The 251885-nt window shown below is 40.3% G+C and overlaps 4 protein-coding genes across 7 annotated transcripts in view; 3 read left to right on the top strand and 1 right to left on the bottom strand.

The window, feature by feature from the left end:
• Nucleotides 1-8444: 8444 nt before the first annotated feature.
• Nucleotides 8445-93898, top strand: lamb1a (laminin, beta 1a). The gene is made up of 33 exons (XM_072240971.1): nt 8445-8644; nt 9991-10166; nt 18271-18400; nt 20774-20847; nt 21993-22181; nt 22330-22393; nt 23656-23861; nt 25691-25811; nt 27222-27410; nt 27877-28056; nt 31362-31474; nt 34371-34450; nt 35143-35278; nt 35359-35517; nt 35612-35739; nt 35872-35992; nt 38324-38525; nt 39816-39959; nt 43426-43657; nt 43758-43921; nt 44831-45055; nt 50080-50297; nt 51385-51481; nt 71021-71390; nt 74202-74386; nt 74841-75082; nt 75483-75686; nt 77694-77838; nt 80108-80315; nt 80711-80852; nt 82814-82990; nt 87280-87439; nt 90926-93898. Exons 1-33 carry the CDS (start codon nt 8614-8616, stop codon nt 91060-91062), a joined length of 5349 nt encoding a protein of 1782 aa, XP_072097072.1. The 5' UTR covers nt 8445-8613; the 3' UTR covers nt 91063-93898.
• actr6 (actin related protein 6) lies at nt 93466-135613 on the bottom strand. Its single transcript, XM_072240973.1, has 11 exons — nt 135479-135613; nt 135273-135390; nt 130820-130888; nt 121913-122036; nt 121657-121792; nt 119545-119601; nt 107556-107654; nt 106518-106596; nt 98594-98765; nt 97973-98111; nt 93466-96665 (listed from the first exon to the last, which is right to left on the bottom strand). Exons 1-11 carry the CDS (start codon nt 135544-135546, stop codon nt 96536-96538), a joined length of 1191 nt encoding a protein of 396 aa, XP_072097074.1. The 5' UTR covers nt 135547-135613; the 3' UTR covers nt 93466-96535.
• A 20979-nt stretch (nt 135614-156592) lies between these two features.
• LOC140186654 (T-complex protein 11-like protein 2) lies at nt 156593-198051 on the top strand. Of its 4 annotated transcripts, none has more exons than XM_072241057.1 (10): nt 156593-156836; nt 162134-162300; nt 167153-167285; nt 185730-185850; nt 187142-187362; nt 187564-187700; nt 188431-188615; nt 190600-190781; nt 192533-192705; nt 194348-198051. In XM_072241057.1, the coding sequence occupies exons 2-10, from the start codon at nt 162141-162143 to the stop codon at nt 194587-194589; spliced, it is 1554 nt and encodes a 517-aa protein (XP_072097158.1). In that variant the 5' UTR covers nt 156593-156836; nt 162134-162140; the 3' UTR covers nt 194590-198051. The 4 variants fall into 4 exon arrangements, with proteins under 4 accessions (XP_072097158.1, XP_072097157.1, XP_072097159.1 ...); XM_072241056.1 differs by having other exon boundaries at nt 156593-157102; XM_072241058.1 differs by lacking the exon at nt 162134-162300 and having other exon boundaries at nt 156594-157102.
• A 13263-nt stretch (nt 198052-211314) lies between these two features.
• The window catches only part of LOC140187003 (coiled-coil domain-containing protein 87-like), a 47658-nt gene continuing 7087 nt past the window's right edge, over nt 211315-251885 (top strand). The window contains exons 1-13 of the mRNA XM_072241864.1: nt 211315-211367; nt 214770-214965; nt 218713-218861; nt 225083-225333; nt 229585-229819; nt 229909-230002; nt 232470-232564; nt 233159-233316; nt 235868-236000; nt 238445-238645; nt 241865-241981; nt 245653-245789; nt 250041-250167. Coding sequence (XP_072097965.1) covers nt 214782-214965; nt 218713-218861; nt 225083-225333; nt 229585-229819; nt 229909-230002; nt 232470-232564; nt 233159-233316; nt 235868-236000; nt 238445-238645; nt 241865-241981; nt 245653-245789; nt 250041-250167 — 1881 coding nt within the window. The 5' untranslated portion in view covers nt 211315-211367; nt 214770-214781. The remainder of the gene's footprint in view (nt 211368-214769; nt 214966-218712; nt 218862-225082; nt 225334-229584; nt 229820-229908; nt 230003-232469; nt 232565-233158; nt 233317-235867; nt 236001-238444; nt 238646-241864; nt 241982-245652; nt 245790-250040; nt 250168-251885) is intronic.

Raw genomic sequence — 251885 nt, 5'->3', positions numbered from 1 at the left:
TTGGTGATTTTTATAATGTCAGATGAGGAAGTGGAAGGGTATTTTAATAAGTTTGCACAAGGGTTGGTGGTGTTGATGATAGTGCGGAAAGTTGTTTTAGGCTACAGTGGGACTTTGATAGGATGCAGAGGTGAGCCGAGAAGTGCAGATGTAGTTCAATCCGGGAAGTATGAATTGATACACTTTGGAAGGTCAAACGTGAAGGCAGAGTACAGGGTTAATAGCAGGATTCTTAACAGTGTGGAGGAAAATAAGGATCCTAGGATCCATGTTCCTCAATGCTGCTACGAAAGTTGACAGAGTGATTAAGGTAGCATATGGTGTGCTGGCCTTCATTAGTTGGGGGACTGAATTCAAGAGCCACAAGGTAAATGCTATAGCTGTTGTGGCGTGGATGAAATCACCGGAGAGACAGAGTTACTGAGATACAAAGCAGCTTCTTTATTCAACACAACAAGGTAGAGCAGGCATCGTACAGGCGGAGATGCTTTCCATAGAAAGGTCTGCTAGCCCAATGTGGGCTCGATATTTATATGCTAAACACAAAAGGCAATCACTACTTACAAAGTTATAGAAAATGCATAGCTTCATTTTGAAGCTGCATATAAAACCTCACACCTTCTGACTTCATCCTTTCCTCCCGACGCCAACATGTCTCGGTTGGTACTCACAGCCTTCAGGAATGCAAGTCAAATCCACAATACATTTATTTGGTACTTTACATGCTAACATAGAGGACAATTAATATTTATAAAATATAAATAATACTGTCTTCGAAACTACAGCATCTGGTCAAACTACGGCGTCAGCAGAGTCTGGTATTCACAGCTCTTAGGAAATGCATTATTATGAACTCAATCCACGGTACTTTAACAAACAGAAGACTGGTGGCAAGCCATTTTTAAGTGTAAATGAATCATCTACCCAAAAACTCACTCTAACAATAGCTCTATAAAACTCTGGTTAGAGTGACACTTGGAGTATTGTGTTCAGTTCTGGTGCCTCATTATAGGATGTGGAAGTTTTAGAGAGGGTGCAGAGGAGATTTACCAGGATTCAATCTGGATTAGAAAGAATATTTTATGAGAAAAGTTTCTGCGAGCTAGAACTTTTCTCTTTGGAGTGAAGATTGATAAGAGATGACTTAATAGAGGTGCATAAAATTAAAAGAGGCATAGATCAAGTGAACCAGCCAGAGATTTTGACACAGGGCAGAAATAGCTAATATAAGGGGGAATAATGTTGAGCTGATTGGAGGTAAGTATAGGGGGAATGTTAGAGGTAAGTTTTTTACAGAGTGGTAAGTGTGGTGGAATGCACTACCAGGTGTGATGGTAGAGGCAAATATATTAGACACACTTAAGAGTCTCTTTGATAGACACATGGATGAAAGAAAAATGGAGAGCTATGTGGGAAGAAAGCGTTAAAATGATCTTGGAGATCTTGTACTGTGATGTACTGTTCTATGTTTCATGTTCTAAACAGTGTTTCGTGTTTTTGTCCAAAATAAGGAAACCTCCCCTTAATCTCCTCTGATGAAATTGATTTTCTGCAGCTTTGTAGGATGTACGTTTTTAAAAAACTTGCTCACAGGAAATCAACATCTCTTGCAAAGCTACCACAGGTTCTGTTCACGGACTGTAACCAGACCTGATTAGCTTGCTAAATCATTTATCAGGACAGCTACACATTAACCACATTGGTATGTCTGAAGTCAGAAACAGATCTAACTGGTAAAGATGGCATATTTCCTTCCTCAGGACAATTGGAATTTTATGCTGATCTGGTTCTCACTATTACCAATGCTAGCTTTTTTCCCCCACAAAATTAAATTGATTTGAAATTCTCTAGTTTACATATTAGTAGCCCAATAATCTGAGATTCTTGATGCTAATCCAGTAATTTAACAATATTTCACTAAATGTTATGGAAACAAAGTTGAATCATCATTCTCTTAGTTTATTGTACATTTTTAGACCAAAGGTACATACAATTCTTCTTTATAGTTGGAGCTGGATATATGTTCAATTCCTATTTCCAGGATTACTAAACCCTAGTCAAGTGATTCTCAATTGGCTGATGTTTGGGGAAGTTCTGACGAAAGATCTTGACCTCTTCACAGATGCTGCCTGACCTGGTGCTTTAGTTTTAGCACTTTTGATTCATTTTGGATTTCCAGGATTTTGCATTTATACACTCAAAAGCCACTTTAATAGGTACAACTGTCCAGCTGGTTGTTACTGCAAACATCAGATCAGACAATCATGTGGCAGCAATTCAAAGCATAAAAGTATGTAGACACGATCAAAGCTCAAAGTAAATTTATTATCAAAGTACACATGTCACCATATAAAACCTTGAGATTCATCTTCTTGAGGGCATAATCAATCAATCCACAATAGAATAATAATCATAATAGAATCAATGAAAGACTGATCAACCTGGGCGTTCAACCAGTGAGCAAATACAAAAAGAAAGAAGTAATAATAATAAATGAGCAAAAAATGTCACGAACATGTGATGAAGAATCCTTGAAAGTGAGTTTCAAGGTTGTGGGAACATTTCAATAATGGAGCAAGTGAAGTCCAGTAACGTTATCCCCTTTGGTTCAAGGACCTGATGGTTGAGGGGTAGTAACTGTTCCTGAATCCGGTTGTGAGAGTCCTGAGCTCCCGTACCTCCTTACTGATGGCAGCAGCAAGAAGAGGGCATGATCTTGGTGGACGGGGACCCCGATGATGGATGCTACTTTTCTCTGACAGGAAAGGAGGTGTTGGAGTTGTTAAAATACATTAGGACGGATAAGTCCCCGGGGCCTGATGGAATATTCCCCGCACTGCTCCACGAGGCGAGGGAAGAGATTGCTGAGCCTGTGGCTAGCATCTTTATGTCCTCGTTGTCTACAGGAATGGTACCGGAGGATTGGAGGGAGGCAAATGTTGTCCCCTTGTTCAAAAAAGGTAGTAGGGATAGTCGGGGTAACTATAGACCAGTGAGCCTTACATCTGTGGTGGAAAAGCTGTTGGACAAGGTTCTTAGAGATAGGATCTATGAGCATTTAGAGAATCACGGTCTGATCAAGGACAGACAGCATAGCTTTCTGAAGGGCAGATCATGTCTAACAAGCCCAATAGAGTTCTTTGAGGAGGTGACCAGGCATATGGATGAGGGTAGTGCAGTGGATGTGATCTATATGCATTTTAGTAAGGCATTTGACAAGGTTCCACACGGTAGGCTTATTCAGAAAGTCAGAAGGCATGGGATCCAGGGAAGTTTGGCCAGATGGATTCAGAATTGGCTTGCCTGCAGAAAGCAAAGGGTCATGGTGGTGGGAGTACATTCGGATTGGAGGGTTGCGACTAGTGGTGTCCCACAAAGATTGGATCCGGGACCTCTACTTTTTGTGATTTTTATTAATGACCTGGATGTGGGGGTAGAAGGGTGGGTTGGCAAGTTTGCAGACGACACAAAGGTTGGTGGTGTTGTGGAAAGAGTAGAAGATTGTTGAAGATTGCAGAGAGACATTGATAGGATGTAGAAGTGGGCTCAGAAGTGGCAGATGGAGTTCAACCCAGAGAAGTGTGAGGTGGTATTCTTTGGAAGGACAAACTCCAAGGCAGAGTACAAAGTAAATGACAGGATACTTGGTAGTGTGGAGGAGCAGAGGGATCTGGAGGTACATGTCCACAGATCCCTGAAAGTTGCCTCACAGGTAGATAGGGTAGTTAAGAAAGCTTATGGGGTGTTAGCTTTCATAAGTCGAGGGACAGAGTTTAAGAGTTACGAGGTAATGATGCAGCTCTATAAAACTCTGGTTAGGCCACAATTGGAGCACTGTGTCCAGTTCTGGTCGCCTCACTATAGGAAAGATGTGGACGCACTGGAAAGGGTACAGAGGAGATTTACCAGGATGCTGCCTGGTTTAGAGAGTATGGATTATGATCAGAGTTTAAGGGAGCTAGGGCTTTACTCTTTGGAGAGAAGGTTGAGAGGAGACATGATAGAGGCATACAAGATACTAAGAGGAATAGATAGAGTGGACAGCCAGCGCCTCTTCCCTAGGGCACCACTGCTCAATACAAGAAGACATGGATTTAAGGTAAGGGGTGGGAAGTTCAAGGGGGATATTAGAGGAAGGTTTTTACTCAGAGAGTGGTTGGTGCGTGCAGTGCACTGCCTGAGTGAGTGGTGGAGGCAGATACACTAGTGAAATTTAAGACACTACTAGACAGGTATATGGAGTAATTTAAGGTGGGGGTTATATGGGAGGCAGGGGTTTAAGGGTAGGCACAACATTGTGGGCCGAAGGGCCAGTACTGTGCTGTACCTTGTTCTATGTTTGTAGAATGAGACCCGCTCTCGGGATGTCACGACTGGCGGTTATCCGACATGCCAAAGGTGAAGCCTAAGAGTTTGGCTCGCCTTTGGAGGCCTAGGATCTCGGGTCTCTGGAGACAGGTGGATTGAAGGTGGGTGTCCCGGACCGGTGTGTCGTGAAAGCTGGAAGATATTTGGCTGTGTGACTGGAGACCTGAGATCATTGGGCACAGAGCTCGGAAAAAGTGATGCAATGGACTTTTAACATCGTAAACCAACCAATTGTTTGTTATGTCTCCCAGCTTGTTGTGAAATGGAGACATCTCTTTCTCATCTTATTAGAGAGAGGGAGAACCTGTGGTATGTCAAATACCTGGCAAACATGTAGTATTTGAAGTACTGCAAGTCTGTGTCTTCACTGTACGCTTGAGTCTCAGTGGCAGGTGTCCACGCTTTTTTTTGCTGGTGGGGGAGGGGCGAATCGTTGCTTGCTGCCACTTAAGCACAGGAGAGAGTAGAGCTGGGGGGGGGACTTTGGGGTTCTAACATTTAACTGTCATTCATTCTTTGGGACAATCCTCTGTCTTCATGGATGGTTGCAAAGAAAAACCATTTCAGGATGTTTGTATATTGTATATATTTCTCTGACATGAAATGTACCTTTGAAACCTTGAATGATCGCTGATGTCAGATGGGGTATTTGAGTACCTCAGAAACTGCTTATCTTCTGGGATTTTCATGCATGACAGTGTCTGGAGTTTACAGAGAATAGTGTTAAAAAACACACACACAAAAAGAAAACATCCATTGAGTGGCAGTTCTGTTGGTGAAAATGCCTTGTTAATGACAGGTCAGAGGAGAATGGTCAGACTGGCTCAAACTGACAGAAACGTGACAGTATCTCACATAACCACTCCTTACAACAGTGCTGTACAGAATATCATCTCCTAACACACAAGACGCTGAACCTTGAAGTGGATGGGTTTGAGGAGTGGAAGACCACGAACATACAGAAATATACTCAGTGGCCAAGTTATTAGGTACTTCTTGTACCTAACTAAATGGCCACTGAGTGTATCTGGAATAATTCTATCCTGGTCTTTCCTTCTATATTACCAGCTGTGAATTTTGCGTATCTTTAATTCCCATTAATTAAGTTTTTAAAAAATCCCTAAATCTAATGTCATTCTTTTGATCCTACCGATGGATAGATTGTAATGACATTTGTCAAACTGACCCTGAAAGTTCCTCTTTGCCGTGCAGGAGGAACTCTTATTACTTATTGTACCAATACCAGAAGACTTTTACAACAGTAAGTACGGCCTTAGCTGTGGAGTGACCTAGCAATAGTGCCTTCCCATAGTAATCTAAGTTCAGAGAACTTTTCTTTTTAATTCATTTTTTGGATTATGGATGTACAGTAGTTGAATGGTCAGATGATGCTGCCTATCTCTAATCTCTAACTGAGGCAATGGTGGTTGTTATTCCTCGCCATTTCTTTAGCATTTTGTCTGTTTTTTTTTAAAAACGAGCTCGATGCTCAACCAAGCATAAATGGAAAACGTACAAGCAGCCGGCCAGATTCAAACCCAGGACCATTTCGCCTCAAAATCCACTACAGCACCAGCCAGCTTGTTGGGGGCGGGGGGGAGGTGCTGGGTGTAGGAGATTGGTGTTCCCATGGAAATTTACAGAACACAGCTTTCTGCTATGCAAGACCAGATGCTTTCTCACAATCCAAGAGTGAATAGATTTGTATGTTTTCCATATTAAAAACTGTCAATATGTTTGATGAGTTCTAAAAATCAGTAGTGATTGATGTACTCCAGCTCTTTTACCTGCCAACATTTTCTACTTCAGCATGAAATAAGTGTTGGAATGCAGAGCTCTGGTTATTCAAAAACAAATCCATACGCAGAACAATGTTGAGCTTTTGCCTACATTGTGTGATGACAACATATAAAAAATATTTGGAAAAGGGAATAGTGCCAGAAAAATAGGAAGTAGGAAATAATATTCCCAAATTCAAAAAAGGAGAACAAATTCAGGGAGCTATTAGACCAGTTAGCTTCTGGTCAAGATGGTGCCTGCGTACAATGCTCCCATGTTTGACATCTTCTGGATAGACTATGAAACTATTTATTTCATTTCTTTTTTTTTAATCTTTTATGTCTGTTTTTCATCTTAAATGTATTTCTGGAACTGCTGGAACCTGTGACTTGCAGATTGGAGATCATTTGGGTGATCCAGCACTTCGCTGTCTCAGAGAGGTCTCCAGGAGGCAAAGGCAGCGACGTGAGCGACGTGGTGAGGAGGTTGGGGGACGGAGTGGGAGCCGATGTTTGACTCCATTTTGCCGATTAAAGCTTCCATTGTTGGCTGATTAAAACGGCGAGGGAAATTGAAACATCGAAGTGAATGTGGAAGGTGAGCCTGCCCTTTGATCGCTGGTAGATCACTCTGCTGCCAAACAGCAGAGACTGTGTGGCCTGCCGCTGTGCCCAGAGGATGTTATCAAGGCTTTCTGCATTTTGGATATGCATATCATTTTGGACTATGGACTCTTTTTCAGTCTTATAGGTTTTTTTTTATATATTCTGTGTTTTTTTGCCCAACCTTTCCCGGCTTTTTTTGTGTGGGCAGAATTTGGGGGTTGATGCTCCTGTTCCATTTTGTTTGTTTTTTCATGCAATGAAGAGGGGGTTGATGATGGTGCAGCTGTTCTTTCCTGCCTTGGTTGCATGGATATCTGGAGAAAAATTTCAGAGTGGTATACTTTGATAATGTATAAGGTCATGCTTGATCAATTAGTGGATTCCAAGTAGTTTTATCATCAAAATACAGATATGTCACCATATACAACCCTGTGATTTATTTTCTTGCAGGCATACTCAATAATCCATAATACAAACAATGAAAAACCGCACCGACTTGGGCGCTCAACGAGTGTGCGAAAGACAATAAAATGTGCACATACAAAAACAAAGAAATAATAATAATAAATAAATAAGCAATAAATATCAAGAACATGAGATGAAGAGAACTTGACAGTGAGTCCATAGGTTGTGGGAACATTTCAACAGAGCAAGAGGGGTACTAACTGTTCCTGAACGGGTGACTTGAGTCTTAAGCTGCTGCACCTTCTTCCTGTTGGCAGCAACTAGAAGAGAGCATGTCTGGGGTAGTGGGGGTCCCAGATGATGGATGGTTATTCATTGAGTAAAAACAATGACCAAGGATGATGCTACAAATTAAATAGATTTTTAAAACTGTTTTCAACAACTTCTTCCTTTATGTGTAGCATAAATGTCCCAAAATACTTTGTAAAATGATATTAGACAAACCCAGTCTCCTGAAAGCAAGAAGATGGTGAGGCAGGATAACAAAACTCTGTTCTGAGATTTCCTTTTGACAAATTACTGCTGTATCTACTGGTGAATTAAGTTGATTCTCGATTAGGATCAGAGCCACATGGAGCGTGGAAATAACTGCCAAATGAATGGTAAGATGAATTTGCAAAACTTATTCGGATTCCCAAACAGCAATGATTACTATCTCAGCAACTAACATAGAAGGAAGGTCAGCTAATAGAGTGGCAAAAAGCACAGTTCACTCGCAGGAGAGGTTTAAGTCTCTCACTTCTCTTTCAAAATAATGTAAGTGATGTTCCAGAAATCGGATGTCAGGCTAACAATGTTCATTATTTAAATAAACACTTTAGACTCTAGAGTTTCAAAGTATTCAGCGATAGAATGCAGGGTTCTCCATATTAAGCAATATTATATATTACAACTTCGAGAAAGTGTGATAAATCACAAAATATTAATAAACATTCAACACTCATTAATGTAAACTGAGATGGAATCTCTGAAATCAATGGAGGCCCATAGGGATTTTGGGTGCCTCTCTCATCTGTAATTAATTACCTCCTGATCCTTTACTACTTTTGTGTTGCTCGCTAGTCTTTTTTTTCTCACCCTTTCATGTCTTTGTGGTTTTCACTCGCTTCTCTCTTCAGCCAATTACGTCTACATACAACAGTGCCTCCAGAGACGGGGTTTTTGTTTTGAAGCCAAACATTATATATCAGTATCGAACATCTCCCACGGCCAGCAGTCCCTCTGCACCAGGACGTAACCCAGCGAGGCGGGAAGAAGCGGGTGGAGTGAGGAGTGGGCGGACGCATGCGTGCGTGATCTGTTCGCTGCAGGAGTGGGAGCGGCGCCGGCTGAGGGATAAGTGAGAGGCTTCAACCGGTCCTCCAAAAGAACTGCGCCTCTTGCCATTTATACGACTATGTTGCTCTTCGGAAGTTTTAGTATTTGGGGTAAGTTTTTTTTTGGGGGGGAATAAAGGATATTTTTTCTTCTCAAACAAATTGAGAGTGTTTTCAAGGGACGTGTTTGAAATTTAAAGAATAATTATAACTGCATGCTGCAACTTTTATCTACTCTGTACCCAGTTCCAAAAGTTTAAAATAAATTGGGGCAAATTTGTAGCTGTTTCATATGTGACGCTCGCACAGTTAAAAGTGAAGTGAAAAGTTCCCACTGTCCTTAATACTTTTCTTTTGCAACTGATGCTCTGTTGTAGATCCGTTACTAATTCCCCAAATTACCGGTAGAACCCTTGACCTCGTTTCGCAAACTTGTTCGTAAGGAGTTGGCTCCCAGTTCTGATACATAGTGCTGGTCAAGATACATGGTGTGATTCCAATAGGACCAGCTGTTGAATGCCGTTCTTCAAAGGAACTCTCAATCTGCCAGTAATTCTCAACCTATTTCACGTACATGTACAACCTCAAAAGTGTTCACGCCACTATTTTTAGGATTAATTCACTAAGGTGTTCATTAAATTAAAAGGTGTAAACTTTAAGTGATATGTCAGTCAGGTTTCTTTAAGGAAATCCGAGCTTGTTCTTAAGATAAACTGTCTGTTTGATTCTTTAGATTTACTAGCTCTGTTTAAAATGTTTCTACCTGTACAGTATTTTAATTTGTCTGAAATGTCCATCTCAGTGCAAGTTTGTCCTTCAGCACTGTGAAGCAGTTTGGTAATCTGATTCTCCGCTGAGTGAAAGATTGCTTTATGCAGAATGGGCCTCGTGGTCTGCAGACAAATATCAGCATGAATCCTAATTAACTTCCTTTACTTCCATCACAACTAATATAACTGGCAATGATATCAACATTTCAAATCGTGAAAGAATGCAGGTGTGCACACAACCAATTTCGGTGAGAGTGACGTGACAGAAGCTCGGTAACCAAATGAAGTAATTCATGATTCCCATTTTGTAAACTTCAAGTAGTCTGATTCCTAACCTATGACCTGTCTTAAGATCCTTGTATACTTTTAGTAATAGCAAAATTTTGAGCAAAATGAGAAGTGAGAGACAGTGACACAGACCGAATGATCTCCACGGTACATCTGTTGAAATTTGCGCGTTTTTTTTGATGACATGCCAAATCTCCTCAAACTCCGAATGAAATACAGCTGCTGTCTTGCCTTCTTTGTTGCTGCATCAATACGAGAGGAAAATTACTAGGCTTTGGTGGTGGGGGGAGGAGGGAGTGGGTCTAGTGCGACACCTTGGAAAAGTTGCCCCAAGCAGGATAGGTAATGTTCTGTTTCTTTGAAGCTACTGTTTACTGTCATCTCTGCTTTGTCTTCCAGTCACCCTTTGGCATTGTGTGCGCTCTCAAGAGCCAGAATACAGTTATGGCTGTGCTGAAGGAAGTTGTTATCCAGCCACAGGAGATCTATTGATTGGGCGAGCTGATAAGCTCTCTGCTACCTCCACTTGTGGTTTACATAAACCTGAGCCATTCTGTATTGTCAGCCACCTTCAGGTATGATGTATGTTTTATTGAATATGATTTGTGTGTGAGTGAAGAACAAGAAGCCATACTGGTACATTCAATTCAGAAAATATTTGTGCAGTAAAGCCTATCCTATGATTTGCTTTTGTGCCTAAATTAACTACCTGCCTCATTCACAAATTGCTTAGTCTTGAGCTGCCTTTTTTGTGATGTTTCACGTGAAGGTATGGCCCAAACACCTGTGCAAGATAACCTAAGATAGTTCAAGTATATCTTGATGGGGACTATTTAACTATTTGTGTCACACAATTACTTAAAAAGCAGCTCCACAATATTCCCCAAGGCACCCAATGATGTAGAAACTGATGCAATTCTTCTCTGGGTCAAATTGCACGCCTCAAAAGAAAAGAATTGCGCATGTGTGTGCTTGTGCAAATGGAGTTTTAAGATGCTTTTAGGTTAGATTGGCCTGGATTGTGAACCGGCACACCAAAAGTCCATACTGAAATAGTGAGAGCAGCTCCTTAACATTGTGTTCTGAAGATTTATTTTTTGAAGTCTCACTTCTGTTTGTGACTGATGAGGTTTGTCAAACAGAGGCCAGAAAGTGACTTATCTGGCTTGTTCAGAGGAAGCAAAAATTAGTCTTTGAACTTTGGCTAATGATTCCTTCATTGAGCTTTTTTAATCATTAGAGGAACTTGCCTCCAGATCATTTTTTTTAAAGCTTCACACAGTTCTACTCTGGAGTTAATGAATTTATTTTTTGATACCAGCACTTAAATGTGTTCTATTCTGTTACAGGTCAGTAACTTCTACTTGAAATAATTACTTCAAACTACAACATTATTTGTATCACCAATGAAAATTCTTGAATAAAAACTTCACACTATCACAATTTTGGCCATATTATTTCAATATGTCGTTGTGAGGCTGCTGCAGTTTGGTAGAATTGACATGGATGTGACATTATACCAGGGCTTCCCGACCTTTTTTTTGTGCCATGGACTAATACCATTAAGCAAGCGGTCCGTGAGCCCCAGGTTTGGAACCCCCACATTAAACCAAGACCCATCTATCTGTTCATGTGAATGTAAAAGATCTCAGTATCAGAATCAGGTTATTCTGATCCTAACACAAACAAGAGAAAATGTGCAGATGCTGGAAATCTGAGCAACACCCACAAAATGCTGGAGGAACTCAGCAGGCCAGGCAGCATCTATGGAAAAGAGTACGGTCAACGTTTTGGGCCGAGACCCTTCGGCAGGACTGGAGAAAAAAAGATGAGTAGATTTAAAAGGTGGGGGGGGGTGGAAGGGAGAGAGAAACATAAAGTGATAGGTGAAACTGGGAGGGGAGGGATGAAGTAAAGAGCTGGGAAGTTGATTGGTGAAAGTGACGCAGGGCTGGAGAAGGGGGATTCTGATAGGAGAGGACAGAAGGCCATGGAAGAAAGAAAAACGGGGAGGAGCACCAGAGGGAGGCAATGGGCAGGGAAGGAGATTTTGTTTTTCTGATCCCAAGGAGCTATTCTACTATGGAGAAAGTTTCTGGTCCACATACAAACCGAGAACCCTCAAAAGTGATGAGTTAAACTGGGATAGTCTAAGGAAAGTTTTAAGTCTGAAAGCAGAGTAGCCTGTCATGGTTGATGTAAAAGCTTTGTGCAGGAGAGGAATGGGCTTGAATATGGTTGAGCAGCAGGACAACCTGGAGGAAAACTGTGAGACATGGGGCCCTGACTTATTGGGGAGTAGAGCCTCAAGTGAGCAAGATTTTGGAAGGTGTAAGATCACAAATTTAATATTAAGAAAGTCCTGCTCAGCGGGTTTGAGGTTTCGAATCCCTAGGAAATTATTGCTGTACATTCTTGATCTTGATTTTGTAGTTGCAATTCATAGAGTATTGGTTTCTGCAGTTTACCATGTCAAATGGCTTTGCATCACCGAAATGTAGCCAGTGGCAAATTTTACATTCTCCTTGTAATCTCTACTGTGTAATGCAAATAGCCCAACTGCCTGCTGCTGCAGTACTTCACACAAATGTGTGTATGTATGTTTCTGTCTGGTTTAAGTGATGGTTCCTGCAAAACGAGGGCAGTGAGTACCAGCAACATAATTACAAAGTGTTTTTACAGTATATTTCTGAACACATTTCAGCCAGCGGTTGACTATAGTAATCTGGAGATTTGTGAATGAAGGTTACCGTCCTTTGATGTAAGCAGAGCAAATGAGCAGTGTCTTCCAATCAGTCCAGATGAGGTTGCATGCCTTTTTGGCTCACAGTAACATACATAAGTGGTGAGATCATATTACAGTGGTTTTAACTTGGCCAAGGTGGATTGTAAAGGTGCTCTGTAACTAACCAGTAATGGCAACATTGTCAACCAGCACTCAAAGTAAATATCTTTGTTCAAAGGTGGTAACTTAGAAGGGGAGAAAGAAGGTAATTAGTAGCTATACAGCTCAAAAGTCAGAGGTAAATCTCAGTCATCCAGTGCACCATCTCCCTCCGCTTGAAAGTTGGGACAGTTTTTGCCTTTAAGTTCGTCAAATGTTTTTTTAAAAAAAAGAATTGGAATGGTTTCTATTGCATTTGTATCTGGGATTCCCAGCTCAAGACTACATCAGCTGCAAAGTTTATCCTAATCAGTTTTAGCTTGATCGGTACTAGTTGTGTATTTTATGTATTGATACTGTTCAGTCTGCAGATGTACATTCTGAATGCTGGATTTGCCCACATGAGTATTCTGCTGTAAGGTTTTGGTTCGTTTTGTTCTCTGATACAAGATAAATACAAAGAACAGATTTGTAAATATTTTTAAATGAATAAACAAATCGTTTAAATAGTCCTGATGAAGGGTCTTGGCCTGAAATGTCGACTGTACTACTTCCTATAGATGCTGCCTGGCCTGCTGCGTTCCACCAGCGTTTTGTGTGTGTTGCTTGTTTAAATAGTTAATGCCTTTCCCATGATTGCATAGTAAAGCCAATCTTTCAATAGGCCTAATCAATTGGTGACTGACAGCTGCTTTGTGAGAGAATTGTCTGCAATCAGCAGTCCTGTTTTGTCTTCATTTTGCAAGTGCCTCTAACAACACGCACAAAATGTTGGGTGAACTCAGCAGATCAGGCAGCATCTATGGAAATAAATAAATAGTCGGTGTTTTAGGCCAAGACCTCTTCTCAGGGCCAGAAAGGAAAGGGGAAGATGCCTGAATGAAAAGGAGGGAGAAGTGGAAGGAGGATTGTGATGAAGTGCTTTGAGAAATTGGTGATGAAAAATATCAACTCTTACCTGAGAATACAAGTACCGCGGCACAACTATAGATAAAATCACCTTTAAGACCGGTGATGGGTGGATACTCTCCAAGTGCCAACAGTGGCTATTTTTCCTTAGGAAGATGCGGAAACTTCAGGTCCAGCCATCAATTCTCTAGACATTTTATAGATGCTTCATTGAATCAATAGTAACCTACAACATCACGGCATGGTCAGAGCAATGAGCACTATGAACCTCAATCCACTCAACAGAATTATCAGAATAAGTAGTAAGATCATTGGCCAGGAACAAGAATCACTCAGCGGCATCCGTAGGAGATGGACAATAAACAAGGCTCAACAAGTAGTGGAAGACATTACACGTACACTTCACACATACTACACTCTTATGCCATTGGGATGCCGCTACAGGTCCCTGCCCATCAGCATCAGCAGAGCCTTATCCAGTTTTGTGCCTTCCTCCATTTGCCTCCTCAACATCCAATTTTGAATATGTAGTATGGATAGCACCTTTGACAGTAAAACTGTCAGTTTTATTGTGTGTATCTGTATTTTAAATCACATGCATTAATTCTTAGTATTTATTATCTGTTGTGAGTATTTTATATTGTATTTAACTATATACAGTGTGGTGTTCTGTATCTTCAGCTCTGTGATGTTGTCCTTGCAACTGCACAAAGTTCCTCATGTAAAATAAAGTGAAAGTGAGAAGTGACTTGGACCCACTCAATTTGCCTCCCATAATAACAGGTCAAGAGCAGATGCCATTTCATTGGCTCTTCACTCAATCCTGGAACATCTGGAGAGCAAAGGTGCATATGACTACAGCTCGGCTTTCAATACTATCATACCCTCAGAACTAATCAATAAACTTCAAGTTCTAGGCTTCAATACCTCCTTGTGCAACTGGATTTTCCATTTCCTCACCCCAGTCAGTTTAGATTGGCAACAACATCTCCTCCACAATCTCCCTCAGCACAGGTGCACCGCAAGGCTGTGTCCATTAGCCCTTTGCTCTACACATGACTATGAGGAGAAGCTCAGCTCTAACGCTATATTTAAGTTTGCCAAATCAAAGGTGGTGATGAATCAGTACTTAGGAGGAAGATTGAAGATCTGGTTGAATGGTGCCACAACAACAGACTTTGTCATCAATGTCAGCAAGATCAAGGAGCTGAATGTTGACTTGAGGAGGAAACTGGAGGTCCAAGAGCCAGTCCTCATTGGGGGATTAGAGGTGAAAAGCTCAGCAACTTTAAGTTTCTTGGTGCTACTTCAGAGGATCTGTCCTGGGTCCAGCATGTAAGTGCCATTACGAAAAAAGTGTGGCAGCGGCTCTACTTTTTAAGAAGTTTACTGAGATTCGGCATGTCATCTAAAACTTTGACAAACTTCTATAGATGTATGGTGGATAGTATATTGACAGGTTGCATCACTGACTGGTATGGAAACACCAATGCCCTTGAATGGAAAAGTGTACAGTAGTAGTGGATACAATCCAGTCTATCACAGGTAAATCCCTCCCCACCATTGAGCACGTCTACTCGGAACACTGTTGCAGAAAAGCACCATCCATCATTGAGGACCCCATCATCCAGGCCATGCTCTCTTCTCGCTGCTGCCATCTGGAAGTAGGTACAGGAGCTTCAGGACCTGCACCACCAGGTTCAGGAACAGTTATTAACCTTCAACAGCCAGGGATAATTTCACTCACCCCATCGCTGAACTGTCCCCAATGGACTGGAATTGCTCTCAAGGACTCTATATCTCATGTTGTCGATACTGATTGCTTATTTATTTATTTATATCCTTTTTTTTTCACAGATTTTCTGCAGGTCGGTTGTTGTCCACCCTGTTGTGTGTGATCTTGATCGATTCTATTGTGTTTCTTGTATTTATTGTGATTGCCTGCAGGAAAATGAATCTCCGGGTTGTATGTACTTTGATTGTTTACTTTGAACTTTGACTAGCTAGAAGGTAAAGCCAGGTGGGTGGAAGGAAATAGTAAAGGGCTGGAGAGGAAGGAATCTGCTAGGAGATGAGAATGAGCCGTGGGAGGAAGGGACAAAGGAGGGACACCAGGAAGAAGTGATAAGGTTGTTGAAGAGAAGAGGTTAGAAGCCAGAGTGGGGAACAGAAGAAGAGGGGAGAGGGAGGGAAAAATTACCGGTAGGAGAGATCAATGTTCATGTCATCAAGTTGGAGGCTACCCAGAGAATATGACGTGTTGCTCCTCTACCCTGAGGGTGGCCTCAACGTGGCAAAAGAGGATGTCACGGTTCTAGCAGTGTCTCTGACAATTAGTTTTGAGAGGTTGCACTGGCCATTTATTCAATATATTATGTAACCATCATGCCTTGAGGGAATTGGGTCAGTGTGACCACTTCATTCATTGCTGACAGGGACAACCAAAACCTCACCATTGGTTACTCCTCGCCATGGAGGCTCATGTCAATGCAGGCACATTAATAGATTCCTAAGAAACATGCTGAAATTTACACAAATTTCTCTGAAAATCATATCTCCAAGTACAGGCACAATTGTTTAATGAAATATACTTTTCAAGGAAACAGCAAAGGATTAAAAAAGCACGATGCTCCCGTATGTACAAAGCTATCTAGTATTTTAGACTTTTTGCCAGTAATTATCAAATTCCATGGCCAGCTGCTATTAAGTTACTTAAGGATAGACATTTTGTTGAAAGCTTTAATCCTTGAAAAGGAAAAATATTCTGTAAAGAGTAGCTGATACTGTACCTATTGAAGTTGATTTTTAACCCTTGAATTGTTTTTTTTTAATGATACCTGATTTATTGAGAAGCCAGAGATAAATTACTGGTGGTTAATTTGGCTTGTCTATTCTTGGTTGTTTGAAAATTATTACAATTAAAAGCAATCAAAGCCTTGAACCAGTTGACGAAGGTAGTAATCTATGATTTGCAAAAGTCTTTAATTTTGTTGTTGAAAAAGTGGTTGGTAAACATGTATGGGAATGACTAAAATGCAAGACTAATGGTCACAAAGCATGTAATTATGGTGCTGGGATCTTCCATACGAAAAGGACACTTTATTCTTCCTACCATAAGTAGTTCACATTGGAGTCATAAAGTTTATTTTTGAATATTTTATGGTATGAAATTGTAATATCTAGCTAATGTGAGTTTGCATTAACTGAACTTTTTAAACCATTTTTATGTTTGTGGTGTGTACATTGTGATATGTAGTTCCACTATACAGAGTTCTGTATACTTCATGTAACGGTGAGAGATGGTGTCAGATATAAAGTATTGTAAACACAAGCCTGGGCCAAATTTATACTTGGCAACACCTGTCTCTTTAAATATTATTCAAGATGCTTCTGATCTGCTCTGTGGTGTGGAACTGGCTTATCCCAGTTCTATGTTCTGTTTCCCCAAGCACTAAACAATGCAAATTAAAGTACTTCAGTTGGATAGGGCAGACCAGGGGTTCCCAACGTGGGCTCCATGGACTCCTCGGTTAATGGTAGGAGTTCATGGCATTAAAAAAATGTTGGGAAGCCCTGAAATAGGCATAAGAAAAAGGATATCTTATCGTTACTACCTGAGCTGCATTTGATGAAAAACCATTCAAATTTATCCATTCTTCCTCTCCTCCTGGTCTATCGCATTTCCTCTTGAACCCTTTCTCATTTCTAGGTTGAGCTATTTCAGTGACATCCTAGCTGGCCTCCACTGTGTACCATTTTGTTCATCCTAAAGTGGTAATGGTATGCCAACTTAATCACGCTCAGGTTGCTATAATTCCTGATCTGGTTAAAATTTTCATTTCCTCCTATGACTCTATTCTTGTTCTGTAAACACTTCTGCACCCCTGTAAGATCTCTTGCATCGCCCTGATTTTAATCACTCTCCCCTTGGTGTCCTTGGGCTCTTGAGCTCTGGATACCCATTGCTATAGGTAGTCTCCACACCCTACCTTTTTACACTTTATAAAATGAATGTTCCTTACAATCTTAAATCTCTGATAAAACTTTAGATTGTCTTAATAGCTTTTATGGTTTTGTCACTTTAATATTGTGTGAAAAGTCTTGTGGTGCCACATTCCTACACGTTGTGCTGTTGTTTTGCTGTAGTGTACTATTAATCTTATTCCCCCCCCCCCCACCCACCCATCTGCCCTCATTTTGATGCACCATCCAATAGTCAATCTGGTGAAGGAACTCGGGGGTCAAGCTGTATCTTGGAAGGAAAGAAAGTGTTAATATGGGTGGGAAAACCATGTCACTCCTTATGCAGGGTTTTAACCTGAAAAATTGATAATTCCTTTCTTCCCACAGATTTATTTTGTTTATTGAGATCCAGTGCGGAATTGGGGAATAGGCTGGAACGGCCCTTCGAGCTACGCTGCCCAACAATCCCTCAATACTAGCCTAATCACCGGACAATTTACAATGACCGATTAATCTACCAACCAGTACTTCCTTGGACTATGGGACAAAACCGTACCACCCAGGGGAAACCCAGTCATGGGGAGAACTTACAAATTTCTTACAGGCAGTGGCAGGAATTGAACCTGTGTTACTGGCACTTTAGTGCATTGTTCTAACCACTATGCCTACAGTACCGTCCCAGATACTGCTTGACCCACTGATTTCCTCCTGCAGATTGTTGCCTCAGATTCCAGCATCTACAATCTCTCTTGTCTCCACCTTCAATGGCAATAGATACCAATAGTGATACCTTCATAGCATGGTGACACTAGATTTGTATTTTTCCAATCAATCAATAGGGATACTGGTCTGTTGTAATTTTGACAAATCTTTGATCTCATTCAGAAAAATAGAAGAAATACATTTTAAACTTGGTTTTACAGGAAGAAAAGAAATGCTTTTTATGTGATTCACGGACTCCTTTTGCTGAAAATCAAAACAGTCACAGAATCGAGAATGTGGTCACAACTTTTGCTCACAACCGACTGAATACCTGGTGGCAGTCTGAAAATGGTATGTGTTAGATCCTCTGTGAATTGAATAAATTCATTGTTAATTTATTAATTTGATAGGTACTTAGTATCTGAGCAACACACTAAAAATGCTGGAGGAACTTGGATTTCCAGCATCTGCAGATTTTCTCTTGTTTGTATTTAGAACCTGATCTGTTCAGGCTAATGAGCTTTCAGCTGTTAGTGAAGTCTTAATACAGTAACATTAAGCTTGCAATTTAATGATTTGTTGATTTAAAAGATGCCTCTGTAGCCCATGAACTACGCAGACCAGCTAAGTCTATTTTTGTATTCTTGCCAATTGGTTTTGGTGTATCTGAACTATGGAAAAGCCAGGAATCGGATTGTAGAGGGAAGAGTGTGGACAAAATCAGTGAAAGTTTCCAGTGCTCATTCTGCCCAGTGACCCCTTGCTGTTAATTGTGAATAAGCGAGGACCCTCCTTAAAACAACAATTTGCGACTCTGATCAAAAGATAAAATATCACTCGCTTGAAGCCTGAGGGATTGTTTTGTAACGCAACAATACCTTAGTCAAGCTTGCAATTCAAAGAGTTTGTAAAGAAAAAACGAAATATGAGATACATTCCTAATTGGAAAGATCAAAGGTGATTTTTATAGAGCATGTTGTAACTGCATTGTGGTGAATTCTTCATTAGAGAAAGGTGAACTTAAATATGACATTAAAATCAGGCAGTGGCAAAGTTTGATACAAGTATTTTCTCAAACATTGTGCAGCTGAAGTGATTTTGATTTTCATTTATAAAATTAATTATTTTGTAAAAATTTATGAAGAGTGTTAAACATTAATTTAATTCAAGTGTTTAAGTTGGCTTGGATAGTCTTATTTAGAAAAGTAAGTCTGAAGTGTAACTAGATTCCCCATGAGATTCATTTGAAATAATTTGGCCCATGGATCTCACTTTGGATCCCACAGCATTTGTGCCTGACCAACAGCTGTAAGTAGAGGAAGCTAGTTCTGTTATTAATATCATGGTGCAATGTTGTGGCCTGCCACTTCTCGGTTGCATCTTTACATCAAATGTCATAGAGTTCTACATGTTGTCTAATTTGAGGGAAAATATGTGGCAATAGCAATAAAACTTGAAAGTAGACAGGGATGAAGAAAGCGATTTGGCTTCCTTCATTTAGAAATATATTAGATCCTTTGATTTCTAATAGTATTCTTGGATGTACATCTGAGCCTTTTCATTTTACTGGCTTCATTTTGAAATGAGATAGTTTTAAGTTTTCCAAGGCACTGCTTCTGCAAATTACACGGGAGAGTATTTTGATATTACAATGCAATGTTATAAAATGCTATATATGTTCTCTTTAATCATATTATTACTTTAACTATGCAAGATGCCTCAGTACACAGAGTTTCACAGAAGATACACATTGTAAAATCTTTTGTTGACATAATCCTTAAAAGTGGTACCCTCAGAAAAGAATCGTAAGCCACCTGCCCATAAATGACATTCCTTCTGGATTTGGCACTTTGTTTCATCTCTCTGCTTCCCGAACTGTACATAGAACATAGAAATTTGCAGCGTTTTACAGGCCCTTCGGCCCACACTGTTGTGCTGACCATGTAACCTACTCTAGAATTTCCTTAGTGCACAGCCCTCTATTTCTCTAAGCTCCATGTACCTATCTAAGAAGCTCCTAAAAGACCCTATTATAAATGCTTCCACCACCACTGCCGGCAGTGCATTCCATGCACCCACCACTCTCTGTGTGAACAATTTGACCCAACATCCCCTCAGTACCTACATCCAAGCACCTTAAAACTATGCCCCCTCGTGTTAGCCATTTCAGCCCTGGGAAAAAGCCTCTGGCTATCCACATGATCATCTTGTACACCTCTATAGGGTTACCTCTCATCCTCTGTCGCTCCAAGGAGAAAAAGCCAAGTACACTCAAACTATTCTGATAAGGTATGCTCTCCAATCCAGGCAACATCCTTGTAAATCTCCTCTGCACCCTCTATAGTATCGACATCCTTCCTGTAGTGAGGTGACCGGAACTGAGCACAGTACTCCAAGTGGGGTCTGACCAAGGTCTTGTATAGCTGTAACATTACCTCACGGCTCTTAAACTCAATTCCACGGTTGATGAATACCAACACACCATAGGCCTTCTTAACGACATGATGACGCTTTTATCATGGATCACTTACGTTTTATTTTCCCTCTCCTCTATGGTGTGAGGTTGTTTGGAGTGCCGATAGCAGTTGGTTGTATGGAATACCTGTGATATATTCTCATGTGTCCATGTAATTCGTTTTCTGCTTTGTCTCCTTAACCTAAGTATTATGTGCTGGAATTTTTTAAACTAGTGTAATTTTTTCAAAAATAAAATTATTTTTGTAGGCATCGAAAATGTTTCCCTTCAACTGGATCTGGAGGCTGAGTTCCATTTTACCCACCTCATTATGACTTTCAAGGTAAAGAGTTGGATCGTAATGATGGATGTTCTGACAGCCTTGATGTTTACATAAGTGAAGGAATACTTGAAATGACTTTATTAGTGATTTTCTTTTAGAATGAGCAAAGCTTGCTTTGTGACTAAGCTTTTTTTTTCCAAAAAAGTGATCTTAATGTGAATTTTTCATGTGCAGATAAATGTCCTTTGGGTTATGAGTCTGGCTACGTACCAACAATATACTAATGAATAGTTTTGTGGGTTTATCAGGCTCAAGCGTGCATTCTGTCACATTCTCTGAGAGCATTTCAGATGCCACTGATGGTGATGTGACATAGATTGTTTTAAATTCTTTTTCTATTTAAAACAAGCGTGTTTAGGAATATGCTGTACAACCAGTGGGTGACATTGGGAGAGCCTCTGCTGTATTTGAAGGGGTTCTCCTAGTGAAATCTGCTGCATAATGAGGTCCATATAAGAAATGGAATAGTTTTAGCAGTTTTTGTGTGATTGTGCGTGATAGTTATGGCATGAGTGTAATGCTATGACAGTATAGAATGGGCACTAGTTAGGGATTTTTGCATCTTGTGTTGCTAAAACAATTCTAGGGATGTGCCAGCAAGGTCACCATTTATTTCTTATCCCTCATTGACCTTGCACCATTGGATGATTTTGCTAATCTATTTCCGAGAACAACTGGGTGCCAGATGCATTGATGATAGCGACAGAGATGCACACTGCCAAATTAGGTGAGGATGTTCCCTATTGAGGATATTGGTGGTTGTTTTGGACAAATCTGCAGCTTCATGGCCACTTCAGTAATACCAACCTGCTTCCAGATTTTTTTCATATTAAAATTTCCATTCTCAAACTAACTTATAGGAGTTCGAACTTTTGTTCATAAGTGCAGTAACATTTTAAATCACTCTGATACACTTTCTGAAGCAGCCAGGATTTGTACAGTTTAGAGCATTTGCTAGTGGTCGGCCAATCAAGGGCTGTCTGATGAAACTGTATTCATGTAAAGATGTGCTAATGAAAATGGTTGCTTTCAAATGTTTCTTTTTTTTTTGGTCTTATACTTGAATGAACTCTGGCTTTATGAATAAGAGAATGTGGTGAAGACTTGTTCACTATCAAATCAAAGACTCTTTCTTTTGTGCTCAGACGTTTCGTCCGGCTGCTATGATGATTGAACGATCTTCAGATTTTGGGAAGACTTGGCAGGTGTATAGGTATTATGCTTATGACTGTGAGGCATCCTTCCCAGGTATTTCAGCAGGATCACTGAAGAAAGTGGATGACATTATCTGTGATTCTCGCTACTCCGATATTGAACCTTCTACAGAAGGAGAGGTTTGTCATGAGTCTTTGGCTTGAAACTTTGTGCAAGTGTAAGGAGTATTATATTAAAATTCAAGATACATTTTCTATGGATATGATTCATGAATCAAATTTGTGACGTGCGCATTCTGTCATTTATATTATTGTTGTTTATCTTTAGGTCATTTATCGTGTGTTGGATCCAGCTTTTAAAATCGAAGATCCTTACAGCCGAAGAATACAAAGTAATTGTTAAGTTTGGTCTTATGAGTTACTTTTCTTGCCACAACCAATCTGGATCACTAAATATTTATACATTGTTTTTCTGATTGTTTCTGCATTGACACTAACAACTGCTCAGATGGATTTGTATTAGACCTACTTCCCCCTTGGGGTTTGCATGCTTCCTGTTGACTAAAACCTCTTTGCTGTTAATAAGTGTAGAAAGTTCCTTTTTCAGGATGTATTTTTTGGCAGAGAATTAGAATATACAGACATTTTTTAAAATATCTTTACTTCCAGCCTTTGTTTGGTTCTGTCTGTTACATTCTTCATGAAATAATAACCATATTCCATTTTGACAAAGCGAAATATTGACGGGTGGGGGGGGGAGATTTTTTTTGCGAAGAAAACATCTTCCTCTTAAATATTTTGAAATATTTGAACTAGTTTGAAATATTAATGTTGCCTGTTAAAAAAATTGGCAACGAATCCATTCCCATTAAAATTTATCGTGGTAAGTTCCTAATTGATAGAGAACTGAGAATCATTCAGAAGTTGGCAGGTAGAGTCCACACCTGCCTTAGTCGAGCTGAATTTTTATCCTGTGCACCAGTTCTCCTATCTTATTTGCATACTAAATCTTTTCAGTTTATTTTTTGAGTCTGTCGTTGTTCCTCTTTTTAGTGTAAACTTTTATAGATAAAATACATTTTTAAATTTTTTTTGTTCAAATAGGTGTACAGTAGATGTGATCTTTTTCAATTTGGCATTCTTAATGTGCTTTTAGTGAGATTTGCACCTTTTAATAGAAGTATCTTTTGCAATAATTTACAGAAGATTCTAATCCAGTTACTTAATTGGGGTAGTATGGGAGCTTTACAGTACAGATGACGCGGGTTCAATTCCCGTACAAGGAGTTTGTATGTTCTCCCTGTGACGATGTGATCCGGTTTCCTCCCACAGTCCAAAAACGTACCGGTTGGTAGGGTAATTTGTCATTGTAAAATTATCCAGTGATTAGGCTTGGGTCAAGTTGTGGGATTGCTGGGTGGCATGATGCAAAGGGCCAGAAAGGCCTATTCCACGTTGTATCGCAATAAATGAGTAAATTAGCTCAGCAGCTACTTTAATTAGCCTTTTTTTTTAAATATAATGTTGCAATTTGAAGATGAGTGTTGAGTTCTGGTGGAATTAATATTAATAGTAAGCTTGCATTTGAGGTAAATTGTGCTATTGTTGAGATACTGCAACAAATTCTGATGTAATTGCATATTATGTTTTGAAGATATGTTGAAGATCACTAACCTGAGGATAAGGTTTACTAAGCTCCATACTTTGGGTGACAACTTACTAGACTCGCGAATGGAAATCAAAGAAAAATATTACTATGCTATCTATGACATGGTGGTTCGAGGCAATTGTTTCTGTTATGGACATGCCAGTGAATGTGCTCCCGTTCATGATTCTGATGATCAGGATGTTGAAGGGAAGGCAAGTGCAAAAATAGTTTTTAAAAAATTTATTTTCAACTTGTCTTGAACTAATGTTCAGTATGTTTCATTGTTTTTTTTTCCCTGTTAAATATTACAGCACAAATTTCTGCGGTACTAGACCTAATATGGTTACAAAATGTGTGGTCAGACATTTTTTTTCTCCAGTCATAAACCGCCTCTCAATGGAGTTTACTTTGGAGCTTAATTGAACCCAGACAAAACTTTCCCTGACCTGACTCTGCCATTTCCTGTTGTACGTCTTAAGACAGGCCTTTGTATTTGAATTCACATTCTTAGCAACTATGATAGATTTTCAGTTTCCTTCTGCAGGACTCAGATTGCAGGCTCTCAAGCAGATATTTTCTTAAAGCCATTTTTAAGATCTACTTTTCCTGAGTTACAACCCAGCTGTAAGATAAGAATGGCAGTTGAGTTGTTTGAGGCTGTCTGTTAACCAGCTGATAAGATGTAAGCAAGAATGAGTGAGGAAAGAACTCCTTGCTCCCCTCTTGGTGCCTCTGATTTCAGTTTTCCAGCTGTTTTGTGTCTGAGATCAATAATTCACTTGTTTTACTGAATGTGGGATTCTTGTGCTGCATTTTCTGATGTCATGCTTCAATACATGTGACTCACTTATTCATTCATCTTGTGATGTGCCATGTCATATGACATGGGAGATCAAGGTTCTTCCATGACAGTGATTGTTCTCGGCAATTTTTTCTACAGAAGTGGTTTGCCGTTCCCACCTTCTGGGCAGTGTCTCTACAAGACAGGTGACCCCAGCTGTCATCGATACTCTTCAGAGATTGTCTGCTTGTTATCAATAGTCACATAGCCAGGACTTGTGATGTGCACCAGCTGCTCACACGACCTGTTTCCATGGCATCATGTGACCCTGATTTGGGGGTGCTAAGCAGATACCACACTTTGCCCAAGAGTAACCTGCAGGCTCGCAGTGGGAAGGTGCGCCTTGCACCTCATTTGGTAGATTCTATCTCCACCCCGACTACCATCAAATTATTTGAAAATCTGTTAAAGATTGAGTAGAATCTGATGAGCACAGTTTCTTGTTTCATAATACCAAGATTCTTTAACACAGTGTCTCAGTGATAAAGACCAAAAACTTGATGGAATTGGAAAATGCTACTAAAGCTTAATCATTAACCTCTAAGAAGTTGAATTCTCCCTCCACTTTTGTTTAACAGGCCCTTTTTTTTGTTGTAAGTACTTCTCTGTGACTTTATTGCACCTGGTGCAGGTCGATGGGAGTAGGCAGCTTAAATGGTTTCAGCGTGGACAAGATGGGCTGAAAGGCCTTTTTCTGTGCTATACTTCTCTAAGTAAAACAAGTTCAATTTTGATTAAACAATAAATGCTTCAATGTCAGGACCAGAATTACTGTTGAAATTTGGAGACTTTTCTTGAGAATTAATACATGGTACAGAAATTGACTTGGAGAGAAAAGCATGTTCCTACTATTTTCACGCTTCCTTCAGTTCTTTGAGAAAATATCTGTATCGATAAGAATTGAGTCTAATGATATGTGCGAGCAGGAAGCCATAGATTTTAGTTTTTAAGGTAAATGAAGCACTTGGTTTACTGTTTGCAATTCTTCATTATGGGAGCTCATAGAAATTTCAAGTCTCTTGTTATTCACACTATTGTTATGTCTACTTCAAATGCATAACTGTTGAATCTAATAATACTAAATGATTATGAATGAACCTGTTACAAATCAAAGCCAATAAACCTGTTTTCTATGGTGCAGAAACAACACTGAAACAGATCTTTGAGCAATGAATTAAATTTGAAGCATTTGCTTTCTAGGTACATGGTCGATGTGTGTGTCGGCACAACACTAAAGGTTTAAACTGTGAGCTGTGTCAAGATTTCCACCAGGATGTACCTTGGAAACCTGCTGAAGGACGCAACAGCAATGCTTGCCAAAGTGGGTTTCATAGCAGAATTTCACATTTGATAATAAATATCTTCATTTAACAGGTTGTATTTGCTTGTAGGTGGTATCAAAGTCTTTAAAATGTAAAGTAGTAAGATTCTTAATGGCAGGCCAGTTTGTCCACGGAGCACATACAAATATTCTGTTCTGTCTGGGCTCTGTTTATTATTCTAGGCTGAGCTAATAGGAAAGACGATTGTGAATAGCCAAGCATGAGGGGAGAAAAGGAAACATGTTTCCTGCTGTGGATTAAGCTTCCTTTGAGTGTAATTGTTCACAGAAGATAGGCCACTACTCTTGGTGGTCCAGACCACATCCATGCCATGAATGAGAAAATTATGCCACATGATTCAGATCTTTCCCCCGCACCAAATGTACAGCGCCTCATCTTTTTGTGCCAATTTAACAGAAAGAATTGCACTGCCAGATAACTTGCTCATTTCCTCATCTGCGTCACAGATTTTTAAAAAGCAAATCAATAAATAATGTTCAAATTAGGCACTGTTTGAATTTAATGAAATGTCCACACTCATGACCTTTTGAGATTTTGATGAATAATTTAATGATAATTCTTTTGTATAAACTTATAAGACTGCAAAGTAGTGAAACCATAGTAGCATCCTGAGTAGATTATACCCAAGGCAATATTAGTGATAACAGGCAATTACTAAACCACTTCAGAAGCTTGCAGATATGTTTGTTATTAAGTGACAGTTTTCATTAAGGGATAGTGTAGTGGTAGCAAAATGCACGTATTCTTGTTTGTAGTTCCTGTTCTTGTTCACCATTGGTAGAAGTAGGTTATAAAACCCTAGTTCTTGTGCTTCCTTGCTGTCATGCATCTTCCTAGCATTTGTCATTGCAACAAAGGTACTTTAATGGCATGCTGGAGAAAAGTAGTGATTGCTTAGAAAATGAAATTGCTACTAAAAATATACTGTGGGTGTCATTTTCAGGGTGCAAGAATGTTTATTTTTACATTTACATTAAAAGTTTGTAAATAAATTTAATAAAGATTTATTTAAACCTTTTTGATTCAATTCCTATTCTTCCCATTGCTCTGTCTGTTTAAATACTTTTGATCTGAGCGAATTTTATCATGTGATCTGCAACAATCTAAAGTCTTGGCTTGTTGCTGCATTTAGAGACCTTTTGTAACCATCCAAAGGATTTTTAAAGACACCTCATTCATGCAAAAGGAAGTCTAAGCTTACAGATGCTGGTAAACTATGAGTAACTGGAATGTAAAACCTCTCTCCAGATTAGTAGCCGAAAATCAACACTAGGGCAATTGGGACATTTTATCCTCTACATGAGCATTGAATTTTGTTTTAATGTTGTGATCCTAATTTGTACTTTGAACATTATCTAATCTTAATCTTTCTGTATTTTAAATTTCAGAGTGTAACTGCAATGGACATGCTAACAAGTGTCACTTTGACATGGCTGTGTATTTAGCCTCTGGTAATGTTAGTGGTGGTGTTTGTGATGGCTGTCGGAATAATACAATGGGACAGCACTGTGAACAATGCAAACCTTTCTACTACCAGCATCCAGAACGAAGTATTCGTGCCAGTGACATCTGTGAGCGTAAGTACTGCTATTCGATACACCGTGACCTGTGCAAGAAGTAAATGACACTGATCCTCGTAATTCGTTTATTTGATGGTGGGACGCTTCAGAAGTTTTAAATGGAATGTTTGTCTTGGGTATTCTTTCTGTGGTATATCTGATAAATTGTTTTTTTTTTTGCACAGTGATTTTCCAGAGTTTTCAAAGTCATTCCAAAATGTTAAATTACATATTCAGTATACACAGAATTGGATTTGATGTGTGACAGAAAATCAAATATTCTCTGTTCTGCCTAAATAGTTCATGCTTTAAATTGCAAGACTGAATTGAGCATAATTCAATTTAATAAATTGCTGCTATTCTTGTGAACCTGGTTTTAAAGTTAAGTTCTACCTGCCAAGTTAACTTCAACTTTTTGTAGTTTTATAAATTGATGTCTTTTACATTGACACGTAATATTGCTTTTTTCGCCTTCTTAATGCAGCTTGTAACTGTGACCCAGCTGGATCACTGAATGGTGGAATCTGTGATAGTCTCACTGATCTGGCAGCTAACCTCATAGCAGGGCAGTGTCGCTGTAAGCTAAATGTTGAGGGTGAGCGCTGTGATCTGTGCAAAGAGGGTTTCTTTGGACTAAGTGCAGATGAAGCACTGGGATGTCAACGTAAGTTGTCGCCTATCTTTGAAAATTATCTATTTCATTTTCGATATTTATCTTGCTGCTATTGCTTGATTTATGAGTGCTGAAAGCTACAGTTAACCTTAGTTTTTAGTTCACAATTGTATTTACTTGAAAATCTTGCATATTTCCATTATCAAAAATCAGTTGGATTTGATTTCCACGTTATCAAAACTCAGTTTGATTGTGCTAATCAAACTTCCACTGACAGATTTCAAATACAATTTGTCTACTTAGCAGACACTGGATTTCTTTAAATTACTTTCCCTTGTGCAGTTTGTAATTAAACAATCACTTATTAAAAGAGAGCTTTATTGTCAACGCTATAAAGATTTTTTAGAACGATTTACTGCTCAGTTGATGGAAGAAAATATTTGGTACGCTTAACAACTCGGTTTTGACATTTTATCAAAAATATTTATTTGGAAGAGAAATATTTATATTTCCCAAACTCATGTCAAATATATATAAGAAGAAATGAAAATTAAACCTTATGGGATTACTTGAATTTAGCAGGTATTTTTCAATAATTTCCAGATCCAACTTGTGAGAAACTTCCTTGGTGTTTTTCAGACGCTAGTTTCCTTTCATGGTTTGTTGCCCCTCTTGATTCTTGTGAAAGCTGGACAGTGAAATGTATAATCACAAATGCAGTAAGAATGGGTAAAGCAGAACAAAAATTTAAAGTGTAACAAGTGTCATGGAAATAGTTTCTTGGCTTGTTAAAACACAGCTTCTGTGGAGGATTAAAAGTTGGTATTGTGCCTGAAGTTACTGCCTGAGCCTGTTATTTGGAAAGAAGTGAACTGAAGCTTGATTTGAATTACTTCTGGCGAGATAGCATCAGGCAAATGCTCCACAATTGCTCACCTGTTACTGGCTTCTGTGTCAATCCAATTGACAGGTGTTGCTTTGTGATAAGGTAGCAAAGTGGGTGTTCGGAGGCAAAAGGGCAATCTAGCTAAGGAAGACCAAGACCATAAGGCATAGGGCAGAAGTATGTCATTCAGCCCATCGACTCTGTTCATGCTTGACCTACTTTCCCTTTCAATTTCATTTCCTTGCCTTTTCTCCCTAACCTTTAAAGCCCTGACGAATCAAGAACCTATCAACCTCCTTTTTAAATATACCCAATGACTTTGCCTCCACAGCTGTGCCAGTGAATTCTGCTGATTTTACCACCCTCTAGCTGAAGAAAATTCTCTTCATCCCTGTTCCAGAGAGACATCTTTGTATTCTGAGGCTGTGGCTTCTGATCCTAGACTCCCCCACAATTGAAAATGTCCTCTTCAGGTCCATTTTCAATATTCAATTGGCTTCAATAAAATCCTCCCCCCCCCCCAAACAATTCTTAATTCCAGTGAGTACAGGCCCAGAGCCTTCAAACACTCCTCATATGTTAACTCTTGCCTTCTTTATTACTGCGTTAACCTTTAGGGAATCGTGCTGTAGGACTCCAAGTCGCTTTGCATAGTTATTATTTATATATTTATTTATTGAGCGAGCGCTTGGAATAGGCCCTTCTGGGCCTTCGAGCCGCACTGTTCAACAATAGCTCGATTTTAATCCGAGCCTGGTCACAGGACAATTTACAATGACCAATTATGTCTTTGGACTGTGGGTGGAAACCGGAGCACCCGGAGGAAACTTATGTGGTCACAGGGAGAACATACAAACTCTTTACAGGCAGCGTCGGGAATTGAACCTGCGTCACTGACATTGTGAAGCATTGTGCTAACCACTACGCTACTGTGCCGCCCTGTTCAGAAGTCCTTTGACAAGGTGAAGTACATGAGGCCGCTAAACTAAAGCGAATCATATTACAGAAAAGCCGCTAGCGTGGACAGAAGATTGCTGACTGGAAGAAGACAAAGAGTGTAAACAAAGGGGCATTGTCTGATTGACTGCTGATGACTAGTGGTGTTCCTTCAGGGGCTGGATTTTGGTCCACTAATTTCAATGTTCTAATGATCTGGACGATGGAATTGATGGTATTGTGGCCCTACATGGGATTTCTGAATTTGTTCTCCATTTAGAAAATAGTCTAAGCCTTTATTTCTTCTACCAAATTGCATGACCATACAATTCCCTATACTATATTCCACCTGCCACTTCTTTGACCATTCTAATCAATCCAGTCCTTCTGCAGGCAGCCCTGCTTCCTCAATCCCACCTACTCCGCCGCTTTGTATCACCCGCAAACTTGGCCACGGTACCATCAATTCCATTATCCAGATCATTAGAACGTTGAAAGTAGTGGACCAAAAACCGATCTCTGGAGGAGCACCACTAGTCACCAGCAGCCTGTCAGACAATGTTTCTTTTATTCCCACTCCTTGCCTTTTGCTAGTTAGCTAAATTTCTGTCATGCTACTATCTTTCCTGAAATACCATGTGGTTTTGTTTAGCAGCCTCATGCTTCCCCTTGTCAAAGGCCTCCTGAAAATCCAAGTAAACATCTACTGACTCTCCTTTGTCTATTTTGCCTGTTACCTCCTTAAAACATTCCAACAGATTTGTCAGGCTAGATACCCACTTAAGGAAACCATGTTGACTTCGGTCTATTTTATCATTTTCCTCCAGTTACCCCAAAACCTCATCCTTAATAATAGACTCCCAACATCTTGTCAACCACTGAATCAGGTTAACTGACATATAATCTCCTGTCTTTTGCCTCCCTCCCTTTTTAAACAGTGGAGTGACATTTGCACTTTTCTAGCCTTGTAGAACCATTCCAGAAACTAGTGATTCTTGAACAATTACTGTTAATGCCTCTAACATCTCTTCAGCTACCTCTTTCAGAACTCTGGAGTGAAGTCCGTCTGATCTTGGTGACTTGTCAACTTTCAGATCTTTCACCTTCCCAAGCACCTTCTCCTTAGTAATAGTGACTACACTCACTTATGCCCCAGGTTGCAGAAATACTGTGATTTAAAAATAATCTTAAGTAATACTGTTGTCCATGTAAACAAAAATCGTAATGCAAGTTTACTTCTGGAAAGGCCCTTGTTACTTAATATTAGAATACTCTGCACCTAGGAAATCAATATCTCAGACCTGCAGCTATAATAGAGTAGTAATCGGCATTTTTATTTGTGCCTCATCTGTTTTTAATGCAAGTAGAAAGTCTCAGGAAGTTAAAGGAAAGTAATGAATATACATTTTGTCCAAGGTTAAATTTCAGCCAAGAGTTAAAATTTTTGTCCCTGCCCCAATAGTTATTTTAAACCTTTTCTAGATTACTGATGAAAGTTTTCTAAATGAGACGATGGCTTTTTTTGGTCATTTAGCATGTGCTTGTAACCATTTGGGAACTCATCCTGGAGGATCTCCATGTGATGACGTCACAGGGAATTGCTTCTGTAAACGTCTGGTGATGGGCAAGAACTGCGATCAGTGTCTGGTAAGTGAAATATAAAAGCAAAAGTAGAAAAATAGGGTGTACTGCAAGTAGGGAGCACCGAGCTGAACTGAAATATGCCCTTTCATTTTGTGTTTTATATTCTGTGATTTCTGCTCAATTTTTTGTTGCCATTTGCACAATTTTTTTTGCACGGGTTGAATGGTTGTTCTTGTTTCATGGCTGGCTATGGGGAAGATGAATCTCTGGATTGTATGCTACATATGTACTTAGATAATTGTTCTTTGAAAACCTCTGGAAGAAAAATCACAAGATTCCTGCCTTTCATAACAATGCACAATTATCTGGGAATCACATGGGTGATAATCCAGTAAAATATTTTCTGCTTGGAATAGCTTTGGAATTGCTGAACAAGATTTGAAAGAATGACTGGAGTTTTCAAATTAATTGCACTAAGATATGATTAGAAGTTAACGTGAGGTGCCATCACTCTCAGCAAAGGCTCAAGCTTGCTGTACTGGCTGGGATATTGCCCTGGGCCCCATGTCACATGGGCAAGCTAATCACTAATCAGCCTCTCCATGTTGCAATATGAGTTGCCTTCTTCTGGGAGGTGGAGATTGGGTTGTGAGGAGAACAGTGTGCAATATAATGGAACTTTTATTGTTTTAACAGTACAGATGGGAACGTATCCGTAGGTTTTCAGACACCAGGATGTGGAATGTTGTAACAAGTTGACTCTATTAGGAAGCAATAAGTAGGGTCTGGTTAACATGTAATCCAGAACTTAGAATACAACAGTGCATCAAAGTTTTTCCTCCCTCACCGCTACCCCCCAAAAAAATGCAGAGTTTGAATTGATTTGTGAAATTATGAAGGCTTTTATGCTGACTCAAATATTGTCTTATTTTTAATGTACAATAATGAGAGACTGTGGTATTTGATAACCGGCAAAAAGACCACAGCGAATAAGTTACTGAAAAGTTACCTGATTGTTCACCAGATCCCATACTGAGTTCAAAATTAATATATTTTTTGTACTTTAGCAGTAATGTGATTTTTATAAAACATTCTTTTTACGTGCTGTCCTCGATAAGATATAGGAGCAGAATTAGGCCATTTGGCTGATTGAGTCTGCTCTACCAATTCACCATGGCTGATTCATTTTCCTTCTCAGCCCCAAACTCCTGCCTTCTCCCCACATCCCTTCACGCCCTGACTAATCAAGAATCTAGCAATCTATCTTAAATGTACATAATGATGACCTCCACAGCTGCCTGGGTCAATGAATTCCACAGATTCACTACCCTCTTGCTAAAGAAATTCCTCCTCAGCTCCATTCTAAAGGGACATCTCTTTATTCTGATGCTGTGTCCTCTGATCTTAGACTCCCCCACCGTAGGAAACATCCTCTCCACATCCACTCTATAGAGGCCTTTTGACATTCGACAGATTTCAATGAGGTCACCCTTCATTCTTCTGATTTCCAGTGAGTAGAGTCCCAAGAACTATTAAATGCTTCTCATATGACAAGCCTTTCAATCCTGGAATTATTTTCATGAACGTCCTTTGAACCCTGTCCAGTGTCAGCACATCCTTTCTTAAATATGGGGCCCAAAACTGCTTACAGTACTCCAAGTAAGGCCTCACCAGTGCTTTTTAAAGACCCAACATTACATCCTTGCTTTTATATTCTACTCTTCTTTTCCTTCTTCACCACAGGCTCAACCTGAAATTAACCTTTAGGGAATCCTGCACGAGGACTTCCAAGTCCCTCTGCACCTCAGATTTCTGAATTTTCTCCATTTAGAAAATAGCCTACCTTTCATTTCTTCTACCAAAGTGATACGCTGTATTCTATCTGCCATTTCTTTGCCCATTCTCCTAATCTAAGTCCTTCTCTTGTCTCTCTGATTTCTTCAAAACTACCTGTTCCTCCATCTATCTTTGTATTGTTTGCAAACTTGGCTACAATGTCATCAATTCCCTCATCCAAATCATTGACATATAATGTAAAAAGAAGTGGTCCCAATACAGACCCATGGTCACTGGCTGTGAACCAGAAAAGGTTCCCTTTTTTCCCCCACACTTTGCATGCTACCTATCAGTCAATGCTCTATCCATGCTAGTATATTTCTTGTCATACCATGGGCACTTAACTTATTGAGCAGCCTCATGTGTGGCATCTTGTCAAGACCTTCTGAAAATCTAAGTACACCAATTCTCCTTTGTCTATCTCGTTTGTTATTTCTTATAAAGAATTCCAACAGGTTTGTCAGAAAAGATTTTTCCTTAAGGAAACTATGTTGACTAATGCTTATTTTATCATGTACAGTACCTCCAAAACCACATCCTTAACATCCAGCATCTTCCGAACCACTGATGTCAGACTAACTGGCCTATAACTTCCTTTCTTTTGCCTCTCTGCCTTGATGACTGGAGTGACATTTGCAATTTTCCAGTGAATTCAAGGAGCTGTGTCTCAAAGGCAGCATGCATTGGTGAGGACCTCCAGCACCCAGGGCATGCCCTTTTCTCACCATTATCAGGTAGGAGGTGCAGAAGCCTGAAGGCACGCACTCAGTGATTCAGGAACAGCTTCTTCCCCTCTGCCATCTCTTTCCTAAATGAACATTGAACCAGAGAACACAGCTTCACTTTTTTAATGTACATTATTTCTGTTTTTTGCACAATTCTAAACTATTCAATATGTGTATACTGTAAATTGACATTATTACTACTTTTTTTTCTTCTATACTATGTATTGCACTGAACTGCTGCTGCTAAGTTAACAAATTTCATGACACGTGCTGGTGATAATAAACCTGATTCTTCTGATTTGAGTTGCACCACATGATTTTAGGGCATGCATGATTTTTTTCCTTGTAGCTCAAATGTGGTCATGAGTTTAAAACTAAAATGATTTATTGTTTTACAGCCTCAGCACTGGGGACTGAGCAGTGATCTGGATGGGTGTCGCCCTTGTGACTGTGACCTAGGGGGCTCCTACAGTAATGAGTAAGACTAGTTTCTTAATAATTTACCAACAAAATTTGAGTTCACAACGAATTAATCATTGCAGAAGTTTGAATAAGAAGGAGGTATCTCAAACCGCTAGACATCTTATTTTATCTGGTTATGTTGCTTATCATAGTTGAAGATAATTGGCCATCTTTAATATTTGTGATAAATGCTTGACAAATTAAAGCTTAATTTATTTTTGCATTTTAAAGAAATAAATTGTATTATTCCTAACTTGTATTGAAAGTGTTACTCTTGAAATTTGTTTAGCTATCAGCAATCTTCAAGAGTAGTCACATGAACATTTTATACTTCATCCTCATGAATTGCATTTGCTAATTTGTGTTGCCATGTGCATTAAAATTGTTTAATAGCAAATTAAGTGAGTACTGTAAGATTTGACAATTTGTCTTTTGTGATACTGCTGCTGCTAGTGAAAAGTCTATAGTTTGAGTAACTTCGACATGGAACAAAAACAAACTTAAATTTCCATGCGATGAAGTTTGGAAATAAACCCTGTGCATTTCTGCCAATTTGCAGAATCTTATCTGCAAACTAATCCCTAGTTCAAATGAGCTGTCCATGTAGACATTTGATGCCGAAGCATGTTAAATAGAGTACTTGATGTATTGCACAAAGATTTTGTCAAAGCTGTCAAAAGCAAATTTTTTTTTTCTCTCTGGCTTTAGTTGTTCATCCGAGACGGGCCAGTGTCCATGTAAAGAGCATATGTTTGGGCGTCAGTGCAATGAAGTTGAATCCGGGTTTTACTTTATTGCACTGGACCATTACACCTACGAGGCTGAGGAAGCTCACCTGGGTCCAGTAAGTTACTTCTGTGGACTGAGGCAAACTGTTCATTTATGTTAATTATTTTCAGTCTAATGCTGTGGCATTTTTTGCAGGGAGTTACTGTAATACAGCGACAATATCCACAGGATCGTTCTCCAACCTGGACAGGAATTGGATTTGGACATGTTCCTGAAGGAGCATATCTAGAATTCCACATAAATGATATTCCATATTCAATGGAATACGACGTGTTGATTCGCTATGAACCACAGGTGATTAAGCTGCATTTATGAACATGCTTAAGATCTTTTTTTAAAAAAAGTGTTGTGGATGAATATGATTTTTTTTGGTTTGTTTTCTTTTCAGCTGCCGAAGAACTGGGAGGAGGCAAAAATAACAGTGTTAAGACCTGGTGCGATTCATACTGGCAGTCGATGTGTGAATACTATTCCTGATGATGACAACCAAGTCTTCTCTTTGCCATCAGGATCCAGGTTGGAATAATTATAATTATATATGTAAAGGGGGGAAAATAATCCATTTGGAAGTGGCTAAAATGATTTTAAGGTGAGGCTTGTTCATCTACAGTAGTTGACTAACTTTCGACATTGGTAATATTTTTCTAGGTATGTGGTTCTTCCTCGGCCTGTGTGCTTCGAAAAAGGACTAAACTACACCATCCGGTTAGAATTAACAAAATATTCTTCAGATGATGAAATGGATACCCCTTATATCTTCATAGATTCGGTAGGTATAACTAAAAATGATTATTGGAATCCTAAAATTAATTGGGTGCATGTCTAATTAATATAAATATTTCATCCTGTGGGGTTCAGTTTTTTACTCCTGTGGCAAATGTACGATAAGTTATGAAGACAGCATCATACCATTAATCATATAGTGTTTACTGTTTTAGATGTTACTAAAATGTCAAAACTAATCAGTAAACTCCAAGACCTGGGCCTCAATACCCCCCTTCTGCAATTGGATCCTGGGCTTCCTCACTTGTAGACTCCTGTCAGTCCAGATTGGCAAAAACATCTCTACAATCTCCATCAGCACAGGAGCACCACAGGGATGTGTGCTTAGCCCCCTGCTCTATTAGCTTTACACCGATGACTGTGTGGCTATGTACAGCTCCAACACCATACTCCAGTTTGCTGATGACGTCACTGTTGTGGGCTGTATCAAAGGAGGTGATGGCTCAGCATGCAGGAGGGAGACTGAAACTTAGCTTAGTGGTGTAATAACAACCTCTCACTCAATGTCAATAAGACCAAGAAACTGTTTGTGGAGGTCCATGAGCCAGTAATCATCGGAGGATCAGAGGTAGAGAGGGTCAAAAACCTTAAATTTCTGGGTGTCACAGTCTCAGAGGATTTTTTCTGGAGCTATCATATAAATATAATTGTGTGGTGGGAAGTGTGCTGACTGGCTGCATTATGGCCTGGTATAGGAACACCAATGCCTTTGAGTGGAAAATCCTACAAAGGGTAGTGGATTCAGCCCAGTACATCACGGATAAAACCCTCCCAACCATTGAGCACATCTATCTGAAACAGTGACGTGGGAAAGCAGCATCCATTATCAAAGATCCTCACCACCCAGGCCATGCTCTTTTCTTGCTGCTGCCATCAGGTAGATGGTACAAGTGCCTCAGGACTCGCTCCACCAAGTTCAAGAACAGTTACTCAACCATCAGGCTCGTGAACAAATGGGGATAACTACACTGATTCTACTTCTGGTGTTGCCACAAACGATGGTCTCACTTTAAGAACTCTTTATCTTGTTATTTCATGCTTTATTTATTGCTGTTTATTTATATTTGCATTTGCACAGTTTTGCTGTCCATTACAGTTACTGTTCTGTGGATTTGCTAAGTATTCCCGCAGAGAAAGAAACTCAGGGTTGTACGTGGTGACATGTATGTACTCTGATAATAAATTTTACTTTGAAATTTGAAATTAATAATTTTATAATTTGCATGCCCATGTCACACTTTCATTTTAACATCATTACTAGGAGAGAGAAATTTAGCAGTGCCATTAGTAAGATGAGCCAGCTGGTGGTGTAATAGCATCCATACCAAACTTTGATGTGAGTGTTCCCACGTTTGAATCTGACCAGCCCCTTGCACACTTTCCGTCCGCGCTGGGTTCAGCGTCGAGCTAGCAACTTGGTCTCATGGAAAAAAAATCAAACAAGAATGGTAAAGCAACGGCGGGTTTGCTGCCTGATGCGCCACGAGGCGCAGAGAGGAACAACAATTACTAAGATAATGGCAGATATTATTAATCGCACAGTTCTGCCTTCACTCACTGACCTTTGCTCATTAAAACTCTAGAATTTATCTACTTTTGCCCTAGTATTCAAAGACTCTATTTCCACTTGTTTTTGAGGATGAAGGTTCCAAATTCTTTTGATGATGAGAAAATTTTGCTATTTGAATGAATGATCACTTATTTTTAAGCAGTAATCAATCGTTCTAGATTCTCCCACAGGAGGAAGTGACCTTACTACTTCCCTCCCAGTCAAGACCCCCAAGTAGATTTGTATATTTCAGTCAATTACCCTATAGCTATCATGAACTCCAGCTGATGGAATTCTGTCTGGCCTTCTATCATGAGACTAACTGCTCAGTCCAAGTTGGGGTTGAGGTTTATTTATTTATCACACGTACACCAAGGTGTACAGTGAAATGTATCGTTTATGTCACCAACCAACACACCCAAGGATGCCCACAAGTGTCACCTCACATTCCACCGCAAACATAGCATGCCCACAATCCTCAGCAACTTGGTATCAGCCTCGAAAACTCCCTCTGGTTTTCGGAAGGACACCAATGCCGTAAACATGTTGCAGATGAGGTCTCCGCTGTTGCCCTTCGCTATAAAGTGCACAATTCTGTTTGTTTTCCTAATCGGTTGTACATTACTTTCTTGCTTTTCATGTGCCCCGATATCTCTGTTTCTCAGGTGTGCACTCTCTTCAGTTTAGACCATGTGCTAGTTTTTTAAAAATGCTTCCTGCAAAAGTGGATGATTTTATTTTCTCACCAACTATCAAATATTTTTCCAGCTTGTACTCATGCCCCACTGCAGGTCATTGGATATATTTTCTACAGGAGGTTCGGGGGAGATTGTCACAAACAGCATGTGGGATACCTTCCAGCGGTACCGCTGCCTTGAGAACAGTCAGAGTGTTACCAAGACTCCAATGACTGACGTCTGCAGAGGCATTCTGACCAGTATATCTTCCATAATCCATGAAGGAGCTCTGCGTAAGCCTATTTTAAACTGTTTTCATGAGTTATTTGGTGGTTTGCCTGCATTTGGAGTTTGGGGGTGGGGGAGCACAGGAGTAAAGTTGTGAATAGCCTTGCAATTATTTTGATGACAGTACAGCTAAGTTGTATTTTGAGCACCGGATCAGTTTTGGGCAAATCCATTATAGAAAGGAAATTTAGACGTTGAAAAGGTGTCTCTAGAACCAAATTAAACAGAAGATGTGTTAACAGTGTAATATGAGTTTGTACAAAACCCCTCGGGTAACAAAATTATGTCATTAAGGTTTCCAAGTTGCTTAAAGGTTGACAGAACTAGTAGTGAAAGATGTGCTTTAATTGGTCACCAAATCAGTGGAGGCTGAAGTGTGTGGGAACTGGAAAGGGAGGTCAAGACTACATTTTCTTCTCAACGGGTTGCTTATGAGATGCATCACTGCCGATTTCTAGCCTTTTCTCCATATAAATAAGGAAACTGGATGAGCATTTAACACAGGAAGTTTAAGATGGGCAGAAAATCCACCCCTCACTCCCACACCTCCCCCCCACCCCCGGCTGTAAACTCCATGATTCTGCAAAAGCAACTAAAACTTGAAGAGAGATTTTTAAAAGATTTTTGCAGTGGAATTTTAATCTGTATTAATGGAGTAAACTTAAATATTTTTAGTTTTTTGTTTTTTATTTTAATTAGTGCTGTTAGAAGCCATGCTGATTTTAGGAGGTTTTTTTTTCCCCCTCAATGTTAGCTTATGTTAGATTTGTTTAACTTAAAATGAAAGTTGTCGGTAATTATATATTTGGAGTTAAGTGTGTTGAGGACCCAACCAGTTAGACAGATACCATTCTGTTGAAGTGTTTTAATAGGATGCTATCAGTATTCATTAAAACAGCATAGTTTTAAAAGTTATGGGTCATGACTCTTGAGGAATGCTTTGAGGAAGTATTTAAATTTGGAGTATAAGGGCTTTTGTTTAAATCTTGAGTTTTCAAGTAGCATTTCAAATTCCATGCCTGAGGCAAAGTAAATTTTAATTGAAATAATGGGAAGGGGGAAGTGAAGAGTGATGCATTTTGCTCAGAGGCCTTTATTAGTCCTTACTGTTCATGTTACTAAGACTGGCATGACAAGGATCAAAGGAATATTTAATTTTTAAAAGATTTTTTTGGAGGTCATTAGTTTGGGGCAGGTAAGCGACAGTGTAGATTGGTTTCATTTCAGAGGATTCTGATTTGAAGTGATAGTTTCCTTGTGGTGCCGATGCCCTAATAAGTTTATTTTCTCCCCAGCATGTAATTGTGATCCTCAAGGCTCTCTCAGTTCTGTTTGCAATCCAAATGGTGGACAGTGTCAATGTCGTTCCAATGTAGTCGGCCGAAACTGTGACCGCTGTGCTCCGGCTACTTACGGTTTTGGTCCTAGTGGCTGCAGACGTAAGTAGGGCTTTCATGCAAATGGTGCATTTAATCCTTCTGCATTTTAACCTTTACTTGGATTTTCAGAGCAGATTGGTCAGTGCTGTTATTCACCTTTTTCATTTTGCTGTTTGGTGGGGAGGGGGCGGGGAGGAAGAGGTACTTTGCAAGGTACCATCACCCCATCACCCAGGAGATGCCCTCTTCTCATTGCTGCCATCAGGAAGGAGGTACCGTAGCCTGAAGGCACACATTCAGTGACTCAGGAACAGCTTCTTTCCCTCTGCCATCCGATTTCTGAACGGACATTGAACCCAGGAACACTATCTCACTACTTTTGTTATTTCTGGGTTTTTTTTTGCTCTACTTATTTAATTTATCTACTTAATATATATGTAGTTAGTATAATTTATTTTTTCTCTCTTTATCGTGTATTGCATTGTACTTCTGCTGCAAAGTTAACAAATTTTTCACAGCATATGCTGGTGATACTGATTCTGATCTGTAAGCAGCTTTAGATGCATTAGATGTTAATTCAGTCGAGTTCATATATCTATTCTCAGTCAGTGTCTACTGTCCCCTACACTTTCGGTCCAAGAGTTGGAGGTAGGGTAGGGCTTGCGGGAGGTCTTCTAAATTAAATTTATTCTAAAGCAAAGAAACCTTTTGAAATGGCATACAAAGGCAAGCGAAACCCATCATTGAAGAACAGCACATATTTTTAAAAAAACAGGTTGATTACTTTAAATATATGAGATTCTGCAGATGCTGGAAATCCAGAGCGACATGCACAAAATGCCCGAGGAATTCAGCAGGCCCAGCAGCATTGATGGAAAGGGATAAACAATTGGCCAAGACCCTTCATCAGACCTACAGAGTCTTGATCCAAAACATTAACTTTTTATTCCTCTCCGTAGATCAGCGGTCCCCAACCACCGGTACCGGGCTGCAGGGCATGCGCTACCGGGCCACGAGGAAACAATATGAGTTAGCTGCACCTTTCCTCATTCCGTCACGCACTGTTGAACTTGAGCATAGGGTTGCCAACTGTCCCGTATTTGCCGAGACATCCTGTATATTGGGCTAAATTGGTTTGTCCCTTATGGGACTGCCCTTGTCCCGTATTTCCCCCGCTAATGTAGAGCGCTCCTATGAAACCTTTCGTGCCGAAATGGCGTGAAGTGAAGAAGCAATTACCATTAATTTATATGGGAAAAATTTTTGAGCGTTCCCAGACTCAAAAAATAACCTACCAAATCATACCAAATAACACATAAAACCTAAAATAACACTAAAATATAGTAAAAGCAGGAATGATATGATAAATACACAGCCTATATAAAGTAGAAATAATGTATGTACAGTGTAGTTGGGGAGATGAAGTCAAAACTGATTTGTGGAAAAAAATCGGCACATACGAGCATGCACATAATGGTGCCTGCGCAAGGCTTCATGGTCACAGTAGTCTTTCCTGTGGTAAAGTGTCCCGGGATTTGACTGCTACTTTTGTCCCTTATTTGGGAGTGAGAAAGTTGGCAGCCCTGCTACTTTTGTCCCTTATTTGGGAGTGAGAAAGTTGGCAGCCCTGCTACTTTTGTCCCTTATTTGGGAGTGAGAAAGTTGGCAGCCCTAACTGTAAAAAGACATGTTGAGGTGAGTTTAACACCCCCCCACCCCCGCAAGAATATTCTTAATATTAAACCGGTCCACAGTGCAAAAAAGGTTGGGGACCCCTGCCATAGATGCTGCCTGACTTGCTGAGCTCCTTCAGCGATATGTGTATTGATTAAGTTGACAGAGTAGGGGGGTAGTTACAAATTCTAAACTAAAAAAATCCCACTCACTTGCTGTACTACCATCATGATCTCTATCTGGAGAGGGATAGTTATGTCACTCTACATGGTATCTCAATTTAAGAAATTTAGGGGGAAGGCAGTTTTTATGTGAAGTAAATCAAGTTTGTTGTTTGCTCTTGAGTTTTCTGAATGAAGCATAATGTTTTTTTTCAGAAAAAGTCAAGTATTTCAAATGAAGAGATTGGGTAGCATAAATTTTCAAAGCAAACTATCTGTGCTTCGAACTAGTCTTGGCCCGAAATGTCAAGTGTTTACTCTTTTCCATAGATGCTGCCTGACCTGCTGAGTTCCTCCAGCATTTTGTGTGTGGTGCTTTGGATTTCCAGCATCTGCAGACTTTCTTGTGTTTATACTTATGCTTTTGCTTAAGTCGTTGAAAGCAAAATGAAGGTGCAGCAAGCAGTGACGAAGGCAAATGGCATGTTAGCCCAAGAATTTAATGCTGATGTCAGGAAATCTTGCTGCAACTCTAAAAGGTTTTTGTTGAAGCTTTGTGGATACATAACGGAATGAACTAACTATGGAGTGCAGTGAAATTCATTCCACTGGCTCCAGGGTTGATAAGTTTGAGAAACAGACTAGTGAGTTTGAGAAGAATCTAGAGGAGATGTCACTGAAGTTCAGAAAATATTTACAGAGCTCAACAGGTTGGATACAGTGAGGACGTTCCAGTGCTTAGATGCAGAAAAACATAGTCACAAATATAGGACAGACCAATTAGCACCAAAGAAGTTTCTTCTCATCTGTGAAATATTGATCAGTGAGTCGATCCATTCAAGAACAGAGATAGATTTCAGGATATTACATCATAGTGCCACAGTAGAAAAGCCTAATGAATGGCAGAGGAAACTCAAGAGGCAAGATGGCCTACTCCTTCAAACTCGTGTGTTCTTCATATCAGAAATCTCACTACTGAAAAGTTGAATATTTTTCCTTTTTTAGTATGCTCAAACTTTTTTCCCCTCATGATTTTGTAATTAAAAACATCTTTATAACTTAAACCAATTTTGTTTCTGGTGGCTGCTAGTTTTCAACTTGCATGTTTTTCAGAACTTTGACAATCCAGCCCTGGGTTCGGCGATCGTGGTCTCATGACCGTGGTTGTTCTTACCAAATTTTTTCTACAGAAGTGGTTTGCCATTGCTGCCTTCAAGGCAGTGTCCTTACAAGACGGGAGGCCCCAGCTGTTATCATTACCCTTTGGAGATTCTCCGCCTGGCATCAGTGGTTCCATGACCAGGATTTGTGATATGCACCAACTGCTCATACGACCATCCACCACCTGTGTCCATGGCTTCATATGACCCTAATCAGAGGGCTAAGCAGGTGCTACACTTTGCCCAGTGGTGTCCTGCAGGCTAGCAGAGGGAAGGAGAGCCTTGCACCTCCTTTGTAGGGATGTATCTCCACCCCACCCCCCATCCTGAATGAGTAGAAAACTGGATTTTTGCCTTGAAACTCTGGGGAAATTTGCACTGCAACAACCCTCCCAAGTAGATGTCCCAGAGATTTCTGTTGTTACACTTTTGTAAAGGAACATTTAGTCATGAATTTTAATTGTGAATTTGCTGTTCAGATCAAAGCAACAGTTTTATATATCTGTTACTATTTGTGCATTTAATTTTTAGCATGTGAATGTAATCTAGAAGGTTCTGTCAATGAATTTTGCCATCAAGCTACTGGCTATTGTCTGTGTAAGGACGGAGTCTATGGCCAACGCTGTGACCAGTGTCAGCCTGGATTTTGGGGATTTCCTAGTTGCCGCCCATGCCAGTGTAATGGACATGCAGATCATTGTGACTTGGAAACTGGAGAATGTTTGAACTGCAGAGATCATACAAGTGGACAGAACTGTGAGAGGTATTGACAGTCCCTTTTAATTCACGCTTGCTATCCTGGGTAAAATGGAACTGTCTCATGTAACTGAACAGCTTTCAGTAAAACATTCTTTCTCTTGTAGCTGTCTGGCAGGTTATTATGGAGACCCTGTACTTGGGTCAGGTGACCATTGCCGCCCATGTCCTTGCCCAGATGGGCCAAGTAGTGAGCGACAGTTTGCTGCTGGCTGTTATCAGGATCTTTATTCTGGCAATGTTGTTTGCCTCTGTAAAACTGGATACACAGGTACGTGATAGAACAAAGATGGCAGTTACTTCATGTTGACCAACAAGTCTAATGTTAATATTAAATCTAATCTAAACCACCGGACATTAGCATTTTAAAACCAAATGTTTTGAAACCATAAGCACTGATGTTTTAGACTGGGGTGGAATATTGAAATATTTGAATTGCCCTAAAGTCTGCATCATCACTGTATCATTGTATTCTAACTTGTATCATCATTTCTACAGCTGTCCACATGACCCAATTGCCTTTTCCTGGGCTGCATAAAACTAAATTTGGAATCTGATGCCAGTATTAATGCAGAATATGCCAGCAGTGTAGGCTATGATGCTTTAGCCAGAGAGTGGTGAATCTGTGGAATTTGTAGTCACAGACAGGCTGCGAAGGCCAGGTCATTGGGTATATTTAAGGCAGAAAGGTGGAAAGATTCTTGATTAGTCAGGGCATGAAGAGATGTGAGGAGAAGGCAGGAGATTGGGGCTAAGAAGGATAATGAATCAGCCGTGATGAAATGGTGGAGCAGGCTCAATGGGCCAAATGGCCTAATTGTGCTCCTATATCTTATGGTTATGATGCTGGAATCTGGGAGTGTTGGTTAGTGCGAGGAGGTGATTGGTACCACAAAGGCCGTGGGTGAGAGACTAAATTTGGAAGATTTGAGATAGAGAGGAATATTTGATCACTATACAGAGATTCAAAGGTTGATGAAATGAAGAACTAGAATTAACAATGTGGCAACAACCACCAAGAATTTATAAGCTGACTTCAAGAGGAGACAATAGAAAATGCAAAATTGCAATTTGTACTGTTGTCAACTATCTGTTTTCATGTAACTTCCACAATGTGAAAATCACTTTGGTAATCATTTCATATTTTTGCTTAAAACAATTTAATGCTTTTGCCTTCCAGGTGCTAGATGCGATGAATGTGCATCTGGGTTTTATGGTAACCCTAATGAGACCAGAGGATCTTGTCAGGAGTGTCGTTGCAACAACAATATCGACGTGACTGACCCAGAATCCTGTGACAAGCATACTGGCGAATGTCTAAAGTGCCTGTATCATACAGAGGGTGAAAGCTGCAACCTCTGCAAACCTGGCTACTATGGGAATGCTGAGCAGCAGAACTGCATAAGTAAGATGCACAAAACATTTTTAAAACTGCACAGAATTAAGAATTATGGAATACCTATTTGCATTCTCTTGAAAGAATTACATTTTTTTTGAGGTTTCAATATTTTGTGAAGCACTGTAAATGCATTGTTGCTGAAGAAGGGAAAGAAACAGTTATAAGTTAATTGAGTTTCATTGTTATTTTCAATATTTACTGTTTTGTTTTGGACTTGATATCTGCAGCATATTTTGTATGCCTTGTCCTCAATTCCGGGATTTTGTAGCCTTTTATATTTTGTCACCTGTTCATATAATGTACTGTTTCCTCTGTACTAACTTTGCTTTATTTACAGTTTATGGAGGATTTAACATCACCTGGAGCATGTGTGGCAGATTTGCAAAGTACAGTTGCCTTTTAAGTTGTATGGATAGTTTTGGAGAAAATCAGAGGCCTACTGCTTTGTTAAAAACCAAAGTCACAGTGACAATTCAGCATCTGAATACTGAAAGAAGATAGACTGAAATAATTGGTTATTTTAATCTAAGTTCAGGTTGTGAATGGCTAGAAACTAAATATGGGCTCTACATCAAAGATTACGTTTCAGTAACCCTTCTCCTTTAGATGTTTATTATCTAATTGCCATGCCTCCCCTCTTGTCAACCTCTGAACAGTTATTTATATCCCAGTCCTGAGACTTTAGTACAATAATTTAGTGCCGTACTGAGAGTGCAGTTTTGTGAGATGTCCCGTCTTCAAATTAAGATGGTGAACAGAGACTTTATTTGCCCTTTGATAAGAACATAAAAGATCCCAAAATTTACCTTTTAAAGAATGGGTGAATTCTTCTTACTACATCACAAAAAATTGACTACCCATTCTTATCACTTGCTGTTTGTATGGGTTTGCTGTCCACAATCTTGACAGCTGAGTTTCCTTTGTTTTCCGTAATGCAGATTAGGCATCCAAAGATTGAGAGAAACTCCTTTTTAAATGCTAGTCTTTTTTTAAAAAAACTTCCAGTCTTGTGTTTTTGATATCCTGACCTTTGTTCTCAGGATAATCTTCAATACAGTGGGCGTCAGAGTAAATGGCATAAAAGAGTCAAATCTGTCGATTGTTAACATTTAGTAGTCATTCTAGAGTTTAGTAGTTATTCAAAATCAGGTTTAAATTGGCAAAGAATTATGTTCGTGACACTTCTCACACTCTGAAACATTTTGATGATTTTAAGTCCCCTGGCCCCCACCGCTTTATTTTCACCATGGATGTCCAGTCCCTATATACTTCCATCCCCCAAGAGGAAGGTCTCAAAGCTCTTCACTTCTTTTTGGATTCCAGACCTAACCAGTTCCCCTCTACCATCACTCTGCTCCGTCTAGCGGAATTAGTCTTTACTCTTAATAATTTCTCCTTTGGCTCCTCCCACTTTCTCCAAACTAAAGGTGTAGCCATGGGCACCCGTATGGGTCCTAGCTATGCATACCTTTTTGTTGGCTTTGTGGAACAACCTATGTTCCAAACCTATTCTGGTATTTGTCCCCCACTTTTCCTTTGCTACATCGACGACTGCATTGGCGCTGCTTCCTGTATGCATGCTGAGTTCGTTGACTTCGTTAACTTTGCCTCCAACTTTCACCCTGCCGTCAAGTTTACCTGGTCCATTTCCAACACCTCCCTCCCCTTTCTAGATCTTTCTGTCTCTATCTCTGGAGACAGCTTACCTACTGATGTCTACTATAAGCCTACTGACTCTGTCACCCTGTCTCTTGCTATTCCTCTTCTCACCCTGTCTCTTGCAAAAATGCCATCCCCTTCTCGCAATTCCTCCGTCTCCACCGCATCTGCTCTCAGGATGAGGCTTTTCATTCCAGGACGAAGGAGATCTCCTTTTTTAAATAAAGGGGCTTCCCTTCCTCCACCATCAACTCTGCTCTCAAACACATCTCCCCCGTTTCACACACATCTGCTCTCACTCCATCCTCCCGCCACCCACTAGGAATAGGGTTCCCCTTGTCCTCACCTACCACCCCACCAGCCTCTGGGTCCAACATATAATTCTCCTTAACTTCCGCCACCTCCAAGGGGATCCCACCACCAAGCACATCTTTCCCTCTCCCCTGCCCCCCCCCCCCAGCTTTCCACAGGGATCACTTCCTACATGACTCCCTTGTCCATTCGTCCCCCCCATCCCTCCCCACCGATCTCCCTCCTGGCACTTATCCGTGTAAGCGGAACAAGTGCTACACATGCCCTTACACTTCCTCCCTCACTACCATTCAGGGCCCCAGACAGTCCTTCCAGGTGAGGTGACACTTCACCTGTCAGTCGGCTGGGGTGATGTACTGCGTCAGGTGCTTCCGATGCGGCCATCTATATATTGGCGAGACCCGACTCAGACTGGGAGATCGTTTGGCTGAACACCTACGCTCTGTCCACCAGAGAAAGCAGGATCTCCCAGTGGCCACACATTTTAATTCCACATCCCATTCCCATTCTGATATGTCTATCTATGGTCTCCTCTACTGTAAAGATGAAGCCACAGTCAAGTTGGAGGAACAACACCTTATATTCCGTCTGGGTAGACTCCAACCTGATGGCATGAATATTGACTTCTCAAACTTCCACTAATGCCCCACCTCCCCCTCATAGCCCATCCGTTATTTATTTATATATACATATTCTTTTTCTCTCTCTCTCCTTTTTCTCTCTCTGTCCCTCTCACTATACTCCTTTCCCATCCTCTGGTTTTCCCCCCTCCCCCTTTTCTTTCTCCCTCGGCCTCCTGACCCATGATCCTCTCATATCCCCTTTGCCAATCAACTGTCCAGCTCTTGGCTCCATCCCTCCCCCTCCTGTCTTCTCCTATCATTTCGGATATCCCCCTCCCACTCCCACTTTCAAATCTCTAACTAGCTCTTCTTTCAGTTAGTCCTGACGAAGGGTCTCGGCCCGAAACATCGACTGCACCTCTTCCTACAGATGCTGCCTGGCCTGCTGCGTTCACCTGCAACTTTTATGCGTGTTGCGAAGAATTACAATGACCCCTTTTTAAAAAATGTTGATTTAAGGATGCTCATGCCTGTAAACTTTATAGACATAAAACCTTAATCCTTTTACTGACAAGAGAAGATCTATTTAAATTGAATTGACTTTATTACTTACGTCCTTTCACATACATGAGGAGTAAAAATCTTTACGTTACATCTCCGTCTAAATGTGCAACTTAACAGTAATTTGTAACAAATAGTATGTACAACAAGACGGTCAATATAGCAAAGAAATGCAATTGTATCAGCATGAATTAATCAGTCTGATGGCCTGGTGGAAGAAGTTGTCCTGGAGCCTATTGGTCCTGGCTTTTATGCTGCAGTACAGTTTCCCGGATGGTAGCAGCTGGAACAGTTTGTGGTTGGGGTGACTCGGGTCCCCACTGATCCTTCAGGCCCTTTTTACACACTTGGCTCGGTAAATGTCCTGAATAGTGGGAATTTCACATCTACAGATGCGCTGGGCTATCCACACCACTCTCCGCAGAGTCCTGCAATTGAGGGAAGTACAATTCCCATACCAGGCAGTGATGCAGCCAGTCAGGATGCTGTAAATGGTGCCCCTGTAGAAAGTCCTTAGGATCTGCAGGTGCTGGAAATCCAAGCAGCACACACAGTTCTGGAGGAACTCAGCAGGCCAGGCAGCATCTGTGGAGAAGAGTATAGTTGACACTTTAGGCCAAGGCCCTTCATCAATCCTTAACTGTTTCCCTTTTTTCTTAATGCTGTTTTTAATGATCCTTGACATTCAACTGAGTTTCCCAAGGGAGTGAGGAAAATATGCATACCCCTAGGGTTGGATTTACACACATTCCGTGCTTCATTTGATCACTAGCTCAATTCGTTTGTTCTCTGTGGCTTCACAGACCTCTTGCACGCATTAACTTTGACAATAAGCACCCTTAATTAAAAAAATTCAGAACACAATGATACAGTAATTGAGTACTTTCTTGGCTACTTGCTTTATTGGCTCTGATGATGATGGTTCTGTGTTTGGTTAACTAGTCAAAGACAAATGAAGGATTGCATAATGAGGAAAATAATCATTCTTTGCCATCTTTGCTTCAAGCATAAAGTAATTAAAACGATCAGCTGGAGTTGTAGATCTCCAGCAGAAACTTAATTCTATTCATTTTTCAGTGTGCATTCTTGGCTGTTTATTTAGCCTCTTTTTAACCTAAGTCACAGAGCAGGAATCTGAATGCGGCACAGTAGGTTGGAGTCTCTGTGGCCATGTGGATGGAAAAGGCAATGGGCTCAGACTTTGCTGAGGATATAAACTGGGGACTAATGCGGAGAGAGTTGGTAACATTAGAGTGAGGTGAAGTCGCTCAAGCAAATGACTTGGGTTTTTTTATGAGTCATTTTAACGAGCTTAAAGAACAAATTGGTTATCTTGTAAATTGGTTTGGATTATAAAGTAGATCAGTTTTTAAAAGCAAGTAGTACTGAGCTTTATGGCCCAGTATTAATTATAACTTCCTCCCCAAAATAGTTAATGATTTTACACAATGTTGGTTCTTTTGTTCTTTTTCCCAAATATCATTTTATAAGGAAGAGGATCATGTCACGTAAACTACTTTTGAAGTGTGGTCTCTTAGCTGACCATCACCTGTGTACACAAAGGACTCAGCTAAATACACCTTACTTTTTCATGATTATTGAAGGAGAGATGACAGCTGTAACTAATACTCTGCCTAAATAGTGCCTCCATTTAATATCATGTGGGAATGATGTGCCTTGCTTAACTGCACAGTATTGTATTTTATGTCTTTCCAGTTACCAAATAACACTTAATACTACTGAGCAAATGCAAAGCTAAGTACTCCTATTTCTGTTTTCCCAATCACCTTCTTATATACAGTGCTGTGCAAAAGTCTTGTGTGTGTGTCTATACAATATATACATTTGCAAATTTTCCTTTTTTTTCTTGAGAATAGTTGATATTTATAGTTTGTGATTTGAATTGTAAAAATGCTTCTCTGGTTTAATTTTCAGAGTGTGTCTGTAATTCCTTGGGGACAATACAGGCCGAGTGCCCCTCTGCAGATGAATGCCATTGCAATCAAACCACTGGTCAGTGTCCTTGCCTTTCTAATGTGGTCGGTCTAACATGTGATCACTGTGCACCTAATACCTGGAAGCTAGCAAGTGGAACTGGTTGTGAACTCTGCAATTGCAATGAAGTCCACTCGCGTGCATCATCCTGTAATGAGGTAAGAATATTTCCTTCTTTAAACACAGAAGTGTCTTTTGAACCTAAACAAATACCGGTACGTTTAGAAAAATATCATTGTTTTTCATTGTGCTCCATTTTAAAGATTACAGGAAAAGACTGAAAGGTACTTGATACAATTTATTAACACTATTTTAAATATTTTTAGTTAGATTTGAGGTGTTTCTCATGATGTCTGTATTAACTGAACACTTCATTGGTCATAAAGCACTTTATGGAATATCATGAAAGGGAAATGGTAGACATGAAAAAATGCACTTTATTTTACTGTCTTGGAAAGTGTGTGTCGGACAATCACTAGCTGAGCTATTAACATCCATGTGACAGGTTACTGCTGTTTTTTGCACAGGGAACTCAAACCAATGTGAGCTTCCTGTGTGATGTTGTAAAATGTAAACTTTTAAACACATTTATTTATTGACATACAGCGCAGAATAGGCCCTTCCGGCCCTTCAAGCCCTAGCAACCCCGATTTTAACCCTCGCCTAATCACGGGACAACTTACAATGACCCGATTAATTTTTAACCAGTACATCTTTGGACTATGGAAGAGAACAGTAGCACTCGGAGGAAACCCAGGCAGTCAGGGGGAAGACGTACGGAGTCGTGACAGGCAGCAGTGGAAATTGAATCCGGGTCACTGGTACTGTAAAGCGTTCTGCTAACCACCGAGCTACTGTACCACCACTAAAGTAGTCGTGTATGGCGCTGCTCAAAGATGAGTGGGGAGAGCGTGAGGAAAAAGGAGGCTTAAGGACCATTCATTTGCTGTTGAAAATCCACTGCTGTAGTCACAGAATGGTTGTAACTCCAGAAACTCGGCGTTCGGGTCATCAAGTCATCACTGTCTTGATACGAAGACAGTCCAAGCCTGTACTTTTTTTGAAATTAATATTAACTCCAAAAAGTGCAAACACCAGTAGAACCTCAGAAATGTGAGGCTGCAGATGTGGTTACACTAGTGGATCCTTCCAAGATTTGAGCTTTGATGTTTGGCTGGTTAACGCTTGGCTGCAAATAAGCAAAAACAATGACTATCAATGGAATATGGTACCTTTTCTCCCCAGTTTACAGGGCAGTGTCAGTGCATGGTTGGATTTGGAGGACGAACTTGCAGCGACTGCCAGGAATTCTTCTGGGGAGATCCTGATGTGGAATGTTTGAGTAAGTAACTGTGTATGGAATGTCGGTGCTTATCTGTGGTTTCTCCTGATTAACATTCTCAGACATGTTTATTCAGTAAACATTGATGATTTATGCGTGACTATGAAAACTTTACCGCCTGTTGTCCTATGGGTTTTGTGGTGGTGTTAAAAATGTGGCTTTTTTTTATGATTGATATTTGCTTTCTTTTTTAAATGGTGTTTCATGAAATTGAGGTGCATATATCCATAGTACTGGAAATGCTTAACTTGTTAGCAGTTCTACCTTCAAAGAAATTCAAGATCACGTCTGTTATACAGCATTTTACTCTGTAAACAACAGGAATTCTGCAGATGCTGGAAATTCAAGCAACACACATCAAAGTTGCTGGTGAACGCAGCAGGCCAGGCAGCATCTCTAGGAAGAGGTGCAGTCGACGTTTTACTCTCTAATATTGTTTCAAGGGAAAATTGAAAATTACTGGAAGTATTTTTATCTGACTTTATTGTATGAGTGACTGAATGCTTACGAACGTAGATTATAATGTAAATACTGCTGGTAGAACTTCTCATACACTTAAATAGCTGCCTACAATTTGGGAGATATATTAGTACAACTTGGCTATCAGGTGAAAAGATACTGGAGTAAGAGTCTGAGTTTTCAATTTTTATACAAGATCCTGATTTGAAGAATTGGCGCATCTCTTTGTCAACACGGATCCTGTTCGATTCGCTGAGTACCAGCAGTTTATTATGAAGTATAATGGATGTTGTCTTGTCCTGTTGCCTTGCTGTATTAACCTTGACAGCAGAATGAATTTAACTGGCTTTGGTGATAGTGGGCACTGGAAATTTTATTAATGATCAGTGACTTAAAAAAAATTTGTACTTCTCAAAATGCCAAAGAATTGAGATAGCCATTTGAAGTAAGTGGTGTACTTTTACCTTATAGCCCCTGCTCTGATGCATATCGTGAATGACTCTGCTTCCACAGGCTTTGTTAGTTTCTATCTCACAACTCTGCTTCCATTTAGCTATCAACCGCACTAGAACAATTTTTGGCGAAGGAGTTTGTGATCTATTGGGACTTTTCACTACCAGGTTTAGGAACAGTTAATACCCCTCAACCATCAGGCTCTTGAACCAGAGGGAGTAACTTCACTCAGCTTCATTTGCTCCACCACTGAAGCGAATCGCTGCAGGGCCTGGTTCCTAGTGCTGGGCACAATCTAGTGTTTGTGCGATTTAAGTGCCAGCCCAGATAGACCGATAAGGTGGGGCGTTGGGACCAGAGGTGAGGGTCAGGCTAATTCTGCTCCCTCTTCCACGATGTTCACTCCGCTCCCCACAGCGCCAAGGCTGTGGAACTGCTCTGTCTGCTATGCGGTTCATTTCTGTGAGCTTTGCAACAATTTGCCCTGTTGTGCGATGAGCTGAAAACTGAGGCTTTGGGCCTACTCCGGCTGTGGGCTCTGGGTGGATGGACTCGATTTGGCTCAGAATGCTGTTGCTTGCTTTTATTGTTTGCATGATTTGTGATTTTTTTTCCCCCCTCTTTCTCTGCACGTTGGGTGTTAGTCTTTTATCAGGTTCTTTCAGGTTTCTTACCATGTGATTGCCTGTAAGTAGATGAATTTCAAGGTTATGTAATTTATAAATTATTTGATAATGTACTTCAAACTCTTCCCATGACCTATGAATTCACTTTCAAGGACTCTTCATGTCTTTGATGTGTATTGCTTATTATAATTATTATTGTTCAAAGGTTCAATTTGATGTCAGAGAAATGTATACAATATACATCCTGAAATGATTTTTCTTCTATTATTGTTGTTATTTCATTTTTCCTTTCTTTTTATATTTGCACAGTTTGTCTTTAGCACACTGGTTGTCCACCCTGTTGGTGCGATCTTTCATTGATCCTATTCGGATCATTGCATTTATTGAGAGTTCCCACAAGAAAATTAATCTCAGGGTTGTATATGGTGACGTCTATATACTTGAAACTTCTCTGATCTTGGGAGGGTTCCCAATAACCACCATGCAGCACTTTTATTTCTGAGGGAGTTTGTTGGTGTATGTCTCTGAGCAGGCTGGCAATGGTTTGAGCACAAAGTGATCAATTAACTCAACATTCCATGATGTTGTTCATGCTTCACATAAGTCTTCATCTGTCTCCATCAGCATAACCTTTCCTGTTCCTAATGATGTAGCCGCATCTAAATTCTTGATTTGTGCTCAAGTTTATTTGTGGTTATGTGTATGTAGGGGTATGGAGTAGGGAAGAAAACATCTGTATAAGACCATAAGACATAGGAGCAGAATTAGGCCATTTGGCCCATCGCGTTTGCTCCGCCATTCAATCATGGCTGATCCTCCCTCCAGCCCCACTCCCTGACCTTCTCCCCCACCCCCTGACCTTCTCCCGATAACCTTGGATGCTGTATTCAATCAAGAACCTATCAATCAGGGAGGCTAAAGACAGGTACAGGAGGAAGCTTCAGTGGAAACTCCAGCAGAACAACATGAGAGAGGTCTGAAGTGGGATGAGGACCATCACTGGGTTCCGGCAAACTAGCAACAGAGGAGCTGAAGGCACTGTGGACAGGGCCAACGAACTTAACCTGTTCTTTAACAGATTTGACATTGTGGCCCCAGACCATCCCCCCATATGAATCATCTGTTGTCGGTCCCCAACCAACGCATATTCCACTCTCCCCTCCTACCCCTCCTCACAGTCCCCCACCCTGCTCTCATGACTATACCCCTTCCCCACATGAAACCACCTCGATGGGCTTCACAGCTGAACAGGTGAGAAGACAGCTGAAACGTCTCAACCCAAGCAAGGCTGCAGGACCGGATGGTGTCAGTACCAGGGTGCTCAAAGCCTGTGCCCCTCAACTATGTGGAGTACTTCGCCATGTCTTCAACCTGAGCCTGAGGCTCCAGAGCGTTCCTGTGCTGTGGAAGATGTCCTGCCTCATCCCTGTGCTGAAGATGCCGTGCCCCAACAGCCTCAATGACTACAGACCGGTGGCATTGACCTCCCACATCATGAAGACCCTGGAGAGACTTGTTCTGGAGCTGCTCCAGCCTATGGTCACCTACTAGCTCCGACTAGGAGTTGAGGATGCCATCGTCCACCTGCTGAACCATGTCTACGCCCACCTAGACAAGCCAGCGAGCACTGTGAGGGTCATGTTTTTTGACTTCAGTGCGTTCAACACCAACCGCCCTGCTCTGCTGGGGGAGAAGCTGACAGCGATGCAGGTAGATGCTTCCCTGGTATCATGGATTCTTGATTACCTGACTTGGCAGACCACAGTATGTGTGCTTGCAGCACTGTGTGTCCGACAGAGTGATCAGCAGCACGGGCTCCACAGGGGACTGTCCTGTCTCCCTTTCTCTTCACCATTTACACCTCGGACTTCAAGTACTGCACAGAGTCTTGTCATCTTTAGAAGTTTTCTGATGACTCTTCCATAGTTGGATGCATCAGCAGGGGAGATGAGGCTGAGTACAGGGCTATGGTAGAAACTTTGTCACATGGTGTGAGCAGAATTATCTGCAGCTTAATGTGAAAAAGACTAAGGAGCAGGTGGTAGACCTGAGGAGAGCTAAGGTACCGGTGACCCCTGTTTCCATCCGGGGGGTCAGTGTGGACGTGGTGGAGGATTACAGATACCTGGGGATACGAATTGACAATAAACTGGACTGGTCAAAGAACACTGAGGCTGTCTACAAGAAGGGTCAGAGCCGTCTCTATTTCCTGAGGAGACTGAGGTCCTTTAACATGTGCCAGACGATGCTGAGGATGTTCTACGAGTCTGTGGTGGCCAGTGCGATCATGTTTGCTGTTGTGTGCTGGGGCAGCAGGCTGAGGGTAGCAGACACCAACAGTATCAACAAACTCATTCGTAAGGCCAGTGATGTTGTGGCGATGGAACTGGACTCTCTGACAGTGGTGTCTGAAAAGAGGATGCTGTCCAAGTTGCATGCCATCTTGGTCAATGTCTCCCGTCCTCTACATAATGTACTGGTTGGGCACAGGTGTACATTCAGCCAGAGACTCATTCCTCCGAGATGTAACAAAGAGCGTCATAGGAAGTCATTCCTGCCTGTAGCCATCAAACTTTACAACTCCTCCCTTGGAGGGTCAGACACCCTGAGCCAATAGGCTGGTCCTGGACTTACTTCCTGGCATAATTCACATATTACTATTTAATTATTTATGGTTTTATTACTATTTATTTATGGTGCAACTGTAATAAAAACCAATTTCCCCTGGGATCAATAAAGTATGACTATGACAACCTTTGCCTGAAATACACCCAACAACCTGGCCTCCACAGCTGCCTGTGGTAACAAGTTCCACAAATTCACCACGCTCTGACTAAAGAAATTTCTCCCCATCTTTCTTTTAAATGGACGCTCCTCTATCCTGAGGCTGTGTCCTCTTGTCCTAGACTCCCCTACCATGGGAAACATCCTTTCCACATCTACCCTGTCTCAGCGTTTCAGCATTCGAAAAGGTTCAATGAGATCGCACCCACCCTCCCAAACCTTCTAAGTTCCAGCAAGTACAGACCCAGACCCATCAAATGTTCCTCGTATGATAACCCTTTTTTTCCTGGAGTCATCCTTGTGAACCTCCTCTGAACTCTCTCCATAGTTATAGAACTATAACTATCCTTTATACTCCTGTACTATTCTACCCTGATGCAGGGTCTTCAGTCTACAGAGTTCCCAGTGCTCATCTCTGCTGTTTGTAGTGGCAGTGTGCTAGTTTTGATGGTCATTAAACTTGTAAACATTTTCATTCTCTATTTGCTATTTGTGCATAGTGTGAAAATTGTCAAATGCTATGCAACCTGTACATTTGTCATTTGTGCATGTATTTGATGAACAAGTAGGCAGAAGGGGGAAAGAAAAGCTTTGGGTAAAAGGTGTAATATACTAAAATTTGTAAGACTCTTGGCTAGGGAGGAGGAATGTTGGTGATGGCATTGTAGTCTAATCATAGGAGATACACATGCCTTAAAGGTTGAAGGAGGGGTTGCGCCTCTTTCCAAAGTACCCAGTGCACTGTACTTTACATATCTCATTGGTAGCAACGCTGCACTGCGCATCACCTATACCACTGAGAACAGTATGTCGTTCCCACAGTGGTCTTATAAGTTACCTGGGAGCACACACAACTGGCGTGGAATAAGCTGAGCTTGATCTTAGGAGAGTAAAAGGAAAATGCTTAATCACAAATGGTTAAATTATGTACAAGCAAACTGATTACCATATTCCATCTGCAAAGGTTCATTAGGGTCTTAGCAATGGAACAAATGACAGTATATATTGAGCTGTTGCCAAAATTGAAATCCACTGTGTGGGATGCATGGTTAAATTTGAAATGTTTAAGCTTGATAAACATCTGTGAGCATTCCTTTTTGCTAATCACTATTTTGCAATTTCCTGCTGGAAAGTATACATTTGAGTTCTGTGCTGTGGACAAGAGTACTAACTGCTTGCAATGAACTTTAGAGGGGTACCTTTGGGAAGGACGACATTGACTGCAGTATGTGCACTTCCTGTTTATAATCCACATTCCTTTTTTTTCTCCTGGTTAATAAATTTAAATCCTGTGTTATCTTAACAATTGCTACTTTGGCTTGAAGAAAGTTATGGAGTTCTGCTTAAGTCTAAAAAATTTTTAGTGCTGCTTTAAAATTAACTTCAACCCACCAATTAGTCTAGAGCTCTTAGGGAATTTCCTGTTAAAATTAATAAAATGGGTTTCTGTCCCAGGACATAGTAGCATTTACTCCATATATAATGTGCACACTGTAGAACTCAACCATGATGCAAACTTGAAAGTTTGTGGAACACATTAGGGCATTGAAGCAGCCTTGTTTGACACTGACTGAAAACTTACGATAGAGGAAATGAATCTCAAGTAACTTGATTAGTATTTTCTTTAAATTTGATAACTGTTTCTGAATGAATCATTTTAGGAGTATAAGCAAATGCACTGGATGGCTAATCCCATTAACCCCTTGGTTTGCAACACACATAAAAGTTGCTGGTGAACGCAGCAGGCCAGGCAGCATCAGTGGTGTGGCTCAAACACTGACAACCTCTTTGTGCCAGCACCTGGGTTCAATCCTGTCAGTGTCTCAGAGTGCTCTAGTTGTGCCCCAAATAATGATGTGTGAGTTGGTTGGTTAACTGGCCACTGTACATGACCTCTGTTGAATAACGCGTGGTAGAATCCATGGGGAGTTGAAGGGAATGTAGGGATGATAAAATAGGGATAATTATAATATTAGAATGGAATTGTGTAGTGCTGTCATTCATAAGCCCAACATAAGAGTCCCAAAGCAGGGGAAAGAGTAGCATACGGATCAAGGATATACCCATTGTCCCATTAATGAATGCAGTGTCTACATCGATCCCTGGAAATACCCACTCAAAGTGGAGTAGAAACATTTGCGATAGTAGTGAGAACTGAGGCCATGCCTCAAGAGCATGCTGAAGCCCGGCTCACGTACTTCAACTTTGGAAGTATCTGCAGCTCTCACATTGATCTCAATAGCTATAGTCCACAAAATCCAAGTGCAAGTAAGTAGTCACCCTAAGCCTAAGAAGAACAGTATCAAATCTAAACCTAGAAATTGAATTCAACACCAACTGTGAAAGTGATCAGTGATCTGCAGATTTCCTCGTTTGAGTGATATTTCAGAGTCATATTTGCCTTTATTCTGTACATGCTAATTAAGTTTACTTAGCTTCAAGTGAAGGTGAATATGAATCAACAATAGATTGTGGGGGTTTGGGAAAAAGTCTTTTGGACCATAAGACTAAAGCGTAATAGGAGCAGAATTAGGCCATTTGGCTCCTTGAGCTTGAGCCCCCATTCCATCATGGCTGACCTAGTTTTCCTTTCAGTCCCAACCTTCCCCTCTCTCTCCTACCCTGGGTTCCCTTCATGCCCTGACCAATCAAGAATCTATCAACCTCTGCCTTAAATATACATAAAGATTTGGCCTCCGCAGATGCCTGTGGCAATGAATTCCACAGATTCACCACTCACTAGCTAAAGAAATTCTAGCTCATCTCCATTCTAAAAAGGTACTCAGGCTGTGTCCTCTGGACTTAGACTCTCCCACCATAGAAAACATCCTCTCCATACCCACTCTGTCGAGGCCTTTTACCATTCAATAGGTTTCAATTCGGTCACTGCTCATTATTGTGATACCCAGAGCCATCAAACACTCTTCATGTGACAAGCCCTTCATTCCTGGAGTCATTTTCATGGACCTCCTTTGAATCTTCTCCAATGTCAGCACATCCTTTCTAAGATAAGGGGCCCAGAACTGCTCTGAATACTCCGTGAGACCTCACCAGTGATTTATAAAGTCTCAACGTTACATGCAACACACATCAAAGTTGCTGGTGAACGCAGCAGGCCAGGCAGCATCTCCTGACGAAAGGTCTCGGCCTGAAACGTTGACTGTACCTCTTCCTAGAGATGCTGCCTGGTGTCCTGACGAAGGGTCTCGGCCTGAAACGTCAACTGTACCTCTTCCTAGAGATGCTGCCTGGCCTCCTGCGTTCACCAGCAACTTTGATGTGTGTTGCTTGAATTTCCAGCAGAATTCCTGTTGTCAACATTACATGCTTGCTTTTATATACTTTTGAAGACAGTATTCGAATATTGTCATGAACCAAAGTAAAAAAAAGTTCCTAATTATAATGGGCAAACAGTACTATCAATGTGGTGGTATCTTTTAATTCTGTACGGAAATGTGAGTGAACTACAGCACTGTGGTGATTACATGCAGCTGGAGCCAGTATTTCATCTTAAACTCAGTAAATATTGTGATTTTTAAGCAGGCAAATGAACTGCTCCAAAAATGGTCTTGTGGGCAGTCTGATAGGTCAACCTCTGACTCACTGGAATAGTGTTGCATTTGAGTGAAAAGTGAGATTGATTCTGCTATTGTTTTATACAGATATGGGGCATGGCACTTTCTAGCATTTCTGTGATGTATGACAAGTACTGGTTTAGAGTTTATAAATGCAGTAGCAAAAATGTGTGTGTATTTTAAAATTCAATGGACTGGTTATGTGGGTATGAAAGTGGTGATTGAAATTTAGTTTGGAGAAATGAGTTAATGCGTCTGGGAAAGGACAAACAAGCAAAGGAATGTCTAATAAAATAAGAGAATGCTGCAAATGTAGAGGAACAGAAGTCGTGGAATGTGTGGTCATAGATTCCTGACTATAGCGGGTTATTGTTTTGGCAGATAAGATTAAGAATCCAAATGAGATTCTGACTATCTTGGTTGAAAAAGGAGAATGTGAAAACTGTAAACACAAACTTTAAGCTGTTTTTATTGCTGAGGGCATGGTTCGGGTCACCATGCCACAGGAAGGGCTTGAAAGCACAGGAGATTTATGAGGATATTGTTGAACAATTCATTATTTATCTTGACTGGGTTATCTTTCTTTGGGACACTGATATAAAGTGGAAAGTCCTAGAGGATAAACAAAAAAATATATTTTTATATACCAGAGAGCAAGAAAAGTTTTAATTCTGCTCCTATATCTTGTAGTCTTAAAATTTTATAGTAGCAATGAAGCTCTCAATCCCACTGCTTGAAAGGATGGCGAAAGCAGAAAACTATATATGTACACACACACATATATACAGAATAACTTGCTCTTTGTATATAAAAAAAACTTCAAAGCTTGAAGGGCTACAGAGCAAGAATTGGTAAATGGGATTAACTGATGGCTGCTTTTTGTGTGTGTAGTCAGGATGGAGCCGAAGATTTGCCTGTATTGCAAATTCTGTTTTAAATTAAAAACTCATCAATTTTCCATTTCATGTTGAAAAGGAGAGATGTTTAAACAAAGCTATCTGAATGTACCCTAAGTTACTAATTGGAAGTATGCGGCATGCTGCTTCATGGAACACACATGTTGTGCCGACCTTTTAACCTATTCCAAGATCAATCTGATGCTTACCTTCTACATGGCCCTCCAATTTTCTGTTGTCTATATAGGTTTCCTCCGCATTCCGAAGGTAGACCATTCCTATGAAACGGTTCGTAAGCCGAAATATCGTAAAGCGAAGAAGTAATTACCATTTATTTATATGGGAAAATTTTGTGAGCGTTCACAGACCCAAAAGTAACCTACCAAATCATGCCAAACAACATATAAAACCTGAAATAACAGTAGCATATAGTAAAAGCTGGAATGATATGATAAATGCACAGCCTATATAAAGTAGAAATACTTTTCCACAATCATTACTGAACTGTTCTCCATAGCGAAAATCTCACGCAAGCGCTGTTGGCAAAAACACGGCACAAGCGCTCTCCAGTGACCTTTAAATTATGAAGCTGCCAAATCATACTAAATAACACCTAAAAATACACAGCCAATATAAAGTAGAAATAATGTATGTACAGTGTAGTATCACTTACCGGAATCAGGACAGCGCAGAGCACACGGATGATGGTGTGTTAGACAGAGTCGTCACAGGCTGGGGTGGTGCAGTGGCCCCACCCTCCGGGCCACCAACTATACATTGCCGCGAAGCATGCAGGGGTCCAGTGGTAGCCGGGACGCACCCAGCACACCTTTATGGGGGGAAAAAAGCCGAAATAAACATGCTAATTAATTAACGTGTGGGGCGGCACCTAATAATTAGCATGTTTATTTCAGCTATTTTCTTAAAGATGTGCTGTGTGCCTCCCAGCTACTGCTGCATTCTCCGCGAATCGGTACAGTATCTGTCCGCGGCCTGGGTGTTGGGGTGGTGGGACATTGGGGTGTCATCTCATCATCAATCAGGGCAGGCAGCTCATCTTCTCCTATGACTGTCCGCCTCGATGTCAAAGGTCGAGGTTCGTCGGCTGATGTGGAAGGCTTGCTTGACTGCTGAGCCTCGCGCATTTTTCAATCATACAGTTCTTTGTAAGGACTCAAAGAATCTTGCAAATATCCCCTAAACCTACGTACCCTTTCAAAATTAAAGTCGTATTTTATCATTACTCATTCAGTTTCGATTGTTATCCTTTCCTCTTCCAATTGCATCAGCTCTTCATCTATCAGTTCTTGGTCATGGGGTGCCAAAACCTCCTCAACGTCATCTTCTTTCGCTTCCACAAGCCAAACTCACTTTGTCCTTGCTTCGTTCACCACGATCGAAACGCTTAATTATGTCTAGTTTTACGCTAAGTGTAACACCCTTACGAGCTCTTTCAGGCTTTTCCGACACCATAGAACTCATCTTGCAAACGACTGCTCACAGGCTGGTGTTAAAACAATGCTGGCGAGAATGCCGTTCCGAATCCGGGGGGCGCACGCTGCTTTTTAATTGCGTGCTGAATTTTTTTCGTAACAGTGAAAACACCTTCTGAAAGTGAAAACAGGGTACTAATGTGGGTCTTTCGTAACAGTGAGGTTTCGTAAAGCGAACGTTCGAAAAGCGGGAGACACCTGTATGCATGCCTAAGAGTTTCTTAAATGTCCCTAATGTCTGCCACCGTCCCTGGCAGAGCATTTCATGCACTCACCACTCATTAAGTAAAAACCTACCTCTGACATCCCCTTGTACTTTCCTCCTATCACTTTGAAATAATGCCTTATCCTTGTATTAGTCATGTCTGCCCTGCGACAACAGCACTGGCTATCCACTCGATCTATTGTCTCTTACTGTGGATCACCTTCGTTAATGGATTATTTGGTATTGCTGCTTAAGTTTAGCCATGTAAACTAGGAAAATTGTTAAAGCAACCTTTGGAAACCCAGATGTTGCTTCATTTAAACGAAGGGGTTAATTTGTGAATGAACAAAGAACTTAACATTATGTTTGTATTTTTTTTAAAATGTAAAACTTGCTGATTGTTTCGAAGATAGATATGATCATCACATATGGTTTTAGAATTAGAAACATTGAATAATTCAATACCTTTTTTGAAATGTGATCATAGTGTATAGTTTGAGCTGTTCCAAAAGTAATGACTAGAATTGGAATGAAAAACTTGCATCAATTCTTAGAAAATTGGACCTACCTACCCAATAAAAAAATTATCTTGGGCCTCACTTATGTAGTCAAAGATAGCTAATTTTCACATTTTGTTGTTCATGCAAAATTTGATTACGCGAAAGTGAGTTTATTCAATGGAAAAGAGTTTTTAGATGAGATGAAATTACTTAGAGAAACTTAATATGCTCCCAAGCTACCCACATTGCAATGTCCCTGAATGCCATGATAGCTGTGGTCAACAAAGATAAAGATTTCAAACTACCCTGAAATTTTCACTCAAACATGTCACAATATTGAAAATAAGAGATCCACAGTACTTCTAGTAGAAGTTAATAAACAACTTTGTTTAAACTTATGTCATTTAATGTTTGAGCAAAATTAACATTAAATTAATAAATATCAGCTATAATTTAAATAATTGTTAGTATTTTTTGAGTTCAACTACTTTTGCTTTTATCCATTTTCTATATTAATTTGTGAAGATATATAGGACATAGATGTGTTTTACTCTGGAGCATCAGACACAAATTTAGTAAAGCACCATATTGCAGCTCCTTTCACTTTCAGGGGAAGTGCATGTTTGAATGATATATGGCAATTAATGCATCGTATAATTTCAGAATTTAATTTTCCACATTTTTGGAGCATGGTCACTTTAAATGGTTTGAGTGTGAACAAACCTTTGTAAAGTTTGTTACACTGTTGTCTTTTCACAGTCAGATGTGATATCCTACAGCTGGCTTTGATCTGTTATCCTCTTAGTGTCTATTCTATCCAGGACAGAACATGATACCAGAACATGATGGTAATCATTTGTGTAAACTTGGGTAACTCTGAGAACTTCCAGACTGTAATTTCTTCTTTTGCTAATTAGATTGATTTCCATTGTTAAAACATCTGTCCTTTGAAGTTAGTAATGTCCTGTTTAAGTAGCATCCTCTGTAACACATTTGGAGATCTAACTGATTTGTATCCAGGCTGATCTAGATTAGAGGAGTTTTGTTAAGGAACTACACTAATTTTATCTTGAGCATGATCAGACTGGTCGACATTAATTCATAAATTGGAAACATAAGTTGATTCTTTTTCTTTTGTCTTTCCATCCTGTATAGTTCCATGTGCTCCGCTGAAAGTTTTATTTTTCCCCAAGATGTGGAATATTTGTAATTTTGGAAGTAATGATGCATTTTTTTCGAATATATCTAGTACCCTTTAAGGAAAGTCAAGCAAATGGTGTAACTGTTTGCTGTTTAGCAGAGGATTTTTGGCAGGGGTGGGGCAGGTGGAGATGTGTAGAAAGAACAGAATGGGAGTGAAAACATCAGGTGTGACCCAGAGGAACTGTCTGCAGGGAAAAGAAAATATTTGTAGTTATTGGTGGACATGTCAGTCATTGAACCGAAAAGGTTATTGTACATTAATTCAATGGTTAAAAAGAAAACAGCATTAGAAGATGAGGCTCTGTGTAATCCAGTTGAAATACTCTGAGGAATAATTAAGGCAGAAGTTGATTTTCAAGCTTTCAGTTTGATCTCAGTAATGAAGTAGTGAATTATAATTTATACAGTTTTAACTTTATCATTTGCTGCCTGAAGATTCTTCACTTTTATAGGTTAGTTGGTCTGTTTCTTGTAATCCTTGCTAACAGATGCCAGAGAGTTGTCTCTAGTTAGCACCATTTGGTTTAGATTAGCAAAAAACTAGACTGAAGTATTGTGCTTTGATGTCAGCTTCTGTGTTTTTAAAGTTAACAGCAAACACAATTCCTTGGCTGTTGGCTGCAAAGTCCAAATTGTTGCAGTTTGTTCATTAAGCTTTATTGCCTAAGCGTTGAAACACTCAATTTTCAAGGTACTTTTATGAAATTCAGAATGAAAATGACTTTTTTTTAGCATTTCGTTGAGTCTCAATGTACCAAAGCTATTCAGTTATTAAGAAGCAATTAGAGTATTTAAGTTTATTAATACAGTTACTTTGTGTGGAAAACCATCTTTAAAAAGTCAGCAAGTTAAACATTCACATTTCAGACTGGTTGATAGTGAATGTTGGCCGGAGTACCATGTAGCATTGCTGTTGTTCTTTGGAGAGGCGTCATTGATTCAGTAAAACAAGTTAGACTCCACCACTATAATTGGTAAATCGCTTATTATTGCCACTGAGGTACAGTGAAAAGCTTTTGTTCGCATGCCGTCCAGACAGATCATCAAAGTAGAACTCAAGGACAAGCCAGTAGCAGAATGCAGGACATAATGTTGTCGGCGTAGGATGTACTACAAACGCTGGAATACACACAAAGTGCTGGAGGAGCTCCACAGGTCAGGCAGCACCTATGGATGCGAATAAACAGTCGATGTTTCGGTCCGAGACCCTTCATCAGGACTGGAAAGGAAGGGGGAAGAAGTCAGAATAAGAAGGTGGGAGGGAGGGAAGGAGGAAATACAAGGTGGCAGGTGATAGGTGAAACTGGGAGAAGGGGAGGGGATGAAGTAAAGAGCTGGGAGGTTGATTGGGGTGGAAGAGATACAAGAAGAGAAGGTGTGAGAGGGAAACAAGATGGGAAATGCTGGAGGGGGGGAAATTACCAGAAACTGGAGAAATGTATATTTATGTCATTAGGTTGAAGGCTACCTAGATGGAATATAAGGTGTTGCTGCTTCAAACTGTGTGTGGACTTGTGGTATCATGACAGTATAATGTTATAGTTTCAGGGAAAGTACAGTGGACATAAAACAAATGAGATGCAAGGGCTATGAGGAGGTAAATTGTAACTCTTCATTGTATAAGGGACCATTCAAGAGTCTTATATGAATGGAGAATGACTGGGGTGGGAAGGGAAGGAGAAGATAGAATGGCTGGGTTGGGTACTTTTCCTGAAACAGCAGGAAGTGCGGCCAGAGTCAATGGGGGATTTGGTTTTTGTATGATAGACTGGGGTAGACTGCAATTTTCTATAATTTCTCATAGTATTGGGCAGAATAAAGTTCAAAGTAAATTTATAATCAAAGTACATAAACATTAACCTATCAATTTTCAACTAACCTTTTGGTAAATGCACCTCTTATGGGCTCCTGCTAGTTTGACCCTGCACAGAAAGTCCCAAGACTCGCCCCTTTTAAAACCTTCCACCATTTGCTCTGAGTCCTGTACCATTTCCATGCCACCTGGAGACTTCCTAAAGCTGCCAGCACCTCCTCTTCTACAGTATGTTCCACTCTCCAGATGAGGAAAGTCCCACTCAGATATACTCTGTTTATATTCCAAGCACAGACAGAGTCTCAGAGGCGTGTCACTCAAGCGTTCACTTTCTGCGTGCGTGGCACAACCCTTTCCCCCCCCCAGAGCTAGGTTACACCTCCTCAACAGCTTCCCAGGGTGCTGTTGCAGGTGCAGTGGAGGCTCACCAGGATGCAGCCTGGCACAGAGCAGATCAGTTATGAGGAGAGGCTGCGTCTCTTCTCCCTGGAGCAGAAGAGGGGATGTGGATGAGGTATGTGAAATGACAAGGGCATATAGGCAAGGTTGTCTGCAAGATACTGTCTCTTAGGAGGAGATTTACCAGAACATTTTTCAGGTGATTGGAGGAAAGTAAAGGGGATGTCAGGGGTAGTTTTCTTACACAGAGGATGGTGAGTTTGCAGGGACATTTAAGAGACTCTTAAACAGGCACATGGACGGCTATGTGGGAGAGAAGGATCAGAATTGATCTTACATTTGGTTAAAAGGTTGGCACAACACTGTGGGCCGAAGGGCCTGTACTGTGCTGTGGTGTTCTATGTTCTATAAACTGTATTTCACCATATATAACCCTGAGATTCTTGCAGTCATACTTGTTCTATGGAATAATAACCATAGTAGAATTAATGAAAGACCGCCCAACTAAGGCATTCAACTGGTGTGCAGATAGAAAAAGAAAGAATAATAAATAAATAAGCAATGTTTCCAATGCCCCTGAATAAATGCCCTTGAGCAGTTGCTGTACCAAGCTGTGATGCATCTTGGTTGGATACTTTCTGTGGTGCCTTTGCAAAAAATGATGCAGGTCATCAGGGACACATACAATTTCCCTGGCATTCTGAAGATAAATTTGTTTTATTTCACAAGCTAACATTTCTTGAGAGAATTCGTGATTATTCTGATTGAATCAGAGCCCTTAATGAAATAGGGGATAGGAGAAGAAAGGAAGCATCGATTCGTAGTATGGATTGCAATATAAAACAAAATACAATTTTGTACAAAAGTGGATATGATAGGATGGTATTTATCAAATCAGGCTTTCCAAATTAGGCAAGATTTCATTTACTGACGCAGCGGGTTAAAGGTACAAAATACATCAAAACACTGGTGGTGAAAAAGGAAAAATGTCACATTAGTCCTGAAGGGAAAAGATGTCACTAGTCTATGCAAGAAAAGAATTTGAACAAAAGTAGAAGTAGCATCACTGTGACCTTGGTATGTTTGGAATTGTCAGTGAAGTTGGAAGTATTCTAGTTTGGCTCCAGCATCCCTGTTTTGATAAGTGCCTCATTCAGAGTTCATATTTTTTAAAATTGTGCCAGCTGTTTGAGGGGATTCTGTAAACTTTAACTGTTTTCAAAGTATTAAATTGAAGGAGTCCATGCTGAAGTTTAACAAGCAGATAATGTGGACCTGGTGTTTCTGTAGCTGAATTGATTACTGAACACCTACTTTTAGGTGCAGTGAAAAGTTTTCTCTTGTATATCAGAGCCTTCCAACTCAATGAAATTGTGGGAACTAGCTGAGATTCACGTTTAACTTGGGATTAATCCAAATGAGGTTACGCCTTTCAAATTCTGCCAGTGGTGCATTTAACCACATGTCCATTTAAGGATGAATAGTCTTCAGTATCCGGATTCTGTGCTGGAATGGTAGAAATGCATTCATTATGTGACTGAAATTTTATACAGCCTGCCAAGAAGAGAGTTGTACACATGCAGAGCTCTGCTTCAGCAATAAAAACTTAAAAGATAAATGTATATGGTATGACATGAAGTAACACTGTACATGGAGTTTCAGCATTTAAATTATTCAGACTATATACTCATACCAGCATTATTAGGGCCTTCCCTCCAGCCAGAATTCCCCTCTAACACGCCAACCCGGATAGTGCTGATTTGTTACAACGTGGTTATTCAATTCTTTATTGAAATCTTCAAAAATTACAAAAATTCATCCTAAACAACACTTAAAACTTCTCAAGCGGTTACCATTACAGTACCCATTCAATGAGAGTGCTTTACATACACTCTCAGCCAATTGCATATTAGTTCATGCTCTGCCTCCCCAGCATATGTAAATGTTCTTGCTCCCTCACCAATTTATTCCAGTTTTTTTCATCCATAATGTCTGGAAAGCAGCCTTCAACTTTCGGTGAGGGGAGTTACATCTAAGATGTCAGGGAGAAGCATTAGCATGGATGTGAAGCTCCTAGTATTTCAGGCAGAAGCAATCTTCCAAAACACCGTTGAACTGGCCGGTGAAGCAGGATTAGAGGATGTTAATGATGGTGATGTTGAAGAGTTACTGCATTCTCACGGTGAGGGCCTTAATAATGTAGAGTTTTGAGAATTGGCAGAGCATGCATCTTGGGTGAATCTGAGGACATGACTGGAGAAGACAAAACATCGGCAAGAAACCTCACCACAAAACACTCAGTACTAGCATCACCACGATCAAACGCATCATGGACCAAGTCATTGATAATGACCTTGACTGGGAGTGAAGCAATAAGGTAAAGAGAGGGGTTTTCAACATGATTTCTTGCTACCAAGAACTGCTTCATGGGAGGAAAATTAAGAAAAGACTGTCAAATCTCGATACCTACTTGAAGAAGAAGCCAAAGTTAGAGGAGGAATCACAGCCTGGTCCCTCCTTTAAGATGTAACCACCTCCCAGTTCCCTCCTCTGTTGCTGCCATATGTTGCTGCCCCACTGATATACAGGTTAGGCCTATTTGTTTGTGATTGCACAAATTACTGTGTTATACATAAAATAATATGTATAAAATATCATATATCTTGGGTTTGTTTGTTTTTATCGAGCACACGTGTAATGTTATAATGGCTCTGCATAGCACTCCACCTCCAAGGAACACGTCCTCAGCATTAAGCGGGGTCTGAGTGTATTTGCTCTGGAGGGAACTGCATCAATGTGATTCAGAGCAGGGTGAACTTTCTCAGTTCTTACCCTGTCAGCTCTTGCATTCAACTGGGTCATTCATTCATTATGTACCACAGTCTTCCATCCATCTTTAACCTAAGTTCTAATAAGCACTTCAAAACTTTTATCTGTCCATCGCTTGATGTAACTCATGAATGTCTCGCGCTGTTGACCATGACTTTTTCTTCCATCACTGAAAGATGTTCGAGCTTCTCTTGCCTCAGTACATATCCCAGAAATTGCAGCTGCCATTTCCTGATTGATGATATCAGGTCTTTTTATTCCAGCTTTTCACAACACTTTATTTGTTACTCTGTCCTTTCATGATACTTTCAACATTCTTCTCAAAAACCAGAGTTCTGTAGCTTTGAGGCTTCCCTCGTTTTGCTTTGATATTATCTAATATTTGCTTCCATGTGTTGGTGTGGAATGAATATAGCACCACAACACTTTCACACCCAGAGAAATTACATTATTTTTTAGTATCATGCTCAAACACTCGAACTTGCAATCCCAATCCTTCTAATTTCAACACCAGCCCTACCATCAGATGTAATTGTGCTCCCGAAGCAACTGAATTATCACGTTTGTTTAATTGTTTCATAGCCCACTTTCAGTTCACTTCTCTGTATGTCTGTCTTATTTGTGACCAGGTACTTTGTCGTCTTGCAGTTGATGGTCAATCTTCTCTGTGCACTTTCTTGGACTTTATCGACCATTTCTTGGAGCTTCTTTTAGAAGTAGCTATCAGCACTGTATTGTCTGCATATTATAGGCTGTTCAAGTTATATCCACCAATTATCATGCCTGGAATACTGCTAATTTCTCTTAGAATCTTCTCACTATAAAGGTTAGATAGGTTGGATGAGAGAACACAACCCTGTTTGACTCAAACGGATAACTGCTATATTTTCCATAATTTTATTTTGATCTTCTTGTCAAACAGTTGCCATAATTTTTATACTCCATGATGCTATACGTATGAGAGGGAGATGGGGAGTTGTTTTGGTTAGATTATTGATATGGTAATGCTATCGGGGGCTGGATCACTGACAATAGCTGTACAGAGAATGCAATGAATGACCCTAGTTATTTTCCTCAATATGATTGCCTAATCAAATGTCTGAAATTGAAGATTGTTTCAAACTTCTACGAGTTGTCAAGGTTCCCATATGAGAATCTGGAAGGAGGGGATGAAAGCATGTTCACATTTGAAAACTGTAGTGAGTTTCCAGATTGCAGCAATGGAGTTTGTCACAATGGCAAAAGACATCACTCTAAAACTAGTATACAAAAAATATTTAATAAGGATAGGTTGAATCAGACACATGTTCAAAGAAAGGCTGAGTTGTTTATGGAACATGGTTGTATAAAATAGAAAATTTTAGTACTTCACAGTGTCTGCCTTGATATTACACACATGAAAATATTTTTGTTTGTTGGCTGGGAGTAACTAAGTGTACTGTCTTTCATGATTGCTGAGGGAAGACCTACTCATGGTTGAAAATGCCTGTTCAAAGCTGAAGAGAAAAAAATCAAATAGCATGATAGCTGTTATTGGCCAAAGCATTCAAATGACTCTAACTCATGGATATAGAATGTTGAAGTAAGTAGTTCCAAGGTTGTTGGAGTCAGTGCTGCCCTCCAGTGCTTGCTCGCTAGAAGACAAGATGCATTGTGTTTGACTACAGACTGCTGCGATGCTCATGGACTCAGGGACTTGGACTATATTTTTGTTTGTGTGACTGTATGTTACTGCTGTTTTTTATGTGCTTTGTGTGCCTTGCACTGTGTATGACTGTTGGGACTGACTGTACCTTGGCCTCGGAGTAATCCTATTTCGTTTGGCTGTATTCATGTATAGTCGAATGACAATTGGACTTGTGCACTCCAGTGTTGCAATTATTGTTGGTGTATCTGTCATGAAAGCTGGGCTTTCTCTCATTGATACTGTCAGCGCTAGAGTGCAAGTTTTCAGTCTTTCACCAGAAAGTACTGATTAGTGGCTCTTTGTACATTTTTTAATCCACCAATTTCAGACAAATTCTGTTGTCTAGAGAACAGTTATTTGGATTCCCAATTACACAGTGAACAGTTATGAAGAGAACTCTGCACCAGTTGTAACAAGATTTGTGATCTATTGTCCCAATGCGGATGTTGATCTGTAAAAGCAGTTTGAGCCAGGAGGAGAAAATGTAGACAACAAGCTTTTGTTTGAATGTTACAGATCTTGGACCGGTCCTTTCAACTTTGCCATATGCAAGTGCTTTATAAATGTGAGGGGTTTTCATGAAGTCAATTTAATAACTTTGTTCTTACTTTTTAAAGAATGTGATTGTAATGAACTTGGCATCGAGACACGGCAGTGTAACCAGACAGATGGACACTGCGTCTGTCGAGAAGGGATTACTGGTGAACGGTGTGATAGATGTGCCCGAGGATACTTCGGTACGTTCCCTCATTGTGAACAGTGCCACGCGTGCTTCAGTCTCTGGGATAAAAAGATTGAAGAGCTGACTACTCAAAGCAAACGACTTGTGGAGCAGGCTGATGCAATCAAAGCCAATGGAGTTATTGGCCCTTACCAAGAAACTGTTAACGCCATGCAGGGCAAGATGAATGAGATACAATTGCTGCTTGCTGAAAATCCTGCAACAGAGCCACTTAACAATATTGAGGAGCTTTTGGAAGAAGCCAAGTAAGTAAGCTCAATTTATGTTAATGCTCTCTCTGCTACACACACAGGCAGAGTCCTGTATGTTACAACATCAGTTTACTGAGGAAGTGGTTGAGATCTAGAAAGAAAGTGAAAGCAAGACTTTGATTAATGTTGGCTTTCACCTTCTTAACAAAATAACTAAACCTCATAGTTAGTGAAGCGTAGTCACTGTATTAAAGTCAGAGTTGTGCAGCACAGATGCCCCTCAGTAGGTCTAGCCTTTTCAAATGCCTCTGAAGCCTGTTACTTTACTGCCTGTTATGCTGCTGATGTTTAGGGCAGCAATGAAGGTTTTCTTCATTGCTGTTTCTGGAACAATTTTGTTTTATTAGTCAAGGTTCTAAGCCCTGAGCTGAAACCCTGAACCTGGAGGACCAGTAGACTACTCTTAGTCTGGCCTCTACTGTTTGACCTTTTTGGCATGGGTGACCCTACCAAGAGTCAAAGCACAAGGCCCATTTATTCTATTGTGGAATAAATATTGACTATCTGCCCTATCGATGCCTTTGCTTCAGGGGAAATGAGCCCAGCCTATTCAATCTATCCCTCTAACTAAAGTCCATCATCCTGGTGAACGTCCTTTCCCTGTGTAAAGAGTGTCCTTCCAAAAGTGTCATAACTAGAACTGCATACAGTACTTCAGGTGCTGCCTAACTAAGTGTTTTGTAAATGACGACCCAGCTCAATATTCTGTGATTTGAACAATGATGGAGCCTGTCTACCTCTGACACTTTCAAGGGACCAAGGACTTGAACACTAAGGTTCAAGCTGAATTGTCATTCAACCATACATAAATACCCATGAATGTAGCCAAACGAAACAGCTATACTCTGGGGCCACGGTGTAAAGCTACCAGCAGCCATACACAGCCCAAGGCCCATGCAGCACATATAAGGTAGCAAGTACATATAAGAAAGCAGTAAAATACAGTCACTCAAAATATATAGCCCAAGTCCCTGAGTCCGTGAATGTTGCAGCAATCTGCAGTCGAACACAATACAGCTTGTCTCCCGTGGAGTGAACACTGGTCCCCTTTTGTCACTACTTCTTGGTATCTGACTCTACTGTACATGTCCTAATCCTGTTTGACTGAATATTCCAACCTCAGTATGCTTGCTATGCAGTAGGAAGTGTCTTGTCTGGCATCATTTTTATCCATTGGTATGAAGTTAAAACACAAGGTATCCAAATACTTTTATTCCCTATTGTAAATTTGCCCTATTGTACACCAAAATTGTAAAGGAGATTCTTGTTTCCTGAGAGTTTTACTGTTGCTTATTTACTGCAAGCTCCTAAAAGCAGATGATTAAAATGTTGTTTTGGAAATTACTTGGATAAAACAAAATCTGAGCCAGGAGACATATTTTTAATTTGGAAATCTTGGTTGATGTACAGACATCTATACACTAAATTTGGTTTCATAATGTTGGTCTTTAGCTTATTTGACTTGTGGTCTGGCAGTACATTTATTCAGTCTGGAAATATTGTCAAGAAAGCCCATCTGCACCACAGCTGTGAAGTAAATTTTCATGCTTTTTACAAACACTTTTTGTGTCTTGATTTGACAATTGAGACCCTTGTTTGGTGTATTGCTCCAGAATTTCTTTTAAATTGCAGAACATCTCAGTTAAGCCTCAATTTTAAAAGAGAAAGGTTAAAGGGAGAATATTAGGTATTTTGTGGTACATAACTTTCCCCCAATTTTCTAAATGTAGTCTAGCATGTAACTGCAGACTACTCACTGAATGTTTAATTCCTGACCAACCATATAATTGTTGGTTTGGTCCACTACAGCACTTTGTTCTGTGCATAAGTAAGAAAAAAATCTGCAGGTGCTGGAAATCCAAGCAACACATACACAATGCTGGAGGAACTCAGCAGGTCAGACAGCATCTATGGAAAAAGATCATAGTTGACTCTTCAAGCCAAGTCCTGCTGAAGGGTTTCGGCCCGAAATGTCAACTGTACTCTTTTTCTTTTCCCCCGCAGATGCTAAGCCTTGCCTGCTGAGTTCCTCCAGCATTTTACGTGTTACTTTGTTCTGTGCTCTCCATTTTGGCGCTGAGAAATATGAAGTACCTGCACTCGAGGTGAAGTGGTTTTATCTACTCTTAAAGCTTAATTATCTATTATGTGCAGTTTGGTTAATTTGAGGTGCACAAATCCACATGTTGTTTGAATGCCATGGTTGTTTTGCTTGAGTCCAAGATCTGCAGTTCCATCTTGAATATGCTTGAATATATTGTAAAAAGATATTAGTCCTTGGTCTAAAGTTGGTGTCTCAGAAGTAGTTCTGGGAATCAGATTCATTGAAAATGAATGAATAGCTGTATATGAGTAAGTTGGGGGTAGTCTATGGATATAATAAGAACCTTTAGTAGTGTCCCTCTGTGGTTGGAGGTTTATGTAATGCTGTCAGGAGGAGAGGATGAAAACTGTAGTGAATTTTGAAGAAGGAATGCATTCGATCCACTGTGCATTGGTGGTGAGGGAGACATTGTTGTTTTTATCAGTAGAAGTTGTTCCAAACGTGCAAGCTACTTTATCTTTGTTGAATCTAAGTGGAGAAAAAAAGACTGACTTTCAGAATCTGAACTGTTTGTATGTTGTTCACCATCCTAGTTGGTAACACAAAGCCGTAGTCATACAGGACAGATCCCTTCGGTCCACCACACTCAATTTTGAAAAATATCCCAATTCCTCTGAACATTCGCTAAAAGTTTGAAGTATTTTATTAAATACAATTCCTAAATGAAATAATGATTTGAAGTTTTAAATTCTTGATTTTAGGAAGAAAGTGATTCATCTTGCAGAAAAGGTGAATGGAATTGAATCAGATCTTGCAACCACAGAAGACCAACATAATGTGACTGTCGCAGAACTGAATGACCTTCAGAGTGACACTGAGGGCGTAAAAGCTATCGTGAGTGAACTAGCAGAGCAGTTGGAATACATTAAGAATTCTGATATCCATGGCAAGTATTTAATTGTGTTTTATAAAATTGTAATATTAGTCTCAATGGGGAAAAATTACCTCCTCTGCGCATCTGTGATTGATTTGCAGTTGATTTTGAATGGTGTGTGTGGTGTACCTTAGAAATGCAAATCACCCAGCCAAACTCCAACATATGTTTAGATATTTCAGGTGACTTCAGAATGAACCTAGTCTAAACAGATTTAAACAGTTCTCTAGTATGTCTTTTAATGTAAACGTCATGATTTGTTCAAAGTATTTAGTTTAACGTATCACACCATTTATTTCTATATTGGGCGGAACTGCTGTTCATTATTTCTGTGCAAAAAGTTTGTTTTCCACAGTCCAAATTAGTTAAGATGTATAATTTAGAAGACCAAATATTCTGTTCCTCTTACTTCATCAGTATTAAATGTAGAGCATGATTTGATGTTTTCTAACCTTTACAATTTTAGGCGCCTTGGACAGTGTCCAAAAATACCATGAACAATCTGTGGAGGCTGAAATAAAAGTTAATGCTTCCACTACTGATCCTGACAATATATTGCTACAGTCTTCCACCATTCGACAAAAAGTGGATGAGATGATCACACAAAATGAGGAGCATTTTGAGGAACAGCAAAAGGAGCATTCACAAAGTCTGGAAGAATTGGCTGAGAAATTGCACAATCTAGACCTTTCACCATTAAGCGAAAAGGTACTATATTTGTTTCTACACCTTTTATGGTTAATTATAATCTAAAACATGCCAATTTTGATTTAACTGACCATTACTAGTGGTGCAGTGCGTAAAACAATTGCATAAAAGTATCTGCAGTGATAGTAAGGTACATTTGTCGGACAAAGCTGATTCCTCGTAGTTGAGTGCAGAATGAATATATTCCAACTAAACTAGGGCTTTCCAACCTGGAGCCATGGACCACTTGGTTAATTGTAAGGCTCCATGGCATCAAAAAGGTTGGGAACCCCTGATGTAAACTGTGATTTAACTTTTTGCAGTGTTAATCTACTTTCTCTCTCAGTCCTAATTTTAAAAATGCTTGATTTTAAAAATTAAAGCCACACAGGAGTTAATTTAAACTTGCATGTTTGTCCAGATTTGTGGGAGCCCTGCAGGAATATCTTGTGAGGAAGCAAAGTGTGGAGGTCCAAGCTGTCGCACTGAGGACGGAAACAGAAAGTGTGGAGGACCTGGCTGTGATGGACTTGTAACTTTGGCTCATAATGCATGGCAGAATTCTATGGATTTTGATACAGAAATCCTAAATGCTTTGGCAGAAGTGGATCAGCTCTCTAAAATGGTATGCCTCTTTCCAGAAACTTAGTTAGAAAAATTAACTTGAATTATTTTAAGTAATTGGTAATTTTGGTTTTCCATGATTATGATCCCAAGACCATGATCTGTTTTGACAGGAACCCTGCCTCAGCAGTCAGATGTATGATACCATTTGCTACTACAATACTGGTACTAATTCCAAAATCTCGGTCACCAATAACCTTCCATACAAAGATTGGAATAAGATAAATACTTAGCTTCTACATCACATTCATATAGATAGTAATCTCTTAAATTGTTTGACTAAATTAAATATAAAATTTGATTAAATTAAGTTTCTGTGGGTAGTGGGGTTGACATAGAATATTTAACCTGCCTTTGGTATGATTTGCTGGGCTGTTTGAATTTAGTTTTAGTACACAACTCTTATAGATTGTCATCATATTAAAATTATATGTGAACAGTATTCAGAAATGAGCAGTGACAGTAATGTTCTATTACAGAAGCACTGCAGGTTCCAGAAAAAGCAAATAAAAAAGAATATTTTAGGAATATTCAGAAATTGACCCAATTAAGTCACACACCCCTTCCTAGATGCTGCCAAATATGCTGTATATCCTGAAATTTCTATTTCACTCATCTCTGGCATTGTGTACCCCATGCTGATTGTGACTAGCCACCTTAACTAGGCATAACAGAACAGAATTAGAGGAACTAGCCAATGATCCCTGTAATTTGTAATGAACAGAATGCGCAAAATTCTTGTGCTGTGCATCTTTTTTACTCAGTGACAACAACATGTGCGCACTGAATAATTTCTTCAATAAAAGCAGTATAAATAAGTCAGTTCTAAAATCTGCAGACAAATCATTGCATACTCCACGTTGTCAAAACTGTCTGCATCAGAAATAGGAAAAGGAAATGTGATTATGTACGATGGTGAAATATACTTAACATGCCAATGAGGTAGAAGGTGACAACCTTTTGTGCACAGTTTAAATTCCTTTGTGCGTTAGTACAAAAGATGTGTGCGTGCGCTCACCTTAGAGGGAACATTGGAACTAACAGAATAGTGAGTTCTAAATTGCAGATGGAGAGAGATTGAAACCAAGAATATGACTTTTAAATCATTGTATGTCATTGAGCAAGGGATGAAGAAGTGCAAAGCTTACCCAGATGGTCAGATTAGGAAATGGTGCAACTATGTTTTAGTGCCTTGAGTTTGGGCATCCATTTGTGAGATAATGTGGCTGCAACTGCTTTTGGTGCACAGTTGGATCTGTAGTTAACAAAAATCTGCCAGTTGTGTCTTACTTTGTAGCATTCTTGCATTGTCACCTAACTAAGTTCTGAGCAGTGGAATCTTTTCAGTTCTGTTTTGTTTGGAGTGAGTGCAGCACAGTCAGAGGGGGATTAATCAGAAATCCCATCTGTTCTCAAACCTGAATGTAAGGGATCCACAATACTATTTCGGAGAAAACCAAAGGATTTCCTCCTGGCATTTGGGCAATCCCTTAAGCAAGAATGTGAACATCATTGCTGTTGGTGGGAGCTTGTTGTGTGGTTGGTAAGCTTGATGCTACGTTTCCCTAAGTATAATAATAACTGTTTCATAAGTACAGTACTTTAGGTATATATTGCTGTTGGCTATAATGATGGACATAACTGAAAGTCATTTCTTTGAAAATTATACGAAACCTAAGTGATAAGGAATATAGAAGGCAGGAGTACTTGGCAAGAACAGGACTTACTGATAAAAGAGGAAAAGATCACACTATGATTGGATGTAGATTCTAATTGTGTTATTTGCTGTGGATAACCATTCTCCTACCATTTTGCCACAGTACATGTAGCTGTTATAAATTATATTTAAAGACCTTGTATACTGGTTCACCTGCCAAAGAAAGTTTTTCTCATTGTTCCAAATCTAACACAATTTCTGTGCAGTTGTAATTTAGCAGGTTTCACCAGGTGTTTGCCTAGTTCATGTGTTCAAGGGGCTCTGATGGGTGGTATTTGTGTATCCCTGCAGGTCACTGATGCAAAAGTTAAAGCAGATGAGGCTAAACTCAATGCTCAAAAAGTCCTGTTAAAAACAAATGCCACAAAGGAAAAAGTGGATAAAAGCAACGAAGATTTGAGAAATTTAATCAAGCAAATCAGAGAATTTCTTACACGTAAGAATTGAAATAGCTTTTAATGTATTGCATTTATCTCTGCATGATTATTTAAAGTGACTGTCATAAGGAATATCCAGATGGTCGCAGAAAGCCAAGTGATCACTGTGTTTAGTAGTTTTAAAAATCAAACTTGCTATTACTATCAAGAAAACTAAAACAGTCTATTATTGTTCCATTCCTTTCCGCACCTTGTGGCACGTCGGGCAGCAACCTTACCATTTGTTTGGCAAGGTCGAGTTGCTAGATCAATGCTCAAAACAGCATAGATACAAGAAGCCGGCCGGATTCAAACCCACGCCACCTGCTTCTAAGTCCGGTGCGGATGCCACTGCTCCACCGGCCAGCTAAAACAGTCTATTACACATACTTATTCTTGCTTATTTGCATAGTATTCTTGATACATTCCATATAAATCAAAATTGAAATGTCTTTTTTTAATTTCAATATGATACATTCCATCTTCGACATTAATACAGTGATGCCTTATACAGTTCAAAGACACTTAAGGTTATAACATCAGCACCTAGCTTTAGTGCCCTGGGGTTAGCTATAAATTCACAAGTATCAGGTAACTAGAATCATGGCTACTTAACTAATGTAATTGCCTGGTACAAGATTGAGGAGATGTGAAGCAGCATCTCTGCCAGTTGTGCCTCTCACTGTTATCCTTCGTGAGCTTCAAGATGAAAAGCAAAATGGGTAACAGTGCCAAATTGTTATTTATTGATATATCAGGGTTAACTGGTTTGTTTGCTCGTTCATTGTATGCAGGATTTCGGCTGAAAGGTAGAAATTAGATCATTGTTCTTGCTTCCTTGACCCATGAACGTTAACAGTTGTAGGGATCCTGGAATGGAAAAGTCATAGCCCCAGTTGCTGGATTGCACATTGCCACATTTATCCAGGAATGTATTAATTGGGTCTTTCCTATAACTGTTCCACATTTTGTACCACTCCTGTACCCTGACCTCAAACCCCTTGCATTTTAACACGATTTTTCTTGGTAAGACTTTGCAATCCTTTGCACAAATACAAACATTGCCTTTTGTTCTTTTGGAGTTCTTTAAATTTATTCTGTTTATTGATAGTTCAATCTAAAGAAATTATTTTCCTTCTATCTCATCAAAACAACAATTTTGGAATATTTCAATAAAACAAAGATATTTTGATCATAATTGAAGTTGCATATCCTTGGTATCATCCTAACAAGTTTCTTATCCACTCTTCATAATTGTTATTTTCCCCAAACATAGCTAAAGCTAAACACTATTAACTACAATTAATTATGTGTACATTGTTTGTTTTTATAGATTAGTCTTTTGAGTGCTTTGAGTACATTACTATGGTACAATATATCTTATGATAAGCAATATGTAGCTCTAATTTTGTTTATTGTATCATAGTAATGTATTCAAAGCACTCTAAGGAGCAATCTATAAAATTGGTTTTCGTCATATCCACTCACAATATTTCCATACTTGAGAAGCTTATTTCTCAAGATTGTAGATGTCTCAAGCTGAGTAGTGGTTTTGAATAAGTTCCAGTCATTGGTTCCAATAACTGTTATTGTTAATTGAGGCCATTTTAGAGAAAGCCTTTTATCAGTTATTTTTGAAAGTTACCAATCTCTCTCATCTGTAGAGGAGGAATTAATTGTGGTGATGCTGTACTTCTGTCATACAGGTACAGCATCTTGAACACCAGATTTTATCTACTTGCAATCCACATTCACAGATATTTCAACCATCTGTATTCAGTAGATAGATATGGTCAACATTCTAGACTTCTTAGTTAGCAATGCAATAAAACAAGATTTATTGATACCTTTACATATTTAGACAATTGATCATGACATCCTTCTGAAGATCAAATGGTTCAATTTAATATCAGAGAATGTATACAGTATACAACCTGAAATTCTTGTTCTTCAGAGACATTCACAAAACAAGAAACCCCAAAGAATGAATGATAGTAACATCAGAACCCTGAACCTCCACTCTCCTCCCATGTACAAACAGTAATTTCAGTCAAACTTCAGAATTCTGTTGCATTTTTCACAATAAATATCAAGTGCAGACTACTAAAATTACGCCACAAATAACAGAATGAGATGTTTCCTCAGTGATGTCCTGAAAGATAATTCTAAACTGATCAGTTATATTTTGAGTTAGCTTTTTAGAGCTGCATATTGCTTTTCAATTTCCTTAAAAACATTTAATTATTTAATCCAGAAGTATTTCAGTAATTTTATTTTCTTCTGCTGTAGAGGATGGTGCTGATTTAGAGAGCATTGAAGCGGTTGCCAATGAAGTATTGAAATTAGAAATGCCGACTACTCCTCAGCAGCTTCAGAACCTGACCAATGACATTCGTGACCGGGTGGAGAGTCTCTCAGATGTAGAGGTGATCCTAAACCAAAGTGCAGCAGATATTCAAAGAGCGGAAGCACTGTTGGATGAGGCCAAGAGGTCTAGGTAAACCATAATTGCTTTACTTTCTGGCTACCTTCTTGAAGTTTTCTTTATAAATTAATAAATTTTACTTGACCTCTCATTTTTCTAGTATGTTAACCATACTGTTTCAAAGTTTGTAATTGATTTTCTAAATTCATCATGTTAATGTAATCTATTGCTATTAATTTTCTCATTTGTTACCATCTGTTGTTAACAACCTAGTGCACATTAATATTCACATGCCATCCAACAAATTACTGGTCTCCTGGATGTCGTTTGAAGTTCTTCATTTTAATGTCCTTTAGTTTGCACAAACCCTCAGGACCCAATGCAATTAGATTATAAATCCTACAATGGAAACAGATTATTTTTCTGGAAAAATAGAAGTCTCCCTTACCCTCTTGTGTGCCTTACAGAATTCATGCAACAGATCTTAAAGTCACAGCTGATCGTGTAAAGGAGGCCCTACACGAAGCTGAAAGGGCACAAAATTCAGCAACAAAGGCCATCAAACAAGCTAACGAAGACATCGAGGGAACACAAGATCTGCTGACTTCAGTATATGACTATAATCATATTTGTGATCATTGTTGTATAGTTTCAATTATCTTTAAACCATTAAACCAGATCTTGGTTCTATTGTCAATATTAATGCTCATAGTCCTAAGTGACCACAAGAATTTGTTCATGTCAGATAATGTTTCTTCTATCATGCATTGCATGGAAGAAATACCTTTTGAACAATCTCTGTCAATCATTTAACTTGTGACATATTGTTTATTTCTTTGTTGATCTTTTTTTCTCACCTTGGAGGACATTGGGGCTAATCTGTAATAGTAGCTTAATGCAACCCAGTTATCCCTTCACAACCCCAAAAGCTGCATTCTTACAGATGTACTGTCCCCCTGACTGGAGGTGCAGACTTAACGGTGTCAGTGAGTCATTTGGATGTCACAGCTAATTGGACTAATCTGACCATAACATGGTAATGAACTCAGTTTGGAATCTGGAGGGAATTGCTGTAACCATTGTCCAGACACACTGAAGGTATTTGCCTACAATTCACATGTACCAGGAATCTTAAGACTTTCATGATCTAGACAGCTCGTACAAAGCATGGAGCCACCCACCAAGCCAGGGAAAGGATTCAGGAATTATTCTTTTGATTTGTCTGGGATATTTATCAAATAACAATTCTTCAAAGGCGGCTACAGATATAAAGCTATTTATTTCTTTAGAGTTTTATTCTAGAATTGTGTTTGGTTCCTGTCAGATTCAATTAATTTTGTTAAATAGCCATGACTCTGTTATCTGATACTTGTGGGTTTATAGCTAACCCCAGAGCACCAAAGCTGGGTGCCAATGTTGTCCTCTGAAAGATCTTTGAAGTGTCATTTTTGGGTCCATGTTTCCTGTAAATGGCAACATTTCATCCATTGCCTGGAGCTGCATTGTCATTTATATCAACAAAATGGCCCATGCTCAGTCTAAGGCACTGCAGTTTCTGTGATTAGATCAAAGAACAAGAGCAAAGTTAATATTACAGACTCCTAAGTGCATTTTTGTTTGACAGCAAATGCACAGTGTAATCTATTCTAATTAAATCTGTCTTTTATCTCTGTCTCATCGTCAGTTTTAGCATGTGGCTTTGTCTGTTTCAATAATCCATTCATGCTTGCAGACAGACACCTGTTTGGTTAAGTGTCTTATCTAAATGAAATGTAAAGCAAATGTATGACAAAAAGTAGTGAAGAATGGAAAAGTCCATGACTATTGCAATGAAATGCCCTGCAAGCCTACATACATGAAAAATCATAATGTTACAGGGTGAATAGAATCTTGTTGCAGTTGGGTTAGGTACAGTAAGGAAGGTTAATACATAATGCTAATAGTGAATGCAGATTAATCTCGCATTCAATCTCTGATTCACCCAGAGCTCCTATTGATCTGAAGTTGCTAGATTTTCTGTACCTTTGTAGATTTTAATAGTTGTTTTTGTTCTTCTTTCACATTATATGATACTCTACCAATTTGATCATGTGAAACTAGTGATTGAGAGGAATATTGGTCAGGAAATAAGATGCCACCATAAACACTGTGATAGGCTGGTTGAAATGCCTGGTTTGGGACTTGAGGCTACCCTCATATTTTGGATCATGTAAAACTATCATTTGTTGGTGCAGTTGGCCAGAATGTTCGGAGTTTTGTGGATGGCTATATATTGTCTTTGGGGAAAGGCAAAACCAAAAATCTCCTGTAGTTATGTAACGATGTTTCTTCCCTGATCCACAGTTTGTTCCACCTGGATAATGGATTTGTGAGGGTTCCTTTTGCTGTCCTTTAGAAAAACTTCTGTAAATCTAGACCAGATCTTTACACACCCATATTATCTGACTGAAAGTATGTTGATTAGGGTAGTGTTGAATTGTTGCTTCTATAACAAATGCAGGAATTGAATTGTTCTTGCATTGTGTATTTGTTCTATGGTGTCAATTTTTGCCTCTTTGAATACATTTTAGATTGAATCTGAGACGTTTGCATCAGAACAAAGTCTCAACAACGCTACTCTGCGCTTAGCACAGATTGAGAAAGATATCACTGATCTAAAGCAAAAGACTGCTGAAAATACAAATGCTGCAGAAAACATTGGAGAAACAGCAGAGAGAGTAAAACAGGCTGCAACTGAGGCCAAACAGGTAGGCATTAATTTACAAGTATGTCCTAAAATGATCTCAGTAAAAATTGAAACAAATATTCATTTTGTGTGTGTGTGATTGAACTAACACCTTTATGCAATTAACACAGCCACTTTCATTCAATTAGATTTAACATTTTTACTGGCCTGTAGTCATAGTCATAGTTATACTTTATTGATCCTGGGGAAATTGGTTTTCGTTACAGTTGCACCATAAATAATTAAATAGTAATAAAACCATAAATAGTTAAATAGTAACATGTAAATTATGCCAGGAAATAAGTCCAGGACCAGCCTATTGGCTCAGGGTGTCTGACCCTCCAAGGGAGGAGTTGTAAAGTTTGATGGCCACAGGCAGGAATGACTTCCTATGACGTTCTGTGTTGCATCTCGGTGGAATGAGTCTCTGGCTGAATGTACTCCTGTGCCCATCCAGTACATTATGTAGTGGATGGGAGACATTGTCCAAGATGGCATGCAACTTGGACAGCATCCTCTTTTCAGACACCACCGTCAGAGACTCCAGTTCCATCCCCACAACATCACTGGACTTACGAATGAGTTTGTTGATTCTGTTGGTGTCTGCTACCCTCAACCTGCTGCCCCAGCACACAACAGCAAACATGATCGCACTGGCCACCACAGACTCGTAGAACATCCTCAGCATCGTCCAGCAGATGTTAAGGGACCTCAGTCTCCTCAGGAAATAGAGACGGCTTTGACCCTTCTTGTAGACAGCCTCAGTGTTCTTCGACCAGTCCAGTTTATTGTCAATTCGTATCGTATTTGTAATCTTCCACCATGTCCACACTGACCCCCTGGATGGAAACAGGGGTCACCGGTACCTTAACTCTCCTCAGGTCTACCACCAGCTCCTTAGTCTTTTTCACATTAAGCTGCAGATAATTCTGCTCACACCATGTGACAAAGTGTCCTACCGTAGCCCTGTACTCAGCCTCATCTCCCTTGCTGATGCATCCAACTATGGCAGAGTCATCAGAAAACTTCTGAAGATGACAAGACTCTGTGCAGTAGTTGAAGTCCGAGGTGTAAATGGTGAAGAGAAAGGGAGACAAGACAGTCCCCTGTGGAGCCCCAGTGCTGCTGATCACTCTGTCGGACACACAGTGTTGCAAGCACACGTACTGTGGTCTGCCAGTCAGGTAATCAAGAATCCATGATACCAGGGAAGCATCCACCTGCATCGCTATCAGCTTCTCCCCCAGCAGAGCAGGGCGGATGGTGTGGAATGCACTGGAGAAGTCAAAAAACATGACCCTCACAGTGCTCGCTGGCTTGTCCAGGTGGGCGTAGACACGGTTCAGCAGGTGGATAATGGCATCCTCAACTCCTAGTCGGGGCTGGTAGGCGAACTGGAGGGGATCTAAGTGTGGCCTGACCATAGGCTGGAGCAGCTCCAGAACAAGTCTCTCCAGGGTCTTCCTGATGTGGGAGGTCAATGCCATCAATCTGTAGTCATTGAGGCCGCTGGGGCACGGCGTCTTCAGCACAGGGACGAGGCAGGACGTCTTCCACAGCACAGGGACGAGGCAGGACGTCTTCCACAGCACAGGAACCCTCCGGAGCCTCAGGCTCAGGTTGAAGACATGGCGAAGTACTCCACATAGCTGAGGGGCACAGGCTTTGAGCACCCTGGTACGGACACCATCCAGTCCTGCAGCCTTGCTTGGGTTGAGACGTTTCAGCTGTCTTCTCACCTGTTCAGCCGTGAAGCCCACCGAGGTGGTTTTGTATGGGGAAGGTGTATAGTAATGAGAGCAGGGTGGGGGACTGTGAGGAGGCGTAGGAAGGGAGAGTGGAATATGTGTTGGTTGGGGGCTGACAACAGATGATTCGTGGGGGAGTGTTAGTGCTGTACCATTTTTAAATCTTTGCTAGATACAACAGACTATAGAGAGCACTGTTATTAACACTGTAAAATGTTTTCCTCATGGGGGAGGGCTAGTGTTTGAGTAAGTGCATGCTCTTATCCATTGGTTGCCTAATTTTCTTTCAGTTTTATCTAAGCACCCACTTTAAAGCTAAATCATCTTTTATGTTATTATGCTATTGCCTGACCATATCTGGTTTCGTCCTTGCGCCACTTTTCTTGGAGTACATTCAGCATTCCCTTTTTTTGATTTTTATTCTATTCTTTAAATACTTGTCAAATAGCTTCACCCCTTCCACATTCTTCCAAAGTGAAAGAATTATGGCTGCCTCACTTATTTTCTTACCTCTAGTGCTTCATAGTGGTTATCAGTTTGGCTAATCATTTTGGTGTCTGTCCTGTTGCCTGGATATCAGTGGAAGCATATTAGCCTCAGGCAAATGTACGTTCATGTTCAAACTCCAAGACCACAGCACAATGCAGATGTTTTTTATTGAAAAGAATGTTGCTTTGTCAACCACACTGTGTTTCTGATGGAGCGCGAGACTGAGTTTGTGTCTGCCTCAAAATAGGTATCATTGATTAAGTAATACATTTTAAAGTGGACCAATATCACCTGGCATCAGACAAGTTATGTAATCCTGTGTATCATTGTTTGTGCATCCCTTGCTACGAAGATTTTCTGTTGCCCTAACAGTGACTGTACTTAGCAGATAATGGAATATTTTAAAGTGCTTTGGATGTCCATTTTTTAAAAAAGTGCAAGATTGAATTCTCTTGCAATGTTCTCCTTTTCAAGAAACCTACAATTAACAAAAATGTTAAATATTCTGGGTTTGACCAATGTTCCTTTTTAAAGATTGGTTGCGAAGTAGGTTCTTGGAGACCAATTTCATTTTGTGATACGGATCATGAAATAAGAGAAGCAGCAAGCCATTCAAACCCACGCTCCAACATTTCAACAGGAATGTACCTGAGCTCTCTTGAACACTTTCCTTATTCTATATCGATGTTTCTTGATTTTTTTAAATATGGAGAAATCTGTCAAAGTACAATTGACTATCAAGACACCATAGCCCTCTGAAGCAGAGTTCCAAATATTAAACCTCTTCAATGAAGGATTTACTTCTCATCTTTTGTTCTAAAATGCCCTAGTCCTTGACACTCACCTTGTCAAGTCTTTATGTTTCAAAGATATGTATTCATTCTTCTAAGCTCTGGAGGACAGCCATCTCAATCATTTTGATATCCCCACAATGTCAACTTGTAGGCTTTGTCTGCCTACAGACCCCCCCCCCCACCCTCTTCAACCAAAAATGCCTATGAATCTTTGAGCCTGTCAGCACACATTTTGGATTCATGTCTATGGCTGCAGAAGTACATAACCTGTTTCCCTACTTTAGAGTCTCCTACTACTACTGTCCTAAACTCTGGCTGCAATAACCAAAGGAAGATTGCCAGATTCTGGAGTGAGACACACTCAGAAGCTACCCTGACCTTTCTGACTTTCTCCCTTCCTTCACACGTTTATCACCAAATATCTCTGACTATATTCCTTTTAACCCATGGGAGGGCCACTTCAGAAAGCTGGTCAAGCTAATGGCATTTTCTGCACATTGGCCTTTAACAATTGAAAGAGCATTGAGTAACTTACAGATGCTGCAGGCAATTTAGAACTTAGAACTTAGAACTTGGCTCCCCTGCCATATTTGTAATATTTTAAAGAAAGGCCATTTTACATAGAATGTAATCAAAATACATAGTTGCCCTCTTAACTAAATATGTTTCTGATCATCTTGTCTATCTTAAACTTAAAATTCAAAAGTAGGAATATTTAACTGCCCCCAAAGTCCAATCGAATGTTTCGTTTCTAAAGCACTATATCGCCCCCAAATCTGCTGCTGGTCTCTGTGTAGGATGAGCTCACAGGTAGGCCTTCTTCCTTAGGCCATAAACTGTCAGCATCTTTGCAGAACCCACTCATCTGTGCCGGTTGTTACTACAAGTCCTTTTACCAATGAATCTTTGTACATTCCTTCTGAAGTTATTGTGGTCAGTTTTAAAGTTTATTATCAGATTACTCTTATTTTTTTTAAATTTCCTGCTGAATTCTATAACACTCCAGCCCTTAGGCTTACCATTTTTCCAACATTATAAGCCCTTTTCTTTGATCTAATACCATCCTTAATTCATTCATTGTTCCAATTGTATTTCATCTATTGTTCCAATTGTGCCTTATAATGCATATTTGTTGTACCTCATGTATTATTTCTATAAAGGCCACGACACTTGGCAGGCAGTGGTTAACATTTAAAATAGCTTCCCAAACTACCACAACCGAAAATCAGTTGCCAATCCATGAGATGTCTGTATCTAACAAAACTGTTTTTTAAACTTAGGTTCTTGACACTGTCCTTAAAGGAAAGTACAGTTTTGCAGAAGAGAATGTTGGGAAAAAAACACATGCAGCTTCTGATGCTCAGCAGAAAGCAAAGATGCTGCAAAATGAGGCCGAATCATTGTTAGCAGATGCAAGCCGAAAGCTGGAGTTATTGAAGAGTAAGTACTCTATTGAACTGACGTGATTTGGAGAGTGTTGCATTGCTCCTTTTTATGCCTTGTGGCATTTTATTGTTTTTTATGAGTAAACCCTCAACCCAGCATGGATGGAAGGCGTGTAAGGAGCTGGCTGGATTCGAACTCAGGACCATTCACCTCAAAGTCCAGTGATGCCACTATACCACCAGCCAGCTATGTGTGGAAGAGAAACACAAACCTAAACCTAAAAGCTTTTCACAGAAACATAAACATGAGGAAATCTGCAGATGCTGGTATTTCGAGCAACACACATAAATGTTGCTGGTGAACGCAGTAGGCCAGGCAGCATCTCTAGGAAGAGGTACAGTCGACGTTTCGGGCCTGGACCCTTCATCAGGACTAACTGAAGGAAGAGCTAATAAGAGATTTGAGAGGGGGAGGGCGGAGATCCGAAATGATAGGAGAAGACAGGAGGGGGAGGGATGGAGCCAAGACCCGGTCAGTTGATTGGCAAAAGGGATATGGGAGGATCATGGGACAGGAGGCCTAGGGAGAGACCCAACGCAGACTGGGAGATCGTTTTACTGAACACCTATGCTCTGTCCGCCAGAGAAAGCAGGATCTCCCAGTGGCAACACATTTTAATTCCACGTCCCATTCCCATTCTGATATGTCTATCCACGGCTTCCTCTACTGTAAAGATGAAGCCACACTCAGGTTGGAGGAACAACACCTTATATTCCATCTGGGTAGCCTCCAACCTGATGGCATGAACATTGACTTCTCAAACTTCCGCTAATGCCCCACCTCCCCCTCGTACCCCATCCATTATTTATATACACACATTCTTTTTCTCTCTCCTTTTTCTCCCTCTGTCCCCCTCACTATACCCCTTGCCCATCCTCTGGGTTTTTCCCCTCTCCCCCTTTTCTTTCTCCCTAGGCCTCCTGTCCCATGATCCTCTCATATCCCTTTTGCCAATCAACTGTCCAGCTCTTGGCTCCATCCCTCCCCCTCCTGTCTTCACCTATCATTTTGGATCTCCCCCTCCCCCTCCCACTTTCAAATCTCTTACTAGCTCTTCTTTCAGTTAGTCCTGATAAAGGGTCTCAGCCCGAAACATCGACTGTACCTCGTCCTAGAGATGCTGCCTGGCCTGCTGCGTTCACCAGCAACTTTTATGTGTGTCACAGAAACATAAATTCAGTTTGTAATTATACTCATTATTGATATTGTAATCTAATATAACTGAGTCCAGCTGTTTGGTATGTTTAATTTAGGACTAATACTCTGCTTGTTTCTGGCAGAAATAAAAATCTACCCAGCCAAAATCTCAATTTGACAAGATTCTTAAGTTTTCTCATAGTTGTTCTTAAAAAGAACAGAAATTTGTCCAGATTGATCTTTTTCCACTCAATGCCGAGCAGATAGAGGAGGGGTAAGGGATGTTGGTTCATACACAAACTACTTGTGTATGGAAGAGCACTAATTAAAACTCCATTAATCCAGCACCCTCAGGACTTGGTGCCAAACTAGGAGGTTTTTGGGACTGTGTTTGTTGTTGCTGTTAATACTCTTAAATGGGTTCTTAAAAAGTTACAAAGTAGAACAACAAACGTGCTGGGTTGATTGGAAGATTTTAAAAGTTTACAGGAGAACTCAATAGTGAACCATTAGCAACCCCCAAACAGTTGGATAATGGATTATTGGACGTTGAAATCTGCAGTGATAGTTCATTAGACAATACATTGGGAAAGGCTTATCATGGCTAGAGGAAAATCACTATTTAAATCTTTGTTCTGACTCAAATAAAATCATTATCAGTTTTTCTATAGTTTGTGAAAATCATCTATCTGACTATTCAGAAATCCCGAAGATGCAGCAGCTGTGTTCCTCCAGTTCCCAGATACTCCCTAAAGTTGATTCACTGGGAAATTTCTTATAACATCTGGATAAATTAAAATGTGTTAATGTCCAACAATCCAGAAAATCCGGTCTGGAACAAGCACAGGCACGAGTGTACCATATTATCAGATTTTATTGTAGTGTTTATGTAATTCAGAATTTGAACTCCACTGGCAAAAGATATCGATGATGCTTAAAATAAAGAATTTTGGTACTTTGTGCAATGTCCTTCCCACTGTGCTTTTCACTGGACTTTTGATGTCTGCCAGCCATTCAATGCTCTCCTTGCTAACATATTTTGGAAAAAATCAAGCTGAATATTGAACAGAGCCAGGCATGACAGAATTGCAGTCTCTTTAGCCCCATTGAAGGTTATTGAATAAATAACATCCAAACCAAATTCTCAGTATTATAGATTAATCATAGCTGAAATTTGTTAGCCTTCATGTTTAATTATATGCTTCAGGCTACACAGATCTTGGCACTGATGATGGCAATTAACTTGAGCAATAAAATCTTTCAGCTACTGCAGCCAAACAATACACAACATTTCTTTGACTATCTAGGAAAGCACAAATATGAACTATCTTTCAGAAATGAGAAGAAGGTCAATGTAGAACAGTGGTATACAATCTATTGGCAGAGAGGGCCTTATTGTCAGTTCAGATCACTTTGGAGGGTCTCTCACATGCTTGTAGAATTCCAAGCTTCCCAAGAGGTCGTTTGTCATTTTGGCCACACTCCAAAGCTTGAATTGTTTGGAGCAGCTCCATTCATTTATTCAGTAAGTTATCTGAGAGAGAAAGGATTTGAAACTTCAAAAATATTTCACTGAAGAATGACTTAATGTTTAGTTTTTGAATATTTTGCAAGTTATGACTGTCAAATATTTGAGGTTTAGTTGGTGGAGGTAGGGGCAATAGCTTAAACTGCCTGTTGAAGCACTTATATAGGTGGCTCTTTGATTTACACCATGCAGGACTTCACTAGTCACCCTGCATTATTGCTGACGTGTAACTTCTTGCCCCTGCTTATCCCACTCCTGATGGTGTGGGTGAGTTGAGGAGTGAGGGGTTAACAATGTTATTAAGCCCCCTAAACTTCCAATCTGTTTTTTCCCCATTGGCTTCAACCTGTGATTGAAGAAGGTTGGTGAATGTTGTTTATATACCCATCTTATATTTCAAATAAATTTAAGTGACTCAGACTTACTAGCAGCCTTTACTTATTGCTCTTTTTTTTTTGACTGGATACTGTAGATCAAGGGTTCCCAGCCTTTTTTATGCCATGGACCGACATCATTCTGTAAGGGATCAGTTGACCTCAGGTTGGGAACCCCTGCTGTAGATGCTACATCTGGAGCAGTTAGATTAGCCATTATAAGTCAAGAGTTTATTTTCTCATCAGTAAGCAGATGCAGACCTGTCTTATTTGTAAACATTAGGAGCTTAAGTGGCAAATAATGGCATTAACCTCTAATGATTGTATTAGATACTGAAAACTATGGTACAAAATCCAATTGGAAATGTGTGGCCAGGCTAAAATCTCAAAATTATAACAAACTATCCATAATAGTAATTTTCAAATATTTGTCTTCAACAGAACTGGAAAAAAGCTATGAAGAAAACCAAAAAGCCTTGGAAGAAAAGGCACAGCAGTTGGTAAAACTGGAAGAAGATGTACGCACATTGCTGCAGACAATCAGTCAGAAAGTTGCTATCTATAGTACTTGTTTATAATGAGGATTACTTCACAGGTAGTTAGTTACCTGTCAGTACTCTACTGATGCTGAAGAACAATCAATTCCAAGCGTAATTTTTTAAATAAATTGAATGAATTATTAAATGCATCTTTTACTCAATACATTTTATTGAAATATTTCCAGAAGCAAATGCTTAAGATAAAATACAAACTAAACTCAGTATTTTTGTATTATTCATTTTAGTGACTAAATTCAATGAAGTAAAAAAAATTGAAGTGTAGTTCACTTTTTATAGCTAATGTTTAACCCATTTTTATTTACAATTACATTAAACATGGCATGGATTTAATAACCATGTAAGTAATACATTTTACAGTAGCTTGTGCAGGAATTACATTAGACTGAATTTGTTTGCAAAAATAAAATAACTTTCACGAGAGAAGTCTTCTAGAAGCATTTCAGTGGAAAAGGCATTATGCATTTTAATATCAAAGGAGGACAAGGACAATATTCTACTTTGATACTGAAACTGTGTTACTACCACTGCAGTCAAACTGAGCAAGCCTTCAAACTCATGTTGAACAAAATCATTTCTAGATAGTTGCAAAGTAGTGATGTGTATGGGTGTCATCACCAAACCCAAGAACATACCTAAACAAAAATGTCCTTTATCTGTTTCGCAAACTGGTGAAGGCCAAGAATATTGAAGAGTAGATTTGCCCGTGCTCTTTTTTGTTTATCAATAAGGAACAATAAATATTCCCACTGATTTTACAATTCTTAAAGGACAAAGCATTAGTGAATATCTAGTAATGTCAGGTGACAACTGTGGAGAGAGAAACAGTTTTGAGTATGCTTTAGAACATTTCATCTGATTCAGAAGCTCTGCAACAACACTATGCCATTTCTGCCTAATTTGAAGTTGCAATGTGAGGTAGATTTTGGGGGTGGGAGAACAATCCTAGAATATACAGAATAAGGAATGAAAAGACCATAAGGTCACAAATGTAGAGATGTAAGTAAGTAATACTGTGATCATCCAGTCCCAAACACAGGCACATGATCTTATACACGTTTTAGTTTTGCTTTCCTCCCTCAATTTTCTACCTTCTCCTCCAGCAGAAACAATGCCCTTAAGTCCAGGGCATCCATTGTCTATGTTCCCTTTACATCCCCAGGCCCATTTTATACATTCATCTCTTACAGCACCTGCTGAAGGTACTGAAGAAATTGGAATAAAGTTTGAGGACTAGATTTTGCTGTTAAAGACATTGATCTTTTTTAATGTTCATCACAGCCTTGATTCTGATTTAATTGCCCTCTAATACCCAGCTGACTCCATTCTGCTGCTTGCTGTCCAAGTTTGTAAAATTAATACACACAACAGGGCCAGTGATTTCAATGGCTGCTAATGAATGTAGTGTTCGTATAATTAACAATTTTTTATATTTTATTATTTACAATGGATCTGATTAAGGATAGGAGGAAACCACCTACGTCTCCTACGTTCAACTTTCCTCACTACTTTGTAAAGTAAACCATTCAGATCAGGAAAGCTCTAGGATATTATTTTATGTCTGTCCTTTGATCATTTACCTTCCTCCTATGATCACAATTACAAATACAAGTTGTGCTTAAATTTTGCAAGGAAGTTCTGGCTGGGTTTTGTTGAGATACAGTGCAGAACAGGCCCTTCCAGCTGCACAGCCCAGTAATCCCCGATAACTCTAACCTAATGGGACAATTTACAATGACCAATTAACCTATTAACTGGTACAGCTTTGGACTGTGCGAGGAAACTGAAGCATCTAAAGACAACCCATGCATTCCACAGGGGAGGGGGACATACAGTCCTTACTCCGACACTCCAGATGTAATAGTGTTGTGCTACCATGATACCCAGGCTAAGTTGTCTGAAATTGCTGCTCTAGGCATGCCCTGAACTACAAACAAGTTGGTGCTTTGAGGGAAATGAATTAGGTAATGGGAAATGAACCATAAAGTTCAAAATAAGATCCAAATCCAAAGATGCAGTTCTGAAGAATTTATGTAGCAGAATAATCCAAACTACTACTGTGTCATGGTCTTGACTTGGATGACAAAAAGATCAGTCTCATTCAAATGCAATTACTGTACAAATATTGGATCACAATGATGAAAAATCTATCCCTGTGACTGTAAAAGATGCTGGTGTAAGCTCTGACCAATTCAGAAATAAATCAGGAATATAATTTCAAATACATTTTCCACGTGAAGATTGAGTTATCCTAAAGTTCAAACGGAAGGCTATTTGTGCTGCTCTTTGTAATGAAATGTTTAGCTTGAAACTTCAACCTATTTTTCCCTTTTAAACATTTGGAAGAACAAAGCTGTGATAAGTAATGAATTTAAAACTGGAGTTTATGGTTTCTTCCCTCCCTTCCCCCCCCCCTCCCCCACCACTGTGTAAACCAACTGAGCAATTGTGAAAGACTGCCCTCTTGTGGCTTCTTTGTTGAACATGTCAGTCATTTGAATGATGGTGTAGCTGGCACACAACTGGACCATGTTGGCTCCACTTCAAGTTGATCAAATGTTATCCTCTGACTCTGCATTAGAACTACCAATAGTTCCTTGAGCAATGGTTCCCAACCTTTTTTATGTCATGAACCAATACCATTAAGAAAGGGGTTTGTGGACCCCAGGTTGTGAAACCTTGCTTGATTGGATTACATGAGCATCCATTGGTGATGACACAATAAGTTATGAAGCTGTCACTACCACTGCTCTACTTGTGCCTTAATCAGAATGAGTTCTCTTGCTCCGTCACACAGCCAAGTGGAAGGGACAACATCTGTACAAATAAATGTGGCTGTATCATTGCATATATCAAACTGAAGTAGTTTTGAAATTAATACACAGCTTGCTTCAGAGTTCAAGTAATTATAATTTGCATTAAAAAGGCTCTACAATCATATAATGGTTACACTATCAGAACTTTGTCCCAACTATTTAATATCCCAAAAATTAATTTTCATGTTGAGTCTTGAATTGTATAAATACACACACCAAAAACTCTTATAATTGTTTGAATATTTTAACTGGTTAAGCCATCAGAACTTCTTCATGCCTGTTGAATATGCCAAAAACTAATTTTCATGCTCAGTGGGGCCCAGGCTGCATTCACACCACACCACTGACATTCATCCACACATAGGAGATCCTAACTTTGTGCCAAATCCCGAATGGGAAACATTGGAGGATATTGCTCCTCAGTTGTGCTCTGGGAAAACTGAAGCCTGAAGATCTCAATTCCCAAGCGATCTGCAAAATACCAGTGACATCAAAGTACAAAGGAATTGATTGAGTGAGTAATTCACACAATTTTTACTGCCTACTTGTATCGGATAATCTTAAATTAACAGGACAGCTGTCCAGAATAACAAACCTCAGGTATTTGCAAGGTTGAAGTTTAATGTTAACTTTGAAATTCTCTCCAAAGTCTGATAAATACAAATGCTTATCTCTTTCTACTGCGTTGTGATAATTTAGTCATAGTCATACTTTCTTGATCCCAGGGGAAATTGGTTTTCGTTTATTTAAAGGATAATCAATATGAGACTGGTAAGTCAGTTATCAAGGTTCAAATTAAAATTGATTTTTACTTTAAATCATTAAATAGATTTTCAGGCTAAATGTTTATCTGTGATTGATAGCCTGTTGGCTTGAGAAACTTTCCCTCAGATTTGTTAATCTATTGCTGTCAACTTAAGAAAGACTGCCATCTACTGGTCAGATCTAAGATTTGAAGAGACAGAAAGGGACTGTCTACCAATTTGTAACCTCTGGAGCAAACCCCATCCATTAAATATTTTCTGTCACAAGAAATGTAAGAGTCAAATTGATGGCAAGTTTCTACAAAAAAGCTGATAAAAACAGTCCAATATTTTGTGACATTGGACCCTGCCCAGAACATGCTCTGCTCTTTACTACATAGTTCCTATAAATCTTAAACTCCCAACAGAGAGCTGACACCTCAGCTGATACAGAAAATTCCAACAATATAACTCAGTAGCAAGTTGAAGCATTAGCTTAGATTTAAGTCCACAGAGTAAAATGTCAACTCTTAACATCTATTTGATAGAGAAGTTAATTTATTTCATATTTGCCTTTCAGGGTCATAACCACCGTGGAAACTCACCTGAGTTTGCCTCTGAAAACAAAATAACTCCAACTCTGTCAGGTTTTGATTTTTTTTTTAAATAAAGTTATGCACTCTTAAATAAAGATCTACAAAATAATGTTAGATGTGTCTCATTTCTACATAAGATCTGTGTCCAATTTTCAAACTGTGTATCTTAGCTGCTGCTTTAGCAATGGCATGGAAGACTACTTAATATAAAAACAGTGAAAAATGTGCCCCTTTTACAGATAATGGATGAAAACATGTGAACTCATGCTTCACAAATGTATACAGCAGCTCTATACATCTGACATAATTGATCTTTTTTAAGAAATCATCATTCCCTGTGTATTGAAGTATGAAAAAATGAAATGGCACAAACATGCTGCCCATTGTGAATAAATGGGTATTTCAGCCCAACTCATCCAGTGTTGAGGAGGGTCAATCCGTCTGGCATAAGCATAGATCACATCATATTAATAAGCCTTTTACAAATGTCACATATTGGAATGGTCAAAAAAAAACAGTACGAGTCCAACGGGAGTAAATTGGAGAAGAATTTGGTGCATGCTTAGTCACAACTGACACATGAAACAGGCTCCCTCAACACATTGATTGTAATGTGTATTTGGAAAAAATTGTGATTTGCAGGATTGTGGACATGCTGCTGAAAGATATCAAATATAATCTCTTCTTCCCTTAATTTAATCCCTTTATTGAATGGCAAAGACAAACCACGAATGTGTAGTTCGGTTACACATGGGAGTGTGTGAATTTTGTAATAGATACTGACTGGAACTATCTACAGAGATAGAAACTGAAATGGTAAACAGAAGGAAAGAGCCCAAGATGGACTGGTTGTTGAGGGCAGGGTGGAAATTGACAGCAAAATTAAAGTGAGCAGGCAGCAACACCAATGCAGACACCAAGTACCATAGAAAAAGTGAAGGAACAGCCTTAAGTCGGATGAAATATTTCAGACCAACTTTTCTTAGTTCTGATGAAACATTTAATTTGAGGCATTGACTCCAATTCCTTCTTCACAAACACTGTCTTACCTGCTGAGTATTTTCAGCATTCTCAATTTCTGGTTCAGATTTCTAGCACTTGTAGTTTTTTTGCTTTTTGCTAAAAATGCAAAACTGCCTTTGACCAAATAATGGGGAATGCTCTACTCCAAAAATAACGTAGGGCTTCTCTCCACCACAAAGGCAGTTATTAGATTGAATACCAAACAGTTCACAACTGCACTTAATCAAACTCTTGTCCTCCATTCAGAAAATGTCAGTACCAGTTCTGTAGGATATTCGTTTTCTTTAAAGTAAATGTCTCTTAATTTCTTTTGGCATTAGATGTCAAACTTTTCCTCACAAATGCAATGCCCATTTTCTTCATAATCATCTCTGGTAACAACCATGTCCATGAAGTCAACATGTTCAGAAAGCAGCTTTCCACCTTCCCATGAATATGTAATAGGACTGAAAGGCAAAAAAAAATGTCATTCCTTCATCAAAGACTTGAATTACATGGTAACGGTCAAAGGTCTGTTAAAGATGTCCACATTTTCACACAGAGTGGCATAACAGAACAAACAAAGCAACATGCAAACTCACTCATGAAAGGGGGAAAATCTGCACTTGCCAAAATACTACATTAATTCAGTTCAATGCTAGAGGGGCATTTGGCTCTGTGCTTCAGATACACCAAACGTTCTGCTGGAAAACAGCATGTCTGTGCTGTAACTGTTTCCATGTATGTTTTTTGCACCCGTGTTCCAGATCCCCAAGGTACCACTTCCCTATCTTTCTTTGCACTCACTCACAACAGCTGGGGTGAGTTATGCCTGTGGCCACTTACAGAGGAAGTGTTCCCTTGCCAGGCATTCCTGCTATTAGCACAAAGCTGCAAGGAGGCCTTAACAGGGGTAAACACAGACAAAGGGAATAAACTGCAGAAGGATGGTGCATACTTAACTATAGAGTATACAAGCAATCATGTCCATGTACATTAATTTTAAAAGTGTTAAATCGTTGGCAAATTCTTGGAATGATCTCAGTACCCAATACAATACTCTAGAATACCAAACTCAAAGTTATGCCAAAGCTACATAAAACACTAACCTGGACCAAGTGGAGTATTGCTCCTAATTCTGAAAACCACTCTAGGAAGAGTGAAGAGGCTTTACAGAATGTACAGAGGAAATTATTAGAACTTCAGGGATTATAGCTAAATTGTTAAACTGGTAGTGCTTGATGGAAAAACTGTTTAAGAAGACTTTAAAATGCTTACAATCCAGTAGTTTCAAGAGTAAATAAAGTACAAACCGATTTCTACCCGATGAAGGGTCTAAGGTAAAAGGGAACAGATTTAAAGTGACTTTTAGAAAATGCCACCGCCAACAGGAGAGAAAAATATCTGTGATTTGGGACATGGATATGGTTTCATTAGCAACTATTAAATGGCACTTAGATAAATAACAAAAGGAAAAAAGTAAGACGGGAGTGGAACCTGTTGAATGGTGAGCTTTGAATGACGTCCTGTAATTTACCGTTCTGTCATAATATTAAGATAGAATTAAAATGCAAACAAGAGTTCATGCTGGAAATATAGCTCAGCACAGTAAGCTATTGCCAGACGTTAAGAGGTTCTGGGTTTAATCTTCCAACTGCAGTGTAGAAGGCATATTTTGAGACAGCAAAAGAAAAAAGAAATGATATTCCAAAGTCTGATAAGGTTTATAAAACACATCTTTATCTCAAGTTAACTTAAGCAGTAAACTACTTACTTTTCAGGCAGCAAAACTGACACGTCATAATCGGACGGTGTAAGAGATCGTACTTCAGCATAAACACGATCTCTAAATCCTGGCAAAAGCGAATTACCACCAGTCAGGACAATGTTCTTATAGAAATGTGGGTGCATCTCTGATTAAAATAAAAACACGAAAATGTTAGGTTTAAATAAATTGTGCCACATTTCTGCTCTTGTTTAAGACATTGCTTAAAAGCAATTTCTTTGATAAAACTTCTCTGAGTACCTCTTGTTGGCTCAGTATCAATTTTGCACTGGTAATACCATGCATGGAACATTTCTCACAATAACTTGATAACTATTATGATCACATGCACCAAGAGACAGTGAAAAGTTTTGTTTGCATAGCACAGAGACAGATCATTCGATACACAAGTACATTGAGGTAGTACAAAAAAAACAGTAACATTGCAAAATATAGTGTCACAGAGAAAGTGCGGTGCAGGTGGACAAAAACAGATGCAAGGGCCATGATGAGATAGATTAGAGCCACTATTTACATACAATCAATAGCTGTTTACTGAATTAGGATAATCAATAATGTATATTCATAAAGAACTATTTGAAAGCTGGGTTATGCCCTGCAGGTACTCACCCTCAGGTAAACTTTGCACAGAATGAACAATCGCTTCCGGTATCCCCATCTCCTGAATGCCAATGTCAGAAGGATGAAAGAGGATTTCGGGAACAGCAAACCTCTCATTAGTAAGACGAAGAATTTGCTCACTTGTTTTGTATTTTCCACTGAAAACCATTTCCTCTAAAGGCTAAATTACAAAAAGTCACACACTGTTAAAGGATTTTTTTTGAGAAAGACAGGCACAACAAACACGAAAGCAGAGTCATCATTCCCAAAGAAGCCTCAAAGGTCAAAATACAGTTTATATCAAGAATTAAATGAACTTGGATATTGCATAAATATCCCTTCTGTCAAGTTATCACAATAATTTGAATTATGTGATGAGAACAAAAATGAAGAAAGGAGTTTATGGGGAAACAATGCAAGAAGTTAAGAGACTGATGCGGGAGGTCTGGGGATAAAGCTAACAAAAGCAGAAGGGACAAATCAAAGAGGAAATGATTCGTGAGGCCTTCAGAATGTGTACTGACAACAGACCTCAGACCAGACACAAAACTCATGGTCTACCAAGCAGCTGTCAACCCTGCCATACAAATACCTGGACTACCTACAGGAGGCACTGGACTGGATACCAGCTATCTGCAAAATCCTCCAAGTTCACTGAAAGGATAAACAAAGCAACATCAGCATCTTTTGCCAGGGCAACTATGAAACCTTAGTTGCACTCAGTTAACTTCTTTGAGTCAACCACAGAGTCCCGAAACCAGGTACTCTTGTCTGAGTTCTGTCATGGAAAGAGAGAACTAGGCAAACAGAAGAAAAAAAAAATCAAAGATGTGCTCAAAGCCTTCTTGATTAAATGCAAGATCTCCAATGATTATTCAAAATCATTGCTCAAAAGTAATGAAGTAACATTTGGGATGGTACCTAGCACCTTGAATCCATGCATTAGGTGCACACAGAAGGCCTGCATAAGCAACGCAAGGAGTACAGCACGCCACCAACAACCCTGTCAAGTGTTTCCTATGCCATTTTTGGAAGAGTCTGTAGCAGCACACTGATTTGTAGGTTCTGAGGTCACTGATGGTCAGAGTAGAAGCAATGATCAACGGATTACCTAAAAATACAGAAGTATTTTCTCTGGCAGACTGGTCAATATCCAAGGTCAAAGGTTTAAAATGATTGCTTAAGTACCTAAGGGAGTGATGCAGGATATGGAATGCTCTATCTGAAGATTGCAAAAACCAATTCCGTACTGATTTTAATAAAGAGTTGGGTGGTTAGTTGAGGATGAAGAATTTGTGGGGTTATCAACAAAAAAAAACAGTACTGTGGTACAGCCAATGCAGGCACAAAGTGCCAAATGATCTTGTTAAACTGTAAATTTCTGTGCTTTTACAAAACTTAGAGCTAAAAAATGGTGAATTATTAGATTATGTGAATATGAATTAAGCTACATTCCACATTTAAGTCAAGACACTTTCAATTATACTAATAAAAATACTCTTGCACAATAAAATGTTAATTTCACTTAAAACTAGTGATTAGATTAATGGTTATTAGCCTAGAGTAGAAAAACCCATGGGGGAGGGTGTAGGCTGCAAGGTATCAGGTTCCAAACTTTACAAGGAATACATAAAACCTGAAGATTTGAATTTCCTCAGGAAGTTCTCAAAAAAATAAATAAATATATAGAGTATATTCAACAGGTTAGTTACCTCTATGGAAGAGCTACCAGCAGTCCCAGAACAGCACACTGCTTGAAGAGACACCCATAACATTATCAACTATTCAACGGAAGCAAAGGAATTAGAAAAGGGGAAGTGGGTGAGGGATATTTTACTTGTCATGAACAACAAAAAAAAACTTTCACTCAGAAAGAATTTGGAACCATTGGAAAAGAGAATTGATTCAGGTTTCGAAATTAATTGTGGTTTGAAGGGGTATTAAGAAAGTACAAAATTTCCAATTCCCCCAATTTGTCCTAATCCAGCTACATCAATAAGTACATGGAAATGACTGTGGACTTTAGAAAGGGTACGACAAGGGCAAACCTCATCAAGGGATCAGAAGGGTGAGCAAGTTCAAGTTCCTGGGTATCAACATCTCTGAGAATCTATCCCAAGTTCAATATATCGATGCAGTTACAAAGGATGCACAGCAGCTACATTTCATAAGGAGCTCAAGATTTGGTATGTCACCAAAGACACCGCATCTCTGTCTGGTAGGGGATGAGTGGGCACTGCACAGGATTGAAATAAGCTGCAGAAAGTTGTAAACTTTGTTAGCTCTATCATGAACATTAGCCGCCCCAGCATCCAGGACATCTTCAAGGAGCGACGTCTCAAAAAGGCAGCATCCTTCATTAAGGACCCCCATCACCCTGGACATGCCCTCTCCTCATTGCTAGCAACAGAGAGGAAGTACAGGAGCCTGAAAGCACACACTCAATGATTCTGGAACAGCTTCTTCTACTCTGCCATCAGATTTCTGAATAGATATGGGCCATATAACAACAAATTTCACGACATGTCAGTGATATTAAATCCCATTCTGATCATTAACATAGATGGTTATCAACAGGAGATAGAAAGTAATAAAATAAGCCTCCCAAACCACATAATAGCACTTTTACCAACACGCAACATATCTAATATACTACATCAGTTTTGCACAGCACGTGTTGCAAAATAAATCAGAATGGAGAAAGAAGAGTGGAGATTTTAGTGTGATTAAGGATTAACTAAATTCATGTCTATAATTCTTAAATAGAATTTCTAAATTTTAATATACATATAAAAGATATCTCTAAACACAAGAGGTTGTGCAGATGTTGGAAATCCAGAGCAAAACACAGAAAATGCTGGAGAAACTCAGTAAGTCAGGCAGTACCTTTAGAAATGAAAAAAACAGTAGCTGTTTCAGGACTGGGAAATATCTCTGTCTAAAAGACATCTTTATCAGCTCCAGAAAAAAGTTTCCATTTAAAGATATCAGTAATGTTAATCAGAGTCAACAGTTGAGTCACTTAAATCAACGTAAAGGAAAAAAAAAATCGGGGATAGAAACTACAGGTTGAAGGAAAGCCAATATTTAACATAATGATACCCTGATTGATGTTGGGCAAATTTCATAGTGCCTTTGCATTTGATTACTAATAACTTATAACTTAATAACTTATTGGGCAGAGTATAATCCATATAATATATCAAAGAAATAAACTGCCTCTTTCCTTGTGGACTGAGTTACCTATTCTCAAACTGTAATTTTAGCCAGACGTTTAGGACTGGGATGAGGAGAATTTTCTTCACTCAGAAGATTGAAACTTTATAATCTCAATAACTATGGAAGCTCAGTCGAAAGACGATCCAGGTATTCTCTAACCGGAAACCTTGGATGAATTCTGAGGTCAAGTCCCTTTTAAAGGCTAGAGCTGCGGCTTTTAGGTCCGAGGATGCCAGTCGCTACACGGAATCCAGGCGTGAATTCTGGAACGCCATTAAGGGCATAAAAGGCAATATCGAGCCAAGTTTGAAGCCCAGGATGCCAGTAGACTATGGCAGGGTCTAAATGAGATCACTGGGCGCAAAGAAAAGACTGGGAATTTCAATAACTGTGGAGCTTCTCTTCCTGACGAACTTAACGTATTCTACGCAAGATTCGAACAGAAGAAGAGCGTCCAGCTCCCTCTGGATGAACCGGACCTGGTGGCATCGAGATTCATCGTCATCGAGGAGGACATTAGAAGGGCCTTCCTGAAGATAAATCCAGGAAGGCGACGGGCCCAGGTGGTGTCCCAGGACGGGTTCTCCGGGCCTGTGCAAGCGAGCTAGCTGGAGTGTTTGCTGACATCTTCAACTGCTCCTTGCTTCAGTCTAAGATCACCTCGTGTTTTATGAAGGCAATGATAATCCCAGTGCCGAAGAAGAGCAAGGTGGCATGCCTGAATGACTATCGACCTGTGGCTCTGACATCAATTGCTATGAAGTACTTCGAGCAATTGGTTATGGCACACATCAACCACAGCCTACCGGTCAACCTCGAAGCTTTGCAATTTGCCTACCGGAGCAACAGGTCAACGGCAGATGCCATCTCTCTGGCCCTACATTCCTCCTTAGAACACCTGGAGAATAAAGACGCATACGTAAGGCTCCTTTTCATTGACTACAGCTCTGTCTTTAATACCATCAATCCAAATAAACTGATTCCTAAGCTCCGGAACCTGGGCCTTGGCACTCAGATCTGCAGCTGCATCTTCAACTTCCTCACAGACAGGACCCAGGCTGTAAAAATAGAGGACAAGCTCTCCTCTACAATCACTCTGAGCACCGGTGCCCCACAAGGCTGTGTACTCAGCCCCCTGCTGTACTCACTGTACACCCATGATTGTGTAGCCAAGTTTCCATCAAACTCAATATATTAGTTTGCTGATGACACAACAATTGTAGGCCGTATCTCGGGTAATGATGAGTTTGAGTACAGAGAGGAAATTAAGAACCTGGTGGCATGGTGCGAAGACAATAACCTATCCCTCAACGTCAGCAAGACGAAGGAATTGGTTGTTTACTTCAGAAGGAGTAGCGGACCACACGACCCAATTTACATCGGTGGTGCACAAGTGGAACAGGTCAAAAGCTTTAAGTTCCTCGGGGTCAATATCACAAATAACCTGACTTGGTCCAACCAAGCACAGTTCACTGCCAAGAAGGCCCAGCAGCACCTTTAGTTCCTGAGAAAACTAAAGAAATTTGGCCTGTCCCCTAAAACCCTCACTAATTTCTATAGATGCACCGTAGAAAGCATTCTTCTAGGGTGCATCACAACCTGGTATAGAAGTTGTCCTGTCCAAGACCGAAAGAAGCTGCAGAAGATCGTGAACACGGCGCAGCACATCACACAGACCGATCTTCCACCCGTGGACTCACTTTACACTGCACGCTGTCGGAGCAGTGCTGCCACGATAATCAAGGACACGACCCACCCAGCCTACACACTTTTCGTCCCCCTTCCCTCCGGAAGAAGGCTCAGGAGCTTGAAGACTCATACAGCCAGATTTGGGAACAGCTTCTTTCCAACTGTGATAAGACTGCTGAATGGATCCTGACCCGGATCTGGGCCGTACCCTCCAAATATCCGGACCTGCCTCTCAGCTTTTTTGCAATACCATACTTCCCATTTTTCTATTTTCTATTTATGATTTATACAAACGTTTGTAATTTAAATTTTTAATATTTACTAATTTTAACTATTTTTAAATATTTTTAATATTTAATATTTGTAATCCAGGGAGTGTGAAGCGCAGAATCAAATATTACTGTGATGATTGTACGTTCTAATACCAATTGTTTGGCAACAATAAAGTATGCAGTAGTATAAAGTATGTACATTCAGAACAAAGATGAATTGATTTTTGGACATTAAAGGAATATGGGACAATACCAAAGTAGAAGATCAGGCATGATCTTGTTAAGTGATGGCGCAGGATGGAAGAGCTGTATGGCACCTCTTCCTGCTCCTAGTTCTTATGTTCTTTCATAGGCTTCTTTTTGGTATTGTGAGAAATAATATGCGTAAGATCACAAAGTTACAAAGCTTGCATCAGGAGATTCCCATAATGAAAAATGGTTTTAGCCAGAAAGACATTTCATTCAAATTTGGAAACCTATCTAGTTAGGTATATATCTGGTCCTTTCATCCCAAGTTTATATCAGAGACTTCAGCGAGCACTACTGTAGGCTTTAGTGTAGTTTAAAAGTTATGTAGTCTGGAGCAGAAATAAAATCTGAAACATCAGAGAACTGAACAAGACTTGTCATCTTGGCAAAAGGATCAAAGTGAAAACTGGAAATTTTCTCCAGCTCCTGAATGATGTTGTACAAAATCAGATTGAGGTCTCCAATTGATAGTTAATTAGGGACAGTTTTAATCCCCTTTGTGATTTACATGCATAGCCAGAACAAACCCAATTAGCATTTTCAGAGACAGCAGTAGTAAAATGCTATGGGAAATGAACAACCTGCTGAGGCAGGACCATTGTGTCAGCGAGCCTGAGAAAAAATGTTGAGATCTTTATTCTGCGATCGATTGTGCGATATTGGGGCATGTTTGATGTTGATGATGTGTGGCTGAAATGAGAACAATTTCACAATCAAGCAATATTATGTCTTAGTGCAAAAACCAGGGAACTCAAAATCAGAAAAATACAGAAGTATTTAAATGAAAGATCATGGAATTGACATGTTAGTTCTGTCTTTCTCTTTCCATACCAACCTGGCGAAAATTTTCACTGTGTTCCATGATAACATTATCATTCCTAATTTTGTTTAAGCATAAACATAAAAATATAAACCAATACTCTTCAAAGTGATTAATTTCCAGATTACTTGGCTACTGACCCTATAGTCAGAAAACTATCTTAAGTGTAGTCTGGTATTCAGCAAATGCTGTATGTGTATCTGATTTTGTTCAGCAACCCCTTGCAATTTAGTCAGATAATATTATATTATCAGAATATTATGCAAGTTTATAACATACAGGCCTGGCATGGAAACACCAATGCCGTTGAACGGAAAAATCATACAAGCAGTAGTGGGTTCAGCACAGTACATCACGGGTAAAGCCCTCCCAGATTGAGTACATCTACATAAAGCACTGTTGTAGGAAAGCAGCAACCACCATCAAGGATCCCCAGCACCCAGGTCATGTTCTCCGCTCAATGCAGCCATCAGGCAGGAGGTACAAGAGCCTCAGGACTCGCACCACCAGGTTCAAGAACAGTTACTACCCCCCAACTACCAGACTCTTGAATAAGAGGAGATAACTACACTGAATTTCACTTGCCCAGCATTGAAATATTCCCACAACCAATATACTCACTTTCAACTACTCTTTATCTTATGTTCTCATTATTGCTTGCTATTTATTTATTTATATGCGCATATGCACAACCTGTTGTCTTCTGCACTCTGGTTGATCTTTCACTGATCCCGTTATAGATGCCCACAAGAAAATGAATCTCAGAGTTGTAAATGGTGACATATGCACTTCGATAATAAAATTTACTTTGAAATTTAAAAGCAGCACCTCCAACACAAGAGAATGGCATCCATAGCAAATGCATACCACTCTTGACAGAAAAAAGATCCGATCAAGAAGTGCACTGATAAGGATGCCAGCTCACTATCAGGCAAGGAATAAAAGGATGACAAGCATGCAGATGGGATTAATTTGGTATCATGATTCAGCGCAGTCACGGTGAGCCGACAAACCTATTTCTGTCCTGTACTTTTCTATGTTCTATATCCTCATAGAGCTACTTTTGCTTGTCTCTTTGTCCACGTCGCTCTGTGTCAATACCAATGTTTTACAAATTGTAGATTACAAAATTGATTTTGCATCAGAGGAAACTTCCTGAGGCAGAACTGGCTGCTGCAACATGGCAACATCAATTAGAAAGGCAGAACAGTTAAAAATCCAGGTAGAAAAACTGGCGGCTTCAAGTAGCAAAATCAGAGTTACAGAATAAACCTTGATTTGAACTGGTTCAGGAACATGATACACATTGAGAAGAATACAAGGATTCTACAACAGAGGGTGAAGATGCATGTCAACATTTCAGTAGAAGTAGGGTCTCTGAGTTCTTCAAGCAATCTGTTTTTTTGTACCAGATTCCAACATCTGTTATCCTCAAAGATGCTGTACTTCTCATGTCTGAGCATTGCTGTCCTAGAACCCCACCCAATCTAAACACCGAAAGTACCTAGTGCTTTACACGATAACCCTCAATGAAGTTATACAAGATCTTACAGCATTGCTGTAATCTGTATGACCAGCAACATTTTTAGAACACAATTCAATGAGTAATACAATGGAGTTGGAATGCTACTATGCAGTGCTTATTTAAAGTAAAAATTAGCAAGTAATTTTCCAAATGATTTACCTTACAAAAACCCTTCTTAATGGTACTGAAGTCTGGAAGCACATAATCTCTCATTACAGTGTTGGCTTCTCCTTTCAGCCTATATAAAATGAAGAAGAATTCTGTAACTCCTAAGACACGAAATATTGAATATTTATTATTTTTTTTTTTTACAGATTTTTCATTCTTCTGCTTTCTCTTAACCGGGAGATTGAAGAACAGTGTTGGTGTACAGTACATCTTTGATCTGTTTGATGGTCCAGCCTTCTACTGATTTTTACTTACCTGTTCTGCAATACAATGCAAATAAACCTGAATATGGAAACTTTGATTGTAGTACCATAATTAGCTATACATGTACCTTACTGATGCTAAAAATTGTCCACCAGACAGCATGCCTCTTTTGTAGCAAACCTGTGCAACCAGTGAAGATTTCTGCTTTCAGACAGCTTTAAATTGAACTAAGTATACAAACTTTAAATCTATTTCAAACTTAAATAATCTTAAGGATAATAAATCCTACAGATAAGGATCTCAATTCGGTTTTAACATGTCAGTCATGTGTTCTGAACTAATACATTTAGTATTGGCAACTGGAACTGATACTAGTAAAGCCAAAGTAGAAAGCAGGCCAGGTTCCCCCCAAATAACTTGCACAAGAAAACAAGACTTCCCTTGGGTACTTAAGGAAAAAAGTCAGTACTGATGAAATAATCCTTTCCATATCCTCTCATCAGGTTTAATTTTCTGACTTCCCCTACATCCTTTCTTAGTGATAAGAATGTAGTGATTCAGCAAAGATACAAAGATAAATCCGTGCAGACATAATAAATTGTTGCTTCAACAAATGTGCATCATGAACATGAGACTAATCTTTTGCAACATTTTTCCCTCCATCTCCCAAATAGCCAACATTACAACATGAGTATCCGCAATTATAAAGGGTAAAATTACAACATGAGTATCCCCAATTATAAAGGGTAAAATTACAACATTAGTATCCCAATTATAAAGGGTAAAATTAAGTGAAAAGAAAATTACAAATGTGTATTTACTTACTGGGCTATTTCCATGTCTTTGTAGAAGTCTTGTGAGACGTAACAGACATCTTCCTTCACTTGATTAATGACATGAGTTTCATCCATGACGTGCAACTGTCTGAAAGAGATAAGGATTCCAATCAGTGATAAAACGGTTAGCACAGTTAGTGCGAAACAAATACAAGCATGAATAAACAAAAATTTAAGAAATCAACCACTCTGGAATTGAATTATAATTCATGAAGTATGCTGATAAAATGAGTAAAACAAATGTTAGATGGGCTTACTTGCTGACTTCAATTCTATTTCTATATAATTATTGAGATATTAGTTGTACTTCTGGTCTTTAATAATCCCTATAACCTCCGGCGTGCTGCTTAGCTACTTAACTCAGTTAAGTTACTGGACAAGTATCCAGAAGCCTGCACCATTGTTCAAGTTGTATTATTATCTTTTGCCATCAATTATTGACTACAATTTCTAAACATTAAAAACTTATCATCTCTTCATACTTCCTGTTCATCCATTAGAAATTTCTATTAAAACTGGAAAATATATTTTTCTGCAATTGCACCTTCTTGCCAGTGGTAGCGCTAAAGGATCTTGGTTTTGTCACCTGTCGCTTTGCAGTCTGTAAAGTCTGCACTTTAAAGAGGAACTGAATTGCGTTTACTTGCACTAGTCAATCCAACATCCGGTCCCATGTCTTCTGCCCACCCCATGCCCCCCCTTTACCCTCCAGCTATAAGACCTTAAAAATTGGCAAGACTACTATACAAAGTTCTTTGAAAGACATTTATTTAGACCAAATTTTAGAGACGCAAGTCTAGATTCGGGCAAAGGGTTCAATCAGGATAGGGGTAAGGTGTGAGGAGGCAGAAGAACAGTCACAAGTGGGAGAGCAGCAGAGAGAGAGAAGGCATCACTGAGTCACAGATGCATCCAAGAAGCTTCAGGTTTAGATATTTTGGTCCCTTCAAGCATACATAGCTCAAATTCTTGCTTTCAACTGGTGGCTACATTTTGTAGGAGACCCGATGATAAGTGGTTTGCTTGTGTGCTGAGAATCAAGTGCCCATGAATGACATTCTGATCTGATGTGTAAAGCTGCAAAACAAGTCAAGTTAAAGTCCCCTTACAGGCCAATCAATTGACAGGAGGTCCCATCAACTATACTGTTGATATCAAAGTGTGAGAACGTAAGATTGACTTTCTTTACTTTAATAGACTCATAATCCAAATGTACTGAACAGTAGATGAAGTTTCCATTTACAGAGTGGAAAATATGACCATTGTGAACATTTACAAACTGCCGACAAAAACATGGCCAACCACTGCCCTTCCACTGCTAACCACCAATAGTGGTTACTTCGAAGAGCCCCAAGTCAATTCTAACTAAGCAGCTGCAAAGCAACACACACACAAAATGCTGGAGGGATCTCATCAAGTCAGGCAGCATCTATGGAAAAGAATAAACAGTCAACGTTTCAGGCTGAGACCCTTCTTTAGGATTCAGGAGTGTCTCATCCCAAAACATTGACTGTTTGCTCTTTGCTATAGATGCTGCCTGACTTGCTGAGTTCCTCCAGCATTTTGTGTGTGTTGCTTTGGATTTCCAGCATTTGCACATTTTCTCATGTTTGTAAGCAACTACAAGAATAGACTGTACCTGCCATTCACAATAATTTAGCATTCTCCATGATAATGAAAAATCATGAGCAACAGTATTGAAAATAAGATTTAAAAAAACACCCCAAGATTGTTCAGAATTTATGCCAGCAGTTTAGGAAAGTAACAAGCAGCACTCAAGCAATGCTGCAGGTTCAAATAGCTTATCCAGCTGGTTCCTCCTGATCCACTGGATCCCACAACCCGGTTCTTATTCCCTTCAAAGTTCTGCAATTCTTTCATTTTTATTTTAGAAAATTAAATTTTGAAATAAAAAAATTATTCAGAATGTGCAAAAAAATTTCATGTTGCTTTTCCACAGTTATTAAAAACTAGGCAACGGGGTGACCCATTGGGGCACCCTTTGAGAGAAGGGTAGTGCAGTCTGATGTGACCAGCATGAACATTAAATTTTCCTGAATGTTATTGGTATCGCTTTGCTTTGGAAACTGAAGTAGAAAACCTCAGTTTATTAAAGAACAACGCGTAGCAAAGCAAATATAGCTCCTCCTCGTTTAACGGACACTTTTGATGGCATCATTTCTGATTTATCTGCATCCTTCATGCCGCTTGTTGTCATTCTGGAGACGTGCAGTCCTTTCATCCTCCGTCTCTTCATCTCTTTTGCTGTTTGCTGTTTGATCTTGGAGACATGCATTTCTCAGCTCCTTTGTCTCTTCCTCTCTCCTCCTTCTGTGCCTGTTTTTGTCATTCTGGAGACATGCAGCCCTTTCATTCCCCGTCTCTTCACCTCTTCTGCTGTTTGTTATTTGTCTCTGATCCTGGAGACGTGCATGCCTCTCCTTCTCTGTCTCTTCTTCTCTCCTCTTTTTTTGTCGTGACTCTTTGATCCTGGAGTCCTGCGGCCCTGGCCTCATCCGATTCTTGTTCTCTCCCTCTCCTTGCCGCTTCCCGACTACGTTTGGCATCATCTCTTGACCATAATGTCCTCCTTCCCTTTCCACGCGGCATAATTAGGCTGACCATTTTTTTTTTTACCCTAATGCCGGATAGAAGATACGAACCAGTAACGCTAAAGGATGCTGATTATTCTTGATAATGTGGTTGGCGCTCTCCTAAATGGACGTGATATAGTCACCGCTGTCTTTTGACTGCAGCAAAGGGTTTCATGGGTGTCTCGAAGTACGTCATTACAATAAGGTTTAATTATCTCTTATTGATGGGTCCCAGTTTGATCTGTCCCAATCCTGCACATGCTGATGGTGATTAGCAGAATGTGACCCCTTGAAATAGAGCTGCCCTGCCCTTTTGCTCTAGTAGGTGTCGCTGCTGAGGCTGGCTGTGCGCATGCGTCAGGCTATCATGTCCCAATTTCCATGATGGCAGATCGGCACTCGAGTGAAAGGGAGCCTTTTGATTTTGGCAAATGAGCAATTTTATACCAATATATAACCCTGAACTTTGTTTGCATTCTGTAAATTAGCGAATTTTAATTCGATTTAGCCAAAAAAAGTGCCGCTGTAATGCACTGTTTGCGCTAATTGGAGGTCACAAACAGACAAACAGACAGACAGAGCATGAGAGTTTTAGTAGTATATAGATTAGAAACCATAAGTCCCTCAAAGCCACAAGTTATCCTTTTACACAATAAAAACATTAAACTTCCGGCAATCACATCCTTGCTGAAGAAAATCAGTTGGTTTCATAGTTCATGAGTTGGAATTATTAAGCAGAATAACAAATATGAGATAGGCAAGAGATGAGGTTTTTGGGGCCTTGGCCATCTTTTGTCTCCTCCCTAGCCACAGGTGAGGTCCCAGAAGTCTGGCGAGTAGCTAACGTCCCATTATTCAAAGAGGGAAATAAGGATAATCCTGTAAGTTATAGACCAGTGAGTCTCACATCAGTGGTAGAGAAGTTACTGGTTTCTTAGTGATATGATTTATAAATATTTGGAAAACCATGTGCTAATTAGGAATTTTCAAGGAGGTGACAAAAGTGATTGATGAAGATGGAGCTGTGGATGTTGTCATCATGGATATTAGGAAGGATTTTAGGATTTTAGGAATAATATTATGGAGTGAGGCAAATTAACTGAAATCAAAAATTCAAAGTTCAAATTTACTATCAAAGTATGTATACAATGTATAACTTGGAGATTCATCTTCTCACAGATACTAACAAAGAAACACAATCAAACTCACTAAAAACACACACAAGACTGCCACATAATGAATTTGTGAAAAAAAGAGGATAAATTGCATAAATTGTAAAAATAAGTAAACAAAAACACATGGAACATGAACAGCAGAACCTTCGAAAGTGAGTCCACAGCTGCGGAACCCGTTAAATGCTGAGGCAGGTGAAGCCTGTCCAGGAGTCTGATGGCTGTAGGGCGACAACTGTTCCCGAACCTGGTGACTCAAGACTCCTGCACCCCTCCCCCCCGTAGTGATACGAGAGGGAGACCAGTCAAATGCAGGCAGATGGCAAATTTTGATATCATTGAAACTAAGCACAGAAGCATAAAGAATTACAGCGCTAATGATTAGAAGATCGTGGTTCTATTCCTGCCACTATCTGTAAGGGTTAGCAAGAATAAGTGTGTGCATGCTACGTTGGCGCCAGAAGCATGATGATACTTGCAGGCTACCCCTGCACATCCTCGGACAGTGTTGGCTACTGACACAAAACAATGCCTTTCACTGTATATTTTGATGTTGATACATGCTCAAGGAGATCTGGTTTTTTTTGTGAGAATGATGTATTGGTCTTTTGGAGGTCACCTGATGTGATTTTCCCGCCGACGTGAGGTCACGTGATGACATGTGACCCATGACTATATAAGGGTCGACCCAGGTGATACAGTGGGTTTTTCAGCTTGTAGATTTCCAGGTAGAATGTGCTGTATCTCCGTTTCTGTTGCGTGTTTCTTTTTGTGACACACTTTCATTTTTAAAATAGTTGTGCGTTCTGTTGCAAAATACCATATTATTGGACTGGAAATTTTTGGCTAGATGTGTTGATTTACTCAATTCCAACATTAGAAGGGACAGTGAAGAATTTATCGAAGTGCAGGATCGAGGGATCAAGAGGAGTCGGCATCATTTGGCAGCTTAATAAAGGATCGACCTTATTGAGTCTTCGTTGGAGTAGCAACCTGCATCAAGATAACTCTTGCCAAAAAGAGCAAAGAGCTCATGCAGTGGTTTGTGCTCTCTCCCTAAAAGAACTTAAGGTCAGTTGATTTAAACTGTTTATTTACCTCCACATGGATTCTGTGGCAAGAACCAGCAGGAAAGTTGCGTCTGTGAAGAAATCCTTCTCCAGAGAAGTCTCTCCCCAGTTGAATGTATAGATCTGTTGGACTTGCGAATCTATCGCTTTAAGAACTATATCTGACTGTATTGCTTTAAGAACTGTTTTCGCATTTAACGCTTTAAGAACCAGAGCCGAGTGGCGAGTCATTGAACGGCTGCATATCGGTTAACTTCCGGTTAAAGTTTTCGTTTGTTTTTTTTTACCTTATCGTTTATCCGTGTTTAATAAATGTTTGGTTATTTTTATATAACCTGTCTCAATTGATATTCATTGTTGCCGTTTATGTAACATAATTCTGGGGGCTCGTCCGGGATATGTTCTGATTTTGAGATTAAGTGCTGGCAATTGCCATTTTGATTTGGAAAAGGGAAATACCTGATTTTTTTTGGTTTGATTGGTGTGTGTGTTGTATTCAGCAACAATGGATATGAACAGGTTTTTGGAGACGCCTGACTCGGGATCCTTAGAGAATGCGAGAAAATCTGAGGTATTGGAGATTGCTAGGAAGTTGGATATTAAAGGAATTACGAGGAATCCTACCAAGGCTTTCATACAAAGAAAAATTGCTGAACATAATATTAATTTGAAATTGTTAGATGCTGAGGTGTTAGATAAGTTTCCACTGAGTAATCTAGAAATGCAGTTGCATCTTGAACAGTTAAAGTTTGAAACATTTAAAGTGGAAATGAAAGAAAGAGAAGCTGAAAACCAGAGGAAATTTGAGCTAGAGATGTAGAAAATAAGGTCTGGGAATCAGTCTTCTGGTTCTACAAAACAGTTTATTGCTAGTCGTGAGGTTATTTTGGCTCCTCCATTTAATGAAGCTGGCGTGGACACATATTTCCAACATTTCAAAATAGTTGCTCTGAGCTTAAAGTGGCAGAAAGACCAATGGCCAGTGATGTTACGAAGAGTAATTAAAGGCAAGGCACAACAAGCTTATACAGCTTTAAATGCTGAGCAAGCACTGGATTATGATATTATTAAGCAGCACATATTAAAGGCATATGAGATGGTTCCGGAAGCGTATAGAGAAAGATTCAGAAGTTTAAAGAAATCGGTGGAAAAAAACTTATGTGGAATTTGTCTATGAGAAATCTGTGTGTTTTGAGAGATGGGTTTCCTCTAAAAATGTGAATGGGGAGTATAGTAAATTAAAAGAGCTGATTTTGCAGGAGGAATTTAAAAGAAGCATTCCTGTTGAAGTGAGAACATACTTAAATGAACGGGACACTGCTACATTGCAGGAGATTGCTAAATTGGCTGATGAGTATGTTTTAATTCACAAGCGTAAGTTTTCTCCAGGTAAAATTTTTAAAAGGAAAACTAGCACAAGAGAGTCAAGGTAAACTAGAAATTAAATCTGAAGTTAGTGAGAAAAGTAAGGATGAAGGGAGACCTGTGAAGGAAAGACATTTTGGTGTTATTTGTAATTATTGTAAGAAACCTGGACATGTAGTAGCTAATTGCTTCCGATTGAAACGGAAAGAGAAAGAAGTGGTCCCAGATGCTTGTGTGCAGCATATTGAAAAACCTGTAAAACCACAGGGTTTAGAAAATATTAACGAAGATGTGTCAGAGTCTGACCAAGTTAAGAAGGGATATGAAGCTTTTATAACAGAAGAATTTGTATCCTTGAAAGAAGGATCCAATGCAGTACCAATAAGGATACTTAGAGATACTGGAGCTTCACAATCACTAGTATTAGACAGTGTGCTGAGGTTTAGTGATGAGTCTGATATTGATGAGGTAAATTTTATAAGAGGAGTAGGGAGTGCCCTTATGCCAGTACATTTACATAGAGTAAATTTAAGGTCAGGATTAGTTACAGGGGTTGTTAAAGTAGGACTACAATCCAGTTTACCTGTGAATGATGTTTCTCTTTTGTTAGGGAATGATTTAGCAGGTGGACAAGTTTTTCCTGAAGTACATTTGACAATCAATTCAAATTCTGAGGAACCACAGAGGGATTCTAACACGGATTCTTCCTGTGTTGTAACAAGAGCTATGGCTAAAAAGACTGATGTAGAGGATGAGGTTGTTACCCATGACAGATCAAATCAAGATTCAAATTTTGAGGATGTATCAGAAACTTTCTTGCTTATATTATTTGATCAGGATTTTGATGGTAAGTCTGATCAGGAAGATTTGTCTTTATCTTGGAAGGAGATGATAGCAGAGCAGGGTAGAGATCCTGAGATAGTTAAATTAAAAGAACAAGCTCTTCCAGATAGTGAAATTGAAAAAGTACCAGTTGGATATTATTTTGAAAAGGGTGTATTAATGAGAAAGAGGAGATCGCCTACAATTCCTGCTAGTGAGGAATGGAAAGTTAATCATCAGGTAGTTGTTCCTAAAATGTACTGAAATGAGATTTTGACTATGGCTCATAGTATTCCTTTGGGTGGTCATTTAGGTGTAAAGAAAACTATGAACAAAGTTTCTAAACATTTTTATTGGCCAAGTTTAAGACAAGATGTGGCGACATTTTGTAGAACATGTCATACGTGTCAAATTGTTGGTACACCTAATCAGGTTACTCCAGTGGCCCCTCTGCAAACAATTCCAGTATTCAGTGAGCCGTTCTCAAAAATCATTGTAGACTGTGTAGGTCCTTTGCCAAAAACTAAAACTGGACGTCAATTTATTAACTATTATGTGCACAATGTCTAGGTTTCCAGAGGCAGTACGTCTTAGGAATATAACAGCCAAACTGTGACAAAGGCTCTTACAAAATTCTTTACTTATTTTGGGGTTGCCTAAGGAAATACAATCAGATCAAGGCAGTAATTTTATGTCTGGGTTGTTTCAGCAGATAATTTTTAAACTGGGAGCAAAACAGATTATTTCCTCCGCCTATCATCCAGAATCACAAGGAGCCTTGGAGAGATTTCATTCTACACTAAAAACTATGATTAGGACATATTGTGTAGAAAATGAAAAGGACTGGGATGAAGGTATACATTTACTACTTTTTGCAGTAAGGGAGGCAGTACAGGAATCATTAGGTTTTAGTCCTTTTGAACTTGTGTTTGGGCATAGAGTTCGAGGACCTTTGGCTTTGTTGAAGGAACAGTGGATTAATAAAGAAGAACACACTAGTTTGTTAGATTACGTTTTGAAATTTAAAGACAGATTGTACAAAGTTTGTAGCTTGGCCAAGGAAAATTTAAAGTTAGCTCAAGAGAAGGTGAAGACGTGGTATGATAAGGAAGCTAGGATGAGGTCATTTAAGCCTGGAGATAAGGTGTTGGTTCTTTTCCCAGTGCAAACGAACCCATTACAAGCCAAATTCCATGGTCCTTATGAGATTAAATCCAAAGTAAATGATGTGGATTATGTGGTAAAAACCCCAGATCGGAGGAAGACAACACAGCTGTGTCATATAAATATGATAAAATCGTATTATGAGAGAGAGGTTGCTGCTATGACTGTTGTGATCAATAATGAGTCTGATCTTGACGGAAACTTACTGGAAGATTCATCTGAAACTCATTTTGAACCCAACATTATTTCAGCCAGGTTACCAAATTCAAAAATTCTAGAAAATATTGATGAAAATTAGCTCATTTACAGCCAGAGCAGAGACAGCAGATGAAACAGTTAATTTTTAAATATAGAGATTTATTTCCAGAAGTCCCTAGAAGAACCACCGTAGCTAGCACGATATAGATGTGGGAGATGCAAAACTCATAAAACAACATCCGTATCAAATGAACAGGGAAAGATGTGAACTGGCTGAACAAGAAGTTAAGTATATGTTACAGAATAATATTATTAGACATTCTAATTCGAATTGGAGTTCACCGTGTGTCCCTAAGCCAGACCACAGTATTAGGTTTTGTACGGATTACAGTAAGGTGAATGCTGTGACAAAAACTGATGCATATCCAATCCCTAGAGTAGATGATTGTGTGGATAAAGTTGGACAGGCCAAATTCCTTACAAAAATTGATTTGTTAAAAGGTTATTAGTGTGTTCCATTGACAGATAGAGGTAGAGAGATTTCAGCATTTGTAACCGCATCTGGGTTATATGAATATAATGTTCTTCAACTTGGGATGAAGAATGCACCAGGTACTTTTCCGAGGATGATTAATAGCGTGATTCAGGGATTAAAAGATACAGATGCCTATATTGATGATTTGGTTACAGGGAATAATACGTGGAAAGCACATGTTACGGCGGTAGAGAAATTATTTGAGAGACTTTCAAAAGCTAACTTAACTATTAACTCAGCTAACAGTGAATTTGGTCATGCCACTGTGACCGTTAAGGAAAAGGGTTAAAGAAATTAGACTCCAATTTAATACCACAGTCTAATGTTACAGAAGTACAATATTTTGATCACTCATATTAAGGGTAAAGACAATGTGATCGCTGATTGTTTGTCTAGATGTTAAATGTAAAATGAAAAATATGTTTTTTTGGAGTGATATTTTAACATTTGTACATAGAACATAGAATAGTACAGCACAGTGCAGGCCCTTTGGCCCACAATGTTGTGCCCACTGTACATTAGTTTGTAAAGGGCTGAAAGATTGTATGTATTGCGTATTTTGTAAATTTTATACCTTTGTATTTTTTTTTGCATAAATTGTTAAAATTTTGTTCTTCAAGAGACCAAAAATTTTTTTGTGGAGGGAGGTGTTACGTGCTCAGGGAGATCTGTTTTTTTTTTGTGAGAATGATGTAATGGTCTTCTGGAGGTCACCTGATGTGATTTTCCCGCCGATGTGAGGTCACGTGATGACATGTGACCCATGACTATATAAGGGTCGACCCAGGTGATGCAGTGGGTTTTTTAGCTTGTACATTTCCAGGTAGAATATGCTGTATCTCTGCTTCTGTTGCGTGTTTGTTTTTGTGACGCAGTTTCATTTTTAAAATGGTTGTGCATTCTGTTGCAAAATACCATATTATTGGACTGGAAATTCTTGGCTAGACGTGTTGATTTACTCAATTCCAACATTAGAAGGGAGAGGGCAGAATTTATCGAAGTGCAGGATCAAGGGACCGAGAGGGGTCCGCATCGTTTGGCAGTTTAATAAAGGATTGACCTTATTGAGTCTTCGTTGGAGTAGCAACCTGCATCGAGATAACTCTTGCCAAAAAGAGCAAAGAGTTCATGCAACAGTTTGCACTCTCTCTCTAAAAGAATTTAAGGTCAGTTGATTTAAACTGTTTATTTACCTCCACATGGATTCTGTGGACAGAACCAGCAGGAAAGTTGCGTCTATGAAGCAATCCTTCTCCAGAGAAGTCTCTCCCAAATTAACCGTATAGATCTGTTGGACTTTTGAATTTATCGCTTTAGGAACTATATCTGAGTGTATCGCTTTAAGAACTGATTTCGCATTTAACGCTTTAAGAACCAGTCGTTGAACGGCTGCATATTGGTTAACTTCCGGTTAAAGTTTTCATTTGTTTTTTTTTACCTTATCGTTTATCCGTGTTTAATAAATGTTTGGTTATTTTTATATAACCTGTCTCGATTGATATTCATTGTTGCCATTTATGTAACAATGTACATGTAACAAATAAAGCTAATCTTATAAAATCTTTAAAATAATAGTGTTTTACCAGCAACATTGTTGCCACCATATTTGCAAATGATTAATAGATAATTAGAAGTATGGTTTTGGACACAAGACATGTAAAACTTCCTTTTAAATTTCTAGATCATCTGGTACATTACAGTGAATTCTGTCCAGAATTCACTGTTGTATGGTGAAGAACAAAGGAGGAATTGGAAATTCCTAATTCCAGTTACCAAGAAAAAGCTACTTCAAAAAATTAACTTTGAAAGTCAAAAATACTGGAAACACTCAGCCAGTCTTGCAACATCTGTTGAAAGGAAAACAGGTAATATTTCAAGTCAGAACTTGGAAAGAAAAACAAGTTAGTTTAGGTAGCAGGAAAGAGTGGGAAGGGCACAGGTAGAACAAAGAAAATATCTCTGAAAGAATGAGCACTTAAGACCTAATATAGTAGAGAAGGGGCAGTTAACATTAGTTTAACCTTCTTTGTCCATATATAGTAAATAATATGTAATGTATAGCAAATAATAAAGCTTTGGGACATGTCCACTGGGCTACAACACACAAAAACAAAAAGTTTCCAGTGTTATTCTTTTTCTTTAAGCTTGGATTTCTAGCATCAACAGTTTTAAATTTTTTTCTGAGTGCAAGGTCATTGGAAAAAGTACCTTCAATGCCCTTATTTACCTGACTTAAGGAGCAGGTAAATAAGGACATGAAGAAAGAAAAAGTGAAGGATATGTTGACAAAGTTAAATTAAGAAGGACATGAAGTAGTCAATGAAAAATATTAACACTGGGATAGACCAAAGGACCTGTTCAGCACTGTAAATTTATATTATGCAGCAGCTTACAAACAAAAAGTGGTTTACAAAGCATTGTGCATAACAATTGGTAGCATAGTTACTTCTTTCAAAAAACACAGCATTACTTTATCAAATCCCATCATTATGGGTGAGACGGTTTGTAATCTGAGAGCAATCGTAATTGAAGCTTTGGTTTATTCTCTATACAAAGTAAACACAGCTACTCACTGAACATTAAAACATATGATTTTCATTGAATTGCACCATACTATCCATTCAAATCAGTACAAGTTTTTAAAACAGAATCTATTAATCTTTTATTCAGTTAGCCCCAATAAACCATTCACAATTTAGAATACCCTAAAACAGTTCTGACTACAATTTAGCAACACATTTATTCCCTTCAAAAGAGGTGCATTCTTTAAATAAGGAATCTATATTTCCTAAATTTGGTAACCAAGTTATTGGCATTTCTAAGCTATCTAAAATTTAAATCTGGGTTGATGAATTATAGGTTTAATACTGTGTAAAGAAAACAACCACTTAGTTACTTATAACACAAGTTTAGTAACCATTTCCTTGAAAGAATCAAATTTTCTGTAATAATTTGTAATAACCAGAACTATTGATTCAAATCACTTGCATCCCCTACCCCCACAAAACACCATTAATCATAACCCATTCCTAATCTGCCAAATTTCTGGAAGATTTACCTGTAAGATATTATTTCCTTAAGATGGTTTGTGAGCAGTTTCCCTCCAACGTTAATCCTGCAAAGAAATATAGAATTAATTCATTCTTCTCTTGCACAGCCACCTGCCAGAACCCAAATAAGTGAAGTTCAATTTGACAGAAGCACACAATCTTTTTAGATGAGGTAATGATGAACAGTCCAACAATGACCATATCTTGTGCACAAAAGAATAGTGACGGAGCATAACCCATCAAAAATATACATGCACATCTTATTAACAGAAAGATTCTGAAAATTCCAGTCATCATCTATGGAGGAAAATCTGACCTGATAGGACATTTTCACATGATTAAAAACAATCCTAGAGCAGAGCATTTATCTAGGGTGCCAGGGCAAGTAAGTCTGATGCCTCACAGTTCCAACATCCCGGGTTCAATCTCAATCTCCAGTGCTGTTTGTGCGAAGTTTGCACACTCTCCTATGATCTTGTTGGATTACTCCAGTTGCTCTGGTTTCCTACCCCATCCAAAGTATGTGTAGATTGGTAGGAGATTTGAGTGCTGCAAATTGCCCCTGGTGTGTAGATGAGTGCCAGGATGTTAATAAGGTAGTGTTTTTTTTTAAATTTTAGCAATACAGTGCAGATTAGGCCCTTCTGGCCCTTCGAGCTGCCCCAGTAACCCACCGACCAGCCCAATTAACCCTAACCTAATCACGGGCCAATTTATGTAAAATGACTAATTAACCTACCCAGTACGTCTTTGGACCCTGGGGGGAAACTGGAGAACTTGGAGAAATCAACATGCATTCTACAGGGAGTCCTGACAGAAGGGCGCTAGAATTGAACTCCAAACTTTAGAACGCCTGAGTTGTAATACTATCGCACTAACAGCTATGCTACAGTGATTAGAATATAATGGGCTGGGATAAGATCAGTGTAAAATAGGTGCTTGATGGTTGGCACAGAAGTGTTAGCATAGTGTCCTGGTTCTGTGTTGTACTATTATTCGCCATACAGAAGACATAATTTAGTCAAGTCATAAATTCAACAAAACTTCCTCCAGATTTTAAATCTTTAGGTTGCATTTATTCTTTCACTAGAAAAAGTATGGATAGAAATTCTTCCTGTATTTAAGTAATAATTTCCACTTCTCTTCTTTTCCCATCTTCCAACTTCCATCAATGGCTGAACTATTATTACTATTACCTTGTACCTCCTCACTTAAGTGGTGGTCAAAGTAAGTTCTAAATTCAATCTCTTGTCAGGATAGATGTCACATTGAAATAATAATTCTAAAGACCCACCCAACTTTCCTTTACTAGGACATTATAGTTACCATTTGATTTATCTCTTAACACCTGAGAAAGAAATTAAGGAAGCACAAAATGTTTCACCAAAGTTTTAATGACTGCCATTAAAATAGATCTGTTGGTTATAATTAAATATAGCGGGAGGAGAAGATGGCAGCGAGCCGCGCGTGCACGGCTCTCTGGTGAAAAATGATGTCATATCTGTTAAGTAGGGGCCGTGGACAATTCTGATTTGATGGAGAATGGACGTGAAAGCACAGAGGAACATCTGGAGAAATTTCTGAAACGCCCGTCCGCTGCTGTCGTTACAGTGTGGTCAGGAATCTTTCGGAGGGTAGGCCTCAAAATCCCCAGCCTTGCCTGCTTTTGGCAACCGAGAAGGAGGTCGAGTCATTCAGCAGAGATGCCGCTCAGTACTCGGTGTCAGAGAGCTGATCAGAGCTCGAAGTTTTCGGATGACTCGGAGTCAGATTGTGATCAGCATGGCAGGGAGAGTTTTACTTCCTTCTCCCGTCTGCGTGAGATGTGGGACATTTGAGAAACTTTGAACTTTACTGTGCTCACGGACTTTCTTCCTCAAGTTATGGTATTGTTACACTGTTTGTAACTATATGTATAATTATGTGGTTTTGTCAGTTTTTTCAGTCTTAGTTTGTCCTGTGTTTTGTGATATCACACCGGAGGAAATAATGTCTTAATGCATGCGTTACTAAATGACAATAAAAGGGGACTACGTGTCTTCATAACCTAAAAAAATTAATACTTTGCCAGGGTAACAGATGGCAATATAGAAGAACATTTATGAAGATAACTAATTTACCTGCAAATACCTTCATTCATCTTTTTCCCTTTACAACAAGGAACAATGTGTGTAAAAGAGTAGCCACTGTCCACCACAAGACAGCAAAGTTCAGAATCATTTTCTTCAAAATACTTGGAAGCACTCAATGTTCCAGCTGAAAAATACATTTAAAATATCAAAATCACATTCCTGTTTAAAAAGGACTATAAGATAGTAAGTTACTGGAATCGGCAGACCTCATTAATAAAAAAAACATTGAAGTACGTTCAGTTACCATTTGTCCTGTAGACTGCTTGAAATTGATATTCTTCAAATAAGATTTCATTCATCGATTCTTGGATGGAATTAAAGTTGAAATATGGTTCAGTGATGATTATAGTGGTTTCAGGAAAATCTACCTAAATGCAAATTTTGAAACAATTAAGACACAATGTGATAAATTTCTACTATTCATCCTGTAGGGTCAAAAAAAGTAATTGACCATAATTGAGAAGCTTTGGAAGAATAACAATTGTGGGAGGAGAAGGTGGTTGCTGATATACTTAGGCAAGTGAACAAGAGAAAATTATTCTATTTAGTATGTTCCTAGTATCTGCAATGCAAAGCTGAGGATTGGTGAGAAAATCCCAGCTGTTAGCAACGCAGACCTTATTGTTTGTGTTAATTCACCCATTTTACCATCAATACAGTGAGCCAAATTAATTCAATGAGCTAGAAGGGGACACGAGAAGGCACTGAGAGGAGTATTAAAGAAAACCTAAGGCATTCTACGCCTATTTGAAGAACAAGTGGATGTCTAGAGTCTGAAGAAGTAGGGAAAGTCCTTAATGAATAACTTGCTTCAGTTTTCACCAGTGAGAGAGACCTAAATGAACGTGAGAACAGCTTAAAGCATGCTTATACGTTGGAATATGTTGACATTAAGGAAGAGGACATTCTGGAACTTTTGAAAATCATTAAGAAGCACAAGTTCCTAGGCCTAGATTATACCCTAAGTCACTATGGGAAGTGAGGAAAGAGATTGCTGTGCCTTTTGTGATAATCTTAGCATCCAACTTGGCCACAGTAGTACTGGAAGATTGGAGGGTTATTCCTTTGCTCTAGAGAGGTAATAGGGATAATCCTGGAAATTATAGACCAGTCAGTGGTCAGTGGTGGGCAAACTACTGGAGAGGATTCTTAAGAGACTGAGTTAATGAGTCTTTGGAGAAGCAGAAACTGATTAGGGTAAATCATCACAGTTTTGTGAGGGGGAGTTCATGTCTCTTGAGGAAGTGACAAAACAAATTGATAAAGGTAGAGCAGTAGATGTGGTATATATGGATTTTAAATAAGTTCATTCAGAAAGTTAGGAAGAATGGGATCTAGGAAAACTTGGCTGTGCAAATTCAGAATTGGCTTACCCACAGAAGGTAAAGGGTGGTAGTAGTTGGAATGTATTCCACCTGGTGGTTGGTGACCAGAGAAGATACGCAGGGATCTGTTCTAGGACCCCTTCTCTTTGCAATTTTTAAAAATGACTTAAATGAGCAAGTGGAAAGGTGATAAGTTTGTATATGGAATGAAGGTTGGTGATGTTGTGGCAAGTGTAGGAGGTTGTCATAGGTTACAACAGGTCATTGAAAGGATGTAGAACTGGACTGAAATGACAGATGGAGTTCAATCTGGAAAAGCGCGAAGTGATACACTTTGAGAGGTTGAACCTGAAAGCTGAGTACAGGCTTAAAGGCAAGATTCTTAGCAGTGTGAAGGAACAGAGGGATAAGGCTGCCCCACATTGCCATACCAGTCCATAAGGTAGTTAAGAAAGTGTATGGTGGATTGGTCTTCATTAATCAGGGGATTGAATTCAAGAGCCATGTGATAACATTGCAGCTCTACTGAACCCTATGGACCACACTTGGAGCATTGTGTTCAGTTCTGGTTGCCTCATTATAGGAAGATGTAGAAGCTTTAGAGAGGGTACGGAGGAGATTTAGCAGAACACTGCCTGGATTGGAAAGCGTACCTTATGAGGAAAGATTGAACGAGCTACAACTTTTTTTTTTGGAGTAAAGTTGGATGAGAGGTGACTTGATAGAGGTGTACAAGATGATAAGAGTCGTTGATAGAGTGTACAACTAACACTTTTTTCCCCCAAGCTAAAAACGGCTAATTTTAAATTGATTGCTGGGAAGTATGCATTAGAGATATTTACGGAACTCTTAGATACATATATGGATGAAAGATGAATGGAAGACTCTGCTTTGGGATGCATTAGATTAACCTTTTTGGGCCAAAGGGCCTCTACTGTGCTGTACTATTCCATGTTCAAACCACTAAACAAACTATCAATTTGATGAAGCTAACAGACAGGACTACATTCATGTTAAACAGCTACTGTAAATGGATCAGATCAAAGTTCTGCAGTTCCACCAGGTCCAAAGATAGGGGTGGAAAATTAAATTGTAATCACACAAAAATGTCCAATCCTAGCAGTGCCTGAATCCCAAAGTTGCTGTGAGCATCTTCTGCCAGAAATACCCAATGGAGGATTTATGTTGACCTGTTCCTCAGACTTTCACCGCAAAAGCCAGACATAAACAAACATGAAAATATCACATAATTTAAATAAACAGTTCAGTACACTGGCCTCATCAAAATCTACGGATCTCTACATCAGTGCCTTTAAGCTCCAGTTATCTGACAGAAAAGCTGTTCCTGCACATTTTGATTTAACTAACAATGGAGCTAAATGTCAACAGATATCCCACTCATAAAAGAACGAATCTAAATGAGTTAGTAACAGCGCTATCAATCAACAATTGCTCAGTATAATGTACCTACTTGGTAAAAGATGTGGAAATTTGGCCCCTTATCTCTGCACTCCCTTTCACCTGCAGTAACCTTTCATAGCTTTACTTAACAAGCTTGCATCAACCTCTGCCTTAAAATTATTCAAAGATGTAATTTTCACTGCAACATGATAAGGTGGATTCTAAACATTCATGACCATTAGCAGAAAAAAAACAACTCATCTCTTTCTTAACTGGGTAACTCATTTAAAAAAAAATCAAGTTCTAGATTACACTAAAATGAAACAAAGCATCCTCTCCACATTCACCTTCTCCATCAAATCCCCTTTTTATTCATCTAAATATTAATATTAGTGGATACTAGCCCAGTCTGTCAATCTTTCCTCTAAAGATAACTCATCCATTTCCACTATGTCTTGTAAGCCTTCTCTGAATGGCTTTGAATGCATTAACATCCGTCCTTAAGTAAGATCTATACAGTACACAGTAGCCTAAACGAGATATCACCAATGTCTTTTCACTGACACTGCTTTTATATTCCATTCCCCTAGCAATAAAAAATAGGATTGTTAGCTTTCCTAATTATTTGTTGTACCTGCATTCCAGCCTATTACAAATCATGGACTGGGACACTTAGATCCCTTCGTATTTGAAGGATCTGCAGTCTTTTACTATCTAGGTAATATGATTTTTTTTACTTTTCCTACCAAAATAGACAACTTCACGTTTTGTTACATTAAACTCCATTTATCAGATTTTTGCCTTCTTACTTGACCTACCTACATCCCTGCATAACCAGCCTCTTCGCAATTTAATTGCCTAACTACCTTTCTACACATTTAGCCACCACATCTTTGATTTCTTCATAAAGTCATAAATATAAATTGAAAAGAAAAGTTGAGGTCCCAGTACCAATCCCCAAGGCACTCCGCTCTTTAAATCTTGCCAAAATAGATAAAAACCCAATTATGCATGCTCTGAATTTCCTGATGGACAGCCAATTTATACTTATACCAACATGCAATTTCCTACACCATGACGTTTTAATGTCTGAAGCCACATTTGATTTGCCACCACATCAATGTCTTCTGTACATCCACCAATTCTCTATCCAGATTAAAAACAAAAACAACAGGAATTCTGCAGATGCTGGAAATTCAAGCAACACACATCAAAGTTGCTGGTGAACGCAGCAGGCCAGGCAGCATCCCTAGGAAGAGGTGCAGTCAACGTTTCAGGCCGAGACCCTTCGTCAGGACTAACTCATCTATCATCTATCCAGATTACATTGTTTCTTCAAAACATCTCTAATAAATAAGTTTCCTTATCAATAAACCATATAGGTTTCCCCCGCCATCCGAAGATAGAGCGTTCCTATGAAACGGTTCGTAAGCCGGAATGTAATAATGCAAAGAAGCAATTACCATTTATTTATATGGGAAAAATTTGTGAGCGTTCGCAGACCCAAAAATAACCTACCAAATCATGCCAAATAACACATAAAACCTAAAATAACAGTAACATATAGTAAAAGCAGGAATGATATGATAAATACACAGCCTACATAAATTAGAAATACTTCTCTACAATGATTGCCTGCACTGTTCTCCGTAGCGAAAATCTCATGCAAGCATTCTCGGCAGAAGCACGGTGCAAGCTATGAAGCTGCCAAATCATACCAAATAACACGTAAAAATACACAACTGATATAAAGTAGAAATAATGTACGTACAGTGTAATATCACTTACGGGAATCGGGAAGAGATCAAGCACACTGATGATGGTGTGTTAGGCTGAGTCATCGGAGGTTGGGGTGGTGCAGTGGCCCCCACCCTCCGGGCAGCGAACTGATACCGATCCGCGAAGCGTGCAGCGGTCCAGCAGTGCCCAGGACGCACCCAGCACATCTTTAAGAAAAAAGCCGAAATAAACAAGCTAATCAATTAGGTGTCGCCGGGCACGTAATAATTAGCTTGTTTATTTCGGCTTTTTTCTTAGACGCGCTGGATGCCTCCCGGCTACCACTGCATTCTCCGTGAGTCGGTATCTGTCTGCGGCCCGGGGGTTGGGACCACTGGGGTGATGGGACACAGGTGTGTCATCTCATTGTCGATCAGGGCAGGCAGGTCATCTTCTTCTATGTCTGCCTGCCTCGATGTCGAAGGTCGAGGTTCGTCGTCTGCTGTGGCTGATGTGGAAGGCTTGAAAAAGGACAGTATGCTTGATTGCTTAGCCTCGCACATTTTTCTATCATACAGTTCTTTGTAAACACTCAAACCATCTTGCAAATATGCCCTAAACCGACGTATCCTTTCAAAATTAAAGTCGTACTTTATCATTGCAGCGAAAATCTCACACAGTTGCTTCACGTTCAGTTCCCGGACGACTTCACTTTCGGTCCGTTCGCTACTGCATTTGGTTTTGATTGTTATCCTTTCCTCTTCCAATTGCATCAGCTCTTCATCTCTCAGTTCTTGGTCATGGGATGCCAAAACCTCTTCAACATCATCTTCGTCAACTTCCACAAGCCAAACTCACTTTGTCCTTGCTTCATTCACCACGATCGAAACGCTTAATTATGTCTAGTTTTACGCTAAGTGTAACACCCTTACGAGTTCTTTTAGGCTTTTCCGATACCTTAGAACTCATCTTGCAAACGGCTTCTCACAGGCATGTGTTTAAGCAATGCCGGCGAGAATGCCGTTCCGAATCCGGGCGAGTGTGGTTGCTCGGGACGCACAGCACGCTGCTTTTATCGCGCGCTGATTTTTTTCGCACGTTACTTTTTCCGCACGCTGCCTTTTTTCGTAACAGTGAAAACACCTTCTGTTAGTGAAAACAGGTAACTAATGTAGGCCTTTCGTAACAGTGAGATTTCGTAAAGCGAACGTTCGAAAAGCGGGGGACACTTGTATTGGCCTTGTCTGTTTCACCTTTTCCAAGAGCACTGCTATTATAAATTTAGTAATAGCTTCTACCATTTCCCCATATTGAGCTAACTGGTTTGTACTTTCCACCTCCTCCATGAGCTGGATCAACACATTGACATTGTGTGGAGGCTTGCGTGCTTCAAGGACTCCATCAGGCGATGCCAACTCAGGACCACTCATGTTGGAACGGCTGTGGACAAGATGCCAGATGAAGATCGATCCAATCCCGGCCCCTGAACAGACAGGCACACAGGCCATGCCATAGGAAACAACAAAAAAAACCTTCCACCTTCCTGTCTCCTTTTTGAATGAAGGAGTTATTTTTACTATTTTCCAATCCAATGGAATGGAACCCAAAACCAGAAAAATAAAGGGCAAGTGTTTGAGATCTTTAGGATTATGAAATGTTTTTATAGGAATGATGTAGAGAAAACATTTCCATCCCAAGGACAAGATTATTGAAGTACCTTTATTCCGAGTTGAAGACAAAACTCACTCAGGGGTACAGATGCATTCAATAAAAAGCTAGGCAACCAAGAAAGGTATCAAGACAGGTTGATGTACAAGATGAAGTTGTTCTGTTGAACAAATTTTCTTGAATAAATGGTTTGTTTCTCTGCTGAAAATAATAACAATAATTGTGGCATGTTACTGCCAAACAATAATCTTTTGTTTCAAATTAAATCAATACTTATTTATTGTCTCATGCACAATTAGCAAATGTCCATTTTCAAAGTTGCTTTGTCCTGAACCAAATGGATAAAATATACTTGCTTTGAAATTAGATCACAAAGCACAAATTTCTGTGCACCACATATTGCTATAAGAACATCACAAGTGTGAATTCTTACTGTTATTTGGGAAATCCATATATTTCACTCTAGTTCCTCTGTGTAAGTGCTCCGCAACACATTGAGGACCCAGGTCAGACTGGCATTGAATAACGTGCAATTACCTTTACTTGTATTGGAGATGTACCAAAGTAGGATGAATTCAGGATGCCAGCAGGCCCTACTTCTGTGCAACCCTTTCTTCTGTGCACCATCATTCCCACCGTCCTGAGTGATAAGCTACAGAACCTCTGTACCTCCCTCTGCAATTGGATCCTCAACTTCCTAACCAGAAGACAACAATCTGTGTGGATTGGTAATTATATCTCCTCCTCACTGACAATCAACACTGGTGCACTACAGGGATGCGTGCTTAGCCTGCTGCTCTACTCCCTCTATACCCATGACTGTGTGGCTTGGTATAGCCCAAACGCAATCTATAAATTTGCTGATGATACAACCATTGTTGGCAGAATCTCAGATGGAAGTGAGAGGGTGCACTGGAGTGAGATATACCAATTAGTTGAGTGGTGTTGCAGCAACAGCCTCAGACTCAACGTCAGTGAGACCAAAGCGCTGATTGTGGACTTCAAAGAGGGTAGGAATCAAAAGGAAACACAAACCAATCCTCATAGAGGGTTCAGAAGTGAACAATTTCAAGTTCCTGATCAGGATCTCTGAGGAACTAACCTGATCCCAAAATATCAATGCTGCTATAAAGAAGGCAAGACTACAGGTATATTTCATAGCAATTTGAGGAGATTTAGTTTGTCACCTTAAAAACTTCTACAGATGTGGAGAGCACTCTGACTGCCTGCAACATTGTCTGCTATGAAGGAGCTACTGCAAAGCATCAAAAGAAGCTACAGAAAATTGTAAAATTAGTCAGCTCCATCTTGGGTACTAGCCTCTATAATATCCAAGACATCTTCAAGGAGTGGTGGCTCAGAGAGGCAGTGTCCATTATTGAGGACCCCCAACACCCACGACATGCCCTCTTCTCATTGTTACCATCAGCATGGAGGTACAGAAGCCAGAAAACACACACTCAATGATTCAGGAACAGCTTCTTCCCCTCTGCCATCCGATTTCTAAATGGACATTGAACCCATGAACACTACTTCACTTTTTAAAAAACTATTTCTGTTTTTGCACTACTTCTAATTTAAATGTTTAATATACATATATACTTACTAAAATTGATTTATTTATTTTCTATACTATCATGTATTGCTCAGTCCTGCTGCTGCTAAGTTAACAAATTTCATGACATATGCCAGTGATATTAACTGATTCTGATTCTCATGAGAAGGTTGAAAACCACTGCTGGGAAACCAACACTGAAAGGTCCTCTTTATGTTAATTAATTACAATAAAGAGGACCTTCATTTATGTTAACAAACATTCTCCTCCCTCCTCACACTCCCCAGTACTAAACACCACACACCTCCAAGCTCAACTCAAGCTCAATCTTGATTCAACTCAACTCATCCTAGCCAGCATTTATTAGTGGCAGCTAAATATCCTGACTTATCTTGCCAATTCCATGATGCACTCCCTCACCCATGAGCAATCCAGACCCAGTGCTGAAGTTGGCCTTGCCTAATTTACCTTTGATGGAAATGCATTCTCTTGCACAAAGGCAAATAGTCTAATACATTGGACATTACCAGATTTCCAAGTCACAGACCCATGTTCAAAACAATTGCAGGTGGTCATACAGCAAATGTTGAAATGCCCCTACAAACACCAAGAAAAATTCAGGAATTTGCATTATAAGTAAAACCCTTAAATTCTACTTTTTTCTGAAAGTATGTGCAGAAATACTTATTCATAAACAATGCAAAACTGCAGATGGCCACTAAGCTTCCCATATGACTTCAGATTTCTAGCTTCATTCAATTCATGAAGCATTAAGTATACTGAACTCAATTCAGTCAGTACTTAGACTGAATCTTATTTAATGCAATGAAAATAAAATATTCATACCTCAAAATTATATTTTGCTGTTAATATATTCTCACGATAATCGTGATAGATTGCCACAATTCCTAACATTGTCAACATTTCAAGAAATAACTTTTTATGATGGCCTTGGACAAGAGGAAAACTAATCAGATTAAGGAAATGAAACAGTGGAATCGCTCATATCCCCCTAGACCAACGAACAGTGTTAATAAATGATCTCTCCATAAAGCAGTAGTACTGTTATGAGCCCCAAGGGAAGCAAGAGCGGTCACCTTCTGATCCTGAGATAACTGTGCTACCAACTTACACAAAGCTGATTAACAGAAAGGAATTTCAAAAACAAATTCACAACTATTAAATAGGTCTTCTTAGGAATCAGGTTCCTTTGGAAAAATAACTTCTTAAGATTGCTTCAATTACTTGCACATTTTTCCTGATTTTTTTTAAAAGTAGTATTTAGTAACTTCAACTGCCATTTACTAGCAAACTAAAAAATGATTCTAATTAGAAATATCCTTTGCAGAAGCATTACAAACAATCTAAAGCTTTTAAACCTTAGATTTGTCATGTTACTTGTGGAATGGTAGATCACAAAAAATATATGGTTATGTTTATACATTTTAAAAAGCACTATAAAATACAAATCAGTGGAGCTTACCTTGTACATTTCTTTCCCAAACAGGTGGTCCCATACTTGCCTTTGAACATCCCAGTTAACCAAATATCCCTAAAGTGAGAAATGTTATTTAACATCATGCAAATACATTCAATGAAACAAAAAATCCTCAAACACTTCTAAGGGAACCTTTATATTGCAAGTTAAACACAACTGAATGAGTCAAAATTGTCAAATTAGAAAGTTAATCAAAATAAATTCGTAAAAGTGAAAATGAAGTGAACTAACAACCTGAAAAACCTTTTGCCTCATCTCTACTTGCACTTTTCCCCACAATAATTCTAATGAGGTTATCACCATTAGATTACCAGGGCAAACAGTAGACCACAATTAACAGTTGTACATCCACAGCTGGACAGCAATGTGCCCATATGAAGCATGAGCTTCTGTGGCATTTATTCACTTGCTGCACATGCACACTGACATTCTGTGCCTTATCTGGAAGCACACCTTCATTCTGTCACCATTTAGAAATACTTGTTTTGTTTTAAAAACATGTTCCACATTACATTCAAACTGCCATGTTCTCGTCCACTCAGTTACTCAGCCCTACTCACAATTCTACTAGTGTAGTACCACTAGCAAACATGGAAATATATTTTGCGTTCTCAGCCAAATCAGTGATACATTTTGCAAATAGCCCAGACACATGCACTGATCCCTCAGATAACCTATTAACTTCACCTTCTAATCCAAGAAAATCCATACCATTTGCTTTCTGCACAATTGCTAATTCCCTAATCCAATTATTTATAAAAGTGGCTGAGTATACAGAAGCAGCATATATTGAACAATATTTATTTATTATTGAGATATACCACAGAACAGGCCCTTCCGGCCCATCAAGCTGCACTACCCAGCAACTCGATTTAACCCTAATCACAGGACAACTTATAACAACCAATTAATCTACCAACTGGTACATCTCTGGACTGTGCTCTTCTCACGCACACAGAGGACATACTACAGGCTGCAATTGTTCAGTTCGCCAAGGCTGCCAGGCTTTTGGGTTAATGGTCAAAACAATGATCCTCCATCAGAAGCCCCCTCGAGATGTCTAAAACTCACCTCAGGTCACCATTGATGACAACCCTCTCACCATGGTGAGCAGTTCACCCACCTGGACAGCATTATCTCCAATGACACTACAATAGTTACAGACATTGACAATTGACTCCCCAGAGCCAACAGTACTTTTGAGCGCCTCCAGAAATGTGTGTGGAAGAACCACCAGCTGTGTCTGGCCACAAAATCCAGGTGTACAGGGCTGCCATCGTCACAACACTGCTATACGGCTCCAAATCCTAGGTCAAGCTAATCCGGATGCTCAAGCACTTCCATCAGCACTGCCTCCACTCCATCAGGGGTATCAGCTGGCAGGATCATGTCTCCAACAACAAGGCCCTGGAGAAGGCTCAACCTCCAAGCATCGAAACCACTTAGCTGCTCAAGCAGCTCTGCAGGTCAGGCAACATGTATCACACGGACAACTCCAGGTTATGGAAAGCAGTACTCTATGGAGAGCTCTCTCAGGGTAAGAAAGATCGTGGTGCCTTGTGCAAAAGGCACAAGAACCAACTTAAGAAGCAGTTCTCTCAGGTAAATATTGAGGTCAACGGGTGGTAGCAGCTGGCTTGTGACAGAGACCACTGGAGAATGCCGATCCATGGAGCAGTCCAGAACCTTGAGCAATCCAGAAGAGCCACTGCTGAAGAGGAGATGCAGGAAGGATCCTACTACCCAAGTGCCCACATCCCAGCTTTTCCTGAGTCCCTGCTGCTCCAGAGTCTGCAGATCCAGAATTGGCCTCCACTGTCCCAACGATCATGCCATCACTCCTAAGGATGCTTCTTCCCTCCTGATTTTTGCAAGCGAAGAACCAACTTCATTTCCAAGTGACTCACCACTACTGCATTTTTTATTTCAAAATGCCCTGGCATATTAGCAATCTACACAATGATCTCACTATCCACCACGTCTTTGTCCTTTACTGAAGCAAAGTATTCATATAGGAATTCTCCGTCTCTAAGCACATGTTCCCTCCTTTACCCTTCAGTAAAACTACTCCTTCCTATTTTTTCCTCAAGTCCTTGATACGTGTATAGAATGCCTTATGATTCTGTTTAATCCTTGGTGAGCACTCCTGGTGTGACCTCCTGCATATCAGTGAGACCCGACGTAGATTAGAAGATTGCTTCACTGAACACCTTCACTCTGTCCGCTAGAAAAAGTGGGATGTCCCGATGGCCACCCATTTCAATTTTACTTCCCAGTCCATGGCCTCCTCTACTGCCATGATGAGGCTATCAGGTTGGAAAAGCAACACCTTATATTCCACCTGGGTAGCCTCCAACCTGATGGCATGAACATTGATTTCTCAAACTTCCAGTAATTACCCCCCGACTCTCCTTCACCATTCGACATTCCCATTTTCCTTTCTCATCTATCTTCTTACCTGCTCATCACCTGCTTCTGGAGCTCCTCCCCAATGCCTTTCTTCCACGACCTTCTGCCCTCTCCTATCAGATTGCCCCTTCTTCAGCCCTTTATCTCTTTCACCAATCAACTTCTCAGCTATCTACTTCACTCCTCCCCTCTCCCAGTTTCACTTATCACCTTGTGTTTCTCTCTTCCCTCCCCCACCTTTTAAATCTACTCAAGGAGGATGAAATGAAAAAAGTACAAACATTTTCAAAGACTATTGCTATGTATTTGGTGATACAGGAATGTCAGGGAGGAATTTGACATCAAAGCTAAGAATTTTAAAATAAAGTGTTTAACTGGAAGCCAGTTGGCAGCCATGGGTGTGATGTAGAGAGAGGAGTTGGTGCCAGTTAGGACATGAACTACAGAATTTTGGATAGTCACAAGTTGGCCGAGGGTAGCACAAAGCAGGCCATCTGGAAATATGTTGAAATTGTCAAGGCTAGAAGTAATAATGGCGTGAAAGAATTTTACAGCAGTAAATGAGCTACAGAAGAGATGGTGCCCAGCAATGCCACAGGAAAGGAAATAAGCAGTCCTGGTGATGGCATGAAAACTGGAGAAAAGCTCATCCACAGACCAAATAAGACATCAAGGTCATAAAAGATTATCCAAAAATTATGAAGATAATCTATCTTTACATAGACTGTAGAAACCAAACAAGCAGCAATAGTGTGGAGGGCAACTTCAAGCAATGTGTACAAGAGTGTTTTCTAGCTCAATTTAAAAGAAACCACAATCACAAGCAAGAGAAGATCTGCAGATGCTGAAAATCCAAGCAACACACACAAAACACTGGAGGAACTCAGCAGGCCAGGCAGCATCTATGGAAAAGAGTAAACAGTTGACGTTTCGGGCCGAGACCCTTCGTCAAGACAGGAAATAAAAGATGAGAAGAAGTACAATGTAGTAGGTGATTGGTGAAACCCGATGAGGGGGAGAGGTGAAATGAAGAGCAACAAAATTGATTGGTGAAAGCGAAAGGGCTAGAGAAGGGGAAATCTGATAGGAGAGGGCAGAAGGCCATGGAAGAAAGGCAAGGGGTAGGTTATTTCCTGGGAACATGTCTCACTTCACCATTCCCTATTCACATCATCTCCTTACCTGCTCATCACCTCCCTCTGGCATTCCTCCCCCTTCCCTTTCTTCCATGGTGTTCTGTCCTCTCCTTCAGATTTCCCCTTGTCGAACCATCAATTTCCCTTCTCTTCACTTCACCTCTCCCCCCCTCACCCGGTTTCACCAATCACCTTCTACATTGTACTTCTTCCTCCCTTCCCACCTTCTAATTCTGACCTTCCATCTTTTTTCCCCATCCCGATGAAGGACCTTGACCCAAAACGCCAACTGCTTACTCTTTTCTGTAGATGCTGCAAGCCCTGCCAAGTTCCTCCAGCATTCTTTGTGTGTTAATTCTGTTTAATTTCACTTGTCAGATATATTCGTGTGAAAAAAAATCACATGAACGGATTGTGTACATCTTTTGATGAGGAAACCGAAGGTGACCTAAAAACTTTCCTTAAAATAGTAAGAAGTCCAACAGAGCAGTCATAAAGAAAAGTTGGACTACACAGCTGTTTCTGCAGTAAAATCGAAAGAATACTGAAAAGTAATAGTTGCCAATAAAGCCGGGATTATTAAATCTCAGTTCGGATGTTACTTTGCTACAATTTCAATATCCGGACAGTTATTCTGCGCACAATACATCGAGCACCAAAAATGACGTCTGCTCTTGACCAGAAACCCAATGATACCCGTAAGAATCCCTGGAGCCTGATGAGATAAGAGCGATTAGACATCAACGACCAATGAATTGGTGCCTGTCAGCAAAGGGTGGTCCATGCCACGGGGCTTGCAAGATCTTTGTGGTCAGGTTTCTTTAAAGTAGCTGCGAGCGTCGTCGCTTTGAAGCTCACTCTAAAACCGCAGCCACTGAAACCCACGCACTCACCTTCTGAAAGGGAAGAATATAATACAGGCCCGAGGGATCTTTGATCTCATCTATCTGGTTGGAGGTGAAAGTTTTGAGACGAGCAGTCCTCGAGCGAAACTGGCAATTAGGCAAAATGCTGCAAGAGGAAAGCATTGAATCAGGCATCGGCTGAAGGCCCAGAGAGAAAAAAGACGGACGCTAGGGCCGCTTCTTCTGAAACGCACCTCACCCCCTCCTCACTGAAGCCGATCTTCGCTGTGCTAGCCCCGTTGTCCAGAACCAGGGTCGCCATCGTCCCGTACACCACAGTCGCCAAGCGACCAATCAGCAACTGCCCTCTTGTACGTCTACAATATCGTCCCCCGACCGCCACAATCTCTCTTGGAAGGTTCCGCAGCTTGGAAATGTCCAGGACGGTGTATGTGAGCATGATATAGAACTTCAATTCCCAGTGGGCAATGCGAGGGGTTCATCCTCCGGCGGCGACGTCGTTGCGCTGGAACAGGTGGTTAAGCACAATTTCAGTAATAAAATGTTCTAACGTAACATGGTGTTTATAGATGGTGTGAGGTCTAAACAGAGATTAAGTGAATGTCGTGTTGTGTGCGACCTAGAAAGAGTCCGCGTGAGTACGAAAGGAGCTAGCAGCAAGTACGCTAGTTACGACTGAGAGAAACTGGCTTGCGTGGCGGGAGATCATTAAGTTCAGCAGTCACCGGATTTACCAAAAGAGATTCAAGTGAGAGACGCAGAGTTCCCGCCATGGATAAACTAAGTCCTCCCGCACCTGTGCGGTGTACAGGCAATGTAACTGATAACTGGAAACCCATCGATTTAATATATGTTTAGCTGCTAACGGAGCGGGATGGACCGTTGATAAAGTGAAAGCGTCTATTTTTCTACATGTAATTGGCGAAGATGCTTTGGACACGTATAGCAGCTTTCAAATTGATGAGCTTGACATTATACAGACTGATGACAAAATTTGAGGAGCATTTTATCCCAAGTAAAAGCATCCATAATATTGATGAGACGGCTTTTATGGTGGACACGATCACATGAGTATTTTGTCCCAAGTAAAAACCTCGTTTGAAAGGTAGTTTTTAATTTTTTTTGTTTTACAATGCAATAAAAAAAGTAAAAAAAAGGTTTATACAGTTCAAAATAAACATATCAAATGTATAGTTCATAACAATTAAGGAAAAGCACCCATTGTAGAATTGTATAAAGTTAGCTACCACCTCACCCTCCCATTACCCAACTCCAAGCCAACCTTACAATATATAGAGGAGTGGAACAGAACTCTTATCAACACAGAGCTGTATTTAGAAAAAGAAGGTATATTGCCTACTACCTGAGCTATATGTTTACACACAAAAAAAACGGTAAGTCTTAACTGAAAGAAGCTGGAAGTAAGGGATTTAAATGCAAAAGATAAAAAGGAGGGATGAACTCTTAATCTAAGCGGGAATCATGAAAATATTCAAGAAAAGGTCCCCACACCTTTTGGAACTTAATTGTCCGAATTAGGAAGTGAATAATGAATCTTTTCAGAGTCTGAGCAGGACATAATGTCTCTAAGCCATTGAGCATGAGTAGGTGGGGCAACATCCCTCCATCTAAGAAGGACTGCACGTCTGGCCAAAAGAGAGGCAAAAGACAATATACGACGCTTAGCCGAACTCAGATGTGTGTCAACTTCTCCTGAGGTGCCGAAAAGAGCAATCAGAGGGTTAGGTTCCAACTAGCAATTAAGTAAATGGGATAAACTTAAAAAAACATCTCTCCAGAATTTCTCCAAACTAGGACAAGCCCAGTACATATGAATAAGGGAAGCTTCGCCCCCTTTACACTTGTCGCAACAGGGACTAATATCTTCCGATATCTCCAAATTAGACATTTTATCAACCCTTTAATAACAAACTTTCCTCAGGTACCTAATAAAAATGTTGTGGACTTATTTCTTCGTATGAATCCATTGGGTAAAGGTTTAATATCCACTATTTGAGATATGTTAGCGATTTTGAGGCGAGCCCCCTTTGACAAAATTAAAACTGCCTGGGAGCATGATTTAAATGTTTTTCTGTCTGACGAGGTTTGGGATTCAATTCTCAAGTCAGTTAATTCAACTTCTTTATGTGCTCGCCACTGCCTTTTACAGTTCAAGGTCGTACACAGGGCTCATATGTCTAAAATTAAATTATCATGGTTCTATCCTTATGTTAGTCCCTGAAAGGTAGTTTTTTACCCCCTGTGACCAGAAACAAGATGTTAACTTCGACCAATGTTTAGCTAAGCTTCACCCAGTGAGCAAGTCCTGTGAATTTGGAGATTTGCGAAGCTCACTAGTTGGAGACAATTTGTGGAATTCCAGATAATTAACTCAGAAAAGGACTGTTGTGTAAAAAAAAAGATCTGACGCTGGAAAAGGCTGTGAATATGTGCAGGGCAGCAGAGACTACATGAGCACAAGCTAAGGAGCTGCACAGAGCAAACACAGCAGTGCATGCTGTGAAAAAATGGGAGCAGCAACGAGGCATTTCCCAGCAAAGCAGAGGAAGGCTCAAACAGCAAATGTGGAGGCAGTCGCAATCCAAAGACATGACCTGCTTATGGAAAATCTTGCAATAACTGGGAAGAAGAACCGTTTTGAAAAGTGCTACAAATTCAGGGGCTACCAAGGGAGAGGTGCACACAGTTGATGATGAATTGGAGGAGTTCTTTGTGTATTCTCTACAGACTGCTGGTGCTGGTAAAACAGAATAGGATGTTCCAAAGACTGAATGGGACAGTAATATCATTCAAACTTGACACCCCGGGGCCCAGGTAAGTCTGTTGTCCATGGATGATTACAGAGCTCTCACAGTAAAGATCAAGATTGATCTAGGTTTATCCAGTCAAGATGGTGCCAGCAAACAACACTTCCTCAGTGATGTCTTCCAGACAGTCCATGGAAGTGTTTATTTCACTTTTTCTATGGCTTAAATGTGTTTCTGGAACTGTTGGAGCCTGTGACTTGGAGTTTGGAGGTCAATTGAGTGATCTAGCACTTTACTGGGTCTGAGAAAATTCCAGGAGGTGAGTGCGAGTAGCCTCAAGGTGAAGAAGCTTAGAGTTGGGGCTCGAGCCTGTGATCAACTCTATTTCTCATCGATTAAAGCGTAGAGGAAGCTTGAAACATTGAGGCGAATGTGGAAGGTGAACAAGTGTTTAGCACGACTACCTGCCTCTTACTTGCTGCTGTGATGGATCTCAGATGGTCTCTGCATTCAACTGGTGGTCTTTCTCTCTCCCTCAAGGTTCTGTAATTTATACATTGGACTGTGGACTAGTTCAAATTGTTCTCTTTCAGTTCGGTGTTTTTGCCGATTCTTGTTGCAACTTAGAGTAATATTTCTTGAGCGAGGGAATGTGTTGGGGTTTGGGGTTTGATATTCTTGCTGCCGTTTGGCGCAATCTGTTAGTTTTTTTTGAGGGAGCGGTTTTGGGGTTTGATGTTCTTGTTGCCATTTGCGCAATCAACACCGGTGCACCTCAGAAGTGTGTACTTAGCCCATGGCTCTACTCTCTCTATACCCAGGACTGTTGATAGGTATAGCTCAAATACCATCTATAAATTTGCTTATGATACAACCATTGTTGGTAGAATCTCAGGTGGAGGTGAGAGGGTGTACAGGAGTGAGATATGCCAACTAGTGGAGTGGTGTCGCAGCAACAACATTGCACTCTACGTCAGTAAGAAGAAAGAGCTGATTGTGGATTTCAGGAAGGGTAAGATGAAGGAACATATATGGATCCTCACAGAGGAATCAGCAGTGGAGAGAGTGGGCAGTTTCAGGTTCCTGAGTGCCAAGATCTCTGAGAACCTAACCTGGTCCCAACATATCGATGCAGTTATAAAGAAGGCAAGACTGACTATACTTCATTAGGAGATTGAAGAAATTAGGTATGTCAACAAATACACTCAAAAATTTCTATTGATGTACCATGGAGGACATTCTGACAGGCTGCATCACTGTCTGGTATTGGGGGGGGGGGGTGCAGTGTGGTGGCTACTGCACAGGACTGAAAGAAGCTGCAGAGGGTTGTAAGTTTAGTCAGCTCCATCCTGGGTACTAGCCTACAAAGTACCCAGGACATCTTCAAGAAGCAGTGTCTCAGAATGGCAGCGTCCATTATTAAGGACCTCTAGCACCCAGGGCATGCCCTTTTCTCACTTTTATCATCAGGTAGGAGGTACAGAAGCCTGAAGGCACACACTCAGCAATTCAGAAACAGCTTCTTCCCCTCTGCCATCTCATTCCTAAATGGACATTGAACCCTTGAACACTACCTCACTTTTAAATATATATTTCTTGTTTATTGCACAATTTTTAATCTATTTGTATACTATAATTGATTTATTTATTTATTGTTACTATTTTTGTTCCCTCTTCTATATTATGTATTGCATTGAACTGCAGCTACTAAGTTAACAAATTTCACGACACATGCCGGTGATAATAAATCTGATTCTGATTTTTTTGTGTGTGGGGGGTGGGGTTGATGACCGTGTTGCCATTTGCGAGATGTGTTTTTGATATTTTCCTTTGAACGACCTCCATGGTTTTCTTTGTTGCCGTGTGTAACAGCCTGGTTAAGAATTTTACTGCTATGCTGTAGGTATTTCATTTTAGCAATTCTATAAGAGCAGGCTGTTCTGCTTTCAGCCTGTTTGGGTTTGAGCTAAGATGAGGGCCTTTATTGTTCAACTTAGAAATGTGGTGTCAGCCAGTCAAGATGGTGGAATTGGGAGAAGGTTCAAGGGAACACTGGGCAGAGAGATTTTGTGAGAGACATTGGTGTGGGTCGAGGTCTTTTTTGGGGGGAGCTGGGAGAAGACAGGAGGGAAGATGGCTGAGGATGATGTCCCAGTTGCACAAGGTGCTTTCTGCAAATGAATGACGTCACGGAGGAAGGACCAATACTCCCATGGGAGAGCCAATTTGTTCGAGATGGATTTCAAGCGACACTCAGAAGGTGGTGTGTGCTTTCACCCAGGCCAAGGGTCCAGCATGTGAGTTACAGACAAGCTCAAGATGAGCTCCAACTTAAATGCACATTTGACTGTTTGATTATAATGGGCCCTTTTTGTGTTTTTTTTCTTTAGTAACTCTTGGTTAAGTTAATGTTCATAAATATACTTTATAATTGTATGCAGTGCATAATCTGTTATTTCTTGCCAATGGGCGATTGCAGAGGGGCAGTATTCACACAGCATTCACACAAACCAGGGTTTGAGTGGGCAAGACATACCCCAACCTCACAGATTTTACAGGACCAAAGTCGTATACACCCTACACATACAGAATCTGAGAAAGGTGGGTTTCTCGCTGTGGAGTCCAGTGGCTGTTAGCGAGGGGCTAACGAACCACATTTCCAGAGATGCTCAGTAAAAGGGGTTTCACATGGCTATCTGGAGAAGATGAATTTCAGAGTTGTATACTGCATACATACTTTGATAATCAATCAACTTTTGAATTTATAAATGACAAGCTACACTGGAGAGAATGTTCCAGTAAAAGGGGGCTGTATAGTGACCTTCAAGCACAAGAGGCAGAACCTAATGTCACAGCTGCTGATTGTAGAAAAGAGAGTACAACCAATATTAGGTCTGAGTGGATGTGAAAAGCCCAACCTGATGAAAAGAATTTTCATAGTGGCTTTACAGACCAAAGATGACCACACAATAGTCAGGGAGGAGTATGGCGATGTCTCTGAGAGGCTCGGATACTTAACTGGTGTACACAAAATTCATGTAGATGATACAGTAGCTCTAGTTGTCCATCCATGTGGGAAAGTTCAGGTTCTACTTGGAGACAAACTTAAACAAAAGCTAGTATGCAGGGAACAGGTGAATGTCATACAGAAAACTGAAGAACCAATAGATCGGGTGAGCTCACTTGTCATTGTGCTAAAGAAAAATGGAGCATGGGAGAGATGTCTAGACTCAGGAGCTCTCGATAAAGGCATCAAGAGAAAGCATTTTAAATAGCCAACACAGGAGGAGATCATGTCCTGATCTGCAAGTGCCAAGTGGTTTAGCAAGTTCAACGCGTCATCTGGGTTTTGGCAGATAAAGCTTGATGAGGCAAGGTCAAGACTATTTTTAATACAACACAAGAAGGAAGATACTATTTTCTTCAGTTGCCGTATGGGATTCTGTCTGCGTCAGAAATCGACCATAAACCCTCCATATAACCTCTGAAGGCATACCTGATGTCAGGACTCTGATGGGTGAAAGTTCAAAGATACAATACAGAATGAATGTCTAGTAGCTAAGAATGACAGTCCAATGTGTATTTGGGATTATTGGGCATGCAGAGCTGAACTGTCAGTTGTGAAAGATATGGTCTTCAAAGGGAACAGGTTTGTAATTCCGGTGTCGCTACATCAAGAAATGTCGCAGAAGGTGCACAGAGGCATCTTAGTGAGGAAAAATGTAAACACAGAGCTCGTGAAGTGATGTACTGGCCAAGAATGAACCAAGACATCAGCCAGATCATTGCTTCATGTGAAATATGCCTTACCTACAGACCAAAGTATAAGCAGAACGGCTTACACCACAGCCTGTACTAGATAGGCCGTACTTCAATGTTGCAGTGGATTTGTTTGTTTGTAAAGGGAAGAGTCATATTGCTTTAACAGACTACTTTTCCAATTACCCAGAGGTTGCAACACTGCAATCAGCATCCAGCAGAGGAGTCATCACCTTCCTGAAAACTGGTTGTAAGGCATGGAGTTCCATGTGAAGCAGTATCAGACAATGGTCCCCACCCCAATTTTGGATCTGTGAATTTGAGTTATTTGCCAATGTTTAGGGGTTTTGACATATAACCTCAGGCCTACATCAACTCAAATCTAATGGCCGAACAGAGAGTTTTGTCAATGTAGTGAAGGGCCTCTTGAAGAAAGCACAAGAAGGACAAGAGGATTTCCACAAGTCTAATGATGGACAGCAGAATGGCCTTTCACCAGCCCAAATGCTGATGGGTTGATGCATATACATTAACCTTCCAATGCATGAAAGCCTGTTGACACCTAAAGGAGTACACGTTCAAATTGGCTAAAGTAAAAAAGGAAAGAAACAGTATCATGACAAGACTGCAAAAAGTTTACCAGACCTGAAGCCTGGAGATCAAATGTGAGTCTGAGATCACAATTCTGGCACGTGATCCATGCAAGGATATGTGAAAGAAGAAGCAGCACCACATTCCTACCAAAGCAAGGCCGAGCGAGGGACACCTCTGAGAAGGAACAGAGTGGATCTATGATCACAAGCTCCAGCCTATAACTGTCAGTATACCAAAGGGCCAGCATATGTAAAAGATGAACATGTTTTGAGTTCTCAGAAAGTCACAAATATTGCTTGCATTCGCTGCACTAATAGACCTGTGGAAACGAACAGCAGACCAAAAAGGACCATTGAACCACCTCAGAGACTGAAAGTTGATGAGTGGCTGTGTAGTTGCTCATTATAATTGAAGTTGAAAATTTAAAAAAAATAAGAGGTGGGCTACGGAATGTAGATATCTTTGTTGGGAAGGATAACTTCCTTGCAGGTTTATGAGGATGTAGTATTACATTTGTTTTTCTTTCAAGGGGGATGACATTTTATTATGTGTGCATAATACTGTAATGAACTTCAGTTCCTCATGGGTAATGCAAGGAGTTCACCCAAACCGGAAGCTGGTTGCATGTGCACTGTTCAGTAATAAATTGTTCAAACCTAGACCCATGTTAAGTTGGTCCTTATTAAGAATGGACATAAAAGGTGGGACTTGACTTAAGTCAATGTAGGAACAATAGATAAGAATGGAAAAAACCTAGGTTAATGTACCCCTTCCACGACACATCTACAATTTTTAAAAAAGGTAGATCACAAGGTCACAATCGTAGAGAACAACGCATCTTTACAGTTTATTTGGTAGCTAATTTGGCAGATTCTTAAAATTGGTTCTGTAAATGCAAACAAGGAATGCCAACCTTCCAGAATTAACTTACAGTATTGGACAATTGAAGATTAATCTCAAATACATTTTGCAGAGAAGTACGTTGGAGAAAAAATCACGAGATGGGCTGTTTATAGAAAGTGTTTTCATGTTCTTTGATCACCCATCCATTAATTACATAAAATCATTTGTAGCATCTATTGTATTTGTTTATTTTTCTTGCAACCGCAAGTAGATGAATATCAAAGTAGTATATAGTAACATATGTACCTTAATAATAAATTCACTTTGAACATTGGTGAAAAGAATAGATTCTGTTTGCTAGAAAGGAATCATCTACTCGAACAATGAAGAGTCTTCATATTTAGGTTGCTTTGGAAAGATGGTATTTTGTGAGGATGGACTTACAGTGGTAGCACAGGATATGTGAGGGAAGAGTAGGAAATAACTCATAACAACTGATGGAAATTCTACTTTAATCATGGAATTTTATGATCCTTGGGGTCAATTAAATATAATAGACATGGCCTTTAAGATCTCATGGCCAAATGTCACAACTAGTTAAGGTAAAGAATTCCATAGGTTCCTAATCTGAATAAAGAAATGTTTCCTCATCTAATTCCTAAATGACAGCATGTCGGAAGTTAATAGCCTGTCTACACTTGTCCCTTTATGTTATCGTTAATACTTACCTTTAATGTTTGTAACAAATTAAAGAAGGCAATTCAACTTCTATACTTTAATACCTTTACCTCTTTAATTTTGCTTCTCAGATCTACCCCCTCATCAAGGAAATCTATGTTGCACCATCTTCACCGCGTTCCTCATTGACTAAAGAGATCTAACCAGCACACTGTACTCCCGGTGGGATTTACTGAAAAACTGCAGCAAGATTTCTGCCCTTGTGCATAAGAACAAAAATAAATAGGAACATGAGTAGGCCTTTTGGCCCCTCAAGCCTATCCTGTCACTCAGTGTGATCATGGCTGTTCTGTCCCAGGCCTCAATTCTTCCTCTGCTAGATTATCATCGTCCTCAGTTTATCTCCATTTTAAATACTTTTAATGATCTTACTTCCACAACTTGGTGATAGCAAATTCCGGAAATACATGGACTTCTACAAGAAGAAAATTCAATATATCACATATTTAAATGACTGGCTCCTTTTCTTGAAACTCAGCCCCATTGTTTAAGATTCTTACACAAGTGAAATCTCACAACATCCACGCTGACAAGCCACCAGAATATCTTACCCTGGCTTTATTGGGAATCTTCTCATCTCAGGAATTAGCCTGGTTAGTTTCAAATTTCAAATTCAATATATTATCAAAGTGCATGTTTGTCACCCTGAGATTCATTTTCTTGCAAATTGAACAGTAAATCCAAGAAAAACAATAGAGTCAATGAAAGACCACACCCAACAGGACAGACAAGCAACCAACATGCAAAAGGCAACAAACTGTGGAAATACAAAAAATAATAAATAAGCAACAATTATCGAGAAAATTAATTGAACCCTTGAAAGTGAGGTTGTGGGAATGGTTCAGTGATGAAGCAAGTGAAGTTATCCCCTTTGGTTCAAGAATCTGACGCATGAGGGGTAATAACTTCTTGAACTTGGGTATAGATCAAAGATGAGAGGAAGGTATTTTAAGGGTTTCTGAGAGGAAAGCATCTTACACCAAGAGTACTCAATATCTGGGATGAAGTTTATAATATTTAGAATGTTTAGTCAAGGCATAGATAGATATGAATACAATGCAGGCGAATGGGATAAGTCTATATGGGCTGAAAAATCAGCAATGATGTGAGCTGAAGTACTTATTTCTGTTCTCTACGACTCCTTACATGTATTGTTTTTAAGCCTTTTACAATTAATAAACAAGATTGTTTAAATAAAATTACAATAAAACTAATTTTGATGCCTTCATGACTTTTTTACTTAGTTGCTTGCAAGTTTCCTGGAGTCTTGTCATACAATATTGGAGGGAAGGCTAACTAGGTAGCTATTTGTAACCAGGCTGTCTCCTCTCGGCTTATCTGCACCAGCTTTGCCTGCTTAAAACACTGTAAACTCCTCCTTTGCCAATCCCCTTGCTGATCACTCTCTAGCACTTAGGATTCTAATGGGGCTATTATTGTGTAATAAGTGATGCAAAAATGGAAGCTAGTAATTCCACGACACAAGCAGTAAAGTGCAAATAAAGAAGCAATCAACCAAGGTATTCCAGATGAAAACACAGTGGATTTACAGAACACAGAATACCGGTCTGGAAGTGAGAGGATCTGAATCAAAAACAATTCCAGGCAGGAGCTTCGGGATCCCATCTTAATGTTGTCAAGGTTGAAATATACTGTATAATAACAGAGGGAGAGTTCAAGACAGATGGGATACTGTAATAAGATAGAACCAGGAGTGTGCATTCTGAATGATTTACACTGCTATTCTACAATATCAATGATTGCAGAATACTGAACCAGAACTCAGGAATCATAATCAATTTATTAATATACCCATCAATAAGAGGGTAAAGAACTAAAGGAGATCTATGGCAATTATTACAAGGAGTAAAATGTAAAAACCATCTTTTCATGCTGCAAGTAGTCATGATATAGAATCCAATATCACCAACTGTAGGATGATGGATGACTCAAAGGGGAATTGGAAAAGTATTTGAGGGAGAAAACTATGAAAAGTATTCCAGAACAGCAAGTACGGGTTCAAATTACCAGATGGCTTCTTCTTTTGCTCTAATGATCATCTATAATATAATGAAATATGTTATAGGTGCTCACATATAGTACTGCGTTTTCCCAATGAAAGTGAATTTGCATTCTTTGTATTTATTCATTTTCATCAGGATGTGAGTGCTGCTAACAAAGCCAACATTTATTGCTGAATCTTAATCTCCCTCAAGAGAAGGTGGTGGTCAATCATTTCAGATTCGGGAATTACACTCAGCAGCAATATTTTCAAGTTTGGATGTTGGATGACTTGGAGCGGTATTTGCAGGGGATAGCATTTCCATGTATCTGTTGCCTTTACCTTTTATTTGTGGTGGAGATCACAGGTTTGAAAATGCTTTCAGATTGTCCTACATTGCAACTATTTTTGTGAATGGCATATGCTGTAACCACAGTGCACCAGCAAAGGCAGGGAACAATTGTTTAATATGGTGGATAAGATACTTGTTGAGCTGATTGTTTCGACCTGGATAAAAGCTCCTTGAATTTTGCTGGAGCTGCATCTTGGCAAGTGAAGAGAATTCCATCACCACTTGTGATTTATGCCTTATAAATTATGGAAATTCATTGGATTGTCAGTAGATAGTGCTTGAAATAGGATATCCAGTCTTTGACCTGCCATTGCAGCCATTTTTTTTAATCTGGCTGGTCTAGTTAATTTTCCTGTCAATGAAGGAAGTCCCTGCCATTAAATGGTAGGAGAAGTTGGAGGTGAATATTGCCTGGCATTCTTTTGCCTTGTATGATACTTATCACTTAATTGTCCATCGTTCAATATTATCCAGTTCTTGTTAGATGGACTGCTTCATTGGCTGAGGAGTTGCAACAAGGGAACATTGTACAATCATTACCATTCCCACTTCCAACATTATGATTGCACCTGAATCTTCTGCAGTGATGTTCTGAGGATAGGATAGTGAACACCCAAATGTCACCCTTGTCAGAAACATGAATCTGACCATTGGAGTGATTAACCGCACCCCCCCCCCCCCATGTCCAGAAATTTCCATTTGACCTGAACTCATTAATGTCACACTCAGTCAAATCCTGCCTCAATATCAAAGGTAATAGTTTTCATTTTTGGAATTAAGCTTTTTGATTTAGATTTAGATTTAGACTAAGGCTGTGCTGAAGTCTATAGCCGACTGCATGGTCCTAGCAAAACCTAAACCAAGCATAAATGAGCGGATGGTTAGAGGGTCAGTTTGACTTGTTAATTTCTGATGATCAAGAACAGAATGTTTTGGAGATTGAGGAATTGAATAGGTGATGATAAACTAGTTTGGATTTCTTCATTTTGTGATTTAGAGATTTTGGACAATTTTGTACATGCTAGTGTAATTTTACTGGAGCAGCCTTGCCAGAGGGTTAGCTGGGTCCGGAGCATCAGTCCGCAGTAGCAAATAGCCTTTACTGCATTCAGCACTCTCACCAATTTTTTTGATATAACATTGAATGAATTAAATTGACTGAAGATCCTTCTGAAATGATGAAGATCTCAGGAGGTGCTATGGTAGCACAGCACTAATATAGCTCAGGGTGTCAAGAGTTTGGAATTCACTCTTACTGTATTTCTAAATAAAAATAGAAACAAATGGATCATTGGCTACCCTCTGCCAATGTTGAAGATGGGAGGTGCTCTTGGAGCGTTCTCCTGATGTTCAAAAATCCACCACCATCAACAATCAGAGCCTTGATCTGATCTATTGGATAGGACACCTTAATTCTATTTATTGCATTTTTATTGTTTGACAACTTTCACAGTTGGCAGCTCAGTAGTGGGAATGTCAGTTGGTGCTCCATATTCCCTAATTGCCCCTTTGAACTCCTCATTGAACCAGTGCTGAAACTCCGGCTTAATTGTAATGGCAATGTAAGGGATATACCAGAGCATGAGGTTATAGATTGTATTGATGTACATATCTGCTGCTGTTGATATACCATGGTAATGCTTGGAAGCCTAATTTTGTGCTATTACATCTGTAAAGACTCTCTCCTATTTAATCCCACATAGCACAGCGGAGAATGCCACTATGATGTCACAATAATGACAGATGTCTTCTCAGTTTTTATGTGTTTTTTAGTTTTATACTCACCTTATGATGACTAACTTTTCAATTCCAGATTATTAACTGAATTTAAATTCCATAGATGCAATGAACTCATTGTCTGGACCATAAGTCGAGACTTGAATTACACATCTGGTAACATAAGCACTACCACACTACTCCTGCACATGATAAGCAGTAAGGCAATATTAGGTTGTTTATTGCAATGACGGTCTGCTGTAATTATAAGTAATGCTTTAAAGCATTGACCTTAGACAACATACTGCAGTCATCTGCCTCAAATGCATGAAGAATTTGACTCTGAAGCACTAAAGAGTACTCACAATTGTAATGTATTGGTTAACCAAAAAAAAAGCTGCTTGTTCTATTTAGGCAGACAATGCCTCAACTATAATTTCATGTTTTACACTCTAACACATCTTTCACTCTTCTCATAAGCAGATGAAAAGGCAAGAATAAGTTTTGCAGATTTCTTCATTATCTATAATGTTAGTAACACATCTTATAGTTTTATTGTATGGCATTCCCTTGTGTTGTTCAGTATATGTTGATATGGTCTTTTAGATTATCTTCTTCACTGTTCCTTAGCTGGGTGTCCTCGATACTGGGGAGGCTAGTGCCCATGATGGAACTGGCTGTGTTTACAACTTTCTGCAACACTTTCTGATCCTGTGCAGTGGCCCCTCCATACCAGACAGTGGATGTAACCAAATAGAATGCTCTGGCACAGTACATCTGTGGAAATTTGCGAGAGTCTTTGATAACATGCCAAGTCTCCTCAAAATCCTAATGAAATATAGCCGCTGTCATGTCTTCTTTCTAATTGCATCAATATGTTGGGCCCAAGATAAATCTTCAGAGATGTTGACACTCAAGAACTGTTGATCCCTCGACTTCCTCTTCCTGAAGTCCACTATTAAATCAAAAGCAGCATCTGTCATCGGGGCCCCCCACCACCCAGGGTGTGCTCTCTTCTTGCTGCTGCCATCAGAAAGAAAGTACAAGAGCCTCAGGACTCACACCACCAGTTCAGTAGCAGTTATTACCCCACAACCTTTCGGCTCTTGTACCAAAGGGGATAACTTCATTCAACTTTACTTGCCCCATCGCTGAAATGTTCCCACAACCTATGAACCCTCTATCAAGGACTCTTCATCTCATGTTCCTGATCTTTATTGCTTATTTTTATTATTACTTATTTCTTTTCATATTTGTACAGTTTGTTGTCTTTTGCACATTGGTTGAATGCTCAAGTTGGTGCAGTCTTTCGTTGATTCTGCTATGGTTACTATGCTATGGAGTTAATGAGTATGCCCGCAAGAAAATGAATCACAGGGTTGTATATGGTGATATATATGTATTTTGATAATTTACTTTGAACATTGGACTTTTGTCCTGCTGATGTTGAGTGTAAGGTTGTTGTTGTGACACCACTCAGCCAGCTTATCTATCTCACTCCTGTGCAGCTGCTCATCACCATCTGAAATTATGCCAACAATAGTTGTGGCATTGGCAAACTTATAGCTTGAAGACACACTCATCCACACAGGTCTTGATGAAGTTGGTGATAAATGTGGTATATTATTTCTGATTCTAAGATGAATCCCCAAATATTATCCAGTCCACCAACTCAAAGTGGTCCTTTAAACAAAAAAGGCACTCGTCTGCTTCCCTTGACCATACCCTCTTGGTCCTCACCACAGGTGCTGCAGTCTTCAGTCTTTGCCTATGCGCTGGGAGTGGAAGTACATCCAGGTGATTGGACTTTCCAAGGTGTGGGCATGGGATGGCATGTTAAATGCTGTCAGTGGTGGCATACCACTTGTCAAGTGAGTTCGTTCCTCTGGTTTCACAGGTAATATGTTGGTGGTTGTTGCTCAGAGACTTCATCAAGTTGGCCTGGATGAAATCCCACGCAATGATAGCAAAGGCGTCAGGGGCATTATTTCATGTCTGCTGATCACAGCGTTCAGTTCCTCCACTGCCTGCCTGATGTTGACCAGAGGTAAAATGTACACCATGACCAGGATGACAGCAGAAAACTCCTTCAGCAAAAGAATCTACTTGACTGCTAGATGTTCCAGGTCAGGTGAGCAGAAGTGAGACAGAACCTCCATGTCTGTGCACCATGATGAGTTAATCATAAAGCAACCTCCACCTCCTCTGCCTTTAAAAGGCTTAGCTGTCCTGTCTTTTCAACGGATGGTGAAGGCCTCAGACTAAAGCGTTGCATCTGAAATGGAGGGGGTGAGCCATGTTTTCATGAAGCAAAGTATACAGTATTCCCTGATGTACTGCAATCTTGCCCTGAGGCCTTCAGTTTTATTTTCCAGAGGCTATACGCTCAGCAGCAGGACAGTCGGGACCGTGGGCTATAAAGCTACTGTTTCAATTGTGCCTGTGGTCCAGTATGCCTTCCCCACTTCCATCTTCTTAAAGGGGAACTGCACTCACATCCTGAATCTCTGTTCCGGCTCTACTGATTTTGAGGATTGATAGATTTTTTAATTGCCTTTAAACAATGTTGCTTACTAAAGTACCTATAGCTGTGACTATGAATTTCAGCTGTGGTAGTCCTAAACAGGATCCCATTGGAGCTGTATACCAAGAAACAACACTAATCAATGTCATCATGTCCAAAGTCAAAGTTTCGGGCTGAGACCCTTCATTAGGACTGGCCTGCTGTGTAGTCTCCTGCTTAATCAGGAAACCAGGGTCAAAGTTGGAACCAGAGCCGGAAGTTGCCTGGGGCCACAGTCAGGATACAGCCAAAGTGTTGCAAGGACGTGGCTGGGGACAAACCCAAGTGCAGGACACAGGTGCTGAAGCAGAGTCTTGGGGCATTAGCACCACTGTGAACAGGGAGCCAGTATCCAGGAGACAATACGGAGCTTAGAACTAACAGTTCTCAGGAATCAGGAAACAAAGTTACTCTCACTAGAGTCAACCAATGAACTGGCAGCTTATTGCTGTTTTCACAGGGTTTTTATCCTGCCGTTTCTGATGGGAAGCAGGTGTGTGGAGTTAGTGGAACCTGGGAATGATTGGAATCTAAATGAGGTGATTGAGGCCCAATTCTTGAGGCAATTGACAAGGTGGGGGATTGCCAGAAGGGACCATGACACAGAGCTGGAGGTGGCAGTGCCCATGGTCTGGAGATGGTTGGCTGGAGATCGTAACTAGATCTGAAGTGGTGGGATGCATGGCCTACAGGAGGCTGAGTACCAGGTCAGAGCCATGCCAACTTGCTAGCTTGTCCTCCTTTTCCTCATCCCACCTTCTTAGTCTGCCCCCCTTCCTTTCCAATCCTGATGAAGGGTCTCGACCCAAAACATCAACTGTTTGTTCCCCTTGTCGATGCTGCCTGACCTTTGAGTTTTCCAAACATTGTGTGTGTGTGCACGCATTGCAAAAGATTTTTATCATCTGTAGAATCTCGTGTTTATAAAAGCCTGCACAAGAGACTGCAGGTACTTGAATCTGCAGCAAAAGAGTGTCAGATGAGGTCATTGGGTCAAGCAGTGAGAATATGGTATTGAAGAGATTATCAATGGTTAGATTTAATGATGGAGCAGGCTGTAAGTTCCAAATGGCCTACTCCTGCTCCTAGTTTTCAGTGTTTCTGTGTGAGACTATGTAGCTAAGTACTAGCACATGCCCATTGGAGGATTCTGATGCCAATGAGGAAGTATTTGTGTCTTTGGCAATTTTTTAAAACACTGCTAGAGGAAAGCATGTATGTCTTTAACATGGTTATAAAGAAATTTCCAAGCCTCTTTTTCTGAATTCCCTCTGACGCAGTAGCAAATGCCTGTACTAAGAAAGATCTCAAGCAACTGTCACAAAGGTAGACAACCTTTCTTGTCCTGGTCTATCTTTTTCGACTCGCCTGTCACGGTCAGCCACACTATCTTCTTCTAGTGCTTCAGTTTTGAAATTGCAGTCTACCCCTATCCCTTCAAGAGGACCACAACCTTGTCGTAGTTTGGAGGCTTGCATGTCTCAATGACTCCGAGAGTTATGTTGGCTGGAGTCATGGCTTTATGTTTTGGCTCTTGGTAGAGTCACCCATGCCAAGCAAGTCAAAGGGTAGAGGCCAGACTAAGAGTGTTCCACTGGTCCTCTAGGTTTGGGAGTTCATCTCAGGGCTAACAACCCTGACGAAATGTTAAGGAAACAGCAGTGAAAAATCTTTCATCTGTGTGCAATGATTTGAAGATGCCCAAAGATAGAAGAGGGAAATCAGAGGTCGATGAGCAAATAATCATTGGAGGATCAGAAGGGGAGAGGGTTAGTAGCTTTAAATTTTTGGGTGTCACTATCTCAGAAGACCTGTCCTGGACCCATCATATAAATATAATTGCGAAGATAGCATGACAGTGCATCTATTTCCTCAGGAGCCTGCGGAGTTTTGGCACGTCATCAAAAGCCTTTGCCAACTTCTATAGATGTGTGGTGGAAAGTGTGCTGACTGGCTGCATTATGGCCTGGTATGGGAACACCAATGCCTCTGAGTGGAAAATCGGGCAAAAGGAAGTGTTTCAGCCTTAAAACCCTCCCAACCATTGAGCACATCTATCTGAAACAGTGACGTAGGAAAGCAGCATCCATCATCAAAGATACTCACCACCCAGGCCATGCTCTTTTCTTGTTGCTGCCATTATGTACAAGGTACAAGTGCCTCAGGACTTGCACTACCAGGTTCAAGAACAGTTTATCATCAGGCTCTTGAACAAAAGGTGATAACTACACTCATTTAAGGACTCCTGTTATCTCATGCTTGTTATTTATTGCTATTTATTGTTATCTGCATTTTCTCAGTTTGTTGTCCATTGATCCTGTTTAGGTACTATTCTATAGATTTGCTAAGTAGAAAAAGCAGAGAAATAATCTGAGAGTTGTATGTGGTGACATGTATGTACTCTGATAATAAATTTTACTTTGAACATTGGCAGACAAAGATGGAGGACTTTCATTGCTGCCCTAAATGCCAGCTGGTGTAACAGACAGGAAGTAAGTCAGTAAGTTAACCTACCAGCCCCCACCTCCTGGAATGTTGTTGTTCCTCTTTGCACCTTGTGGCACATCGGACGGCAACATTGCCGCTTTTTTTATTAGCATTTGTCTTTTTTTACGAGGCCGAGTTACTAGCTTGCCACTCAATCCAGCACAGATGGAAACTGTGCAAGGAGCTGGCCAGGTTCAAAACCGGGACCACTGGCCTCAAAGTCTGGTGTGGATGCCTCGACTCCACCGGCCGGCTATCCTGGGACGTGGGAGGAAACTAAACCACACGGGAAAAATCCACATGTCACGGGAAGAACATGCAGACTCAATAAAGGTAACATAGATGTTAGAATCAAACACGTCATTGAAGCGGCACACCATTGTGCTGCTCAGTGTCTTCTCATTCTGATCTCATACCATCACCTCAAGGATCTATTTTTGGTTTTCTATGTTTTACTAACATGCAGCTTCTTAACAACAGGATTCAAAAACACAGTGGTTGCAAGTTCCCACTGCAATATACTAATGAACAGCTGGTATATGTATCAAAGTGTATACATATGCACTTTGATAATAAATTTACTTTGAACTTTAGTTATAATTCCCACTCTCTGCTTTGAAACAGTGCCATGGAATCTTTAGCATCAGCCTGAGAGAACAAATGGTTAATGGCATTTCATTTGGATAAGTGTGAGGTGTTGCATTTTGGGAAGACAAATCAGAGTAGGACTTCACAGTGAACTATAGAGTCCCATAGGGTGTGGTAGAACAGAGGGACCAGTACCCTAAAAATGACATGTGTCGATGGGATAGTGGAAAAAATGCTTTTGGCACACTGGTGCTCACCAGTCAATGCTTTGAGTATAGAAGTTGGGATGGTATGTTGTCAGTTAGAAATTTTCTTATAACCATGTTAAAAGCATGCCTGCTTTCCTCTAGCAGTATTTTAAAAAATTGCCAAAGACGCAAATATTTCCTCATCATATAGATGTATATAAAATCATGAGGGGTGTAAATAGGATGAATGCACAGTCTTTTTCATAAAAGCCTTAGGTTTAAGGGGAGAGATGGAAGATTCAAAGACCTGAAGAACATCTTTTTAACACACAAGGGGTGGTACATATATGGAAAGCAAACAACAGGAATTCTGCAGATGCTGGAAATTCAAGCAACACACATCAAAGTTGCTGGTGAACGCAGCAGGCCAGGCAGCATCTCTAGGAAGAGGTGCAGTCGACGTTTCAGGCCGAGACCCTTCGTCAGGACTAACTGAAGGAAGAGTGAGTAAGGGATTTGAAAGTTGGAGGGGGAGGGGGAGATCCAAAATGATAGGAGAAGACAGGAGGGGGAGGGATAGAGCCAAGAGCTGGACAGGTGATAGGCAAAAGAGGATACGAGAGGATCATGGGACAGGAGGTCCGGGAAGAAAGACAAGGGGGGGGGACCCAGAGGATGGGCAAGGGGTATATTCAGAGGGACAGAGGGAGAAAAAGGAGAGTGAGAGAAAGAATGTGTGCATAAAAATAAGTAACAGATGGGGTACGAGGGGGAGGTGGGGCCTAGCGGAAGTTAGAGAGGTCGATGTTCATGCCATCAGGTTGGAGGCTACCCAGATGGAATATAAGGTGTTGTTCCTCCAACCTGAGTGTGGCTTCATCTTTACAGTAGAGGAGGCCGTGTATAGACATGTCAGAATGGGAATGGGATGTGGAATTAAAATGTGTGGCCACTGGGAGATCCTGCTTTCTCTGGCGGACAGAGCATAGATGTTCAGCAAAGCAGTCTCCCAGTCTGCGTCGGGTCTCGCCAATATATAAAAGGCCACATCGGGAGCACCAGATGCTGTATATCACCCCAGTTGACTCACAGGTGAAGTGTTGCCTCACCTAGAAGGACTGTTTGGGGCCCTGAATGGTGGTAAGGGAGGAAGTGTAAGGGCATGTGTAGCACTTGTTCCGCTTACACGGATAAGTGCCAGGAGGGAGATCACCTCACCTACCACCCCACCAGCCTCCGGGTCCAACATATTATTCTCTGTAACTTCCGCCACCTCCAACGGGATCCCACCACTAAGCACATCTTTCCCTCCCCCCCCCCCCCTGCATTCTGCAGGGATTGCTCCCTACACAACTCCCTTGTCCATTCGTCCCCCCCATCCCTCCCCCCTGAAACGTCGACTGCACCTCTTCCTAGAGATGCTGCCTGGCCTGCTGCGTTCACCAGCAACTTTGATGTGTGTTGTTTCAAATCCTTTACTCACTCTTCCTTCAGTTAGTCCTGACGAAGGGTCTCGGCCTGAAACGTCGACTGCACCTCTTCCTACAGATGCTGCCTGGCCTGCTGCGTTCACCAGCAACTTTGATGTGTGTTACATATATGGAAAGAGCTGCCAGAGGAAGTGGTTAAGGCAGATTCAACAACAACTTTTTTTAAAAAAACCATTTGGAAGAGTAAGTGGATAGAAAAGGTCAGAGGGAGCAAAGGCCTTGCGCTAAACATCCACTTGACCAAGATTCTCACGAATGGCACCTTGGGAATATTGTTTACCTGAAACCAGTCTTTTTTTTTGAAGATTAGACTTAGTGCTATCTCAAGGACATTGATGTCATCACCTCCCAAAATCACAAAATTAAAAAAAAACTTCGGAGGGCAGTGTGTGTAAGCCTCTAATTTTAGTAATACAGTAGATGTATTATCTAGCTTTTGTATTCCATTGCCTTCAAGGGGTGGAATGCCGAGCGAAACTTCCCTGAACATGCATTTAAATTAATTTAAAAAACTGAACGACTGGCATGGTTTACGATGCAGCAATAACAACTAGAATACTTCCTTGTCGAAGTACAACTGATGTTGCTTTGCCGAGGAGCGTACATTTTTTGCATATTCGTTTTGTATTTCCGGATTAGTGCAATTGTGATATTTTTGCAAACGGTCCTGGAGGGCTGTACAAGACGTAGCATTCAATCGATTCAAAACAGCAAACGGGCAGTAATTGTGAAACATGAAACAACAAGATGACAAAAGCCTGTTATAGCAGGAAACAGAGACCCGGTTGTTTTGAAGCGTTGGTGGGCGGGGAGGAGATTACCAAGGCGGCATAAATGCTTAAGATAATAGTTGTTGCCAGCACTACTGCTGGCTAAGCCCATTCTCTGCTCAAAAGTAGTCCAACAGCTGTGCACAGTTTGCTGGTTACTATGGAGTCATCATTGGCTATTTTCGTCATGTGACGCCCCTTATATTAGTAACAATGTAGCATTTTAAAAGTACGTCATATCCGTAAACAAAGAGGCAGAGCTCATAATCCCGAGAGAGGGGGGAAACTCTGGGAAAACAACTATTCCATACGAACAGAAGACACAATTCATGAGATCAGTGCATCCGCAGCACGTAATGCAATTAAATATAAGCGACCAACGAGTTCTCTAGCTAGCTGGTGACACTGAACATTCAGAAACAGACAACTCAGTGACTGCATCACCCCTGCTGGTGTAGTGGATACGCCGGCTCTCGGGTAATTCATAAGTAGTGGTGCGGCTGCTATCCCGACAGCTGCTGCCGGAGCCCTTTAACTGCGGGTGACAAGTCCTTGTTCGGGACCGTGTACCATCGTGTTGCCGGAGCCCTTTAACTGCGGGTGACAAGTCCTTGTTCGGGACCGTGTACCATCGTGCTGCTGGAGCCCTTTAACTGTGGGTGATAGCTGGAGCTTAGCAAGTCTGTGTTTGGGACTGTGTACTGTACCACCCTGCTGCTGGAGCCCTTTAACTGTGAGTGACAGCTGGAGCTCAGCGAACTTGTGCCCGGGATTGTAAACACACCCGTTTCACCCAATTCACCATCGTCCCATTGCTGTTGAAGTCCATTAATCATCAGCTACGTCCAGACTCATTGTTTTTGAAGTATATTGGTGCATAAGAAGTACAGCTTTTTGGATTGACGTTAAAGTTTTAAAAGCCATTCGGGCTGGGATCTGGCTTCTTGAGCCATATCTGTTTGGAAGGAAGGAGTTATTCAAATGCTTCTTCTATTTACAGTAGGTAGACTAAAAAGTTCAGTGGTTGACTTGTCCTTCCTGGGCTGCTTACATAGTTGTGGAGTTTTTTTTAATATATGTGAAGGGCTGGTAGATCATGTTGTGATCGCTCTGATCACGTGGTTGCTGAGCGACGTGATAGGAGGTTTGAAACTGAACTTCCACTCTCCTGCGCGACCCATCTATGGCGATCGTGCATCAAGTGCAAGAATAGCTTTCTAATTACTCACTAACTTTTACTCTGTATGCTCTGATGCTATTTACACCTCCAGCCCAGGAATTGTCGCTACAATTCCGATTTTGCCTTCTATATTGCCTGTTTGTTGGGGCTGACGTCCTGGTCGAATTGCAGCTGCCTGAACTTGTATTTTAAGTATTAATCATAAAGATCATTGTTGACCGAGTAAAAGTTCTTTTGCCTGAAACATAGAATCTGCAGTTTAGGGCGAAATGCATTTGCTTTATTAGGACTATTTACAATTGTTTTGGTTAAAACCAGAAAGTGCGCATCAGCGTTATTTCCAACTTCAGTAACATTTAATAATTTCAGTCCTATGTTATTTATACTTTTACATTATAAATTCCAATAGTCATTTTTTTCTGTAATCTTGCAATTACACTCTATAGCAGCGCTGGAACTGCAGCACGTTCACGGGAAACGTGTGAGGTCACAATTAGTTGTCACAAGCTGCGAAGCATAATTGGTTTTCTAATTCCTGTGCTGATGAGAGGAACTGCATGCAAATGTTTACTTTTCAGGCCTAATTCACTTTCTGCTGTTTTGAACCTTTGCTGTCGCATCAACCGGCAGCAAAGAATTTCAGAGTTGCATACTTTGTTTCAAGGTTTATTTATTATCAATTAAAATAAATAAAAATAAGATGCAGAACAATTACTTTCTCGGAAGACTCTGAATAACTGTTCGTTACATTAGTGGTGAAGTTTGATTTGCCACACTGAGAAGCAGCACACTACTATCTTAAGATTGTAAACTGTTTATCTCTTAAGTGGGTTTAAATTTTCATCAAATCCTGCATTTGAAGCCTAAACCAATGTGTCTGTTTGCAATTATCTGTCAAAGGATAGGGCAGCTACTGACCTTTGACCGATAAACCGTAAAATTCATTGTCTGGTTTCCTTATGTCTCTACTTTTGTCCCATCAACTCCAGTTTGTACAGTTGTTCTCAACCCCCATGTGAGCTGGTGGAGAGAAATTTGCAGGGTTTTTACTTAGGATTGGAATTGGCTTATTATTGTCAAATGTGCCAAGTTTCAGTGAAAACCTTTCCTTGCATACTGTTCCTACGGATCAGATCCTTACAAAGTGCATTGAGATAGAACAAGGTAAAACAATAACAGTGCAGATAATGTGTACCAGCTGCAAAGAAAGTGTAGAGCAAGGAAACAATAAATGCAGGCTCATAATGAGATAGAGGTTAGTAGTTCAACTTGTCTCACTTGGGAACTATTTAATGGTCTTAAAGCAGAGTGGTAGAAGCAGTCCTTGAGCTTGGTGGTGTATTTTCAGGCTTTTTATTCTTCTGCCCGATGGGTGAAGATAGAAAGGAGAATTCCAGGGCTGGGTGAGGATTTTGAATATACTGGCTACTTTACTGATTCAGTGACAAGTGCAGATGTACTTTTTAGTGGCCTTAGATACTAATTACTTTACAGTAACCCTATTTGTATAGGAACACAATTGTGATGTCATCATGGTTTAATTGAGAATACCTTCTCATTTGTTTTGATATTTTCAGAGTCACTGTTCAGTGACAATATTTATTTATGTCTGATGCATGGTGCAAATGCCATGGTAGATGAAATTTGAGAATATTTATTAATGTTGAAATACAGGAAATGTGCTGCCTTAAACAAGAATTTGATTTGACAAAGCTTTTAAGGATGGTGAGATTTTCGTCATAATCCAATCAACCGTGGCCAATGAAGATACAAAAATTTCTGCTTGGATGCCAGCAATTTCTTCCCTTGTTTCTCACAATGTCTTGAGAAGCACCTTGTCTGTCCCCCAGGGATTCATCCACCTTTATTGCTTCAATGCCATATTTATGTTTGCTAACAACACCATTGTCATTGGCTGAATCAAGGTGGTGATGAATCAGCATATAACAGGGAGACTAAAAGTCTGGCTGAGAGGTGCCACACCAACAACCCCTCACTCGATGTCAGCAGGACTAGGGAGCTGATTATTGACTTCAGGAGGAGACTGGAGCTCTATGAGCCAGTCGTCATCGGGGGATCAGAGGTGGAGAGGATCATTTTCTATTTCAGAAGATCTGTCCTGCGTCCAGCATGTAAGTGCCTTTATGAGGAACATGGCAGCACTTCTACTTTCTTAGAAGTTTGCAAATATTCGGCATGTCATCTAAAACTCTGACAGACTTCTATAGAAGTGCAGTGGTATGGATATAGACTGGTTGCAGAATGGCCTGGTATGGCAACGCCAATGTCCTTGATTGTAAAACCTATAAAAAGTAGTGGATGCGACCCAATTCATTGCTGATAGATCCCCCTCCCCATCACTGATCACATTTACATAAAGCACTGTTGCTAGAAAGTAGCATCTGTCATCAGAGACCCCACCATCAAGACCATGCTCTCTGCTCACTGCTGCCATCAGGAAGGAGGTACAGGAACCTCATGACCCACACCACCAGCTTCAGGGGCTGTTATTACTCCTCAACCATCAAAGATGATAACTCACTTACCCCTACACTGAACTGTTCCCACAAACTGTGGAGTCACTTTCAAGGACACTTCATCTCATGTTCCTGATATTTATTGCTTCTTTACCATTATTATTATGCTTGTATTTTGCTTGTTTATTTGTTTTTACTGTGATAACAAGAAAATGAATCTCAGGATTGAATACGGTGATATATACGTATGTACTTCGATAATATATTTATTTGGGCTTTTGAATTTGACATTTATGCATTTCAACACTGCCAATGCCTCCTTTTTTGTAATGTCAATATGTAGAGGATTGCTTGGCTTAATGGAGAGAAAATGAAATGCAAAGAGAGGAACCTAGAGTGGTACAATGCTACAGGATGTGGCCAGCTGCCAGGCTCACAGCAAACTGGAAAACTGAAATACTGAGCGAGTATCATTGTCAGACCCAGGAAAGGGGAGGAAGAGTGGCTCATTGACCTGAAACTTTAACTCCTTTTATCTTTCTACCGATGCTGCCTGATTTGCTGCATGTTTCAAACGTTTCATTCCAGATTTCCAGCATCTGTGGTTTAAGTTTTCATAACACTTATTAAGCTGAAAGTTATTGTAGTAAATTCAAAAATTGCCCCCACCCTGATTATTTCCATTTCTTTTGTTTCTTAACTAGTTTTCAATTGACTAAATTGAGGTAAATAGTTGAGATTCAAAGATTCAACGTACATTTATTATCCATGTATGTATGCAGTACACAATCCAGAGATTGGTCTTCTCCACAGACAGCTGCGAAACAGAGAAACACCATGGAACCCGTTCAAAGAAAAACTTCAAATGTCTGCCCCCCCAACAAAAAAATGTGGAAACGACAACAAAAAACCCCCAAAGAAGGCAGTACATAAAACACAAAATTGAAGGAGTCCAGGCTCAGTTCAGCTCAGTGTTCTTTATATGCAGGATGCCCCAATTCAAAATCACCCAAAATAGCAACAAAAGGGAGCAACACATCATAAAGTGAACTACAGAGTCCAATCTACAAACTGCATTGATTAAATCTTGCTCCAGTACCATCCTCCGACAGCACCAGGGTGGGGGTAAGAGGTAGAGAGAGAGAGAGACCATTTGAACACAGGGACCTTCCTTTGGGGACAGCAAGGGAGAAAGAGAAAGAGGCCATCTCACAGAGACACCCTCCTCTGGCAGTAGTGAGGAAGAAGCAGGTAGACAGCACTGAACATCCGTTCACCTTCAGCACTTGACTCGCTAATTTTAATTTTCCTTGGTGCTTTAATCGGCAAGATCGATGAGAATTGGAGTCGGTTGTGGGTTTGTGCCTCATCTCGAGGCTTCTTGGCCTGCAGGCCGCATCTTTTGCCCAAAGCCTGACGGAACCCTCTCAGAGACAGCAAAGAGCAGGTTGCTCCATTGGCCCAAAAGCACACCACCAAAATGTAGATCACAGGCACTGAATAGTAGATTACAGGTTCCAGCAGTAGTAGTACCGCATTTGAAAGAAAAAGAAAATGTGAAAGAAGTAGTTTTGTGAGCAGTCTGGAGATGTCACCCTTGGTAGCATTGTTCACTGGCATCATCTTCTTCTGTACAGTAGTTGTATCCCATATTGTTTGATTGGATGTGCCATGAAAGTACTTTGATTTGAAAGTGTTTCCATTTTAGTTTTAAAGACAATTGCAAATTGGTAGTATGAATGGAAAAATAATTAAAAACAGACTGCAGTCAGCAATAAAACTTTTATTTCTTTATCAGGCCCCTGTTCATCAGCAAGCACATGAGCTGTTAACATTACACAAAAGCCTAATATTTTGAAGCAGCTTCAGACTGGGTTCCTGTGTAATAATCTGTAATTGCCAAATTCCACTTTGAGTTCATTTCACCAATAGCAGTTCATGCTCTGACTGTGTAACAGTGAGAATGCTGCAGTAAGAGATTCTGAATATTTTTCCCTTTTGCTTTTCCATATGAGTACTATGGAAAATCAGTTCGATTGTCAAAAGAATATTGTTTGGCATTTTTGCTCTTCTTTGACTTGGCATTCAATGTTTTTCCTGCACATGACATAATTCCTGTCTTGTGTTCTAGCTCTGTTTACTCAGTTCAGAATTTGATGTGTTTGTGTTTATAATCGCTCATTTTGGCTGAGCAATGTACAATTACCTCAAGGCATTTGTCTCTTCCACACTGTTTGCTTTTGTTATTTCAAATGCATCTTTGAATAACAGACCTTTTTTTTTAAAAAACAAAATCCCAATTAAATGTGTTGAAGATGGTTCCAAGAACTTGTTTGGAGAAAATGGATTTTCATGTTAGCTTTTTTTTTACAGAGAAAAGATGCCTTTCAGTAATGAGAAACACTCCTCAAATGATGAATCATTGAACAGTGATGCTGAATCTTGTGATCGGTCGGATAGTGTCACTTCTTCCAGTGACTACGAATATGCTCGACAAAGCTTCAGTAGTGATTCTTCCAGTAAACCGAGCTCTCCAGCCTGTAGGTCTTTATTTTCTAAAAAAAAATCAGTTGTAATCCATAATGAATAATAATAGTTCCGGTGAACATTCTTCATAATACTGTTTTTAAATTAGATTTGCTGTGCATCACATTTCAGTTATGTTCGTAACTGAATGGTTACGTCAAGTGTAAGAGAATAATGTTGTGTCTGTATAAGTTACGTAACAGATCTATAACATATGTTCTTGCATTCCCACTGTTTGACAGGGCTCTGTTATTTGGACCCAACACAATTAGTCTAGAGGTTTAGGATTATGATGTATCCAGAAACATGAAATTTGAGTTATTTCACATTAAAAAATATGAAAAGAATAGTGAAGTAATGTTGGATTGCTTAGAGGATTTGTACTCTTCTGCCACTTTCACCACTGCTCTAAAGGAGTATAGGCCACTAAACAAGAATGTTTATTTGTATCTGAACAGTGTTTACATTTGGATGGAGGTTGCTGAACATCATTGAAGGAATGTTATCTTAACACTAAAGTTAATTGATAATTTCCTTTATACTTATGTCAACTGATTTGATTCTCCCTTGTATCTTAAAGTGGAAGGCCTATCCGCATAGTTAACTACTCCATAGTAGTTATGAACATTTACTGTAGATGTTGAAAATTTGTTTTAATTTGACCTAATGTGTCTATTGTTCTGAGGATGCCATTACCTAGCTACTTATTATACTGGAAAGAGCAGTGTGCTGTGCTTTACTAGAGGTTCCAGAGAGGACCTGGGCTATGACCATAATTTCCAGTTGGTTATTAAAAGGATTGCTGTGCTTTTGCACTGTGAATTTGAAAATATAATCAGTGAGTAGACTTAGTTTAAATAGAATTGAAATTTAAAATCATTGACAGTTATAGATAAAATTGCATTCACTATTGTTTCTTTGAACTTCAGCAGTTTTGTCATGAAGTGACAGTCCTGAGCTATTAAAGCATAATGCTGAAAGTAGCAGAACTGAAGAGTTCAGAAAAAATATATAATTGGAGGAAAGATAACGAATAATTAGGACTTATTTTCTATTGCCCATTTATTATCAGGTTTGAAATACTATCACCTCATTCTGAAAAGCTGTTTGCATCAAATCTTTTTTAAAATCATTAACTTCTTTCTGGAACAGGCCACAGTCCCCATAGTCTTCAAGGAAGGCAAAAGTAACCTGCTTTAACGACTACTGTCCAATGGAACCGGTCTGAATACTAATGGAGTGTTTGAGCAGCTGCTTAAGGATCACATTAAATCATCTCCCTGCTACTTTGGACCCTTTTCAGTTCATTTATTGTTTAAGTCAGTCCGCTGGCAATGCCATATCTGTGCCTTCTAATGCATCCTGTCCCACCTGGGAAATGGTGGCTCCTATGTCAGGATGCTGTCTATGGACTTCAGCTTGGCATTTAGTACAATCATCCCTCAGAAGTTGGTGGGTAAACTGTCTTCGTTGGATCTCAACACCTCTCTCTGTAATTGGACCTTGGACTTCTTGAAAGACCACAGCCAGTCCGTGTTGGAAGAAACATCTCTAGCTCTATCACACTGAGTAATGGTGCACCCCTTTCCCCCCCACGCCCCCGGGCTGGGAGCTCAGCCCACTGTGGTTAACAATGCTGATACATGACTGCACTGCTCATCCAGTTCAAACCAAATCACCAAGTTCGCTGATGACACCACAGTGGTTGGCCTCATCAACAACGACGAGGAGACAGCGTATAGAAAGGAGGCAGAGCAATCGGTAAAATGGTGCCAGCACAATGACTTGAGCCTCAGCACGGTTAGGACTGAAGAGATGATTGTGGACTTTTGGAAGGTCACTCCTCATTGCACATAAGTGGCTTCTCTGTGGAGAGAGTTAGGAGGACCAAGTTTCTGGGATTGCACATAACCGGCAATCTCAGCTGGCCTCTCAACACCACCTCTTCAGTCAAATAACACAGAGCATCTCCACTTCCTGAGTAAATTGTGGCAAGTATGGCTCCTCCTCACTCCCAGTATGAACTATTTTTAAATAGGAGAACCACTGAAAGTGTTGTGACCAGCTGTGTCGCCGTCTGGTATGGGAATTGCAAGGCATCTGACTGCAAGACCCCCAAAAGATTGTGAAGACTGCTGAGAAGATCATCAGGGGTCTCTCTTCCACTGATCCGAAACATTTATCAGCAGCTCTGCATTCACAAGGGCCTTAGCATTGTTAAGAATCCCTTCCATCTGTTGAACGATCTCTTTGACCTCCTACCATCAGGCAGAAGGTCAATGGGAAATAGCTTCTTCCCCCAGGCTGTGAGACTACTGAACTACCTGCCACCAGGTGTCATCAGGTTTGAAGTGCCAGTAGAGTTATACTGTTTACTATCTAACTTATGTTTTAAGACCATAAGACATGGGAGCAGAATTAGACCATTTGGCCCACCGAGTCTGCTTCGTCATTCGATCATGGCTGATCGTTATTTTTTTTCTCCTCCTCAGCCCCACTCCCCAGCCTTCTTCCTGGTACCTTTGTTGCCATGTCCAATCAAGCTGAAATGCACTCAATGACCTGGCCTCCACAGCTGCTTGTGGTGGTAAATTCCACAAATTCACCACCCTCTGGCTAAAGAAATGTCTCTGCATCTCTGTTTAAAATGGATGCCCCTCTATCCTGAGGCTGTGCCCTCTTGTCCTAGACTCCCCCACTATGGGAAACATCCTTTCCACATCTACTCTGTCTAGGCCTTTCAACATTCGAAAGGTTTCAATGAGATCCCCCTTCAGCCTTCTAAATCCCAGCGAGTACAGACCCAGAGCTATCAAACAATCCTCATATAATAACCCTTTCATTCCCGGAATCATCCTTGTGAACCTCAAACACACCTTTTAAATGCAGCTTCTGCTAAATATCAATCTTCTGGAGTATATTTTATTATTTGTTAATTTATTTGTGCTAGTATTAATTTATGTATTGTGTGTGAGTTGTATGTACTATACTGTGTACCTTCCTTGGAGGAATGTTAGAATCATAAGAGTTATGGAGTCATAGAAAAGTACAGCACAGAAACAGGCCTTTTGGTCCATCTAGTCCATACCAAACCATTTAAACTGCCCACTCCCATCGACCTGCACTGGGACCACCATAGCCCTCCATTCCCCTACCATCTATGTACCTATCCAAACTTCTCTTAAACTTTGAAATCAAGCTCGCATGCACCACTTGCACTGGCAGCTCATTCCACACTCTCACCACCCTCTGACTGAAGCAGTTTCCACTCACATTCCCCTTAAACTTTTCAACTTTTACCCTTAACCCATGACCTCCAATTGTAGTGCCACCCGATCGCGGTGGAAAAAGCAACACGCACAAAATGCTGGAGGAGCTCAGCAGGCCAGGCAGCATCTATAGAAAAGAGTAAACGGCCGGCGTTTCAGGGCGAGATCCTTCATCAGGACTAACTGAAAGAAGAGATAGTAAGAGACTTTCAAATTTCTTACTATCTCTTTCAGTTAGTCCTGACGAAGGGTCTCGGCCTGAAATGTCAACTGTACCTCTTCCTGTAGGTGCTGCCTGGCCTGCTGCGTTCACCAGCACTTTTTATGTGTGTCAATTGAAATATTTGCTCACTTGCCCTTTATAGAGCTATTATTGTTTATTCAATTGACTGTGATTAAATATAGTGGATTATTTGCATTGGAAAATGATACAACTATGCTTTACTCTCCCTCCAGCTAATCCCAGCATCCTCTCCTAATCATCAGTTTAAAATACTGACATTCAGAAACATTCAAAAGCAATAATCAGTGTCAAAATAAGAAGGCATTTAAAATCACAAGCACAAGAAAATCTGATGCTGGAAATCCAAGCACACATAAAATGCTGGAGAAACTCAGCAGGCCAGGCAACACCAATGGAAATTGTTCCATTATGGATGCATACATGTAGATGGTTTAATGGCAATAAACTTGAAATTTGATTCCAAGTTTGAAACCTGAATAAATGACTAAATAAGTTATTAAATCACTAAATAAATTATTCATTTTCCTCCTGTTTAATGTGAAGGCAATGTGCACTGCTGAGTGGACAAATATCTGGTTTAAGAGTAAGTCAATTGCTTAAATGTAGTGCCTCTTTATTTCAGCTTTAATCTTGTCATCAGAAAGATGTCTTGTACAATCTTGATGTGACAATTGGCTTTTCATATTAGTGTGTTGCCCTGTTATCTTGCTGAAGGGAATCATTCATTTTGTGAAATATAAGAGCATTCTTCTGACATTAATGATTGGTAATTGGGAGATGGATTGAATTTTGCTGCTTGGATTGTCCCGGGTGTATTGCAATCAGTGGAAAAATATTGATGTTATGAGCTTGAGGTGACATAAACCTTGCTCTCTATTTCCATTGCGTACTCTATTTTGCAGGAAGCTGAACCTTTGAATATGTTCAATAATAGTGTTTACTGTTCTCCCAAATGATCCAGTTTTGAGCAACTGGTTAACACAAAAAGTATACACTTCCATGCTTTTATAGGTATTTAATGTTTTCATGAGTGAGCCACTTTTGAGCAACAGGTTAATATCAAAAGTATACACATCTGTGCATTTATGAATGTCATCTTTTATGTTGTCGATTTCTGGTAAAATGTTACTAATTTGTGTGGGCAGATTTTGAAATAATTTCACATGTGTATTTTGGAAATGTGTGTGGTTTCCATCAGTGTTCTTTTCCATCTTTAATGTGAAGTTGTTTATATTGAGCAGATGGAGTAAGGGATCTATTCATACATGGATTATAATTATGAAGTTTTTGTGCCTGTACTGAAAATTTGCTTGTATATTATGTTAAGGTTTGTTTATTTTTATATTACAACAGCAAGCCCTCCGAAAATGGTTTCTTTTGACAATATGATAGAGACTGCAAATGGGTTGTCAAAGCTGACACTGGCTCATGAAATAGTTATGAATCACAATTTCCAAATGAAGCCAATTGAGCTACCACCACAGAGGTAAGAAAAGTTTCCAACTTGGGATGGGGTGGTGAATATATAAGCACGTATGACGAACATGTTGTACATGAGGAATAGGATGGACATTACTGTTCTCCAAACTGATTTTGTTAAATTTAGAAAACATCTGTCACTCACGCCAGTATTAATACAGCTCTTTAAACGCAGGTGAAGTTTTGACAGTCAGCACAGCTCATTGGTAATTTAGTTACCGTACCCCACTCCTTTGTTCCCAATTTAGTTCCTACAAAAATTGTCAGTTTTATAATGTGATAGTTCAATAAATTCTAGTAAGAATATATCATTAAAATACAGTCGGCACTTAAAGGTCTTGATCTCAGAAACGTTGCTATGTAATTTGAAAGGTAGGGGAGGGGATGGAACAGAACAGTGAACTTTTCAATTGCACAAAAACAGATTAAAACAGTATTTGTTATGCCATATTGCTTTATAACCAAATTGCTGAATTATTAGCAGACCATGTAAATGATACTGCAGCGAATTCTCTGTCAAGAACGCTAGATTCTCATCTTGGCATTGAAGGTTAATGCTTCTTTAAATACATTTAATCTCCTCAATAATATGTAATGTTCTGAAAAGCTTGTTATTAAATGATATAAGTTGGCAGAGACAATTCTTGCCATCTAAGAAACATACATTGGGAATAATCTGAAGCCTATTACCACAAGTGAGAGTATCTGGCAGGCAAAATCTTAAGATACATTGACATAATTTTAAGATGATATAATTTGCTAAAATCATTTGACATTTAAGTTTGGGATGTGTTACTTTGTTGGCATTCAGCTTGCAATTGACTATATAAGATAATCGCTTGTAGAAATGCCACCTTATATGCTTTGTGCAGCAAAAAAGGCTATTTATAAAATTGAGTAAAAAATCTATATTTTTTGTAAAAGTGATTTGTTTGCTGATGAGAAATACTGTTGTACTTTGATTTGAATGAAGGCCTATTGGGTTGAGTTGTTCTTTGATCTTGGCAACTTACCTGCAAACTTTTTGTCACCATGTAAAGAGACATCATCAATACACTGTTAATTGTGGTGTCCTCCAAATGCTTTGTAACGATGTGCTACACAGAGGTAGAAATAACGACGCGCAGTCTGTAAGTCGCACTCAAGACTGGTTTATTCAAACTTCGCGGCACTGTCTTTTAAGCAGTCCCCTTCCAGCCCTCTGCGGGCGGAAATGACGTCAGAGGTGCATTACAAAAGTCTCTCCTCACGTGCGGGCTATTTTGTGAGCCGGTTCACTTGTGTAGAAAGTGGGTCACCACATAACGCCCCCCCTCGCCCCAGAACCGGTGATACACCCCCCAATGTCCACAGTCTGGATCAGTCTCTGTTTGGGCGGTCTGCCTCTGCGCCGCGGTGCCTGAACCTCAACCGGCTGCGCCAAGTCCACATGGGCCAGTTTGAGTCGGTCCACCGTGAAAATCTCCTCTTTCCCCCCCCCAGTGTCCAGAACGTACGTGGACCCGTTGTTACTGATCACCTTGAACAGCCCCTCGTACAGCCGCTGTAGCGGTGCCCAGTGTACGCCCTTTTGTACAAATATGAACTTATAGTTCTGCAGGTCTTTGGGTACGCAGGTCGGGATCTGTCCATGCTGTGAAGTTGGTACGGAGACCAGGTTGCCGAACCTTTCACGTAGTCTGTCCAGGACTGCTGCGGGTTCTTCCTCTTGCCCCCTTGAGGCTGCTATGAACTCTCCTGGGACGACCAGGGCTGCGCCGTACACCAACTCGGCCGACGAGGTGTACAGATCCTCTTTGGGTGCTGTGCGGATTCCAAGCAGGGCCCAGGGAAGCTGGTCCACCCAGTTAGGCCCTTTCAGGCGGGCCATGGGAGCCGACTTCAAGTGACAGTGGAAGCATTCCACTAGTCCGTTCGACTGTGGGTGGTAGGCGGTTGTGTGGTGTAATTGTGTTCCCAGCAGGCTGGCCACAGCTGTCCGCAGGCTGGAGGTGAACGGGGCGCCTCTGTCGGAGGTAATGTGGGCCAGTACCCCGAAATGTGCTACCCAGGTTGCATTCAGCACTCAGGCGCAGGAATCGGCAGTGGTGTCGTTGAGCGGGACCACCTCTGGCCATCTTGTGAACCGGTCTACCATAGTTAGGAGGTACCGCGCTCCTTGCGACACTGGCAGGGGCCCCACAATATCCACATGAATGTGGTCGAACCTCCGGCGGGTGGGTTCGAACTGCTGCGGTGGGGCTTTGGTGTGCCGCTGCACTTTGGCTGTTTGGCACTGCGTGCACGTTTTGGCCCATTCGCTGACCTGTTTGCGAAGTCCGTGCCACACGAACTTGCTGGAGGCCATTTGGACGGTTGTCCTGATAGATGGGTGCGCCAAGCCGTGTATGGAGTTGAAAACTCGCTGCCACCAGGCTGCCAGGACGATGGGGTGAGGTTGGCCGGTAGCCATGTCACACAGGAGGGTCCTCTCACCTGGGCCTATGAGGAAGGCTTGCAGCTGCAGACCCGAGACTGCGGTCCTGCAGCTGGGCATCTCATCGTCTGCCTGCTGCGCCTCTGCCAGTGCTGCATAGTCCTCCCCCGGGACAGGGCCTGGATAGCTGGTCTGGAGAGTGCGTCCACTGTGACATTGTCCTTTCCCGAGACATGCTGGATGTCCGTCGTGTACTCGGAGATGTAGGATAGATGTCGCTGCTGGCGGGCCGACTAGGGATCGGACACCTTTGTGAACGCGAAAGTCAACAGTTTGTGGTCCGTGAACGCAGTGAACGGCCTGCCTTCTAAGAAGTACCTGAAATGCCGGATTGCCAGATATAATGCCAACAGTTCCCGGTCGAAGGCACTGTATTTGAGTTCGGGTGGCAGTACGTGCCTGCTGAAGTACGCCAGGGATTGCCAGCACCCCTTGATGAGTTGCTCCAGCACCCCACCGACTGCTGTGTTAGATGCATCCACTGTGAGGGTGGTTGGAACATCTGTTCTGGGGTGCACCAGCATCGAGGCGTCTGCCAAGGCTTCCGTGGCTTTAACGAAAGTGGCCGCGGCCTCTTCATCCCAGGTAATGTCCTTGCCTTTACCCAACATCAGGGTGATGATACGGGCTGCTGAGGAGAGGAAGTGGTGGTAGAAGTTCACCATACCAACGAACTCCTGCAGGCCTTTGACTGTGTTGGGCCGGGCGAAGTGGCAGATCGTGTCTACCTCGGCAGGCAGAGGTGTTGCCCCGTCTTTGGTAATCCTGTGGCCCAGGAATTCGATGGTGTTGAGTCCAAACTGACATTTGGCCAGGTTGATCGTGAGGCCGAAATCACTCAGGCGGGAGTAGAGCTGGTAGAGATGGGACAGATGCTTCTGACGACTACTGCTGGCTATGAGGATGTCGTCCAAATAGATGAATGCAAAGTCCAGGTTATGTCCCACAGTATCCATTAGTCACTGGAACGTCTGTGTGGCATTCTTCAGGCCGAACGGCATTCAGAGGAGTTCGAACAGGCCAAACGGTGATGAGTGCTGTTTTGGGGATATCTTCAGGGTGTACCGGGATTTGATGGTACCCCTGGATGAGGTCTACTTTGGAAAAGATGCTTGCCCCATGCAGGTTTGCTGCAAAGTCCTGTATGTGCGGCATGGGGTAGCGGTCTGGAGGTGTAGCCTCATTCAGTCTGTGGTAGTCGCCGCATGGTCTCCAGCCCCGGCTGCTTTGGGCACCATGTGCGAGGGGGAGGCCCATGGGCTGTCGGACCGCAGTACAATCCCCTATTCCTCCAACCTCTTGAACTCCTCCTTTGCCAGGCAGAGCTTGTCCGGGGGGAGCCTTCGTGTGCGGGCATGGAGGGGTGGTCCGTGTCGGAATGTGATGCTGTACTCCACGTCTGGGCATGGCTGCCATGAACTGCTGTGCCAGAACCGATGGAAAGTCCGCCAGGATTCTGGTGAATTCGTTGTCAGACAGTGAGATGGAGTCCAGGTGTGGGGCCAGCAACTTGGCTTCACCCAGGGAGAACATCTGGAAAGTCTTGGCATGGACCAGTCTTTTCCCTTGCAAGTTGACCAGCAGGCTGTGGGCTCGCAAGAAGTCCGCCCCCCTTTTTTTTTTAACTACAAAATTCTTTATTACAAATGTCGGTGCTATACAATATTTACAAACCCAGTGACTAACACATTTCCTACACTACAAACAGACAATACATGTTAAACCAATATATTGCCATCCTCATCAATGATGGCATTTACACTCCGCGGAGCCCAACGGTCCCGGAACATCTCGACGGTCGCCGTGGACTGTGCGTATTCCTTTTCAATGTTCACCCAGGCTCGAACATACCCCCTAAACATAGGCAGGCAGTCCGCCCGGGGAGAACCTCCTGCCATCCTTTTCCAGGAGCCACGGATGGCAATTTTCGCCAGCCCCAGGAGCAAGTTGACAAGGACATCCTCATCCCTCTGTGCCCCCCCTCCTTACTGGATGACCATATATGAATAGGGTGGGACTGAAATGCAACCAGAAGGCGAGAAGCAGCCCACGCAAATACGCGAAAAGGGGCTGCAGCCTCACACACTCCACGTACATATGGTACACAGTCTCCTCCAGCCCGCAGAAGTGACACGCAGCTGGGAGATCCGTGTACAGACTAAGGAACTTATTGCAGGGCACCGCTTTATGCAGCACCCTCCAGCCGAGATCCCCAAGGTGCATGGGAAGGACTCCCTTGTAAAGGGACTTCCATTGGGGACTCCCCTCACCTCCAGGTGGAAAGACCAACCGCCATGGCGTGTCGGGACGGTGGACAAATGCTAGGAAGTGGAGGGTGTGGAGCAGCAGCCCATAAAGGTACCTCCTGCCTGCATCCCTGAATGGGATTGTGGGTGTTGATGAAAGACGGCTCAAGTTGTGTGGATTCGTCTCTCGGGTAAGGCTGCGGGGCCTGGGCCCGACGAGCAGCTCAGCCGGAGTCGTTCCACACACCTGAGCCACACTGACATCCTTTTGGGATGTCCTGGGGGATGATTACAACCTTGTCCTAGGGGAGAGCCTAGCCACCGGAGAAATGCCCCTCTCATGGCGGAGAGCTGTTGTGGTCCTACTGCCCAAGAAGGGAGACCTCCGCCTGCTAAGGAACTGGCGGCCGGTCTCCCTCTTGTGCGTGGACTACAAGATCTTCGCCCGGGCAATGGCCAACCGTCTGGGTTCGGTAATTGGACAGGTGGTCCATCCTGACCAATCTTATACAGTCCCGGGCCGCTCCATCCAGGACAATGTCCACCTAGTATGGGACCTGATCCACCTACTCCAGGAGACTGGGACCCCGGCAGCATTTCTTTCTCTTGACCAGGAGAAGGCTTTTGACCGGGTGGACCACAGTTTCCTGGTGGGCACCCTGCAGGCTTTTGGGCTCGGACCACACTTTGTGGCCCGAGTTTGGCTCCTGTACTCTGCTGCAGAGTGCCTAGTTAAGATTAATGGATCATTGACAGGACCTATCCACTTCCGAAGAGGAGTGTGTCAAGGGTGCCCCATGTCCGGTCAACTGTATGCGATCTGTGTCGAGCCATTCCTCAGCCTTCTTCGGCGAAGGCTGACAGGTCTGGTTCTGCGCGAACCGGACATGGGGGTCGTCCTCTCGGCCTACGCCGATGACGTACTCCTCATGATGACAGACCCCTGTGACCTGCGGAGGATGCGCGAGTGCCAAGATGTTTTCTCGGTGGCATCCTCCGCCAGGATCAACTGGGCGAAATGTTCCGGACTCTTAGTAGGCCAGTGGCAGGTGGACTCCCTGCCGGAGGAGATGAGAGCTTTTGAGTGGAGCACCAGACATCTTCTCTATCTGGGAGTCTACCTGAGTCCTTCTGGGGAGACTTGGCTGGCGAACTGGCAGGACCTGGAGACAAAGGTCATGGCCCGGCTAGGACGCTGGTCAGGCCTTCTCAGGGTGCTTTCCTATCGAGGCAGGGTGGTGGTCATAAACCAGCTGGTGGCCTCCATGTTGTGGTACCGGATGGTCACCTTGGCCCCCCCTGCCCCTTTTGTCGCAAGAATGCAGAGGAAGCTAGTGGACTTCTTCTGGGGAAACAGGAGCACTGGGTCTCTGCAGCGGTTCTGAGTCTCCCAGAAGGAGAAGGCGGACAGTCGCTGGTGTGTGTACGCACACGACTGGCGGCTCTCCGCCTCAGGACGCTGCAGAGATTCCTGTACGCCGAGCACCCTCCCAGGTGGCATGTGTTGGCGACTTTCTTCCTCCGGAGGGGCTGCTGTCTTGCCGAAGATATGCAGCTACCACCGGCGGGCGTTAGCCGCGCTGCTTTGCAGAGGCTGCCCGGCTTCTATCAGGACCTACTGAGTGTCTGGAACATGGTTGCCTCAGGCCGGGAATCCCCTCCTCTGGCAGAGGGCGGGGTCCTGGCTGACCCTTGCCCTGTCTCAACGGAGAAGTCCGCCCCCAGGAGTGGTTGGGCCATGGCGGCCAGTGTGAAGTCCCACATGAACTGGCTGGCGCCGAACTGTAGCTGCACTGTGCGGGTGCCGTAGGTCCGAATCGTGCTGCCGTTTGCGGCCCTCAGGGTGGGTCCCAGCTCCCTGTTGCAGGTGTCATACCCCGTTGGGGGTAAGACACTGATCTCCGCTCTGGTGTCGACCAAGAAGCGGGTTCCGACTGCTTGTCCCAGACATACAGGAGGCTGTCCTGGTGGCCAGCCACCGTAGCCATTAGCAGCAGCTGGCCCTGGCATTTCCCGGGAACTTGCGGGGCGGGTGACAACAGCAGACTTCTGTGCCCCACCGCTGGTGGTAGAAACACCACTGTTCATTGGCCTCCTCACTCCTGCCTCTGGGTTGTGTGTGCTCCGTTGCTGGGCCTGGTCTGGCCTGCTGTTGGGCGCATGGCTTGGTAATCTGTCAGACGGACGCCCCGCACTCCCTCTTTGTTTTCCACAGCACGTCTGCCTGGGCCGCCACCTTCCATGGGTCAATGAAATCTGCGTCGGCCAGCAGCAGATATATGTCCTCGGGCAGTTGTTCTAGGAACGCCTGCTCAAACATGAGGCAGGGCTTGTGTCCTTCAGCCAGGGCCAGCATCTCATTTATTAATGCTGACAACGGCCCGTCTCCCAAACCGTCCAAAGGTCTCTAAGAGCAGCGCTTTGAATGCTGCATATTTGCCTTCGGGGGGTGACTGTATGAAATCCCCAACCCATGCGGCTGTCTCCTGGTCAAGGGAGCTCACCACGTAATAGTAGCGTGTGGAATCTGAAGATATCTGCCGAATCTGGAACTGGGCTTCTGCTTGGTCAAACCATACGCGTGGTTGCAGTGTCCAGAAAGTTGGCAGTTTTAGCGAAACTGTGTGAACAGATGAAGAGTCGATCATCTTTGGTCCAAATCCCATTTGGACCGTCAGATTCACCAATGTAGCGAAGTGCTACACACAGAGCTAGAAATAACGACGCGCAGTCTGTAAGTTGCACTCAAGACTCATTTATTCAAACTTCGCGGCACTGCCTTTTAAGCAGTCCCCTTCCAGCCCTCTCCGGGCGGAAATGACGTCAGAGGTGCATTACAAAAGTCTCTCCCCGCGCGCGGGCTATATTGTGAGCCAGTTCGCTTGTGTAGAAAGTGGGTTGCCACAGCTTGGCCTTTATATACTAATCAATCAAATGATTAGTTGTCAATATGGAAACTCAACTAAGATGTAGGGAGAAGTCTCGACACTGATTGTGTGGTGGATTTTTTGCGTTGTGGTCTGGAATTTTGCCTGCATTGACTCATAAATGAAGTCTGTCATTTGATTTAATTTTTTTTATATTTCAAGAGTATCAAATATTAATAGTAGTAGAATTCAGTTAGTTAATAAAATAAATCAGTTTGCTTCTTTTTGTTTAGATTTCCATAATGATACAATTCAGAAGATTAAAAATTAAGCATGAATAGATAGACTTGAATTTTCCTATCACTCTTTGAAAGCTCTAAAATAATAATCAAATGAAAATATGTCATAATGATGCTTAAAATCCAGATGCATGTTACCAGCCTTGGGTACTTTTATCTCCTGAATCTGTGCAGTGAGAAATTAATCACTCCATGTCACAATGAAGATCACACGGGATAGGAGGAGGAGATGCATCTCATTGTCTGAGCACCCAAGAGATCTTCATCTGCAAGTTAGTACATGATTGAATGGACCCCTCTGTGTACATGTGCAAGGCCAGAAAAAGACTTGTATCCTGACACAATTTGCAAGGAAACGGTTTGCTTCATCGGTGTACAATATCTAATACCCACTACCCATCAGCAGGACATTGACCACAAGATTTAGTGTGCTAGATCAGTGGTTCCTAAATTGTTTAGGGTTATTGCCTCCTTGGCTCCCAGACCACATTCCCAGTGCCCCCCTCTCTTTCCAGCCATTACTTAAAAACAATAAAGAATTTTGATTTCCAATGCACAGTGAAATAAAATACTTCCAAGAGATGCCAAACATGAAGTATAGGTTGAGCGCCAGGAATCAAATTGGAATTGAAGCTAAGGACTCTTAGTTAATGAGAAGTTGCTTTGGACTTTCTGGGATCCAGAGAATTGCTAAGAGTTGCTAAAAATCAGTATAGATGTTTTGTCATTGATCTAGTTGCTTTCATTCTAATTTTCAAAGGTTCATTTTATCGTCAAAGTATGTATGTACAATACAACTCTGATATTAGTATACACCAGATAGCCATTAAATACAGAAAGACCATGGGTGTGGATGAAACAAAAGACACCAACTCCCCCACCCCCGGCACGAAAAAGAAAAGAAACAAGACTCAGAGACCCCAAAATCCCCCTCCTGCCCCACAGAAAAAACAGCGACAGTAGCACCAAACCCCCAACCCCACCTCTTACACACAAAAATTAACTGGTCACCCACTTGCCGATCAACTCCAAGAAAGAAGACACCAAAAAACTTAAGGAGACCAATCTAAAGTACAGTCTAATAATCACATAAATCTCAGAATATTGGAAACAACTTTTCGTCTGTGCTTGAGGAGAGTAGTTGCATGAACTCAGTCCTTCCATAAAGAGTGATCACCAACCCAGGGCCTAACACTGCCACTCCGGCTGCTGACTGTCTCTGTTGGGAGCCATCACTGATACCCTCCGCATACACCTCGATGCTTCAATCTTCTTCGCCGCTTTGAGATGGAGTCGTTTGTGACTCCACATCTCATCTTTGGTCTTTTCCACAAGTCAGCTTGTGTTCTTGGTCTTTTTCGCACCCTCCCCCCCATCTCTAATCTCCACGAGATAGCTCTCCAGACACAACATCGCGCTGGATCCTTTGATCGAGTTCCAAGCGGCACATCACTGGCTCCAACAGTTTCCAGAACACAAACAAGACAAAAAGAACAAACAAAAGGCACAGAAAAAGTGAAATAATTGGAGCAATTTGTTATCTGGAAGATGTCATCCGAGGAACCGCTGTTCGTTGGTACCATCTTGACCAGACGTTCAGGAAATTTATATTGATGCTAGATTTATTGACAGACGTAATGCATTTGGCGCCTGCTTTGGTAGAGATGTGAAGTTATGACCTTCTGTTTGTTTTCTACTTCCTGAGCCACTGCGTAGCCTCAGCTTGTACCTGTAGGGGTTGATTAAGGCTATTATTACAAGGAGAGTTGACTGTATTTGCAGTATGCTGTCATTCCTTCATTTAGATGCTTACACAAACAACTATTACTTGGTCTAAAGCCAACAGACACTAAGGATTAAATGTTTCCTCTTTATGACTAAACCTTTCTGGGTATAGGTAGATAGACAATAGATAGAAGTACTTTATTGACCATACTGCTGCCCCGCTAATGAAACGTGTCCGAATATAACTATTTCCTGCGCTAAAAACCCAAATAAAACTCTCTCCACCAGCATGTTAGAGAGGGTGCAGCTTCAAGGTGTTACCGTGGAAAAAAAATACAACAAATAACGTAAGTTGAAAAAGTAAGAAGAAAAAAGTAAGAAAACTAGTCGGAACAGCTATAACAGGCTGCATGCACGACCGGTCAGTAGTCGGTAGATAAACATTCTCTCCAACATTCTTCTGATATGAGGGTGCATATCAATAGACTACAATCATTAGAATTAGATAAATAACAAAACAATATTTCCCCCTATCTTGGGATTACATCCAATGGCATTTTTCTGTTTATTTTTTGTTTGAATACCATTGGTAAAATTATGCAGAATGCTGTCAAGATAATTGGTCCTGATCACAAGAGAATATTGAATTAATTACATTGTTGTGATTGAATCATCCTTGGCCATATATCCTTTTAAATATATGCCATTTTCTGGGTCTTGCTGTAGCTTTTCCTTGCATCAGTGCACTTTCTCTCCTTGGAGTGTCTCTCAAGATAATAACATTAATAATCTTGTTAATTTCATTAAATTTCACTTTGTTTTCACTTGAGCACATTACCACAGGAAGCAGACTGGGTACTGTTATTAGTGCTACCAATTATTCTTTATAATGCCTAACCAGCTTTGCACAAATCTTGAATAATAAAAATAATGTATGGTGTAGCTGTTGGGAAGGTGAAATTGATAGTGGAAACCTGTGTAAACAGGAATGCATGATTGACATTACCGATCACTTGCCTTGGAATCTAATCAAATTTAATCCATGTGAGATGTTAAGTCTTTCCCTTTTGTTTCACACACAATGTATCTTCTGTTTTAAAAATGATCTGAATTTGCTTTATCTACGGTTTTAATTTTTTTTTGGAAGACAAATCCAGTTCATTTCTTCAGTGGCATTTTAGTGAGTCTAGGTCAGATCAAGTCTTGTGTTGTAAAATTGAAACTTTTTTTTTAAGTGAACCTCTTACAATAAAGGAAAATAATATAATTCAAATTGAAAATTGTTTGCCATCCCTGAAAATGTGTTGTTTACATTACCAAGAAATTGCTTTTTACCAGTATTTCCTAGTTACTTGCTATTTAGTAAAGTCTGTGTTTCTGTCTTCCTTTCAGTGAATAACTTATTTTCAGACAAAGTAAACCACCTTGTCACTCACTCAAACGGACATTTCTTTTTGCAGTTTCTGTCTTCCTAGGAACTCCCTTTGCCGCTAAACTTTAATTCATCAATAAGCCTCGAATTGGAACATTGCCATTATCTCTTATTAGAGATACAACACAGTAACCGGCCTTTCTAGCCCAATGAGTTTTGCTGCCTAAATACACCCATGTGAACATGTGGGAGGAAACCCATACGGTCACAGGGAGAATGTACAAACTCCTTGTAGATAGCGGCAGATTTGAACCTGGGTCGCTGGCGTTGTAATAGTGTTACACCACGGTGCTTTCTTTAATATGGATTTTTAAAAATTATTCATTCAATGGCTGTGGGCTTCTCGGGCTGATCCAGCACTTAATTGCCCTCGTGAAGGCAGTGGTGAGCTGCAGAGCTTGCTGACTCAGGATATCCAGACTGCTGTTATGGAGCCAGTTCCAGTATTTAGGAGTAAATGGCAGTAAAGGAGCAGTAATATATTTTCAGATGGGGATGATGTGCTGTTCAAAGGGAGACTTGGTGATGGTGTTCTCATGCTGCATGCTGCCCTTGTCCTCTGTTTGCAGAGGTTATGGATTTGGAAGGTGATGCCTAAGGAATCTTGGCGAGTTAATTGCTGCAGTGTAACTTGTAGACATTACAAACTGCAGCTGAATGGTTGTGAATGAGGTGCCCATCAAGTAGGCTTCTATATTCTGTATGGTGAGTGTTGTTGTGCATGAATTCATCCAGGCAAGTGGAGAGTATTCCAATATACTCCTAACGTGAGCCTTGTGGATGGTGTACTAGCTTTGGGAGTAAGGAGGAAAGGTATTCCTAGCCTCTGAACAGCTCTTGCAGCCACATTGACTATATAGGTACTTCAGTTCAGATCTAGTCAATAATAGCCCTATGGATTTTAAATAGTTTGGGTTACGCTGATGATGAGGCCATTGAGTTTCAGATGGGAGGTTGCGATAGCTGAAACTTCTCTTTGTTAGATGAGCCCTTCTGGTTTAAGGTGACACTAGTGAACCTTAATGACTTCTGGCTGGTGGCTAACAAAATAAGGAAAACCACTAAATACTTTGTTAATCACTCTTTTTCTGGTAAACTATCATTGCAAGCAATGCTGGAAGAACTCAGCAGGCCAGGCCACATCTATGGAAAAGAGTACAGTCAAGTTGATTGGTGAAAGAGATCCAGGGCTGGAGAACGGGGAGTCTGATAGGTCATAGGAGAAAGAAAAAGGGGGAGGAGCACTGGAAGGAGGTGATGGGCAGGCAAGGAGACAAGGTGAGGGAGGGAAAAGGGAATGGGGGAATAGAGAAGTTCAGAAGTTCGAGGAAATCAATGTTCATGCCATCAGGTTGGAGGCTACCCAAACGGAATCTAAGATATTGCTCCTCCAACTTGAGTGTGGCCTCATCGTGACAGTAGAGGAGGCCATGGATGGACATGTCAGAAAGGGAATGGGTAATGGAATTAAAATGGGTGGCCACTGGGAGATTCCGCTTTTTCTGGTGGGCAGAGTGTAGTGAAGCAGTCTCCCAATCTGCATCGGGTCTCACTGAGATGCAAGAGGCCACACGGAGCGCCAGATACAGTAGATGGCCCCCAACAGACTCACAGGTGAAGTGTCACCTCACCTGGAAGGACTGTTTAGGACCCGGAATAGTTGTGAAGGAGGAGGTGTCGCGGCAGGTATAGCACTTGTCCTGCTTGCAAGGATAAGTGCTAGAAGGGAGATGAGTGGGGAGGGATGAATGGACAAAGGAGTTGCATAGGGAGCGATCCTGCAGAAAGCAGAAGGTGAGGTGAGGGAATACGCTTGGTGGTGGAGTCCTGTTGGAGATGACAGAAGTTCTGGAGAATTATGTGCAGGACACCAAAGCTGGTGGGAATGGTAGGTGAGGACAAGAGGAATCCTAACCCTGGTAGGGTGGTGGGAGGATGCAGTGAGGGCAGACGTGGGCGAAATGGAAGAGATGTGGTTGAGGGCAGCATTGATGGTGAAAGAAGGGAAGCCTCTTTATTTGAAGGAGGAGGACATCTCCTTCATTCTGGAATGAAGAGCTTCATCCAGGCCTTCATTCCAGTGGAAGGTTTGAATCATACCATTCGGCCTGGGTCCCTTGTTTCCATACTTGACCAAATGCTGCTTTGATGTCAAGGATGGCTATTCTAACTTCACCTTGGAAATTCAACTCTTCTGTGCATTTTTGGATTTGTCCTGCTTCAGAATGAAAGATACTCAGGCAGTTTTGCAAATTGTAGCAGTCATGGTACAACTTGGCCAGGGCCATGGAAAGTTCTGGAGCAAAAGTTTTCAGTTTGATTGCTGGAGTGTTGTTAGGCCTCATAGCATTTGACCTAACCAATGTCCTTGGTAAAGGAGCTAAATGGTCCTTATCAATGGATACATCATCCAACTGGGAATACCTACCAACCTGAAAAACATATTTATTGCATTCTGTTTGCAGTTCTTAAAACTTTTCCTTATCTATTCCAGCATGTTTACATTCCCCTGCCCCCCCCCCCAACACCCTGACCTTTTGTTAAATGCCTTTTGAATATTCAGATATATGACAGTTGTTGATTTCCCCAATGTAAATTGCCCGATATACCCTGAAAACCTACTGGACCATCAAATACCATTTCTCTTTTATAGCAGCATTTTTCTGTGAAGATTTAATTTCTCCTTGGAATGCACATTCATTGAGGATTGTGGAATCTTTAAAATAGTTGTCATTGCTCTGTGCAGTCATATTTTGCAAGGGATTTCAGTTGCTTTTTGTATCTTCAGTGGTTTGACTGCTTATGGTTTGTTTTTGAGTTTCTTCAGAAAATAGTTTCAAGCAGCAGAAAATAACTCTCCACCAAATGATTAGATTTCATCATAAGTCACTAGCTAATGAAAGAAATGGAATGATTGGCCTTTTTTAAACTCAAGAACTTGGAGTTGTTCCTGCTGCCACTTACATTAACAAATTAACTAAATCAAATATTGACTAGAGATTTGAACCTTCCAAATTCCAAATGTTTCAAAGTGGCTCATTCATGTTCAGGTGAAGCTCGAAAAGAACATTTGGCTTTCACAAATGAATTTTTTTCTGATGATTAAATAAAATTGCACATCAAGTTGTTTTAATGCTTATTGAAATTAATGAATATTGTTTAGTGCCTTAGCGTCTCTAAGTTGTATTTAAAATATAAATAGTATGGCATCTTGTTAAAATGAGTAATGGGTAATAATTTCTTATCGTAGTGTGTTGTTATTTCATCTTTAAATGTTCTTGGATTAGTGTACTTTAAAAATGATTTTGTTTTTAATGCATCTCTGTTAAGATGATTACAGACATGTTTTGCAAGGTGATACATAAAAATGTAAGGATATGTACCACTGATTTTTTTTAATTCCCTTTAAATAAGGCTCTAATTATCTTCTCTTGCTGGGCTGCAATTTTCAATATATATATTTTTTTCCATTTCTGCTTTTGAATCACATCTGTTTACTCTTCAGTTCATTACTATCAATGCAGCTGAGAATGGGAATTGAGGAAGTCTGCACAAACACATGCTTCACACATGCACACCACCCACACTGCTTAAATGACTGACACCATATGTTGGGCAAATTGTAGCGAGACTGTGTTCTGATTTGGTCTAATCCAATATAGGTCAGTTTCTATTTTTTTTGTGTATTTTCTATAGTAAGTATTAAAGCTATGCTGAAACACTGGGGTATGACAATTCTTCTACCCAGTATCTTGTTAGCAAATATACAGTGCAAAACAACTGTATCGGAGGGAAATGAGGGACTACTGCATTCTGTGTTACATGGAGACATGGCTAGCTCTGGACAAGCTGGATTTGGTTATCAAACCTGAGGGCTTTTCAGTCCAATGAATGGACCTGAATCCTAATTCAGAGAAGGCAAAAGGAGGGGGTCGGTGTTTCATGATAAACTCTTTGTGGTGCTTGGATGTAGTGGTTTTATTGCACACTTGTTCCCCCAACCAGGAACATCAAATGATTAAGTGCCACCCATTCTACATGCCATGAGAATTCTCCTTTGTGATCCTGGTCACAGTTTATATACCACCAGAGGCCAATGTTAAACAGGCACTCCAGATACTGAGTGCTGTGATCAGCAAGCAAGAAACAGCCTAACCTGTCACCTTTCAAATCATTGCCAAGGGTTTCTATCAGGCTTGTTTGAAGAAATCTCTGTCCAATTATCATCAAAGTATCACCTGTGGCACCAGGGGTCCCAACACACTCTACCACTGCTACACTACCTTAAGGAATGCCGGCTGTTCGATCCCTAGAATGTACCTTTGGGAAATCTGGTCATTTGGTTGTCCTTCTATCTACGTACAGGCAGAAGCTTAAAGAGCAAGGCTCCAGATGTAAGGAAAACAAAGAGGTGGTTGCAGAAGGTAAAGGAGTGGCTACAGGATTGTTTCAAGTTTGTGGACTGGGCCATGTTCGATAACTCATCCAAAGATCTGAACAAATTCTGTCACGGACTTTATACAAACAGTTGTAGATGAGTGTGTCTCCACAATCATTCAGAGTCTTCCCAACCCAGAAGCCCTCGATGAACCACTGCATCTGCAGTCTGCTGAGGGCCAGATCAGTGGTGTTCAGGTCTGGTGACCAAATAAAATACAAGAGATCAAGTTACAATCTCTATAAAGCTATCTCGTGTGAGAAGTGGCAATTCTGGACCAAACTTGTATCACTGAAGGATGCCCAACAGCTGTGACAGGGCTTGAATGCAGTAAACTTCCTACAAAGTGAAATCAAGTGACTTGGGTGACAACAAGCTTTCACTCCCAGATGAGCTCAATGCCTTTAATGCTCGCTCTGACTTCCAAAACACTGAGGCACCTTCACGAACTCCCACAGCCCCCAATGACCCTGTGATTTCAGTCACAGAGGCCGATGTGAGAGCACCTTTCTGGAGGATGAACCCACGGAAGGCATCCAACCAGACAAGGTGCCTGGCCAAGTACTAAAGACCCGTGCTGATCAACTGATTTGCATGCTCACCAATATCCTTAACCTCTCGCTTTGGCAGTCTGAGGTCCCTACCTGCTTCGAGTGGGCTTCAGTTTAACCGATGCCTAAGAAGTACGTGGTAACCTGCCTCAATAACTATCATCCAGTAGCACTTGCATCCACTGTGATGAAGTATTTCAAGAGGTTGGTCATGAAACATATCAACTCCTGCCTGAAAAGCAACTCTATCTGTTCCAATTTGCTTACTGAAACAATAGGTCAACAGCAGATACCATTTCATTAGCTCCTCACTCAACCCTGGCATATCTGGACAATGAAGATGCATACATTAGGATGCACTTCATTGAATGCTTGGCATTCAGTACTGTCATCCTCTCAAAACTAATCAATAAGCTTCAACACCTTGGTCTTAATATCTCTTTGGGCTACTGGATCCTCTGTTTCCTTACTTGCAGACCAGTCAGGTCAGATTTGTAATAACATCTCCTCCATAATCATCATCAGCACAGGTGTACTAGAAGGCTGTGTGCTTTGGCCTCCCCCCCCCCCCCCCCACTCCACTCTACTCATGACTGTACAGCCAAGCACAGCTCTAATGCCATATCTAAGTTTGCTGATGACACCGCTGTTGTTGGTCGAATCAAAGGTGGTGACAAATCAGCATATGAAGGAGATAGAAGATCTGGATGAATGGTGCCACAACAACCTCTCAATCAATGTTAGCAAGATCAAGATCTGTTTATAGTCGACCTTCACTAATCTGACTACCTGTAATCCGGTTCCTTCAATAATCCAGCACTGATTATGCCTAATGTGATCCTCTTATAATTCGGCATTTTCACTGATCCAGCACTCCTCAGACCCCAATGGTGCCGGATTAGTGAAGGTCAACCTGTATTAACTTTCAGGAGGAGGAAACTGGAGGTCTATGAGCCAGTCTGCATTGGGGGATCAGAGGTGAAGAGGGTCAGCAGTTTACGAGGGGTGATTGATAAGTTCGTGGCCTAAGGTAGAAGGAGTCAGTTTTACAAAACCTAGCACATTTATTTTTGCTACCTTTACACACTTAGTCCAGCGATCATGGAGCATACGGATCCCTTCTTTGTAGAAGTCGGCGTCTTGGACCTCCAGAAAGTGGTCCACAGTAGGGGTGATTGATATGTCCGTGGCCTAAGGTAGCAGGAGATGAGTTATTAACTTCAAACTTTCTGCATTTTCACTCAGAGTTGAACTGCATATGCATGTAACGAGAGCAGTATAACTCATCTCCTTTTGTCTTAGGCCACAAACTTATCAATTACCCCTGCTGTGGACCACTTGGAGGTCCAAGACACTCTCGTTACATGCATGTGCAGTTCGACTCTTTGAGTGATAATGCAGAAAGTTTGAAGTTAATAACTCATCTCCTTTTACCTTAGGCCACGAACTTATCAATCACCCCTGTTGTGGACCACTTCTACAAAGAAGTGATCCATATGCTCCACAACTGCTGGACTAAGTGTGTACATGTAGGAGGGGACTATGTTGAAAAATAAATGTGCTAGGTTTTCTAAAATTGACTCCTTCTACCTTAGGCCACGAACTTATCAATTACCCCTCATAAAATTCTTTGGTGTTATCATTTCAGAGGATGTGACCTTCGTCCAACACATAAGTGCAAGGGAGGGTCTTGATATGGCCTGGGCCCAGCACAAATAGATGTGTGGTGACAAATATATTGACTGGTTGCATCACAGCCTAATATGGAAACACCAATGTCCCTAAATGGAAAAGCCTACAAGAAGTTGTAGATACAGCCCAATCCATCATGGGTAAAGCCTTTCTCATCATTGAGCACATCCTCATGGAGTGCTGTCGCAAGAAAGCAGTATCCATTATCAAGGGCCCCCACCATCCAGGCTATCTCCTCTTCTCACTGCTGCTATTAGGAAGGAGGTATAGCAGCCTCGGCACCCACACCACAAGGTTCAGAAACAGTTATTACCTCTCAACCATCAGGCTCTTGAACCACAGGGCATAACTTTCCTCAACTTCAGTCACCAAACTGTTCCCACAGCCTATCGACTCATTTTCAAGACTCAATCATCTCGTGTTCTCGATATTTATTGCTTGCCATCTATCCTGTCCCGAACCATCCCAGTCCATCCTATTGGGTGCAGTCTTTCATTGATTTTATTGTGTTTATTGTATTTGCCCACAGAAAATGAACCTCAGAGTTGTATAGGGTGACACACGTATATCATGTGTAAGGAGTGCATTTTCCGTGTTCTCCATCATATTTGAATATAATTTTGAACTTTGCTTTTACTATAGATTTCAAAATATGTTAATTTTATAATTGAATAGTTAAACTGTAAATGTCAAATAATTTACTTAGGACCATCTTTTGTGCACAGTTTACAGAGGAGGGTAAAAGAAATAGTTCACAAAGCATTCTGGGACTGTTTGGAGGCTCAGCTAAAGCAAGATCCACCTGAATATGAACATGCTCTCTTGCTTTTGGGAGAAATTAAAGAGGTAAATAACTACGTGTTTCATTTTTTTCAGGTCATCATCTAGGTTTTGCCTTCTAGCTATAATTGATCAGGGGTATTATCTAGTTTCAAAAAGGAGTGGTTTAAAAAATGTTCTTCTTTGGTTAACTTTGATAAGAAAATAATCTCCATGGAAAAGTATTATTTGCAATACATTTGTCATTCAACATTTCCATCATTTTAAATGGTTCCTTAAGATTGTTATTGGTAGGGGGTGGTATTGGGGATAAGCTCCCACTACCTATTAAATGCTCCCAATGTCGTGTGTCTCAAATAGTCTCTAACAACCAGGTCCAGCTCCTAAACTTCACGTGTGGCTTAGCTAATAAGCCTGGCAGAACTGCCTCTACTGACAGGAGAAAGGGCAGTGGTTGGGTTACTTGCACCTTAAAACCAGTCACTTTGGGCAGATGGGGCTTGTCAGCCATGGTTGGCAGCTCATCTAGTAGAAGGAAAACTCTGATCTCAATCCTCTACTGCCTTATGGCTATACTGGATCATGGCGAAGGCTTCAGGAGTAAAGCTTGAGGAACAATCTGGAGCTGGAGTCCCTCAGGCAGTCCTACATAGAGTTCTGCAGAAGCTGGTGCCAGGCTGTATTGGCCTCTGCTGTTACTTTGGATTCATCAGCTGTGTGTAGAGGGAGAGCCTGCTGCATGGGCAACAGCTTGCTCTCCATACTGTAATACCCTGGCTTGTGTATCACATAGAGAGCTAGGATGCAGCTTCTATGGTTGACCCCAAACACTGGAGGGCCAAATGAAATGAGGTATTCACTTAAGGAGAGTTTTTGTTTCAAACGTAAGTGGTTCTGGCATTACTTCTGATAGTTCTTGCCCAGACCTCATTTCAGTTCAGCAAGAAAAATAACTTAGCAGGTTGTTGATAAAGAATAGTGTGTTTTGTTGTGGGTGAAGGCATTGAGAAGAAAACATGGATGGGATGAAGCAGTTTAATGTGTTGCCCCTGTTTTTCAAGTATTTCTTTATAGCCTCTTACTTTGTAATATGGTCCATGACCATAACATGTATTTATTGTTAATGATATCATCCATTTAAAATGTAGTTGCCTTTTCATTTTGCTTCTTCCTAACATTTTAGAATTTTTTCCATCCAGCACAATTTAGTTTAGAATCACAAAAAAAACCTTAAGGCGAAAGAAGTAAATGTTGATAATACTATTACGAAATTACTTACAAAATGTAACACCATCAAATACAATGTTCAGATACTAAGCACAGATTCTTTAATTTCACAACTATTGCTTGTTTTTAGACACTGCTGACATTTTTGATACCTGGCCAAAATAGACTCCGAAACCAGATCTCTGAGGTCCTTGATATGGATCTAATTCGACAACAGGCTGAACACAATGCTATTGACATTCATAAACTGGCTGACTATATAATCACCTTGATGGGCAAGTTTTGTGCCCCAGTTCGGGATGATGAAGTCAAAAAATTAAAATCGATTACAGAAACCGTGCCGCTGTTCAGGTAAATAAGATTTTCTTCGTAGAGTGGATTGAAAGTTATAAATTGCTACTTTCGAGCTTTTTGACCCTGAAACATTTTCCTTTATAATTGGTAGTTGATGTTAAAATGAGGAGAAATCCTTTATATACTTGTCAATATAACTGCACTTTTTCGTACATATCACCACTGAAGCTTTTAATGAGCTGTGTATTTCTTCATTAGAGAGATATTTCATGTTCTTGATTTGATGACTATGGATATGGTCAACTTCACCATTCAATATATTCGGCCACACATTCAACAGTGTTCTGTGGATTATGAGCGAAGCAAATTTCAGGATCTTCTCAACAAACAACCTGGTACGATAAGTGGATTTGTGCATAATCAATTTTTATTTTCCAACTTTTAAACCAGAAGGTTCACTGTTTCATCTTTTCTTGATGTGCAATGGCCATTAGTTTAGAATTAACGTTCCATTGTCTGAGAGGTTGAGCAGAAGTTTACGTGAAAGAAATTCTGATGCAGACATTTGATATTGCTCTCCAATGGAATGCTGCTCAGTTTTTGTTAAATTTGGGGGATGCAGAATGGTATCGGAAACATCTCGGGTCTTGTCGATTGATAATCCTCAAAATAGAATATAGCCTGTGAGACAATTTCTGTGCCACCAGAAGGAAAGAATGCCAGTAACAGGTTTGAATAATAAAACATGTTACATAGCACTTAATTACTTTTTATTTAGCGTTTAAGCAATAGTTATTTAGAAACTTTTTATCAATAAGAGCTAATAATGGGGTTAGTTCTAACAACGTGTAATGGTTGGTTCTAACATCGTGTAATATGCTGTAAACTTTTTGAATGAGTGTTCTTTATTTTGTTATCTTTCCTCATGCATTGCAATATCCCAGTAAAGCTGGTTGTATCCTTATCTAGTTTTAATGAAAATAGCTGTCCTATCTGTGAACTTGAAGCAATCTCTTTGTTAAAAGATGTTTATTTTTGTACAGAATTAACAAATATTTACAATGAGGAGGATTGCTGGAGGATTGCATATAACTCTTGGATAAACATAAATGTTTCTGTTTTTAGATGCCCTTGATCACACAACTCAGTGGCTTAAGGAGTCTCTTGCTGAAGTTTCAGCCTTGGGTCCCTCAGACACTTCCTGTGCCACCAATGGGAGCTCCAGTCTTTCTCTAAGTCCATCTTCTGTGCTAAACAATGCTTATTTGAAATTATTGCAGTGGAATTATGGCAATAAGCCAGTACCTGAGGTAAATTTATATATAAAGGAATGCCTTTTCAAAGTTTTATCAAACAAAAATTTGGAGAAGCGGAGATCTCTGACATGTTTCAACTAGGACCCTTTAGGGTTTATGATTTAGAGATGGATAGGAATTAACTGAGAACTTTTATCAAATTTTATGCCTAAAGGTTATATGGGGAAAGACAAAGGGACTTTGAATGTATCTGTGCCACATAGATACCGGCAATTTTATTTTTATTTTCCAGCAGAAGAATCCATCATTAAAAGATTTTAATTTCCTCAGCCCAGGAATAACTACAGTGAATTGACTGGCATTGCAAAATATATTTTCAACCTTTTGTTACTAGAGAAATGAAATTTTCTTCTCTTAATTCTCAGTTTTGAAATTTTCTCTGGTCTCATAGCACTTCTATGCTTTCTGCTGTTCTTGAGGATATGGGATAAACTTAGAGTCTTAATGGAAACATAATAACTATTTCTTTCGTTCTTTCTGTATGACTTGTATTTTTAAAAAAACACCACAATTAGAAGGGGGAATATTACACCTTAAGTTACATCTATCTGGACATTTTACACCATCAGCAAGGTCAACTAAAACGGGCAGGTAGAAGGGCATTTGCTTCCTTTCCACAGCAAACAATTGTGTAAATCTGCTTTAGCTGTTATATATGCCAGAGCATTTACTGACAACATCAAGATCTAGTCTGTTGTTAAATAGTTCACAGGGGAGCAATAATTCTTTCTTTTCACGCTTTTTAAAATCTCTGTGATCCATTTTGGATCGCTAAATTTGTATAACATTATGTTTATTGCCTTAGGGTTAGATTATCCAATCTGGATGCTTCAGATATCATAAAAGATCTTCCTAATCTACTTTCCATAATATTTGGGGATATAGTTACTGACTTAATTCCTTTTCCATGCCTTAATCCAGGAGTCATAATATCCTTGCTATTTAGAATTTCAGAGCCTAAACATATAGTAAAGCTGCCAGATTTTGTACCGGAAGCTCTGGTAGGCACATTCAGTCTTTGGAGTGTAGGGAAAAAAAATAAGTAGTGTCATTTGTACAGGAACTAAGGTGGAGTAGAAGAGGTCAAGATTATGAAGCAGCAGAGTAGAAAGTTACTGTATACTGGGCAACAACCCGATGAAAAGGGAGCTGCAGAAGAACCAAAAATCTGGCTGCTGAAGTAAATCGTCTAGTTTGGTTCTTTAAATAATGGAATAATGTGTTTGTTTGAGTAATAGATGCAGAAAAGTTTTATGTACTATAGTATGTTTTTAAAGGTGCAGTAATTTACTATGTTTAAATTTTTTTTATCCCAAATTAATATTATCAAGAAGTCATTATCAATATTCTGAATTGTGGTTTGTGCCTCTCTGCACAAAGCATGGTATTCAAAATATTTTTCTTTTTTTCTGTGATAAAAGAATAAATCGTTGTTGCCTTTTCACTTTGTACTTTCTATAACATAAAATCACTTGTCATTGCTTATGAGGATCAACTTAACTGCTTCCAGCATTCTGCAGCTGTTTGGAGAATCTAAATTTTGTAAGCAATGAAATATGATGTCTAACTTGCTTTGTATTTTCTGCTTTTCAATCTAAAAGATCTGTAAACCTTTGTATAGCACTACGCATGAATAACTTGCGCTGATGGACTTTATTGAATGTTGTCTGTATGGGAATCTTGGGCTTTGACCCACTGATGGCATAGTGTGTGATATTGTGAACTTGCCTTTCAGAACGAATATCTTGTTACTGTCAAATGATAGTACAACAGTAGAAGAAGGCCTTGGGAAAGGACACAGTTAATGTAATAATGTATACATGCTTTAAAGTGTTTGCCCTTGTGGCAAAGTGCAGCTCCTAGATATAGAGGAAGAACTAACAGCAGGAGAGCATCTTTTGTAGAATCACTTAATCAAGAACACTAATCACAACTAAATGTTTAGGCTTGTACTATTCAAATTGTATTTCTTTTTCAGACTCTTTTGACTGATCAATCTCGTCTCCAAAAACTACAGCAAAGACTTAACCAGCAAAAACTTGTCGCCTATCTGATGCTGATCATCTGCAACTTCGGGGGAACAACACTCTCAAGCCTTCCAGGCTTCTGTGACAAAGTAAAGAGAATTTTAGTTACCTTTCTTGAAGACATGAGTGAAAGGTAAGTTTGATTTCCATTGTTTGTCCTAAAGTTGTAATTGTTTTTGGAATTTGAGGTACAAAAGTTGCCACGTCAGCAAATGGTATTGGTTTATCAGGTTGCAGTCAGGGATAAATGTCTGCTTGCCTATTATTGAAATGAAGTTCTGAGATGATTACCAACTTTTTTTAGATTCGCATTTCCTTGAAATTTTAATTACAAATTAAGGAAATCTTTGCTGAGATAGGGCAGTGTAGTGCATCATGATGAACGTTCATAAAGAGAAAGATCTGGAACATTACTAACTCTGTGAGAATGCAATTTGCCTTAATTATGTCACCTGGCCAATAAGCAACTTCTTACTGGACTCTAAACCACTTTGTCATTTCAACAATGATGGGGAATGAGCAATAATTATCCATCTTGTCATTGACATCTACTTAATATGAAAAAATAAATCAACAAAAATGTCCCCCTGTGATTTATGTGATTGTTAAAAAAAAAAATTCCTTTCAAATATTCATCTGATCTAACTATGAGAGTTGCTATTGAATTCACTTCTACCATCCTTTTTAGGATAGTACAAGTGCATTTAAAACTGCTGAGAGAGTTGAGGGGTGTGTCGTAGCTTGGGAATGTTTTTTTTCTCCATTATTTGCCACATTTACGTTCTTTTGCAGCAAAAAGCATGCAGTCAATACTTCGGTATTGGAGTCATGTTACAACAAGATGCATCTTCGTGATCTCTTGTGAACTAAACAGTTTTATTAGGTTTTTGATGTTTGGGTTGGGAAATGGGGTGATATCCTTGGGCTCAGCTGTTTATGTCATCAAACAAAATTAATTTGAAAAGTAAGAAGCAGATTTGAGGGAAAAATCATTTAAAATGGAGACATTTCACAAACTCAACACGTATTTTAATTGCTGCTTGCATAGTCCTGCAAAAGATGCCCTGAATTTTGTCACTGAATGTGCATTTAAACTGCTGTAGTAAACAAAGGCCTAATGCAGCCTAGTTTGCTTTTGAAGAGAACTATGAAAGTCTCAAAGCACTTAACAGTGTGAGTGAGATAGGATTTCGAATGGTGTAATCTAATACCTCTACTGCCCCCTCCATCACCCCTCCCCAGGAAGGGGAATCATTTTGACACAGGATGCACAACAGACTGGCAGCTGAGTGTGTGTACTCTGAGGGAAGAGCAAGTGAACTGGGCCTAAATGCAAATTTGGAATGACAAGGTCATTTCATTGAAACAGGCGAATCCTGTGATGGTTTTGTCGGGTACAAATGTAGACTCCTTTTCCTGCCTGGAGGTCAGGAACTGGTGTTTCAAAATAGAGAATTAGCCACCAAGGATTGAAATGAAAAGAATTACATTTTCATCCTGAAAGTAATCGGTCTTTGCATTCTTCTACCCAAGAGAACTATGGAAGCAGCGTCACTATATTCAAGAAATTTTGATAGATTTTTGGATATAAATTGAATTCAGGAAGCAAAGAGGAACTGTCAAAAAAGATTGTTCATAACCTTAAGGAATGGTATATCAGGCATGAGGGGTTGAGTGTCAATTCCTATTTCAATTTCTTACGCTCAGTTTTTAGGCTGAATTGTACTTGCTTGCCTTTTTTCAATAATTCTCTGGTCTTTATAAGTCATCCCTAATTTTCGTCTGGCTTTGTTTGTTACACCATTGAAAATCATTTATTCAGTTTGAAACCGAATGCACTCAGCACTAATTTGACTGTTTTTCTTTACTGGTAATATTGTGAAGAAATTTCAATCTTGAAGAAACACTTAAAACCATAAGTGTAAGGGTATGTTGTGAAGTAAACCAAGCCTTAGTCGAACATGGATACCCTGACCTTAACAATGAAAGTCAAGCGAATCTCACAGGGCAAATCAGCAGCATTAAAGAAGAACGAAATCCTGTTCGCACCTTAATCAGTAAGTGGAAAATTTAGATTCACTGTTTTATATTACGGCTTCATATTTATGTGAAACAATTGAAGACTTTTTATTATGATTTTAAACTTATCTTTACCATCACGACTAGCCTAAGTTCATTATGTTCCAGTATTAATGGAAGTAACAGCTATGATAATGAAATGCACCTTTGCAACATTTGTCAATTTCAATAAGACTAATGAATTGATTGACTCATAGTTTACTATTAGGTACCATTATCTCCCAACTTTTTGAGTACAGATCTATATTCTGTTCATGAAAAGATAACTCTCTTAATTTCTTGTCTTAGTTCCAGTTTCTGGCTCAGTTTCTTCTGGTAGCACCATTAAAATTGAAGACAATTGATTCATGGTAGGGCCAGCTATAAAGGCTATCTGACAGTTTCAGTCCTCAGTCCCAGAATCATGCATATTTTCCCTTCTACAATCAGTTTATTTAGTTCACTTACTTCCACCACATTTTAATGCACCGTGTTCCAGATAAAATGCTTCCCATTTAAACAAGATCTCCTTGGATTTTTGTACCAATTTATTGTAAATCTCTGATCTCTGATTTCAGCAGCAGAAGGTTCAGAACCAGCAGTTCCTTGTTTATCAACATCCTTAATGATTTTTCTTAGCCCTCAGTTCCAGAATCCGACATGTTTCCCTTCTATAAGGCTTTCCAAGGTTATTGGGGGATATTAGTGACGTGGTGTATTTTCTGCAGTCCCTAACCATATAACAATTACAGAACGGAAACAGGCCATCTTGGCCCTTTTAGTCCGTGCCGAACTCTTACTCTCACCTAGTCCCACCGACCTGCACTCAGCCCATAACCCTCCATTACTTTCCTGTCCATATACCTATCCAATTTAACTTTAAACAACAACATCGAACCTGCCTCAACCACTTCTGTTGGAAGCTCATTCCACACAGCTACCACTCTCTGAGTAAAGAAGTTCCCCCTCATGTTACCCCTAAACTTTTGCCCTTTAACTCTCAACACATGTCCTCTTGTTTGAATCTCCCCCACTCTCAGTGGAAAAAGCCTATCCACGTCAACTTTATCTATAATTTTAAATATCTCTATCAAGTCCCCCCTCAACCTTCTACGTTCCAAAGAATAAAGACCTAACTTGTTCAACCTGTCTCTGTAACTTAGGAGATGAAACCCAGGCAACATTTTAGTAAGTCTCCTCTGTACTCTCAATTTTATTGTCGTCTTTGTCATTCATTTCTCAAAAAAATAAAGTGAGCCAGTCTTTGACACCAAAAGTTGGAGGAATGTGGGGGAGCGGGGTGGTGGGGACAGAATCAGTGCTTTGAAGGAGCAAATATGGATACTATTGGAACAAGTAAAAGCAATTATTTTGGATGCATTAATTAGGACAAGTGTGTGTTAAAATGCAGATAGGATAGAGACTGAAAATTTTGAGCATGTGAAGTATTCTGATTTTGTATGTAGATTTTTCTAAAGCTATTTGGTGGACTGGGCATTAAGAAGAGGGAAGATAAACAAAATTTAGTTCTACTTTTAATAGTTTTGAGAGTTTCTGCTTCTGTGCTTACCTGTGAAATTGAGATGAAATTGTGAGCCATCATCAATTTTAACTATAGAATGAAAACACTTTAATTTTCAGATAACCGGATTGAGCTATACATGAGAAATTTGCTCAATGTAGAGAATCATCAGAAGACTGTATCTGTTGCTTTGGGAGGTCTGGAACCCATACAAGCTGAACTGGAAGAGATTGGATCCCAATATGTCTCTATTATTAAATACAACAGACAAGTGTATGGGCCATTTTATTCTGGCATTCTGCGAAAATTGCTTTTCAGTGATCTTGCATCAGCAGGCACAACAACATCACCTTCCCCTTGAAAGAAGAAGGTTAATAAAAGGGAGCATGTCTGTTTTGTTTTTACTGTTTTATGTTGCATCTTCATACGTTGGCTGTAGTGAATGGTGTTATCTGCATAACACTTAAATATATTTAGTTAATTGCAAATATATAACATTTATTATTCTTCAGCAAAACTGACGAATCATATAAATTTATTCAAGAAAATCATTTGAGCCTAAAATTATAATGCATTTGTACTAAGTAATTCAGACGTTATTTAGTATTTTTAAATTGGCTATCACTATTAACTCATACCATGATTATGAAATTATGTAGTTTTTTTTAAAATACTAAACTAGAACTTTTTTGGTAATTGCATTAGTGCCCTTTTATCTCATGGAAATCATAATATTGATTGGGCATAGTAGTTAGCATAATGCTGTTACGGTACCAGCAACCCAGGTTCAATTCTGCTGCTGAATGTTAAGAGTTTGTACATTTTCTCCTGGTGCTCTGGTTTCCTCTTACATCCCAAAGATGTATGGATTAGTCGGTTAATTAGTTACATGGATGTAATTGGGCAACACAGCTCGTGTGCTGGAAGGATCTGTTACCGTGCTGTATCTCTAAATAAAAAATAAATAAATAATACCTGAAAATAAACATCACTTTGCTCCAGTGACACAAAAATAAAGCTGATGGAATCGGGATTTAATTTTCTGAAGCTGTATCAGATTGTTTGCAACCTTAGTACACGAGCAAAATAAATTAGAATTCAATTGTCTTAACATTGAGAAAGATGCGTAAGATGTACAGGTATCCTTTGGAGGCTAAGACCACTCTGTGTGCTGCTTTTCACACCTTTTAAATCAGCTGGAGCCCCTTTCAAAAATCCAGCAATGGAATTAAAGGGTTAATGAATTGAGAGCTTTTCACAAGGTCAATGGATTTAAGTTTCCATTGTCCTGTTTAAATACCTCCAATCAGGTTATTCCTTCATTAGAGTTCAAATGCTCTTAAGTTGCGTGATAACCAGAAAACATCTTTAATGAGCATCTTTAATGTAATAAAATGTCCCATGACACTTAGCAGGAAATTATTGAAAAAAATCAACCGAGTCATATGGAAGGTACTAAGGTAGGTGATAAAGCTTTATCAAATATTTTAAAAGAGATTTGAAATGGGTAAATGTAAGGCCCTGGAAGGATTTGAAAATGAATTTTAAAAACAATAGCATTGCATTATCAGCAGGTCAGCAAGCAGGAGAGTCGTGTAAGTGAGGTTAGCATCACCCGAGCTCAATACTTTTGAGATATTTGCACTCTTATTCGACGATGGCCGAAGATTTGGCATTCTCTCACCTGTCTTCTATGTTTCTGATTTTCTCCTTTTATGACATTCCAGCAACACTTTCAACAAGCTTTTGATTACTGGCCCTAATATCTATATGGCTTGGTGTCAAATTTTGTTTTGATAATGCTTTTACTAATTATATTGGGACACATTACTAAATTGTAATATAATTTTTTCTGAGGGGGGTTGCTTAAGGTTTCTGCATCAATACCTTGCTGTACAAGTTACATTGACCTTCAACTTAACGGTTTGTTTTTTAGTTTTGTTTTGCATTTGGGGGGGAGTATTATGTCATCAGCAGCTCATGGACCTTGATTCTTTAGCATTTATATCATTAAAAACTTTCAACTTAGAAAAGTGGTTGTAATTGATATTTGCATTTGGTTTGGGTTGTTGTATAAATTTGTATTCTGCATACCTGGTGTCTAGCTTAATTTGCATGGAATAGGATATGTAGTCCAATTGATGACACGTATGATACTCTTGCTGTAAGTACACACTTGAAGCACATTGGTGCTCAGTTACTTGTTTTTGTTAAGTGCGAGACCCAAAAATATTCGAACAGTATTCAGTACATGGGGATCTTATTTGCATGGCAGGCTTTTGACTTTTACAGGTACAATGTTAGCGCTAACTGACATAAGCAGTAGTTCTTAAATCAAAGGCATTTATTTAATAATTTTACATTGGCAGGTTTATAATCAGTAACTTTTCAATTTTAGCTTTGAAGTACCCTATCAGTAGGAAATTTGAGGAATGCTTTCTGTCATTCGTTGTTGGGTAACTTTTTCCTATGTGATGCACAAGATGTGTATTTCTATCCATGTACAGACTATTCTATTCATTGAACAACTGTATTTCATGAGTTGGTAGAGATTCTTGACCACATAGTTTTAAATCAATTCAAAATGTTCTTTCATTTTGTATGGGACAGATTTACAGTTATATTGTTTGAAAATTTAAGGATCAGCCCTCTGCAATGTAGAAATGAAAACCGGGCTGCAGGATTACATGCTTGTATTGGAACAACTTTAATATTGTTGAACATCGTCAGCATTCATGGATACCCGCCCAATTTTTCTGCTCAGTCCTTTGCCCAATACATAACCCAAAACAATGATATATTTTGTTCTGAAGGTTTGAAACTATAGTTCAATAATCAACTTTTTTGTGTGAAATAGTGGAAGGAAAGCTAATGATGTGGTTTCTCTATCATTTTCTAGACTCTATCCACTTTTATATTTCAGTGCTCATGTAGATTTCACCGTTTATTGCTTATCTGAAGCTGATGATATTCTGGGTGATGCTGATGTTATTTTGGTTATCTAAGGTAGATAATTCTATTGGTAATGCAAGACATATTCAACCTAAAGGAAACCACGTGATTGACCATGAGAAAGAAAGTAACTTTTGAACCTTGGCCAGACTGAGAACAAAAATACAACTACTTCCACATCTCTATGTGAATGCAAGAGAGTAAAGTTTTGTTGGTGCTGTCATTTTAATTGCCATATTTCAACTCTCATTAAGAATCTGTATTTTAAAAGAAAATTGAAGTTTTAAGTTTTATACAATAAAATCATATTAATCCTTGTGTTTTTTAAAAGATTTATATTAATCCTTGTTTTTGTTTTAAGACTTAAGCATCTTGAAAGCATCCTTCTTGTCCATTGTTTAAAATATGCATAAATGAGGGGATTTTGTGTTTTCCTTTACTTGTAGAATTAACTTCTGGTACTACTCTTTGGTGATAAAGATTGACAGGAGTACATACAAAGGTCACGATGCCAGCAGCACTTTCACAGATCTATTTGTAATTTACCTGTTCCTATGATGGGACAATGGACGTACACCAACTATGTAAAATCTTATTTATTTATAATACTGTTTAATTATGTTAGCATTTAAATGTATTATTTTTAACAGCAGTGAGAGACAAATGGTATTATTCATCAGTAAAAGAGCTTGTGCACTATTTATAGTCTGTTGTATATTTTGAACTTGTGATCCTTCTCAAATATTTCAACGGCTGCAGCGATCTCTATTCATATTTAAGCTCATTTCAATTCTGGTCAGCAGTGGGTAGTGGAAACCCTTTCCTCGGGGGATCCATTTATCCATACTTACTTGTGGCTCAATAAATTGAGAGTTCTTAAATTTTCTTCCTAGTAAATCACTGCAGGCTAGTTACAACACTGTTCATCTCCTTGTAATACATAAATTGCTGGAGGAACTCAGCAGGTCAGGCAGCATCTATGGAAAGGAATAAATCAATGTTTTTAACAATGTGCTATTTTCTTGAAAAAATGTAATTTGTTGAATTATGAAAATATAATGCTGTACAACTGGAGTTTCATAAGACATAGGAGCTGACTTAAGCCATTCAGCCCATCAACTCTGCTCTACCATTCCTCAGGGCTGATCCTAGATCCCACTCAACCCCATACACTTGCCTTCTCGCCATATTGATTGATGCCCTGACCGATCGGGGCCCAAAACCGCCGAACACTCCTCATATGTTAGCCCCTTCATTCCCGGAATCATCCTCATGAACCTCCTCTGGACTGTCTCCAATGACAACACATCCTTTCTGAGATATGAGGCCCAAAACTGTTATACCAAGTGCAGCCTGCCTAGTGTCTTATAAAGGCTCAGCATTATCTCTTTGCTTTTATATTCTATTCCCCATGAAATAAATGCCATCATTGCATTTGCCTTCTTTACCAGACTTAACCTGTAAATTAACCTTCTGGGAGTCTTGCAGGAGGACTCCTACATCTCTCTGCACCTCTGATGTTTGAACCTTCTCCCCATTTAGATAAGGTCTGTGCTATTGTTCCTTTTACCAAAATGCATTATCATACATTTCCCAACACTGTATTCCATCTGCCACTTTTTTTCCCATTCTTCCAATTTGTCTAAGTCCTATTGCAATCGTATTGCTTCCTCAGCACTACCTACAGCTCCACCCAACTTCATATCATCTGCAAACTTTGCCACAAAGCCATCAATTCCATTATCCACACAAAATGCTGGAGGGACTCAGGAGGCCAGGTGGCATCTATGGAATAGAGTATTGTCAATGTTTTGGGCCGAAACCCTCCGGCAGGACCGGTTTCGGCCCAAAACATCAACAGTACTCTTTTCCATAGATGCTACCTGGCCTGCTAAGTTCCTCCAGCATTTTGTGTGGGTTGCTTGGATTTCTAGCATCTGCAGATATGTAATTCCATTATCCAAATCATTGACAAACAATGTGAAAAGCAACAATCCCTATACTGACCCCTGAGGAACACCACTAGTCGCTGGCAGCCAATCAGAAAAGTTCCCCCCCCGCCATTCCCACTCGCTCCCTCCTGCCTGTCAGCCATTTCTCTATCCATGCTAGTTACTTGCCTATATCTTGTTAAGCAGCCCCATGTGTGGCACCTTATCAAATGCCTTCTGAAAATCCAAGTAAATAACATCCACTGCCTCTCGTTTGTCCACCCTGCTTGTTACTTCCTTGAAGAATTCTAACAGATTTGTCAGGCAAGATTTCCTTTTACAGTACCCCGAAATCTCATCCTTAATAATGGACTCCAACAATTTCCCAACCACTGAGTTTAGGCCAACTATAATTTCCTTTCTTTTGCCTTCCTCCCTTCTTAAAGAGTGGAGTGATGTTTGTAATCTTCCTGTCCTCCAGAACCATGCCAGAATCAAGTGATTCTTGAATGATCATGACCAATGCATCGACTATCTCTTCAACAACTACTCTCAGGACACTGGGATGTAGTCCATTTGGTCCAGGTGACTTATCCACCTTAAGACCTTTGAGTTTGCTGAGCACTTTTTCCTTTTGTAATAGCAATGGTGCTCACTTCTGCTCCCTGACAATCACAGACCTTCTTCATTTAAGAAGGCTGCCACAAGGTTTCAAAATGCATTGATTAAAAACATAAGATATTGCACTGATGCCAAGAGACTAAAGAAACCACAAATTTCACTGGGAATTATTATCTAATTAGGTAAAAGATATGATTTGAACAATTACTTGTGACTGGATGTGTTCAATTTTTCAAAACTTCTACTGTGAAATTTAAGCAAATGGGTAATGAAGGGAAAATCTGAACAGTACCTCTTAAAGGATTTACTGAGCTGCAACAAAGAAATTAGCAGATTTTAAAAAACACCTTGGGAAAGGTTAGTGGTGCACGGTAGAGGAAATAAGGCAAAATGAGATCATGAATGTGAAGAAGTTGTTACAGGGAAACAATTTTGTAAGAAATAAGGTGACAGAACAGAACTCAGTTTTGCTAGTAGAGAACTATGTGAAGTACCTATGTGTCACGGCTATAGACAATAGACAATAGGTGCAGGAGTAGGCCATTTGGCCCTTTGAGCCAGCACTGCCATTCACTGTAACACACATCAAAGTTGCTGGTGAACGCAGCAGGCCAAGCAGCATCTGTAGGAAGAGGTGCAGTTGACGTTTCAGGCCGAGACCCTTCATCAGGACTAACTGAAGGAAGAGTGAGTAAGGGATTTGAAAGTTGGAGGGGGAGGGGGAGATCCAAAATGATAGGAGAAGACAGGAGGGGGAGGGATAGAACCAAGAGCTGGACAGGTGATAGGCAAAAGGAGATACGAGAGGATTATAGGACAGGAGGTCCGGGAAGAAAGACAAGGGGGGGGGGGGTCCCAGAGGATGGGCAAGAGGTATATTCAGAGGGACAGAGGGAGAAAAAGGAGAGTGAGAGAAAGAATGTGTGCATAAAAATAAGTAACAGATGGGATACGAGGGGGAGGTGGGGCCTAGCGGAAGTTAGAGAAGTCGATGTTCATGCCATCAGGTTGGAGGCTACCCAGATGGAATATAAGGTGTTGTTCCTCCAACCTGAGTATGGCTTCATCTTTACAGTAGAGGAAGCCGTGGATAGACATGTCAGAATGGGAATGGGATGTGGAATTAAAATGTGTGGCCACTGGGAGATCCTGCTTTCTCTGGCGGACAGAGTGTAGATGTTCAGCAAAGCAGTCTCCCAGTCTGCGTCGGGTCTCGCCAATATATAAAAGGCCACATCGGGAGCACCGGACGCAGTACATCACCCCAGTCAGCTCACAGGTGAAGTGTTGCCTCACCTGGAAGGACTGTTTGGGGCCCTGAATGGTGGTAAGGGAGGAAGTGTAAGGGCATGTGTAGCACTTGTTCCGCTTACACGGATAAGTGCCAGGAGGGTGATCAGTGGGGAGGGATGGGGGGGACGAATGGACAAGGGAGTTGTGTAGGGAGCGATCCCTGCGGAATGCAGAGGGGGGGGGGAGGGAAAGATGTGCTTAGTGGTGGGATCCCGTTGGAGGTGGTGGAAGTTACGGAGAATAATATGTTGGACCCGGAGGCCGGTGGGGTGGTAGGTGAGGACCAGGGGAACCCTATTCCTAGTGGGGTGGCGGGAGGATGGAGTGAGAGCAGATGTACGTGAAATGGGGGGAGATGCGTTTAAGAGCAGAGTTGATAGTGAAGGAAGGGAAGCCCCTTTCTTTAAAAAAGGAAGACATCTCCCTCGTCCTAGAATGAAAAGCCTCATCCTGAGAGCAGATGCGGCGGAGACGGAGGAATTGCACGAAGGGGATGGCGTTTTTGCAAGAGACAGGGTGAGAAGAGGAATAGTCCAGATAGCTGTGAGAGTCAGTCGGCTTATAGTAGACATCAGTGGATAAGCTGTCTCCAGAGACAGAGACAGAAAGATCTAGAAAGGGGAGGGAGGTGTCGGAAATGGACCAGGTAAACTTGAGGGCAGGGTGAAAGTTGGAGGCAAAGTTAATAAAGTCAACGAGTTCTGCATGCGTGCAGGAAGCAGTGCCAATGCAGTCGTCGATGTAGCGAAGGAAAAGTGGGGGACAGATACCAGAATAGGCACGGAACATAGATTGTTCCACAAACCCAACAAAAAGGCAGGCATAGCTAGGACCCATACGGGTGCCCATAGCTACACCTTTAGTTTGGAGGAAGTGGGAGGAGCCAAAGGAGAAATTATTAAGAGTAAGGACTAATTCCGCTAGACGGAGTAGAGTGGTGGTAGAGGGGAACTGATTAGGTCTGGAATCCAAAAAGAAGCGTAGAGCTTTGAGACCTTCCTGATGGGGGATGGAAGTATATAAGGACTGGACATCCATGGTGAAAATAAAGCGGTGGGGGCCAGGGAACTTAAAATTCACTCTGACCATGGCTGATCATCCTCAATCAGTACCCTGTTCCTGCCTTCTCCCCATATCCGTTCACTCCGCTATCTTTAAGAGCTCTATCTAACTCTTTCTTGAAAGCATCCAGAGAATTGGCCTCCACTACCTTCTGAGGCAGAGCACAAATCCACAACTCTCTGGGTGAAAAAGTCCTTCCTCAACTCCTAGTAACAAAACTACAAACTACTCATTTCCACCTCAATTAGAACATCAGCAGGTTGCAAAACATTAATTAGACTGCACTTGGATTATTGTGTACAGTTCTTGTTGCTACACTATAAGAAATACAGGAAGGATGTGGTATCAGAGAGAATGTAGAAGGGAATCATTAGGATGTTGCAGGGAATGTCATTTGTGGTAATGAGGAGAGACTGGATAGACAGGTTTGAGTCTTGATAGAATGTAGGAGGATGAGGGGTGATCCCAGTGAAGTTTATAAAAAAACAATGAGAAGCATTGATAAAGTAGTAAACACAAGTTCTTCTGCAGATGCTGGAAATCAGAACCAGGTTTATTATCACCAGCATGTGTCATGAAATTTGTTAACTTAGCAGCAGCATACATAATATAGAAAAAGAGGGAAAATAAATAAATCAATTACAATATGTATATTGAATAGATAAAAAATCGTGCAAAAGACAGAAATAATATATATTAAAAAAAAGTGAAGTGGTGTTCACAGGTTCAATGTCCATTCAGGAATCGGATGGCAGAGGGGAAGAAGCTGTTCCTGAATCACTGAGTGTGTGCCTTCAGGCTTCTGTACCTCCTACCTGATGGTAACAGAGAAAAGGGCATGCCCTGGGTGCTGGGGGTCCTTAATAATGGACGCTGCCTTTCTGAGATGCCACTCCCTGAAGATGTCCTGGGTATTTGTATGCTAGTACCCTAGATGGAGCCGACTGAATTTACAACCCTCTGCAGTTCTGTTGGTCCTGTACACTAGCACCCCCCCCCCACAATACCAGACAGCGATGCAGCCTGTCAGAATGCCCTCCACGGTACATCTATAGAAGTTTCTGAGCGTATTTGTTGACATGCCAAATCTCTTCAAACTCCTAATAAAATATAGCCACTGTCTTGCCTTCTTTATAACTGCATCGATTTGTTGGGACCAGGTTATGCCCTCAGAGTTCTTGACACCCAGGAACTTGAAACTGATCACTCTGTCCACTCCTGATCCCTCTGTGAGGATTTGTATGTGTTCCTTCATCTTACCCTTCCGGAAGTCCACAATCGGCTCTTTTGTCTTACTGATGTTGAGTGCAAGGTTGTTGCTGCTACACCACTCCACTAGTTGGCATATCTCGCTTCTTTCAGCCCTCTCATCTCCATCTGAGATTCTATCAACAATGGTTGTATAATCAGCAAATTTATAGATGGTATTTGAGCTATGCCACAGTTGTGGGTATAGAGTGCGTAGAGTAGTGGACTAAGCACACACCCCTGAGGTGCACCAGTGTTGATTGTCAGTGAAGAGGAGATATTATCACCAATCTGCACAAATTGTGGTCTTCCGGTTAGGAAGTCAAGGATCCAATTGCAGTGTGAGGTACAGAGGCCCAGGTTCTGTAACTTCTCAATCAGGAACGTGGGAATGATGCTATTGAATTCTGAGCTATAGTCGATGAACAGCATCCTGACATTGGTGTTTGCATCGTCCAGGTAGTCTATGGCCACGTGAAGAGCCATTGAGATTGCATCTGCCATTGACCTAATGTAACGATAGGCAAATTACAATGGGTCTAGGTCCTTGCTGAGGCAAGAGTTCAGTCTCGTCATGACCAACCTCTCAAAGCATTTCATCACTGTCAATGTGAGTGCTACCAGGCGATAGTCATTAAGGCAGCTCACATTATTCTTCTTAGGCACTGGTACAATTGTTTCCTTTTTGAAGCAAGTGGAAATTTCCAACTGTGGCAGTGAGAGGTTGAAAATGTCCTTGAATACTCCCACCAGTTGGTTGGTACAAGTTTTCAGAGCCTTACCAGGTACTCCATCGGGACCTTCCAGCTTGCGAGGGTTCACTCTCTTTAAAGACAGCCTAACATCGGCCTCTGAGACAGAGATTACAGGGTCATCAAGTGCAGCAGGGATCTTCATAGCTGTAGTTATGTTCTCCCTTTCAAAGCGGGCATAGAAGGCGTTGAGTTCATCTGGTAGTGAAGCATCACTGCCATTCACGCTATTGGGTTTTACTTTGTAGGAAGTAATGTCTTGCAAACCCTGCCAGAGTTGTTGTACATCCAATATCACCTCCAACCTCATTCCAAATTGTCTCTTCACCCTTGAAATAGCCCTCCACAAATCATAGCTGGTTTTCTGGTACAGACCTGGGTCGCCAGACTGGAATGCCACAGACCTAGCATTCAGCAGACGACGTAACACCTGGTTCATCCATGGCTTTTGATTTGGGAATGTACAGTAAGTCTTTGTTTAATGAAGTCCACACATGATTTAATGAAGTCCAAAGCAATTTCCATAAAGTGCTGGAGGAACTCAGCAGGTCAGGCAGCACCTATGGAAATTAATAGTTGATGGTTCAGGCTGAAACACTTCTTGGGGACTGGAAAGGAAGGGGGAAGACACCAGAATAAAAAGAGGGGAGAGGGGAAGGAGGCGAGCTGGAAGGTGATATTTAAAGTCAGGTGGGTGGGAATGGTAAAGGGCTGGAAGAGGAAGGAATCTGATAGGAGAGGAGAGTGGACCATAGGAGAAGGGGAAGGACGAGGGTACACTTGGGGTAGGTAACACACACAAAATGCTGTTGGAACTCAGCAGGCCAAGCAGCATCTATGGAAAAGAGTACAGTTGACATTTTGGGCTGAGACCCTTGGTGGGGGAGATAAGCAGGTGAGAGGCTAGAGTGGGGAATGGAGGGGGAGGGAATTGTTTTTTAACCAGAAGGAGAAATCTATATTGATGCCTTCAGGTTAGAGGCTACCCAGACAGAATGTAAGGTAACACTCAGAACACGCTGGAGGAACTCAGCAGGTCAGGCAGCATCCGTGGAAACAATCAGTCAACATCTCGGGCTAGAACCCTTCATCAGGACTGAAGCGGGAGGGGGCAGGGGCCCTATAAAGAAGGTTGGGGGAGGGTGGGAAGGAGATGGCTGGTACGTTCCAGGTGACAGGGTTGCTTCATCATGGCACAAGAAGATGCCATGGGCTAACATGTTGGAATGGGAATGGAAACTGGAATTAAAAAGTTTGGTCACTGGGATGTCTACTTCTGGAATTTGACGCAGAGCTGCTCGACGAAGAGGTCCCCCAATTTACGATGGGTCTCACTAATGAAGACTAGGCCGTATCAAGGGCACCAGACACAGTAGATGACCCCAGCAGATTCGCAGGTGAAGTGTTACCTCACCTGGCAGGACTGGGCCCTGAATGGAGGTGAATGGACAGGTGTAGCACTTTGACCACTTGCAGGGAGGGAGATTAGTGGGGAGGGATGAATGGACAAGGAAATCATGGAGGGAGTGATATGTGCAAAAAGCAGAGCGGTGGGGGTGAGAGGTAAAGATATGTTTAGCGGCAGGACAGTGCTTTTCCCAGGGCAGGAAAATATAGCAGAAGAGGGAACAAAAAGCAGAAAACTGGAAGAGCTTAGAAGCCAATTAACAAGAGTCCTTGAATGAGTGTAGTTATCCCCTTATGTTCAAGAATCTGCAGAGGAAAAAATGGTGAATTGAGTCAAGACCCTGCATCACAACTGAGAAGGAAGAGGAAAGGTTGCCAGTAAATAGTGGCCCAGGGAGGGGTGGAGTTGGTAATTGATAGGAGGGAATGAAAGGTAAATGGAATCAGGTGGGGAATGGGTGGAAGTTAAAAGGAAAACACAGGTGAGGCGAGTGTGTATGGGAGAATGACACTGAGGGTTCAAATGACCTGAAATTAGAAAGCAGTGCCAATATCATTGGGTTATAAGCTACTGAAGTGTAATAGGGGTATTGCTCTAATATTTACATACCAATCCTCATAGAGGGATTAGAAGTGGAGAGAGTGAGCAGCTTCAAGTTCCTGGGTGTCAAGATCTCTGAGGATCTAACCTGGTCCCAACATAACGATGTAGTTATAAAGAAGGCAAGACAGTGGCTATATTTTATTAGGAGTTTGAAGAGATTTGGCATGTCAACAAATACATTCAAAAACTTCTATAGATGTACCGTGGAGAGCATTCTGACAGGCTGCATCACTGTCTGGTATGGAGGGGCTACTGCACAGGACTGAAAGAAGCTGCAGAGGGTTGTAAATCTAGTCAGCTCCATCTTGGGCACTTACCTACAAAGTACCCAGGACATCTTTAGCGAGCGGTGTCTCAGAAAGGCAGCGTCCATTATGAAGGACCTCCGGCCCCCAGGGCATGCCTTTTTCTCACTGTTACCATCAGGTAGGAGGTACAGAAGCCTGAAGGCACACACTCAGCGATTCAGGAACAGCTTCTTCCCCTCGGCCATCCAATTCCTAAATGGACATTGAATCTTTGGACACTACCTCCCTTTTTTGTAATATACAGTATTTCTGTTTTTGTATGTTTTTTTTGATCTATTCAATATAGGTAATTGGTTTACTTGTTTATTACTATTATGTTTTATCTTATTATTTTTTTCTCTCTGCTAGATTATGTACTGCATTGAACTACTGCTGTTAACAAATTTCACGTGACATGCCGGTGATAATAAACCTGATTCTGAATATGTGTTTGGTTGTGCACAGAGGTCAATGTAGGAGGACTGATGAGAGTTAAAATGACACACAGTTGGAAGCTTGAGATGGCTGTTGCTGACAGAATGCAGGTGCTCCTCCAAACATTTACTCACTCTACACTTGGTTTCTGCAATGTAGAAGAGGCCACATCGCAAGCTCTAAATACAGTAGAGTAAAATTGAAGAGGTGCAGATGAACTTCCTGCCTCACTTGGAAGGACGTTCCTGACTGGTGGTGAGGGAGGAGCTGAAGGAATAGGGGTTATGTCTCCCATGGTTCCTGGGGGATAAATAGACCAAAGAGGTTGGTATGTATGGAGAGAGGGTTGTGTCTGGGAGGGAAAGGTAAAGATGTGAAAGGCAGTGGGATCACATTGGAACTATAGGGCACAGAACATGAAACGCTGAACAGGCCAACACAGGAATAGGATTGTGTCAACTATGACATCAAATGAAACGTCCCACCAGCTTGCATGTGAACCATACCCCTCAATTCCCTGTTTATTGGTGTTTGTCTACCTCTTAATCACCACTGCACTTTTACCACTGCCCTTGGAAGTGTTCAAGACACCTTCTGATCTCTGTGTTAATGAAAAAACTTGCACAGCACATCTCCCTTAAACTTTACTCTTCTCAGATGAAAGCTATGCTTAGTGTAGGGAGAGAAATTTAAATAAGATCGAAGGATTATGTTTTCACTCAGGAAGTGGTTATTTGGCACAAGATACCAGAGGAGCTGGTAAAAGCAGATATAATTAGAATGTTTAAAGATATTTGGACGGGTACCTGAACAGGAGTTATATAGGCATATCCCCTGTACAGTGGATGCAATGGATTGCAGAAGCGTTGATAAACTCCAACCATACCAATGACTAAAAAGGATGATGAAGACGGGAGGTCATCAATACCCTATGCTCCACGGGGAGCTTAGGTTAGCAAGTACTTGGACAGGAAAGGAGTACAGGTATACCAGTCTAATGCAGGATTTGCCAAAATAGGCGTCAGGCATGGGGGAGGTGAGCCGAAAGAGCTCTTTCTCCGCTCTGCGATTCTATTACTAGACGCTCCAGAATCCGGTTCCGTCACGGCGAAGGGGGACGGTGGGGAGTTATCCTTAGGCGAGAGCGATGGTTGTGGGGAATGCTGACAGTGAGCGGCACTCAGGCTAGGCCTGGCGTTACTAACGCTGCTGGCCGGATGGCTCCATAGCCGAATTCCGTGTACCGCCGTCTCCTAGCAACCCGGCTTGTCGGCTCATTGGGATCCTTCCGCCATACCGCGGACAATTTGGTGCGGAGGAAGATGAGCCCGGGGATCAGCGTGAGAAGGTGGAAAAAGTGCGCTGATGGGATGAGGACGAGCTGGGGATGTGGCTGAACTCGACACAGTTTAAGATTTTCCCTAACGACCTGATTTGGGTTTGTTCGGTGCCTGGACAGCAAACTGGAAGCTCAGCCGTTCTCTTGCGTTACTTGTGCAGGGGATTAGGAAGGTTTGTTGTTTTGATATAAAAGCCAACAATTCTCGTTTAATTGCCGCAGGTCTGGTTTTTATTGTAGAGCTGGTGGTTTTACTTTTGAGTAGTCAGTATCGATAATAAAGCCTTTAAGCATTATTTCACGTCGCTGCACTCTCAACTGAAAGTGTTTTAAGCGACTGCAGATGCTGAAACTTGGAGCCAAGAAAAATAAAACAAACTTCTGGCAGAACTACTTAAGCCAAGCAACATCTGCCAAGGCAATAGGGTGGTGGAGATTCTGTGCCAGCACTGAGAGTGTGGAGGGGTGATAGTATAAAAAAAAGTGAAAGAGGCTGGTAGGAAATCACGTATACGCCTCTATTCCTTCTACCAAAATGCATAACCAAACATTTCCCCTGCATTATATTTCGTCTGCCGCTTCATTGCATATTCTCCCAATCTGTCTAAATCCTTCTGCAGACTCCCTGTTTCCTCAATACTACCCGCCCTCCACCTATCTTTGTATTGTTTGCAAACTTGTCCACAAGGTCATCTATTTTGTCATCCAGATCGTTGCCATGTAATGTAAAAGGAAACGGCCAATACCTACGCAGGTGGAACGGCATTAGTCTCTAGCGGCCAAACGGAATAGGCCCCTTTTATTCTGACACTTTGTCTCCTACCAATCAGCCAATCTACTCTCCATGCTAGTATCTCTCCTGTAATGCCATGGACTGTTGTCAAAGGCCTTTTCCAAATCCAGGTATATAGCATTCATTGGCTCTCCACTGACTATCCTGTTTTCTATTTCCCCAAAAAATTACAACAGATTTGTCAGGCAAGATTCCCCTTTAAGGAAAATATGCTGACTTTGGCCTATTTAAATATGCATCTCCAAGCATCCTGAAAACACTCCCTTAATAATAGATTCCAATGTCTTCCCAGTCACGTAAATCAGGCTAACTGGCCTATAATTTCCTTTGTTCTGTCTCCATCCCTTCTTAAAGAGTGGAGTGACATTTGCAATTTTCCAGTCCTCTGCAAGCATTCTAAAATTGAGTAATTCTTGAAAGATAATTACTAATGCCTTCACAATCTCTTCAGGTACCTCTTTCAGAACCCTGAGATGTTGTCCAACTTGTCCAGGTGACTTATCTACCTTCAGACCTTTCAAATTCTCAAACATCTTCTCCTTAGTCATTGCAACTATACTAACACACAAAGAACTGATTGTGGACTTCAGAAAGGATAAACCAATTCTCATAGAGGGATCACAAGTGGAGAGAGCAATTTCAAGTTCCTGGGTGTCAATATCTCTGAGGACCTAACCTGGTCCCAACATATCAATGGAGGTATAAGGAAGGCAAGACTTCGGCTACATTTCATTAGGAATTTATGGAGATTTGGTTTGTCACCAAACACACTTGAAAACTTGTACAGATGTCCCGTGGAGAGCATTCTCACTGTCTGTTGTGTGTGTGTGTGTGTGTTGGGGATGGGGGGCTACTGCACAGGATCAAAGCAAATAGCAGAAAGTTGTAAAATTAGTCACCTCCACCGTGGGTACTAGTCTCTGTAGTATCCAAGAAACCTTCAAGGAGTGAAGACGGCGTCCATTATTAAGGATCCCCATCAGCTGAGATAATGTCCTGTTCTCATTGTTACCGTCAGGAAGGAGGTACAGAAGCCTAAAGAGGCAGACACTCAGTGATTCAGCTCCTTCCCCTTTGAAATCTGATTTCAATGGGCATTGAACCCCTGAACACAACATCACTTTTTCAAAAAAAATTTCTGTTCTTGCACTACTATTTTTAATTTATTTAATATACATGTATATACTTACTGTAATTCATTTATTTTTTCTATATGTAGTATATATTGCATTGTACTGCTGCCACTAAGTTAACAAATTTTGCCATTTTTGACGGTGATATTAAACCTGATTCTGATTCTGACATTTTCCCCGGACACACTTTAACTTCTGGCACACTGCTACTGTTGCTACAGCCTTTCACAGTGAAGACTGGTGCAAAATACTCAGTAAGCTCATCCACCATTTCTTTGTTCCCTGTTACTACCTCTCCAGTGTCATTTTCCAGTAGTCTGATATCCTCCCTCACCTTTTGGTATCCCCTTTGACATTTTTGGCTGGCTTACCTTCATATTTCATATTTTCTGTCCTTGTGTTTTTTTTAGCTTCTGTTGATTTTTAAAAGCTTTGCAATCCTCAAGCTTCCCACTAATTTTGCAATACACTCACACCCCACAAAAAGCTACCCCACATAACGCTGATTTGTTGCAATGTGGTTATTCAACTCATGATTGAAATTTTTAAAAATGACAAAAATTCATTCTAAGCAACACATAAAACTTCTCAAGACGGTTACAGTAAACATTCAGTCAGCCAATGAGAGTGCTTCACATACACTCTGAGCCACTCACAGCCAATCACATGCTCTGCCTCCCCAGAGTGTGCAACATTCTTGCTCCTTCACCAATTTATTCCATTTTTTCACTCATAATGTCTGCAAAATGGCCTTCAACTTCCAGTGAGGGTAATATGTCTAAGATGTCCAGGAAAAGCATGACAAATGTGACACTGCAAGTGATATCCTGTGAGGATGTTGATGGCGATGTTGAAGAGTTACTGCATTCTCATGGTGAGAGCCTTAATAACAAAAAACTTTGAAAACTGGCAGAGCAATGCATCCTGGGTGAATCTGAGGACACGGATGGAGAAGAGGAAACACTAGCAAGAAACCTCACCACAAAATTCCTCAGCACTACCATCACCATGTTCACACAAATCATGGATCAGTTTATTGATAATGATCCTGACTGGGAGCAAAGCAATAAGACAAAGTGAGGAGTTCTTGACATGATTTCCTGCTACTGAGAACTGCTTCATTAGAGGAAACTTAAGAAAAGGCAGTCAAGTCTCGACGTCTACTTGGAGAAGAAACTAAATTTAGAGGAGGACCCACAGCCTGGTCTCTCCTCTAAGATGTAACCACCTCCTGCTTCCCTCTGCTGCTTCTGCCATGTGTTGCTGCCCCACTGATGTACAGGTTAGGCCTATTTGTGTGTTTGTTACTCCACAAATTACTGTGTTATACGTAAAATAATATATCATATTACTTGCATAATGCCCCATCTCCAAGGAGTACATCCTTAGCGTTAAGCGGGGTCTGAGTGTATTATATGCCCTCTCTTTTGCTTTTCTGCTGACTTTGACTTCCCTTCTTAGCCATGGCCTCTTTAGAATGTTTCTTCATCTTTGGGATGTATCTATCCTGCACCTTCTGAATTGCCTCCAGAAACTCCAGCCACTGCTGTTGTGTTGTCCTCTCTGCTTGTGTCCCTTCCAATCAATTTTGGCCATCCCCTCTCTTGTACCTCTGTAATTCCCTTTACTCTACTGTAATACCCATAGATCTGACTTTATCTTCTCCCTCTCAGACCATAAGATGAATGCTATCATATTATGATCACTCTCTCCTAAGTGTTCCTTTACCTTAAGCTTATTAATCGAATCTGCTTCATTACACAACACCCAATCCAGAATTGCCTTTTGCCTAGTAGGCTCAACCACAAGCTACTCTAAAAAGCCATCTCGTAGGCATTTTATAAATTCCCCCTCTTGGGATCCAGCAGCAACCTGCTTTCCCCAATCTACCTGCATATTGAAAGCCCCATAGCTACATTGCCCTTATTACATGCCTTCCTATTTCTTATTTCTTCCTATTCCTTAGAAGTTTGCCCTTATTACATGCCTTCCTATTCCTATTTCTTCCTATTCCTTAGAAGTTTGCAAAGACTTGGCATGATTTGTAAAACTTTGACAACCTTCTGTAGATGTGTGGTGGAGAGTATATTGACTGGCTGCATCACAGCCTGGTATAGAACAGAATGTTCTTGGACAGAAAAGCCTACAAAAAGAAACGAGTACAGCCCAGTCCATCATGGGTAGCACCCTCTTCTCCGTTGAGCACAACTACACAAAATGTTGTAGCAGGGGCCCCCACCACCCAGGTAATGCTCTCTTCTTGCTGCTGCCATTAGGAAGAAGGTATAGGAGCATCACACCACCAGGTACAGGAATAATTATTACCCCTCAACCATCAGGCTCTTGAACAGGATAACTTCACCCAACTTTATTTGCCCCATCTCTGAACTGTTCCCACAACCTATGGGCTCACTTTCAAGGGTTCTTCATCTCGTGTCCCCATATCATTTATTTATTTATTATTAATTTTTTTTTCTTTCTTTTTGTATTTGCACAGTTTGTTGTTTTTTGCACACTGGCTGTCCATTCCATTGGTGTGGTCTTTCATTGATTCTGTTATGGTTACTTGATTTATTGAGAATGCCTGCAAGAGAATGAATTTCAGGATTATGTATGGTGACATATATGTACTTTGATAATAAATTTACTTTGAACTTTGAAGCAAGCAAACATCTCTCACAATGAACTGAAAGTTGGATGTAATTGTCATATTCAGCAGGCTGGTTGCAGAAATCTAAGAAGAGGCACTGCATAATATGTTTAAAGATTTAAAACATTTTAAAGATAAAATGTTTGCTGATCACAAAGCTGCAGAGAAATTCATTGATGAGTTTGCGAAGATCGGAGCTGATCTAGCACCAGAACAAGTGTACAATGCTGATTGTTTTTTTTTACCTTACATTAAACCTAAAGAAAGTAAAATACAAATACAGTGTACCATAATCTTTTAATCAAAACCAGACATCATAGGTGGGACTGAAAGCTTGCTGTTGTTTAGGTATTGGCCGATGCTGCAGTGCTGTTTTTGTTACCCCGTACACATTATATTTTCATTATATTAATGGTATGTAATAATTTTCACTGTTAAGTACATAATGTTAAGTACATAAGGAGAGAAAATGGCGGCGCGACGCAGCGCGCAGCGGCCACTCCGGTGATGAATATCTGTTATCTGTCAAGTAGGGTACCGTGCACAATCCTGATTTGATAGAGGCAGATGTGAGAGCACAGAGGAACATCTGGTGAAACTTCTGAAATGCCTGTTTCGCTGCTGCTGTGTGATCCGGAATCTCCGGAGGGGAGGCTCCGAGACCCTAGCTTTGCTTGTTTCTTGGCGGCCAGGGCAGGGTCAAAGCACTCAGCAGAGATGGTATTTGGTGTCGGAGGCTCGAAGTTTTCGGATGGACTCAGAGTCAGCTGCGGTTGGGTGCTTCCAGGGTGCTGCATCGGCAAGTTTGTAGCGCTGGAGTTTCATGGCAGGGAGAGTTTCTCCCGTCTACCGTCTGCATGAGATGATGGGCTATCGGAACTTTGAGACTTTTTTTTTACTGTGCCCATGGTCTACTCTTTATCAAATTACGGTATTGCTTTGCACTGTTGTAACTATACGTTGTAATTATGTGGTTTTTGTCAGTTTTAGGCTTGGTCTGTCCTGTGTTTCTGTGATATCATACTGGAGGAACATTGTATCATTTCTTAATGCATGCATTGCTAAATGACAATAAACGAGGACCGAGTGCCTAATCTAATCTAATAATGTGTGATGAACAAGTGTAAGACAAAAACTGCTTACCAGTAGCACATAAATTCTGAGTCAGAAATGATGGCGATTGCAAGCTATCTCATTATTTATTTAAAAATCTGAATCTGAAACACTTCCAGCCCCAAGCATGTTGGATAAGGAGTACTCAATGTGTGCACTGTTTACAGCTGTCATCTATCCCTTTTAAAGGGAAAAAATCCAACAGGAAAGTGTCCAGCAATGGCTATCAAGCAAAGATATAAATCAAAGGGAAAATATGTAAAATATTGCCAGAAATGGAGTAAATACAAGGATTGGGAAAAATTCAAGTCAGAGATCACAGGGTCACCAGATATTGCAGGGATTCGCACAGAGGTAGCTTTATTCTTCCTTTCAAAGCATGCATAAAAGGTGCTTTTTAATTTTTTTTGTTTTGCTTATTTTGCAAAGCTTTAAGACTTTCCAGAGTAAATGATTTCCTAAATGCTTGTTCCTGCAATTTGAATAAGCACATCTAGTGATTTTAATCTGCATATTGCTTGAAGGGTTATAAATTTGTTTATTTTCTGTTCTTGTTAAAGCGGGGAAGCCAAGCTGGGGGTGGGGAGATGGACTTGAAGAAGAATGATTTAACAACCAACAATTCAATTAGCTTGCCTTGATGTGCCTTAGTCTTGATGAAGGGTCTTGGCCCGAAATGTCGACTGTTCATTTTTCTTCAAAGGCGCTACCTGATCCGCTGAGTTTCTCCAGCTTTTCTAAGTGTTGCTTCAGATTTCCAGCATCTGTAGTCTCTTGTGACTCCCATTAGTGTACTTTGACGCTTTGGCTGTTTTCTTGATGATGCAAAATTATTTTAACAAATAGCAATTTAAAACAAATGTAAGTTGTAGAATTAATGCTATATGTAATATGCACTTTGGTTGTGTTTCCCTTCTACAGTGATTTTCTACAATGATGACTAAAGGTCTTAGCGTAGCCGTTGTGGAAAATAAAAGCAATGGACTGCCAAATAGAAATGGTCTATATTCTCCGATGCGAAGTGCTGCAGTAGCTAAGGACCTGCATCAGCGGTACAAAGATCTACTTGAACCTCTAAGTCTGTTCACATCCAAACCTAAAGATACAGACTTACCAGGTACCTCTAGGGAATATGCTGTGTTCCATGCATATTGATTTTTTTTCAAGCACCTGGTTGAAATACATCCAATTTATTTCCATAACATGCACTATTTTAAAATGTGATTTTAGAAGTACAGTGGATTCTGGTTAATTAGGATGCATTGGGACCAGTACATTTCGGCCTAATTAAGTGGCTGCCCCAATTAGCCAAAGGTTCATGGAAATAGTTTAAAAAAATGTAAAAAAGACAGAATACCATTGTAACTGAGTAACAAATTATGTATTTAAATAAAATACAGAATAAATTAGAATACTCCTACTACTGCAGCGCTATAAAACTGTATATTAGTTTCTAATAGTTATCGAGAGAAGAATTCTTTCAGTGCATGCTTCCTTGCCATATTCCTTTGATTGACTGTAAGTGAACAAAGTCAGCGCAGACACTAGTGTAAGTAGACTGCATTCATGCAATGCTTTCAATGATTGCATGCTCCAAGTCTTCATTTTCATCATAACATTCAAGATGATTGTACATATATTCATTCCTAACTTGTTGAGGGAATGAAATCATTTAATTTTCATTTCTGGCATCTCCAAGTCTGAATGCTTGAAACCAGAGAGTAAAGCAGTTCTGAATTGTCTTGCTGCTTATTTCTCGCCAACTATCAGTGACAAAAATCAAACCTTTTTTAACAGAAACACACGCAAGTGATGCTATTTAAAAACTGTTGACTCTAAGCGTGGTGTGGTGTCTAACGACCACACAAGTGCACGCAACTGACTGTAGTTAGAAACTCCTCAACAACAGTCTCCTGTTCCAATCAAGCAACAAATAAATAAAGGGATTCCTAGCTAATTTCTCAATTAGTTTTTGTTCTTGAAGAGTTGTCCCGTATAAACGATTACCATTGGCTTAATTAACTGGAATCCACTGTATAATGAAGAAAGGCGCTTAATTTTCCCTTTTTTGGTGTGATTTAGGGAAGTGGGATGGGAGGAAAGAGACAGAAAATAAACAGCTATATTGATTATATTGCTTTCTATGATTTCATCACATTCCAAACCATATTGAGACCGATGAAGTGGTTGTGTATTGTTGGTCATAAATATATTATTGAAGATATGACAGCAATTTGTCCAAAGCAAGACCCCACCACAGCAAACGCTGTGATATTGGCTGAGGAATAGCTATTGGGCTAAACTCTTGGGTAAATATTCCCTCTCTTATTTGCATATCTGCAACTGTACTGCTGTTCTTTACAACGGATGCTGAATTGTCAGCTTCGATTTCTGCCCATGTTTCCCTTACTATAAAGACTTGATGAATAGATTTAAGTGCTTGGAGAAATAGTAACATATTTATTCACAAAGTATGTTTCATTTTTTTAAAGGTAAGCTGGGTTGCTCAGAGTGCTTTACCAAACGTCTTCATGATTCAAATATCTTGTAATCCAGGGGTTCCCAACTTGGGGTCCATGGACCCCTCAGTTAATGGTAGTGGTCCATGACATAAGAAAAAGGCTGGGAACCCCTGCTGTAATCACTTAAGTAGTCACTGTTCCATTGTAGGAATCATCAAAACCAATTTGCTGCAAGTGAATCTGTAGGTAATTTTGTGAATCTCTTAATAAATGTGTTAATTGATAAATAATTGTCAGCCAATACATTGAAAATAAATTGCATGCCTTTCTTCAAACTAGTGTCTTGGGATCTTTCTTGTTTGTCAATAAAAACAATCAAAGTCTCAGTTTAACAACTCCCTTGGAATTACGTCAGCTCAGATTTTTATCTGGAGACGCAAACAGGAGGAATTCTGCAGCTGCTGGAAATTCAAGCAACACACATCAAAGTTGCTGGTGAATGCAGCAGGCCAGGCAGCATCTCTAGGAAGAGGTACAGTTGACGTTTCGGGCCGAGATCCTTCGTCAGGACTAACTGAAGGAAGAGCTAGTAAGAGATTTGAAAGTGGAAGGGGGAGGGGGAGATCCAAAATGATAGGAGAAGACAGGAGGGGGAGGGATGGAGCCAAGAGCTGGACAGGTGATTGGCAAAAGGGATATAAGAGGATCATGGGACAGGAGGCCCAGGTAGAAGGAAAAGGGGGAGGCGGGGAAAAAACCCAGAGGATGGGCAAGGGGAATAGTCAGAGGGACAGAGGGAGAAAAAGGAGAGAGAGAGAAAGAATGTGTGTATATAAATAAATAACGGATGGGGTACGAGGGGGACGTGGGGCATTAGCGGAAGTTAGAGAAGTCAATGTTCATGCCATCAGGTTGGAGGCTACCCAGACGGAATATAAGGTGTTGTTCCTCCAACCTGAGTGTGGCTTCATCTTTACGGTAGAGGAGGCCGTGGATAGACATATCAGAATGGGAATGGGATGTGGAATTAAAATGTGTGGCCACTGGGAGATCCTGTTTTCTCTGGCGGACAGAGTGTAGGTGTTCAGCAAAACGATCTCCCAGTCTGCGTCGGGTCTCGCCAATACATAGAAGGCCACATCGGGAGCACTGGACGCAGTATATCACCCCAGCCGACTCACAGGTGAAGTGTCGCCTCACCTGGAAGAACTGTCTGGGACCCTGAATGGTGGTAAGGGAGAAAGTGTAAGGGCATGTGTAGCACTTGTTCGGCTTACAAGGATAAGTGCCAGGAGGGAGATCAGTGGGGAGGGATGGGAAGGACGAATGGATAAGGGAGTTGCGTAGGGAGCGATCCCTGCGGAAAGCAGAGGGGAGGGGAGGGAAAGATGTGCTTAGTGGTAGGATCCCGTTGGTGGTGGCGGAAGTTACGGAGAATAATATGTTGGACCCGGAGGCTGGTGGGGTGGTAGGTGAGGACCAGGGGAACCCTATTCCTAGTGGGGTGGCGGGAGGATGGAGTGACAGCAGATGTGCGTGAAATGGGGGAGATACATTTGAGAACAGAGTTGATGGTGGAGGAATGTGTCGACTGTGCCTCTTCCTAGAGATGCTGCCTGGCCTGCTGCGTTCACCAGCAACTTTGATGTGTGTTGCTTTTTATCTGGAGGTTTGACTTTTACTTTGAAGAGCGTGTTAGCAATTCAGTCACAGCAGACATGGTGTAATAATAGAACAAGGGTGAATGGAGTTAAAAGAAACAAGATGTTAAGGCTCTGGAAATTCTAGCAATATTGAAGATTAGTTTCCAGCATTCCACTGTAAAGAAACTTTGAGGAAAATGTAGTTTAAAAATGTGCATCGTGTTTTCTTTGTCTATTATGCTTTCTAATTGCAAATTTAGTAGTAAGAAGGGGGATATGCTGTGGATTGGCAATGAGGGGTCATCTTTCATTGGGTGTGAGAAGCTGGCGCATCATGAGGGTGGACAATGGAGCAGGCTGCAGGTAGGCTGTGGAAAGCAGGCTGAGGTGAGGTTGAAAAGTGAAATGACTAGGAAGCTGCCCAATCGATTGCTAATATTTAGAAACAATATTAAAAACAAAATAATCTGAAGTACAGACTAAGTATACTGAAGGCAATGCAATCATCTTCGAACCATTCCAATTTACTTTTGTTCAAAGGACATTATTTACCAGAAGTGGTACAGTGTCGTGTCACAGGACATAGGAGCCGGGTTAGGCCATTCATCCCATTTAGTCTGCTCTGCCATTTGGACATGGCTAGTTTCTCTCAACCCTGTTCATGGCAGGATTCTTGTGTTTCAAATACAGTTTTCACAGAAAATGTATGAAATGATGTCGGTTACTGGCTAAATGTATTATTGAATTTGTTTTATCAAGTATTGCATCAGGAGCGTCCAGTAACCCCTATTGATGAGAATGTGAAGTTGGCCCCATCGTCCCTCGCTGATCTTTATCAATTGATTCAGAGGAGAATTGCTGCAAAATCAGAGGTTAAAACTGTTTCTGTAGCAACCCAGCAAGAACTGGTAGGTAAATTATTTTTTTAAAAAATGCTTTATTTAATGTGTGGAATGTGCTTCAGTTCAGGCTTTGCGCTAGTACTTCCTATCACAACCCTGAAGAAGGTTGAGAGCCTGAAATGCGAATCCTAATGTCTTTACAGGTGTCAATTCAGTTGTGTGTTTCCCACCCATAATATTCATGTTTCAGATTTCCGGTACTTTACCTTTTTATACAGCATGGGTGCCATGGTAACGTAGCTGTTAGCGCGACACTTTTACAGCATAGGATTTTCTGAAGCTAAGTGTTCAATACAAGCACTGCTTTGTAAGAAGTCTCTTTATGTCCTCCTCGTGGAATGCATGGGTTTTCCCCGAGTGCACTGGTTTCCTCCCATAGTCCAAAGATTTCTACGGCAGTAGAAATGCCCTGCCTCGGAGTTCCTCCACAAATTAATTTAAGTGTGTGTACATGTACCCTATCATCCCTAATTGCTACCGACAAAATGCTAAGCAGAGAGATTTTTGTTCAAATTTCTTGAACAGTCTTTAGAAATGCAGCTTCATTCGTATGCCTGTTGGTTCTTTCCCTGCAGGCTGATTGCAGCTTAATTATATTCCATGTCTTCACTCCTTCACTCTGTGGTTGCTAACACTCTCTCTTTCCAGGGGTACCAGCAAGGTGAATGCATCAGGCTCACAAGCTCTCTCATCAATGTACAGGAAGGGGTAGGGGTAGTCTCTGTTTGAATGACTGCAAGGACCGCTTCCTGGTGGCACACTCTTCTGAACTGACCAGCTGATCGCTAGCCCAACCGCTGAAATGGGCCAGCTCATTTGTGTTCACTCCCCATTCAGGCTGAGGGTGACTGCCTTTCAGATGTCATGTGCAATCTTTCTCAGTCTGCCATGCCATCAAAGTTGTGGAACCTGATGTCTCTGCTTTAACTCAAATTCCCCCCCCTCCAATATATTTTCCCCAATATCTTTTCTATCCAGGCTATTCAACTAATCATCGACCTTCAGCAACCAGCCTTCATTGTAGAGTACAGTTACCATTGCACCTTAGCATGCTATTCATGGGTTTCTATCATGCTCTTGGTATCTTCTACCTTCGCATCAGCTGTGGTCAGGTTTGGTGTGGCCAGCTGGCGTTCATGTCTTTGGTTCTCTGTAATTACACGGGTATTGAGTAGACTTGATCTCCCATTCTTTCTGAGGGGACAACAAGAAGGTGAGTCGTACAGTTTAACTTGAGTCTGGTGTTTCCACTGGCTGCCTTGCTGAATCTGCACAGAGACACAAGTGTCACTTGTTAAAAATACCATCTGTGGTCCTATTGATCTGGGAGCAAACCCTGCCTTCTCAGGTAGCACCCTCACCATGACTTGGTTAGCCAGCTGTGGGAGGACTATCTCCTTTTCCTCCGGCTCTCTGATCAGCAATATGCTGCTGTTGCTTTGCACGGCTCTTCACATCTCCATGTAATCTTGCTAAATTGGCAGCTTTAGTTTCTTTCTATACACTTGTGCTCCTTCCTCTCCTCTTTCTGTAATCACCTCAGGCAACTGCACTACTTCTAGCAGTTCCTGACTGTGCTCAGCGTCTCTCCTTTGGACCTCCTGATATGATTGCCGCATCTCGCCCTGTCACTCCTTCCTGCTTGGAGCTGTGGTCTCGCTGTGGACCGTGCTAGCTGCTTTGCGGGTCACACACATTAATTGTCCCTGTCTTGTCCACGTTATTTCTCCCTTTCCTGAATTTATAACAGCCCCTGCTTCCCTTAGGATGTCTAATTCAAAGGATAGTACCCTCATTATTTGGACAGATCCAGAAATATACTGGAAGCTGCACGAAGCCAATTTCGAGTACTTTGGGCTGGCTTCGTTGTTTCACCTCCTGCAGTGGTAATGGAAATTACCTCTCAGAGCCTGAGCAAGGTTAGTTCAGTTATCGGTACTAATCTGTGGATGACCAATACTGACAATAGAGGCTGCTGTCGGCCATTTGTCTGACCTCATCAGCTCTATAATCTGGTCAGAAAGATTAGAAAGAGAGGGTGCTGCTGTTTACTCTGCCTGCTTTAGTAAGTGATTTTTACACTTTCCTCGTTTTTCAGAGCACTGCCTCGAACCATGGCCTGAGAAGCCACAGCTTTAATAAACCATCTCCTTTACCCTTCTATGTCTACTCCAGCAGTTCCTTGCTATGTGCCCCAGCTGCCGGCACACAAAATAAACCCTCTGTGATGTCACAGCAGCTGCATCCACTATATCCACTTTACGATTTCTCTTTGGTCTATCTCACTGGCCCATGAAACTATCGCTGAGTAGGTCGACCCCACTGCTATCCCTAAATCTAAAATTTCCTGGTGGCTGAGCTCAGGCCTTCCTTCATCATTTTCAGGAAGACTGGGTCATCCCTCCCTGGATTATACAGCCCCGAGTACTCCTCATACACTTGATACTTACGTTCTGCATAATCCATGTCTTGAATTATCAGCTCTTTGAATTACTACCATTATCATTCCCCAGTTAACCTCACCTTCCTCGAGTCACTGCCTCACTTCCCCTTTAAAAGTGCGATATCTCTCTTCATTGCTGGCGTTCCCAGTAGTTGCCCATGTACCATCCCACACCCCCTGAGCCATCCTGTCCCACATATTCCTCAGGCACTTCGCATTTACCAACATATGTATATCTTTAGAGTGTATCTGGTGAATTTCAACCATTTCCTCAAACTTGCGCCAGGATTCTGAATTCCCACGTACAACTTTAAGTCAGGGCAACTCTGACAAAGTGCAAACAGGAGAAAATCTGCAGATGCAGATATACCCAAAATGCTTGATTTCCCCCAGGAGTGAAGGGTTTATGAATGGTGGTAATCAGGATCAAGGGCTGGCTTGGGTCTTAAGGTTCTCAACCTCACATCCCTGACCTTAATAGGTGCCATCCTGGCAAACACATCTGGATAAAAACCTCTCCCTGAAATATCTCAACACTAATTCCCACACGATGTAAACCATAAATGACAGATACAAATTAAACAGTACACACTTAAAAGCACAGAGTATGTACTCTGCAACCTGCCACTTCTGTGTATCTGAACTCATGCTGCATTCCTTTGCAGGTAACTGTTACAAAAAGGTGCACGCACACTTGCAAAGACATTATGGTAAAGTACAGCACTTTCCCTTCAATAACCACCCTTTGCAACTGGGTGTTCCATCTCACCAAATTAACACACAAAGTTTTATCTCTTACATAAACACGTGCATGTGCACTCATTATCTTTATATATACCAGTTCAGCTCTTCATGTTCACGATATTTAGTGATCCTGTACACCACCGACCTGATCAGGTCCAAGTGTGAGTGCTAATTTTAAAAAAAAACTCACCCACTTAGACTAATATCACTGGCCACGCGGTGGGTCGCAAGATGATATCCCACACTTGACACCAAATGTTGTTGCGTGAATGAAGTTACCGGAGAAAAGCACTGGTAGATATAAAGCAGTCTCTTTATTTGACAAAATATCACAAATAAACTGCCGGCCTTTGGAGTCGAGGGAGGGAGGGACAGATGGACTGACTTATTCACTTTCAGAACAAGCTGTGCTTGGCCCAGCACTACACAACACTTTGTGTTAAATATCAAAGAAAAATTCAGGACTATTCAAACAAATCCATATTTACTATGTTTTCCTTGAACTACATGTAACAGTTTCAAATTCCTGGATCTTCCCACCATCAAACCCAAAATAAGTGTTAATTACTGCCGTATCCATGCAATGGGATGTGGATTGGATTCGTGTATATGTAGACAACTAGTTAAGTGCCTGTTTCCTGATCTGCAGTTTACTATTCTGAGCTGCATTTTAAATTTAATTTTCAATGTGTATTCGAATCTGAAGGTTGGTCACTAAAATCAATACTTTGCTACGTGTCCTAAACCCAAAAATCGCTCCAACACCCTGTTTATACCTCAATGTTATAGATCTTCATCGCACCTCTTCAGAATCCTTCACTCCAGGGAAAATATGCAGAGACTATCCACCAATCTCTCTGTATAATTAAAGTCCTCCAATAGAGGCAGTGTTCTGGTGAATCTTCTCTGCACTCCATTGCAATCACATCCTTCCTGTAGTGTAGCAACCAGAATTGCATACTTAGTGCAATCTAAACAATGTTTGGTAAAGTTGCAAAATAATTTCCCAATTTTTATATTCTGTGCCCTGAACTACAACTCCCATCTATCGCTTCTGCCATTTGCAGGGGACTATGGACTTAAATTCCATGGTCCCTCTGTTCATTACTCCTTATTGCCCTATCATTTTCTTTTTTTTTCAATCTTTTTATTAGTTTCATAAAATATAAGCATAAAATAACAATAATACAAATAGTTAGAGATACATTGTTGTACTTAAGATGAGTAATTATAAGACCAAATAGTAGAAATTGACAAAACTCCCAATCGTGTAGGATAACAATGAATAATACAGGACAAAAAAAAACTGAAGAAAAATCATGAAAAAGAAAAAAAAAAGAAAAAAAAACAAACCCTACCCCAAAAAAAACTAACCCCACCCCAAAAAAAACTAAACTAAACACAATTAGACAACTAAACTAAACTAAAAGACTTGGGCAATTCTAACAACGTAAAAATGGAAGAGAAGAAAACCTTAGTGTCGACGACTCCATTCCTCTCAACCAACAGTACAGAGAAATAAAATAAGTCTGGAAATGGTCAAATTACATCATATGAAAATGTTGAATGAATGGCCTCCAAGTTTCCTCAAATTTAATGGAAGAGTCATAAACCACACTTCTAATTTTTTCCAAATTCAAACACAACATAGTTTGTGAAAACCAGTGAAATACAGTAAGAGGGTTAATCTCTTTCCAATTCAGCAAAATGGAACTTCTAGCCATTAAAGTAAGAAATGCAATCATCTGGCGTGCTGAAGAGGTTAAATAATTTGAGTCTATCATTGGTAATCCAAAAATAGCAGTAATTGGATGAGGTTGTAAATCTGTATTCAAAACTGTTGAAATAATATCAAAAATATCTTTCCAATATTTTCTGCATATGGCCTACTCCTTACATGCCTAAATGCATTACCTTGCACTTGTCAGGATTAAATTCCATTTGCCATTACTCTGTTCATCTTTCTGATCTCAATCCCGTTGGAGCCTTAGACAACTTTCCTCATGCACTACAAGATTTTGTGTTATCTACAGATTTATTAATTGTTCCCCCTACAATAGACAATAGGTGCAGGAGTAGGCCATTCAGCCCTTCGAGCCAGCACCGTCATTCACTGTGATCATAGCTGATCATCCACAATCAGTACCATATTCCAGCCTTCTCCCCATATCCCTTGACTCCGCTATCTACGCTTCCTTTCAAGTCATTTTGTTACTTCATAAACAACAAAGATCCCAGCACTGGTTCTTCCAGTACAGTACTTAATCATGGACTTCCAATAAGAAAGCAACTTTCCACCACCATCCTCTATCTCCTATCACCAAACGAAGTTTGGAACATGTAGGACTGCTTGCCGTGGATCCCATGTGCCTCAACTGTCTGGAGTTGCCTACCATGCAGGACTTCTTCAAATGCCTTACGTGTTCCATTTTGACAACATCTACACGTTTGTAAATACTTGGGTTATGACCAAAGGAAAAATGGCTGGATTTAGTGCAAGGGTGGTTATTAGGTGCATCAAAAATCACACTTAGAAAAATTAGCAAAAATAGTGAGAAGAAAACTGCCAAAATTCACAAAATGTTATCTACCAGAAAACACAATAATAGCTCTGTACTTATTCTTGTCCAGTGTGAACTCCTGACAGTCCCTATTTCTCTCCCCAGAGGGTGATGAGTTCCTTTTTATTCATCACTAGGACATACCATCTTTATTTACCAACAAAGTTACATATGAATTAGAATATGATGCACCCCACAACATCATGGTATTATGAAATGAACTGAAGTATCTATGTTAAATGCAGTACCGTATATATTTGTTAAGTTAGACAACCTCTTCTCCTCCACTCTCACCCTGAATACCGGCGTGCCTCAAGGCTGTGTGCTGAGCCCTCTTCTGTACTTCCTTTTCACCTATGACTGCATTCCTGTACTTTAAAGGAATAACAAACTAAGTCTTTTGAATTGTGTAAAGTACTATTTTGAAAATTGTCCTATTTCTGCCTAAACTAATTTTGATCCGGTGTTGTTATTTATAGGGAGGAATCATTCTATCAGATGTAAAGTTCCTCTGGAAGGAATTTGAGCTCTATTCTCATGACGGTACTTTGACACAAATGGAAAACCAAGAGCTGAGCCGACGAATGACTACACACATCATTACAGTGTGTGAACAGCTATTCCTTCACTATCTTCATATGGTGAACGTAGTGAGACAGCATTCTGTTTTCACTGATGAGGCCAACCTGAGTAGATTAAAGGTCCAACTTGCTCATGATTGCACTAAGTTGTAAGTTTTGCAACTCTCGTTGTGTATTTTATTCTCAGTTTTATTTCACAAATTTCTTTACAGAAATTAGTTTGAGAACATGAAGTGCAGTACATATGTGCATAATTAATTGATTCCTATTCTTCCCTTCTGTCATCTGATTTCTGAATGGACATTGAACCCATGAACACTACCTCACTACCTTATTTATTTCTGTTCTTTTGTACAACTTATTTTAACTTAACTATTTATATAAATAAATAAACAAACAAACAAATATATATATACACACACAGATACACACACACTTAATGTTTTTTTTCTCTATTTATTTATCATGTATTTCATTGTACTGCTGCCATAAAACTGACAGGTTTTACAACAAATGCCAATGATATTAAACCTGATTCTGATATTACAGGGGAGATGCAGCAGATAAACAAGCTATTCAGCCTAATCAGACCCATGATATGTTTTGTACTCCACTCAAGCTCTTTCCTCACCCAGGGCTATCAGTATACCCATTTCTCTCTGAATATTCCTTGTCTCAGCTCTATTAATGCACAATAATATTTGCTTTATAATTCCCAGGCTGTAACCTACACATTCCCATTCATAACTTGAGTACAAAAATTTCTTCTAAATTCTTTAGTGGATTTATTGATGACTGTAGGTTCAGAAAGAGACTTCTGTTAGGTGAAAACTTATATATAAGGAGGCACAATAAAGCTCTCAAATTTCACCAAATCTCCCGTTGCTATAGGTGATAAGCAAGGAGGTTGAAAGCTGATCAATTTCTTCCCAGGGAGGACATAGCAAACCATGACTGTTTCACTAAACTGAAACATACAATTCTTTTATCCAGTGACCATTGTTGCCAGGTGGCAGATTATAGATGCTCACGTTTTTTTTTTTGATATTTTAAATACATTGCAGTTTATTTTACAGACTTCTTATCGTTAGCTTAATTAAGAAGATTGTTAAACACTGCTGATTTTCACAAAATCCTTTCTTTGAAAGCCGGTTCCTAACATGTTTCCTGCTCTTTGCAGTGGTGAACAAAGCCTTTTTTAATAACATTAAAAGAAATTCTGCCTTGTACTTGAGATTAAATGAATGCTTGTTGTACAGAGGAGATTGGCTCTCCCCATTTATGCTCATGTACAAATAGAAATAGTCATATTTTCAAGTAGAGCCCAAGATGAGTGTGGTAACCTGTCTAAATGACTATCATTCAGTGGCACTTACATCCACAGTGATGAAGTGTTTTGAGAGGCTGGTGCTGAAGCATATCAGCTCCTGTCTCAGAGGCGACTTGGACCCGCACCAACTTGCCTACTGAAGCAACAGGTCTACAGCAGGTGCTATCTTGTTGGTTCTTCACACAACCCTGGAACATCTGTGATGCATACATCAGGATGCTCTTTGTCAATTACCCATCAGCATTTAACACCATCATCCGCTCAAAACTAATCAGTAAACTCCAAGACCTGGGCTTCAATATGCAGTTGGGACCTCCTTGTGCAATTGAATCCTGGAGTTCCTCACTTGTAGACCCCAGTCAGTCTGGATTGGCATAAAAATCTCCTCTATGATTTTCATCAGCACAGGAGCACCGCAGGGATGCGTGCTTACCCCCTGCTCTACTCGCTTTACACCTATGACTGTGTGGCTAAGTACAGCTCCAACACCATATGCAAGTTTGCTGATGACATCACTGTTGTGGGATGTATCAAAGGAGGTGATGAATCAGCATACAGGAGCGAGATTGAAAATTTGGTTGCGTGGAGTAATAACAACTACCACTCACTCAATGTCAGTAAGACCAAGGAACTGACTGCAGTCTTCAGAAGAGGGAATCCAGAAATCCTTAAGCTAGTAATCATAGGAGGGTCAGAGCTGGAGAGAGTCAGTAACTTTAAATTCCTGGGTGTTCCTTTGTCACTATCTCAGAAGATCTGTTCGGGATCCAGCATGTAGATATAATTGCGAAGAAAGCACGACAGCGCCTCTGTTTCCTCAGGATTCTGCTGAGATTCGGAATGTTATCAAAAACCTCGGCAAACTTCTCTAGATGCATGGTGGAAAGTGTGCTGACTGGCTGTACTGTGGTCTGGTATGGGGAGCCAATGCACTTGAGTAGAAAATCCTATATAAAGCGGTGGATTCAGCCCAATACATCACAGGTAAAGCCCTCTGAAACATTGAGCACATGAAACAGTGCCTTATGAAAACAACATCCATCAGCAAAGATCCTCGCCACCTGGGCCAAGCTCTTTATCTCACTGTTACCATCAGGTAGAAGGTACAAATGCCTCAGGACTTGCACCACCAGGTTCAAGAACAGTTACTACCCTTCAGTCATCAGGCTCTTGAACAAAAGAGGATAACTACACTCATTTAAGGACTCTTTTATCTTGTTATCTCATACTTGTTATTTATTGCTATTTATTTATATCTGCACTTTCACAGTTTGTTTTCCATTGATCCTGTTTACAGTTACTGTTGTTTAAATTTGCTAAGTATGCCTGCAGCAAAACGATCTCAGGGTTGTATATAGTGATATTTATGTACTCTGATAATAAATTTTATTTGCACTTTGAATTCATTGTATCAAAGCATTTTCTTATTTTTCCTGACTCTTATTTGATTTTCCTTGGCTTTATTTTACTAAAAAAATGACTGAGTCCTTCTCTGATATGCAAGGGTATCACTTGTGTACATTTTCACTACACCAGTTCCATTATTCCTTTGTTTCCTTTATAAAATGGCGAAAAGAATAGCGCACATTTCTAGTGTTGTCTAACCAAAGTTTTATATTAGTTGACTATAACGTACTTTTCAATTCTTACCTCTTGAAATAAATCCTGGTGCCGGATCTGATAACTTTCCTGCTTACATATTCAGTCCTGTGAAGACCAATATCTAACCTCTTAACCTTGTTATGTACCCCCACTGCCACCTTTAAGGACCTTTAGACAAGTATACCAAGGTCCTTCTATTGCTCAATATACCTGAGGAACATCATTCATGGTGTATATCCTAACCTCATTAGTACTACCAGAATCTGTATAGTAGATTTTAAATATTGTTGTCCATTAATGATCTTAAGTTTTATTCTTAGCCTCTCAATCATCTTTCACCAATCTACTAACCTATTTTTGTAACTCTTGGGGGTCATTTTTTAAAATTTAAAATGCATCACATATAATGTGAGTTGATACTTCAAAATTATACCTGTTGACAACATTTTTACTGAGGTTCTTTGATGCTACACTTGGCCAAATTCTGCCATGCTGTCAAGAGTGGTCTCCCACATCTCTCACTGGAATTCAGCTTTTGGATCATGTTGTGGCGCCACGGTAACATAGCGGTTAGCATGATGCTTTTACAGCTGGAGTTCAATTCCAGCATCTTCTGTAAGGAGTTTGTACATTCTTCCCATGACCACGAGAGTTTCCTCTGGGTGTTCCGATTTCCTCCCACTGTCCAAAGACATACCAGTAAGTGGGTCATTGTAAATTGTCTTGTGATTCAGCTAATATTAAATAGGCAGCTGGATGGCGCAGCCCCTTGGCCTAGGAGGACCTGTTCTGCGCTATATCTCTAAATAAAAATAAATAAAATTAAAATGATGTGGTCTGAAGCTTAAAGACAGTGGCAGAAACTATACTGGGTATTAGTGGGTAAGAGCTATTACAAAGCACCATTACCAATACTCTCCATTGTTGTGCTGATTAAGAGTTGATTAGCCAGATAATTAGCTGGCTTGGGTTTGTCTTGCCTTTTATGAACAGGGTGTATCAAAGAGATTTTCCACATTACATTGCAAATGTCTTGACAACAACTTGGTTAGAGACTCAGCTAGCTCCACAACAAAAGCGTTTAAAGATGATCTTTATTTGTCAGTTGTGCATCAAAACATACAGTGAAATGTGTTGTTTGCGTCAATGACAAACACATTCTGAGTGTTAGTCATGTTTCCAGTGCCAACATAGCATGCCCACAACATACTTGAACAAAATATTACCTTGGGTTAAATCCTGGGGTGATAGAATCCTTTGGAAGCTCCTACGGAAATTACAGGAACGTCACATTTTGCCTTTGTCCTTAAGATTAGCTAATAACTTAGAAATAAGGGCACAGAATTCTGTGAAAAGAGTAATAGAAAATAGATATTAGCTCTGAAAAGACTGAGTACAATGGGAGGGCTGAATTAATTTTAAGCTCTTCTGATTCAACTATTTTTATGATTTTTTAAAAACTTTAAAGCTTGAATATGCGAGCTATAAAACGTCAAGTTTCTAAAGAAATCAAGGCCCTGCGCAAATCAGGAGAAACTGATGACAACATTTCTGAACAAGAAAATGCAGGCAAATATAAACCTATGATCAGCAAATCAACATCTCCTGAGGCTCCTTTTACCTTCAAGTACCTCTTCAACCTTAGCCGACCCAAGAGACCACCAAAACCAAAGAAGCAAACAATAGAAGGTGACCTTAAGGAGGTTGGTCAAATCTTACAATGTGAACTGCAGAATTTGGTCATGGAGATTGAAGGAATTTTTCTCAATTTTTGCACCATGTTTCTTTATAGATCAACGACAGTATTCCACAGCTGGATCTAATGCAGCTTTATAATGTGATACTTCATGAAGCTGAATCATCTGGCAATCACAAACCAATGGAGAGTAAGAGATTATTCTTTATATTTTTTTACTATTTAGAGATTTTGCACAGTAGCAGGCCCTTCTGACCTTTCTTGTCCATGCCACTCAATTTCACCAATGTGACCAATTAACCTACTAACCTGTACATCTTTAGAACATGGGACGAAACCCACGCAGTCCCAGAGAACATACAAACTCCATACGGGCAGCAGAGGAATTGAACCCAGGCCGCTAGCGCTGTACTAGCATTATGTTAGCTGCTGTGCTACCTGTTGTGTATTCAATAGTTCAGCAATGTTTGAGTAATCTTATATTGTTTAATCAAACATTGTTTAAATAATTCATTATAAGTTATACGTGCAAATACATGAATTGCATACATCATCGTACTGCTGTGTGATAAGCATGCACCTCACTTGAAGTAAAACACCTTTCGGATTCTCATGTCTTCCTTCGAATTAGTTTAATATTTTGAAGTTACAAAACATTACACTACCGAGCTCCAATTCTTTTTAAACATTTTATTAATTACATGTTTACAAAGACATGATGCAAAAATGAATCTGCCCTCACAGATGTTCCATGGAATCATTGCACGGTGCCAACTTTCAGAATACTAGCGAGGGAAGCTGTAATAGCTATTTTTTTTCTTAACATCAAAGGAATATTTATAGTTGGTCACATGGGTAGTTTGTTTGTGTCACTGGTCACCCCCAGTGTAATGCAGGCAGAATGTTAGAAACAAACATCCCCCCAATCTCAGCTGTGTCTTGGCAGAAAGTTCAGGATGTACAGTGAAAGGTAAGTGGAAACTAATTGCGTCATAAAAAAGTGACTGCATTGTTTATGAAGTTTGTAAGTAAAAGTTGTTTGCATTTTTACTATTAACACAGGACATAGCTTGGCATTTTCATTTTGGCATTCATGAGAACAGCAATCCCGCTAAAAAGTTGGCATATATCAGAAGGGATCTCCCTGCCAAATGTTGAAAAACCATTCAAAATTAAAACAAGCTACCAGTCTTCCAATTTCTATTTTCCCACAGCCAGTAAATTAACAGTGTGATACTCTTTAAAATGCCTGGACACATCTTTGAAGCCAGCCTGCTCAAAATCTTAGATTTAGGGTAAAAGGTGAGAGATTTAGAGAGGATCTGAGGGGGAACCTTTTCACACAGATTGTGATTTGTACTTGAAATGCACTGCCTGACAGAATGGTGAAAGCAGAGTTGCTGACAGCATTGAAGTACTTGAATCACTTTGGCATTAGAAGATCACAGGCCAAGTGCTGAAAGATTATGGAGGGGTGCCCACTGTTCATTGTGGATGTGGTGGGCCAAATGGCTTGTTTTCAGCCTGTATGACTCTGAGTACAAAATCATGTGAGTACCTCTGACTCTGATCTAGGACCCTTATTGAGAGGGATCAACTGACAACCTAAACATGCTCCAGCCTTTGAGCAATTGAAGCTTTGTTCCAACTCCAGCAAGACTCGTGTTACAAAGTTTGTGGTCGCACTGCAGGTTCATGCTCACCTGAAATTTCTGGTGGATGCTTCGAGTATTTTGACTTTCAAGGCCTAGCTAGAAGCCTGAGAGAAAGAGCTAAGACAGAGGAATTCTCAAACCTCTACAGAATTTGTGACTAGACACTGCAAAATATGCCAAATTTAACTCAAATTGTGGGGTTTCATTTGTGTGATTACACAGATACCTGTAGTCTGAAATATGCAAATGGTTTATATGAACTCAAAATTCTAAATCCACAAACTACTTTGTGACCAAGCATGGTGTTGATTTTAAATCAAGGAAGAATTGAGATTTACTCAAAGACATTGCCCAATCAACAGTCAACAGTGGTGACCAATAAAAGGAGCATGGAACAAGATCAATACCCCATCAAATAAATCACTATTTGTTCTCAAATATGATCCCATCAGCCTCAGGCTTCTGTGGTGAACATAGGAGAAATGGCCACAAACTCTGCGGCTAGAAAGTGATTGCCAACCTCTGCATGTGACTCTGGTTGTGCAAACTAACTTGAATCAATGTTGTGAATGGAGGTTTGCCAGCAGTTTACTAAATAATATTGAGCATTATCATAAACCATAAAGTGATTTCAAAACTTCAACATGTACTTTAATTTGTAAGTCAAATTAATAAAGGATTTTTAAAAAACTATCAAGGTAGAGTGAGGATAGTCTCATTTATACATATAATACAGTGGCACGGTTCAAGGATTAAACTATCATGAAGAGGCCTTGGATTAGAGTTCCAGGTACCTTATATTGAGCCTAACTTCACTGCAAGAAAAAAAGGTCAAAATTAAAAGAAATCATTGTGTGAATGGAAATAACTTCATCTGTGAGTTCAAGGTTTGGAAATAGATGGCCATTTCAGTCATTGCTTGACTGATACAACTTCACGGACTGAAGAAAAGCATATTTCAAAGGAAGTCTGCAAATAATTAACATCCTATTTTGTCTCCAGTTGTTGCAGTACGAAATCTTAATCTTCAAGAACAACAAAATAAAGAAGTTTACGTAACCAAAAAAATGCAGCTAGAACATCAAGTAAATGTAAAGGTAATATTAATAGTATGAAGGTGTTTTTTAAAATTGTACTTGTGATCCTTCTTAGTTCAGCTCTAATCACCTCTGTGTGGTGGAGTCCCTGGAAGGCAGCATCCATCACTCAGGACCCTCACTGTCTGGGATATGCTTACATTTTGCTTACAGGAGCCTGAAAACCCGCACTCGATTATTTAGGAGAAGCTTCTTCTCCTCTGCTATCAGATTCCTGAGCAGTCCATGAACCGATGATTTTTTTCACACTATTTATTTGTAATTTATAGCAATTTTTACATCTGGACTGTGATGCTGCTACAAAACAACAAATTTCATGACATATAACTGAGTTGTAATAAACCCAATTTCTGTTCCTCTAGGGGTAGTGAAATGGTTAAGGAGTTTAAAACTGAAGTATAATAGACTTGTTTTTCCATGTCGAGAATTTGGCTGAAGCACTTTGACTGCTGTTATATATGGAATTCAGTTGTGTAACTAGTGTTTTGTGATAACCTTATCAAGGTGATGGTAAAACTGAATATAAGTAGTGAAAAATATTTGAAAGGGTTTGTTGGAGTTAATATGATTAATCACATGTTGTCTCTATTTCAGAATTGGAAATTAAGTCAAACTACAAAAACTGGTTTATCAGAACAGCAAAATAGCTGTTCCTTTAGCTCAACCTCCCACAGCAATTTGTTGCTTGGTTTCTGCAAAGAGAGAAGAAATGAAGGAAATGACCCTTTGTCAATTGCTGATGATCTGCAGAAGTAAGCCTCACAGAGCTCTCTGAATTTGTTTATCGCGGGGCAATATCCAAGTTGTGATTGTAAAATAATTTATGAAGCTTACGATTTAAATAGATAAGTTATGTATTTGATTGTTGAGATCATCCTTGCAGTATTTTGTCAATAAGATAACAAGACTGGTGTAATGCAGGAGTAAATACAAATGCAGTGCTCTGCCATACAAGGTGTGAACTGAGAGTGGCTGAGTTACAAAGTACAGCCCTAACAATCATGCATAAGGGAAAAAAAAGTCAGACTTAACAGACTTTGCAAAAAATTGCAACATTGTGGGTGAGAACATCAAGGTAAATATGGTTGATCATTCTATGATGCAGTCCAACATTGGGATCAATCTCTTCCACCATCTCATCCATTCCCACTATTCCCACTCCTGACCCCAAAATATCATTTCTCTTCTTTTTATTCAGTGACACTAAATTACAGTTCAGCTGGTACATTTGGACTCTTTTGTATTGCTTTGATTTAAGCTTGGGCATGACAAGGGCTGGATGTTCTTATCAACCGTGTTCAAAAGCCTCAGGACATGGGACCACCATTTTTGCAAACGTAGTGGCCTGGAGACGTAATATTGAATTGTTGTACATCTTGAAGAGGAATAAATTTCAGTATGTACAAAGCAGGATTATCAGGATTATTCAAAAATCTCACAGCCCGATTTGTAATATGCTTAAAAAAAGCTTTCTTAATTGAAAATTAATAAAGTTGTGGCAGAATTTGGTCTCACATAAAATTCTCCTGTCTCATGGAAGAGTGAGATTTCTATATAGATCAGTCTACTGTCTGAAAATCACCTGTGTCAAGCAAATGGACAGCTTAATGAATGGTCACGGTAAACTGGTACAGAGTGCTGTAGATACTCCTCTTAAACCGATTTTCATTTGAACTGCAAGGTTAATGTGTGGCATCATTGGAAATTATAGCTGACTTTGGGTACTGGTGGGAGTGACATCATTTGATGGTTTGGCAAATGAACAGATGGATTATTTTTTTCATTTTCTTTCTTGTGTAATTCAAACCCATCTGTTTGTCAAGCTAAACACTGGGAGTATAAAACTGAACTGCCGTGTTTGACTCATGGTTTGTCTTATTGTCTTTAGGATTGGTTAGAGAGGGGTGTGATTGTAGAGAGAAGTTACTTTTTCATACAGATAGAACCCTGACTCTTACTCTAAACTGTAGGAACTTCTGGATCTTTGACCACCCTCCCTTTAACTTTAATCAAGCAAACTGATACCTGTATTCCAAGCTTACTTTTCTCTCAAGACCTTGAATGTATTTTAGCTTTTCAAATTCATGCCTATTTTTGCTGTTCTCAAAACTATCAAATGGTGATTTTCACGATTATAACAAAAGTCATCTGTCCCACCTTGTCTTCCTTGACCTGTCTTCAGCTTTAATACAGTTGACCACACCATCTTCTATCAGGACTTCTTCACCATTGTTCATCTGAGGGCAAGTATGCAGGCTTACTTCTCTTATCTATACTGTTACAGTCTGTTATAGTTATTAGTTTCTCAATTCACTTTCACATCATTACTTCTGCTGCTCAGAAGATCAGAAATACCTCCTATTTCTCTCCTCGGCAGCAGAATGTGAAAATACAAAACAATTTTCACTCTAGTTTCGTATACAGCTCCACATTAATTCAGCCTTTTTGTTCTCTGCACTGTCTCTAATTGTTGGGCTGCTCACAGATAATGGGAAAGGAGCAGAAATGTGCTTCATCTAAATATTCATAAAAGCAAAATCATGTTCTTAGGTCCTACCAGTCTGCTCTGGTCACTAGCCATGAAAAAAACTCCTTCCTATCGAATAACTGAAATCGAACCATATATTCGCAAATTTGGGGCTGTATTTAACCCTCAAATTAACCTTGGGGCACACATCCACATTACTGTTCTACCTTGTGTTCTTTAATTAAACCCCCATTTGAGATGGCTACCCTGTCTACCTTCTCAGATTGGGGCACCCTGTCTTCAACAGCTATGCCCTCAGCTACCAGTGATCTATGTTCTGGATTTCTTTGTTTAAAGTTCTTTGCTCCCCTATTCCTCTTCCTGTGTTTAATAAGTTTCATTTTCTTTGTTTGTTGTAATCTCTTTTGTACTTTAGGATTCCACCTACCCAACTGCTGCTTTTCCACTTTGATCTCATACCTTCTCATAAACTGAGCAGTGCCACTCTTTACTGCAACCCTCTGCTCCTGAGACCTGAAATTTGACTTCTCTATTGGATTATAGTTTTCATTACGTGAGGCAAATGAATATGGGCACGAATGACAGTAAGAATGGGTGAATTTAAAAACACTGGAATATCAGTTTATATCTCCACAGATAATGAATTGTGGAACTACTTAGCGTGAATGCCTAAGGACACTGTCTTCATGTCCCCAAAGATCCAAAAGATGTCACAAAATATTTCAAGTCATTGTCAGTGAAAAATACAAGGTATAATGTAGATATAAAAAAGAAATGCTCAGCAATAAATAACAGTTATTATTGATTTCCTTTAGCTTGTTGCAAATTTCTACAGTTGGTCAAGGGGTTGCCACTGATCCAGAAACAACTCTTCCTCCTCTGATTGAAGCAATCACGTATGATAGGAGTAATGAAATTAAAAAGTATAAGCAACAGAAAATGCTGAAGGTACATAATGTGAAAGAAATGAATACTGTGTTAAATATCCTAAGTGAACCAGTAACTTTTCTAATCTTTGAAGAGCATCTGCTTAAAAACAATTCTTCCCATGGAAAATACGTATGCTAACTTTTTCTCTCTAATACACGCGTCTTTGTGGATATAATTTAGAATGCAACATTGAAACAGCGAGCTGTTGGTCTTTCCTCTCATCGTGGCAGGAGTGATACCGCTCTTTCTCTTGTTAGTGAGAAAGAGAGAGCCTGTCTGAGATGTCGAAATGTTGGGAAGGACAGTAGTTTTTAATGGATCATAGTTCATGGTCTCTGGGGGCTTTGCTATTGCTTGCATGGTGGGTGGTGGAGGTTGATGCTTTTGTTGGAGGGAGAGGGGGGAGGTTTGATTTTGCAGCTGCTTGTGCATGGGAGGGGGGCTTTGTGGTTCTAACGTTTTCTGCCATTCTTCGGGGTTGTTTATGTTTCGTGGATGTCTGCAAAGACTAAGAATTTCAGGTTCTATATATGATCTCTGAGATTAAATTAAACCATTGAATCTTTTAAAAACATGTATCATATTTTTCAAAACGAGTGTACTTTTTGAAGCAAAAATAATCTTACCTTTCTGTTAGCAAAACATAAAATAGACAGCAAGGCATCCTCCACCTCCAGCTGCAGTGTAATTCCATTTGTTCCCAATGTAATAGAGATATTCACTTTGTTCTGGCTACCCTTCTCCTTCCTTTCGAAAATTTATTTCTTCTCTTTTTCCCATTTCTGGTGATGAGTCTCCAACCTGAATCCTTGAGTTTATTTCTCTGTTCATGTATATACTGTATATATTCTGCTTATCTCATCGTGTGTTTCTGGTGTTTTCAGCTTTTACTTTACGTCTGGCGTTATGCTGTGGAAGCAACTGATTTATTTTACCATTTCTTTCTGCCTTATGCATAATTAATAAATCCTGTTAAGTTTGCTGGGAGACAAAATAGAATTGGACGAAATGGCTAGTTCCTTCAGTCATTTGGGCAAGTATAGCTATATCAATGAGAAGGTTTTGCTTCTCACCCTGACCCTTTTATGTTTAGTCTATTTTCACTGTAATTTTATTACAAGAAATGAAATTGGCTTTTTATGGTGAAATTAATGGCATTAGTGTATGCAATTGCTGAAAATACTAGATGCCTCATTACAAAGGAGCATTTTATCAATCATGCTGACATTGCCTTTAATACATCGCCTTATGTATAATATACAGTACTGTATTTTCTGTCTCAGTATATCATGACTCTTGTGTCAAATGAGAAAAGAACAATCACTAATGCATTGTAGTCATCCAAATGTAGAGTTGTGGTTACTTCCAGGTTAGGGAATACTTTTTGTCATATGCTTGTACTGATTAGAGATTAATGAGATTTCTTTTTCTGTCTTTAGTGTTTTATTCCAAATATATTGGTTGGCGATGAATTGAAATACCATCAATGAAAATGAAGTACTTAGAAATAAAAGAGAGCAGAGAAATATGAAAAGGTCCTTGCATGTCACTTTGCATTACCTTTTTGGCATATTTTCACCTTTTGCCAACAGGAGTCCATTAGACTTCTGCAGTATTAGCTTTCCATCTTCTGCAGTTGTGTTCTAATGAGACTGCCAATAAATATTCCCTATACAATGTATGGTAGAAATGAGCCAGCGACATTAAAAGCAGCAGTCATTGATGAAAAAGTTTGGCAAGGAAGGTAGAGTTTTACCTCGATTTGTGTTTCACTCTGCTGTTGATGCTATCCTGAATTAATGCCCTTCACTCAAGTGAAGCAATTAACAGTCTCACTCACACACACAAACAACTGCTTGTAAAAATTAAACTCTTCATTTTCGGCCCTTGTACCGTATATACTTTAAAGATATTAACATCAAAGAATCATTGTGGTTTTCTAAATGTTAAATAATCTCTGACAATATAATTTAAACCACATGCTATACAACTAAAAGATTGAGGTTTTTTTCATAATGAACAGTACCTTGTAAATAGATTTTCAGTTATCAAGATTTTGTACCAAACCTGTATTCCAAAATAAGTTTTATACTACGCAATGTTTTAATATTCCATGTTGCTATCTTCAATATAGTAACCTGAATAAAACTTAACAATACCTTGTACATTTTTCAGTTGCCCAATAAATATTTACAACCGATTCCAAAATGTAACATAAATATATTAAAGTAAATAACACAGTTTTATGTTAGGTAACATATGAAAAATAAAACTGAACAATGTAAATTATGAGTCCTGACGAAGGGTCTCGGCCCGAAACATCGACTGTACCTCTTCCTAGAGATGCTGCCTGGCATGCTGTGTTCACCAGCAACTTTGATGTGTGTTGAATGTATTCTATGATTTCTGTGACTGATTTGCAGCTCAAAAATTTTATGTAAAATGTCTGCTTTTTTTTTTAGGAACTTGAGGAAGAGGAAAAAGAACTAAAGCAGAGAGTTCAACCAAAGGGGCCAAAACACGTACAGCCAACTATTGTCAACATCAGATTGTCCCAAAAGATGATGGCACAAACAGCAGATGTTCGTGTGTCAGACAGACAATTTACTGACTCAGTCTGTCTTGAGACATATCCAGCTATATATGATCACCAACATGAAGAGGTATTGTAATACATAAGAATATTGTTTGTTTTAACAAAAAAGACATGGGTTGGATCTTTCTGGGAAAAATAGAGCAATGTGTTAATGATGCATGTTATCATTAGTGGCTAAGAAAATTAACAATTTTATAGATTGAAGAGGTTAGCACAAGATGCAAATTTACTCAGGAGCCTCAGGACTCCATCACTAAGTTCAGGGACAGTTATTACGGCTCAGCCACCAGGCTCTGGAACAAAAGGGAATGATTTCACTCAACTTCACTTACCCCATTGTTGAAATGTCCTCACAGCCAATGGACTCACTTTCAAGGTTGCTTCATCTCATGATCTCGATATTTATTGCTTTTTTACTATTATTATTTTTCTTTTTTTACTTGCACAGTTTGTTGTGTTTTGGACATTGAATGAACACTGAAGTTGTTGCATTTTTAAAATTGATTCTATTATGATTATTATTCTGTGGATTTATTGAGTATCCTCATGAATGAAAATGAATTTCAGGGTTGTATATGGTGACATATATGTACTTCTGATAATAAATTTACAATGAACTTTGGTAAACACACAAAACTGTAGATGCTGGAAGCTGAAACAGTGACAAATACTGGAAGAACTCAGCCAGTCTCTGTTAACATTGTTTAAGCAGCATTTAGAGAGGCATGTGGACAAGCAGGGAACAAAGGGATGGATATGGACCACGTATAGGCAGATGGGTTTAATTAAAGTAGTATTATGGTTGGCATAAACACTGAGCCGAAAGGACTGTTCCTGTGACGTACTATTTTATGTTCTGCGTTCTATGTTCGGTCAAAAAGCATCTGTAGAAAGAGAAGTTAGGTCACTGATCTGATGAGGAGTCTTCAACCTGAAACATTAACTTTTTTTTCCTTTTCGCTGACTGAGTTCTTTTAGCATTTCTGTTTTCGTACCACAATGTGCTGGTGTGTTTACTTTTTGCATCAGTGATAACTTAATCCTGAACCTCCCTAATGTTTTTCAGGGCTTGCTAGATTTGCACGTTAAATTTCCTGCAGAATTTATCTCTTGAAGCTAACAGCAACAATGCTGTATTTGTGATCATTGCTAATGTTGTTAATTAAGCTGCCTGGTCCAGATAAAGAGTTGAATATCTGGGCTCTCATTCCTTCAACTAGTAAAATAGGATAACATTGTTTCAATATTATCCTTCCCCTTTTCAATCCAGTCTTTATATTCCTCTTTTTGTTTCTTTTACCTTTGCTGATTTGACTCATTTTCCTCAGTTGTTTCCCTACTGTTCTTTTTTTGTTCTTAAATCATATTGTTTGAGGAGATTCACACTTGATCTTGTGCAATAAGGTTCCAGTTGCCTCCCTGCCTTTGTTAGCTCATGTTCCTGGCAAGATTCATTATAAATCATACCTGAGCATGAGGTTAGAGAAGCAAATGTAACATGTGGCATATGCTGTGAGATGCCCTTTTCTAATAAGATTTATTTTGTAAATAAATATTTGCATTCAATTAGCACTTTTAACAGTATCTATACATCACAAAGTGCATACAAATGAAACATTTCCAATCTTTATCTGTTGTTGTAGAGAGAATATGTCACTCAAAATTTCCCCATTCCAGGTTCCCACAAACAGTAATGTAATAATGACCAGATAAAATCATGATGAGACAACTATTTAGCCAGGACGTAGAAAGTACTTCCTTGCTCCAACCAAGAGGGTAGAAGAGACTTTAAAAATCTCATATGGAAGACAGCATCTTTGGCAGTAGAGTACATCTTGGCACATCTTTGTGTTATCAACCTAAATTTTGGACTCGGGTCTTGGAGAAGAAGGATGCTTATGTGAGAATGCTGTTCTTGGACCACAGTTCAGCATTCAACACCATAATTTCATTCAGGCTTGACAAGGAAGCTCAGAGACCTCAGCTTTCACCCTGCCTTGTGTAGCTGGTTTCTGGACCTCCTGTCTGATCACTGGCAGGTGGTAAAAGTGGGCTCCCTCACCTCTGCCCCTTAACACAGGTGCCCCTCAGGGATTTGTCCTAAGCCCTCTCCTTTACCCTCTGTATATTCATGACTGTGTCGCCACCCACAACTCCTATCTGCTAATTAAATTTGCTGACGATACTACACTGATTAGCCTACCTCAAATAATAACGAGTCAGCCTACAGAGAAGAAGTCATCATCCTGACACAGTGGTGTCAAGAAAACAGCCTCTCCCTGAATGTCGCAAAAACAAAGGAACTAGTTGTGGATTACATGAGGAATGGAGACAGCCTAACCCCTATTGACATCAATGGATCGGGGGTTGAGAGGATGAACAGCTTTCAGTTCCTTGGCATAAACATCACCGAGGATCTCACGTGGCCTGTACACACCGACTGTGTGGTGAAAAAGGCACAACAGCACCTCTTTCATCTCAGACAGTTGAAGAAGTTTGGTATGGGCCCTCAAATCCTAAGAACTTTCTACAAGGGAACAACTGAGAGCATCCTGACTGGCTGCATCGCTGCCCATATTGGGAACTGTACTTCCAACAATTGCAGGACTCTATAGAATGTGGTGCGGACAGCCCAGCGTATCTGTAGATGTGAACTTTCCGCTATCCAGGGCCCTTACCAAGGTGTGTAAAAAGGGCCCAAAGGATCACTGGGGACCCGAGTCACCCCAAGCACAAACTGTTCCAGCTGCTACCATCCAGGAAACGGTACCGCAGCATAAAAGCCAGGACTAACAGGCTTCGGGACGGCTTCTTCCACCAGGCCATCACACTGATTAATTCATACTGATAATATTGTATCTCTATGTTATATTGACTGTCCTGTTGTACATACTATTTATTATAAATTACTATAAATTGCACATTTAGACGGAGACGTAATGTAAAGATTTTTTACTCCTCATGTATATGAAGGATGTAAGTAATAAAGTTAATTCAATTCAATTCTATTTCAAAAGCAGGAATGCTCCTTGACATTGCATGATCATAACATGTCTTGATTATTTTGCGATATTTAAAAAAGGCTTATAGAAATGGTTTATTTTTAACTTCAGGCAAACAATTTTTCTTGTGGTTATAGCAATACTTGAATAGTTGCACATTTTTATCTTTCAATTCAACAGCTGGGAAAGTCAGGTATTGTTCTGTGTTGACTTTTATGAATTACAGTTTACGGAAGAGAAAAGAGCATTATTTAACACAGGGATATTTCATATAATTTTCTTAGTTTGACCAGGAAATGGTAAAAGCAATGGACAAAAACTTATATTTTGGAGAAGAGCTACAAGAGATTTATCAGGACCTGTTGAAAATGATCCCAAATGATCACCTGTTATTTGATGAGGTAAGAAATATTTTCAGATGGGGAACTATTTTCAAATACTTGGCAACATAGACGTTTCTTAGAAAGTAAAAAATGAAGAACAATACATTATTTTTTATTTTTTGTTTAAAAGAAATTGTTTTCCACAAACTTAACAGTTTTACCTGGGAAGTGGTACAGAAATGCAAAGCTCATGCTGAAGAAATTAAGTTTTATTTTATGTAAGACCGAATTGTGATAAATAATTATAAAGAAAATTAAAGGAGAATCTCTTTGGTTACAAGCAATAATTTGACAAGAATTTTACCAGACTAAGGGTAATAAAAACTATCGAGTTGGAAATTTGATAGCAAAATATATTTCTGGTTGTGATGTTTGTCACATGAGTTTAAGATTTTCGTTACAAAATCGGTAGTAGGCAGCGCCCTAGTCTGCCCATCCTAAGGATGAAAGGAAGTACTGGAGACATCTAGAGCTGAGCAGAATTTGACAAAAAATTGCACTGTTCAATTCCTATAATGAAGCCTACTATAAAGAGCTGCTAACTTGTAGACTTTTTGTTATTTTAGAATCAATTATTTATGAAGTAGGAGGAGTACAATGGTGCTAGAAAGTTTGTGAATCCTGTAGAATTTTCTCTATTTCTGCATAAATATGATCTAAATGTGATCAGATCTTCATGCAAGTCCTAAAACTAGATAAAGAGAACCCAATTCAATAAACAACACAAAAATATTTATGAGAAAATCCAATGTTACATGTATTTGTCAGAAAAAGGATGTGAACCTTTTGCAATCAATGAGATGAGATTGGATGTGTGGGTTGTATAGGTGCCCTGTCCTATAAAAAAGACACGTAAAGTCAAGTTACTGAGTAGCGCCCAGTCTTCTCAATAAAGATCTGTTTATGTGCACCAAGCTTCAATTAAAACAACTTTCAGGGGATCTTAAAAGAAGAATTAAAGAGATGTATAAAGCTGGAAAAGGCTACAAAAGCATTTCTAAAGTCCTGAATGGTCATCAGTCAACAGTAAGAGGAATTGTCTACAAATGGAGGAAACTCAGTACTGTTGCTTCTCTCCCTAAGAGTGGGCATCCTGCAAAGATCACATCAAGAGCACAAGTTGCAATGCTGAAAGAGGTGAAAAAGAATCTGAGGGTAACAGCAAGGTATCTGCAGAAATCTCTAGAACTTGCTAAAGTCTCTGTTCAAGTGTCCACTCTAAGAAAAATAATGAACAAGGATGGACACCACGGAGGAAACCACTGCTCTCCAAAAAAAAATTGCTTCATGTCTCAAGTTTGCAAAAGACCACCTGGGTGTTCTATGCTTCTGGAAAAAAGTTCTGTGGGCAGATGATGCAAAAGTTGAACTTTTTGGCAGAAATGCACAATTCTATGTATGGAGGAAAAAAGGCACTGCACACCAACACCAATACTTCATCCCAACTGTGAAGCATGGTGGAAAGAGCATCATGGTTTGGGGCTGCTTTGTTGCCTCAGGGCCTGGACAGTTTGCAATTGTTGGGGGAACAATAAATTCAAAATTGTATCAAGACATTTTACCGGAGAATTGTCAGGGTAGCAGCCCTTCACATGAAGCTTAATAGAAGGTGGATAATGCAACAAGTCAATGATCCAAAAAAAAACAAAAGTAAATCAACAACAGAATGATTTAAAAAGAAGAAAATTCCTGTTTTGGAATGGTTGAGTTAAAGTCCTGACCTTAATCCTGTAGAAATGTTGTGGAAGGACCTGAAGCAAGCAGCTCATGCAAGGAATCTGTTTTTTTAAGGAGGAATGGCTTAAAATTCCTCCTAGCTAATGTGCAGGGCTGATCAACAGTTACTGGAAACTTTTGGTTGAAGTTATTACTGTACAAGGGGATTACACCAGTTATTGAAAGCAAAGGTCCACATACTTTTTCAAACAAATACATGTCAATTGGATCATTTTTCTCAATAAATAAATGAACAAATATGTTTATTTGTGTTCTCTTCTAGTTTCAGGAATTGCATGAAGAACTGATCACATTTAGGTCATATTTATGCAGAAATAGAGAAAATCTTACAGCGTTCACAAACTTTCTAACACCAATATATTTATTGGCCTCTGCAAAATTATCTTATATATCTTAGGCAAAAATATTCTATTTTTGTGATATAAGTTGTATTTTGTGGTGTGCACTCTGGGAAACCCACATGGCCTTCCATATAAAACCAAGGTTAAATAATAATTGTCTTTAGGCAAACTGCTTGATTCACACCATATATACGTGAAAGTTTCAGTTCATTTCAACCCTAAAGATTTGTGGAGGTGGAAACTGACACTATTCTATTGTGATTGCACATTTAAATGTTTGATGGTGAGCCAAATCATGATCAACATATCTTATATTTGGGGAGATCCATATTTATTAATTTGAATTTTTTAATCACTATAGTGTTACAAATTGTGACACAGTACATTGTGTTTAAGATGTTGTAATTAGCAATTTTAGCATTTAAATAATTTGTAAATCTTTATACATTTAAACAGCTTATATTCATTTACGTATTTATAATGATTAGAGTTACTGTTTTAATTTATTGGCTTAACATCTGCAAAAAAGTGTTGTCTGTGGATAAGAAAATGGCATTAAAAATAGGAGTAAAGGCAGACTAGAGCCTGCTCTTCCACCTAAAAGATCATGGCTGATGAGATTATTGGCCTCATTTAACATTCCTGCTTGTTTTCCATATACTTCATCATGAAAATATTAATGGTGAGATGCCCAACTAATGCTGAAGGCTGTTCATTTTGAAACATGAATGTCAGTGGAAAAATCAGCATTTCTTATCCTGCAGAAGTGGCAATGAACTTCTGTTTAAGTAATGTGGCCCCCCCAGGCGCAGATACTTCATCGTGCGCTTGAGCAGGGGCTTCCAGGATTTAGAAAAATTACGCTGATGGAGTGGAATATATCTCCAGTATATGGAAATGTGGGACTTGGAGTGGAGCCACAGATAACATTGTTCCATACACTTGGCCCCCTTGTTCTTCTTGGTACTGCACATTGCAGGTTTGGGATTATGCAACCGGAGTAGTGCATCCCAATATTTCCTATCCCAGTTATGTGGCTGTTCAATTGTTCTTTCGTTATGTGTCGTGTTATATGGCATTGGTGATCATGGTATTTACAAGACGGGTGACCCCTGTCATTATCAATACTCTTCAGAGATTGTCCACCTGGCGCAGTGGCTGCATAACCAGGACTTGTAATATGCAATAGCTGCTCATATGACCATCCACCACCTGCTCCCATGGTTTCACGTGACACCAATCGGGGGGTGGGGGGCTAATCAGGTGCTACACCTTGCCCAAGGGTGACCTACAGGCTAGTGGAGGGATTGTGTGCCTTACACCTCCTTTGTTAGTGATATATCTCTACCCCACCAAGCAGCCAGCTGCAGACCACATGGAAATTTGCTTCGGCTCACAAATGCCAGAAGGTTGCATTTAAGAATATCTTTCAGGAAATTGATTTTTAATCTAAAGAATTTTTCGATGTGGCTTATTGCTTGCTTTTCGAGAAGTTGCTATGGGAACCAACTAGCTCTGGTTTTGAAGTAATTGCACTTCAAACAAACCCAGGTTAATGAATTCAAATCAAGACATCATAAAATGTTCTAAATGTTTCATATTTTTCTCTAGGATCCTGTAATAGTCCCTCCAGCAGTAGATGTGGATCTTGCTGGATGTTTTCCATCTGACACTTTAACTGGGAGGGTAAAGGAGCGTGTTATTAACCCTGAGCTGAAGTTATTGGATTCAGATTACGGGACCAAGAGGTAAGACAGAGGTTGGCTTTGAAGGTTCATACCAGCATGAAAATGATTTTATGAGTAGATAAAGTTGCATGGAAACATCAGCAAATCCTCACTGAACTGTCAACATTTGTCACCCAAGGTGGAAGCCCCAAATTTGCTTTAACAACTTTTCAGTTCCAGCTGTAGGTGCAGTGATATAGGATTATGTTAGTGCTACTGAGAAATCTGCCTGCTGAACTGGGTCAGGAGAACCAAGGCTATTTGATTGAAAGAGAAGGGCAATGAGGGAGAAGTATAAGTGTAGGTTAATTATCACTTTTAAAAATTGAGTTTACTTTGATGTTTTTCCAATTTAAATATATTTTAAGTGATTTTCTTAAACTGTTAATTGCAATATAGTTATGATTTTATGAATGTTTCTGAATGTCCTTTATAGCTTTGACAGTTTATAGACCTGGTGTATGTGTGTTTATGAGGGCAATGGGCAACATTCCCGCTATTTTTTTTTACAGCTGCATGGACCAATCATTGCTCTAATCAGGAACTTTTTTTGAGGCTTGAAAACTGCACAGCATTCTAAATTTTTTTTTGGTAATATGCATACAATGATTGTTTACAATGAAAATGGAAAAATCACATACTTTTGATTTTATTAATTAGTCAAAGGGTAGAATGAAATACGCCACAATTAAAAATCTTTTATGTTTCATAAACCTTTAAATTTAGACAGTGTTGGTTGGCAGTTTATTGACAGTGAGCTATCGATTTCCATTCTGTCTTTGTTGTTACAGTTTGTAACAATGCTGTAACTTCAAACATTGACAACGTAAGTACATTGAAGCCCTAAAACATTTCAACGTAAAGATTGTGGCACATTTATTATTTAGAAAATATATGGATTATATTAATTAATGTAATTAATTACAGGGTATTCACAATTATATTACAATTATACTATATCTATACAGACATAAACTTCAAAATTATATTAATATTATATAAAAGAAAATTCAATTTGCGTGACAATAAAGTCTATGTGCATGGGAACATTTCAGTTGCTGTGCGGCTGTGCACCCGTGCCGCTTAGAAGGAACAGTGGTGGTGTGATGTTGTACTAGGCAGGAGGCTGCACCGTCTGACTTTGGTCTTGTTGTTTCTCTAACTGCTCAGTACTTGGGTATAGTTGTGGCTCCACAACATAATACTGTTACATTGTACAAGGTCCAATCATCATACCAGCATCTCCACATTTTGGATCAGGATGGTAAATTCCAGCAGGTCACTATTAATGGACTCAGAAGAGGCAAGCATGCCAGAGGCAAATGCAGCTGACTGACTGTGAAACTGGATGTACTGCTGCCCCAAACAACAAACTTCACTTCATATAAGACAGTGTTAATAAACCTGATTCTGACTTGCTCCTTGCAGCAGGTACTGGCACAGTTTTGTATACTTGATGACAGGTTATTTTACAAGAGAATTATTTCAAATCAATATTCATAAGTCTGCCTAAGATTATATAAATGCATATCACTGGACTTCATACTGTTTTCTTATGAGCTTCAGTTGGTACTAAATTTTGTGGGGATATGAATCCCTTTTAAACATACAGAAAGTGTTTACCAGAATAATTGCAGGTGTGAAGTCTTTCTGTTATCAGGAGAAAATGTCTGTGTTTGTTTCTTGGAACAGAGAAATTTGAGAGGAGATTTATTATGGTGTTTAAAACCATGACTGATTTGGACAGGGTAAGTAGAGAGCCTAGGTGGTGGGGTGGAATTATATCTCTACCAGAAGAGGTGTAAAGCATTCCTTCCCTCAGTTAACCCTCAGACAAGGTGTGGCACCTGCTTAGCCCCCTGATCAGGGTCACGTGAAGCCTCAGGAGTAGGCGGCGGATGGTCGTATGAATAGCTGGTGCATATCACAAATCTTGGTTATGTGACCACTGATGCCAGACAGACAATCTCTGAAGAGTATTGATAATGGTTGGGGTCATCTGTCTTGTAAATACACTGCCCAGAAGGTGACAATGGCAAATCATTTCTCTTGAATATTTGCCAAGAACAATTATGGTCATGGAAATGAACGAAGTAGAGAGCATGTATAGTGGAGGGTCAAGGATAGGAAGACATTGATTTAAAACGTATGACATAAGTTTCAGATAAAAATATTTACTACACCATGTATCCAATACTTCTAATTCACTCCCTGAAGATGTTGTAGATGCAGTTCACTTATGGAATATTTGAAGTAATTACAGTGTAAGAAAAGAGCAGGAGAATGGGAATGACTAGGTAGCACTACAAGGAGTCAACTCAGGCTCAATAGCCCATTTTTATGCAACAAGCTTAGCCTGTTATTGTTAAAATTTGACTCAATAAAAGACCAATTTCAAAAAAATCAATGGAGAAAATTATAATCAAAATCCAAGCTCATAATCTAAATAAGTTTTCACACATATTATTGGCCATGGTAAATAATATGGCCACAGTAACGTAGTGGTTAGCGCAAAGCTCTGACAGCTTGAGGTGTTGGAGTTCGGACTTCAGTTCCGATGTCATCTGGAAGGAGTCTGTCGGTCCTCCACATGGAATGCGTGGGTTTTCTTTAGGTGCTCCAGTTTCCTCCCACAGTGCAAAGACATAACAATTGGTAGGTTAATTGGTTATTGTAAATTGTCCCGTGATTAGACTGGGGTTAAATCGGGGGTGGGGGGGGGAGGTGGCACAGCCCGAAGGGCCAGAGCGGCCTGTTCTGTGCTGTATCTTTAAATTAAATAAATAAAGTAAAGTATTCGGAAGTTTAACGCACATGGCTATTGCAGCAGAACATTTAAGCTGCAATAGGATAAATGTTTGAAAAGGAAGAATGTACATTTATAGCTGGAAATGGGATGAGTGGTACCATTTTAATTGAAGTGTGATCAGTGATGCAGATGTGAACTGCTGGAGTTCCTGTAGCCCTGTAGCTCTGGTTTTCAGACGGATCCCAGAGCACTACCTGATTACTATGCTGACACCACACATTATTCCTCTTACTCACTGCCCGTTACACTGCTAGCAAATGGGCAGCAATGAAGGTCTTCCATCTCTGGCGATGTTCAGGGTTTCCTTCATCATGCCAATGGCTTCCTCTCAGTTTACATTGCGGTCAGCCATGCAAGTCTTGGATCAAAGCGCAGGAGTAGTGTTGCACTCAGATGTAGAAGGATTCTTCATTACTGTTTCCTAACAGTTTTGTTTCACCATTCAGAGTTGTTGGCCCTGAGATGAATCCCCAAAACCTGGAGATCTGCTGGACCAGTGTTAGTCTGGCCTCTACACTTTGACCTGTTTCATATGGATGACCTTACCAAGAGCCAAAGCATAGGCCCTGACTCCAACCAACATAGCTCTTCCAGTCATTGAGGAATGCAAACTTCAAAACCACAACAAAGTTGTGGTCCTCTTGGAGGACACATCATTCTAGATGACAAATTATTTGTACAAATCTGGGAAGGTTATAATTGGGAACCTTCAATCTGGGTTGGAAAGAATATGCTGCTACAGGAGTTGATGCTTTTCCACAGAGAAGTGATATTTTGTTGTATTTGCAATGAAGGTAGCAGAACAGTTTCTTCTGTGTGGTAGATTCAGGCTTACTTTTCATTTGATGGTAGGACCTGTGATACTTTAGTGTTAGAAGGTGAAAGGCCAAATTGGTGCAAGCAAATTTGTGAAGTACATAGGAAAATGTACGTAGGGCTTTTAATGCAGCAGAGACATTTCAAAACTAGAACAAAATTGTGTTCATGAAGCCTTATAGATGTAGTCAAATTAGGCTCCTGATCAAATGATTTGCAACTTTCTTTCTATTTTTATGATGATGTCTCCTTCTAAGAAATTGTTGTGCAGCAGCGAGATATAGGTTCATAGTTACTATTTCCCATCAAGACACTTTAATGCAGAAAAAATTTGATGAACTCACTTATGCAAGTATATCAATTGGGGTGAATATTCACATTCATAATGAAACAGGAAACATTTTGTAGCTTTGGGGTCCATTTTGAAGGGGCTTTCATTACCTAGGATTCTACTTTTTTTTAGAAAAAAGAGAATCACTGTGACACCCAGTTTCTTAACTAACTGATCTGTATTTGAAATGAACATTGCTGAAATATGTAGAGCTAATGTCTTTATTATGCGTATTAATAAGTTATAGACCAAAAATTCAGCTACTCGTGAGAAGAATCTACTTCTTCTTTTTAAACATGATTTCCAATTTTTACAGGTATTTATTAATAAAGAAAGAAATTGAAAAAAGAAAAGTTAAATCTGAAAATCAATTCCAAAAAGTTGTTCCACAGCAGGATTTAAATATAAATTTAAATGATTACCTAACATACGTCCTTACACAGGTATGTTATGGGGATGTTAACAAAGTTTGTCAGAAGTTAATAAAGCACTGAGTGTTTTCATTGGATTTATTGTGCATATTTGCAACACTTCCAAAATATTAATGTTGCTCTTTAAGTTAAAAAGTTATAATGAAGTACAGTACTGTGCAAGTCTTAGGCACATATATATATAGCTAGGTGCCTAATATTTACACACAGTACTGTAGTAATTTTATGTATTGCACTGTATTGCTGCCACAAAAAAAACAACAAATTTTTTGACATGTGTGAGTGATGATAAACCTGATTCTGATATGGGTCTCAATTGTGTACTGAGAGTGGGAAGAGAGCAGAGAGAGTGGAAAAGGAGAAGGGAGAAGGGAGGGAGTGGGAGGTATCAGAGAGACATTCTGAAATGATCAGTAAACCAATTGTTTGAAATCAAATGATCTTGCCCAATGTCCCAGGGCTGGTGTGTCTGCATCTGCGCTAACTCCACCCTGGTACTCCCTCCCTGCTACCCATCCCACACCCTTCCTGCGGCGCTCCACTCTTACCATTCCCAACATCGTTTTCTTCTGCCAGATTTACAAACTGGCTCTCAGCCCCACGTCGACAAATACAGTACTGTGCGTAGGTCTTAGGCACCCTAGCTATGTATACGTGCCTAAGACTTTTGCACAATACTGTAACTTGAGAACTTGAACATGTATTATGTAGATATTTGTGTTAACTGCTGCATTTACACATTATATAGACTAATGGATAACTGCTGGCTTTTTGAACATTGAACATAGAGATCTACAGCACATTACAGGTCCTTCGGCCCACAATGACTCTCATCATCTGATACACCTCTATCAAGTCACCTCTCATCCTCTATCGCTCCAAGGAGAAAAGGCCAAGTTCATTCAACCTCTTCTCATAAGGCATGCTCTCCAATCCAGGCAACATCCTTGTAAATCTCCTCTGCACTCTTTCAATAGTATCCACCTCCTTCCTGTAGTGAGATGACCAGAACTGAACACAGTACTCCAAGCGGGGTCTGACCAAGGTCTTTTAAAGCTGTAACATTACCTCACGGCTCTTGAACGAATCCCGTGGTTGATGAACGCCAACACACCGTACAACACTGTCAACCTGCGCAGTAGGTTTATGTGTCCTGTCAACACGGACCCCAAGATCTGTCTGATCCTCCACACTGCCAGGAGTCTTACCATTAATACTATATTCAGTCTTCAAATTTGTCTTACCAAAATAAACCACTTGTCACTTATCTGGGTAGAAATCTATCTGCCACTTCTCATCCCAGTTTTGCATCCTATTGATGTCCTGCTGTAATTTCTGACAACCATCCAGACTATCCACAACACCCCCAACCTTTTGGAACTGCGTTCTCATCTGGCACTAGAAATAAGTGAAATGAGACTCTGCTTTGGAGTCCGATTCAACTAAAGCACTTGATTTACATTGAATACATACCTGTATATTAATAATGCAAATTTGAGGCTGCAGTCCTTGTAAGTTAATTAATTTATTTTCATGCAAGAAATTTATTAATCTACCTAATGAGAATCAGTTAAAAAAAACACATTGTCTTTATTTTTGGAGTAAAATTGAGTAAAATGAATCCACTCATTTATTTCTATGGAATACGCTACAAAACAAAGATACATTTCAATTTGTGTAGCACCTTTGTATCCTTCAGGACAATACAATGGATTACTTTAAAAGTGTAG

This window comes from Mobula birostris, chromosome 23 (genome assembly GCF_030028105.1).
Source record: "Mobula birostris isolate sMobBir1 chromosome 23, sMobBir1.hap1, whole genome shotgun sequence".
In the NCBI taxonomy this organism is placed as follows: domain Eukaryota; kingdom Metazoa; phylum Chordata; class Chondrichthyes; order Myliobatiformes; family Myliobatidae; genus Mobula; species Mobula birostris.
This window is presented reverse-complemented; position numbering and strand designations above follow the sequence as displayed.

Bases quoted from the DNA above. Each gene is read 5' to 3' on its own strand.
- lamb1a (XM_072240971.1), top strand. From the start codon at position 8,614: ATGTTGCTCTTCGGAAGTTTTAGTATTTGGG. The intron at 34,451-35,142 runs GTAAGACTAGTT...CTCTGGCTTTAG, and splicing joins GGGGGCTCCTACAGTAATGA to TTGTTCATCCGAGACGGGCC. The intron at 39,960-43,425 runs GTAAGTAGGGCT...TTTAATTTTTAG, and splicing joins TGGTCCTAGTGGCTGCAGAC to CATGTGAATGTAATCTAGAA.
- actr6 (XM_072240973.1), bottom strand. From the start codon at position 135,546: ATGGCGACCCTGGTTCTGGACAACGGGGCTAGCACAGCGAAGATCGGC. The intron at 98,112-98,593 runs GTGAGTACCTGC...TATTTTAATCAG, and splicing joins TGTGCAAAGTTTACCTGAGG to AGATGCACCCACATTTCTAT. The intron at 96,666-97,972 runs GTAAGTAGTTTA...TTTGCCTTTCAG, and splicing joins TCAGTTTTGCTGCCTGAAAA to TCCTATTACATATTCATGGG.
- LOC140186654 (XM_072241057.1), top strand. From the start codon at position 162,141: ATGCCTTTCAGTAATGAGAAACACTCCTCAAATGATGAATCATTGAAC. The intron at 185,851-187,141 runs GTAAATAACTAC...GCTTGTTTTTAG, and splicing joins TTTTGGGAGAAATTAAAGAG to ACACTGCTGACATTTTTGAT. The intron at 190,782-192,532 runs GTAAGTTTGATT...AATATTGTGAAG, and splicing joins CTTGAAGACATGAGTGAAAG to AAATTTCAATCTTGAAGAAA.